This window comes from Rhineura floridana, chromosome 14, assembly GCF_030035675.1.
Source record: "Rhineura floridana isolate rRhiFlo1 chromosome 14, rRhiFlo1.hap2, whole genome shotgun sequence".
Taxonomy (NCBI): Eukaryota; Metazoa; Chordata; class Lepidosauria; order Squamata; family Rhineuridae; genus Rhineura; species Rhineura floridana.
In genome coordinates this window covers 2,508,369-2,796,726 of record NC_084493.1, presented here as the reverse complement: position 1 = coordinate 2,796,726, position 288,358 = coordinate 2,508,369, and the positions used below count along the sequence as shown (strand labels likewise).

General features: G+C 44.5%; 4 protein-coding genes across 9 annotated transcripts in view; 3 read left to right on the top strand and 1 right to left on the bottom strand.

The window, feature by feature from the left end:
- The first annotated feature begins 96,224 nt into the window (after positions 1–96,224).
- Positions 96,225–165,483, top strand: SMAD3 (SMAD family member 3). 3 transcript variants are annotated; one of them, XR_009758935.1, is made up of 11 exons: positions 96,225–96,870; positions 132,023–132,118; positions 146,568–146,761; positions 147,273–147,407; positions 147,737–147,811; positions 150,475–150,525; positions 151,939–152,151; positions 153,736–153,873; positions 157,338–157,482; positions 159,677–159,870; positions 163,696–165,483. XR_009758935.1 is itself a non-coding variant. In XM_061594965.1 (10 exons), exons 1-10 carry the CDS (start codon positions 96,236–96,238, stop codon positions 159,798–159,800), a joined length of 1,806 nt encoding a protein of 601 aa, XP_061450949.1. In that variant the 5' UTR covers positions 96,225–96,235; the 3' UTR covers positions 159,801–165,483. The 3 variants fall into 3 exon arrangements, 2 of the variants coding, with proteins under 2 accessions (XP_061450949.1, XP_061450950.1); XM_061594965.1 differs by having other exon boundaries at positions 159,677–165,483; XM_061594966.1 differs by lacking the exon at positions 132,023–132,118 and having other exon boundaries at positions 96,229–96,870; positions 159,677–165,483.
- Positions 165,484–167,938: 2,455 nt separating this feature from the next.
- Positions 167,939–188,334, bottom strand: AAGAB (alpha and gamma adaptin binding protein). The gene is made up of 10 exons (XM_061595912.1): positions 188,030–188,334; positions 183,091–183,281; positions 179,822–179,918; positions 178,362–178,451; positions 177,156–177,239; positions 173,225–173,307; positions 171,811–171,904; positions 171,317–171,421; positions 170,391–170,440; positions 167,939–169,701 (listed from the first exon to the last, which is right to left on the bottom strand). Exons 1-10 carry the CDS (start codon positions 188,169–188,171, stop codon positions 169,624–169,626), a joined length of 1,014 nt encoding a protein of 337 aa, XP_061451896.1. The 5' UTR covers positions 188,172–188,334; the 3' UTR covers positions 167,939–169,623.
- Positions 188,335–188,346: 12 nt separating this feature from the next.
- Positions 188,347–282,485, top strand: IQCH (IQ motif containing H). 4 transcript variants are annotated; one of them, XM_061595908.1, is made up of 22 exons: positions 188,347–188,509; positions 193,081–193,197; positions 193,521–193,618; positions 194,304–194,412; positions 199,990–200,109; positions 205,496–205,610; positions 206,760–206,888; positions 208,031–208,263; positions 209,550–210,101; positions 211,799–211,865; positions 219,905–219,988; positions 223,183–223,358; positions 227,952–228,224; positions 231,840–232,031; positions 249,287–249,407; positions 250,849–251,135; positions 271,726–271,893; positions 278,171–278,293; positions 278,889–278,950; positions 279,604–279,712; positions 281,620–281,723; positions 282,247–282,485. In XM_061595908.1, coding segments are annotated over exons 1-22 (3,387 nt in total). In that variant the 5' UTR covers positions 188,347–188,362; the 3' UTR covers positions 282,248–282,485. The 4 variants fall into 4 exon arrangements, with proteins under 4 accessions (XP_061451892.1, XP_061451893.1, XP_061451894.1 ...); XM_061595909.1 differs by lacking the exon at positions 223,183–223,358 and having other exon boundaries at positions 228,109–228,224; XM_061595910.1 differs by lacking the exons at positions 219,905–219,988; positions 223,183–223,358 and having other exon boundaries at positions 228,109–228,224.
- A 1,931-nt stretch (positions 282,486–284,416) lies between these two features.
- Positions 284,417–288,358, top strand: part of C14H15orf61 (chromosome 14 C15orf61 homolog) — a 4,443-nt gene continuing 501 nt past the window's right edge. Inside the window, exons 1-2 of the mRNA XM_061595913.1 lie at positions 284,417–285,237; positions 287,062–288,358. The exon at positions 287,062–288,358 is cut by the window's right edge and continues 501 nt beyond it. Coding sequence (XP_061451897.1) covers positions 284,775–285,237; positions 287,062–287,189 — 591 coding nt within the window. The 5' untranslated portion in view covers positions 284,417–284,774 and the 3' untranslated portion in view covers positions 287,190–288,358. The remainder of the gene's footprint in view (positions 285,238–287,061) is intronic.

The window sequence follows — 288,358 nt, the reverse complement described above, 5'->3', positions numbered from 1 at the left end:
AAATGCAGACATTAGTGAAAATAAAATGCAGTAATGTATTATATCCGGAAAAAATGCTTTGCAAGAATGTATGTATTAGGAGAAAGGCACACTAAAATGCGGATGAATTTTCATGAGTTTTGTTTTGTTTTTAAATCACAAATTGCTGCAGAAATGTGGAGAACTGAATTTAAGATTTGGAAAAATGAGAAACTGAGAGAGAGTAAAATGGACAGATTCACCCATCCTCATCAGCGTTGCCCTTGTAGTCCTCAGCACGGAGGATGGGGTCAAAACGAGAATTAGTTGGCTTAATCTCTCATTGATTCTGGCTTTGCCTGTCACCAGCTCTGGCTACATCTACCCTGAATCTCCCTGATTTCTGCTCTGCCAGCCTCAATGGGCAGCAGCCACCACTGTTCATAGCCAGCAAAGCCTACACCAGGGGTGGCGAACCTTTGGCACTCCAGATGTTGCTGAACCACAACTCCCATCATCCCTGCCCATGGGCCATGCTTTCTGGGGATGATGGGAATTGTTGTTCAGCAACATCTGGAGTGCCAAAGGTTCACCACCCCTGGGCTACACAGTCATCCCCTCATCCCACCTCAAAATGCCACTGTCTTCAAGCACCCTCCTCTGAGTCCTTGTAGGTCCCATTCTAATACCAGAGTTATATCTCTGGTTATATATCTGGAGAACGAAGTTTGGCCCCTTCTGCTTGAAACACCCAGGCAGTTTGGCTGGGAAGGCTTGTGCTATGAACAGGATGAGAGAGCAAATGATAAAATTTCTGGAACACCAAGAAATTCTGGCTAAGCTCTCCTTGTTCTAATAAGGTTACAAAAAACTGACATGGATATCTCTGAGACACTAATTAGGGACGGGCAACACGGAGGGGAGGGGAGGGGAGGGGAGGGGAGGGAAGAAACCCCCTTTGCTCTCCTTTTGAGGGGGTTAGCAAAAGTTCAGCAAATGGCTTCTCCTTTTCCTTGGTACAGAGTCTTCATTCCCAACTTTCAGCTGAGGTTTATGGCCAGAAACACACACAGACACAAAGGCATGCTCACATGGAACGAGCCTGAGGCTCGCCTTAAAGCATTTCTCTCCCAGCTCAAAACAAGCAGGGTGATGTCAGACATAGTTTTAAAATTATGGAATAATTTATTCCATTTATGAATTACTTCTAGGGTTGCCAGGTTAGAAGCATCCCAAACCCTGAGATTTTTGGGGCGGGCCTGAGTGATGTCATGGGGTGTGCCTGAGTGATGTCATGGGGCTTGCCCGAGTGATGTCATGGGGCGGGCCCAAGTGATGTCATTAAGCATGATACATTAAGCATCAACCACAGTTGCTTGGCGCATACAATTCAAACAAAAACATTTATCTGATTGGAAATTAAGAAATCTTAGCTAAATAATGGAGCCTGTGTAGGGAACATTTAATCTAACCAATTTGCTTCTGGCAAAAAGGGTTTAAGTGCCCTCAGGCCAGGCCAGTCACCAGAAGGCCATTGCAGGAAGAAAGGAGCCTAGTGTGGGGAGATGTTAGATGGGAGCACTCAGGAGTAAAGATGGATGCCCCCAAAGGCTGCAATTCTAAACACACTTACTAAGGGACTAAGCCCCATAAAACTCAATAGGACTTACTTCTGAGTAGATATGGTTTGGATAGTGGTGTTGGTAAAGCTTGACCAGGAATCCTCTGCAAAGATATCTGTATCCAAGTAGGGTTGGCAACCCCATGCCTGGAATGCCCTGCCTCTACCTTTTAACATGGCTGCTCCAAATTTCTTTGCAGACTTGACCCTTCACTTCAGAAAGAGGTCTGAGAAGTGAGTAAGAGTTAAGAAGATTCTCTACCCTTTTCTGTCTACCTTGCGGGCTGCTATTAAATCACTTTGACAGCCAACCCAATTCCAGTGATTAATATAATTGACAGAGAGAAAGCACACATGGTTTGGTATACCTTCATAGGCACCAGCTTGGGAACAACAATTGGGAACAACAACAAAATATTTATTTTATTTTATTTATTTTATTCGATTTTTATACCGCCCAAAGCCAGAGGCTCTCTGGGCGGTGCACAGCACAGAGTAAATACAATACAATAAATATAATAAAATAACAATAGGACACTAAAAACATACATTTTAAGCATTTAACAGCCTGGTATATATTAACAGCAATAAAATATATTAAAATGCCTGGGAAAATAAAAAGGTTTTAACCTGGCGCCAAAAGGATAGAAGTGTAGGCGCCAGGCGCACCTCGTCGGGAAGTCTATTCCATAATTTGGGGGCCACCACTGAAAAGGCCCTAGATTTCATTACAACCCTCCGAGCCTCTGTGAGTCGGAACTCAGAGGAGGGCCTTTGATGTTGAACGTAGTGAACGGGTAGGTTCATATCGGGAGAGGCGTTCCGCTAGGTATTGTGATCCCGCACCGTGTAAGGCTTTATAAGTCAAAACTAGCACTTTGAATTTGGCCCGGAAACAGATAGGTAGCCAGTGTAAACATGCCAGAACAGGTGTTATATGTGCGGACCGTCTGGTCCTCGTCAACAGTCTGGCTGCTGCGTTTTGCACTAGCTGTAGTTTCCGGACTGCTTTCAAAGGCAGCCCCACGTAGAGTGCATTGCAGTAATCCAATCTAGAGGTTACCAGAGCATGCACAACTGAGGCGAGGTCATCGCTGTCCAGATAGGGACGTAGCTGGGCTACCAACCTAAGCTGGTAGAACGCATTCCGTGCCACCGAGGCTACCTGAGCCTCAAGAAACAGGAATGGATCGAAAAGAACCCCCAAGCTACGAACCTGTTCCTTCAAGGGGAGTGTAACCCCATCCAGAACAGGTTGAACATCCACCATCTGGGCCGAGAAGGCACTCACCAACAGTGTCTCAGTCTTGTCAGGATTGAGTCTCAGTTTATTAGCTCTCATCCAGTCCATTATCGCAGCCAGGCAACGGTTCAGCACATTAACAGCCTCACCTGAGGAAGATGAAAAGGAGAAATAGAGTTGCGTGTCATCAGCATACTGGTGACAACGCACTCCAAAACTCCTGATGACCGCACCCAGCGGCTTCATGTAGATGTTAAAAAGCATAGGGAACAGAGCCGATCCCTGTGGGACTCCACAATGGAGAGTCCAGGGTATCGAGCAGTGCTCCCCAAGCCCTACCTTCTGAAGACGGTCCACCAAGTAGGAGCAGAGCCACTGCCAAGCTGTACCTCCAACTCCCAACTCCGTGAGTCTCCCCAGAAGGATACCATGGTCGATGGTATCAAAAGCATAATAATAATAATACACCTCATATAATAGTTTGTCAAAACAATTTGGCCATTGCAGAACATTTTTTTAAAAATCAGTATTAGTTTCCTACATAATAAAAGCAGTAATACCTATGTAAGCCCTGCCTAACTGCTTTAAAAAATAGGATTGGAGGGGGAGAGAAACATTTACAACACAAACACAATTCTTTGATATGTTCACTCAAAAGTCCCATCAATTTACAGCACAATCCTAACCATGTCTACTCAAAAGTAAGTCCTATGGAATTCAATGGGGTTTGCTCTGGGTATGTGGGATTAGCATTGCAGCTTTACTCCCAGAAAAGCAAGTACTGGATTAAAGCTTTATATTGGGAAGGTTTTCAAAACAGTGCTATCTTCAACAGCCCAGGAAAATTTAAATTTGTTTGACTCCTACACACAAGAGAGAAAAAGACTGAAAGCTATATACTTACTCAGTTGATGAGATTTTATTTATTTATTTATTTATTTTATTCAGCTTATATCCCGCCCGACTAGCAAACAGCTCTCTGGGCGGCAAACATAGAAACATATACAATAATAAAATTACAAGATCAATATAACAAATATAACAAATATAAAAGTACATCATCTAAAATACCAATTACAACATTTACATAAATAACTTAGATTAAAAGTTTTCTTTTCAGAAAAGCAGGAAAAAACAAATTTTCTGACTTGCAAAGGGCTCTAGTTATTGCCTTGTCAATCACAACCCTGACTTCACTTATTGGCTAAAACCTGAAAGGGCGGGATTAGAGCAGCCAGCTATGACCTCATTTAATTTAAGTTGGGGGGGGGGCTGACGTTTTGGTGTATATCTCAGGAACCAGACAACCTAACTTAATTTTTTTTTTAATGGAAGCTGAGAGTCCGGAGTCTCCAGGCAAAAACTGGACACCTGGCAACCCGAATTGCTTCCCATGAAGCAATTTACAATATAAAACATATATAAAAACAGTTTAAAAATTGCATATTCACAATCCACATGTGTTTTAATCTCTTTTTAGCTTACTGTTGATTTGAATTATCTTTTGAATGTTTTTAAATACTTTTTTATAATTGTATTGTATTGATAATTTTAATGTTTTGTTCTTTTTGTAAACCAGTTGGAGGTTGTATTACAATCAAGCAGGAAGTGGAAGCGCATCTTTTTGGCCACTGTGAGAACAGAGTGTTAGACTAGATGGGCGCTTGGTCTGATCCAGCAGGACTCCCCTTATGTTACATTTTAATGTTCATTTACCACCACCACCACCACCACCATGCCCTCTTCCTGAATTCTCTAGTAGCATGGCAGGTGCTAATTTACATTATTCAAACCTGGTGATCCACCTGTTAGATTTGGCATGCTGCCACTGGCACTCAATTCCATGCAAATTGATTTGGAAATCTTTTTTTTTTTTTTTGGCACTGCAGATTGGATCCAATCTGTAAATTGCCTCTGGCCAATTGTTTTGCCAACTCTCACCAAGCTGGCAACTTGCAAGATCTCACTTATGTAACGCTCTTCTCTGTGGGTGCACTTGAATAGAACCCTGTTCTTAAAATGATTGTGGCTGATTCATCAAAATGATAGGAATTGTATTTCAAAATATTTGGAGGACACCAGGTTCGGGAAGACTGATCTAGAACATGGGGGATTAAATGTCTTGGCTTTATTAAACAACCACATCTGCGATGCTTAGCCTTAACAGAGACTTTTCACCCCTGTCAACATTGCCAGCTGTCACCACCATTCTCAGATTTCATCCCGTCTTCAACTCCGTTCTTTCCCAAACAATGGCTGAATGTTCCCTCTCTTATTCTGGCAAAGTCTGCATTCTCCATCCAACCAGAGCTGGCACCAGGCATGATTGAGCCCTTGGGCACCAGCCTGTCCTGGGCCCACAGTGCTGTAGCCTATCTGCACACTCCAACTATCTCTCGTGCCATGTGAATGACATGCAAACATAGTGCTCGTGCCTGCCATCACCCAAGGTGGCAGTGGGGGTGCCAGCCCCTTAGAGACGCCCCCACCGCCATATTGGGTGATGGCATGCATGCACACACAGCATTCAAACTGACAGGAGAGGTAGATGGGGCATGCATGTGGGCTTATTGAAGCCCACACTGTATTGGGGGCAGTGCCTGGGAGCTCCCTCTCCAACTCTTTTGCAGATCAGGGAATGGGAGTACCACCCTCCCACCCTAAGGAAGGACTCTTCAGGGGCCCCTCTGGGCCACAGGCACCCTCGGCCAGGGCCCAACCTGGCCACCCTCTAGTGCCAGCCCTGCATCCAATCCCTACTTTGTGCTCAATGTTACCTTCAACTTCAGGCAGAGTGTTTCTTTTTCAATGGAGGAGGAAGAAGACGATAAAGTCTTTTGAGATTGCCTAGCAATCGCCTCTCCTCCCAGCGAGGAGGAGTTTGCAGCCAGTGCAGAACTGGAAGATACACTAGAAGTATCTTTGGCCCTTGTGTTCTCAGTAGGGTAGAGATGGGCAAGAAATTCGATTCGGTTTGTGTTTCAAGCTGAATCTATCAAATCAACGTTTTCCAAAATGAAATGAGAACTGAAACAGCCATCCTTAGGAATTTGCACATTCCTGTTTTGCCATGCAGTTTGCCAACCAAACAATGCTTACAAAAATGTTTATGTGAGAGAAAAGTGTATATAAAAATGCATATATGAGGGAGCATAGCATACAAAAATGCATTATATGACATGAAATACCTAGCAAAAATGCTTAGTCAAAACTGCCTACAAAAATGTACCAAAAACAAATTATTAGGGGAAATTCACACTAAAATGCTGGAGAATTTTCATGAGGATTAAAAAAAAAAAATCACAAACGGCTGCAGAAGTGTAGAGAAATGAATTTAAGATGGGGAAAAATAGAAACTGAGAGAACAGAAATGGACAGCTCCATCCATCACTACAACATGGTTGCTATTGTGCATGGCTTTTTTTTTTTTAAAGTCACTTTTGTTCCACTTGCCAGCAAAATAGAGAGGAGGTTTGTACCTTTCCAACCCTGAGCCACTGAAGTTTGTTTTTAAGTTGTACACCAGTCCTCTAGTGGCAAATTGCTTTTTAATATGTTTTTAAACCTTGTTTTCTTTTTAAAAATATGTTTTTAATCTTTTTTAAAGATGTTTTGAAAGCTTTTAAAAATGTTTTTAAAGATGTTTTGCTTTAATTTTGAAGTATTTTAAAGTCTGTTTTATGATGTTTTAAAGTGTTTTTAGAACACACAACAGAATGAGGCCTGTGCAGTCTGCAGTGACTTTAACCTCTGAAGGCCAGGCTACACATTACACTACCAAGCAGCAAAACCGCAACCTCTTGAGCCGTGGGAGTCAATTCTGAACTGGGAAATCGCCCAGTGCTCAAACTTGTAGCCTTCTGTGGCCCTTATTATCGTAAAACAGAGAGAGAGGGAGAGAGACTCTGAGGGAAATTAGGCAGCTCTGCGTTGGCCCTCAAGGCTGTTTTAACAACGTCCCTATCTGCTTCACTGGCAGCCTTAAGTGAAAGAGGAAAGGTAAAGCGATCTTTGAGATGACAGTAGCCTCTTGTTCCTGCCTTGCAAGAATTCCCTAATTCAGTTTTGCTAATTTAAGCTTTCGTCGAGAAAGAGATACGGCTCCTCTGATAGCCTAATCTAAGGCTGTTGCGCTTCTGGCCTCTTTCTCATGTGGCCAATATACACTGTCTGACGTTTTGAGTCATTCTTGGCCACGGAATTGGAAATCCCTGCAGTCTTTAAAAGCTCCTAACAGCACCGAAAGAGCCCTGCAGCTGGATCCGATCAAGGTGTGTCCATCTAGGCCAGCATCTGCTGCCAGCAATGTTTCACCAGGTGTCCCTGGGAAGCTCACAAGCAGGGCCTGACTTCTGTCCTCCTCAACCTGGCATTTTTGGGCTACCAGCCCCACCAGCCACAGCCAATGCAGCCCTCCTTTGGTTGTTAAATGGAAAGTTCCCTTGCTCCTCTCTCAGTCTCCCAAAACAGCTGTGGTTTTGGTTAGTGTGCAGATTCACCTCATCACAATTACACGGGAACATCAGACACCCGCCTCACGCCGAGTCAGACCATTGGCCCATCTAGCTCAATCCTGCCTACACTGGCTCTCAAGGCTTTCAGGCAGGGCGTCTCCTTCCCATCCCTATGTAGAGATACCAGAGAATTAACCTGGGACCTTCTGCAAGCAAGGCAGATGCTCTACTGTTGAGCAACAGCCTTTCCCCAAAAAGTTTTATTTAAGAGGACACCAATCTGCTCCTTCTCTCAGTGACAACTTTTAGCATTTATTTCTTTTCAGATAAATAATTTAGCCAACTCTCATGGGCTTAAAGGCTTGGGGGGGGAAGCAAAGTGCTGCATGCTACTTCTTTAAGGGCTCCCTAACATCACTTGGAGAACCAATGTGGCGTAGTGGTTAGAGTGTTGGACTATGACCTGGGAGACCAGGGTTCGAATCCCCACACAGCCATGAAGCTCACTGGGTGACCTTGGGCCAGTCGCTGCCTCTCAACCTCAGAGGGAAGCAATGGTAAACCCCCTCTGAATATCACTTACCATGAAAGCCCTCTTCATAGGGTTGCCATAACTCAGAATCGACTTGAAGGCAGTCCATTTACATTTAACATCACTTGATGAAATGTGATCCTCTTTACAGCTAATGGAATTTATATTTATGGCAGGGAAGCAGTCAAGACTGTTACCTGAATGGCGTCCTAGAATGGCCAACCAGTCATGATGGTGAAACATTCCTGAGATAACTCACTCAAAGAATGCATAAATTATTCTGAGGTGCGTCCTAATGTAACTGTCCTTCTAGCCTTCTTGTTTGCATGGCTACTGAGTAAACCTGAGCAGAGGTGTAGTCGCCCAGGGGCCTCGGGGTGTGTGTGTCTTAGAACCTTTACGTTTTTGGGATCAGGGTCCCAGCAGGGTCCCTATCTCTCCAGCATCCTGTGAACATGAAAGGCGAGTGTCTTAGCCAATGAGAAGAATCTTCTAACATGCTTCCTTGACCTTTCCTGCTGATGGGAGCCAATCAGAGTAAAAAGAGGTGAGTCAGCTACTGAGAAGAGTCTTCTCAGTAGCTAACACTGTCCCCTTTCATGCTTATGAGGCTCCTAGGGATGTCAATTGTGAGAGAAGGCATTAACAAGGATCTCATTCTCAGCCCCACAGCAAAAAAGGGAGAGGGTGTGTGTCTATGACTAATATGAAGGGACCCTGCACTTCTGAATTTGCCACTACACTAATGAACCTGAGGATAAAAAGAGGTAAGCTGTGAGGCTCTTAGTACTTGTATGTGTGTGTGTGTTGAAAATATGAAGGAGCTAAATATATTGCTTTCTTTTCTGCAGGCTTCAGGTTGAAGATATGTGCAAGTTTAAACAAGACATACCAGAAGGCCTCATTTCAAATTTCTCACTCCTGGATAATGTTCAGCTCAGAGTTAGTGGTAATGTGAGTGATGTCATTTCTTTTTAAGCTAATCTCTGACCCAAGGCCTTTGCACATATTTAGCAGGGTGCTGAAATAAAACAGTTTGGTGCACAGTAGAGTTCCTGAAGCTGGAAAATGTGATGCCGCTTCAGTCAGCAAAGCCTCTCCTTGAATGGGTCAAAAGCGACATGAGAAATCCATTAGTTGGTCATTAAAAACTTTGACTCAAGGAACAGCGGGTGAGAGCCAGTTGATGCCCTTGTGCGATTAGGAGCCAGGGGGAGGCGCCACCCACTCATGGAAAAGGAGGGTAGGCAGCTTTTGTGGAGTCCCCCTCCCTGCAGCAACCCCCCAGTTTAGCCATAGTTAAAACAAACCAAGGTTTGTAAGCCAACAAGTCATTGGTTCATATTGTGGTTTGTTGGCAGTAAACAAACCATAGTTAAGCTGCTGGGCAGGATTCACACATAATACTAAGCAAGGAGTTAGGAGTGGCTCACCTGGTGGAGTGGAGCCACAGCAATATCCCTGTGACAGCGGCTGCATACTGGGAGGAGGGGCATTGTTGGGGCTCTGCAGGCATACTAGCACCTGATTGGCTCTGCTGGTGCGCCTGTACAGCCCCGACCTCATTGCCATCACACCCTTCCCTCTCCTGGTAAGCAGCAGTGGCATTATTGCTGGGGGGGGGGCTATTACTATGGCTCTGCCCCACTAAGAAAGGTGCTCCTGTTAATAAACATAGTTTAATAAACCATGGTTTAGTGTTATGTGCAAACCTGGCCAATGAAAGGACCATCGTTTCTTGCTGGGCTTCAAGCTGGTAGATTTTATCTTATCAATATGCTGACGCTGACGAGCAGGCCTTCAGAAAGTATGCCTTTCAGAGCTTGCAGGGAATGAAACCTGAAACAGAGGACTGTACTCTATGGCTTGCTTGGTGTCAGGGTTAATCTACCCTCCTGGCCTGGCCTGGCTGCAAAAACAACTTTGCTGGAAATAAAGTAATTTCGATGTAACTGGGAGTGGGAGTTAATTTGTTGATAGTGCTGGGATGAATCCATTCATTCTGTATCTTTCATTCCTGAAGGAAGAATAAGCAAGAGATGAATTCCCACTGCTGATCACAAAGGGGGTGGTTTTAGGAGGTCACGCCAGTAAGTGTTCTTTTGATGACAGGGGATGCAAATAACCTTTACTGGGTGGTCTTGCCACAGCAGGGGCAAATGATAGTTTCAAGAAGTATCAGGAGAGCATTAAATGCAAGCATGCCATTTTTTTTTTACTTGGCCCATGGTAACATCCTGTTGGCTCATCTCCTTTCAAACAGGCTACGGTGGTTTAGCTCCCAAGGTAAATACAGATAGCTTGGAAAGGAAACTGAAAAGTGTTCCCATTTCACAATGACTCGCTTACAAAAGCCCTGCCTACATGAATGGTTGGTGATCTGGCCTCTAGCTTAGCGAGAGATTTGTCCTTCTTCTGCCCTTCCTTTGATTTCAGTACCAACAGATTGAAGTGAGATTTCGTATATGTGCCTGTACAGGTAGGCTTGCCAGAGTCTGTCTGCAGCTTTAAATGCCTTCGATACCCAGGTAGCTGATGTGCCTCCTCCCTTGATGAGGGTGAGGAGAAGGACTGATGCATACGAACATGGGAAGCTAGCTTATACCCAGTCTCACCCTTGTTGGTCCATCCAGCCCAATATTGTCTACACTGACAGGCAGCAGCTCTTCAGGGTTTCAGGAAAGGGTCTCTGCCAGCCCTACCTGGACATGCCATTGGGGATTGAACCTGGGGCCTTCTGTAAACAAGGCAGGTGCTCTACTACTGAGCTGTGTCCCTTCCCCTATTGGTGGTGATGTTGCAAGTGCACCATAAGCTCTATAGCATGGATATTCTGCTGTGTAGCTGCAACCCAAGGGGCTGTCCTAGGTGAACTTGCAGTTCCCCAAATGCAGACAGTTTCCCTTCCATCATCTCAGTTCTCTGACCGTAACTCTCTGGCCGTTTTGGCAAATCAGCTCAGGAGGAGGAGAACAAGATGATCTTGCAGGCGCATTGGAAATCATTGTAGAGGGTTAGGGTGAGCAATATGAAAATTTTCCAGCATTTTAGTGTGAATTTCTTCTAATAAACCATACAATTTGTGCAGTTTTGACCAATGTACACATTTTTGCAAGCAATTTCTCATCATATAATGCACTTTTGTATGTTATTTTCACTCATATATTCATTTTTATGCATACTTTCCCCTAATATATGTATTTTTGTAAACATTGGTTGGTTGGCAAACTGGACTGCAGAATTTGAATAAGTGTGAATTTCACAGGGTGGCTGTGTTACAATTCCCATATTGTTACAGAAATTATGAATTTAATAGATTTGGCTTAAAATGCAAACTGAACCAAATTTCTCACCCATCCCCTCATGTATGTGTGTGTGTGTATGTGTGAGAGAGCGAGAGAGAGAGAGAGAAGAGAGAGAGACTTGTAGGTTTTCTTGTAGGTATGTCAGGATGTTGCTCTTTAGTTGTCCTCACCAAGTGACAGAAAAGTCTCAGCCATTTGCTTCTAGGGGGCTTAAGAACATAGTAACGTAAGGAGACGCCTGCAAGGTCAGACCTATCTAGTCCCGTATTCAATTTCCTACAAGAAGCAGGGAGCCTGCAAGCCGGACATGGGTGCAATAGCCCTCTCCTGTTGTTGTTTTACAGCAACTGGTCTTCAGAGGTAGGACTGGGAGAGAAATTCAATTCATTCTGCATTTGAAGGCGAGCCTACCTAATTTGCACTTTCTGAAACAATATGCAAACTAAAACCCAGCCATCCTTAAAATTCACACTCTTCCAAATATTGCAGTGAATTTCTCCAACTAAGTATTTGTGTACATAAATGCATATATTAGGATAAAGCTGGCATATATATCTATATATTAGTGAAAAATGCATTATATTAGGAAAACGTGTCTTGTAAAATGTGTATATTAGGCAACATTGCTTACAAAAATGTGTATATTAAGAGAAATCTGCACTAAAGTGCTGAGGAATTTTCATGAGTATTTTTAAAAAAATCCACAAACTGATTTGAAAATCTCGAGAATTGAACTTCAGACTGGAAAAAATGTGCAACTGAGAGACACCAGAATTGATAGATTTGCGAATCTCTATTCATAGAGGTAGAACAGAACCATCATAACTGGTAGCCACTGATACGTTTCAGTGAGTTATCAAACCCTGGAATCTTTATATTATTAGTCTGCTAAAAATCTCACTTCCCCCACATCTTAAGCGGAAGCTTCCAAGAATCTACACTGCATTGATAAAAAGAGCAGTAGACAAATCTGTCAATTTCTGTTTCTCTCTGTTCCTCATTATTCCAGTCCATAAGACTGTATAATCTGCAACATTATAGCTTTGTGTCCTCATTAATTCACCTTCATCCATAAGATATTGCAAGGTGGTACAAATTTTGGCATTCACAAATCCGCATTAGAAATACCACCGAAAAAACAATATGCTTTCCTAAACGAATCAATTGCATTAACGTCTGTGGGTTCAGATGCAATGCCGTGGACTTTCCTGCGATAGGCAGTCCATGGGTGTTCCTCCATCATATACCAAGCCCCTTGTCTCCTTCCAACCCAATAGTACATCCACAAACCTGCGCATGAGGGGGAATTAAAAAAAGAGAGAGAGATGTTTCTGCACTCTTCTGAAAAAGAGTGTGAAAAGCAAATGACCATTATGAACCAATCACTGAAAAGGGGTGGACTTAGGGGAGTGGCCAATGCTAAAGCAATTTAGAGCAAAAAAAAGCCCACACGTATGGATACTTGATAATCAGGTTTCCACAATAATCCGACCACAAACAGGACATGTATGGATCTCGAGGCCACCAACTGAACATGGAAAATGTGGATTTTGAAGTTAGGTAGGGATGGCCCCTGAAGTTCATTTCTCCACATCAGTTTGTGATTTTTTTTAAAAAAAGTCCTCATGGAAATTCATCAGGCATTTTAGTGCAAAGTTCTAATATACAAATTATTGCATGCAATTTTGCCAAATATACAGTTTTGCAATCAATTTTCCCTAATATAATCCATTTTTGTATGTTATCGTCACTAATATCTGCATTTTCATGCACGTGTTAGCTAGTATATGTATATTTGTACACATTGCTTGGTTGGAGAAATGCACTGCAAAATTTGGAGAAGTGTGACTTTCGAAGGACACCTGCGTTTCAGTTTGAATACTGCTTCAGGAAATGCCAGCTAGATAGATTTGCCTTTAAATGGGAAGTTAATCAAAATACTGCCCCCGTCCCTAGCAGTTTCATACATTCACATACATCTGCACCGGAACTGAGTATTGGGCTTTGCCTAAAACAATTCCACAGGTTTTCTCCTCTTTCGTTTTGTAACAGGCTCAGAACTGTGACATCACTCTTTGCTCTGTTTAAACATGCACCCTGCCCAGTCCTAGAGGCTTGGGGCAAGTGAGTGAATGAAGCAAAGCCCTATTTCAAAAACAAAGCCAATTATATAACACAAATGGATACGGTCCAATCAGCTCAGAAGCCGACTTCCTTGTGCAATACGAAAGCATCCCAATTTTGTCTTCTCCAGTGCTCCTAATGGGAGAGGACACTGCCATACATCTGCAGAGTTTTACCGCAAAGCGTAGTGGCCATCTGCCTGGAGAACCCTGACTCTGGATTAAATTAGATCAAAGTTAGCCCAGAAGTAAAAATAAGGGCTTAGAAGTGAAGTCATAGAAAGCACAGCAGCCTAGCTTGTTTTGACAGCCATTTGAAAAGGGCACTTTATTTAACTTCCTGTGGGTAAGAGATACTAGCATGGGGGAGTGAAATCCGACAATACTTTCTTCTGTGTGTTAAATGCTAGTGAAAATCACAATTAGGAAACTGGAGTGTGTGTAAGAAGTGGATTTAGCCACTAATAGGTTCCACATTTCAAGCCAAAGAGGAACCTCAGGAAATGCTTTTACCCCATTATGGCTTCTGACTTTCCTTCTTTCTTTCATTGACAGAAGTTCAGTGCTGTTTTTCAGCTGATGCTGTCAAAGAGGAGTACAAAGCAATTGTATAAAACCATTAACAGTATTATTAAAACAGCAACAATCAGATTAAAAGAATCCACAAAATATCAAGATGCTCTGCAGAACAGCAGGGTTTGTGTGTGTGTGGAAACAAAGATGACAAACGCCCCAAAGCACAACAAAACAAAATTTGCCTTTGCAAAGGAGCTGGGCAAGCTGGGGGGGGAGGGGAGTTTGGCTTCTTGTACCAGTCAATCTGGCTTTCAAATAAATTGGAAGTTGAATCCAGGCCTTACTGGTCGGCCTTAAACTTTGGGGAGGCTCACAAGGGGGAAGATGCTCCCTAAACTTTTCATTATTTTTTTACAATAATTTTTATTCAAATTTTCATAAAACATAGAAAACAAAATCATAAAACATTCAAAGACAAAAAACAAAACAAAACAAAAATGATTAAACAAAAAAAAAATAAAATGTTGACTTCCCATTTGTCACATATCAAATCAGTTATAGGTCTACAATATATAACAATCCTGTCTCTTAAATCATATTATAAAATCACTTTCCTCCAGTAGTTATCTTAATTAATCATCAAATCTCATAAACATTACTTTATTCTTTCCACAAAAAGTCAAAGAGAGGTTTCAATTCTTTAAGAAATATATCTATCAATTTTTCTCCAAATAAACATGTCAATTAATCCATCTCATTAATAATTATAATAATCTTATTGTCATAACCATAGTCCAAATAAACATTTCGATTAATCCATCTCATCAGAATCTGTTAGGTCCAATAATTTCAATAGCCATTATTCCATTATCCCTATTAGTTCCATCTTCCATCTTCAATAGTCCTGTTAAGTCCAGTAATTTCAGTGTCCAATCTTCCATTATCAGTATTCCATAATAATCTTGCTGTTGTAGCCATAGTCATATAATAAGAGTCTGATGGGAATTTCCTCTATCCCAAATATTTTCTTGCCATCCATTCTGAATAAGTTGCTGAAATACTGTTGTAAAGTCATATCTGTGTTCTTCTTTTTTACAAAATGCACTGGCTCATCTCTTAAGAGTTTTTCCATTGTCACATGGCTGCAATTAATTCCATAGATTTTCTCTATATCAAGCTCCATCACATCATTCCAGTCCAGAAGATTATCCAAGCCATTGATAACTTTATCTCCAATATCTTCATTAATTTCTTCAAAGATAACGTTAAATTCCAAACAGTAGATTTTATTTCTAAAATCCATAAACTCCAGATCTTTTTCCAATTCCACATTTGTTCCAATCTCCAGGGCTTGTATCTTCCCTTTATTTTTTCTTTTCTCATCTCTGATCTCATTCTCCTCTCTCACAGGATCCCCTATTTCTTTAAGCTCCTGCGTCATTTTGCTCATTTCAATTTTCAGCTCCTTACTACCCTGTCGCAGGGTTTGTTTTGTTATCTCAATCTCATCCATTATTTTCTGAAACATAGTTACTTCCAGATTCTCAGCCACTTTCTTGATTGCCATTTTTTAAACCACGAAAACAAAGCAAAACAAAAATAAAGAAGAACCACTTCTTATTTCAGCAACAATTGGGTTAATATTCCAGGCTTGATGACATCACAGTATAAACAGAGCAACCTGCCTTATCTCTCTATGTTCAAGAATGCAAAACAAATTTAGTTCCCAGCATCAAAACAGTTAGTGGCGTCGTGAAGAAGCAGATTCGTCAAAATAAAATAGACCAAAAAGAGAATAGTCCCAGACAATATAATATTCCTCGGAATAGAAATCAGGAATAGAAATCCCTCTTCTGTTTATTATCTTTAGAATGCACTTCCAGGACAGCTTTTTGCGACAGAAACAGAGATAAGCTGTTAATTTCGTGAATAACAGAGAAGAGTTATAGCTCACCCAGAAGTTTTCCAAAGCCGATCAATCTGACAAATCTCCTTTTGCTGCAACAATTTAAACCAAGTAAAAAAAATAATAGAAAGAAGGGTGCTTGCCTGTTAGTCCGTTCTCTCTTTAAAGAAAAGATAAACGTATCGCTTATACAGATAGAGCTTGTTCGGAAGTCCGTCCGGCATTGTTGGCTGGACCTTATCTCATAAATTAATGAAATCCAGTCCTCCCAACAAAAACAGGCTTTTGAGGTTGATCTCTACGTTTCTCCCTGCCCGGGAGAAATTTCATCAGTCAAAAAAAAAAATGTTCTGACTGATTTATATCTGAATAAGCTTCTTTTGAGGCGGGAGCCCGTCCCAAAAGCAGGCACAAGCGAAGTCACCCTTCCCGGAAGTCCCGCTCCCTAAACTTTTCAGATTGGAGCCAGTACCTTGAATGGTGTAGTGGTTAAGGTGTTGGACTACGACCTGGGAGACCAGGGTTCGAATCCCCACATAGCCATGAAGCTCACTGGGTGACCGTGGACAGTCACTGCCTCTCAGCCTCATGAAAACTCTATTCAGAGTGTCGCCATAAGTCGGAATTGACTTGAAGGCAGTACACATACCTTGAATGGAGGCTTTAAATCACACCGGGAGCCAATGTAGTTGCCTCTTTACTTGTGTTACTTCTTAAGGCATTTCAAAACCACTTAATATTTAAAAATCCCTAAGGAGTATACAAAACCACAAACATACAAGTAAAATTTCCCCAGGATCTGCATGATCTTACAGGTTTGTACAGGGGCAGATGGTCACAGAATCATATCACAGAATAGTGAAGTTGGAAGGGGTCCTATAAGGCCATTGAGTCCAACCCCCTGCTCAATGCAGGAACCTAAATTAAAGCAAACCTGACAGGTGGCTGTCCAGTTGCCTCTTGAAGGCCTCCAGTGTTGGACACTGGACTACCTCCCTAGGCAATTGGTTCCATTGTCATACCGCTCTAACAGGAAGTTTTTCCTGATGTTCAGTTGAAATATGTCTTTCTGCAATTTGAGCCCATTATTCCGTGTCCTACACTCTGGGACGATCCCCTGACCCTCCTCTGTGTGGCAACCTTTCAAGTACTTGAAGAGTGCTGTCCTATCTATAATTTCAATAGGGATGTTCACTTGGCCACAGTGACACATGAATTGGTGACATCAAGGCTTGATTACTGTAACACACTCTACGTGGGGCTGCCTTTGAAAACAATTCAGAAACTACAGTTGGTCCAAAATGCAGCAGCCAGAATGTTAACTGGAGCACGGCGTAGGGAGCATATCACCCCTGTGCTTTATCGACTCCACTGGCTCCCAATTTGTTTCCGAGCCCAATTCAAAGTGCTGGTTTTGACCTTTAAAGCCCTAAATGGCCTTGGACCAGTGTACTTAAGGGACCGCTTACGTCCTTATGTTCCTAGCCTGGATTTAAGATCATCTGCCTCTGGTCTCTTCTGCGTGCCTGGAATGAAAGAAGTTAGACTGACAGGCACATGGGAAAGAGCCTTTTCAATTGTGGCTCCCAGACTTTGGAATTCCCTGCCACAAGAAGCCTGCTTTGCTCCTTCCCTGATGGTCTTCCGGAAACTTGTAAAAACTATTTTGTTCCGGAGAGCCTTTGGTTGGGACTGATGGGTCAGCCTGACACTGTTTTAAGTTCTTTTATTCTCACTTTCTTATATGTGTATGCACATATATACATGTCTGTATGTCTGTATGTGTATGCATAATGCATTTTATGTATTTTAATAGTATTTTATGCATTTTAATTTACTGTAATGTTTTGTGTTTTCATTGTGTATTTTATTATATATGGGTGCGATTTTATTGTAGCCACCCTGAGTGAAGGTCAGGATAGAAATATTTTAAATAAATAATGTTACATTCAACAAGAGCACAACCTGTGTACCTGGGCATGCACAAATAATTGAGCTATACTCTCGTGCAGTTATTCACATGTGATGTTCAACAGGTGTTCAGTTTGTGTACAAAGCAGATGAGCCTTCTGCATGCAAGGCAGAGGCTCTACCACTGAGCAGCGGAGACCGGTGGGTCCAATGTCAGTGGGGCACTGAATCCACTTCAGGTGTTAGTCTGAACTTTCAAGGAGCTGTCCGAGGTGCTGAAACCTGTCCCACTGACACTGGACCCACGAGTCTCCACTGCCATTGAACTACTATGGACCTTATCCGGAGCTTCTCTTGTAAGGGCAGTCCATCTTCTGCAGTCTCTCTGCTTGCTGTGGCTTCTCTTCTTATTTGCTCCATCTATTCCTCCCCGCTGCTTTTTCAGGCTCCCTCGCTTATCCTCTGCCAATTCCCCCTCTTGTTTGTATGTTTTTTTGAGTTCCATTCCTGCCACTTAAGTTTGAGAAGGATTAGAAATAATTGGGAGGAAAGGCTGTCAGGCCAGATTAGGTCACTCTGACAATATGAGGTTTCTTTTGTCCCCTCACATTTCTTTCTGGTTGTAGGTCCTTTTCCCCTCCCCTCCCCTCAGCCCTCCTCCTGTTTCTTCCAAAACCAACTAGTGGCCTGTTTTACCACTAACCTGGATATGCAAAATGTTTTGTGCTAATTGTTTGGCCACTGGGGTGAGCAGTTCTATAGATTTTCATTGACTCGCCTAAGACTTTGCACGTCGCTGTTAGTGCAACACTTAAGCGACACAAAGAGCTAAAATATTTTTCCTTGGACTGACTTGGGAGTATGCAGGCTTATAAACTTCACAAGACTCTTTAGCAAGCAGACTTTAGTGGCACTCAAAAGCTAACTGCTGCCTCTCGACCTGTAGAAAAAAAGGGGGGGGTAGATTAAATGGATTTCCTGAAAGACACTTTAACGCTCAAATGCCACCTTTTTTCTCAAAGAAGCAAGCACTTGAATAGCCTGCGCTTCCTGCCACGCAGCAGAAAAAGACATAAAACAAGATTAATCCCAGAATCTACCACTTCAGAGGAGCTGCAATGACAGAATGCCAGCATCTCACACTCTATAAAATGGCTATTAGTACCAAACTGGCTGTAAATTTTGGGTGACCTCAAATGAACTGCCAGTAGGACCCGAGTGGCCAGATGGAGGGAACTGTTTTTTTGTCTTGTCATGTCCTGTTTGTTTGGAAAAGGTGTTTGTCAACCATTAATTGCTTCCATTGCGGACAGGCTTTTGCCTCCCTGGTTGCTTTGAATATGATTTATTAGAGGCACAAAATCACGGGCAGCATTTCAAAGGGGTGATTCAACAGGGATGGAAGCCAGGCTGAGCTGTGCCGTGTGACCTGGATCCTCTGGTGTTACCAGAATGACACAGGATGGGCACTGGAAGACTTGCAGCTCAGTATAGCCCAGTGGCAGACCATGTGTCACCCTCCAGATGTTGCTGGACTGTAATTCCCATCAGCCCCAGCTAGGGATGTCGGAAAATTCTGACAAAAATGGAAATTGCCAATGTTCGCGTATTTATGTCCTATCTGGAATGGAATTCATTCCACTGAACATGATTTGTATTTGCTCTGGTTGCTGCTTTCAGTTCGCAAATGATACGCAATTGATTATGCCCCTCAAATGCATTTACATTGTGTTTCCTGTGCACTGAAAGGAATGGGGTGGAATAACACAATGACAACCTAACAATGTCATTTACTTAATCACATAAATTATGTAAGTTACATAATTTCACCACACCAGAGAGTGGGATGAATAAATGAAAGAAGATGAGCTACAGCAGAATGCCGATCTTAACACCGGAGAAGGTCAGTAGGGATGGAGATAGTCTTTTCTATTTGGACATAAGTCATTTAGGGCTTTCAATACTAATGTGAATGCTTTGAACTCAGCCTGGAAACGAGCCGGCAACTCCAGGTTGTGGATATTGCTACAAGCGACAGAACCAAATTAGGAGGAAATGGGGGGGCTTCTTGGAGAAAGCAGAGGGGAAATGCTGATTGGCTTTAAAACATAGCCAGCTTTTGAGTCATTCTCAGCATGTTTCAGATACTGCTAGGAAAGTCTGAGTGAACACAGGACTTAGGTTTCAATGTTCAGAGACAGCCCAATTGTTCCTCCGTTGTGGCCTCGCAGGATACAAATATCTAGAGAATGTGCTTTTTAAATTCTGGGGTCACTCTCTCCCCCATTGGGAATGGCTTTAGACAGAAGCAGGCTCAAAGCGCCAAAAAGACAGCACCAGACGCCTTATCAACAGCTGTCACCAGTTTGGTCTTGGGGCATAACTGCCCCAAAGCGGGGGAGAGAGTTTAATCTGTTAACTGGAGTTCTTCATATGAAGCTTCCTTCTTCCTGAGCACGTGCCCGCAGACACACACTTTGAACAGGGCTGTTATGCTCAGGAACAAGAGGTTCTATGGAGGTCTTGCCAACCCTGTCTTGCATTCAGACATGTGGGCCTTTCATTCTTCCCGAGGGCCATGGAGGCCTCGGTCCTTCCATGTATTGCCCCCACGCTCGCCCTGTCTGGCAACATGCAATCCCAGCTCGGCGACAGGAGATCTGTCGCTTGATAACAGACCCCAAAGAGTGGCCTTTCCCTGGCTCGGATTGGCTTGGATGCCTCCGCCACACACACAGTGACGGAGTGGGCTGCGTCCGCCAGCCGCGCCCTGCCGTCTACAATGCCACCCAGTATTGGACAAGGCGCCCAAGGGGTGCCACCAAAGAAAATTCAGACCCCGCTTGGAAATGTCAGAGAACCTGAACACTGACTGTCTTGTTTGGGGAACAATCAACAGTGTGTTGTTCCATGGGAATGAGCTGGTGGAAGGCATGTCAAATGTTTGTTCTCTAGCCCTGGAATGAAGCCCCCAGCACTATGCAAAATGTTTTGTTTTCGAATTGCAGAGGTTGAAGGGCCATCGGTCAGTGGGAGAGTGTCTGCTTTGCAGGCAGAAGGTCCCAGGTTCGATTCCCAGCATCTCTAAGTAGGGCTGGGAAAGACCCCTGGCTAAACCCTGGAGGGCCGCGGTCTGTCAGTGTCAAGAATATATAGCTAGATGGACCGAACTTCCTATGTGCTTAACTCTGTGGGCAACCCTTACGCCAACTGTATCATGTAAAAGGTCCCAGTTTCAAATCCTGGCATCTCCAGGTAGGACAGCGAATGTCCTCTGTCTGAAACCCTGGAGAGCAGCTGCCAGTCGGTGTTGGCAATACTGACCTAAATGGACCAATGGTCTGACTTGGTATGGCAGTTTCCTATATTCCTATGACCGAAAGAAGCTCTAGACCAGCCACCTGCCTTCCCAGGAGCTCCTACGTGGTGCCACCAGCTCCCTCTGGAAACTTGTAAGAAGGGGTGTCTCCCCGCTTGTCTTGTCTTCTTGGAAAATGAAGAGGTTTGATTGATGCCTTTGAGCTTTGTTTGGACCCATTTATTTATTTATTTGATTTATGTCCCGCCCTTCCTCCCAGCAGGAGCCCAGGACGGCAAACAAAAGCACTGAAGACATTTTAAAACATCATAAAAACAGACTTTAAAATATATTAAAACATGTTTGAAAACATTTTTTTTAAGGTTTAAAAACATCTTAAAAGTTTAAAAACGTATTAAAAAGCAATTCCAACACAGATGCAGACTGGGATAAGGCCTTTATGTTCCTTTAGTTCTGGCTGCTTGATTCGTATTGAGCCAGACATTGTAGCATGAAATGCTATACATTGTAATCTAGATGTCTCTGTGCAAGGAGACACCACAGACTGTGGGTGTCGCATCTGAGGTAGAGCTAGAGAGAGAGAGAGAAGTTCAGTCTCCGTGGGCCAAGGATAGGGAGCCTCAGGTCCAGGAGTTGAATGTGGCCCTCCAGCCATCTCTATCTGGCCCTCAGGGCTCTATCCCCCTCCCTAGCCACATCCCTTCCCCACAGGACACACCCCTCATGAGCCTTGCTTGGCAACCTCTTTGAGTGTTTTGGCCTGGATGGAATGTACCCTTCGGCTCTGATAATTACTCTTGCCTGCCTGGATGAAGAAGAGAGAGAGATTCTGAGTAAATCAACTTTTTTGCTCCACCCACTTTTGCTTCTGGCTCCACCCACCACTGGCATGTGGCCCTTGCAAGGCAACCTTTCAACCCACTAGCAAGAACAAAGTATTGCATTTATGTGTGTTTAAATCCCCGATATTGGCAGGAAGATCATGTCTCTGGCTACTGACCGGAGGTCTCAGGTTCAAATAGCACAGCTCAAAAAGGGCTTTCATTTTTTTTAAAGCCCAAAACAAAACATATCCTTTGTCTAACCTGGTCACCAAAGGATATGAACTCAATGGCTGTGTGGACAGTGTCATTATAAGGTCAAGTCATTAGGTGGCACTAGACTTAATTGTATCTGGGTGGAGTCAGGAGTTTCCTACAGCTGTTCTGCTCTTGTTGAAGAGAGAACAAAGGTCTTGTAAGAACATAAGAAGAGCCTGCTGGATCAGGCCAGTGGCCCATCTAGTCCAGCATCCTGTTCTCACAGTGGCCAACCAGGTGCCTGGGGGAAGCCCGCAAGCAGGACCCGAGTGCAAGAACACTCTCCCCTCCTGAGGCTTCCGGCAACTGGTTTTCAGAAGCATGCTGCCTCTGACTAGGGTGGCACAGCACAGCCATCACGGCTAGTAGCCATTGATAGCCCTGTCCTCCATGAATTTGTCTAATCTTCTTTTAAAGCCGTCCAAGGTGGTGGCCATTACTGCATCTTGTGGGAGCAAATTCCATAGTTTAACTATGCGCTGAGTAAAGAAGTACTTCGTCTGTCCTGAATCTTCCAACATTCAGCTTCTTTGAATGTCCACGAGTTCTAGTATTATTATGAGAGAGGGAGAAGAACTTTTCTCTATCCACTTTCTCAATGCCATGCATAATTTTATACACTTCTATCATGTCTCCTCTGACCCGCCTTTTCTCTAAACTAAAAAGCCCCAAATGCTGCAACCTTTCCTCGTAAGGGAGTCGCTCCATCCCCTTGATCATTCTGGTTGTCTAGCTTCCTGTAAGCCAGGGGTGGGAACCTCAATCCTGGGGGCCCTCCAGATGTTGTGGGCTACAATTCCCGTCACCCCTGACCATTAGCCATGCTGGCTAGCGCTGATGGGAGTTGTAGACCAAACCATCTGAAGGGCATCATGTTGGCTTCCCTCCTCTTTGTAAGCCATGTGGTCTTTCAGGAGGTGATGGTAGTCAACACGCATCAACGGAACAGTAGTAGATTTCTCACGGTGTAATGTCCCAGTGCCTCTTCTATCACTCTTGCTGCGTCCACAGGGATGGATGCCAGCAGAGATGGGTTCATCGGCCAACCCTGTTGAATAACAGAGGCACATTGCATGAGGAGGAGGAACTCTGCTGGAACATGTTGGAAGCCTGCTGGGACTTCAAACAGATTGCAGGCGGACAATAAGGAAGTTGTTGGGCACTAGGCTGACAGGTGTTAATGAGTCCAATTTCCTTTATTTTCTACTCCTCGGTGCTGATGCCTAAGCGAGGGTTCTGGCTGTACATTTGCTGGCTTTGGAGAGACTGCTTCCGTGGACAAGGTGCAAAGAAAAGGGTGCACATTGATCACCGCCTGACTGCAGGCACTGATTAGAGGAGGATGTAAAACTATTCTTCCCCATCAGAAGGAGGACCTGGGTGACCAAGGTTCAAATCCTCTTCTTTCCTCTTCTCCCAGGCATTTTAACAGCATTTGAATAGCATGTGTTTTTAACTTGCTTATCGGTTTTTATGGGTTTTACTTTGGTATGGTTTAAATTTGTATACTTGTTTTTAATGTTCTTAATTGTTGTAAACTGCCCAGAGAGCTTCGGCTATGGGGAAGTATATAAATGCAATAAAATAAATAAATAACTCCTGAATCAGCCCTGAAGCTCCATGAGTGGCCTTGGGCCAGTCACAGTCTCTCAGTCTGATCTACCTCACGGGATTGCTGTGAGAATAAAATGGGGAGGGGGAGAACCACATATACCACCTTAAGCTCACTGGAGGAAAAGTGGGATATAATTGTAGTAATCATCTTCTTCTTCATGGACTGCCTTCAAGTTGATCCCAGCTTATGGCTACCCTCTGAATAGGGATTTCATGGTAAGCGGTATTCAGAGGGGGTTTCGCATTGCCTCCCTCTGAGGCTAGTCCTCCCCAGCTGGCTCGGGCCTGCTCAGCTTGCCACAGCTGCATGTCTCCATCCATCTGCTGCCTGCAAAGTAGGAGGAGAACAAAGGGCAGCTGTTAAACAAAGTGAAAACAGGCAGGAGGCTGAAGAGCTCCCTGTTTGGCTACTGCAAGCCCACCTGCTCTGCGGCCCCTGCAAGGACATTTGGTGTGTAGCTCAGGATTGGCCTAAAACTGCAGGAGAAATTTCAGCAAATAATATCCATGCTTACAGGATGCCACTTTAGAAGAAACTTCCCAACTCACCTCCTTCCACTCTGATTGGCTCCAACCAACAGGAAAGGACAAGGAAGCATGTTAGAAGACTAACACACTCCCCTTTCATGCTGATTGGCCTGTCGGATGCTGGAGAGATAGCGATCCTGCTTCCAAAAAAGTAGGGTGTCTAAGTGCCCCCAAGACCCTTGGGAGACCACACCCCTGTTAAGAAATACAACTTATTTTTCAGATGAGCAAACACTTGGCATGGCTTAAAGAGGAAGTGGGCATGTAGCTTTCTCTGACATTAGCAATACATCCAAGGCTAGTTTGCTTGACATCAAATGTAAAACTGAGTGCTCCTTAGAGCCTGCATGCTACCATAAATTATATACCATTTTCCTGCTTGTGTATTACCTTGCATTAAGTGATATACCAGTCAGTAAAGAACGTAAAACATTTTGCAATATCCACAAAGGATGTTCACGCAGGAGAGAACACTATGTTGGGAAGTCCCTTACCCATAAGGTTGCCAACTGTCCAGGAAAAAACCCAGATGATTCTGCTCCTGTGCCTTGAAAAGCTGTGTAATCAGCAGGGAATGCTTTTCTCAGCATGGAGGTGAGCATCCTTGTTTGCTGATGTCTGCAGATGAAGCTGCTATTGAAGGAACAGGAGCAGGGTGGGGAAAAATAGTTGGTGACCCTGTCCACCAAGCCAGGGTTGATCCTGTTAACTTTTGAAAAGCTCTGTCTAGATTGTGCACTTGAGCGCTCCTGTTGAGTCAGACCCTTGCCCCGTCTATTTCAGCATCATCTACACTGGTTAGCCACAGCTCTTTGGGGTTTGCAGGCTGGGGACATTCCCAGCCCTACCCGGAGATGCTGGGGATTGAACTGGGGACTTTCTGCATGTCCACACAATTTGCCAGGTACTCTTATTTCCCATGCCGTGATAAGCTTCACCGGCTAATATCCTTGTATCAAACTGCTGTTCAAAGCTCAGTTTAATTTCAGTTAAAGACCACTGAAAAGTCGGCCTGCATACTTCCAGTGTAGGGTTGCCAGGTTCATGGCCTGAGACTGATCCTGTATCTTTAGGAGAAGAGAAAGTCAGCCAAGTGCAGGTGTTCTTGCAACACTGTAATGGGAAATACCACTAGGTGGAATTCTCCCTTCCCCCTGCACAACTTTTAAAGATACAGAAGATCTCTTGGTTGCCAGCCCTTGGTTGCCACCCTAACCCTAACCTTAACCCTTTTTCCTGTGGTTTTTCCCATTACAGGGTTGCAAGAACACCTGCACTTGGCTGACTTTCTCTTCTCCTAAAGATACAGGATCAGTCTCAGGCCATGAACCTGGCAACCCTATTCCAGTGTGTCCCCGAGTGAGCCACGCTGGTCTCATACACTGCTAGCCGGCTGTTTGTTGTTGTGGAGTTGTCAATGGCAGGGCCCAGTTCAGCGATTCAGCCTCATTGTGCACTTAACACGGCTCCAGTCCATTCCCTACAGCTTCTCAGGGGCTTGTGCCTCATGGGAATGAGTGGCTGGCATTGGGATTTTCCAAGTCAAGCATGAAAGTGTCACAGACCACACCAGCTCACATCCCAGGCGCTCACAAGTGTATGCTGTCTATAGCACACACACACACACACACACATTCACCACAAAATATGACAAATGGCGAACAGATTGCTTGGCCTCTCATTTTTAATTTCCTACTTTTGAGCTATAAACTTGCCTTAATCGTGCAACAGACACAAATCAGATCCACCCAGGCGTGCAGTCATCCAGGGTCTCAGGTGGTCTTAGACCCTTTACATTTTTGGGAGCCAGGTCCCAGCAGGGTCCTAATGTCTCCAGAATCCTATGAGCCAATCAGCATGAAAGGGGAGTGTGTTAGCCACTGAGAAGGGTCTTCAAACATCCTTCCTTGTCATTTCCTGCTGTTTGAAGCCAGAATGAAAGGAGGTGAGTCAGCCACTGAGAAGACTCTTCTCAGTAGCTAACTCCTCTTTCATGCTTATTGGTTACTACGGACATCTCTTGTTGTAGGAGAAGGCATTAATAAGGATCTAATTCTCAAGCCAGCAGCAAAAAAGAGAGGGAGGGCTGTGGCTGCGACTATGATGACGGGGCCCTGCATTTCTGAATTTGCCACTACACTACTGGATCCACCCTGCCATTAGCCATCCTAACCTACAACTAACCCCATATTATGGAACTGGCTGCAAAGTAAATAGAGAACCAGCTTATTTGGATATTGCTGACCAATCTGATGGGTCTCTTTATGCAAAATTTCCTTTCTCCCCCAGCACAATGACTTTGCTCAGCACTCTCTGAGTGTCCTGTAGCTTCTCAGACCTGAACCCAGTAACATGGAGCCCAATATGCACTGCCATCAGAATGTGTCAACACCGCCTGCATAGCACAGCATTTTGCAATGGCCTCTGCCATCTAGTGGTGTCACAGAGGTGGAGCCAGAAGAGCAATTACAAGCCATATATTTAAGCCTGTCATTCAAGGATTTTGATGCTCTTTACCAGAAACGGTGGCCGGTTCAGCTGGTCCTAGGGAAGTCAGAAGGCCCCGTTTTCCATTCCACCCTGTATTCATCACATGCAGCACTGTCTGCACTCCGCTACAGTTCATCTTCCGCCGAAACCGACGTTATTAGTCTCACTGTGGCAAAATTACAAAACTTACATAATTTACGTAGTTAATTGCATTATGTACATTACTTCGTCATCACGTGATTACACTGCATTTATTTCAATGCAAAGGAAACAATGCAAATGGGGCAAAAAAAGTAATCAGTTCCATATTGCTTGACGACTGAATGCAACAACAACAGTGAACACTGATTGTATTTGCTGGATTGTTTTCTGTTTCAGACATGGGATGAATAAGCAAACATTGGCAATTTTCACTCCTGTTTCTGTTTTTGTCAGAATTGTCTGACGTCCCTAGCAGGTGCTACCTATGGAGGGGCAGGCTAGAGCAACATATCGCCCACACCACCCGTCCCCTGCCTATTTTGCCACTGGAACCTATTTTACTAGATGCATTTTGCCTACATTTGTAAGGGCACAAGCCACTGGGGGATTCTCCTGTGCAAATCTCTTTGGGTTGCATCCAGCTGACTCGCCTGGAGAACAGAGCTGAGGTGGCCTAATGTGACCATTTGAGTTTCTCTGCATTTCTCATTTTTCTGATCGTCAGTTTGTTACGTTGCTGCATCAGATTTTCTTTTTTAAAAGCCCCCATGAAAATTCATCATCATTTTAGTACACCTTTCTCCTAATATAAACATTTTCGCATGCAATTTCTGCAATATACACATTTTTGCAATCAATTTTATCTAATATCATGCAGTTTTTATGATAGTTTTAGGGCTGTGCACCGGATCTGGCCAAGTCCCAAGCTGAATCAGGCCCATTTGGACATTTTTGGGCCTTGGTTGAAGTTTGTTTTTTTCAGCCACTGATTGCTATGGGTCAGATTTGATGACCCAGAGCGACCCAGGGCTGTCAGGCATCAGGGCAGCTGTGGCTGTCCTTCTTGTCTGATGAGCAGAGGCAGCAGTGCCGTGGGGGTGCTGTTTTTTGTGGGCTGATGGGGAGGGTCTCTGGGACTGATGCCCCCTCTCCAGATTGCAGCCACAGGGCAGATGGGGGCCATGTGCACAGCCCTAGTTATTTTCATTAATATATGCTTTTTTATACACCCTTTCCCTTAATAAACACCCTTCTGTACATATTTTTGGGGTGGAGAACTGCGTCGCAAAATTCTGAGAAGTGCAGATTTTGAAGGATAGCAGTGTTTCGGTTTGTGTATCGTTTCAGGAAATGCACATTAACTGTGTCCACATTAAAATGTGAACTTGAATTTTCCCTGATCCAAAGAATAGACTCATTTAAACCAATGGACTTGTGTTAAGTCAGTCCATTGATTTCAGTGGATCTACCTTGAGTGTGGCTCAGTCAGATGCAACTCATGGAAACGTGAAAGCTGTAAAGAATGTGGTAGTGGTGACTTATGGCTCCATGTCAGTGGGGCACCTTAGACAGCTCCTTGAAAGTCTGGACTAAAACCCGGAGCAGATTTCTTGTGGTCAACTTTCTGGGGGCCACCTGCCCGTGTGTGCCATAAGCAAGAAGTGGACAGAGCAATGGATGTAACTCTTACCTCTGAACAGTCAGCTACAGTTCAGCCACACAAAGCCAGCGGTTTCGACATCCATGTACACGCACACACCTGTCTCCATCCCCATCCAAGAGGCACCATCACAGTTCACGGTCACGTTCCACCTTGGCAAAAGCAGGAGGAGGGGCTGGTGAAGGGTGTGGCCTGTGGGGTGTGGCATGGGGAGAGTCCTGAGGGATGGCTGGTGAGGTCTAGAGGGCCACTTTCGGCCCTCGGGCCTGAGGGTTCCCATCCCTATGCAAAGCAATGCAGACTTTCTTGCGAGAAGTTGGCTTCCCAGAAACTTTAATACTTTATTATGTACACATGGGAACCAATACTACCAAGAGCGTTTTGCAAATTTCAGTTCAAAAAGGAGAAAGTAAGCCTTGTTTTTAAAGCACAAAACAAGAGATTGTGGCATCGATATTAGCAATTATTAAGCATTTGGGGAATAAAATGCCCCCCCTCCATTTATGCTGCTGGTATTCCAGCAGTGCTGGCAGGATAAGACCACAGGAAAGTCATTGTCCTGCTAGTGTAGTATAGTGGTTAAGAGAGTGAGCTGTGAGTCAGAAAGTCCGTGGGTGATATTCAATGCTAGTCCTACTCAGAGTAGACCTATTGAAGTTAATAGACAGGACTAACTTTGGTTCATTGGTTTCAGTGAGTTTGCTCTGAGTAGGATTTAGTTGACTACAACCCAAAGTTTTAAACATTGCCTCTGGCATGAACCCCATCTGAAGTCCTGGAGAACTGCCACCTGTCAGTGTCAGCAATATTATGCTAGAAATTTTGCATGCCGCAAGTTCCAGGTTCAGTCCCCACCAGTATCTCCAGGTAGAGCTGAGAGACCCTGGTCTGAAATCCTGGAGAGCACTGCCAGTCAGTGTGGACAATATTGAGCTAGAAATGTTGCATACAGAAGGCCTTGGGTTCAATCACCAGCGACTTCAGGCTGAGCTAGGAACAACATTGGTTTGAAATCCTGAAGTGTCACTTCCAGTCTGCGTACACAATGTTGAATGGTCTGAGTAGGTGTCAGGCAGCTGCTGATGTTCATTAGGAGCATCCACAGCTCAGTGGTTGGAGCACCTGCTTTGCATGTAGAAGGTCTCTGGTTCAGTCCCAGGCATTTTCAGTGGGAGGTAGGAAAGACCTCTGCCTGAAATCCTGGAGAACTGCTGCCAGTCATTGTAGAACAGACTGTGCTAAATGCACCAGTGGTCTGACTAAGTATAATGCTGCTTCCTCTCTTACTTGGTTACTATGCTACTCAATCTCAATTCTCCATCCCCAGCATGGGGATGATAAGTTGTTTTAGTGGGATTGTTTTATTGTTTATTTTAATGATAGTTGTTTATATTTAAACCTTACTGGGGTTGTTTTAGTGTATATTTTAATGATGGGTGTGTATATTTTAATGCCTGTGTGGCTATAAATTCCATTATACTTTGTAAACTGCTTAGAAATTTATTTTATATAGCAAGTGCTATATAAATCAAGGAGGAAGAAGAATGCAGACCTACATTGCAGGGTTGCTGTATGATTACTGAGATAATATAGGTGAAGAACTTCAAATTCTCTGAAGGGCTGTGCAGCAGAGAGCCCTGGGAACTGCAGCGTGGGTGCAAAGCGGCTACAAAATCTCACTTCTGTCTAAACGGCAAATGGTTGCTCAAGCTTATGGGCTGCACGGAGGAGCAGAACCCACTTGTATTTGAGCCCTAATGTTTAGACTTGCTGGAATGCACTGCAGAAGAAGCAAGGCCTGCTTATTATAGGGCTATGAGGATCAGAGAATGTTCCATCTCCATAGCGCATCCAGCGAAATTACACATTCTCTTGGTCAAAGAGTTGGTGGCTGGCGGTTTAAATTACAGCCTGTCTGAACATCTAAGGGGATGTTTTTGAAACTCCTGAAACTATATCCCTTATCAGATTTGTGATGCAAAAGCCACTCCTTCCAAGCCGCAACCATCACCCTCGACTCCTTTAATAGAGGGCCCGCTGAGCAGAAATGACCCTTTCGAGCAGGTCTGTCATTTTGATTTGGAGTGCTCAAACTGTAAGTGAAGGCCTGTGAAACGGGAAAAGGCACTGACGGTCACGTGCATAATGGCAGGGTTACTTCTTCCAAGAAATCCTATTTTCGGTTGCTGAGGGAAGGAGAGTGTTCAAAGCATCTTGCAGATCCTCATGAAGAACTGGCAGAAGTTAACATGAAGGGAATTAACCAGTGGTCTCCAAATTTTCTATTTAATTGGTACATTTCCTTGAATCAGAGCTGCTCACATGCCCCACTGCATGCATGGAGCTTATTCCTCAAGGGAGTGATCCGATTAACAAGAGTAACAGGGCCAGCTTGACATACACATCCCTTTATGTATAAGAAATTGTCTTTCTCCTGAGGGGAATGAAGAAGATTCCTCATAGTCCCAGTGACTTGAGGAAATGGCTGTGTCTGAGCAAGTCCCTACTTCTTCCGCATTAGGCAGATACTACTTTTGACCTTTAAAGCCCTTCACAGTCTGGGATCAGGATACCTGAAGGACTGCTCATCTCCACATGTTCAGCAGGAATTCCTGTACCATCCGAGCTGCAGTTGGTGGCTAAGAGGAAAAGGGTCTACTTGGTGGTGGCACTCTAGTTTTGGAATGCTCACCCTAGGAAGGCTCACCTGGCCCCTACCTTGGTGTTACCTTTTTATTTGCCAATAATTTTTAGGCCTCTTTAGATTGCGTTTATGCTATTTTGCATTCTGCTCTTTTATATTGTGGCCACCCACCCATCAATCAATAACATATTTTAATGGAAGACTTACTCAATTGATTGCTCACTTGACTATCACTTCGGGAAGGGCCATAATTCAGTAGTAAGACGCTCTCCCATCTTGCAGGCTGAAGGTCCCAGATCCAATCCCCAATGACATCTCCAGGTAGGCCTTGGAATGGACCTCTGTCTGAAACCCTGGCCAGCCGCTGCCAGTCAGTGTAGACAATACTGTGCTTGATGAAACAATGGTCTGACTTGGTATAAGGCAGCTTCCTACGTTCCTATCTAGTTGGGTTTTTTATACAATGGTTTTCCACCTTAAAATTATTAACCCCATCCATACCTAACCTCAAAACCCACGTTTTCCATATTCGGTTGGCTGCCTCGAGAGCCATACAGGTTCTGTCTGTGCTCGGATTTATTGTTTAAAACCCAAATTTTCACATCCTTATGTCTGAGCGTTAAGTTTTGTTTTGGTTTAATTGCTTCTGCATGAAGTCACATCCCTAAGTCCACCCCTTTACGGTGATTGGTCCAGGACGGTACTTTGCTTTTCCCACGCTTTACTGGAAGAGCGCAAAAAAGTCTTTTTGAATTAACGCACATGTGCAGGTTTTCCACATTTTCAATGCCATTGTTTGCATAGTGTCGCAAAATAATTTTTAAGTGGAAACATGATTCATTAAACATTTGATTTTACGTTTGATTGCAAAAGAGTAGTTAAAAAAAAAAAGCAATGTGATATAGCTACAGAAGCCAGAAGGAAGAAGTGGCCCAGTTCAGTACCAGAAGCAGGAATGAACTAACCCAGTCATCCACCCATAATAAAAAAAAAAGCAAGGAAAGATGTCCTCACTACAGAGGTGAGAGAGCTTAATAATTGGAACAGAAAAACTAATCAGTTTATAGCAGGGTAGGGGGAAAGCGGATTTAAGTACTAAAAAGTCTGAAATGGCAGGGAATGTCATATGGATGCCGGCGAATTAATGGACACACAAGAGGGCTGGGTCGCAGATTAAAAGGAGGTATGGATGGGCCCAAAGGCACCTGTCTTCCTACAGCAGCAACTGGTCTTGCCTAAAGGCCTGAAAGACCACACTGAGCCCTCTGCCCTCTCTACAACACAGATTGAAAAGACTAACAAATGTTGGCTGCCTTGTGCAACCTTCTAAAAACCAGGGTAGGCAAGGAAAGAAGAAAAATAGATGGAGAGACCACGCATGCCAGTTCTCTTCCAGAGCACTCCATAATTACAAAGACAAGCATCTTTTGCCGTTGCCTTATTGCATCTCTGTCTCACTGTCTCTGTTTGGGTAATGCAATTAGAGGCATGCAACTTTGCAAGTGGTCCTCTGCTGCCAGCCATGTGCCCCCCCCCCAGCTCTAGGCTGGCCTGGCTGCTTGATTATCAAACAGATGCCCCAGGTGGCATTTTGCAGAACTCAGCACAATTCCGAAGCCTGGACCAATCTACAACATGTCAAAAGTGAGGCTGCTGAAACACCACAGAGGAGATTCGTGGCTGGAATCCCATCCCACATGAGGTCGTTTTCTGTGTGAGCTTAGCTCATTAGTCTGGGGGCCTTGTTGATACAGCCCGAAGTGTGGGTGACAAGTGTTGAATTAGGCCTGGCCATGCGGCCTGGCGCATACAGAGATCCATCATTGTCTTTCCCTGGGAATGGGACCATTAATTATGCAAAGGACTCGAGCCAAGATTTTTCCAGCCATGTATGTGTCTCTCAGAGGTCATTCCTGCTCTGCCATCATCCTATTTTTCTGACAGTGGAGTATTTAAGCAACACAATAATAATTTTATTTGTAACAATAATGGGAGAGGCATAAGTCAAAGGCCTTCATTAGGTAAATTCCTTTGCTCTTTTAACAACTGGTCTTGAATTGGCTGCTACCCAAAGTCTCCAGGCAGTGACGGCATACCTTTGAAATCCTTGCTGTTTACCTCCTTTCCAAAACGTTGACCCATGTGGCCTCTTGTTTGGCAGGGGAAGCAGGAGGATGAAGATCCAAAGGGACAAATGTTCATGTTATATGATGCTCTTACCTTGGGATGCTGGAGAATTCTCCCTCTCCATCACAGACACTGTAAGCTGGGTGCAGTGGTGGCTTGTGGGTCCATGTCAGTGGGGCAGTGGAATCCACTCCAGGTTTTAATCTGAACTTTCAAGGAGCTGTCCAAACCTGGAGTGGATTCCATTGCCCCACTGACATGGAGCCAATGGCCGCCACTGCTGCAGTGGAACTATCTATCCATTTCCTTAGTCCCATGGAAGTCTTGCTGCGGGTCAAAAAGTCTGTAAAATTAAACACCTGCTTATAAAATATATTTTATTTGTTTGTTTGTTTAGCAAGATCTATGTATCGCTTAAACATATCTTATATCATTTATAAAATATTCATTATTTAAAAATAGCAATGAAAATAGACTTTAAAAACAGTAGACATAATAAAATGATCAAAATATAGATAAAATCAACAGATTTTAAAAGCAAATGTACCCAATAAAAATTTTCATCAGGCACTGAAAATGGTACAACAAAGGCACTTGCCTAATGTCAATAGGCAGGGAGTTCCAAAGAATAGGTGCTGCCACACTAAATGATGGATTTCTCACTAGTGCAGAACAGACATTATGTGGCACTTGTAAAAGTGCCAGTTCTGCAGATCGAAGTGGCTGAGTGAGGCACACATGGGGTGATCCTTCAAGTAATCTGGTCCCAAGCCATTGAGGGCATTATGTTCTAATGGGTCCCCACCACCACCACCATTTGTGAATTCTGGGATGCTGTTCAGTGCATGATTATGTATTTCCTGCATCTTGGAGGTGGGTGTCAGGATGAAATAACAACCTGAAGAACTGCATTACTGGATCAGGTCCTTATGAAGCTGCCTTAGACTGAGTCAGACCAACAGTCCACCTGGCTCAGTATTGCCTAGAATGACACGCAGCAGCTTTCTGGGATTTCAGAGAAGGTCCTTTTGCACGCAAAGTGGATCCTCCACTGTTCAGCTTTGTCTCGTCCAATACCCCCTCTCCAGCACTGACCAGCCAGACGCCCCTGACGAAGCTTGCAAGCAGGAAGGACCAGTGTTGACCGTGTAGAGGTTCTCTTTCAACACAAACTGGCCAACTGATTTATCCTGCACAAGTTGGGTTGATAAGCAGTATAACATAATATAATATAACATTATATTATATTATATTCATTCATTGGTGATCTGTCATGACCGAGTAAGATTGTCTTCCAAAATAAAGTCTTTAACAGTGGGTCCGTAAGTGACTGTATAGGCCAATCCTAGATCCACACAGCCTCCCACAGTGACGACATAGGTTTCCAGATGGAAGATGGTCACAATGAGGATTTGTTTGAATTTGTGCCTTCCGCTTGGCCCATTTGTCTCTTTCACTCTGTACTCGTGCTTCTTCAAAGTCCATAGCACCTTTGATAATGGCCGACTTCCAATTGGGACGCTCATGGGCCAAGGCTTCCCAGTTCTCAATGTTTATGTTACACTTTTTTAGATTAGCTTTGAGAACATCTTTAAACCTCTTCTGCTGTCCACCAATATTCCGTTTTCCATCCTTAAGTTGGGAGTAAAGTAGCTGCTTTGGAAGACGGTGATCAGGCATTCGAACAACATAGCCAGTCCAGCGAAGTTGATGTTGAAGGATCATTGTTTCAACACTGGTGGTCTTTGCTTCTTCCAAAACACTAACATTAGTCTGCCTATCTTCCCAAGTAATTTGCAGAATTTTCTGGATGCAGCTTTGGTGGAATCTTTCAAGAAGTTGGGAGTGGCGTTTATAGATGGTCCATGTTTCACAGGCATACAGTAAGGTGGTTTTGTAGATAAGCATTATTATATTATATTATATTATATTATATTATATTATATTATATTATATTATATTATATTATATTAAAGACAAGAGAAGACAAGACGAGGCTAGAATGGAAGAGGAAGGCAGATCAAAGTCCTTCCTTCTTATGCTGTTGCCTCCTGTGGTGTGTTATCCTATGCAACAGCCTAGAGCAGGGACGGAGCATCTCAGGCCCAGGGGTCAACTCTGGCCCTCCGAGCCTCTCTATCAAGCCCTTGGGACTCTCCTCCCCAGCTATACCCCTTACTGGTCCTGCTTAGCACCCTCGTGGAGTGTTTTTGCCGGCTGGGAAGCGCCCCTTGCTTGCCAGGTGGAGGAGAGAGAGGGGTGTGTGAGTGGGTGTGGAAGCTGGCCTACTGTAGAAAGGTCTACTCTACATTCATTATTCCACACCCTTCTGCCTCTGCCCCCACGCACCACTGGCATGTGGCCCCCGAAAGGTTACCCAGAAAGGAACGTGGCCCTTGGGCTGAAGAAGGTTGCCTACTCCTAGCCTAGAGTCTCTGGAGCTGAACTTTGTTTAGGTCCTCACTAGTCCCAGCAGCCATGACAGGCCCGTCCACATCACCTTCAAGTTGCATTGCTCAACACACCTGCTTTGGTGAGATAACATCAGGCCTAGTTTACCTCTCCCTTTTCTCCATCAGCTGGTGCACAAAGGCCACATTCACACCATATGTCTATTCCACTTTAAAGAGTCATGGCTTCCCCCAAAGAATCCTGGGAAGTGTAGTTTGTGAAGGGTTCTGACAGTTGTCAGAAGACCTCTATTCTCTGCACAGAGCTACAATTCCCAGAGTTCCCTTGGAAGAGGTACTGACTGTTAAACCACTCTGGGAACTACAGGAGTCTCCTAATGGCTCTCAGCACCCTTCATGCTTCCCAGGATTCTTTGGGGAAACTATGTCTATGGTGTGCACTGTCAGAGGCTGTATGCTTGCAGGCTTCCCATTGGGGCGTCTGGTTGGCCACTGTGAGAACAGGATGCTGGACTAGATGGGCCACTGGCAGGATCCAGCAGGCTCTTCTTATGTTCTTAATGTTCAAACACAGATTGTGAGGTATTCCCCCTCCCCCCAAAAAAAACCCAGTCTGAGTTTCGGCCCTGCTCAGAGAGAGGGAGGGCAGGAATCTTTTCACACAGTGATTTGCATGGTAATTAACAGAGATTTTGCATTTCCCTTCAACTGCTAGAAAGCAATCGCATCTATCTCCCCCTTGGGCCCAGTGTTGCCCCACAGAGACTGGAGGGGGTCAGTATCGAAGGAGGATGTGAAGGGCCTTCTGCATATCAAGGCACCAAATAACTTGATTTCCTCAAGGAGGGTCCACATAACAGATGGGATAAAATTATGACAAATATTCCCTCGGCGGGAAAATATAATGAGGTTTGTATAAGGAGAGGAGATCAGTAGTGTGGGGTGTTTAGACAGGAAAGTAGGCAGTGGAAGGGGGAGGCGCTGAGGGAGAGGAGAATCTACTAAATCAAAAATTCCAATTAGGACCCTGATTTATCTCAGCAAACAATATAAAGTCAGGAAATGAGGGCTGCATGTCCACCTAGATCCAAAACAACCTAGTCGGGCTCCTTTATAGGACCTATTTGTTGAGCATTCATCCTGATTTGCATTAACATAAGAAGAGCCTGGCTGCTGAATCGGGCCAAAGGGGGCCCACCTAGTCAAGCATCCTGTTCTCATAGTGGCTGTCTAGATGCCCCAATAAGAAAGCCTGCAAGCAGGATCTGAGCACAAGACCACTCTCCTCACTTGTGATTCACAGCAACTGGCATTCGGAAGCAGTGGAGGTAGACGACAGCCACTGTGGCTAGTAGGGTATGCCACGACACAGGAAAGGGCCTTCTCTGTGGTGGCACCTTGCTTGGGGAGTGTCCTCCCCTTAGAAGCTGCTTGGCATTGACTCATCTTTCATGGGTAGGGATGTGTCTAGGTGTGCAGAGCACAGGAAGATGCTTTGCAAAGCCACCCAGCCCACCAACTTGACATTAAGTCAATATGCAGGCTGTCCCTCTAGCGTGGGTGGAAGACCCAGCAGCCACATTTCCTTTTGGGCAACCTTCAAAGGGCCACATGTCACTGGTGGGTGAGGCAAAAGTGGGTGGAGCAATGAATGTAAATGTTACCTTTGTACAGTAGGATAGTTTCTATGCATGTTCACAAACAGTTCCCTATCCTCTATATAGCCAGGCAAGGAAGAGACTCTATTAGAGTTCAACAACTTCCAGCCAAGCAAAAATACTTGGGGTGCAAAGTAGGGCCAGTAAAGGGGTGTGGTCTGGAGAGAGTCCTAGAGGCCAGACAGAGAACACTGGAGGTTTTCCATCTCTGCCCTACACACACACACACACAGAGGAGGAGATGGGTGGGCAGGTTGATATAGTACAGTTGTGATGCCTCTGGTCTAACATCGTAGGGTTGCCAGGTTCATGGCCTGAGACTGACCCTGTAACTTTAGGAGAAGAGAAAGTCAGCCAAGTGGAGGTGTTCTTGCAACACTGTAATGGGAAAAACCACAAGGTGGAATTCTCCTTTCCCCCTGCACCACTATTATAGATACAGAAGACCTCTAGGTTGCCAGGCTCTGCCTCCAAGAGGTCTTCTGTATCTTTAAAAGTTGTGCAGGGGGAAGGGAGAATTCCACCTTGTGGTTTTTCCCATTACAGTGTTGCAAGAACACCTGCACTTGGCTGACTTTCTCTTCTCCTAAAGATACAGGATCAGTCTCAGGCCCTGAGCATGGCAATCCTACTAACATGCCACCTCTCGATCTGGTATGAGGAGCCTATGATTGTCCCAGCTTCTCCTTTCAAAGACTCAGGACTTTCTCCAGAGATCAAAAATTAGCATTGTATATTATGCATTTGAATGCTATGCATCAGGTAGTCTTGTGAGTCATCGCTTCCAGCTGTCATTTTTCTCTAATGCCACTTTTAGCCAACACTGTCTCACAGCCAATTCTGTGGATTTTTTTAAAAAATGTATGCTTTCTCATTAATAGTCCCTCCCCCTCAGATGCCTTGATTTACAGCATAGGTAGCCAACCTGGTGCTCTCCAGATGCTGTGGACGACAGTTCACATCATCCCTTACCTTTGGCTATGCTGCTGGGGCTCATGGGAGTTGCAGTACAAAGCATCTGTAGGGTATCTCATTGGCTGCCTCGAATTTACAAAATAGATGCAAGTCATATCAAAGCAATATCATATATCCCACAGAAATGTTTTAATTGCCAAACTTAAGGATCTGTTTTTGTTTACATTTCTCATAGGAATAAAGCAATTAGGAGCGGCAGAACTTTCATTTTTCAGACTTCAGTGTTTCCTATTTTATCACCTTGAGACACACTTTTCAGTCTCCAGCTTCTTAAAAAAATTCCACACATTCTCCTCTGGTGTCTCTGATACCAAGAATATCTCCTAGAAAAGTCCTCTGATGTGCACTTTGATGGCAGGTTTCACACCCACCAATCCACAGGGCTGGAACGGGCCCATGGAGATAACTCAGACCAATCCCCAATCTCACTTGGTGGGCTTGGATTAAAATGCATTGCATGCCATTTGCATGCAAACGGAATGAATTTCCCCCCCACCCCTAGCTGTACTTATTCCATTAGTAATGCCCACTAAAACACAGACACATTAAGATCTGATGGGGTAAGTGCTGGTTGGAACGGAAGAAATATTTGCTTCCTTTGCATTTTAATGCGAACCTACCGAGTTTGCACTTCCCAAACCAACATGCGAACTGAAAAGCTGCTATCATTCAAAATGTGCATTTATCTGGATTTTACAGTGCAGCTCGTGAACAAAAAAATAGTGTACAAGAATGCATATATTAGGGAAGGTACACACTAAAATGTGTAGATAGCTGAAAAATAATATACAAAAATGCACTATAGTAAGGGAAATTGCTTGCAAAAAATGTATACATTAGGCAAAATTGCCTATTAAAATACATATTTTAGGAGAAAAGTGCATGAGCAGTGGCAGCTGGTGGCTTCATGTCAAGGGGCACTGGAATCCGCTACAGGTTTTAGTTTGAACAGTGCAAATATTTGTTCGAGCTTTTTTTTAATGCAGACCTGATGTGGAAGTGTGGCGAAGCAAGACTAGAAAAAATGAGAAACTAACAGAAATCAAAATGGACTAATTCTTCCATCCCTAGGACTGGGGATCATTCGGTAACTTTCTTTGCTGTTCTGGCCTCGAAGTCAACAGTGCAGATCTGGCTCTGTGCCTTTTCCTCAGTTTTAATTTATACTGAATACGACTCTGTCATTCAAATAATGCTTTCTTTTCTTTCTTTTTCCCCCCTGTTATGTTTGTGCAGGTAATGATGATATAGTCTCATTTATGCAAGATTATCCTTTTATCACATTTCCAGACTCGTTTATGAGGCTCATGTTTTTCCCTCGAGGGCATCATCAACAGAGTTAAGTTGTACTATTTGCCTCCTGCAGTGAATTGGCAGGAACCTCCTTCATTGACTGATGAGGGCTCCCGCCTTTGCCAAATAGGGTCTGCATGATGGATATTTTACTTGTGAATATTATAGCTAGAAATTAGCATGTTTATTGAGGAAAAATGTGTGTGTTTACATTCTGCTACCCATGGCTTTACTTTTCAAGACCTGGATTGTTTAGCAGAAGATAAGCACAAATGACTTCTTTTCATTTTCAGGCGGGGAAAAGAAAAAAAATAGACAACAACTAATGAACGACTGTAGAATTTGTCTTAAGTAACGCTATAAGACAGAAAGACACACTCTTCAGTAGTAAGATGAGGTGGCTTAATTCTTTAACTTTTATCAGTTTGGAAGAATAAGGTTACTGGTTACTGACTGGGGAGAAATTGTATTCCGTTTGTATTTAAAGCCGAATCGATCAAATTTGCACTTTCTGAAACAATATGAGATCTGAAACACAGGCATCCTTCAAAATTCACACATCTGAATTTTACAGTGCAGTTCACCAACCAATCAATGTTTACAAAAATGCATATATTAGGGGTTAGTGTTAGTTAGTTAGTTTATTAATATACGGTCACAGACCCATTCAAATAAAAGTCAATAAAAAACATCAGAATAGTTAATATACAGAAATATAAAAGTACATCATAAAAGAAATAGCATTTAAGAGAGAAGAATCCTCTTGCGACTCCTTTGGGCAGAGAAGAGGAACTTAGCCGCTGTCTCTGTTGTAGACTTATTAAAATCAGCCAGGAAATATTTCAAAAACCATACCAATGGCCTGCCAGGAAAGTTCCTCATAATTGGGCCAAGTATTCTATCGTGATCCTCCCTATAAAAATTGCATACAAAAAAGACGTGAGTCAATGTTTCAACTTTGTCACCACAAGGACACATCCAGTCTGCATAAGGGGCACCTTGGTATCGCCCTTCCAAGAGAGCGGAAGGGAGACAATTAAATCTGGCTCTGGAGAATACATGCTGATACTTAGGAATAGTCAGATTCTCAAAATAGCGTGTTTGGGGAACTGGAAATTCAGACCAAGATGGGGAGGGGAGCATATTTTGCAAGCATTTGATACAGAAAGTCAATATCCCTAATATTAGGGGGAAATGCGAATAAATATGAATACATTCATGAAATTAACATACAAACATGTATTATATCAGCAGAAATTGCTTGTAAAAATGTGTACATTAGTCATAGCTGCATACAGAAACGTGTTCATTAGGAGAGTGAAGATCCCGCAATGCCCAGGAACACAGGAAGTGGCCTTATACAGAGCCCAATCATTGGTCCATCTAGTCCAGCATTGTCTACAACTCCCATCATCCATGACCATTGACCATGTTGTCTGGGGGTGATGGGAGTTGTAGTCCAACAACGTCTGGGGACCCAAGGTTGAACACCAGTTGTCTACACTGACTGGCAGCAGATGTCTGGGACTGTGGCAGCTGGTGGCTCCATGTCAGTGGAGCAGCGGAAATCCACTCCAGGTTTTTATCCGAACTTTCAAGGAGTTTTAACAAAAGAGTACCAAAGACCAGAGTTGCACTATTCAAAGAGCTAAGAATTTCAGGTCACTATTGTTGAGGTTGGCAAGAGTTTGTGAAAAGGGTGGCCATTTCTGTCTTCCCACTGTTTCTAGCGGGGTTGGGAACTTTCAGCACCTTGGACAGCTTCTTGAAAGATCAGGCTAAAACCTGGAGCGGATTCCACTGCCCCACTGACATGGGGCAACCAGCTGCCACTGCTCTAGGATTTCAAACACAGTTTTCTCCATGGAGCTGCTGAGGATTGAAGCTGGGACTTTCTGCATGCAAGGGAAATGCTCTACCACTGAGCTATGGCATTTCCTCTTTGGCAAATGGCCCCCAAGCTCCCCTACCCTGGCAATTAGAAAGAAAACTGAGATGAACTGACTGTTGCTCACACCCAGTGCGGCAATTCTAAGCCCGAAGTATGATTTCCATCCGTACCAGATGTCTATAGGGCTTTTCCCCTCACATCTCGTGTGTGAATCCTTCCCCATCACCACCACCGACGATCTCTCTCCCACTTTGCTTCCCATGCTAATTTGATGCTCTGTTATTCTCTGGGGTGACATGGAGACAAATTTGACTCCAGCGTTACAATAACAAGTCATAAAAATTATGATTGCCAATATCTTGCAGGCACTTCCTCCTGAATAGTAAGATGAAGTGAATTAACAGCTTGAAAAATTGTTGGCAAGGGGAAGAGAGCAGTGTTGTAAATGCTCAAATTATTTTCCCAGTGACGGGGCCATTGTTCTCAGGGGGAACTCACAAAAGGAGAAGGCTCCCATGGATCACCCACAAGGAATTTGGTTCCTGCCTTCACCTCTCAGCAAAGCGAGTGCCGTCCAGATCTCCTGGCAGGAAACCTGGGAGACAAAGGTGCTACAACAGCCTGGGGACCAAATGCATCCCTCCAGGCCTCTCTGTTTGGCCCTTGGGACTTCCCAGGCCACCCCTCTCACTGGTCCTGCTTGACGCCCAAAGTGTGCTTGCCCGGCTGGACCATCTCCCGTGAGCTCTGATGATGCCTCTTCCTCATCTGGATGGATAACAGAGAGAGGGGCAAATGTGTGTACAAAGTAGCTGGCCACACAAAGGTAAAATTTACATCCATTGCCCCACCCACTTTTTCCTCTGGCCCCGCCCACCACTGGGAGGTGGCCCTCAGGTTACTCAGAAGGGAATATGGCCCTTGGCTTGAAAACATTCTTAATCCCTGTGCTATTCCCAACTTCCTTGGAGGGGTCTCCCAGGCCCACAATCGCCATCATTGCCGCCGCCACAACATAGCACTTAACATTTGTTTAGCCCTTTCATGTATTCAAAGCCCTTCATATGCATTATCTGCAATCCTTACAGCAACCCTGTAAGGCATGCCAGTTTCATTATCCCTATATTGCAGATGGGAGAACTGAGACTGGAGGGAGACCGGCTTCCTTAAAGACACCTTGTGAGTTCATAGCCTGTCACCATCATCTCTCACACCTCACAGGGACCACATCCACACCAGACATTTATTCCATTATTATTCCACTTTCAATAGTCATGGCTTCCCCCAAAGAATCATGGGAAGTGTAGCTTGTGAAGGGTGCTGAGAGCTATTGAAAATGGAAATGGACTGCCTTCAAGTCAATCCCGACTTATGGCAACCGTATGAATAGGGTTTTCATGGTAAGCGGTATTCAGAGGAGGTTTCCCATTGCCTTCCTCTGAGGCTGAGAGGCAGTGACTGGCCCACAGTCACCCAGGGAGCTTAGTGGCTGTGTGGGGATTCGAACCCTGGTCTCCCAGGTCATAGTCCAACACTCTAACCACTATGCCACACTGGCTGTTAGGAGGCTCCTATTCTCCTCACAGAGCTACAATTCTCAGAGTGGTTTAACCACCAGTCCCTCCTCCCAAGGAACTCTGGGAACAATTCCAATACAGATGCAGACTGGGAAGGATCTCTAGTTAAAAGGCTTGTTGAAAGAGGAAAGTCTTCAGCAGGCACTGTATGATCAGTAGGTATTAAAGACATCAGTAAATAAATTTGATGTGTTTGCCCACAGTGGTGAGTGGGGGCTCCATGTCAGTAGGGCAGTGAAACCACTCTGGGTTTTATCCCAAACTTTCAAGGAGCTGTCCAGGACAGCTCCTTTAAGGTCTGGACTAAAACCTGGAGCGGATTCCACTGCCCCACTGACATGGAGCCACCAGCTGTCATTGCTTGCACAACAAAACCATTTCTCCCCCTGGCAAAAAAGAGAGGACATTTTACAATAAGGAAAGTGTTGGGGAAATGCATTTGCAAGTGTGGGGTAACATTTCTTGATGCAACCTCCCTGCAAAGAAATTAGAATGATTGTTCAAGAAACAGCTGACAGCATCTAACCTCCCTGCAAACTGTGTGTAGACAAATCAGGACGAATGTTCAATAAATAGGTTGTCTGGAAATGCCCCCAGTCTGCTAGCAGATTTAGAAATAGAGTGGGGGGGCACAGAAGCGTAAGCCACCTCCCAACTAAGTCTGGAGCTCTCACCCCTGTCACCAGCCACCAGCCACCAGCAGGCTTGAAGTTTGTGCCTCTCGCTTACAATCTGTACAGGCCAAAAGCTCCGTCCTTTGTGCTGAAAGCCAAGAGCCGTCCCTCCCGCCCCCCACATTCCACATGAATTCATCCCCAGGAATCATTCCAAGAGCTTTCCTGTGATTGCAGAACATTATGTTGTCAACACAGAGATGTAGCAAAGAACTTGAAAATAGGGATACAATATAAGAGCATAAAATATTCATTGAGAAATTACAGATAACCACAAATCTTCCTTTTCTTTCTTTCTTTTTTTAATATGGTAGAGCCAGTGTTAGCCATACTTCAGTTATGATGTCGGTGTTCACAGTATGGCCTCTAGTCAGGTATTCTGAGAACACGGCTCAGTGTAAACTGAAGTTGCCCTCCCTCCTTTTTCACTGCCCTTACTCCGGTGCCTTTAAGAGCAGCCTGGCACTTTTCCTGCCCTGAAGTGGTGGGGAGAGTTTCACCAGTTTAATTTCTGTTAAAGGTGACAAAGCAGAGCCAGTTAACACAGGGTTTTTTAACCTGTAGCCCATCGACCTCTAGGGGGGGCATGGTTGGGCTTCAGGGAGTCCATGAACCAGGCACACAAAAAATCAATTTCCAATGCAGTAAAATAAAATCTATTTGTTTGTTTATTTATTTATTTATGGGGGCTATAACTTCCATCAGATTCTCAAAGGGGTCCATGACCCAAAAAAGGCTATGAACCACAAACAGGACAATCCTAAGTTAAGCCTCCCTGTGGCAAATGTCCAAATATCCTAGTTGGTTCCACTTGTTCATTTGGATGCATACTGGGATTGGGGTTTGTGTGTCTGGATGGGTCCTCTCCAAGCATCTGCAAGATGAGATTCTGTAGTAGAAGGAACTGCTGAAGTGATGAGACCAATCTCTTTGTCAAGTTAATGGCCCTAGCCAAACCTATTAAGCACCTTTTTTACAGCTTAAAGAGTTGCCCAAGTGCAGGTGTGCTGTCTCCATAGAAACAAGGAGCTGCTGATGCTTCCAGAAAGGGGGCCAGCCCCTCCCTCCTCCCGAGCCGGAGGTCATTCTGTCCTAGGTGTGGGAGAAGGATGGGCCGGGGGGCGGTCTCCTTTGGTCTCCTCTGGAGAAGAGTGAGAGGCTTGAAACCAAGGCTATGATTTTAGGAAACTCCTCTTCCCCCCCCCTGAAAAACCTAACGGAGGATCAAGATCTGTTGGCGTGTCAATGCTGTGAGCCCTTCCATCTTATGCTCAGCATGCATGTATGTGTAAGTAAAAGCATATATTGCAAAGACACCACTGTCTCTCCAGCGAGCTTCATTCAAAGGAAAGCCAGTCTAAGTTATGCGCTGCCACCACGGAAGACACTCACCACTCAGAGACTGGGGTGTGCGTTACACTCTTTTCTGTTTCCTGCCTCTGTAAGTTGAATGCACAATGTATATAAAAAGAGCCTGGCTGCACTGAGCCAAAGGACCTAATAGAGGATCAAGATCTGTTGGCGTGTCAATGCTGTGAGCCCTTCCATCTTATGCTCAGCATGCATGTATATGTAAATAAAAGTATATGCCGTAAAGACACCCCTTTCTATCCAGTGACCTTTATTCAAAGGAAACCCAGTCTAAGTTATGTGCTGCCACCACGGAAGTCACTCACCGCTCAGAGACTGGGTGCATGCAGGTATACATTTTGGGGAATGGCCAGAACAGAGTGGCCATGGTACAAGGCAGCTGCCCATTTGCACTGTAATTGCAGACATCGGGGGGGGGGGAAGGAGGGAGACGTGTGCTGCGAACAAGTTCTTGTTGCAAAAGCTTTGGTCTCTTGTGGACACTGCTGCTTGATTCCTGGAGCTGAGTCAGGTTCTTTTCAGTTGCACCTGTGCAACTTTGTGGTAACTTGCAAATTCTTTATTTCAGCAAATTACTCCGGCTAGAGCAATAGAAAATACAGCTAACATGGGGGAAATAAGTGTCTGCTTTAATTAAGTAGTTTTGCAATTAGTATTTGAGAGATGAGTTATGGGGCTTTTTCATGGCCTTGGAATCCAGCCACCAAGAAGAATCTCAAGAGCTGGAGAAAATGTAACATGGATGGCTGCCTGTTTGAGGCTGCCTGTTGTATTTAGACCAGTTGTTCCCAGCCTGTATGATGGCCCTGAAAGATTGCAACATAAAAATCATGGTCACTTAGGAGCTCAAGCTCCTACCCACAGAGGAGAAGGAGGCTGCCCACTGCTCTCTGTATGATATATCGTTCTGGCCTCCTTTCAACTTGCCTCTGCACTGGGCGGGGAGGGGTTCAGCCATCTCTTTGCATCTGGGGAGACTTGACCATTCCTGAGATGCAGCAAAATAACCTGTTGTCAGAGGAGCCTGCCCTGTTGTCTCTCTACATGAGCCACTGCTGTGGCCTGGCCTCCTTCCAGTTAGGAGGTAAGCTCAGAACAGTGACTCATAAACAGAAAAATGGGTTCTTCGAAGGGCATATATTCTTCTTCACTTTATTCATAAAAATGTTTAGATCTAAATGCAAAATCTATCACCTTCATTTTTAATAACATTGGCTGAGTTGATCAAGTGATGTTTCCGGGTCCGATTCAAAGTGCTGGTTTTAATAACCTTTTAAATCCCCTAATGGTTGAGGCCAAGATATCTAAAGGCTACCTACACCCATTTATACCTACCCAAACCCTGAGATCCTCTTCAGAGGCCTCTGCCAAGTGAAGTGAAATGGCTTGTTACCATGGACAGGGCCTTCTTAGCAGTGGTTTCCTGGTTATAAACTGCTTTCTGTGAAGACCCTCACCTAGAGCCTACATGATGGTCATTTTGGCACCAGGTGAACACTTTCATCCTGCAAGACCCTTTAAAAGTTGGTGGTTTTAATGTTCAGAACCATTGCTTAATGTATATTTGCTAGTTATCTGTTTTTCTCTTTTTTTATTCTGCTAAACATGTCAGATATTGCGGTTTTAATTGTACTTTACAGTTTTATGCTGTGATCGGACCAGGGAATAATATTATAATTATCAAATGATAATATGGTTAATGAATAAATCAAGAAGAAAGTGGGCCTTAGGCCAGATTTAGGGGCAGGTGATTTACAGAGCAATCCAACTCAGGGGAAGCCGGCGGAAGGGGTGCGGGCAGAGGAGGAGCCAACGAGAAGCTCCGCGGCATCCATTTGCCATTCAGGAGCCGCTGGGCCAGTGGAACGTCAGCTCAGCTGGGAGCTGCAAACATGAATGGAAAAGAAAAAGGCGGCTCTCACAAATACACTTACCGGTGAGTAAATGCTCCCCATTGACTTCCATTATTATTTCCTTAGACCGACCTTTTTCTCGGCATAACTTTGGCCTGGATTGGGACCCGCAGGAGTGCTCCGAACAGGAGTCAGATGTTGTGTAAGTCCCTCTCCTCATCCCCTCCCGACACCCCCCTGGAACGCCCCTTGTGGAGAACTGAATTTCGTTGAATTTAAGACTCGTACCTATTTGGTACCAACTCCTATATATTTTCAGCATCAAAACCATCCTCTCCTCCCAGTCATTTGATGGAATGTGATGAGCCTGGTGCTAAGTATGGCTTACATGTTGGAATTGCTTTTTTAAGTTGCTGCCAATATTGATATTGTTTTCTCTTTAGAGGGTGTTTTTTGTTGTTGTTGAGTTATGATTGCTAATTATTTCTGTCTGCTGTTTTTATTTTTATTTTTACATTATCATTACTTTTTGGTATGTTTCTAAATTTGTTGCAAGTCACCTAGAGACTGACTTGTATCAGGCAACAAAGAAATTAATAAATAAATAAGAAGAAACAATATTTATTTTAATTATTTGATTAAAATCATTTCTAGTCTGGTTAATACTTTAAAATCTCCTAGTGGTGCTGAAAAATATCATTAAAAGAATAAAACTGTATTGTAAAACAGTAAAGCATCATTATTTATTTATTTATTTATTTATTTATTTATTTATCATACTTGTATACCGCCCAATAGCCAAAGCTCTCTGGGCGGTTTACAGTAACTAAAAACAAATACAATTTAAGATACATCTTTTAAAAAACAATTTAAAACACAATTTAAAATTATTTATTTATTTAATAAAAGCAGGAACAGCTAAAAATAGGAATTCAGAAGCAACTGTATGGGTCCCAGAAAGCCTTCAGAAGACATCTGAGGCAAGCAATAGATTATGTGTAATAATAATAATAATAATAATAATAATAATAATAATAATAATAGATAGATAGATAGATAGATAGATAGATAGATAGATAGATAGATAGATAGATAGATAGATAGTCCTCCACTGGCCTTCCAGAATGTTCTGGACCCTTGTAGAACCTTGAGAGGACCCCCTCTCTAGCCCTCTTCCAGGCTACTTTTTCCTCAAACCTTCCAGAATGTTCTTAGCTACGTTTTATTGTGTAATTGGGAACATATCCTTGTGTCCTCTTAACAAAGGGAGGGGAGGCATAGATGCTCCTCACTGAAGGCACCAATTGGCCTCAGATATATCAGATGTTCAGGAAACACTAGTCTAGAATGAGCAGATGAACCCTCCTCTCCTGCGTCACTGAGCCACGTAGAAGAGGAAGACCCAGCAGCTCCAGCTGGTGGTATGGGGCCGAGACAAACTTAAGACATATCCATCCGGTCCGGAAACTTCAGCTGGTGGAGAATGTGGCGGCACGCTTGATTACACATAGCCGTCGCCGGGAACACATCACCCCGGTGTTGATAGATCTTCACTGGCTACCAGTGGTTTACCGGGTTGACCTTTAAAACCCTATACGGTTTCGGCCCAGTTTATCTGAAGGACCACCTCCAGTATCACCAATTGAGCCGCCTTACAAGATCAGCCACGCAGGATCTCCTCTCGGTCCCACCGGCCAAAACAGCTCGGCTGGTGCGGACCAGAGAGAGGGCGCTCTCAGTAGTGGCTCCCACCCTCTGGAATTCCCTCCCCTACGATCTTTGACATGCCTCCTCCCTGATGAGCTTTTGACGAGCGTTAAAGACCTGGCTCTTCAGGCAGGCCTACAGGAATTCGAGCTAGATTAGTTGTAATGTTTTAACTGATGTTTTGATACTAGTTTTAAATTGATGAATATGGTTATTTATTGTAGTGTGTAATGTATTTATTGAATTGTATATTGTATTTGTTGCTGCTGTAAGTCGCCTAGAGTGTCCAAAAATTGGACAGATAGGCGACTAACAAATTAAAGTTTATTATTATTATTATTATAAAAAGACACTGTATACAAGATGTACAGATGGCCACTAATTTGGAAAGTTTTCAAATTATCAGGCTACTAGTCATGACATGTTCTACCTCTACCGCTAGAGGCAGGATGTGTTTGAATACCAGTTGGTGGAAATCAGAAGTAAGGAGAGGAGTGCTGTTACGCACAGAGGTTCCCTTTTGGGCATTCCTGCTTTTTGGGATTCCATTCCTGGTTAGCTACCATGAGAACAGGATGCTGGACTAGATGAACCTTTGCCCTGATCCAGCAGCCAGGCCCTTCTTGCGTTCTGTTGCACTCATGTCCTGCTTGTGAGTTTCCCATAGGCATCTGGTTGGCCGTTGGCCACTGTGAGAACAGGGTTACTGGATTAGATGCCCATTTGGCATCTGATCCAGCAGCCAGGCTCTTATATTCTTATGTTCCCACTTAGCCATTTTCCAGCTCTTGTTCTTCTCCTGAATGGCCTACATCAAGGCTGGCAATCTGAGACAGTCGTGGCTGGCCACTCCCAAGGAAGTGAAGCAAGATTGGCAGTTAAGTAAACACGCAAGCAGACATAGGCAGACATAGAGCAACTTGAGACGCTGCTGAGATGAGGAGGTAGGCCAGCATGTGAGGTCCACCCAGAGCCATGGAAGAGCTGGATGGCCTTGCCTGTGGAATCTGTGGATGCAGATTGTAGGAGGAGCAAGGGTCTTATAAGACGAATTTTGCAAAACAAACTGAAGAGGCCCACTTCCCAGGCAGCCTTTGGAGTTTTGTTTGCGCTACACATTTCTTGAATATCTTGGCACTGAGACTCAACTGGCTTGTTCCGCATGGCATGGCATTGCCAGCTTAATCTCAAGGAATGCTTAATGGCTCCCCGTTAGGAATCATTTCATGCCTCAAGATGCACCAGCCTTTAAGACAACGGCTAAGGGAGATCTGTCCTAATGGCAGAACACAATTTCCTTGTGCAGTCACAGGCCATCCATCAAACACTGTTGTTTTGATGCTCGTACTTTCATCAACACAGTCAAAATTGGGGCATGTTCTTTGATGATGGGTTTCCTGCCTAATCTCAAATGTGGCTGCCTAAAATGGTTTGATTCTCCGGAAGCTAACCCTCATGATGATTCCCAGGTGGTAAATCTGGGTGGCCACAGGATGGGCGAGCAGGCGTGATGGAGTCCTCACAGTGGGAAAAGAAGCCCAACACCTTCCCCACCTTTGGGAGATGCACCCCACAAGCACACACAGGGGTGTAGTTGTCCAGGATCTTGGGGGGAGAGTCTTAGACCCTTTACGTTTTTGGGAGCAGGGTCCCAGCAGGGTCCCTATGTCTTCAGCATCCTATGAGCCAATGAAAGAGGAGTGTGTTGGCCACTGAGAAGAGTCTTCTAACATGCTTTCTTGTCCTTTCCTGCTGATTGGAACCAATCAGAGTGAAAGGAGGCGAGTCAGCCAGCGAGAAGACTCTTCTCAGTAGCTAACATTCTCATATTTTGTGCTGATTGGCTCCTAGGGAGAAGGCATTAACAAGGATCTCATTCTCAAAAGGAGGGGCATAGCTGTGACTAACATGAAGGGACCCTGCCCTTCTGAACTTGCCACTGCACTACTGCGCCCACACCACCACCACCACTCCTTTTCGGTCGTGGCTGGTGCCCATTGGGACTGGCAGGGCGGAAGGCAGGGAGCCCCACCGAAGGTGGAGCCAGAGCCAATGACAGGCAGAGCCAACTCCTCCTAGCTTTGTCCCCCTGCTGAGTTGTGCGAGGGGCAACACTGAGACTGAGGAGCAGGAAGCTGGCAGCCAGGGACACCACCCTCTGGACTGGGTGGCCAGCAGGTGGTGGCTGGTTGAGGGCAGTGCTGGGCCGCTGCTTCATCCACGCAAATGGACCAGCCTCCACTCTTCCTTTTCTTTCCTTGCCACCTGCTGCTTCCTGCTTGTGTTGTAAAGGCGGGCAATACATTGCAACTGCCACCTTGTCGTCATCTCACATGGGGAAGGGCCAGTGTTCCGTGGCAGAGCGCCGGCTTTATATCCAGAAGGTTGCCGGTCCGGTCCCTGACAGCATCTCCAGGTAGTGCTGGGAATATCCCTTGTCTGGAACCCTGGAGAGCCACTTCCAGTCAGTGTAGGCAATACTGAGCCAGATGGACTACTGGTCTGACTCAGTATAAGGTAGCTTCCAATTGGCCCAGATTTTTCAGTATTCATTTAAAAAAGCAACCAGCAAGCAAGTTAGAAATCTAGAATAAGGGAAGGGGCACCTGCTTTGCATGCAGACGGTCCCATGCAGAATGTCTCCTGTCTGATACCCTGGGGTGTCACTGCCAGTCAGTGTAGACAACATTGAGCTGGGCGCACCAATGGTCTGACTCAGTAGGAGGCCGCTTCTTAAGTTCACAATAGCTGCATGGGGTGTCTACACTCCTGCTTGCTGCGTTGTCCACCATGTTTGTACCAGAACAAGATAGCGATAGTTGTTTATTGCAGAGGTGGACAGATGTCAGGCTTACAGTATCTTAAAAAAAATAGAACCTCTAGGTCCACCAACCACTGCCAGGTGCAAATTAGTGACTCACACAGGTACAAACCTGTAGAGTTCTTGCAAATCACCTGGAGATCTACTAGTAGATTCCTAACTACATTTTGCCCACCCTTGATATGCTGGCATATGCATTGGGGTATCTTAGCTATACTGCTCCTGAGCATGGAGGCTCTGTTTTTAGCTATTATGGCTATTAGCCACTGCTAATTAATAATAATAATAATAATAATATATCCCACCTTTCCTCCCAGTAGAACCCCAGGGCTGCAAACAAAAACACTAAAAACTCTCTAAAACATCTTAAAAACAGTTTAAAATATATTAAAACAAAACATCTTTGAATTTTTTTTAAAAGCTTTAAAAACATTTTTAAAAAGGTTTAAAAACATATTAAAAAGCAATTCCAACACAGACACAGACTGGGATAAGGTCTCTGTTTAAAAGGCTTGTCAAAAGAGGAAGGTCTTCAGTAGGTGCTGAAAAGACAACAGAAATGGCACCTGTCTAATATTTAACGGGAGGGAACTCCAAAAGGTAGGTGCCACAACGCTAAGGATTTGGTTCCTATGGTGTGTGTATCCTGGTCCCAAACTGTATGGGGCTTTGTACACCAAAACCAGAACCTTGCACTAGGCCCGGTAGCTAATGGGCAGCCAGTGCAATTCTTTCCGCAGCAGGGGTGACATGTTGGCGATACTCTGCCCCAGTGAGCAGTCGCGTCGCCACATTCTGCACCAGCTGCAACTTCCAGGCCACCCTCAAGGACCAACCTCTAATCCTCTCTTTTCTGTAGGATACTCTGCACGTGTGTTCCTTCACTGTGCAAATTGTTACCACATGCACATACAGTGATGGTTGTGGATAGTGACAGCTGTGGATAGTGATAGCCCTTCTACCATGACTGGTCGCATCTGTCCAAGACTGCAGAGGAGGTGATGCTTCTGGTGAGGCCGTTATTGAAACAGATGTGTCAGTGGGCAGAGTGATATTTTGATGAGCCCTGATGATGAGCACCTTCTTTTGTTAAAAATTGAATGTCTGGAATTCTTCAGATTCTCTTCAGCTTGCCAGGTTTCACGTCAAGGACACATCCCAAAACTCCTTCTCTCTGTTCTTGCCAACATCCAGGGACTGAAACAGCATCTGTCTTCAGTGTCTTTCTTGGGTTAGGCTGGATTTTGTTGCAACCTTAACGTTACTTAAAAGAAGGCTGAGTGTTTGTGTATATTGTTAGCAATTGGTGATAGATGCCTTTGGGGAACCACGCATTCAATATCAACACTTCCCCCTCCCTCCGCCCCCCCAAAATTAGGGTGTTTCTTTCTTTCTTTCTTTCTTTTAATGGGAGACAGCATAACTGTTTGCAATTTGGCTATTCATTGTGTCTTTGGCATTTTATGTACTGCATTAGCCAAGGCAATTTCATGCATATGGATATAATGCATTAAGTGGAGGCATTTAAATATAGTGAAACTAATTTTATGATGATTAGTTGAAGGAAATCATTGCACTCGTATCATCTATATAGGAGCCAATTTGCATGAAAATGCCCAAAGTTGCTATGCCAACATTTTTGGCACAGTCGGTCGGGGTCGTCTTCGTGTCAGGACTTTGTATTAAAAATCGGTCTCCAGTGCCAGTGTCTTTTAATTCATTGCAGGCTGTAGGCCATTTGCTCACAAAACGCTTGCAGTAAAACAAATGAATAGCTAAGATACTCATTTGCATGATTCCCATTTGAAAACCATTCCCCTGAAATTAAAGGAAGCCTGAGACTTCAGTGGAGAAGATGGATGGGCAGGCGAGCCATGCAATTAATATTTCTTTCGGCATTCTCTTTTTAAAGCCCTCCAAAGACTCGGAGCAACACATGCTGCCTCCCAGACAAATTGGGTCCCGCAACACTTTTAATGCGCGCCGCGGCGGCAGCTTGCTCCGATACTCTTTCCCCTTTATTGTCTCACTTACATTATGCAGTAATTAAAACTATTTACCATTCCTACTTATCTGCCATCTGCTGCTATTGAAGCTTCCCTTTCTGTGGAAAGCCCTCTTCAAAAGCAACAAGGAAAAGAGCAGATTCGAAAACAATTGGGACAGGAGGTACAGAGGAAGGAAAAAGGCTGCTCCAGTCCTGGCAGGAGTGTGGTTGCAGCAAGCAGAAGTGGCAGGGAGGCGGCAGGCCTCATCCGATATAGGCTGGTGCTCCTGCCGCGACTCGGCTTCAAAAGGACTCGGTCACGAGGGGCCATTGCAAGCTTCAGACCTGCTCCTTTGAATGTGGCAATCCTGGCCCTTGGAACTTTCCCCATCCACAAACCTCCTCGCCTGAGGCCACACCCCTCCCTGGCCCATAGGGTGGTATTTTCTGTTCCGCTCTGTGTCCGTCACAAGCAGCGCTGTTTCCATTCTGCTGCAGTTAGCCTTCTGTCTGTCGCAGGGGAAAAATGTGTAACTTACATAATTTATTGCAGAACTGATTACATACATTATGTTGTTACGTTATTCTACCACCAGCCCATCCTTTTCAGGGCAAAGGAAACCCAATGCAAATCGGAGGGAACGTGATCAATTGCATATTGTTTGCGGACTGAAAGCAGCAACGACAGTGAACACCAATCACATTCGCTGGATTGATTTCTGTTAGGGCATAGGGCAATGAAGCGAACACCAGCAATTTCTGACCCTGTTCCTGTTTCCGTTGGAATCCCCCAACTTCCCTACTGGCCTGCTTCACACTCCTGGCTAGAATGTGACTTTGAACGCTTGCTAGTCCGATGGAGGATAGGAAAGGGTGCATGAGGGTGTGTAATTACTGGTCTGCTGTCTGAAGGTAAAAGTTAAATTTGTTGCTCTGCCTGCTTTCGCCTTTGTCCCAACCCACCACAAGCATGTGGCCTTCAGGAGATTGCCTTGAAGAGAATGCGGCCCTTAGGGTGAAAAAGTTTCTCCACCCCTGGCATATAGTGTGATTGCTTTGCGTGGGCAACAAGCCTGAATCCTAGAATCCTTAGCAAAACTCTTCGTGAAATACTATTTGTCATCATATATAGGCATAAACAGTACTGGAAGAGCAGAATTGTAGTAAATAATGGGTTATATTCAATTAAGTCCTACTCAAAGTAGACCCATTACTGAGCTTAAGTTGAAAATGAAATGGACTGCCTTCAAGTAGATCCCGACATATGGCGGCCCTGCAAATAGGGATTTCGTGGTAAGTAGTATTCAAAGGGGGTTTACCATTGCCTTCCTCTGAGGCTGAGAGGCAGTGACTGGCCCCAGGTCACCCAGTGAGCTTTGTGGCTGTGTGGGGAGTCGAATCCTGGTCTCCCAGGTCATAGTCCAACACCTTAACCACTACACCACACTGGCAGACTTGTCTATTAATTTCAATGACTCTGCTCTGAGTAGGACCATGATTGAATACCGCTCAATACTTTTATATAATACTTTACATACATAGGAAGCTGTCTTGTACCAAATCAGGTCATTGGCCCATCTAACTTAGTATTGTCTGCGCTGACTGGCAGTGGCTCTCCAGGTTTCAGGCAGAAGAGCCCTACCTGGAAATGCCGTTGGGGACTGAACCTTCTGCCTGTGAAGGTATGCTCTGCCGGTGAGCCACAGTCTTTCCCTTTATTCCCTTGATTAAATATTGGGATGTATCCAGTCTAACAGCTGGTATACCACAGTGGGGAGGAGAGCCTGGCTGAGAGTCCAGAGTCTGTGAGTTCAAATCGCCGCTCGTGTCTCCTGGGTGTCAAGGGCCAGCTAAAGATCACCCCACAGTGAGTGGCTCAGGGGTTACGTGCCCTGCCACCTCTGCAGCCGTGGGCAAGCTGCAGAGTCCCAAGGAGCCCAGTTGCCCCCCAGCTGGCAGTTGCGGACAAGGAAGGGGCTGGCTTGTGCAGCTGTGCCAAGCTGAGCAGGCCCGAGCCAGCTGGGGAGGACTAGCCTCAGAGGGAGGCAATGGGAAACCCCCTCTGGATACCGCTTACTATGAAATCCCTATTCATAGGGTAGCCATAAGCCGGGATCAACTTGAAGGCAGTCCTTTTCCATCCCATCCTAGTCCTACTCTGAGTAGACCCATTGAAGTCACTGGAAATGACTAACTTAACATCATTTATTTCAGTGGATCAATTCTGAGTAGGGTTCCATTGCACTGTGTGCAACCCTTCTTTTTAGCAATCTTTACGTAACATGCAAAGGTGACAAACAGGTATTATGAAAACCCATGCATCATGTACACTAATCAGAGAACGCTGGACACACACATCCCTCGTGCTGAGTGCCAACTAGGGTTTGTTGCTTTTCCATGTGTGAAATGCCCCTGAAAAAACCTAGTGACTTAAGATCAGTGGTGGTGCAGCATTTGATTGGTTAGCCGCATCAAATCATTATACACCCCCCCCGTGCATAAATACAAACCCAGACCTACGCCCACCATGCATTCCAGAATAGTGTCCTGGAAGTGAAACAGACATGCACCATCAAGGATTCACAGCTGAGTGATAAATGCAATGATTTGCATTTGTGAAAAGTGCCCTGAATCTCATTTGGAGGCCTAGGCAGCTGTCAGAGTGGAGCCAGGAGCCAAGAAGCAGGAGTCGCACCACGGGGCCACAACTGGTGTGTGTATACTAAACCAGGAGGTGAATGCTGAGGAACAAAGCCATGGAGCACACTAAAACATGCCATGAAGACAATATCCTACGTAATACATAAAAATGGACTGCCTTCAAGTCGATCCTGACTTATGGCGACCCTATGAATAGGGTTTTCATGGCAAGCGGCATTCAGAGGGGGTTTCCCATTGCCTTCCCCTGAGGCTGAGAGGCAGTGACTGGCCTAAGGTTACCCAGTAAGCTTCATGGCTGTGTGGGGATTCAAACCCTGGTCTCCCAGGTCATAGTCCAACACCTTAACCACTACACCACAGTCACTCATTTATTTGGAAAAGGCTTTTTAAAACAAAAAAATTTAGTGGGGTCTAAGATTCTCAGGATGCTGACTTCTTTGCCTGTTACCAAATCGTACAAGCCCAGACCTTGGTTTTTATTTTCTTTCTTTCTGAACTGAGGGGCAGTGCCCATAAGGAACACCTGTGTTTGTTGTTGCTCAGGTGTGACTATTGTTATGAGTTTGGGGGTTGGTCTGAATGAACTCTCGGAGTCCGTTTCAGTCTAATCATTCTGGATTCTAAGGGGGAGTGTTAACAGGTGAGACTTGACAGCAGGCGCCTTCTGTTTTAACTTTTAAGCGCCTGCTGAAAACCTTTCCGTTCCACCAGGCTTATGCAGGCAATTAAGAATATGTTGTGTGTGTGTGTTTTCCAACAGTTGACCTTTGTTTTTATTGTGTTTTTAATGTTTTTTTTATTCTATGGTGGTTGTTGTTGTTTTTAATGTGTTGTAAACTGTTTTGATGTTTTTAATGAAATAGTGGTATACAAATATTTTTATAAATAAATAAATAAACCTACCAGGCAGGTTCCATCCAGGCACATCATCCCACTTTCATATTGCTAGAACATGTGGACATCCAATCAGACCCATAGCTGGGGGGGGAGGGGTTAATTTCCCCCCTCAAAATTAATGACATTGCAGGAAAAAACTTCCCCCCTACATTTTTGGTGCCCCCTGTGCCCTTTTAGGCTGTCTACAGGCTTGCCTCCAATGACTCTGAACGTTGGAAGATTCAGGACAGACAACAGAAAGTACGTCTTCACACAGTGCATAGTTAAACTGTGGTATTTGCGCCCACCGGAGGAGTGACGGCCACCAAATTAGATGGCTGTAGAAGAGGATCAGACAAATTCATGGAGGAGAAGGCTCTCGGTGGCTACTAGCCATGATGGCTGTGCTCTGTCTCCACAGTCGGAGGCCGAATGCTTCTGAATGCCAGCTGCTCACAGGAGGGGAGAGTGCTCTTGCACTAAGGTCCTGCTTGCCACCTTCCCACAGGCATCTGGTTGGCCACAGTAGGAACAGGATGCTGGTCTAGATGGGCCACTGGCCTGATCCAGCAGGCTCTTCTTATGTTCTTCAAGTTCAAACACAGATTGTGAGATATCCCGCCACCCCTTGGATCCAGTCTGAGTTTGAGTCTGAGTCGGAGTTAGACAAATGCATGGAGGATAAGGCTCTCAAACGCCACCAGCCACGATGGCCGTGCTCTGCCTCCACAGTCACTTGCAGTATGCCTCTGAATGCCAGTTGCCAGAGTGGGGAGAACGCTGTTGCGCTCACATCCTGCTTGTGAGCTTCTCATTATGGCATCTGGTTGGCCACTGTGAGAACAGGATGCTGGACTAGATGGGCCACTGGCCCAGGCACATCCCTTGATGGGTCACTTAGTAGGTCGATGACCTCTTCTGCCCACCCCACCCCCAAGTAGCCTTGCAACCCAAGGTCTGTGGCTTCAGTTCAGACTGGAAGCAGACTGAGAGATACAGATGCTCTTTGCAAGAGTCTGACAGTGCTGGTTTCCCCGCCCCCTAAATATCTCGGGGGGGGGGGAGCAGTGAACTATAGGACATTTATTGGAGCATTACACTGTGAACTTCTACGTTCAGCCTGAATATTTTTAAATAAATACAAACCTTGCAAAATGCCAGTAAGCTTCCAAGTGACCTCACTGAAAGGAAATCAAACTGAGTATGCACTACACCCCTGAATCCACATTGCTGGGAGAATTGGGGTGAATGTATGTATCAGTCTATCCTAGGCTGAGTGATGGTACTTCAAATCTTGTGAAGCATCTGTTGGGCGTAAAAATACAACTTTGCAAGTCTGTTTTCTATTCCCCCCCCCCAAAAAAATGTTGGCCAATATTTTGTGATATATTAAGCACCCTTTTGACTTTGCATCTGTGATGGGTTGGGAGTGGGATAGAATTCTTAATACAAAGATCCCATTTAAAGTAAGCGGTGAGAATTATATCTAAAAAGAAATATTTTAGGTAGGAATCGAGTAGCAAATGATTTTTGGTCTCTGCGGGAAGAAATGAGCCATAACAAGTGCGCAATTCTATATGCATGTAATATTACCCTATGGCTCAAGAAGCTTTTAAATCACATAAATGCAGTTATGGGCCATTGTACAAAATAAACACTCCACTTGCGCTTTGGACTGTTTTTTAGTTCTTTGATCGAAAGTGATGCTTGTGGATTTTATGGCTCCATAAATTAAAGCTGCTTTTTTATTTGATTGAACTAAATTAATCCTTCTGTCGTGTTGGAAAATGACAATTACAAAGATTTTTTTTGGCTATGCTGCAGATAAGCAAATGGGTTGGTACCCTTTTAACAATCCCGCCAAAGCTTCATTGAGGATTTCAATACCTATTTTAATTAAAACAAAAGCCTATGTAACAATAATGTATTCCTTTAAAGAGAGAAAATGCATGTCACTTTAAATCCTCTTTAATACGTCTTAAGGACTGGGTGATGGATATTCTAAGAGCTGGATTCTGACAAGGTATTTGGCGATTCTGGATGCCTTCTGAATTTCCTTATTGCCCATCTGACAGTTGTTCCATGAATGCTTACTTGCATTTTAAATAATAATTCGCAGATGGAAATGGGAGTGATCGTTCAGTTCTCTCTTATGCACAAGAAGTCTAACGGCTTCTTCCAAGAAAGTTTGTAAAACCTCTGTTGGTCACTGCAGCTGCTCTGCTTTGTAATTTTTTAACAGAACTTTAGCAAGGACAAACACAGCTTCTCCCCTTGCAGTGAGAGGAGAAGCTGCATCATCTAGCTGTTCCCTTATCAACTTTAGCTTCGCTGTCCAATATTGAATTGGACAATGTTTCATAATCTCTTTGGAAGGCTATGCTGTTTTAAAGGGGGGGGGAGGAGAAGGTTAAAAGGTATGGCCCTGCCAATTTTAAACATTTTTTATTGTCCCATTGATTTTGGACATAAAGGGGCTTAAGAATGCTCCCAGATGAGACCTTAATATTGTAAAATGAGTGTAGAGCAATCACAAATGCATTGTTTGCCACAGGTGTGCTTTTTTAAAGTAACAGATTTCCACCCCACAGGGCAAATTCAGATTCATTGTGGCAGGGGGGGGAATACAGGTTGGCATTTTGATGCCAACATCTGTGGCAAAATGCATGCATGAAAAACACTCGTCCCATAATAAATACCCATCTGGAAGCACGCTAAATTTGATTGAATTGTGCCCTTGATTTTTTTTTTAAGTTACGCTCACATTTAAACCTTTTCCATTTCAAATGGTTTACCACCCTGGGCTTCTTTGGGAAGAAGACCAGGATATAAATGTAATAATAAATGTGGCCCCCCCAGACCTCTCTATCTGGCCCCCAGGATTCTTCCCTCTTTCCCGGGTCACGCCCCTGCACTGGCCCTGCTGTGCCACCTCCTTGGCTGCTTTTGCCTGGCTCAAATAGTTCTGATAATGCCTCTTGCTTGCCATGTGTGTGTGTGTGTGTGTGTGTGTGAGAGAGAGAGAGAGAGAGAGAGAGAGAGAGACAGACAGAGTGGTAGCAACATCTATTGGTCCACCCACTTTTGCCAGGCCCACCATGACGGTCCAGAAGGACGCTCATGAAGGAATGTGGCCCTTGGGCTACAAAAAGCCCCCCAACCGTGGCCTGGCTGAGTGAGTGGCACCCAGCTGAGTGAGCTATCTAGGACTGTGCATTTTCAGGCCTCAGGGCCTCTTCAAGTACAGAAGGAAATGGGGGAGGAGTACAACACTGGTTGCAGCAATTGGCAGGCATTATGGGCTGGAACCAGTTTTTCCCTTTGCTGTGTTACTCCTTATCCAAGGCCATTTTCATACGAAACCAACAAATAAAATAAAATCATCTGGACTCTGATATGCTCCTAAGATATTTTCTTTTAAGCCCTGGTTCTTCATTGAGCGAGAGGCCCTTACTCTCAGAAATCTACGGTGTCGGTCAAGGTTCTGGTTTTGGTGTACAAAGCTCTATGCAGCTTGGGACAGGATACCTGAAAGATTGTCTCACCCCTTATATACCCAGCAGATCACTGCGCTCTGCAGATGAGGGCCTCCTGCAGATACCACCTTATCAGGAGGTCCGTTCTGCACAACATAGGAAGCAGAACTTTAGTGTAGTGCCACCAAGCCTTTGGAATTCCTTCCCCTTAAATATTAGACAGGCGCCATCTCTGTTATCTTTCTGTACCTACTGAAGACCTTCCTCTTTCAACAACCCTTTTAAGTAGAGACTTTATCCCAGTCTGCATCTGTGTTGGAATTGCTTTTAAAAATGTTTTTAAAGCTTTTTTTAAATATGTTTTTAAATATGTTTTGTTTTAATATGTTTTTAAAGATGTTTTGTTTTTATATATTTTAAAGTCTTTTTTATTTTTGTTTGCCACCCTGGGCTCCTTCTGGGAGGAAGGGTGGGATATACAGTTAATTAATTAATTAATTTAATTATATGCATTTCACACCTGCTTTTCAGACACATATTCAAGACCAAAAAGCAACATGAAAAGAGTCTTGTACACAGTTAGAACAATCAAACGTGTTGTTGTTTTTTAACGAAGACAATAACATAAAACCATCTTTTAAAAAATCCTTTGCCAGATATTACCTAATCAACAGGAATTAACCCAGTTCCTGATGGACAGAAATCTAAACTACATAGTGCCTTCCTAATGAATACAGAATAGGAGCCTGGTGGATCTCTTTTTTGCAGGAAATTCCAGGAATGTGGGGCTAACCTAGAAAACACTTCACTTTGAGCCATAGACGACCATAGACGACCTGACAATGGGTGGCCATGGAGGAGGGTCCCATCACCCAATCTCAGAAGGGGGAGCAGTTTAAAAGAGGAGGTGTTCTCTTTGTTAAAGCAAGATACTGACAGCTGAGCTTGCTAGATCAAAGCAAAACACTTTAGCAGCATGCCCTAGTCCTGAAAGATCACATGCCTACATTATTTTAATTCATAAACGTACATAACTTCTCCATACCTAGGGAGTCTCCTTAGTACAGGTGGAAGGACCTGTCAGTTCCAGTTGTCTCAGTTTCTCATTTTTCTAACTTTAAATTCACTTCTCCACATTTCTGCGCGTTTTTAAAATCCTCATGAGAATTCTTCCGCATTTTAGTGCTAATTTCGCCTGATAAACACATGCAGCATGCAGCTTTGACTAAGGTACACATATTTGCAAGCAATTTCTCCTAATATAATGCATTTTAGTATGTTATTTTCTCCAATATATTAATTTTTACTCACATTTCCCCCTAATATATGCATTTTTGTAAACGTCGTTTGGTTGAAGAACTGCTCCACAAAATTCAGATGTGCAAATTTTAAAGGATGTCTGTGTTTCAGAACTCATATTGTTTCGGAATATGCACATTTGATACCTTCAGCTTCAAATGTGAACTTAATCAAATTTCTGTCCCATTCCTAGGATTCCTGACTTTGTAAAATCCACAGCTCCATTTCACTCCAAACTGATTCTCACCCTTACTAAACTACAGTTCCCAGGATTCCTTGGGGTAAGCCATGATAGCTAACATGGTATGAAACTGGCCAACAGTGACATGAGAGCGTGACGAAAAGAGGTCACGGAGACTTTCCCAGACTGGGAAAGGTATCTTGCCTTTGCTTATAACTGTGCAACAGACTTCCCCAAACTGGTGCCCTCCAGATACTTTAGACTAGAGTTCCCATCATCGCCAGCCAGCATAACCAGCTCGAGGGACTGAGGGTCAACATGTTCTTGCTGCTGAGTGAAAATCTCAAGGAGCAAAGGAATCCTATCAAAACTCATTAAATGATTTCCAGAGATCATTTCCAGATATGCAGCTCCTTTACATCTCAGAGATGGCACGGATGCCCTCAGGGCTTGTTATTAAATTAGAGCTATCAGATTCACAGTTGGATGTGGGGGGACATTGATCGGAGCTGCTGTCTTCAATCTACACACCCTCTCCCAGGGCTCCGGAAGGAAGGAACACTTGTACTCGCATGGAAGTTTTTCTGCTTGTTTGATTTATTTTGCACCTCTCTATTAAATAACTAATTATTTAACATCTTTTAAAGCAGGCAGGACACAAATGGCTGCTTTTAATAATATAGAAGCCCATTAGCTTCATTTACTGTTAATGCTAAAATAAACATGAGGCAATTTAGATATACTATTCCAATTTCACGGAAACTTTGATGTTTTTCTTCTTCCAGTCACATAATTAAAGGAAAAAACTACTAATGATATTAAGTTTGTACAGTGTTAATGACAGAAGGAAGCCACAGTCGAAATTGCAGCCATTAATATAGAAAAATAAAATATTTAACATGGGAGATGGATGAAAGCAATTTTAATAAACTAAAATGAGGAAAATTAATTTTGGAAACTTTCGTTGTTTGTAACATACTCCCGTTCAGTGACAAATCTTGTGTGTTTTTCCTGCTCTGGGTTATTTATTGATGACCAGAAGATGCATCTTTAATGTTCTATATTTATATTAAAGTCCAACCTGTTTCCCACCCCATACTGGAAGCTGTGAAGACCAAAACCTTTCTTGAACACAAATTTCTGCATGATTTGTGACATCACAAAGTCACCTTGTCAGTTTTGCATGGTGGATACCCCTTTCAAGGCATCTCCATGTGCCCAGCTATGTACCATGGTGGATGTCAGGGTGCTTCACAAACTTTCATTGGGCGCAGTAAGAAACTCAGCATCACCATGTAGACAGTCAGTCAAAAGCAATATTTGTCACCTGAAATGATCAAATCAGATAAAGCCAGGATTACAATGACCATGTGAGAAGAGATCTCCAGAAGGGAGTGGCAATGGCTGGCCTGGGGCCCTGGAGAGATTCTTTTGTCAGAATGAGTCCTAGGTGAACCAAGACGTGCACAGCAAGATGAAGAAGGTGAGCGAGAAGACAGGATTCTGTCAAAGGCAGGATGCCTCAGAATGCCAATGGCTGGGAATCAATAGAGGGAAGAGTTGCTGTTGCAGTCAGGTGCTGCTTACGGGCTTCATAAAGCCATCTGGTTGGCTGCTGTCAGAATGGGATGCTGGACTAGATGGGCCTTTGGACAGATACACCAGGACTCTTCTGTTGTTCTTAGGGCTGGGAGGGAGGGATTCAGAGGAGGTAACAGGTTCACAGAAATAACTCAAAGAAGGTAAAAAAAAAAAAAAGGCCAGAGAGAAACAAGGGAGGTAAAACAGGCAGGTTCCAGAAGAGAGGACATAGATCCAGGCCCAGAAGTGGATGGCCTAGTGCACTGGATTGGCCTCTCCACGTAACCTCCACGTCACCTCATCTTGCCTCTTCTTCTCGGTAAGCCGCCGTGGCTCAACTGTCAAGGCAGGTGCATGCCACTGCCTGACCATAGCATCTGCTACCAGACAGACCACAGTGTGCTGTAGTGAAAAAGAGCTTTGCTCTTGTCTAGGGGCAGTGAGACTGGTGGCTGAAAGCACCTTGGATGGCTCCTTGACAATTCGGACTAAAATCTGGAGCTGATTCCACTGCCCCTCTGACATTGGGGCCACCAGTCTGTGCTGGCCAGGTGTGTTGCTCAGTACTTGAAGTGCTCAGGGCCCAGGCCTGCCAATGGCATAAAATGTGCATAAGATTGACATATGCCAACAGGCCTAGGCAGCTGTTTAAACTTTCTTGATTAGCCAGACATCTGAATGATTATTTTTGTATTTTAATTGTGCTTTATGTTTTATTGTACTTGTAGATATTGTTGGACACCACCTTGATGTTTTATATGAGTTGGCAGTATATAAATATTTTTAATAAATAAATAAAATACTAATTTATGTGCATGGACCCCTCTGGAAGGCGGGGTCTTGCCAGCACTGAACTTTGCAGTGCACTCAAATACTCTGCAAGCAGATGTATTTATAAGTATTAAAAAAAAAGATGAAAGAGGGAAGGGGCTTGGGGGTCCAGGGGAAAATACCTAAAGATTTCTCTCCGCCCCTGGGTATACAATAAAAGTACACGTCGATGAAAATATTATGAAATAGCAAAATCACCAAATACCCAACAATTGCACTGGATATGTATTTGTGAGCTGCATTCATGCTCTCACCACAGATGCAGCTGCTCTCCAGCATTCCACGTCTGAGTCTCCCTTGGGATCAGGTTAACTCACATTTCTCATCCTCCATCACCAGCTGCTCCAATATCTCACCTAGGAGCAAGTCCATCCACAACTACTCACCCTCGTGGTGCCCCAAAGAGAAATCCTAAAGGGGTGACTTGTCCCTTTGGTGTCTACCCTTTTGGGGCTGCCCCACTGGGGCTCTCCTGATGGTGGCGAGCTACCATCAACGGCAGCCTCCGATAAATACACTCTACCTGCCCTGCTACAGAAACCAGGTACAGCTGTGGCAAAGTTCTTGCTCCTCGTAGACGGTGCTAGCTGGTCAAACCTTCTGGCGCCTCCAACAGGCTGATGTTCTCCAGGTGGAGCAGGAAAGATCTGAGAGGAGGCTAACTTTGGTATCCCCCTCCCACCCAGCAATAGTTCTGCTACTGCCAGCTGCCTTGGCTCTGGTTAAAAATAAAGTAGATCTCACAAGCCAAACGTCTGCCCATCCCCAGTCTGAAAGATGTACCTTAGGATCCCACTGCGTCTTTGGCACCCCTAAAAATATTGCCGTGCCGATCAAACGCTTGTGAAAAGTTTGGTCCGCTCTGGATACACCCATTTACTACAACCTCTCCCCACCACGGCACTGCCCTAGACACAGTCTGTTTCCCCTGAGAGGGGAAGCCTTGGCCAGGTCTATCACATCTGTTTCTGTAGTTAAAAGAGGGGAAGGCCATAGTGTGTGTGTGTGGGGGGGGGAATAAAACTTTATCTTCTCCCTTTCTGCCACTTTTTAAAAAAGACATTACATTACAATGATTTTTCTCTAATGCAGGAATGGGGAACCTCAGGCCCAGGGTCCAGATGTGGCCCTCCAAGCCTTTCTGTCTGGCTCTTGGGGCTCTTCCCCGGCCACACCCCCTCCCCAGGCACACCCCTTACTGGCTCAGCTCTGCGCCTGCCATCCCTGAGTGTTTTTGGTTGGCTGGAACGTGTCCTTGAACGCTGATCATGCCTCTTGCTCGTCTGTGCTTGTGTCAAAACTAGCCTACTGTACAAAGGTAAAATTTACATCATTCCTCTGCCCACGTTTGCCCCTGCCCGACCCACCAATGGCGTGTGGCCCTCGAAAGGTTGCGAGAAGAGAATGTGGCCCTTGGGCTGGAAAGGGTTCCCCACCCTTGATCTAATGTGCAAAGAAATCTCCACTTCTCTTTCTTTTAGAAAAAGCAGCACTTCCCCAACCCCAGCAAGGTCTGGTTTGGGGCCATATTGCAAATGGAGTGGATTTAACTTTCTACAGTCCTACCAAAAATTGTTACCCCACCCCATCCACAGACCCTGAGCTGCCTTTTGGCCCTGAAGGTGCTAGAGAAGGGAGAAAGTGTGTCAAGGTCAAGTGACAACCCCTTTCAAGTAATGTGCAGGAGAAAGTGGGTTAATGCGCAGAGTGTACTGCGCCACAGAGTCAGCCAGACAGAAAGAAACCCCACAAGTGTGCATTTTTTGCCTTTGATAATCTGCCCTCCAAGGCATTTTGAAACATTACTAGAGGAACAGCTGCTGTCAGTTTAAAATGCAAATTTAATTTTCTTGTCTCAACGATCAATCGGAGAATGCCTGAAGCCTCAATTCTTGGAAAATCTGGGTTCAGGTTCAGGCGTACAACTTTTTTTAAAAAAACACGCACGCAGAGCCCGGTACTGATGTGCAGCAATAGGTTGATCCCAGAACTAGCAAAAAATTGTCCTTTGTCCCACTCAGAGCAGTCTTCCTTTAGGCAAGCATCTCAGCCGGGATGCCATCAGCTGACGGGAGCAAAATCCTGGTGGAAGAAGGAGGTCAGAAGAACAGATGGAAAGAATGCCAGAAAGATAGGTTGATGTTCCAGCTCAACTAAGAATTCTGGTCTAACAATATTATTTTACTGGTTGGTTGATTGATTTTAATTTATTTGATTTCTTACCATTCACCTAAGGCCTAAAAGTGCATTACCACAATTTAAAAATAGATATTAAAAACAGTTTAAAACAAATTGCAATCACATGAGTAGGGTGGTTCCTGAAAATCTCTCTCTCTCTCAGGAGTCGAAGGCCAGGGCAAAGAGGTACATCTTCAGCATATGACAGGGACTATACAAATATGATGAAGGTGCCCGACGCAACTCTGTGGTGAAGGAATTCCACAGCCTAGGAGCTACCACAGAGACAATGCCCTCTCCTGGGCCACACACACACTGAACTTCTGAGGACGGTGCAGGAGGGAGGGCTTTCTCTGCTGATCTTAACACCCAAAAGGGTCTGTAGGGAAGGAGGCATTTTTTCAGATATTTGGGGCCAAAGTCATTTAGGGCTTTAAACACCAATGTGAGCACTTTGAACTGGACCCAGAAAAGAACTGGCAACCAATTTGGGAATTCCAACAAAGAATGTCGTTCCCAACTTCACTGTTCTCCACTGCTGTAAAGTTTTCACTTGACCAGTCCTGTTTATTTTATTGATGGATTGATTTAATTTATATTCTGCTCTTCCTCCCAAAGGAACCCAGAGCAGCAAACACATCGGTGACAAAACAATACAATTAAAAATAAAATGAAAACATATTTAAAACAATTAAAAACATCTAAAAACATGTAGCACAATCACATCCTCTCACAGCTAATCATGTCCGGGGGTTGTATCCAATGGTGCCAGGCTATGGTCTAAAGGCACGTGATCCAGCACCCTGCTCAGGTGAAGGGTCTGGGTTCAGGTCCTGATGGTCAATATCCAGATCATTAAAGATTACCCATCAGGTGTGGTGGTGATGGTGATCACTTTTACTGAGAAGGTGGGTAGAGCCTCCATTGGGTGCTAAATGACTGCAAGATGATCCATTGGCAATTTGCTGATTCTTTTCCTGAGGTGCTTGAGAGAAACTTTGCTTCTGGGTGGAAGGTTCAGGGCATACCAGGTTAGCTGAGCCTCACCACGAGGCCCACTGAGCCGCTGGGCTGGGCTCAGGTGGCAGACTGGGAAAGGCAGCATTGCATTTGGAGGAGTCTAAAGTGGCAGCTGGCTGTTTATTTATTTATTGTACTTATATACCGCCCCATAGCCGAAGCTCTCTGGGCGGTTTACAGTAACTAAAAACATTACAACAAATATACAAATTTAAAAACACATCTTTTAAAAACCATTTAAAACACAATTTAAAATTTTAAAACAATTTAAAACACATGCTAAAATGCTTGGGAGAAGAAGAAAGTCTTGACCTGGCACCGAAAAGGTAACAGTGTTGGCACCAGGTGCACCTCATCAGGGAGATCATTCCGTAATTGGGGGGCCACCACTGAGAAGGCCCTCTCCCTTGTTGCCAGCCTCCCAGCTTCCCTCGGGTAGGCACCCGGAGGAGGGCCTTGGATCTTTGGCTGTTGCCAAAGGTCCAGAGTTGGGTGGGAGAAGCGAGCCATAGCTCAGTGGCGGAGCATCTGCCTTGCACGCAGAAGGTCCCAGGTTCAATCCCCAGTGGCATCTCCAAGCAGCAGAGCTTCGAAAAGTTACTTTTTTGAACTACAATTCCGATCAGCCCCAGCCAGCATGACCACTGGGTTGGGCTGATGGGAGTTGTAGTTCAAAAAAAGTAACTTTTCCAAGTTCTGCCAAGCAGGGCTGGGAAAGTTTCGCTGTCGTAAACCCTAGCGGGCCATTATAAACAATACTGAGGTAGATGTTCTGACTCTGTGCAAGGCAGCTTCCCCTGTTCTTCTTTGGAAGAGCCATCCTGTCGCCAGTCCTGGCAATGGGCAAGCTGCTCATCAGGTGGGGGGAAGGTGCGAGTGATTGGGAGCAGAAGTGATTGGGAGCCCCCACCTGGAAATGCCACTGCCACCCCCCAGCCACTTTTCCCACCTGATGAGCAGCTTACCCAGCCACCGTGGCAATGTTGGCACTCTTATTCGGGTGTGGCAACCCTTCTTGGGCCAGATTCTTACCAGGATCTGCCTCGTGGGCCAAATTTGATAGGTGGGCAGGGCCGCCCACCTGCCAATCACATGACAACATTATGGCGTTGCATGATTGATAGATGGGGCAGGTTGCCCGCCTGTCAAAATCCCTTGGGCTTTGCTTTTCAGTCTCTGAAATTGGGGACTTAAAGGGAAAGGGGGGAGATTTGCAAATGCCTTTCCTCAAGCCTCCCCTCGCTTTCCCATGAAGTCCTGCTGCCTTGCCTACATTATTCTGTTTCCTGCTGGGAACAAGATTGCGCAGCCGGTGCAGGATTAAGCCCTGCCCTCCCACTCAGCAGTTGACATCACTAGTGACATCCTCGGATGGCCAGACAGTGGTGCCTGGTGGATCCCATGTCAGTGGGGCAGTGGAATCCATTCTGGGGTTTTAGTCAGAACTTTCCTAAAACCCAGAGTGGATTCCACTTCCCCATTGACATGGGAGCCACCAGTTCCCACTGACCTGGGAACAATGGCCTCAGGAACCAAATGGGACTCCCTGACGAGCCATGATTGACCCAGAGGTTCCCTACCTCTGCTCTCAATAACAAGAGCCAAGTTCCCACACTGCTTTAAACCATCAGCATCAGGTGGTTGCCAGTGTAGATTGTGATGTCCCTGTATTTTAATATCTGTAAATATGGTGAGTGCGGGTTTATTAAGTGATATATGGTAAGTGACTGAGTGAGAGGGGGGAGTACATGGGCTAGAATGCTGGAGAATGTTGGATGATGATTGGCTGACTGTTTGAATGGCTGAAGGTATAAATGAGAGGATGACAGTTGAGTCGGGGGGGGGGAGTTGTTGGCGATTGGTTGTGGAGTGTGGATTGGAGTTGGTTGTGGGTTGGATTATATTTGGCTGGTATTTAGGCAGAATATATATGACTGGAAACATAAAGAGTGACACTAAATGAAACCATACGCTTGTTGAACATTCCTAAAGTAATCTTGTTATTACCTGGTGTTATCAAATAAATACTTTTATTGGTTTACCAAAAGCCTGATCCTTGGCTGGGGATTCACAGACCAGAAGGGAGGGCAGGGTAATTACCAAGGCTGGAGGGAAACTGTATCAAATAAATGGTGGCGGTGAAGAGAGATGTTGTAACATTGTCAAGTATCCAGAGCAACCCAGGATTGTATGCTTTATAGACAAAGATACAAGGGGGTTGTGGACAGCAAGGGCACCCCAACACAAAGTAACAAGCCACAGGTGAAGTCTCTAGCAGTATTGTTTACAGGGAGTGACTGGTGGTGCTGCCTAGCAGTGGGATCTTGTGAGATCTGTGCTAGAGTGTGTGAGAGAACAAATAAAAACTGAGATCCTGACAGGTGGTGGCCCTGGTGGGAGTATCACAGGTAGAGCCAGCTGGTGGGATCCTCACAAAGATCCCTTCAAATGCAGTGCCCAACTTGATAGTGGCTGTCTACTGTCAAAGTCTGGAGCAAAGCAGGAACTTGTGCCTGCTGTAAAGTGCCATGCCACCCCCATGAACAGGTGAGGTGTTTTGGGGTGGAGGAAGGACACAAGTGACTGGTAGCTGTGAGTGGCTGCAGCGTAGGACAACAATATTGCCCAGGGGCTCAGCCCAGTAGAGGGCACCTTTTGTTTATCTGCCTTCTTAGGTGGCCTTGTGTTTTGACCTCATCTTGTTGCCCTCAGCTCCGTGGGAAATGGGTCACTGGCCTGATCAGAGTTAATCTTCACATGAACCAGAAGGTGCAATAGAATCTGGGACTGTATGGTGTCAGATGACAGCCAGCTGGGTGAGGGGTGTGTGTGTCATAGTTTTGAATGCTCTCCGTATGAAAAGCTTTTCGCTTGAGGTAAATAGTGCAGCAGGAAGATCCTCTCCTCCAGTCAGGTCCTTCATGGGGATTTTCCTTGAGCATTTAGTGGGTCACTGTGAGAACAGGATGCTGTACTAGATGAGTCCCTTTTGGTCTGATCCAGCTTCAGGGCTCCTCCTGACCTCTTGTGTTCACTTTTTGCCCAGATGTGCTCCTCCACTATGTGCAAACAGGCTTTTTTAATATATGGAGGCAGCACTGAGAGATGCATTTAAAAAGAAAACAAAAGGTGGACATGACATAGTCCAAAGTTCTACAGAGTCTACAGCAGCTTCTGACAACCAGGCATTTTGGGCTACAACCGCCATCTGCCTCAGCATCATATGGCCATGCTAGCTGGGGCTGTTGCCCCATCCGTAGTATCTGGGAGGGCGCCAGGCTGGCGAATACTGAGGTAATCTCTTGATCAACTCTGATCTGATTGGCTTTTTCCCCTCTTTGCTTTTGAAAGGTCTTAAGAGAGCCTTGCAGCCAACGCTCATATTTCCTCAAGCTCAATGGTCACACTAACATGCAATGGGCCCCTGAGGGAGAAGGTCCCCATTTTTAGAAATGAGCTGGTTGGTTTGACTTATATATATATCCTGATTCATTTATTTATAGGAAGTGATTAATTAATAAAATTATTCTCCCCGCTATTAATTTGTGTCTCAAAGATAACCCTGGCGAGTTAATCGGAGCCTGCTGACAATAGCTAGCAATCAATTTTCCACACCCGAATGCCGTCAATGAATCACAGGCCCTACCTGGTGTGAGAGCGACCGCTGTTGTGCCACTGAGGCATTTAACCGATAATCACGTAGAATGGGGAAGAATATTAGGAGGGCCTTTCAGACAGGCCGGGAGATTGATAGGCGAACCAAAGGAAACACATTAAACAATTTAACTGTCTGGAAATCCACTATGATGAACATCCGGAGGTATCTTATTATCCGTTCAGTCTAGCTTGCCCTTAGTTAATTCTTAACATTTCTTTAATTTTGCTTAACTTACCAATATATATTTATATCTAGTAGTTCCAGTAAGAGCCATGGAGATCTTTTTTTCTGCCTCTTCTACTTCAAGTAGACTTAAGATAGCCATGTCAATTGCAGTAGGTCTACTCTGAGTAGGACTAAGGTTGGATACAACCCAGCAACTCTGATGTCTTAGCTTTCGATGGATCAGAACTCAATTTTAAATTAAAAGAATGCATCACATAAAGCCAGTGTTCTGAACTCTGGCCCTCACACAACATACAGGTTTCCTGGTCCTATTTCAGACTAGGAACTGAGGACCTCCTGCAGATACCATCTTATCAGGAGGTCCTTTCTGCACAACACAGGAAATGGACCTTTACTATAGTGGCATCAACACTTTGGAATTCCCTCCCCTTAAATATTAGACAGGTGCCATCTCTGTTATCTTTTCAGCACCTACTAAAGACCTTCCTCTTTCAACAAGTATTTTAAGTAGAGACCTTATCCCGGTCCGCGTCTATGTTGGAATTTCTTTTTAAGATATTTTTAAAACATTTTTTAAAAAAACCCTTAAATATGTTTTGTTTTAATATGTTTTTAAAGATGTTTTGTTTTAATATATTCTCAAGTATTTTGTTTTTAAGATTTTTAAAGTGCTTTTAGTGTTTTTGTTTGTTGCCCTGGGCTCCTTCTGGGAGGAAGGGCGGGATATAAATTTGATAAATAAATAAATTCCTGAGTGGCTCTCCTTTGAAGGACATCATGTCCCAATTCTGGTTTCATCAGTTCCATCGCTGAGAAATGTTTACCATGAATGAGAAGTTATGCAACTTCCTGTCTACATAAATACTGATAAAGTGCCTACAATATTTTAGGTGCCTTGCAAATTTTAAAAAGTACAACTTAAATGATAAAACTTTGCTATAAACACGCACAAACACAAATGACACAAGGTCTGTCTGCAAGCTTACAATCTGAAACACATGACACAAAAAGGAAAAAGAGAAGAAGCAAATTCCAGGTACCAAAACTTACCCAGTTGCATACTGAGCAGATCACCAAGGAGACAGTTCTGGGAGAGAAGGGGACAAATAATGGCAGTGGAGTAAGATCCACTGCAGTGCGCTGTTTTGTCCTACCTTTCCCATATGCAGCCAGGTGGAAGAACCACCGAAATCCATGTTTTTGCCTGTGAGACTCTCATCAGAGGGTATATGTGACAACCACTGCAGGAAACACCACCATAACTCCAGGGTGCTTTGCATTTTCTGCAGGAAATGTATAATGCATGGAAAAAATGCTTCTGTTGTAAATGCGATTTTAAAGGTTTCCCAGTCACATGGACATGGATGTTTAAAGAATGTGCATTTGGGAATAATTTGCTTCAGGTCACATTTCTGTCTGAACCTGCCTAATTTGTGCTTCCCGGAACAAACGAAAACACAGTTATCCTTCCAAGCTCACACTTCTCTGAATTTTCCAACCAAAAATATGTACAAAAATTTGTATTTAGAGGAAAGTGTGCATATGAATGCATATATTAGCGAAAACACATGCAAAGTGCATTATATTAGTGGAAATGGCTTGCAAAAAATGTGTACATTAGAACTGTGCACTAAAATGATGGTGAATTTTAGTGAGGACATTTTTTAAAAAATCACAAACTGATATAGAAATGGGGTGAACAGGACTGAAGGATGGGAAAAGAGCAAAATGAGTGAAACCAAAATTGAGAGGTTTGTCAATCCTGAATGTGTGCATTCCTGTATTGCTTCCAAGTGTGGTTCCTTACTGTAAAAAACATTGCTGTCCCTTGCAGCAATGCTGACACATGACAGCAATGTTGACATGAGGTGGTGCCCTCTGTACGCAGGCAGAGTGCATTTCCCTTCCTGGGGAGAGTGCTGTTTTGTGCTGATCCTGCTTATGGGCTTCCCATACTTGGCCACTGTGAGATCAGAACGGTGATGGGCCACTAGCCTGATCAGGCAGACTCCTAGGGACATAGGACGATTCCTTGCACTGAGTCAGAGCATTGGTCCATCTAACTCTGTATTGCCTACACAAGCTGGCAGCAGCTCTCCAGGGTTTCAGGCAGGAGGTCTCTCCCAGCCGTACCCGCGGATGCCATTGGGGATTAAACCTGGGACCTCCTGCATGCAAAGCTGGTGCTAGACTCCCGAGTTATGGCCCTTTCCCACATTATGTTCTTACGCATAACTTTAGTCCATTCTCGGTCACCTGGAATAAAGGGTCCAAGCTGCCAGGTCAGAGAATAAGGCAGGGTTGACCCACTAGCCCAGCTCTTTGCTAAAGCTTAACCTCAGTTTTAACTAAATGTCCAGTATACTTGGACAATGGAGGAGTAAAACAAAAAAGCAAAAAAGAACTCAAGTAGGGAATATTTGGTTTTGTAAGTGTGCGCACCTTCATGGCTCTGTCTGCCTGCGTCCTTTGGCTGGGATGGGGAGAAAAAGTTCCCAGTGCTTTTCTTCCCCCATCCCCTTGTTAACAGCTGTGTTTCCCCAACAAACAACTGTTTCCTTAAATATCAGAGGCTCTAAGTTAACAGTAATGAACTAACATCTGTCCAATCGGCATCCTTCCTGGCTCAGCCCCCAAAGTGAATCTTCCCTAATGTTCACCAGATACTCACAGCACCTGCTGCACACTAGCAGCCTAGGAATGCCACATCCAAAATGAAGAACAGATGTGTGGACCGAGGTTTGTTGTTTTAAGAAAGGAAATAATTAGTCTATCAGCTTAATAGTGTTGGTAAACGAGCAACTCTGGGGGCACCTTTTTGGCAGCCTTACTGGGGTGTGGCTTGACTTATAGTCCAGAATTAACTCGTGCTTGGTGGTGTATCTCCTTTTGGGCTCCAGAGAATGTAAACCTGGGGTAGCCAACGTGGTGCCCTCCAGATGTTGTTGGACTCCAGCTCCCAACAGCCTCAGCCAGCATGGCGATGGTCAGAGATGATGATGGCGGCCGCTGTAGTTCAACAACATCTACAGAGCAACATGTTTGGAACTAGGGATGGGGGAGAAATTCAAGCTGAATCTATCAGGTTTGCACTTTCTGAAACAATATGAGGAGCAAAACACAGCCATCCTTTGAAATTTGCACTTATCCAAATTTTGCAGTGCAGTTTGGCAACCAAACTGTGTTTACAAAAATGCATATATTAGGGGAAAGTGTGCATAAAAATGAATATATAAGTGAAAATAACATGCAAAAATGTGTTATATGACAAGAGATTGCTTGGTAGTCAAAACTATCTACAAAAATATGTTTATTAGGAGAAATTTAAACTAAAATGCTGGAGAATTTTCATGAGGAATTTCTTTTTAAATCTCAGATTGTTGCACAAATGTGGAGAACTGAATTTTAGATGGGGGGAAATGAGAAACTGCAAGAAATAAAACTGGCAGAACTTTCCATCCCTACTTGACAGCACATTCAAAGCACATCCCCCCCCCCAAAGAATTCTGGGCACTGTAGTTTGTTGAGGGTTGCTGGGAATTGTAACTCTTCGAAGGGTAAACTACAGTGCTGAGGTGAAATGATGACAGCGCTGAGTGTGACTTGGGAAGGCTGCCCTGTTGCCCCTTTCCATCCCAATACAAGTGTTGGGAAGTGGGTGTGTGGTTCACAGTCCAGGGTGTGTGGTCTTTGTGTGTGAAGCTGCTGCTGCGGCAAGACAAAGCTGTTCTCCTTATCATTATGCCAGCCTGGTTTAATCTGACAATGGCTAGAAGGGGATCTGTTCCAGCAGTGTGACAAATACCCAGAGAAAACCAAGCCTCTCCCTGAAACAAAATAAGCCAGTTTTCCAGGACAGGAAATATTGGGTTTTTGTCATGGAAAATGTGACTCTCCTGCAAGAGAGGAGGTGTCTGCGGGAAAGACTCTTGGGTCTCCCAAAACAAACACCTGACAGTTCAAAGATGTTCAGATCCTGAGCAGCTACAACCCTCTAATTCTTTTCCATATCGAAATACTACTGTGCAATATACATTGATTGCCACAAGAGGGTGCGCAAACCACTTACAAGCACAAAAGGAGCTGTTGTTTTGGAAGGGGTTCCCCCCACTTTCCCCCTTCTCCTCCCCCACTTTTGTGTGTGTAAGTTTGCAATCTTTGCTTACTGAAAACCATCTCAGCTAGTTTCCCAGGTAGGAACCTCATCCTTTCAGGGGGTAGTAAGAGGTTCACCTTACTGTTGAAAGGTGCCTGTCAACATCTCTCCAGAAACACCTGAGTGTTCAGAGCAAATGCACTTAGCGTTAGCGATGGAATTTCTCTCGCTTCCTCACTTTTCCACTCTTAAGTTCAGCTTGCCACATTTCCACACCAGTTTATGATTTTTTAAAGTCCTTACAAAACTCCATTCTCAGTTTGCTGTGCATTTCTCTTAATATACACATTTTCTATACAATTTTGCCTGATGCATATCTCTGAAAGCAAATGTCCCTATATGATACATTTTGTATGTTATTTTCACTAATATATGCATTTTCATGCACACTTCCCCCTAATATTAGGATTTATGTGCACATTTTTTGGTTGAATAATTGCAGTGGCATAATGATTAAGGTGCTGGACTAAGACCTGGGAGAGCAGGGTTCGAATCCCCACACAGCCATGAAGCTGACTGGGTGACCTTGGGCCTGTCACTGCCTCTCAGCCTCAGAGGAAGGCAATGGTAAACCACCTCTGAATACCACTTACCATGAAAACCCTATTCATAGGGTCGCCATAAGTCGGGAGTGACTTGAAAGCAGTCCATTATTTCCATTATAATTGCATCCCAAAATTTGGAGAAGTGCAAATTACCAAAGGATAGCTGCGTTTTGCTTCACACATGTTGGTTTGGGACATGCAGATTACGTCGCTTGAACATTACGTTGCAAACCAAACCCAATTTATCCCCCATCCCAATTTAACAGTGTCAGGATGCAGCTGTGCACTTGAGCATTGGTATCAGCGGAGACTTGGACAGCTCCTTCACAATTTGAACCAAAGCCCGGAGAGGATTCACTGCCCCACTGATATTGGAGCCACCAGTCTCCACTGATTGGTGTCCATCTGCATTCTCATTTTCTCTTGGATCGCATTGATCAGTGGTGTTCAAAGTGGGTCCCACATGGTAAAGAGATGTAATAATGGATAAGCATCCTTGGAAATCAACTTATTTATTTGTATTTATTTTATTTATAACAGTGTTTATATACCACCCTCTCACAAATCATCAGGGCGGTGTACAGCAACATAAAAACATTTAAAAGCAATACAAAACAATCATTACAATAACTGGCTACTCTAGAGATATTTTAAACAGCAGGATAGGCCTGTCGCAACCAAAAATGCCTTCAAGAGATGCCTGAAAGTCAAAAGAGAGGATGCCTGCTGAATCTTTGCTGGAAGAATCTCCCACAGCATGGGACCTGAAGACATTAAATGCTTGACTTCTGGTTGAGGCCAGTTGGGCCTCTGTAACATAGGATCCAAGTAGCAGCACTCCTCAGGATGATCTCAGTAATCTGTCTAGGACTTCCACACCACTAACAATCTTCTCCTGGGAGGCTGGGGTTATCGGCTGTGTTCTCTGTTCCTGTGACACAGCAATGAGAATCAGGGACCTTCATGAGGTGAGAAGACGCTCCAGAACATTTATTTGTTGATCTGGTAGCTTCTGTGTACCTGGCCCTCTGACAGGTCTTTGCCCCAAAACACTAACAATGTAGAAACTGACATAAAGGAGAGGAAGGGGAGGGAGATGGGTGCATGGGAAACATTAAAAAAAATCCCCCAGAGTCTTCTGAAATGGGCTGCCTTCAAGTTGATCCCGACTTATGGCAACCCTATGAATAGGGTTTTCATGGTAAGCGGTATTCAGAGGGGGTTTCCCATTGCCTCCCTCTGAGGCTAGTCCTCCCCAGCTGGCTAGGGCCTGCTCAGCTTGCCACAGCTGCACAAGCCAGCCCCTTCCTTGTCCGCAACTGCCAACTGGGGGGCAACTGGGCTCCTTGGGACTATGCCGCTTGCCCACGGCTGCACAGGTGGCAGGGCACGTAACCCCTGAGCCACTCACTGTGGGGTGATCTTTAGCTGGCCCTTGACACCCAGGAGACACGTGTGAAATACACTTCTACAGCAGACAGCAGTTCATTGGTAGGTGAATCAATGTGGAAAAAGGTCTCTGGAGGTATAAAGTTGTCTTCGGGGTAGAACCAAGTTCTTAGGGCTGCAACGCAGGGGGAGAGCACATGCTTTGCATGCAAAAGGCCTCCCAGGTTCAATCCCTTCATCTCCACGTAGGGCAGGGAACGTCCCTCTTCTGAAACCACGGAGAGCCACTGCCAGTCAGTGTAAGCTATACCAAACTAGATGACCCAATGGTTTAACTTGGCATAAGGTGGCTTCATATATTCTTCCGGGCTAAGGACCATAGATCGGTGGCAGAGCATCTGCTATGCATGTAGAAGGCCCCCAGTTCCATTCCCGGCATCTCCAGCTAAGGTTGGGGAAGGCTCCTGTTTGAAGCCCTGGAGAGTTGCTGTCATACTGAGCTAGATGGACCAGTGGTCTGACTCAGTATAAGGAAATTTAAGGCAGCTTCCTTCCTTATCTCTGAAAACCAGCTGATGTAGATCTTTGATCTCATATTGGGGAGGAATATCTGCCCAGCCAGCTCAGAAGTGCTCATAAGCCTGGGTCCACTTCACAGCTTCTAGTCGGATGAAGTAGATAAGGCAGTGACGTCCAGACCTGTTGCAAGCAGGATACCGGCTCTCCCTTCCTCCGTGATGGCCTGTTTGATGTTCAGTCCCAACTTGCTGAAGACAACGGGCTGTTCCTTCCTCGCTACTCCTGTTCCGCTGTAGCATTCTGTTTGCGTTAAACATCCCCAGCCTCCCACTGATGCCACTTTGATCTCTTCTCCAGGACTCCAGGAGGCAAATATGAGGTCATCACCAGAGAAAATAAAGAAACTTGCATCACCTTTGAGATGAGGAACACAGCCAGGAGGGACAAGAGAGGCAGGGAAAGGACCTTGTTTACACTATCGGTTATCCTGAGCAAACACTATTGCACAGGCCTTGCATCTCTCTGAGATGTCCGGCATCCAGGGCAGAGTCAGCTGAGTCTCAAGCAAGTTCAGAGCAGCAGAGAGTTCCCAATTAATGAGGAGAAGCTTGACTCACTTGTTTCATCTCTGGATGAGTCTCAAGAGCCAACCAAGGCTTCCCAATCACTTTTGGGGTCTCTTTTTGCTGAAGACGCACCTCCTTATCCCGGCTGGCTTTGACACCTGAGATACATGCCTTTGAGACATACCCTATCATTTTGGTTGTAAAATGTTTTAACTTATTTTAATGTTGCATTGCTAAAACTCACCCTAGGACATGATTACCACCCCTCACTCAGAGGTCCCAGGACGGGTTACAAAAATGTTAAAATATGGCATTAAAAACAACAACCTAAAACCACAAAATAAGATGGGTCCTAAAGATAGACATCTCAAGCTTCAAAGACCAGGGTAAAGAGGTGCGTCTTCAGCATTTGCTGAAAACTGTACAATGAAGTTGCCGAACGCACCTTGGTGGGGAGGGAGTTCCACAACTTAAGGGCCACCACAGAGAATGCCCTCTCCCGAGCCATCACCACCCCAAGCTTCTGAGGGTGGTGGAACTACCAAAACTCTGCTGATCGCAACAACCAAAAGGGTCTGGTAGGGAAGGAGGTGCTCTTTCAGATATTTGGGGCCTAAGTCATTTAGGGCTTTAAACATTAACATGAGCACCTTGAATTGGACCCAGAAACATTAAACTAGCAGTGAAGGGCAGGAAAAAATATAACAACAACAACAACAACAATAATAATATATCCTGCTTTATGTTTCCCTGGTTCCACTCCTGATGTATGGATTGTATTTTTATGCCAGTTTCTATTCAAGTGAATCTCAGAACAGCTTTTAAACTAGCAATAGCAATAAACATACTAGAACACCATTATAGCACAAAATAACAATTACTGTGCCTGGGCCATTAGAAGCTGACCCTACCCAGTTATACAATATCATTTAAAATAAAACAATTATAAGTATATAATCTGCAAAACAATGGTAAGAAAACCTTAGCTAAAAAGTAGGCTAAACCTTATGATGGTGCGTGACTCCCCCCGGCCCCAATGTACGTGTGTTAGCTTGAGTGCCTGACCCAAGAAAACCTTCACATGCAGACTTCTATGAATGTAGGCTCCCGCTGGATCATGCAGGGTTCTAGGGCTGCGGGAAATGCTATGTGTACAGCCCAAAAGTCAAGTGGGGTTGGAGCCATGTGCAGGTGGGGTCAGAGCACTCCTCCTCTAACCCAGAGATGGGGAACGTCTGGCCTCTGGGCCAATGATGCCATTTCAGCCAAGCCAATCCCACCTGTGCTACACCTGACATATATGGTGTGGGGCAGGTACACCACTGGCTCAGCCTAAAGGGAGTTTGCTGATCAGCTGATTGGCAATGCCTGGAAACCCCTTTGCAAAGCGCTGTGCAAGGCAGGACTTTGAAAGGGCCTTCAAAAGACACAACCATCAGCTGGTTGTCAGGTGTTCCTAAGCCCCTTTCAGGAACTATCTTACAGGAGCATTTTGAAAGGGGCTTCTCAGAGTCTTGTGGAGTGCTTTGCAAACTGATCTGCCAGACCCCACGCATTGTGATGTCAGGTGACTGACAAGTAGGCAGCCCCATCTACCTGTCAAACGTGGCCTGCGCGGGATGGAGGGTCGAGTTCCCCATTTCTGCTGAAACCCCCTTTCTGTATGCTTTGCCTCTTCATGCATATAACATGTGAAAAGTGACATACAAGTCCAGTAGGCTAATCAGAACCAGCCCAACACATTTTGCTGCCTCCAGCAAGGGACACGATGGCTCCACAATCCGCATACAATGGCGAACTGGAGGACTGACAGCGGAATCTTCCTTCAAACCCTGTTGCCGGGACAGCATCTTCCGCTGCCTATGAAGGGAGCAGGCCAGCTGAGTGGGCACAGGGCAGGCAATGATGGCACACACACAAAGTCTGTCCTTCAACATCTCTCTGCCACTCTCCTAGCATCTGGAGCTGCCTCACTCTACCTAATAGTAGGGCCGGCCCTGAAGACGGGGGAGTGTGACAACTTCCCACTTCCCCTACTTGTAGCCTAGAGTGGTACCACCCAGGAATTTCGCTCTAGTGGACATACGGTGTGGCTTTCATCCAGCCGAGCTTCTGCAAAGGGGAAATAACTGTCTCCTCGCAACTGAGCAAGGAAGTTGAAGAGGAATGCAGTGTCCTGATTATGTGATTCATGTGCACTTGTATATTTGGCATTCTTCAGCAAAGGTTTTCTCCCCTCTCCGTCTGGTTCTATCCCATGTGACTAATGGGAAATCTCTGGTTTCTGTTATTAATAACGCCAAAGAGCCGTATGTTCAGAGGCCTATCCGGCAGGTACTGTTACAAAGAGCCACCTGTGATTCATTCTGGTTTCATCAGGTGGTGAGTAAAATCTGTTTGCCTGCGTGGGTGTTTTGCACCACGGCTGCCGTAACAATTTGCTCACGTCCGTGAGACAAATGACCCTGGGACTCATCTGAAATTGTTTGGCGTTTCTCTCTTGCCTGCCAAACAGGAAAGAAGCGGCTGAAAGAAATTCCAGGGAGCGGCTGATCCCCTCTGCACCGCCACACACACTTGCACACTTCCTTCGGAAGGAGGATATCACATGCAAATTAAAGTAAAACTTAATGGGAGTCAGAATGGGTCATGCAACAATTCTGCACAAGCTCAGAGGCACTTTGTTATATTTAGGGGTGTCAAACAGTGAAAGAACTTTAGTTGGTTAATAATCTATTGAATTAATTGCATTTAATTGCATTTAAATACATTTGTCTATTATTGAGACTCTCTGTAGGAACCTCTCTTGAGCTATTGTGACATTAAAGGAAGAACGCTTGCAACTTAGTTAACGAAGGCCATCGCATGTCATTGTAAGAGCCCTGCTGGAGCCAACCAAAAGTGTGTCTAGTTCAGCTAGATGGAGGGTGGAGAGGTTTCAGTTTGATTTAAATTCACACTTCCAGAACCAATACACTAACCAAAACGCATCTGCCGTTCTCTGAGTTTTTGTAATGCAATTCCTCCCATGGGCCCTTAGCAGATGACCAACCATGCTGACCCTTGAACCTGGCCCCTTCCACCGCTTCGGCTCCAATCCAATACACACTTACCCACTGAACCCAATGGAGCTGAGTAGACATGTATTGGATTGCAACCTTGGTCACTTTTTAAATAATATTAAAAGGCAGCAAGCACTTCGGTATGAAAAGCGTTCCAGCTCCTAGATTTATTTATTATTTGTTTATTTATCATATTTCTACCCTGCCTTTTCATGATAGAAACCCAAGGCGGCTTACATATGGTTTCCAGGCTGTCTCCCATCCAAGCACTGACAAGACCTGACCTGCTGGCCTCTTGTGCCTTCAGACCAAGGAGAGGACATTTTTCATGATTTCTTTGTCATTTGCGACTATGGTAACATATGAGAAGCAAAATAGGCTCCAGAAATAGACACGCACAGTCCTAAAGATTAAAAGCAGCATCTACCAATTAATCAGCTCATAGTATAGTTGATTAATCTGCCGATTAAAAAGAAGTCAAGGCCTAATTATGTTTACACAGTCCAAGGCTGAGCGTCTTCAACGCCATCCCTTGTGCTGTCACAGCAGAGTTTCTGGACAATCAGTTCTATAGTGGCTCACCTCCTTCCCCAGCTAATTTGGTATACATTTATGACGTCTTGCTGTTTATCTACTGAAGATCTTCCTCTTTCAAAAAGCCTTTAAAGTGGCTTATCCCAGTCTGCATCTGTGCTGGAATTACTTTTTTAGATGTTTTTAAAGCTTTGTTTAAATATGTTTTTAAAGATGCTTTGGTTTAATATGTTTTTAAAGATGCTTTGTTTTAATATGTTTTAAAGTCTTTTGTTTTTAAGATGTTTTAGAGGGGTTTTAGTGTTTTTGTTTGCTGCCCTGGGCTCCTTCTGGGAGGAAGAGTAGGATATAATGTTATGGTTTAGATAGGACCAATAACTTAAGGATCGCCTCTCCCCATAGGAACCAACCTGGACCTTGTGATCATCACTGGAGGCCCTGCTTCATGTGCCCCCTCCATAGCAACATTAGAAAGGGCCTTTTCAGTGGTGCCCCCCCCGTTGTGGAATTATCTCCCCAGGGAGGCCCACCTGGCACCATCTTTCTCCATCTTTAGGTGCCAGGCAAAGACTTTCCTCTACACCCAGGCCTTGGGCCCTTTTTGACCTCTTTTAGTGGGGCGGGACTGGCGTACCTGCCCTTTAGTTGCATTGATTGTATTTGTTTTAATTTGGTTTTAACTGTCAAATGCGATTTAAGGTTTTATGGATTCTGTTGTTTTAATTGGTTATATAAGGCGCTTTGGGTCACCTGGTGAAAAAAGCAACAACAATTGGGGCACAATCCATCAGGAATTTCTCCTGTGAGTGCACCATTGAAATAAATGGGAGCTATGCAACAGTACAATTCCACTGTACTGTTTCAATGGGACTTCCTCAGCAGGAGAACCTCTTGGTGGATTGGGCCCTTAATAGCTAGCTAAGTGGTTGCTTGAGTGCTGCCAAGTGCATGTATTCACTGATATGATCCCAATTCTAAAAAAAACAACTGTCAAGATTGGTATGTACCGAGGTATGCCTTTTTGTGACTTAACTAAGGAAGCAAAAGTACCATATAGGGCCGTGTACCAGCTCTGGCAGAATCCTGAATCCCGAATCCTGAACTGAACGGGCCAATTCGGGTTGAGTGGGGATTCACCCAGAATGGGTTGAGGCAGCCCCAGATCGCCTTGCGTCAGATCAGGTCCACCCAGAGCAATCTGGGCCTGTCAACGGTGGTGGGGGGGGGAGCAGTCTGGCAGCGCACCTGAATCCATCTCTTCCCCCACCCTCACCACCTGTGCAAGGCCACCAATTCAGTTCAGGGCCTGGATCCAGGCTGAGTCAGTCCTGGATCACAGCAGGTTAGCTCAGGACACTCCGAAGTGATGGATCAGGCCCAAACTCAGATCAAGCGTCATATTTCTAAGCAGTTCCTCTGTTCGCTCACTCGTGGAGTACATTGCTAACATGAAGCTGAAAAACTTGTTGACTCCCCTTTCCTGTGGGTCCTGATCCATACACACCTCTTGCCTGCTTCAATTTCTTGTATCCTTAGTGCCAGCCCCAGGGCATCAGTGGGTGTGGGTTTGTGTCTGCAGGTGAAGCAGACTACCTGGAAAGGCACTCTTTGCATTTGAGCAAACTGGGTGAATTTCACAATTGCCTTTCTCAAGGGAGCCCTTGCTTGTGCCACCTACGCAATATTCCTTTTATGCATATCAAACATCCAGGTAAACATAAGCACTCCCTGTGTGTGTTTTGGTTTCTATTGCAAGCTGGCTGCGTGCGCTTTAAAGGGTCAGCAACCAAAAAGAAATATAGCAATGATTTTCCGGTGTTTTGGCTTCTTCAACTCAACTTTTCTCAACCTGGTGTCCTCCAGATGTTTCGGACTACAACTCCTATCGTCCCCAGTTATCATGTGCTGGCCGGGGCTGATGGGTAGTCCAAAACTTCCAGAGAGCACCAGTTGGCAAAGGCTGCCATAAATGATTTCGGGATCTCCATCAGCAGGACTCTACTCAGCCTAGCCATAGCTGACAAGGCGGAGCAGAATGGCAAGGAGAGGCTGCAGGATGTGGAGAACTTCTAATGTGCAAAGTGTAAACTCTGCAATACCCCTGAAAGGTAGGCCGCTGTTGTTCCCATTTTACAGACAGAGAACCAAAGCCTAAGGTCTACACAGAATGCTTTCATAGCTGAATGTGGAGGTGGAGTTGCTTTCACATTGGGCGTTCTAACTATGGAATAGTCGCACTCACTTTTTACAAGACAACGGCACGATGTCATGAACAAAATCTCCTTCTCCCAGGTTTTCCCTGTTCACCTTCCTTCCTTCCCCACAACTGCCCCAGAGCTCAGAAAATCCAGCTTTTTTAACTCAACAGCACAGCTGCACAATGTCAGGGTTTTCTGGGCACTCAGGCACAGGTACCCCTGGGGCCTCGCTCTCTGCCCTTGGCCTTGCCTTGCCTTGCAGCTCCTTTAGCGTCTCTTCTCCCCTCATCACTAGGGATGGGACGATCTGTCCGTTTCAGTTCTCTCCATTTGTCATTTTTCCACTCTGAAATTCAATTCTCCATATTTCTGCAGCAATTTGTGATTAAAAAAAAAAGTCATGAAAATTCTTCAGCAGTTTTCCTACCAAAGTCTTGTAATGTTTCATACCACAAATGTTCTGGTTTATTTATTTTTTGTCCTGCTTTTATTGCGCTACACCACAAAGGTGCCCCTCTTGGTGGCAGTAATGCAGAAACATTGGGGAAGCATCGCAAAACAACTAATAAAGAGGAATTATGTGTGGATGGTCCAGTATAAATCCATCAGTAATGCACGATTACTACGTCAATTACATGTTGCAGAACACACCTGCACAAACCCACCAGTCTGGAGGATTCCCTGGTGATTTTTTTCTGGTCTCTTCCCCCCCCCCCCATTTCAAATAGCCAAGGCCAACAGCACTTTGTCTGCCCCAGGTTCACTCTCTGTTCAGAAGCAGGGATAGTGAAATGTGTCAACGGTTCATGACTAATCTCCGGAATCGAACACTGGCTTTGCAAGCCTTGACGGTGCTCTTTAGAGAAATGTAGCAACGACGAAAAGGAGGAAAGACCGCAATGTATAAGGGTGTGGAGGCCATGTTCGGCACTCAAGGGCAGGGATACCTCTTGGGTTGCTTTAGCCTTCAATCGCCCAGGCTGGAGATTACTAAACAGCTGCAAGCATGAAACCCAAGATGCAAGCAGGGGCTGAATGGAGGGTTTTGTTTCCACATCCTTGAACTAAAACAAAAGTGCACAGACATATGTACATATGCATGTGTACATATGAATGTGTGTGTGTGTGCCCTAGTCCATTAGGGTGAATGGGGCACTGCCCACCAAGCTCACTCTGCCCTCAGCCAGCCCCCACCTGCCTGCTTCCTTCCTTACAAGCAGTCCAGGGAAGGTTTGTCGTCCTCCTTGGTCTCAGTGTTGCCCTTGGTAGAACTCAGCAGGGAAGAGGAGGAGCAGGAAGGGATGGGGCCCAAAGTAGTAGTCCTTGGCTCTTCCTGTCGTTGGCTCTGACCACGTTCACACCATGCATTTATTCCACTGCTATTCCACTTTCAACAGTCATGGCTTCCCCCAAAGACTCCTGGGAAGTGTCGTTTGTAAAGGGTGTGCTGAGAATTGCCAGGAGACCCCCGATTTCCCTCACAGAGTGGCTTAACAGTCAGCCCCTCTTTCCAGAGAACTCTGAAAATTGTAGCTCTGTTTGAATCCCTGCTCAGCCATAAAGCTCACTAGGTGACCTTGAGCCAGTCAATGCCTCTCAGCCTATCCTACCTCGCAGGGATGTTGTGGGAATTAAATAAGGAGGGAGGCAGTAATGTATGCCACCCTGAGCTCCTTGGAGAAAATGTGGGATATAAATGCAATAAATAAAATAAATGCAGAGGTTAGATTTTATCCTGTTTTTATTGAGCGTCTGTTCTGTTTGTTTTGGGGCTGGGTGTATCACAATGCACATTCATCCTGATTTGCTTGCAGGGGTTGACATGTCTTCCTATTATTCATTCATCTCACATTTTCCAGTGTGTTTCCCCACTACTTTCAAAACTGCAAAAAGTCAGGTCGTGGTTGTTTTCTTTAAGTGGATTTGTTGCACTAGAGCAACAAAGTGGTTTAATCCACTTTATTGATTGATTGATTGATTGCACTTGTATACCGCCCCACAGCCGAAGCTCTCTGGGTGATTTACAGCAACCAAAAACGTTAAACCAAATATACAATTTAAAACACATATTTTAAAAACAATTTAAAACAATTTAAAACACATGCTAAAATGCCTGGGAGAAGAGGAAAGTCACTTTGAATGTGGAAACTTAACGTTCCGGTGTGGGCTTAAAACCCTCCTATAAACTTGTGGCAATCTGGAGGTGCCCAATATATATTTTTACTTTTATAGACCACTTTGAGATTTCTTTTAACATAAACGGTGTATAGAAATATTACTAAATAAACAAAGTAAGAAATAACTTTCACTCCTAAAGAAACAATATATACCACTGCAAAATCTGATTGGTTTGCTAAGAGATTGCATCTGTCTGTTCAAGGATAAAACAAGTTCCTTGTTGTAGTAAAACACATTCCCCCTCCCTTATTTGTGTGTGTGTGTCTGATGTATTCAATCGTCTTGAGCTTGATGGGAAGTATTTTTATTCTGCTTTTCTTACATCCTCTACAGTGTGTGTGTGGGTCTTTCCCCAAGATCACTCTAACAAAAATAAGCATCTAATTTCAAAAGAACATCCTATGTTTTAACAAAGAATGCTTTCCATCTCCCAGACTTCCTGTGAAATACATATGGACATATTCTGCCAAGTCTTGACTTGTGCTTGATTGGATTCCTCACGCAACCACAAACCTCGATTCCCCTTTCATGGCAAGGAAGTAAAAATAGGGTTTGAAAACCAGCTCTGGGTCTTTAAGAGCCTCGAGCCATGGAGAGTCAGTGCCACTCCTCAGTCTTGCCAGCCCTAAATGTGTCCCTGATCGTGTCATACTATAACATGCATGTAACAGGTATTACCAAGGAGGCATGATATTTTAAGATCTTGGGCCCAGGGTCATGGCACATGTACTGTGCTCCAAATACTAGGGGGAAGTAGCAAGAAGCACAGGAGTCATCCCAGACCACATTTGCACCTTATATTTAAAGCACCCCTATAACCATCATGGCTTTCGCCAAAGAATCCTGGGAACTGTAGACTATTAAGCATGCTGACAGGAGGCCCCTTCTCCCCTCACAGAGCCACAATTCCAGAGTGGTTTAACAATAAATCCCTCTTCCCAGGGGACTCTGGGAACTGTAGCTGTGACATGGGAATGGGGGATCCCCTAACAACTCTCAGCACCTTGGACAGCTCCTTGAAAGTTTGGACTAAAACCCGGAGCAGATTCATTGCCCCACTGACATCGGGCCCACCAGCCTCCAGTGTTGTTGCTTAAGATGGCCAGGGATGTCAGATGGCATCGTTTCTCATTCTGCCTGCTCTGCAGCACAGGCAGCCCTGTTTCTGTTCCACTGAGGCTCGTCTTCTGCCCAAAACTACATTATTTGTCTTGCTGTCCGCTGCAGTGAAGTTATGTAATTTACATCATTAATTACACCTCATTTGTTTCAATGCAAAGGAAACTCAATCCAATTGCGAAGGGGGGGGAATGCAACCAGTTAGGTATTTTTTGCAGACTAACAGCAACAGCAGCAGCAAATACTGATCATATACACTGGACTGATTTCCATTTCAGACCCAGGAAAAATAAGTGAACATTGGCAATTTCCACTCCCATTTTGTCTGAATTATTTGACAATTTTTTTGACAGAACCTGATGACGGCACAAGCTTCCTGCCGCAGAAAGGGTAGGGCGGTCTTAAGGAGCAAAGGTGGAGGCCATGGGCCAATCCATAAAAGTATCCTCAGTCCAGACTATACTTGGCCTTGAGTGCTGAGTTCAAAACAGCAGGCTACTAATGGAGTTCCAGGTGCTGAGGAGAGATTGAGCATCCTGTCTTTAAGAGATGCAACAGCTCTTGATTAGTTTACCAGCAGTGCTCATTGGAGAGGACCCTGTTGTTTGAGCTAGAGGTAACTGGTGGCTGAAGAGAGGGAAGTTAGCAAGTGGGAAGTGGCGCACTCATGAGGGAAGTTAGCAAATCGATCAGCAGAGAGAGGGAACCCTCCAGATGTTGTTGAAGTGCACCTCCCAACATCTCTGGCCACGATCCTGGCTGCTGAGAGCTGGGGTCCAACTACATCTGCAGGGCCACAGGTTCCCTACCCCTGAGGTACAGAGTTAGACTTAATTACACCTCAAGTGTAGGTGGCGGCACCTACCCTGTGGAACTCCCTACCATCTCTGTTATCTTTTCGGCACCTGCTGAAGACCTTCCCCTTTCAACAAGCCTTTTAACTGGAGACCTTATCCCAGTCTGTGCCTGTGTTGGAATTGCTTTTTAATATGTTTTTAAACCTTTTTTTAAAACAACAACAACATGTTTTTAACCTTTCCCCCTCTTTTTAAAGATCCCTTGAAAGCTTTTTAAAAATATGTTTTTAAAGATGTTTTGTTTTAATGTATTTCAAAGTCTGTTTTTATGATTTTTTTTAAAGTGTTTTTAGTGCTTTTGTTTGCCACCCTGGGCTCCTGCTGCGAGGAAGGATGGGATATAAATCAAATAATAAACAAACAAACAAATAAATAGCCTTAGCAAGGGCACGGCAGTATTGTAAAGTAAAACTAATGTTCGTAATGGGGCTCTCAGTATCTTCAAGACTCGGTCATTTTATCCCAGAGCTGAGCTTAAAACAAATGAGGAACAATTTGTCCCCTATGGAGACCTGGCGTCAAGGGCCCTCTGGCCCAAATGGAGTCTGTTTTGCTAGTGGCAAAGTGAAAAAAGCACACACACACACACAAATCCCTACCCTATCTCCTCCACATGGTGGTCAAAGCATCTGGGAAGCTGAATTGGAACTCTACCCCTGTCTGAGGCCTCTGTCTGTGCAAAGAGCAAGGCTGGGGAGTGGTGAGAGTGCCACACAGACAAGTGCTGTGCTCATTCTACTTATGTGATGTCGAAGTCTGGCAAAGGCCAAAAGCAGATGGCAAGAAGCAAGCAGTGGATTTCAAGACTGGGCTTGATCTGGGCAAGGCTGCCCTCTGCCTTTTTGCTGCCCTCAGGAAGGCAAAGAGAAGCTGTCCTCATGTGAACTGGGAGAGTCCCAGAACGTTCTGTGCTACTTACTGCTCAGGATTCTGGGGCATGCTGTCCTTTGCACTGGATCATGGGAAGCTGCTTTATACAGAGTCGGAGCATTGATTCCATCTAGCTCAGTGTTATTTATGCTGACTGACAGGAGGTCTCCAGGGTTTCAGGAGGGGGGGGGCGTTTCTTCCAGTCCTACCTGGAGATGTTGAGGACTCAACCTGGGACTTTGCATGCAAAACAGGTGCTCTGCCCCTGAGCAATGGCCCTTCCCCAAAGGGCCACATCGCAACAAGCTTGAGACCCAGCTGGGTGCTCCTCAAATCATGCCACCCCCAGACACCTGCCAAGATCACAGACCAGGCAAAGTCTGCAGAGACTGCAATGCCCTAACTCAGGGCGACAAATCTCTTTGATGAACTGAGCATGCCCAAAATGAGCTTTGCTTGTCATGTTGGCCTGGTGAGGCACCTCAGGGCATATCTACACCACATTTCATCTCCCTTAAGGGACTGACAGGACTGAGGTTTGATGAGCAGGGCTGTGAGGGGAACAGAAGTCTCTTAACAACTATCAGCACCCTTCACAAATGAAGGTTCCCAGGATTTGGGGGGGAGACATTACTTTTTAAAGTGATATGATTTTGCTTTAAATTTATGGTGTGGAGGGGGACAATTTTGCACGGCATCCATGCAGCATCGTCCTCATCAGGATGCCATCCCATAATTCAGCACCAAGTCCACAATCAAGTGCCATGCGGAAGGGCCCATAGTATGCAATATATGGATGCTATAAGAGAGTAAACTGTGAGCCTATAAGTTCCTGCTTTAAATCTTACCTCAGCCATGAACTCACTCAGTGCCTTAATGCTGCTGCCAGCCAGAATTGACACTACTGTTACCTTATGTCCATAGTGGGAAAAGGCTATGTCTGAGTGGTGAGCATCTGCTTTGCATGCAGAAGGTATCAGGTTCAATCCTAGCATCTCCAAGGCAGGGCTGGGAGAGACCCCTGCCTGAAACACTGTAGAACTGCTGCCAGTCAGGGTAGACAATACTGAGCTAGATGGACCAATGGTCTGACTCCGTATAAGGCTTCTTGTTTTCCTATCTCTCCTCCCCAAAAAATTGGAAAGGTGGGGATTATAATATAGTGATCTACTGTACAAGGTTGTTGTAATGATTACTGAGATGGTTAACACTTTCATGTCCTGCTCTAAAGCTTTCCAGAGGCTCTGGTTCGATTCTGACTAGCTTCCAGATGTTATGTTGGACTGGACCTTTGCCCTGATTCTAGAAGTCAGCGCTTATGTTTTTATGAGTGTGAGGATCAGATAGTTAAAAAGTGTTAAGGGGTAATGCATGTGTACCAATAGATTTGTATGCAGCCTTCATTTTGCGGGATGTACAATATTAAAAAAAATGTTGTAATATTCCAGCAACATAAAGAGGAATTTCAGTCCAAGTAAACTATATTCCATTTTTTCTGGATGCAGATCTCCAGAAACCACTTTTATTCACCCTGTGGGATTAAAAGAAGATGGGGGGGGGGAAGCCCCTAGGGGAGAATTTACATAAAAGTTAACCTGTCAAATCTATCAACATTGCAAAAATAATTACGATGATGATATGTGACTATGGCAGTGGGGGTTTGGCTTAATCATCTTTCCGTTCCAACTGCACCATTCCAGTTCTGCATGAGTAAGGCAACAGACTGTTCGGTAATGAGCATTATCTCTCTTCTCTTCCACTGGCACCGAGGAAGCGCCATTGCAAGGCCAGCAAATGGCTGTTTTTAAAGGACGGAACAGGGAAGACTGAAATACAAAACTTGGGCATGTGACTGAGTTCTCTCAAATGCCAAGCGGGCAGAGGCCCCCTCTAGGGTGGAAAATTCTACTTTAAGAATCATTTGGATGATTCTTGCCTCAGTCCAGGGCTTGCAATGTATTCTGCTGCTCCTCCCAGGAGCAGACTGGCCCCTTCATTGCAGGGATTATGGGCAGAGAGAACTGTGCATATGTGTTGGGAACCCCATGCCTGCAGAAAATCAACCAAGGTCACATTCACACCATACATTTAAAGCACGTGGCTTCCCAAAAAGGATCCTGGAAACGGTAGTTTGTTAGCGGGTAAGTGACACTTCCCAAGATTCTTTGGGGGAAGCTACGACTGTTAAAGTGGTAAAAATGTGCTTTAAATGTTGGTGTGGATGTGACCTAAGAGAGAGGAGCATTTGGGCACTGGGTTCAGGCCTGGTGTCACCATGTAACAGCGGCTGTGGCCCTGACAGTGCCCCCCATGGATGCTTGTCCTGTGCTGCTGTTCTACCCCAACCACCCTCGGGGTTCTGAATCTGTACCAGCGTCCAGTGGTGGCTCCATGTCAGTGGGGCAGTGCAATCTGCTCCAGGTTTTACTCCTAATTTTCAAGGCGTTGTCCTAGGTGATGAAGGTCTGTTGATTCCTAACAAGCCACTGCCAGTGTCTATGTGAGAATAGAGTGCCATGTGCATTTTGGCCCTGTCCACTTTGAGATTTGCCCCACCAACCTCCAGTCGGGATCCCACAATCGCTCTCCCCCAAGGGAGTTCAGCCTACGGGGCAGAGGGGAAAGTTTCCTCACCCCTCCTCCAGGCCTAGAGTACACTTAAACTGGTGTAATTATAATTCCTTCCCTCCAGAGAGTGATGGAAACTGACTTCTGTGAAGGGGAGGGGAATTCTCAAATCCCCTCACCAAAGTACCAATCTCTGGGGACAGCCAGTTAAACGGGAATGAATAATTTTGTAGGGTAGATACAATCTTAATTCTTGCTCGATTGCATGACTTCTTGCCAGACCTTATCCCAGTCTGCGTCTGTGTTGGAATTACTTTTTAATATATTTCAAAACCTTTTAAAAATGTTTTTAAAGCTTTTTAAAAAAAATGTGTTTAAAGATGTCTTGTTTTAATATGTTTTTAATGATTGTTGTGTTTTAATATATTTTAAAGTCTGTTTTTATGATGTTTTAAGATGATTTTAGTGCTTTTGTTTGCTGCCCTGGGCTCCTACTGGGAGAAAGGGCAGGATATAAGTCAAAGGAACAAATAAATAAAATTATTTCTGGAAGGATGGCAGGATTTTGGTTCTCTCAGTTTCTCATTTTTCCAATCTTAAATTCAGTTCTCCACATTTCTGCAGCAATTTGCAATTAAAAAAAACACCTCATGAAGATACTTCAGCATTGTAGAATCATAGAATCGTAGAGTTGGAAGGGGCCTCTAAGGCCATTGGGACCATCCCCCCTGCTCAATGTTGGAATCCAAGTTAAAGCAATACCTGACAGGTGGCTGTCCAGCTGCCTCTTGAATGTCTCCAGTGCTGGAGAGTCCACCACCTCCCTGGGTCATCATTGGTTCCACTATCGTACCACTCTAACATTCAGGAGGTTTTCCTGATGTTCAGCTGAAATCTGGCTTCCTGCAACTTGCGCCCATTATTCCATGTCCTGCACTCTGGCATGATTGAGAAGAGATCCTGGCCCTCCTCTGTGTGACCTTTCAAAAGAGTGCTGTCCTCCCTCCCTCCATGTCTTCTGTTTTCAAGACTAAACATGCCCACTTCTTTTAGTCTCTCCTTTTAGGGCTTTGTTTCCAGTCCCCTGATCATCCTCATTGCCTTCCTCTGAACCTGAGGTGTGAATTTATCCTAATAAACACGTTTGTGGGCAATTTTGACTATTGTACAGATTTTTGCAAGCAGGTTCTCCTAATATTATGCAATTTTGTATGTTGTTTTCACAAATGTATTCATCTGAATGAATACTGTCCCATAATATATTCCTTTTTTATATAAACACATTCTGCAAAATTCGAACAAGCAAGAATTTCAAAGGATGGCTGTATTTCAGATTTCATATTGTTTTGGAATGTGCAGATTTGATAGCGTCGACTTTGCATGCAAATTGAATCAAAATTCTCTCCCATCCATACTCCAGGCCTACAGTATGCTGCCTTCCCCTGTGTTGCCCACATTTCCACTGTTTCAGCCATTCCATTGCTGTATTATTTCCACTGGTATTTGGGGGAAATTTTGCCAGCGTAGCTGTCATGCCATTGGTATGCCTGGCTCAGTGGAAATCCTAAAGCCCCTCAGCTGTCATAATTGTAGCATAGGATTGTCCTGTAAGATGCTTTTAGAAATTACCTAGACACATTAAAACATTTACTAGGATCTTGTGGTGTTGTTATGGAAATAAGTGGCACATTATCCATGGAAATATTATTTTTATTTTATGTGCTTTTCCAATACATGAACTATGAGGAATGGTGCACTTTAATTTCCCTCTCAAATCACAGACACTGATGTACATTAATATTTATCAGAAAATAAAATATCTGGGTTAAAGAGACTGGCTTCTAGTAGTTTGCTATGGGGGTGCTGAAAAGCTATTCTCATAATTTAAAAGGCTACATTATTTGATTTGCATAACCCTGAAGGAAGCCTGTAAGGCAGCAGACTATTTATTATGCCAGAAAAAGTATCCAGACTGTGTAAAATTAGGACAACTCTGTCCTTTTCCTTTCTGTTAATTTTTCCACTATGAGAATGTCCAAATCACTTTGCCATAAAGCAATACTGTCTAGGGCTTGGGAGACAGGTCTGTAGGGTTACAGGTAGCCTTGTAGTAAAGTTCAGGTCAGGCCAAAGCAAATGAATGAAAACGAGGTCAAAATCTAGTCTAGGATGTTGAGTTGTTATGGGAGTCTCTCTTAACCATTAGCTGCAGAATAGGGATAGGCAATTAGAGGTCCAGGGGGCCAAATCTGGCTACCATCTATCCTCTAACATAGCCCCAGGGACACATACACACCTGCTGTTGTCTGAGGATTTGGAGAGAGCTTTTCATCAGCATGCCTGTGACACCCCAGGCTCTACTTCTCTTTTTCATCTGGTGAAGCTACAGAAGTGCTGAATCGTTGTCTGCAAGCTGCAATGGACTGGATGGGGGAGGGAATCCCCCACAAAACTCCTTCCAGACAAGATGGAGGTGCTGTTGGTGGGTACTTTGTCCAGAGGTTCCATTCTTTCTGAAGATCAGGTTTGCAGTCAGGGGGTGGGGTTGGGTGCTTTTAGATCCAGCCCTGTCTTTGGAGACCCAAGCAGTCTCTGTGGCATCATCATCATTATCATCATCACTGTTTATTTGTATGCCGCCTTTCCATAACAATTTATGCACAAGGCGGCTATCAGTGGCTACTAGCCAGGATGGCTCTACTCTGCCTCCATATGCAGAGGCAGAATGCTTCTGAATACCAGTTGCTGGAAACTGCAGGAGGGGAGAGTGCTCTTTGCACTCAGGTCCTGCTTATGAGCTTCCCATTATGGCCACTGGTTGGCCACTGTGAGAACAGGATGCTGGACTAGATAGGCCATTGGCCTGATCCAGCAACTCTTCTTACGTTCTTATGTTTCTTCGGTTGTATGTGGGGTTGACTGTCTGGAAACTGCAGTTAGTGCAAAATGCAGCAGCATATTCATTAAGTGGGACCAGATATATGAGACCTTTAATCAGTTTGAAACAGCTAAACCTTTCTCTGCCTTTCTCTCAGTTTATCAGTCTTTGAGGCCTTGCTCCCAGTCCTCTTGCCATTTAAAGTAAGGTGAGTAGTGAATGGAGACAGGGCCTTTTCAGTTACGGCACCTCACTTTTTGAATTTCTTCCCAAGGTTTGTCTGGCGCCACCTTTCCTTTCACAAAAGATGCTGGAATTTGATCACTATTTAGTTCTGATGTGTTTATTGTTGTGCTATTGTAGTCTTCAGCAAGCTGATGTTTTGGTCTACAACTCCCATCAGCTGTGCTGGCTGGGGCTGATGGGAGTCGTAGTTCTAAACAGTTGGAAGGCACCACGCTGGAGAAAGCTCTGCTATTGCATTTTGTTCTTTGTAAGCCATTCTGACAGCTCCAGCTGAAGAGGAGTTAATAAACACACACAAACCACCTTGGTCAGTTTCTCCCAAGCTGAGTCAAAGGCAAAAGGCTCTTGAGCTGCCTCTCTTACAGTCTAAAAAGGGGGGGGGTTGAGAGGACCCTCTCTGGATTATGCACTTGGGCTGTGCACTTGTGTATGACCCAGGACTTAGGGGCATAGAAGCGAGCAGGTGGAGCAGAAAGGGAAGGCCTCTTTTGCTGTTCACACTGGGCAAGAGGGGGTTAAAGAGTCCTTTGTGCCTGTGGAGTCAATGTTGCTGGCTCTCCAGGAGGGCTTCCTTGCTCAATTAAAAATTAGTTGCTGGGTTAGGGCTGTCGAATTACACGTGGCAAGTTTAAAATTCTTCCTCTGCCATGGACTGGCTGTGTGGCCTTGGTCATGCCACTCTCTTCCAACCTCTCATCCACTAAAAGTGAAACCACAGGAGTCCCGCCTCACAGGGTTGTCACAAGGGCAGTCTTCCAGGTGCTTCGCGAACACAAAGTCTGCGTGTGCGCACAATAGTAGGCACAGTTCTTACCTTAATATTTATGTATTTGTTTATTACCATTCTATCTCGCCTTCCCTCCAAGCGCTCAAATGAGTCTACATGGTGCTTCCCCTTCATTTCATCCCCACAACAACCCTGTAAAGTAGGCTAGGCCAACAGGTAGCGACTGGCCCAAAGTCACCCAGTAAGCTTGGTGGCTGAGTGGGGATTTGAACCCTGGCCTGGAGGGCCCAGTCCCATACTCTAACCGGCGCGCCACACTTTCTTTCCTGACCAAGGCTGCACTCCAATACATGCCTATAAGAAGTAAGCTTCACTGGGTTCAGTGGGACTTACTCCTAGGTAAGTGTGTACAGTATCGGATTGCGGCCTTATCCTGCGGTGGGGGAACTCTCTTTCCCGCGCGGGGCTCCAAACTTTTCTGGGCCCGCTCCGTTTCTGCACCGGCCGAGCGCCGCTGGCCGTCTGTCCCGGGCGCTGGGTCGGGGAGCGCAAGAGCCGTCAGCCGCAGCGTCCAGAAGGCGAGCGGCCTCCCCTCGCTCCGTCCCGCCCCTCGCTCGCTTTCGGAGTGGGCGGCTGGCGCATTTGCATGCGACTCAGACGGGCCCCGGAGCGCGCCTTTGCGCGCGCAAGCCAACGCAGGGCACAGAGGCGCAGGAGCGGCGGCGGCGGCAGGGCGAGGAGGCGGAGCTCGGCACGGCAGCTGCAGCCGCCAGAGGCGCCTGCGGAGAAAAGTCGGGAGAAAGTTTGGAGCGGGCGGCGTCGGCGTCGGCGGCGCCCTCGGCTTTGTCCCCGGGCCAAGGCCGGCAGCGGCCGCCTCTTCCAGCCGCGACCTCGACGCGCGCCGCCTTCGTGCCTTCGCCTCGCTGCCCAGGGCTCGCTGGAGCGGGACGGGCCTGCCTGGGGCCGCCGCGAAGTTCTCGGAGACGCGAGGGAAGTTGGCCGCGCTCGCCGCCGCTGGCGGTCCTTCCCTGGGCTCGCTTCTGGGCTTCTCCTCCTCCTCCTCCCCACCGCGGCCATGTCGTCCATCCTGCCCTTCACGCCGCCCATCGTCAAGCGGCTGTTGGGCTGGAAGAAAGGCGAGCAGAACGGGCAGGAGGAGAAGTGGTGCGAGAAGGCGGTCAAGAGCCTGGTGAAGAAGCTCAAGAAGACCGGGCAGCTGGACGAGCTGGAGAAGGCCATCACCACCCAGAGCGTCAACACCAAGTGCATCACCATCCCCAGGTGAGGCGGAGGCGCGCGCGGGAGGGTGGCCTCTGGGCATGGGCAGAGGGCCGGAGAGCGGTGCGGGGGGAGGCAGGTGTCTCTCGGATCCTGCCCGCGCGCCCGCTCTTTTCTCTCGCTCGCTTTCGCTGGTGGTAAGGTGGTTTTTTGCATCCTCACTTCTAGCTGGGATGGCGGCGGCGGGGGCAACTCCTCTGAACCACGTTGTGGCCCCTCGGGGAACCACGCGGGCCGTGTGCTCAGCAGCCCAGGGGCTAAAGGGGCATGCCTCTTGCAGCCGTGCTTTTGCACTTGAAATCAGGGTGGTGGAACAATGGCAGCAGCCTCGCCTGCCCCTATGCAACATACAAAGGCTGCAGTCTTCCCAGCCCCACTTTCCTGGGAGTAAGCCCCTTTGAATTCAGTAGGACTTACTTCTGGGTAGACATGGCGAGGGGTTCTGCTGCGACTTAACTTTTTTTTTTTTATGGGATTTGATCGTCGGTACCATTGAATGAAAGGGCTTGTCGTTTTCTTTTCCGTGAATAACTCCACTGTAAAAGCATAGGGTCTCCTGCATCCTTTCAGGAAACTGTGTAGGCCACCTTTGCCAACGGGGTGCCTTCCGGACATTTTCGGGCTGCTTGACGTTGCAGTCCAAAACTTGTGGAGGGCACCACGCTGGCAAAGGCTGGTTGATGTCAGTTCTTGTAAACCTCTCCACACCATGGAGTGTTTATGCATGTCTGAGAAGTTGGAAATGAATTCTCGGGGGGGGGGAGTGTGTTGCTTTGTAACTTCATGTAACATGTGCATTTTCTAAAACGCGCCTTAAAAGAATTCCCAACTTGCTGCTACCATTTATTTTCTAGTTCTTTAAGCCTCAGAATCATCAGGATCATTTCACAGTTTATTGCAAAATGGTATAAAAGTGTAAATGGAACATAAACATATTAAAGTCAGCTTCTACCTTGAAATGCTTTATGGCACACTTCCCCAAACTAGTGCCCTCCGTGCTGACTGGGGCTGATGGGAGTTGCAATCCAAAACCAAGCCCAGCTCAGAGTAGACCTGTTGAAATGGATGCACCTAAGTTTGTTGTTGTTATGTGCCTTCAAGTCGATTACGACTTATAGCAACCCTATGAATCAGTGACCTCCAAGAGCATCTGTCATGAACCACCCTGTTCAGATCTTTTAAGTTCAGGTCTGTGGCTTCCTTTATGGAATTGATCCATCTCCTGTTTGGCCTTCCTCTTTTTCTACTCCCTTCTGTTTTCCCCAGCATTATTGTCTTTTCTAGTGAATCATGTCTTCTCATGATGTGTCCAAAGTATGATAACCTAAGTTATTCATGTTTATTAAGTTGAAATAGGTTTACTGGGAGCAGGTCTACTGGGAGTAGGACTAGCATTGAATACCACCCCAGGTTGGGGAAGACTGCTTTTTAACCTTCAACCTCATCCATCTTCACAACCGCCCATCCTCCCTGAGAGGGCAGGTGTAGATCGGTTTTGACAATCTAGGAATGAGAGTGAGTGCTTTGATCAAGGCCTCCCAGGAGGCCTGCCGCAACTGAATCTCTATCTGCAAGCGTACATTCATTGTCTATGTACATGTAGGAAAGGGCCGTAGCTCAGCGAAGGAGCATCTGTCTTATGTGCTGAAGGCCCCAGGGTCAAGAAGGGCTGGGCACGTCCGCTGACTGAAGTCCTGGAGTAGGCGATACTGATCCAGGTCGACCTCAGGCCTGATGCAGTATAAGGCAGATTCCATTGTTCCCAGGTGAAACAAGGACTGGGAACGTAGCAAGCTAGCTGCCTTGCACTGAGTCAAACCATTGATCCGTCTAGCTCGGTTTTGTCTACACTGACTGGCAGCAGCTCTCCAGGATTTCGGATTGGGTATGTGCCCAGCCCTACCTAGAGATGCCGTTGGGGTTTGAACCGGGGACCTTTGGCATGGAACTTGTGGCTGTCAGGATGTTGCTGGATTTCCAACTCCCGTCATCCTGACTGTTGACCAAGCTGGGTAGGACCGATGGGAACCTGAGTCCCAACAACATATGGAGGGTCCTTTACATGGTGTGAGGGAAAGAGTGCTTTAAAAAAAACCCCAAACCTTCATGGAAGTAACTAGTACCCGTTCAGGGGTATGTGTGATGAGGTGCACCTGATCAGAAGCAAGTTTAAGGGGACTCATTTCCAGATAAACATCAGCAACCAGCTAGACACGCTCTCATACAGGAAGCCTGGCACACACATCCCTCCCCAGTCCTGAAAGTCAGAACCAGGCAGACGTGCTCTGATTCCTGATCTGTAATTAAATAGAACCTCATTGTCCAGGAGCAGTGTACCTCTGAGCATTGAATGCTCATTAGTAAACCTGTGTTGGTTTCTTGCCTCGTGAGGTTCCCAGAAGTGTCTGGATGGCATCTGGTTGGAAACGGAATGATGGATTTCATGGTGTGCTCCAGTGTAGCAGTTTGGGCTAATCTTCCCTTGCAGCCAGTAGAGGTACGGGTGGACTTGCAGTTGCAGAAGACAGAGACGCGTGCCCAAGAACAGACTTTGCCAGCTTGCTGCCCTAGACGTGTTTTGGGCTACAAGTATCTTCAGCTGCAACAGGCATGGCTGCATAATGTTGCGGCTGATGGGCATTGTAGTCCAAAACATTTGGAGAGCTCCGGGTTGGCGCAGGCTGCCCAGGACTAAGGTCTCTCGAAATTAGCATTTTTAGATTAGGTGCCCAGAAGAAGCATATCGAATTTGGGATTCTGTAAATATTCTGGTGGGGTACGTGCATCCAAATCTTTGTTTGTTTTCTCTTATACAGGAAGTAATAGCATGGGATCTCTTGCTTAATTCCTCTTAGCTCCAAACTCCTGTATTTCCCTTCCTTCTGCACAGAAAGCTTGCATGTAAATAACTGTATTGAAACAAACAGGACAGTATTTTCCACAACTCTTGATGTACCCAAGTGGCTGTAGCTCTTTCTAACTAGGAGTACAGTAACACCTAGACTGAATCTGGTGGGGACTCTTGTTTGGGCCAAACAATTAATCATTGTTGTTATTTCCCCCATTCATTCTTTACATTCCGTGTGTGGTTGAGTGTGATTGCGTGAGCGTCGTGCAACTCGTGGTTTGCACACCTGAGCTGGAAGTGCATAAACTTTCATTTGTTTCAGAAGTGTCTTTGCGGGGTGGGAGCTGTGCTTGGCATATGAAGTTTTGCTGATCTGGAAAATCTGAGCTGTTTGGTGGCTTTAATTTTTTCTTTGGAGGTATAAGGCAACATTGCTGTTTCTCTTGGTCCCTCCTCCTCCTTTAAGAAGGCTAAAGTTCATGCCATACAGTCCGGAAAGCTCTGAAATAGCTCTCCTTTCTCTCCCTCCCCCCCCCCCGTTTGTTTCTGTCCTTGTCTCTTGCTTTCCTAACACCCCGTAAATGTGTGTGTTGGCTGTCAGAATGATTTAGTACGGAGTGGCTGGCTCACACAAAGAGGCATCTGTTGCACTGGCCCGCTGAGAAGATGCACGGTTTGAGAGGATCATGCAGAATTGAAATGTTGCTTTGTACAAGAAGAATTTCTGGTGCACCCTTCATTTCGGTTTATTTAATTACTTTATAAAATGCAGAACACTTTTCAAAATGTAGGTTTGGCAAAGCAGGTTGCAGCAGTATATGTAGCACCAAGTAAATTGTTAATCCAGCTTTTAAAAATGCTAAATGAGTTTGGTGCTAAGTTTTGGGAGGAGGCAGGTGATTTCTACTCTGCATCATTCTGCATGGAGAGGGCTGTCTGGGGAATAGTTTTAGGCAAGGTCAGGGGTTTTGACTAAGCACTCTATTTGTGGCTGAGATGGAATTCCCTTCCCCCTTCAAATTGGCCAATGACCCTGGTGTGTGTGTGTGTGTGTGTGTGTTTTGTTCCCCTGTTAGGGATAGGCTGTCTTTCTTGGGGAGCCCAGAGGTATTTGCTGCGCAGATGTTTTCCTACAGAGTACATACATAGCTCTTGATTCTAAAGATCTCTTGGAGGAGGGGAGCTGAATGTGCCTCTGAGGCCTTCTGGAATTGATCGCAGGGTGCATCTGTGTTTCCTCCACTGATGCTCCACCACTTTTATCCAAGGGTGTGCTTGTGTTAGAATATGAAACTTTTGGAGTCAAATCATTAGTCCATCTAGCTTGGTACTGCTCGCTTTGACCAGGGGTGTCTGTCCAAGAACTCCTTGAGACCTTCCCACAGGAGAAGCTGGAGGCTGAACTTGAGGACTTTATTATTTATTTATAACTTGAATTTATATGCCACTTTTCCATATAAATATGCTCAAAGTGGCTTACAATAGTGCAAAAATGCAAATCACTACATCAACAGCAATTATTTCAAAAACATAACAATAGTTTGAAATCATTTCAAGACATAATAATCCAACAATAACTCCATTTGATTACCCAAGCATTATCACATTTAAAGTCATCATAAAACAAGCTATCAATCAATTAAAACATATCAAATTAATAACATAATATCCTAGTACAGAAGCAGAAGAAAACAGTTTTGTCACTTCTGCATGGCAAAGCAGGTCCCTGATCACCTCAGTCTTGACAACTTACACCACAAGAGGAACTTTATTTATTATTTGATTTATATCCTGTCCTTCCTCCCAACAGGAGCCCAGGGCAGCAAACAAAAGCACTAAAAACACTTTAAAACATCATAAAAACACTTTAAAATACATTAAAACAAAACATCTTTAAAAACATTTTTTAAAAAGCTTTCATCTTAAAAAAGGTTAAAAACATATTGTGGGGTTTAAAAAAAAAGATTTAAAACCATCTTAAAAAGCAATTCCAACACAGGTGCCAAGTGGGATAAAGTCTCTGCTTAAAAGGCTTATTGAAAGAGGAAGGTCTTCAGTAGGTGCTGAAAAGATAACAGAGATGGCGCCTGTCTAATATTTAAGGGGAAGGAGTTCCACAGGGTAGGTGCCTCCACACTTTCACAATGCCATTTCATCATGTGAATGGGTAAAGGTTGCTTGTGCTGACTTTCCTGTGTTGAGAATGTCTGCGTGAATAGACCAGGAGAGAAACCTGTGCCTTTTTCTTCCCAGGAAAATAGAACTTCTACTCATCTGAACTGTGCAGACACAAACCTCTGATGCAGTTCCATCACATCTTCCTCGATGCTTCTCTGTGGATGCTCCAGGGCTGCTAATCTAGGGCAGGGACGGGCAGACTTTAGGCTTTGGAAGATACACTTTGGTGGCTTTGTTTTTTTTACTAGAATTGCGCAAACCACCAATTGTAGCAAAGTGCAGAAGACTTCTGAGTGCGGGCATTTGTTCTGAGACCCAGAATGTGAGCTCACATTTAAATTATGAATTCCAGGTTTCTCTCCACCCGCCAACCCTGGGTGCTTGGCATGCTGTGCTCCGCTTTTGGAATAAAAAACATAATGTAGAGCTTGTGGGTTACATGGAGACCAAGGATTTTTATCACACTGCCTGTGCTAATTAGCTTATCGATGCTGGGATATCTGTGCTATCTAAGAGTGTTTTATTGTGGGTGGTCCTGGGCCTTTGTACAGGTGTTAATGCAGTCATCTCAGCAAAGTAAATTATCACCAATCTGCTATTGTAAAAGGTGTGCCTATTTAACGTTATTTATTTACTTTTATTTATTTATTCCATTTATATCCTGCCCTTTCTCCCAGAAGGAGCCCAGGATGGCAGACAAAAACACTAAACATATTAAAAACAAAAAACATAAATTTCAGCTCTAATTATCACTGTCCGTAATTTTTGCATCTCCTTGCCACTGAACTCCAGTCTTACAGTTTTCTCCTTTATATACAGTCAACTAATATTTCACCTCATGCATCTTTCAAAGTGGGCTGCTTGAGCCCTCAGAAACTTATGCCACAATAAATTCGTTAGTCTTGTAAGGTGCCTTAAGACTTCTTTGATTGTTTTTGCTGCAAGACATTAACATGGCTACCCTTCTGGAAAAAAATAATCACAACCACCACCACCACCACCACAACCAACAACAACAGCGCCATCTCTGCTATCTTTTCGGCGCCTTTTGAAGACTTTCCTCTTTCAGCAAGCCTTTTAGGTTGAGACCGATCCCAGTCTGCCTCTGTGTTAGAATTGCTTAATATTTTTTTTAATAATGTTTTTAACCCTGTTTTAAAATTGTTGTTTTTAATGTTTTTAACCCTGTTTTGTTTTAATGTATTTTAAGACCTGTTTTTATGATGTTTTAAAGTGTTTTTAGCGCTTTGTTTGCCGCCCTGGGCTCCTGTTTATAAATAAATAAATAAATAAACCACCACCACCACAGCAACAACCTACGTTCTACTCTTCTCCCAAAGGAGCCCAGGGCAGCAAATATAAACAAAACAGTTTAGCAATAGTAGAGAGCAATATTTATCCTCTTTCAAATGGAGATCCACCTTTAATCCTCCATGGAACCCGCTTCTTTTTTGTCACTATACATTTCTGTCTTGCTATTTCACTTTCTCATCTTTTTTTATGCCTCTCTAGGCCTTTCTGCCCCCTCACCACCAATGGGGCCAATTCCTTCTCAATTGTTGCCTGCAGTGGCTGGAGAGGCTATGAATTTACAAGTACTGTTGCAGGTTTCAGCAAAGCAGCTTGATATGTAGAGTGTGGGTGTGAGAGAGATGTTTAGTCTGCAACTTCAAAGACTTGGGGTGCTTCCAGACTGAAGGCTGTTCGCCCTGCCTTCTCATTAGGAATATATGAACCTGCCTTAGCTGAATCAGATCACTGGCCCATCTAGCTCAGTGTTGTCTGCACTGACTGGCAGCAGCTCTCCAGGATTTCAGGCAGGGAATCTCTCTTAGCTCTCCCTGGAGATGCCATTGGGGATTGAACCTGGGACCTTCTGCATGCAAAGCAGATGCGCTGCCCTCTTGAGCTATGGCCCTCTTGTTCTCCTGCTTCTAGCTATGTAACTTCCCGTACTTTCAGCAGGTACAAGTTGGGGGTGGCTTCTTTGTCGGATGCAAAATATGAGCGGGGAGTTTGGGCACAGAGCCATAGAATCGTAGCATCGGAAGGGGCCTGTAAGGCCATCGAGTCCAACCCCCTGCTGAATGCAGGAACCCAGCTTAAAGCATCCCTGACAGGTGGCTGTCCAGCTGCCTCTTGGGTGCCTCCAGTGTTGGAGACCTCACCACCTCCTTAGGTCATTGGTTCCATCTGGCATCTTCACACTCTGGTTGAGGAACAATATAGGATACCATGAGTATACCGAAGACAGCTAAATTTTAAAGGAACGTGATAAACGGATCCTGAGAGCCAGGATATTATTATTTATTATTTTATTTATTACATTTATACCCCGCCTTTTCTTTTCATGATTGAAACCCAAGGTGGCTTATATATGGTTCCCAGGCGGTCTCCCATCCAGGCACTGACCAGACCTGACCCTGCTTAGCTTCAGCAGGGAGCTGGCCTCATGTGCCTTCAGACCATAGCCCGGGATAGGAAATATCACGACAGCACATACATTTGCTGGAGCACTTTTGTCTTTTAAACACCATTGCTGTTTTGACAAGTGGGGGTTGGTTCTTCTTCAATAAGAAACGTCCCCTCCAACGATATGCTTGGGTCCTGTGAAATGTCAGTGAATGTATTGCTGGGTACCAGTTTCCACAATAAGAAATTTGGATCTTTTAAGTACCACAGAGCATTTGGGCTGCAGTGACTAAGAACCAGGATCTGAGGAGTGTTGGCTTGCAGGGTTAAAATTTGTTCTTGAAGTTTCATCATAGTGATCTTGGCTTCTGTGGAAGATGGAGGGGTGTGTGTGTCTGCAATATAAAGAAATCTTATGTATTGCAGTGACTGGTCATTTTTGTTTTAAGGAACAAATGTTCTCCAAAGATTTGGGTGTAGTTCTTTATGAACACAATGGGCCTACTTGCTTAAAAATAAATCACTGTGCTTTGGGAATTGCCGGGAGTGTTTTTTGCTTTACTTTCACTGTAACTGGTCCTCCGAGTCATTCTATTGACTTCTGTGGTTAGATAATTAAAGTGGGATAACGTATAACAATGCAGGAGTAATGAAGTCTGATGAAATGCTTGCTGTCTGTGTTTAAAAGTGGAACTTGAGAGTTACTTGTAAGAATGATAGCAGTTGTAAACACAGGACAACAGCAACCATATTAATTTCTACAGTAAGAAGGCAGTTTTGCAGAATAGTTCTTCCCCTACCCCTTGGTGAATTACCCGAAATTTGAAATATTTCCAGTGTGAGCATGTGGCATGTAACCCTACAGAACCTTTTCTGTATTGACTTATCTCTCATGGAATTTCTGCTGTGCGTTACAGGAGCACAGTTGGTTCATACAAGAGAGCAGCCCAAACAACAGCGCGTTGCTTTTATATTTGTATGCCACTTTCCCAACAACAATGGTGATCTCAAAACTGCTTACAATAATAACAAAGAATTTAAAACGAGCAAATAACATTTCCATCAATATAATCATGTTAATAAACACAATAGTATATAAGTAAGGCAAAAACAAATAATCCAATAAGCAATGAATAATGCTGGGGAAAACAGAAGGGAGTAGAAAAAGAGGAAGGCCGAACAAGAGATGGATGAATTCCATAAAGGAAGCCACAGACCTGAACTTACAAGATCTGAACAGGGCGGTTCATGACAGATGCTCTTGGAGGTCGCTGATTCATTGGGTCGCCATAAGTCGTAGTCGACTTGAAGGAACATCATCATCATAAAGCAATTAATGCAAATTTGTAATATTTTAAAAATAATTTATCAGGAACAGCTTCTGATCCCCAGCCCTGTCCCAGTTGACACCATCCCTCTGGGGACCTAAAATTCCCCAAAACGTCCTTCATAACTACTTGAACTCTCTTGAGTCCAAATACTGATGAAGCAGACAGGAGGTGTGTCTAGACTTGCCTGTGCTTATATACCTGGTGGGACATGCAGCATTTCCATTGTGGAATTGTGCACAAAATCTGCAGTCGCGTTGGCTCCTTATTTTTGCAGGACTTCTGGATTGTCCATATAAACATGTAGTCCTTGCCTGCTTTGATGAGTTGGATTTAAAGAAAGGGGGACATTCCAGTTCAAAGGAGTTTGTGTTGATTGGCAGTGAAGGTAGCAGACGGCAAGGAACCACAGTCGTACTTGCAGAATTTGGATGTCCGGATAAGGCTTGCCTCCAGGAACTTCAGCAAATGCATGCGTTCAGTCCAGTTTTACTTGTATGATCTACAAATCATAGAAAACTTGTATTTTTGAACCTAATACGAGGCAGGTGCTTTCAAGCAGTTGAGGGATTAGTGTGGGTGTACTTAGGGTCACTTTACTACTTGTGTAAGAGGTAAGAACATACGAATCCACCTTATACTGAGTCAGATCACGGATGGATCCAGTATAGTCTATTTTGACTCGCAACAGTTCTCCAGGATCTTGGGCACAGAAGGGCACTAAGAACATACAGTTTCCAGAGAGGTAGTTGTGTTAGTCTCTTGCAACAAAAATAGCTAAGAGTTTGTTTGCACCTTGAAAGGCAATGGGGTTGTCTGCAATCTGGCACTAAGTTAAAGTCACTTAACTGTATACTTATTCTGCTTGCAAAATGTTCTACATGCGAGAGAATGCATAAGCGTGTTGCTGTTGACTTTGGCACACACTCAGTTTCTGCTAGTGTGATGGTTGTGTTGAATTCCTCCATTGCACAACATTAAAACTTGCTTGCTACTAGTGCAAGGGCCCTTGGGCTGGCAGACAGAAAACGTTGGATACAGCCCTTAATGCATATACCAAGACGTAAGCTTTCACAGGCTACACTGCACTTCATGAGATGCCTGAGGGTTATCCCATGTTAGGACATGGAGAGAGCCCTTCTGGGCAGGTCGAAGAGCCATCTAGTGCAGCATTCTGTTTCCCATAGTGGGCAGCCAGATGTTTCTGGGAAGCCCACAAGCAGGATATGAGGGCAATAGTTGCCCAGCCACTGGGATTCAGAGGCTGCCACTGATCATGGAAGCCTTTTGCCAGTCTTGCTAAAGGAGATACTTGTTAACTGTAACCGTAAGAAGAGCTTGCTGGATCAGGCCAGCGGACCATCTAGCCCAGCGTCCTTTTCTCCCAGTGGCCAACCAGAAGCCCGCAAGCAGGATCCGAGTGCAGCAGCAACTCTGCCCACTTATAATTCCCTCTGCCTCTGACAGTGATGTTGAGAGCACAGCCATCGCAGTCATCACCGAGAGCCTTATTCCCTATGAATTTGTCTAATCCTCCTTTAAAGCCATCCAAGTTGGTGGCCGTCACTGCCTCTTGTGGGAGTGAGTTCCATAGCTTAACTATGTGCTGTGTGAAGGAGGACTTTTTTTTGTCTGTCCTGAATCTTCCAGCATTCAGCTTCATTGGATGTCCACGAGTTCTAGCGTTATGAGAGAGGGATAAAAACTTCTCTCTCTCCCCTTTCTCCACGCCATGCATTGTTTTACACACCTCTGTGATGTCGCCTCTGACTCACCTTTTCTCTAAACTAAAAAGCCCCAAGTGCTGCAGCCTTTCCTGTGAGAGAAGGTTGTGGATGCCGTGGATTGGAGCTGGAACCTTTGGCGTTGAAGCATTGCCTGTGCGCTCTGCTGCTGGGTTATGACCTCTTGAGTATGTTGGAACATTGCAAACCACGACGGCCCAGAAAGAGAAGAGTGGTACCTTTACAACTGTGTGTGTTGCACATCCTGGACATGGTGCTAGAGAGGTGAAGCCCTGGAAAAAAGCTGAAGGAAACCCCCCTGGAAAAATGGGGGGGGTGAGTTTTTCCCAGGTTTTCCATTTTTTTCCCTGAAAAGGGGGAGAAATGTTTTTCCGGTCTTCCCCTGGGCCTTCACATCACTACATGTTGCAATGTCTTTATGTCCCAGGGCTCTTCAACTTGTGCCCCTCTTGGCTTTGGCACCACACAGCCGCTGGAAGGAAAAGGTTGGAAGAAGCGTTGTGCAACATTTTGGGGATTGCCACTTTTTGGGGTTGAAAGAATGGTCTTTCAGGTTCAGGGCACCTTACATTGGGAAGAGGGTCAGGAAGGACTGATCAATTTACAGCTGCTGGTGCCCCACAGATGTTTTGGACTGGAACACTTGGGGCTAATGGGAGTTGTATTCCAAAACATCTGGAGGGCACCAGGTTGGTCATGGCTGGCTTACAGCTTTGTAACATTCATTTACAGGGTATAATTTTCCCAGTGTAGTGTGACTCCCAGAAACTATGTTCAAAGATAATTATTGTGTGTTCCTTTTTTCCTGGTGCTGAAATACTGCAAAGGACCTCTATGCACACTGTCTTCATCCTTAAAAACAGCCTTATGAAGTTGGTTAGTATCTTCCACAAATTGAGGGATGGGGCACCGAGAGGAGAGTCACTCGCCTGCCAACTTGCTACCGGCTAGATTCAAGGTTTTATTACTTGTGCATGAAGACCTATATGGTTCTGAATCAGAGTATCCAAGAATCCCCTCTTCCCCTGCATCTCTCTGGACGCTTAAATCAGTGGTTGGAGATTTTTTTTGATGGTGCCCCTACAGTAAAATGTGCTGTGTCTTGAGCATGTGCTTCTGGTGTTGTGGCACCAGTTCTCTGCAATGCTCTCTTTCTAGAAGTGAAGCAAGCCCCAAACATTCCCAAAATAATCCATTCACAGCATGTTTTTTAATCCTTGAGGGCTTCGTTTTAACATTATTTTAGGATTAGTATGTTTTATGCTTTTTATTTTGTACCTCTCACCGACATCGTTTGAATGCATAGTGGTTTATAAATCCTGATAAGATAAAATAAAAAAGGTCCCAATGTCAGTTCACAGCAGGAGGTAAGACCCCAAGTCTTGCATGGTTATGGAAGCCATTTTCTTCTGGGTAAATGTTCTGTATGTATGCATCCCAACGATGTGAACTGTTTTAAGAAAAAGCTTCTGTAAAGGTAACTCCAAAAAGCAGTTGGTGAAGTGATTGGTGCAAAAGGGAATGGGAATCCCACAAGGCAAAAGACTGTAGGTGTTCTTGCAGTGCAAAATCTGGATATCCGTTTTCACAAACAGGGAAGTTGTCGCACTTTATTTTATTTAATAGATTAACAATCCACTTCTCAAGAATACTCTTCACATTAGTTGGTGCATGTTCTCCCATTATTCTAATCATGTGTCCTGAAATTTCCTAAATTTGTTTTTTATGAATCCAACAGGGACAGAAGGTTGTATTCAACATTGTGTAACCAAAACCCCACTGTTGCACAATTACTCACAAGGTAGTGAGATTCTATGTAAGGATATATATGAGAGAGAGAGAGCGTGCGAAGGTGCATGTGAATGTGAAGGCCTGGTTGCGTTCAGATGTTTGCATCTCTGCTTATTAGGCCAAGATATTCCCAAGCTTTTTGCCCATGCAATTGGCCCTTAAGTCTCTCATTAATCGTCGCTTCCCTGAAAACTATGGCTACCAGCTTGAGGACAAGCGAAGGTATGAAACCAACTTCCAACCATGGCCTAAGATTCCAGCTTGCTCTGAACTGGTCACCATTGTTCCCAGTTCAGATGGAACAGAAAACTATGGCTAGCTAGAGATGTTCTGGTTTAATTGCCGGTCATGCGAGGGGAGGAGGGGAGGGGCTGATGCATATTTCAACTTAATTATAAGAGAGATGATAGTCCAACCCAGGCCATTGTGAATCACTGCCTAAGTCTAGTGTGCTGTAAAAATAAGGTATCAAAACAATGTGAAATGGAAACGAGACCATTCCAGCTCCTGGGAATTGCATGTGGGGAAAACGTTGTTGAGCTCCAGTTCTTCTTGTGGGCTTCCCGCAGTGGGCATCTGGTTGGCCACTGTAAGAATAGGATGCTGGACTAGGTGGCCCCCCTTTAATCTGATCCAGTAGGCTCTTCTAATGTTCTTACGAGCCCATATTGTGCTTGGATCAAAGATCAGGCACTACATAAAAGGACCTTAATAGTTATTACTGTTTCCAGGTGCATCTTTTTAAATGTTGGAAAGTCAGCTTATTTTGGACTTGTGTTGAAAACATCCTTTTTATAGTTCGGCACCTGCCACCTCTGGGTATGCCTTAGCATTCCACAGATGTTTGTGGTAAACCTTAACTGGTTTCCATAATGCTGAAGCATTCATCTCCATGTGCTCATGCTTGCACACCCAATCCCATAGAGTATTTTGAAGGATTGCTTATATATCGCATCGTTGTGATCTGCTTTGGAGCTGCTGAACCTTGGATCAAGTCTAATGTTTTCTACTTCATTTCTTTTTCATGTTTTTGTCTTATCTTTCCTCCAAGGAACTCAGGGCGGCATGCGCAGAGTTATGCCTATCCTGCAAGGTAGGGGAGAAGGAGAGAGTGAGTGGCCCAGTGTTGTTTACTGAGCTTCCTGACACCTGGAGGGTTGGATCATAGATGTCCCAATTCTCTTATCCTTCACTTCCTTGATTGATAGCAGGCCTATCACTCCTGAACCTCCCCAGTGGGTACAAATGCAGCGGGGAGGCGTTTCAATTCACATGCAGTTCACACAGGGCAGTGGTGCACAAATATAGGGTAGGTGACTCCTGGCTTGACAGCAATACATATGAAAAAGACCCATGTGTGGTGGTGTTTTTTTTTTTTATGGACTACAAGCCACAGTGCAATGCGGTGACTGAAAAGGCCAATTCAATTCTATCCTGTATCTACAGAAGTATATTGTTCAGATTAGCCTTCCTCCATACAGGTTGGCTGCAGATGATTTGAGCTATAACTGCCATCATCCCTGACCATTGGTCACACATGCTGAGGCTGATGGGAATTGTCCAAAGCATCTGGAGGGCACCAGACTGGGGAAGCCTGGTCCAGAACATGACAAACTATCTTGCTTCAGGCAAACCTCAACTGGAGTGCTGTGTCTAGTTCTGGACACCACTGTCTAAGATGGATTGTCATCTCTTGAGGAAGAAAGGGTGGACCCTGTCACACTCATGAAAGGGTGATGCCACCACCCGCGAGTGGAATTGTTGAAGCTTGCCCTGTGTCAAATGAGTGTGTGTTGTAAAACATGGTCCCAGACTCTTCTTCTGCAGTGTCATGGTGGAAGGGGTTCCCTCCAGGTAAAGGTAAAGGGCCAAAAGCCTCGCTTTACGCATACTTAGCTTGTTCTTGCTGCTAAAGGCTTGTTAATTAGTAAGCTCCTGCTTATTACATGCAGTGAATACGCCTTTCCAGAAAAGTACAGCTGTTGCACATGTGGAATGCGATGTGAAGCCAAGAAGGATGAAACTGGACTCCTTCCCTTCCCCCCCTCCCCGCTTCCCCCTCACCCCTCACCCTTAATGAATTTTCTGGGCAAAAGGTATCCTGTTTCCAGTAAGTTCCTGCCCACTTACTTGGATTCCTCTGTGTGTACGTGCGTGCGCCTTTTAAATGTATACTCTCTCCTTTTTCTCCCCCTCTGTCCGCGTGCTTTGCTATTCTGGGTTGCCAGTCTTACAGTCAGATGTCCAAACCAAGACCTTGGAAATCTTGAAATGCGAGTTTTGTAACTTCTTGCTCTCTATATTCTGGTTTTAAAGACCCTGGTTGTGGAAGCTGCTGGGAAACAGGACCCAAAACAGAAGCCCAGAATTGTGTGGGTTTTTACATTTTTGCTTTCCAAAATTTTTTGCTTTATTTACATTATTATTGAAAATATCACCTTTAAAGTTAGTTGCAGACACACACAGTGTCCCCTCCCATGCTCATTTTTTTCCTGTTCCTTTTAATTTAGTTTTTCCATAGTGAGGGTTCTCTTCAGGGCTACTGCAGGAGTGGTTATTCAGCTGTTAATATGCATAAAGAGAGAAGCAGGATTATTAGATAATATACTTGCTAAAAACTAGATCTGCTTACAAAAGCATCATGAAACAGGGGGAGTGTAGTGTCTCCCCAAGTGAATGGTGATTCTGTTGCGCAGTATGTGAACTTACTTATTTATTGTTATGTGCCTTCAGGTTGATTACAACTTATGGCGACCCTATGAATCAGTGACCTCAAATAGCATCTGTCATGAACTACTCTGTTCAGATCTTGTAAGTCAGGTCTGTGGCTTCCTTTATGGAATCAATCCATCTCCTTTTACTCATTTCAAATGTACATTTATCCCCTTATGTATGCCTTTTTTAAAAAAAAACAAACACCTGCTCTAGCACGAGTGGTAGTGGTTTTGTGACAACATGGGTCCCAGCCAATCGGTGCTATGCACAGCCACATTCTGCTGCAAACAAATAGAACCAATTTCCCTTAAGCTTCATGTTGGAGGGAAGATTTCACCTGAATAAAAGCACTCTTTCTCAGTTCCACTCAAAATACGTACGTTTTTACACACTGTGGAGCTGTGTGGAAACACCTTCTGGAAATGGGCAATCTTAGAACTATGGCTCTTGAACATGTTTTGTTGAAAAACGTTTGGGTAGTTATAACTGTTTATCGTTTCCACGGGCTACTAGAGTAGGTAGCACTTTACAGAGTTTTTTGTGCAAAGTGTTTTTCCCTCGTGTTGAAGGAGCTTATGGCCTAAAATAGACAGAAGGGGAAAGTTCTGTCCAAGGAAGCCTGCATGTGGGCAGCAATGCAGTTCTCTACGTGCTTGAAACTTTTCCATCTGGGAATGAGAATTAAGGGGTTAAGCTAAAGGCCACATGGAGACAGTGGGCTTTGAGGAAGGGAGAGATTTATTGCTGTGAATATGTTAGAAGGAATTGCATTTTAGGTGGTTATTTTTAATTTTTAATTTGATTTTGTGACATAAAAAACATAATTTGATTTTTATGCTGAGTTGCCTTGAGGAGGCTGTTTTGGCCTGAAAGGCGATATAGATAGATAAATGTTCAGTGAGGGAGTCCCACACATAGTTGTCACACTCATTAATAAATTCTCCAGGCTGAGGTTTGCCGCCTCTTGTACCTCTGAGCCAGTTCTGAAAAACTTGGGCCAGTCCACCTTACCGGTTCACTTCCTGCACTACTATTTTGTACGAAGAAATGGTCAGCTGGGTGTGCCACATTTCTGTATACACACACGCTCGTGCGCACAGACAATCACAGATTGCAAGCAGCGCTTAGGGTGTGGTTGAGGGCTGGAAGAACACCTTGCCTTGCGGGCTTGTCTTTGTTAAACCAACCATACTTGGTAAGCCTTCTAGATCCAGATCCTGGAAAACACCCGGATTTGCAACTTAAAAGGGCCCTCTAGCACTTGTTTATTTGTTAAGTGATTCACTTTTTAATATCTGGGAGAACTTCCCATCAGTGATGTGGGAAGCTTTATAAGGGTTGACTCACTCACTGCTTTTTGCTGAGTAGTCAGGCTTCTGAGTCAAAGCTTGGCTCGTTGATTGAGTGATCAACTTTTCTTGAGCTAAGCCCTGATTGTGAAATGCAAATAATATTAGTGGAGGGTGCTGCCCAAGGGGGAAATTTTATCACGGGGAAATGATTTTATTGTGATGTGTCTTAGGCCCTTTCCCATTGCCTCCTGGTTTATCAGGATGAGGCAGTATCATGCTGGTGCAAGCTGCCCAGTTGTACCCACTTTACTTCTCCCCTGGCTTGAGTGGGTGCAGCAGTGGCTGGCGGCTCCATGTCAGTGGGGCAGTGGAATCCGCTCCAGGTTTTAATTGGGACATTCAAGGAGCTGTCCAAGGTGCTTCAGCCTTGAAAGTTCAGACTAAAACCCAGAGCAGATTCCACTGCCCCACTGACACGGAGCCACTGCCTGCCACAGGAGTGGGGTAAATAAATTAAGAATCCTTGACTTCTGTCACCGTTGAGCCTAGGATCGTTTCTTGTTAGGAATCAGCCAGCCACAACCCCTGATTTTGGTGTAATGGGAAACCAAGGCTTCCTGGCTTTATCCTGCTCTCAGGAGAACAGGAGCTACTCCCTCACAACAAACCATTGCTGGACTCAGTTGGGGAGATCTGGCAAATGAGGCCGCTGTCTCTCATCTCATGAGGTTGTTCTCAGGATGAGAGTGATTCCATGCATGCTATCCTGAGTTCTTTGGAGGAAGGGCAGGGCACAAATAGGATAGCCAGGTAAACTAGACCAGGTGACTGGGCAGACCTTGAGGACATCTTGGCCAGAGTTGGAACAACTGGAACTTGGGGACATTCAGTGAAGCGGAACGTTGGGAGATTCAGGACAGACACAAGAAGACACTTCTTCACGCAGCGCGAGTTGAACTGTGGAATTTTCTCCCACAAGAGGCAGTGATGGCTTTAAAAGAGGATTATACAAACTCATGGAGGATAAAGCTATCCATGGCTACTAGCCACAATGGCTCGGCTCGGCCTCCATTTGCGGAGGCAGCATGCTTCCAAATACCCATTTCTGGAAACTGCAGGAGGGGAGAGTGATCTTCTGCTCAGGTCCTGCTTATGGGCTTCCCATCGGGGCATCTCATTGGCCACTGTGAGAACAGGATGCTGGACTAGATAGGCCATTGGCTTGATCCAGTAGGTTCTTATAAATCCTTTTTGCATCTTGTCCTTTTGCTATGAGAGGTCCAGGCCTGCCAGCCAACCATCCTTACCTCTGTCTTGTAAGGATTCCGCTTCAGGTGGCTTACCTGCCTCTAGTATCTCACCATACCAAGCCTACATGATTTTGGGATTGCACGTCTCCTTTGCTTACTGGTGGCATCCAACTCTGTACCTCCAATCAGTGGGTTTGCCTAGTGTGGCAAGCTAACAATTTCCTGATTTTTTTTGTTTAAAAAAAGAATTAATGAAAAGCAAAATTTGTTTTCATTTCTGCAGGAGTCTGGGGGCGGGGGAGTGGGGAGTTGTTGCGTCCTTCCCTAGGTAAATTTAGGACAAGAGCATTTTTTGTCTTTGTTTCAAGTGAGGGCTGAGATTCCTGCCCTGAGGACACTGACTTGCCTGAGCAAGCTTTGCGTACTGTGTCATCACTTCTCAATAGCTCTGGAGTAACGCAGACACTTGCTTTTAGCTGATTCAATGCTCACCATAATAACATTAAAGAAGGCTTTGTAATTATTTGAAATCCACTTTATAGGCAGTGAAGGCTGGTCCATTTTGGCAAATGGGGCATTGTCCCACCAAATTCGGCTATCCCCCACCTGCCTGCCTTCTTACTTATAACCAGCCCGGGGGTGGCACTGCCAGACAATTTTCTCCTCAAATGAGTGACCCACTATGCATGCTTACCTGGGAGTAAGCTCGATTAGACAAAGTGAGTCTTACTTCTAAGAAAATTTGTATAAGATTGTTCTGTACATTTTATAAATGTACCAAATAGGGCAATTTTGTATGCCAAAATATAAAATAATGGATTTTATAATTGTTAAAGCAGGCAGATATGTTCATGTTTGATAAAATAGTACATTCTGCATATATTTAGATTTTCCCTAAAATTTTCAACTTGAATGAATGAATGAATGAATCTTTATTTTTACCCCGCCCTTTTTCCAAAGCTGGAACTCAGGGCAGCTTACAGATAAAAACTACATATGGTTAAAAGCATACAAAAATATACACTTAAAATACAATTAAACTATTCACGACATTAAAACCATGAAGCATACACCTAAAATACAAAAAAACAATTTAAAATACAGGTAAAACCATGGGACAATACAACCGACCTTATAGAGTCCTATCTTAAATACCTTCTATACTAAAAGCCTGTCGGAATAAAAAAGTCTTTGTCTGCCGATGGAAGGATAGCAAGGAAGGGGCCATTCGTACCTCCCTAGGAAGGGAGTTCCAGAACCTAGGGGCAGCCACCGAAAAGACCCTATCTCGTGTCCCCACCAAATGCACTTGCGAAGGTGTTGGGACTGAGAGAAAGGCCTCTCCTGAAGATCTCAGGGCCTGGGCAGGCTCATATAGGGAGATACGGTCTGACAAATAGCCTGGACCTAAGCCGTGTAGGGCTTTGTAGGTCAAAACCAGCACTTTGAATTGTGCCCGGAAGCAAACTGGCAGCCAGTGGAGCTGTTGTAACAAGGGAGTCGTATGGTCCCTATAACCAGCCCCAGTTAGCACTGTGGCTGCAGCTCTTTGTACCAGTTTAAGTTTCCGAACAGTCTTCAAAGGCAGTCCCATGTAGAGCGTGTTACAGTAATCTAAATGGGATATAACTAAGGCATGCATCACTGTAGTCAAATCAGGCGTCTCCAGGAATGGGCACAGCTGGTGCACCAGTCTTAACTGGGCAAAAGCACTCCTGGCTACCGCAGAGACCTGGGCCTCCAAGTTCAGAGCTGAGTCCAGGAGCACACCCAAACTGCGAACCTGTGTTTTCAGGGGGAGTGTAACCCCATCCAGCACAGGCTGAATCCCTATTCCCTGATCTGCCCTTCGACTGACCAGGAGCACCTCTGTCTTGTCTGGATTTAGTTTCAATTTGTTCGCCCTCATCCAGTCCATCACTGATGCCAGGCACTGGTTTAGGACCAGGACAGCTTCCTTGGATTTAGGTGGAAAGGAGAAATAGAGTTGGGTGTCATCCGCATACTGATGGCACCAAACCCCAAACCCCCAGATGACCTCTCCCAGCAGTTTCATGTAGATGTTAAATAACATGGGGGATAAAACTGAACCCTGAGGGACCCCATAGGTCAACGGCCAGGGAGCCGAACAGGAATCCCCCAGTACCACCTTCTGGGTACGTCTCTCTAGGAAGGGATGGAGCCATCATAACACAGTGCCCCCAAGTCCCATCCTGGCAAGGCAGCCCAGAAGGATACCATGGTCGATGGTATCGAAAGCCTCTGAGAGGTCCACTAGAACCAACAGGGACATCCTTCCCCCATCCAGCTCTCTGTGTAGGTCATCCACCAAGGCGACCAAAGCTGTCTCTGTCCCATAGCTAGGCCTGAAACCAGAATGAAATGGGTCCAGATAATCCATTTCATCCAAGAATCTCTGGAGCTGGGCGGCCACCTCACGCTCTATTACCTTGCCCAAAAATGAATGTTGGAGACTGGCCAATAGTTGCCCATTATAGAGGGATCCAGGGAGGGCTTTTTCAACAAAGGCCTTATAACTGCCTCTTTTAGGCACGTTGGGATTCTGCCTTGTTGTAAAGAGGCATTAACCACTCCCCTCATCCACTCAGTCAGTCCCCCTCTGGCACTTTTAATGAGCTAGGAAGGGCAAGGATCTAGCAAACATGTGGTGGCTCTCGCCTCTCCAAGGATCTTGTCCACATCCTCGGGTTGTACCAGTTGAAAAGAATCCATTGTTATTGGACAGACAGGAGCCAAGGTGACATCCCCTGAGACTGTATCAATTTCACTGTTCAAGTCGGAGCGAATCTGAGCGACTTTATCCTCAAAGTGCCGTGCAAATTCTTGACAGCGGGCCGTTGAGTGGTCTATATTGCACTCTCGGGGGCCAGAGTGTAAGAGACCCCTGACCACTCGAAACAGCTCCGCTGGACGGCTCCTGGCAGACACAATGGTGTCAGAAAAGAAAAGTTTCTTCTTTGCTCGCACTGCCACGGAGTAGGCCTTCAAAGAGGCTCTAGCCCGTGTTCGGTCAGACTCGTTCCGAGTCTTCCGCCAGCGTCGCTCTAGTCCCTGTCTTGTTCGTTGCATCGCCACCAATTCCCTGGTAAACCAGGAGGTTGGTTTGGCTCCACTCCGTGAGAGGGGACGCTCAGAGGCAATCGTGTCCACCACCCTGGCCATTTCCCCATTGTAGAGGTCAACCAGGGCTTTGACAGAATCGCCTGCTGAGGTGACAGGAAAATCCCCAAGAGCCATCAGGAAACCGTCCGGATCCATCAGCCTCCTGGGGCAGACCAACTTGCCCTGTTTCTGTTAAATATTAAAGAATGATTTGATTTCTGCAGGATGTGATCCTGGCTTCTGAGACTCGCATATGCTTTGTAAGGAACAATAAAGCAGGGACTCGCATCTCTTTTGGAAGAATAGTGCTGAAGTCTCTTCTGCCTTTTTGAATATGTGCAAGAAATAGCAAGTGGATAATTAACTTGATAAGAGTTCAGTATGAAAAATGTGTTGTTTCACTCTCCATGTAACACAAAAATATGAAGTTGCCAAAACAGAAATTTAGCGCAAGTCAAGAGTGGTTTTTGTGTTTTTGCAAATTCATTTCCCCATAGTTGAAGAATCTGCATCCTGAATTGGGTGATTGAGCTCTTTGTTTTACCACACGGTTACACTGCTTAGTTTAATCTCTGCGGTTTTAGTCCTGTGTCTGATCAACGTGGGGTTGGCCTCTTATGCTGTTCTGCCAATGTTACCCACTCCATCTTACTTAGATATATTGGCTGTCCTGACATATAATTCCATCCTCCTAAAAGGCTGTGCTTGATGGCCAAGTGTCTTTATAAACATTGGGTTCATACATACTGCACGTGACCACTATGCATTAGTTCCCATGCTCACCTCTGTGATGGTTTTGAAGGGGAAATGCAATGCAAATACAAAATAATTGTTTATAATGTCAGCCTTGAGGATGAGCGTCTGTGTTATGAATAACTTTCAGCATCTTTGCCACTTCAAAAGAAGCAAGACATTTCTGAGTACAGTGAGTGGATTTGTAAGGCTTAAAACCAGCTGTCTAGGGAGTGCTAGCTTCTAGGAATAAACAAATTCAAGGGAGCTAGGTCTGTTGGCCAGGATAGTCAAGTGGAGCCTCCTTATCCAGGGGCTGTGTACATGGGGGGGGAACAGATGGTGGGGAAGAAAGCTAGAAATTTGTGCTGGAAACACAACATATGCGCTGGGTTAATTGGGCTTGCCTTGCTGCAGTCTACCTGGCTGCCTCTTCTGCCTCGTCAGGCATGTTCCAGTGGCTGCCTTCCCATATTCAATAAATGTATTTATTAAATTTGTATCCCACCCTTCCTCCAGAAGGAGCCCAGAGTGACAAACAAAAACACTAAAATCACTTTAAAACATCTTAAAAGCAAAATACTTTAAAACATATTAAAACAAAACATCTTTAAAAACACCTTTTTTTAAAGGTAGCTTTAAAAACATCTCAAAAAGCAGCTCCAGCATAGACACCGTTGCCGACTGGCATAAGGTCTCTACTTAAAAGGGTTGTTGAAAGAAGAAGGTCTTCAGTAGGCGCCAAAAAGACAACAGAGATGGTGCCTGTCTAATATTTAAGGGGAGGGAATTCCAAAGGGTAGGTACCACTACCCTAACTGTCCACTTCCTATGTTGTGCAGAATGGACCTCTTGATAAGATAGTATCTGCAAGAGGCCTTCACTTGCAGAGTGCAGTGATTGACTGGGTAAATAAGGGGTAAGTCAATATTTTATGTATCCTGGTCCCAAGCTGCATAGGGCTTTGTACACCAAAACCAGAACTTGAACTTGGACCGGTACCTAATGGGCAGCCAGTGCAATGCTCAAGGGAGTAGCAGGATCATGCCCACTGGCCATGCTGCCAGTGGCCACACATTTATTCCTCCCCCCCTGTAATTTTTCCAGGGTTTTCCCGGGCCTTCACATTTCTAGCTAAATCATGGTTTAGTATTATGTGTAACCCACAGTTCAATAGAGCTGACTTGAAATTGTAGTGAATTGAAATGTGCCCATTACTTAGTTTTCCCTCTCCTCCCTCTGGCAGGATCCCTTCTTTCTCCAGTGACTTACGGGCTCAGTGGGGGGGAAAACCCACTCGGTTAACAGCAAGTTTACAGTGCTTTAGATAAACATACGCTATATAATTATATTAAACATAGCTTACTGAATTAACTATAATACTGAATTAACTAAATAAACTACGATGTGGTTGCTATGGGTTGTATCCAATGCTGGTCCTACTCAGAATAGACCCATTGAAGTTAAAGGACATGACTAACTTAGGCCCATTAAGTTCAGCGGGCCTACTCTGAGTAGGATTTAGTTGAACACAACCCTATGAGTGGATTCATAGGTTTTTGCACTCATTGTACGCTGTTGGTGACATGGGGAAGATACTGTCTTGTGTCTCCACTGTTGAAACCTCTCCAGCTGACAGCTTTGGCCACAAGGGATTTGCTAGCAGATGGCAGGTCTGGAAGTTTAAATTGCCCAGCAGCTGACCATATTTGCAGAGCGGTTTTAATTGTGTTTTGGGATACTGGCGTGTGAATATCTCAGAATGATTGTACAAGCTTTCGTGGATCTTTGGAACACATCAGTGAGGGAGGCTGTTTCTGTTCCTGCATTGTTCCAGCTGGAAAGCGGAATCTGAGCATGGGCAAAGGCCCCTCCGGTCAGGTCAAGACAAAGCTGGCACTTAAAACCAGGTCTCCCAAATGGCAACACTGGGACACCTCTGCCTGACCCTGCAGCCTACTTCTCTGTTCCAGTGCCAGCACCTATCCCCCAGAGTCACAACTGGTGCTGCTGGTGTTTCTCATTCCTCACTTTGGGTGAGCAGTGATATTAAATGTTGCATACTCTTGCCCGAACAAAATTGGCTTTCAGGGCCCGCACCAGTCTGCAGTGGGCCCTCAAAGGCAGCGGCAACGTGGTGGCGCTGCTGGCCCCAGGGACTTAAATAGGCCTGGCCGTGTTAGTGTGCTGTGCGTACATGTCTGCCATCACCCAGGATGGCGATGTGGGTGTGTTGACTCCCCCTGCCACCATCTTGGGTGATAGCAGGCATGTGTGTGCTGACGTGGGAAGTGGCGTGGCCAGCCTGCACTGGTGGCTCCTGCTCTGTGACCCGATGCTAGTGCGGATTGCGGAGTGGGAGCTACAGGGGCTCCTGTCAGCCGTAGGGGCCCTCAGCCAGTGCCCAACCTGGCTGCCTGCTGGCGCTGGTCCTGTTGGGTTCAATCAAAGACCCTCCTGAAACTCTCTGGATAAAGCCTAACCATGCTGTAGCCCTCTGTGTGCATTTTACATGCATTATCCCAACACGCGAGTGGGGCCACACTGAGCAGCGTTGCCCCTCATGACACGTCAGCTGTGCTCCCTCAGGGTCTGTGCATACAACATGACAGGCTGCAGGGAGGAAGCTGTGTGTGCAAAGGCTTCCACGCAGCCTGGAACCTGGAGTGCTTGGGGTTTCAGACTGTGTGCAAGCTTTCACATGTCAAAGACTCCCTCCCTGCAAATGTCTGTGGCCTGCACAGGGATGCTCCGGGGAGGGCTAGTCAGTAGGTGAGGCTGATCCATTCGGGCAAATGGGGCACTACGCCACCAGCCTCAATCTGCCCTCAACCAGCCCTCACCTTCTTGCAGGTGGCCCTGCCTGCCAGCTTCCCCCCCCCTCTTTGGGCTCAGGGTTGCCCCTTGTAGAACTCAGCAGGGGGGAGGTGGGGGGTGGCAAAGTTAGAAAAATTGGTTTCCTCTGGCTCTACCGACTGTGTAAGCTCCCTTCCTTCTGCTAGTTACCTTGTGAGGTGTTGGGGGAGAAGGTCTACTTGGTGTGGCTCTGCTCAATGCATTGGGACCAAAAAATATCTGCATAGGGCTTCTGCGTGTGTGTGTGTCCCCCTCCCCATGCTGCAACCTCTTCTCTCCCTTCATCCTTCCAGCAAGAGGATTGCCTTGATCCATCTTACCAGGGGTTCCATTTCTGACTGCGGCCAGCCAAAGGCAACTTCTTGATTTGCAACAATTTCTTAATTTGTGACAATTTCCTAATTTGTCCTCCTTGGCTTTAAGATCTCTCTGCAGTCATTGGAATACTGATTGTGCGTGTTCAGAAACTGCTTTTTTAACTAAAAAGAAAAATAGGGCTGTATTAGCCAAGCACGCTGCGATAGAAACAATGCAAAGAGAGAGAGGGAGAAATGTGTAGTTTATAGTTCTAGCTCTAATATCATACACATTGTGATAGTTTTTTTTTTTAAAGGTTCCAAAATGGTTTAAAACAACCCTGGTGTATGTGTGTATAAATGCAATAAACAATTTTTAAAAACCCAGCTGGTGCAACCCTCGCATCTCCTGCAGAAATACGCCTTCCTTTGGCTTAAGAGGATGTCGCAGCTGCTCCTTTTCCACATTCATTCCTTTTCAGCTGCCTGCGGCTCTTCCCTGAGAGCAGAGAGTCTTTAAACTCCAGGGCCTGACACAGAGGCTTTTCTCTTTGGGAAAGGAGCGAGGGTCCTGGCTTCGCGTGGGCCATGCACAAGAAGTGTTGGTGCACATCCCCTCCCACACCTCCCCTCCCACACACGCCGGCTGGAGATCTTACTTTGCTCCCTGTGGATACAGCCTGAAGTTTTTCTGTGACTGAGGTTGGCTCTGCACGATGCCTGAAGGAAAAGAGCCATCTTGAGTTTATGCCCCAGAGAGCAGCATTGCATATTTGGGAAGGGGCCATAGATCAGTGGTGGAGCATCTACTTGCTCTGGGCCCTGGTTTGATCCCTGGCAGCGTCTCCAGGTAGGACTGGAAAAGAGTCCCTTGTCTGAAATCCTGGAGAACTGCTGCCAGTCAATGTAGACAGCACTGCGGTAGGTAGACCAACGACCTGTCTTGGTATACGGCAGCTTCCTTACCATGAAAATGCTATCCATATAAGTCGGAATCGACTTGAAGGTGGTCCATTTCCATTTTCCTCTGTTCCTAAGTGTATTTCTGCCATCTTTTCCCAATTAACCATCCCAAATAATCCTTTAAGGTGTAAAAAAGGTAGATGCCAACACCTAAAGTATCCTGAAAGGGCAGACATTTTGGAGTCGAGGACTGTGGGCCATCAGGAGCCCCAATGACCTGTCCTCCCATTTGGCCTGCTTCTTTTCAGCCTAAATTTTAACTGTTTTCATTAACATATACCCGAGTTGCTCCAACCCTCTGATCACTTTGGCTTTTGTCCTTGACATCTTTCCCAGCTCTGCGGTATCTTCTTTGAGATGTAGCACCCAGAATCCTACACAGCATTCCAAATGTGGCTTCAGGACAGATTTGTATAATGGCATTATGACATTGAAGGTTCTATTTTCAGTCCCTTTCCTAATGAACCGAAGCATGGGATTTGCCTTTTTCACAGATGCTACCCGTTGGGCTAATGTTAAGGTGAATCTGTCCACCACAACCCCAAGATCTCCCTCCCTCTCTCTCTCTCATATCCCTAGTTAGGATGTTTCCTGCCTCAGTGTGCATCACTTTATATTTGCCTACATTTGCCCTTCATTGTCCATTCACAAGCTGTTTTGTTTTAAATATGTTTTTAGTTTGTTATTCCTTGCTGTTTGCTGCCCTGGAGTGACCTTTTTTTTTGGGGGGGGGCTCTTTGCAATCTCTTTTTGTTTTCACCTGAATAATTTGGGTGCTATCGGCAAACAAAGCCTTTTATCTGCTCACCCCAGCTCCACGTCACTTATGACCAAGTTGTTGGTTCCAATACAGATCCTTGTTTTTTCCTGCTCTCTGTTTATGGGTTAAAAATGTGGATGGGTTTATGTCTGTTCCAGACCTCAGCGTCTCACAGAGATAGTAGCTCTCTTGAAAAACATCCAGCTTTTTATATATATATGATTGGTAGAAAGCTTGTATGACCTCTTTTTCCTTATGGAAGCTGTCAGGTGCTGCCTTTCTGAATTGCCGCCTCCTCAGGGTCCCTGAGAGAGAAAAAGCAGAACTCATTCAAAGGGACTCTTGTTTGTTCAGAGCTGGGGATGCAAGGCCATGTTTCAGCTTGGCTGTGTGGGTGTTAGTTTACTTTGCAGCTCCGTCTTATGAACTGAATGATGTGCAAGTGTGTGTGTGTGTGTGTGTGTGTGTGTATGACCGTTCTGACTTTTTCTCCTTGCCTCAATAATAGCTACTTTAGGCACACCGACTAAATGGCAACTGAGCAAGAAGGTTCTCTTTTTGTCCGTCTGTCTGGTGGATTTTACCCTACAAACGAAAATAAGTCACTTTTATGGTTATTGTTGCTAAAAGCAACAATAAACTGACTCTCAATCCTAGCAAGACGGAGGCGCTGTGGGTTGGTGGTTCCCAAGTTCGGATAATTGGTCAGTCGCCTGCTTTGGATGGGGTTGTATTCCCTCTGAAAGAGCAGGTCTGTAATCTGGGGGTGCTCCTGGATCCATCTTTGTCGCTAGAGGCCCAGGCGACCTCAGTGGCTAGGAGTGCCTTTCACCAGCTTTGCTGGTAAGACAGCTGCAGCTGTTTCTGGACAAGGATAGCCTGGCCACTGTTGTCCATGCACTAGTAACCCCCAGGTTGGATTACTGTAATGCACTCTATGTGGGCCTACCCTTGCGGTGGTCTGGAAGCTGCAGCTGGTGCAAAATGCGGCAGCAAGACTGCTCACTGGAGCAGGTTATCGCCAACATGTCACTCCTCTACTGAAAGAATAGCACTGGCTACCTATTAGCTACTGGGCTAAGTTCATGGTTCTGGTTTTGGTTTACAAAGCCCTATACGGCTTGAGACCAGGATACCTGAAAGACCGTCATATCCCTTATATACCCAGTCGATCACTGCGCTCTGCAGATGAGGGCCTCCTGCAGATACCATCTTATCAGGAGATCTGTTCTGCACAACATAGGAAGCAAACTTTTAGTGTAGAGGCACCAACCCTTTGGAATTCCCTCCCCTTAAATACTAGACAGGCACCATCTCTGTTGTCTTTTCGGCACGTGCCGAAGACCTTCCTCTTTCAACAAGCCTTTTAAGTAGTGAGCAACGTTACCTAGTATTGTTGTAGTAGCTCATCTTAACTAGGATCTTAAAAAAAATCAGTGTGCTGCAAATGTAACTAAATCCCATGTAATTTCACATTTAGAGTCTTTTAAAAAATTGATTTCTCTGTGGGATTTGTACAGCTTGATCTACTGGCAAAATTCACTCCATGTGAATTTTGCATGCTTTAAAAAAATCATGCTTCCTCTTTCTAATTTAAGCTTCAGTTTTCAGTCAGATTGTGCCTTCCTGACTGGCAAATATGCAGTTTCTATACTGTTGAGGTTCCCAGAAGTTGAGCACGTCACTCCCTCCACCTTCTGCTCTATGTCAGAGGACCATATAGTCTGTACTCTGTGCTTACTTTTTTTTTTTAAATAAAGCTCTTCTACATACAGTAGCTGAATTAAAGAAACCTGCGTGCATGTGTCCTCCATCATTTGTCCTGCATGAAGTTGTTGTCAGGAGGGCCTGGAAAAAGCCCCCCTTAGGCTTCTAGGTTTTCACCAAGTATTTCCTACTCACTTTCAATCTTGCATTTGGAGGCGGTGGGGGAGAGCAATAGACAGCCAGAGTGGAACAAGCCCCGGCCATTTGGTGGTGGTGGTGGGGAGACTGGGGTGGGCTGTCTGTTCTGTGCTGCTGGAGGAGGAGGAGGAGGAGGAGGAGGAGGAGGAAGTTTGTTGCACAGGAAGTTTGTTGCACAGGAACTTTCCAAACCCAGATTAAATGTTCAGTACATCTAAGCCAGCCTTCCCCAACCTGGTGCCTTCCCCCAGATGCTTTGGACTACAGCTGTGCTGGTTGGGACTGATAGGACTTGTAGTCCAAAGGCACCAGGTTGGGGAAGATTGCTCTAAACAGTTGGTTGTTTTGAGTGAATTAAGATAATCCCAACTCTGTCTGCTGAGGCTAACTGTGCGTTTTAACGACTTTGAGATAAGAGTCATTTGTATATGGTCACGGGACAGTTAATACTACTACAGGGTTTGGAATGGAAGCCCCTTATTAGATCATAGTTCAAATCCTGGCCAAGCATCTCATGCAGACAGTTCCTTAATCATTCGCTCCTGGCAGCAAAACAGCACGAACGATTACGTATTTGCAGAGCCTGCCAAAGCAGTCCAATGGGCAGAGGACTGGAGACGTTCCTTGAAATCCTGGATCCTAGTCCTTCCTCAGTTGTGTGCTCATTGTGTGGTCTTGGGGAGTTGCTGTCTCTCAGCTCTAACAGTGAGGATGGACGAAGTTTGGACTTTTAACTTTGCACACTGATTTTAAGCCAGAGTACCACAAGAGCCTGTGGTGCAAAGGTAATGCAGTTCTTCTTGCAGATGTCATTTGTTTAAGTGAGCTCCACTTTATTTATTTATTTATTTATTTATTTATTTATTTATTTATTTATTTATTTGATTTATATCCCAGGCAGATGTCTCCCTGCTGCTGAAAGAATTGCACTGGCTGCCCATTTGCTCCCAGGCCAAATTCAAAGTTCTAGTTTTGTTGTACAAAGCCCTGTACAGCTTGGGACCAGGATACCTGAAAGACCAACTTATCCCTTATATACCCAGTCGATCACTGTGCTCTGCAGATGAGGGCCTCCTGCAGATACCATCTTATCAGGAGGTCCGTTCTGCACAACATAGGAAACAGACTTTTAGTGTAGTGGCACTGACCCTTTGGAATTCCCTCCCCTTAAATATTAGACAGGCGCCACCTTTGTTATCTACTACTGAAGATCTTCCTCTTTCGACAAGCCTTTTAAGTAGAGACCTTATCCCAGTCTGTGTCTGGTTGGAATTGCTTTTTAATATGTTTTTAAACCTTCTTCTTTAAAAAATATGTTAAAACTTTAAAAAGTTTTTAAAGCTTTTAAAAATGTTTTTAAAGATGTTTTCTTTTAATATATTTTAAAGTCTGTTTTTATGATGCTTTAAAGTGTTTTTAGTGTTTTTCTTTCCCGCCCTGGGCTCCTGCTGGGAGGAAGGGCGGGATATAAATCAAATGATAAATAAATAAATAAATGTCCTGCCCTTTCTCCCATTGAGAAAGGCGATGGCGATGGGGGAGCATCCTTCACTGCACCTGAGAGCATCATATGAGCTTAGAGGGTGAAGGACAGATTGTATGGCACACACTGCTATCTTCCCTTCACGTCCCTCTGCACCTGTCACCCAAGGAAGCTGTCTTACTTTGCTCGATGACAGGGCTGGCCTTGTCTCCCATCCCTCTTGCAAGGTGCTTACTGTTTAGCTTCAGAATTTTTCAAAGCAGTGGCTTTCAGCTGATGTATCATGACCCAAACCTAGGACCTGATTATTTGAGGTGTTGTGCTATGCGTATGCATTCTACCCATTGATATCAGGCAGCCTCTTTGCTGCATCATTGCCAGTACCTGTTCAACCCTTTTTTTGTTTAGGCCAGCCTGTCGAGACATGCAGTTTTGTTTTATCTGATATAGTTTTAACACCTGCTGGCTTAAACAAACGTTTACTTATATTTTGATAACAAGTTTAGGTTAACATTTGATTTTATGTATATATTTAATGAACATTTTATATTCCATGTAAACCACTGAGAGATTATGAATGATTTAGTGCGTTATAAATCCTGTGAAATAATTTCTGTATTTTACAGTGCAGTTCTAAACATGCCTACTCAGAAGTAAATGCCTTTGAGCTCATTGGGGCCTACCCTTTAGTAAGTGTGCATCGTGGCTTTTAAGGGCTTCCCAGCCAGTCTGCTGAATTGTTGCTGTTTTACAGTCAACCAAGTCAAGTTTATAACCCTCCTGTTGGTTTTAAAAGTCCCTCAGGATCAGCTGCCCACTCTGTGCTTTTATTATCCACTTGGAGTTTTATTGGCTCTGTTTAGATTGTGCAAGGCCTTTACGCTTTCCATCAGGGCAAGCAAGCTCACTATGCGTGGCTCTCAGAAGGGTGAAGAGTGGGCAAAGCCTCCCTTGCAAATCTTCTTGGTGCCAGGCACTGCTCTAACTCTCACTGCTTGCCATCTTCGTCTTCCTGCTGGCCCAGGGAACACGGACTACCACGGCAGAGAGCAGGGCCTAGGCTTGTCATCCCATTTGCCATTGCATCAGAGGCCACTAAGCATTGTCCGTTGCCAGCAGCAGTTGCAAGGGGAGCTGGTCTTCAAGTCCCCATTTTTGTATGGATTTAATAATCCTGTTAGGCCATTTTAAAAAACATGTTGTTAGTTTGACCTTGAGCCTACTCATAGAAAGCATGGATACAGATTCAGTCAATGGAACCTAAACTGCTATTTAAACCAGGCTTTCCCAAACTGGTGCCCTCCAAATGTTTTGGACTACAACTCCAACCCACCCCAGCCAGCACTAATGGACGTTGTAGTCCAGAATATCTGAAGGGCACCAAGTTGGCAAAGCCTGGTTTAAAACATTAAAACATTTCAGTGGAAGAACATGATTAAAGCATTTATTTTCTTTTTCCCCTCACCGAGATTTGGACGGGGATTGAACCATCACCTTCCAGTTCAGCAAGATAAAGCACTAAATCGGGCCTGGGGGTGAAGTTTAGGCCTTTCTTCAGGGGTTACGTGCCCTGCCACCTGTGCAGCCGTGGGCAAGCGGCATAGTCCCAAGGAGCCCAGTTGCCCCCCAGTTGGCAGTTGCGGACAAGGAAGGGGCTGGCTTGTGCAACTGTGGCAAGCTGAGCAGTCCCTTGCCAGCTGGGGAGGACTAGCCTCAGAGGGAGGCAATGGGAAACCCCCTCTGGATACCGCTTACTGTGAAAACCCTGTTCATAGGGTCGCCATAAGTCGGGATTGACTTGAAGGCAGCCCATTTTCCATTTAGCAACCTGCCTTGGGGAGCCCACTATGGCCATAGATGCCATCGCCATGGTGACTGGAGTCTCTCTTGGGTTAGAGACGTAACCTTTAGTAACCTTCAGCCACTTCACATGGCTGGAGGGAAGTAATAATCGCCTGTCCCCGAGATGAGCCATATGGAGTCCCGTGGGGTGGGGATGCAACACCCTCCTTCCCTCACCCCCTTTTTGCTTGACGTGCCCCTCTCTTCGTGTGCTGTAGAAGTGTGATGTAAAGCCAGGCTCCTCAAGCTGGAGTGGCAGAGAGAGGGGACTTCTCTTTCACCCCGGCTTTATGAGAAATCTGAGACTGGGGCCAGACCCACACCGTACATAGCGCAATGATACCACTTTGAACAGCCATGGCTTCCCCTAAGGAATCCTGGGAGCTGTAGTTCGTGAAGGGCGCGGAGAGTTGTTCGGAGAGCCCCTCTTCCCCTCACAGAGCTACAGTTGGTTTAGCAATCGCTCCCTCTTCCCAGGGAACTGCACTGGCTATCAAGGCATCTTAATCATTGCTAGGTGGGAGTTGCTTTGATTTAGTTAAAATGAAGTGTGGCCAGTTGTTGGTGGTTTGAGGCAGAGAAGAAACAGTGTTGTAGGTTTTCTGTGTAACCAAGAACACCCTTTGTGAGGGAAGGGATTGCTAGCTATGAGTCAAGAGGTTTGAATTGACAAGGGTTGGGGGGAAAAAAGATTTATTTTATATTGGAAAGGGTGGTTAGTGGTGTGTGTGTTTTTGCACTTCATTCTTACATGGGGCTCGTGGCTGGAAAAGTGTGACGTGAGCACTGTGGAAATCTAGTGCTGTGAGTGAGATTCTGCATTAGGTCCAAGTCAGAACTTCAGTGTTGCTTCTTCTCATCGTCCATTCCTCTGCTTACTCCTTCCGGACCCCAGACCCATTCGTTTTAGTGGCTGGGGAGCAACCACTTTTCAAGGAACTGAGTGGAACAGCAAGAGCTGTGCGCGGATATGCTCTTGCACAACTTGTACTCTATGGCATCTGTACAGTAGATTCCTCCTGCTTCGTGTCCTGTTTCTCAGGGTTTTGTATCATTTTACAAATTCAGGTAAGCATGTTGTATCATGTTAAACTAAATACCTCATATTGGAATGGCACAGTGAGTGTCACACTATAGAATTATTCCACTGTTATTTCATTTTAAACAGTCATGGCTTCCCCCAAAGAATCCTGGGAAGTGTCGTTTCTGAAGGGTGCAGAGAGTTATTAGGAAACCCCCTATTCCCCTCGCAGAGGTACAATTCTCAGAATGGTTTGTCAGCCCCTCTTCCTAGAGAATTCTGAAAATTGTATCTCTGTGAGGGGAATAGGGGTTTTCCTAACAGCTGACACTTCCCAGGATTCTTTGGGGGAAGTCATGACTGTTTAAAGTGGAAAAATAGTGGAATAAATGTATGGTGTGGATGTGGCCTCAGACTAGGACGTGAGAGACCAGGGTCCAAATCCATGCTTAGCTGTGAAGCTCACCATCTCACCCTGAGCCAATCACAGCTTCTCAGCCTAACCTGCCTTACAGGATTGCTGTGAGGATAAAATGGTGCGGGGGGAGATACATAAACGCCACCTTGAGCTCATTGGAGGAAAGATGAGATGTAAAAATAATTGCATGTTATTACATTTTACTAAGAGCCCAATATAAATTTTGGGAGTTTGTGTTTACCTACTAACCAAAAGATACCTTCACTCTCTGCCTATAAATCAGTGCTTGAATAGAGTTATCTAGAAAAAACTTGAAAATGGAAATGGATTGCCTTCAAGTTTTTTCCCACTTATGGCGACCCTACGAATAGGGTTTTCGTGGTAAGCGGTATTCAGAGGTGGTTTACCATTGCCTTCCTCTGAGGCTGAGAGGCAGTGACTGGCCCAAGGTCACCCAGTGAGCTTCATGGCTGTGTGGGGATTTGAACCCTGGTCTCCCAGGTCATAGTCCAACACTCTAACCACTATACCACACTGGCTCTCAGAACAAACTGACTTCTGGGTAAATATAGTCAGGATTATGCTGTAAGAGGGTGTGTCAGTGAAAAAGGTCATCAGTATGGATGCAGATGCCTCTCTCCAAATGGGAGCAAGACCACCTGTAAAATTCAGTGACTTCTAACATTTTTAATGCTTGTTGGAAACATTGACTTCTAAAGGAGGGAGGCAGCTGCTGCTCAGCAAATGGTTCTGTGGACAAAGTGAAACTGCTTGCCTGTTTATTGGTGCTTTTGGAACCGCTCTCTCCCCCTTTTCCCATCATATTGGAAGTCCTAATTTGCGTAAACTCTGAATCACAGGATGCAACCTTGTTTTGACTTTGACAGCCGTTGGGAAAAGAGGGAAGAGCCTTGTGGCTGTTGCATATTTTCAAGTCCCTTCAGTTACTATGTGTGTCAGTCTTGGTCATAAATGCCAATGGAGTAGTTTTTGTTGCTAGCTTTAGAGGTGTCTTGCTAATGTTCTCTGCAGTGCTTGTGCTTTCCCTTTCTCAGTCCCACAGAAAAACCTCAAGGCTCATGCTGTTGAAAGTTCAGTTCTTGTATCCTGTGTGTAGTATGTGTGTGTGAGGAGACACACCCAGATGCTGCTAATTGTATTAGTGCTGCTTTACGGTTGTAATTCAGCTGATATTTCTTCTTATGTAGGGTGGGAAGAAAGTAGATTGTAATCTACTGGTGGATCTCTGAATGATTTGTGGCAGACTGGCAAGGCACTTTGACTCCTAATTGTATAACAACAACAAAATGACTTTCCCCACCTATATTAGGCTGCTGAAATGACAGAATCGAGCCAGAAGTGGACTTTTGTGTGAAAGGGCTGTGAACTCAGTTCACTTCTGGTGCTGAAAACAAAACCATCGGCTCACAATGTGCTCGGAGGCACTCCTGTTTAATTCTAATGATGTGTGCTTTGCAATTGGCCTGGTTGGTAGACCTTGGGGTTCTAGTCGAAAAACAAGGTAGGTCAGAGAAACCTCATGTTTGACCACCTTTGATGTAGTGAGAACTTCAGATCCCTATTCTCTTCTGGTGTGTTTTAAGATCCAGCCTGTCACACAAAAAATGGAATGGGCAGAATTCTCATTGAGGGAGTGCATCCCTATGCAATCCCTTGAGACCCTGAAATATGTGTAGGGGTCTACACAACAGCCGCTCTGTTGATCCAGTCTTGCCCCCTTTTTGTTCCATGGTAATGCTTAATGTTTATGTGGGACTAGAGAGAGAATGAGAGAAAAGCTACCCTGGAAAATTTTAATTGAAGGGTGGGAAAGAAATTTTATAATAATTAAAAACAAAACAAAAACAGGAGAGTTGACAGTTCATTGGACCTTGCTCCTTTTAAATTGAAGAATGACATGGCAGTAGCGAACAAGGTGCCTGCCAAAGGCTGTTGGTCAGCAACTCCCATTGGCCATGTCAGCTGGGGCTGATGGGAGTCACAGTCCAACAACCTCTGCAGGGCGCCATGTTGGACGCCATGTTGGGTGCCATTGTTTGGATGGTGGAGGTGGAGAGTGAGGAAACAGGTGAGTTTGCGGGATGGGTGGGCGGCAGGGCTGCTTTCTGTCTTGTGTGTTCATGGGGCGGCCCGTTCTCCAGCTCTGCTCACACTGCTCCCATTTTATACTGTGCAGATGCACAATTGTACACGAGGAAACGGTGGCTGGCGAAGGGAAACACCGCAGGAGTGGCAGAGAAAGGCGGACAGAGAAGCTGGAGACATGTCCCAGGTCTGATGTGTGGTCCTTTGGGTACTCCCTTCCCTTTGCACCCTTTTCTCACCTGTCACAGTTTCTGATTTCTGATTTCAAGCTCCCTCGTTACCGGGACGACAGTAGCACCTACCACTTAACAGGGAAAAGTGGGAGAGATTGGGCTATAGGAAGATGGGAAGCCACCTTGTACCAAGTCAAGACTGTTGGCCTGTTCAGCTCACTACTGTTGATGCCAACTGGCAGTGACTCTCCTAGCCCTGCCCTCAGACTTGGAGAACCTTTGGCCTGTTGCTGAACGGCAACTCACTTCGTCCCTGGCTGTTGGTTGTGCTTGCTGGGACTGATAGGAATTGTAATTCAACAACATCTGGAGGGCCAAAGGTTCCCCACACCTGTGAAAGCCAGGGATTGGATGTGGGATCTTCTGCTTGCGAATCCTGTGCCCTAAGATCTATTTTTCCTTTGGGCAAGAACTAGAATCAGAGTTGGTCCTGATCCTCTGGAGTCAGTGACTGATATTCTGTCTGCCTCTCCCTATCTCTGTGAGCCTATATCTATTTTTATTGTTTTTGCTGAGCCAGGTGGTGAAAACCAAGACAGCTGGCACCCATCATGCTGTGGCCATAAATTAAAAAATAAACAGTTGCGTCTGATTTAAAACCAGCTTGCGTTCTATTAGCCTTGCCTTTGGTGGATTATAGATCACTGATTTGGAGGCTTGCATTGGATTCTGTTTGACTTTAATAAACTTTGTAAATGTGCTGGAGCACCCTTATCCAACCTGGTGCCCTCCTGACGGTTTGGGGCACAACATCCAAAACAACCATGCTGGCCGGGACTGATGGGAGCTGTAGTTCAAAACAGCTGGAGAGAACTAGGCTGGGGAAGCGTTAAGGTCCCAGCTTGTGCAAAATTTTTAAAAAAGCAAAACTGTGGCTTCAAGGCAGCTGTTTCTACTCAGTTGATGGAGTGGAAGGGGCTGGTGATCTCATTTCCCTCCAAGTCTCCTGTGTAAGCATAACACTTGGGAAACCACAGTGAAGCTTCCTGAGCCACAAAGACACAGAGCAGAGAGCATTGCCCGATAGTGTGAACCTCACGGAAGAGATTGTGTAGTGTTTCATTGAGCCTCGAAGCTGCTGGAGAAAGCTTCCTCCGTTTGGTCAGCCAATGGGGCGGTTGGAGGAGGGAAGCTATATATCTTGGTTGACTGAATGCTGACCCCTTTCAGGGAGAATGGTTGAAAGCATTCTTAGCTTTTGATAAGAACTGCCTTGCTGGATCAGTCCAGTAGCCAGCAGCATCCAGGCAGAGGCCTCTAGAGGATCACAGGCAGGGCATGAAAGCAGTAGCCACAACTGTGGTGCTTGCTCTCAGCTTCTGAGGGCAATGCCCTTTGGTCAGATGTTGCTAAACTACAACTCCCAGTAGGAAGGCTTACTGAAGACCTTCCTCTTTCAACAAGCCTTTTAAGTAGACTCCTTATCCCAGTCTGCATCTGCGCTGGAATTGCTTTTTAAGATGTTTTAAAAACCTTTTTAAAAAGATGTTTTTAATGACGTTTTGTTTTAATATATTTTAAAGTCTGTTTTTAAGATACTTTAGAGTGTTCTTAACGTTTTTGTTGGCCACCCTGGGCTCCTATTGGGAGAAAGGGCAGGATATAAATGTAATAACAACAAGCGGTCTTGGCAAGCACGGCCAATGGCCAGGAATGATGGAAGTTGTAGTTCAGCAACATCTGGAGGGCCAAAGGTTCCCCACATCTGCCATAATGCCTACTCCAGTGTATATGAGGCAGTTCTAATCCTCCTGAATGCTCTTTTTGGAAGAAGCAAATCACACCTAAACTAACATCCAGCCACGTGTTAATTATTTTGCACAACACAGTTTGCTCTGAGCTTACTGCCAGCCATTTCCACTGGGTGATTCTATCAGTGATGGTATTCATAAGAAGAAAGGTTATCTCAAGACTGTATTAATCTCACTTGCATTGTGTTGATTTATTCACAACAAGGGACAGTGTAAAATGAAAATCTTGGCCTTGAGACTTTTGGTTTAATTGCCCAGTAGTTGTCTAAGGCCAGATTCCCTAAGCAATGAAAAGTCCTGCCTCGTTAGAGTAATATGCCATTTATAGAAGAGACAAACTGGCTCTGAAATCTACATTTCTGAAAGCATTTTATTTTTGGTGCAAATATGATTGGTGGTTGAGCAACCGTTGCTGATTCTAAGACGACATCACAACAGGCACTTTGTTCATTGCCCTTTTGCAAAAATCACCTTCTCAGACCTGGAACTGGAAACCTCTTTAAACTTGGAATGTGTCTATGGCTGGGCCTCTGTTGACCAATGAAATTGTGCCTGGCAGCTGCTGGGAAGAAGACTTGAAAAAACCACTCCTCCTATACTTAAAATGACACATTATTACTTTGCTGTTAACAAACAAAATAATGTTTGAACTGGGCTTTTAAATTAGTGCCATTAAAGAAAAGAGGTTTTTTTAAATCTTTTTTTTAAATGGCTTTCAAAGTGTATGGAAAAATAAAGACTCAGAAAGACATTGCACAAAGGACCGTAGAAATAAGTGTGGTGGTGGTGATGATGCATGTGCTCTGGACATGTAAGTTTCTGGGTCCAGCTACAGACCTTGGCATCTCCAGTAGAAAGCTACCAGAGCTGTGAAAGACCTATTTCTGCCTGAGATCTTGGAGAGCCTCTGCCACTCTGAGTGGACAGTACTGAGTTATATGGCCTGACATAGTAGATTTCCAAGCACACTTCAAAGGGCTGGCCTTGACAGTTCGGACTCCAGTACCTTGCAGAATGCCTTTCCAGTATGAGCCTATCTGGGCCTCAGGAGTGGTTTGCCCAGTAGGGCGGAGCTATAGTAATAACGTCCTGGCAGGGACATCACTGCCACTTGCCAGGAGGGACTAGACAGCATCGAGTGATGTCCTTGCCGTGAGGGTGTTGCTGTGGCTGGGCCCTCACTGGCCAAGCTGCTCCCTCCAGACCCTGTGCCCCCTCCCCTCCTGAGTGCCCTCTCTAGCAGAGGTTTGGAGAATGTGGGCCTTTGCTTATGGAATGTTTTCCTAAGGAAAGTTTGCCTGGTACAGACATTGCCATCTTTTTGGCGCCAGGCATAATTTGGCCACTTTCTCCTGGGAATATCACCTGTATAGCACAGAATGTTTGAGACTTTAAAGTGCAGAGTCCACCTTGTTGAGAATTGGAACCTGTTTGAATGTTCTTAATTGCATCATGGTTGTGGTGATTTGAGATCCTTGAAAAAAGTTTCCTGGTGAGGCTGTGTGTTATTCTAGGATGGTTATTTGACATATGTGAAGAATGAATGAGATGTGTTGCATGAGCCACAGTAGGACAAATTCCCATTCCAAAATGGCTTACATTCAAAACTAAAGATAAAAGTAGTACCAACTGTAAAACCTTTTAAACTTAAACACTGCAAATTAACAACACTTGACATAAAAACGTTATTATGCATTTGTCTTCCGTGATTTGTTTTGACAGGTACTGCTAGGATGGCAGGTTTGTGGCAAGTCTGTCTTTTTTTCTTTCTGTCTCTTGCAAGAATTTTTTGCTGTTTTCTTAGATGATGCCTCAGTGGCAATGCAATGTTTTTCAGTGACCCACCGTAATGTTAATAAAAAGATAAGTCAGTATGTGTTCACAAAAACTCTGTACAGCCAGGGTTGAGAGATGTGACTAACCCAATTTATAATTTATTCTTTAGTCTGCCAACCTGGTGCCCTCTAGCTGTTTTGCACTTCAACTCCTCATCAGCCCTGATCAGCTTAGCAGGTTGAGGAAGGCTGCATTAGACACTACAGCACAGTGGAAAGTGTAAGGGAATGGAGGTTTGTGCTGATTTTGGCAGCTGGCATTGAAAATGTACCTTTGCCAGGTAGCTGCCTCCTTTCAACTTGCATCTGATGACTGAGTTTGGCTTAGAAACGGAAGTCTCAAAAATGGGGTCCAATCCCAACAGTCTGCTGGGACTGGAACAGAGCAAACTGTGTCTGAGAGAGACTCTAAGCATGGAATATTGTGTGCTGGCAAAGACAGAGAGTGATCCATTTTAAATTCACTTGTTCAAAATGAAGGAGCTGCCTGCACCAGCCACTTTCGGGCATGTTAGATCTTGTGTGGTGCCATCAGTAGCTGATGCTGTCAATGCCTTATCTTGTCTCCATTCATGCTGCGTTTCCAGGAGAATCTCCCCCATCAAAACCCCCCACAAAGCATTTCATGAAGCTGGGACAAATTTAACCTTGTTGCTTGGTTGTCTATAACTGGCTAGCCAAAAATGCTTTACAAAAGTTGGCTGTTGCTTTCCTTGGAGCCATACATTTATTTTTATTTCTTACGTTTATATCCCACCTTTCCCCCGAAGAACTCAAAGTGGTATCCCTTTCCTCATTTTATCCTCACTGCAACCCCCTGAGGTGTAGGTTTGGCTAAGAGATGACGACCAGCCCAAGATCCCCCACTGAGCTTCATGGCTGGTTAGGAATTTGAGAATCCCAGTCTCCCAGGTCCTAGTCTAACACTCTAACCCCTACACTGCACTGTCATTTTATTATTTATTTATTTATTTAAAATCTTTCTATCCTACCCTTCTACCTTATAGTGAGGACTCAGGGTGGCTCACAATTAAATCATGCACAATAAAATCACAAAAACATTAAAACCGATGAAAATACATAAAATACAGTTAAAAATATAGAGGAGTGATATTAAAAGGGAATAAAGAGGTAAAAACTAAAAAAAGGAGGGGAAATAAAATCCATTTCAGGCTGTACCTTCAGTCCCTCTCAAAGGCTGTCCAGAACAAGTTAGTTTTCAGAAGTCTCTGGAACACCATCAGGAGGGAGCAGAGCGGGCTTCTTGGGGTAGGGTATTTCAAAGCTTGGGGGCCACATCTGAAAAGGCTCTGTCCTGCTTGCCTGCCAGTCTGACATCTTTCATTCCAGGCATGCAGAGGAGATCAGAGGCAGCTGATCTTAAACCACAGGCAGGCACATATGGGTGTAAGCGGTACCTCGTCTACATTGGTCCAAGGCCATTTAGGACTTTAAAGGTCAAAACCAGCACTTTGAATTGGGCCCAGAAACCAACTGAGAGCCAGTGGAGTTGATAAAGGACAGGGGTGATATGATCCTCGTGCCGCAATCCAGTTAACATTCTGGCTGCCACATTTTGAACCAACTTCAATTTCTGAACCGCTTTCAAAGGCAGCCCCATGTAGAGCACTTTGCAGTAATCAAGCCTCGATGTCACCAACACATGTGTCGCTGTGGGCAAGTCAACTGCTTCCAGGAACGGGCACAGCTGGTAGCCCAATTTGAGTTGGCCAAAAGCATTCCTGCCTACTGCAGCCACCTGATATTCAAGCAGCAGGGCAGGATCCAGGAGGACTCCCAGACTGTGGATCTGTTCCTTCAAGGGGAGTGCAACCTCTTCCAGAACAGGTGGCAGCTTTCCTCTTGACCAGCAACCCTTCCGTCTTGTCTGGATTAAGTTTGTTTGTTAGCCCACATCCAGCCCTTCACAGCCTCCAGGCACAAGTTTAGGATGAGCACTCCCTCCCTGCAATCAGATGATAGGGAGAGATAGAGTTGTGTGTCATCAGCGTATTGATGACATTGTACTCTAAATCTCCGGATGACGTCTCCCAGCGGTTTCATATAGATGTTAAAGAGCATGCGAGGCAGAATGGAACCCTGCAGGACCCCATAGGCCAGCAGCCAGGAGGTGGGGTAGTAGTGTCCCAACACCACCTTGTGAGATGTGTTTGCCAGGTAGGACCAGAGCCACCATAAAACAGTCGTGTAGGGCAGGCCCTTCCTCTTTTTTCGAATTTGTTTGCCAGGTTGCCTTTACAGAAATGCTGCTTTGCACTAGCAAGGCTTCGGCTACCTTGTTTTGTGATATACAGTACCAATTCTAAATACAAACCATGTTGATCTCTTTATGCGCTGGAAGAGGTGTCCGTAGAGCTCTCATCTCTAATCTCTGCGCAGGCTCAGGGGTGGTTAATTGAACTGTTTGCCAGTAGTGTGCTTGGTACTTCACATTGTGGGGGGGGGGGAGGAATAAGACCACCACCACCATTTATTACCTGCCTTTCACTAAATGGTTCCAGGGCAGGTCACAACAATATAAAATACATTATTAAAAACAGTTTAAAACAAAACAAACGGTCTCATGAGCTTGAAACAAGCCCCACTGCACATCCCGAGAACAGAAGGGTCTGTAAATAGCAGAAGTTAGGGGATTGGAATAAAGAAAATAATGGCAAGAGCTTTGGACTGTTTCTGGAACATGGTGTGTGTTTTTGGATTGGTTTTGTGATTTTACTATTTTTTTTATAAAAAAAAGTACGACAACCAGTTGGATGGTTTTTCTCACAAAGCAGACGTCCGGGGGTGCAGACTCTCTTAGTAAACAGACTTACTGCTGTGGTGAGGGGGTGTGATTTGCTGTCCCATATGTGCATTTTAGAGCAAGCCAGTTGATTTTCTGCAGGGGTGTGTGGGTGTCTTTCAGAGGGCCAAGTGGGTGTGCATAGCAAACCCCTTAGTCACGGGAAAATGTAGGGTTTGGAAGAAGAGTTGTGTTTGCCTTCCTTCCCATTGCTACCTCTAAACAATATTTGTGCATGCCGCTTGTGCCCCTCCACATATTTGGCATGGTGCGGAAAAGCACTTTCTGCTCTTGGGTCTAGCAGCAATGAATGGGACTCCTATCTCCATGTCCTGAAGCAGCATCCTGTTGGCATCTGTGCATTGCTTCACATGTGCATTTGTGTCACTTGATTGCAGCATCAAGAGATGAACTGCATGTGTGAATGAGCAATTACACATTGATTACCACAAGTAGGGGTACCAAACGCAGCGCTTCTCAGTGGCATCAGTTCCTGCATTGAGCTGCCAGCCATCGAGCCCACAGGCATCCAGTGATGTAGGCACACACAACCACTCTTTTTCTGCTGCAGATTTTAAAGGCAAGCGTACTTTTTGGGTTTATGCATGCAGTGACAGGAGGTGGAAATAAAGTGGTATAGAGACCAGGGGTGGTAGAGTGACTTATCCCACTTGAGACTGCAGTTGGGGGAATTACATTTTTTTTCGTGCTGCCTTATGCTACCCATCTCCAAATGATAAATTCCTGCAAGTAGAAAAGTAGCACTTCTCCCTGACATGCTAGCTTTCTATTGAAAAGCTTTCAAAATCATCATTGTTCAGTTGGAACAGTCCTTCCCCCCAACAAAAATGAATTGAGCACCAAAACCTAGCCAGTAAAAGCTGGGCAGTTATTGTTATCTATGTACTGGGAAAATAAATACATTTTGCCTGGTGCTGAAAAGGTGATAGAGTTGACACCAGGCAAGCTTCTCTGGGGAAAGCATTCCATAAATGGGGGGTGTGACGTCCTTCCCTGGTTTTCCCTGTCAGGTTCCCACCTGCTTGTGGCTACTGCCTTTCACTAGGCACCACCAGGGATACCACCAGTCCGGACCGTCCTTTTTATGGTTTCTCACTCCGCTCTAGCACAGATCTCACTAGATCCCCCTGCTAGGCAGCACCACCAGTCACGTCCTATAACCAATACTCCCAGAGACTTTGCCTGAGTCTCTCTCTAGCTGGTTACTTTTGTGACTGCGTGCTTTTGCTGTTCCCAACCCCCTTGTATCTTTATAGATAACGCATACAACTCTGGGTTGCTCTGGATACTTGAATTGTTATTATTCCTCCCTTCACCGCTGCCACCATTAGATACTGTTTCTGTTCAGCCTTGGTAATTACCTTGCCCTCCCTTCTGGTATGTATATCCCCAGCCAAGGATCAGGCCTTTGGTAAACCAAATAAGTATTTATTAAATATCAGAAATAACAAGATTAGTTTTAGAATGTTTCACAAGCGTATGGTTTCATCTATTCCTGTTTTGTACTTGACTTATTATTAATCAGAACTCCAACTCCCTCTTTCTCCACACTCCCAACATCCACCACCAAACACCTTCTTCTCCACCCTGCTAACATCCACCCAGATTCAACTGTCATTCTTCCATTTATACTCCCAGTCACTCAAACGCTCAGCCAATCATCCAGCATTCTACTGCTCATGTACTCCCCCCTCCTCTTTCACTCCACTTACCATATGCCTTCTATATAAACAGCACTTACCATATTTACCCTACAAGCGGGAACATCATAGGGGGCTACAATGGAAAAGGCCCATTCTTTTGTTGGCACCCTCTCTCCGACAGCATGCAGAGAACGGCTTTGGATGCTAACCTTAGGGTCCAAGTAGGTTTGTATGGGAAAGGTGCCCCCGAATTGTGCAATTTATGCTAACTTTAGGGATGCACTCTCTTTTCAGAATGATCAAGGGGATGGAGCGACTCCCTTACAAGGAAAGGTTGCAGCATTTGGGGCTTTTTAGTTTAGAGGAAAGGCGGGTCAGAGGAGACATGATAGAAGTGTATAAAATTATGCATGGCATTGAGAAAGTGGATAGAGAAAAGTTCTTCTCCCTCTCTCATAATACTAGAACTCGTGGACATTCAAAGAAGCTGAATGTTGGAAGATTCAGGACAGACAAAAGGAAGTACTTCTTTACTCAGCGCATAGTTAAACTATGGAATTTGCTCCCACAAGATGCAGTAATGGCCACCAGCTTGGATGGCTTTAAAAGAAGATTAGACAAATTCATGGAGGACAGGGCTATCAATGGCTACTAGCCGTGATGGCTGTGCTGTGCCACCCTAGTCAGAGGCAGCATGCTTCTGAAAACCAGTTGCTGGAAGCCTCAGGAGGGGAGAGTGTTCTTGCACTCGGGTCCTGCTTGCGGGCTTCCCCCAGGCACCTGGTTGGCCACTGTGAGAACAGGATGCTGGACTAGATGGGCCACTGGCCTGATCCAGCAGGCTCTTCTTATGTTCTTATGTTCTGTTGGGGTGGTGACATTCCGCAAAGCCTAATGGTAGGATGAATGGATAGATAACTTCATGCTTGTTTCCTTTTTTTAACCGGGTGTGAGTAAAGAGCCGTGAGGGAGAAGCCAAGGCTTGGAAAGGGGGCTACTTGTGAGTAGATTTGCTCTTGTTCTCTTCTCCTTGCACTTGCAAAAATGTTAATACTTACCAGCCAGTCTGTATCCTGAAAGAAAGCATACTGCAGCATTTTGTTGCAGGTCCCACTTCTACGAATGGATGAATGAATTAGCCCGGAAGCAACAATCTCATCCAGTACCTGCTAGTCCAGCTCTATGTAGAAAGCATGGAAGGCCTTTTGGCTTTTCCTCTGAAAGATGTCGAAGTGATCGTGGCTGCTTCTGTGACTGTTTGAGTGGAGGTACCCTTGGCTTGATAGCTTTTAGATGGATTTTGAAGCAGGTGGGGTTGAAAATGAGATATTTATTTATTGAAAGCCTGCATTTCTGGATAAAGGAGGTTCCAGATGTTTGCAAGTCATCTTTGATATTGCTGTGTTGTGCAGCACATTACTTTTTGCAAATGCCTTATCCAGCCCTTCATCCTCTCCCCCACCCCCCACCCCTTCACCGTGCATTTTGTATCTGTTTATGGAACTGGGTTTTCTTTCTCTGTGGACAGTGAGTCATCATGTTGGAAGTTGGAGCTGTAAACCTAGCTCACTCGTCTCTACTGCCCTTTTCACCTTTTCTTTCCCCGAGAAAGCTGCCTTGTCCCCCACTTTACCCCCTCGCCTCCTTGTGGACACTTTGAAGGTGTTTTGGTAAGGGCAGGTCTTTTTTTGTTGTCAGGTGCATCTGACCCCGGGCGGGGTGGGGGGAGTCTGTAAGAGCCTCTTCTGTGATGAAGCAGGCGGTCACTGAGCAGGAAATGATTCACCCCTCGCTCGCTTATAGCGAGCAACTTGAACGAGGTCAGAGAAAACTAGAGGGCTGGATGCATGGAAAAGGATGTTGGTTTATTGCCACAATAAGCCCTAGTTTTTGTTAAGGAGTGTTTTGCCGAATGTGCTTTCCCCATTTTTCTTATTTATTTATTATGTGTGGTTTTTTTAACCCTCTTTTTGAGAACCGTGCTCCACAAAGCAGCTTGGAAGACGCATTAAAATACAATCTGGATCAGAGCCCAAATACAATATGAAACCATTTCAAATGCCAATTTCACAACACTACAAGCCTAACGAGCTGCGCAGAAGTAAATTAAAGCACAGTGGCAGTAAAACTCAGCCAGACCCTGGCAGAACAGCCCTAGTTTATAGTCCCTCTGTATTTCAAGTGGCAAAGGCCTCAGGGAAGGGGTAAGTCTTCAGGTCCACTTAAAGGCGCAATGAATGGGACCCACCTAACCTTGGGGAGAGGCCGTAACTCAGTGGCAGAGCCCCTGCTTTGCATGCAGAAGGTCCCAGCTTCAGTCCCCAGCACCTCTGGGTAGAGCTGTGAAAGACCCCTCTCTTGAAACCTTGGAGAGCTGCTGCCAGTCAGTGTAGAGACAACACTGAGTATGGATGGACCAATGGTAGGTTTCTATATTCCCAAGGAGTGTTGAGAGCTCAGGTATAGAGCACTTGCTGTGCATGATAAAGGCCCCAGGTTCAATTCAGTTCAATTGGGCTCCTGCTGGGAGGAAGGGCGGGATATAAATCAAATAATCAATCAATCAATCAATTCCAGGTAGGGCTAGGGAAAACTCCAGTCTGAAACTCTGGGGAGCCGCTGCCGGTCATGTGTAGGCAATACTGAGCTAGGTGGACCCAGTGGTATATGGCAGCTTCCAGTGTCCCTTAACTGTGGGGCCACCACTGAGAAGGCCATGTTATCAGTCTTGGAGGGGCGTTATCCACATGCATATCCTTTTAACTGGAACTGTGGTGTAGCAAACACAACTTAACCTCTTTTGGGAAAACACACGGTTCCAGGGTAAATAGTATACAAACTTGTAAGCCAGCCTTGAAAACCAGTCCCCAAAAGTCACTCACCTGCCTGCTCATATGTGCCTGTTTTTGATGTTTGTGGCATACTCAGTGACCTAAAACAAGATGAAACAAACCCTAGATTCTCTGCCTGGTTCCCCCAAGGAGGCTTTGTTCACCACCGGTGACCAGTTGACTGTAGACTGCCACAGCTGCAGTCCCAGAGGGTCCACGTAAGAGGGAGCACCTCTGTGCTTGGAGTGTCCACTCTGTTCTCTCCTGGTCCTCAGGACACAAGGCCAGTTGGTCAGCGAGCAGCTTAGAGGATCCCTTTTGGTCTCCTCCAAATGCGAGTCCTCCCATTTGTGTTTTCTCCCAACCCTCTAAAGCAGAGTCTGGCGGGGTGCCTGCTAACTGGGTTTCATGATGGCAAGGCACATTTTGTCCAGTCCAGTCTTGGGAGTGCTTCTGTAATTGGCCGGGTTGGGCATTGAAATATATTATTTAGTACAGTAGGGCCCTGCTTATATGGCGGGTTAGGGACCAGGTTGCCGCCGTAAAGCGGAACCCATTGACTATAATGGACCACGTCACGCAAAAATGACGCAAAATGCCATAAAATCGCAAAATCGGCTTTAAAACGGGGAATTTCCCCTAATTGAGAGCTGCCGCATCAGCGGAACGTCGCAAAATGGAATGCCAGTAAGCGGGGCCCTACTGTATTTGGCAAAAATGGGCTGATCCAGTCATAAAATCACCTCAGGAAGAAAGTACTGGTCTGGATTATTCATCAAATGCAGAAGAACTTAAAAATATGACAGCCTCATGACTTTTTAAACCAGCTGGATCATAGAATCATAGAATAGTAGAGTTGGAAGGGGCCTACAAGGCCATCAAGTCCAACCCCCTGCTCAGTGCAGGAATCCAAATCAAAGGATGGTTGGCTGCCTCAGTAACAGTTCCTCTATGACACCAAACCAAGGAGAATTTTACCTGCTATTGCTTCCTTGCAAGGATTTTCATAGGAATGTGCCTAATACCTGTTCTGTCTAGCTTCGTATTGTCTGTGTGCTCTAGCATGGAGCTGTATGTCCGATAATATGTGGCAGCACATTGCCAGTGTGCAAATGCAGGTGATGGGCTCTGTCTCCTGATGATCCTGTTGCATCTCTTCTTTAACCCAGACTTTGCCAACCTGGTGCCCTCCAGGCATGTGGGAGTTATAGTCCAATACATTAGGAGGGCACCAGGCTGGTGAGCGCTGCTTTAAGGAATTCCTTGTTGAGCGTGCCAAAGTGTTTATGCAAGAGAGTCTCCTCGACATTCCATTCTCTTCCTGCTCTGATGAAACTCCCTGCTAGACCGCTTATGGGAGTTGAGACATGGGTGAATTGATATGCCTGGAGAGTCATTTGGTTTTGTTGTTAAGAAAAAATGGGGGGGGCAGGGTGATTTATCTCCAAGGCTCCTTAACTTAACCATATGAAGCCCAAGATGCCAGTGGGTCATGATGAATACTGCATTTGAGATAAAAGACCTTTCTTTCTCACTTCAGATGCCCTGGCCTTGTGAAATTAAAACATGCAAATTAAACTAAATTAAATTATGCTGAAATTAAAACACTACCACCACCACAGCCTGGCAGATGAAAGGAGGCAGCTGGGCGGGGGGTGGGGATTTGATGGGAACCTTTTTAGTGTAAAATGTTGCAGCCACACGTTAGTTTGCCTTATGCTAAGTCAGACCGTTGGTCCGCCTAGCTCAGTATTGCCTTACACTGGCTGGCAGCAGCTTCCAGGGTTTTAGACCAGAGTCTTTTGCAGCCCTACTCTGCCGCTGGCTTTTCCCCTGTGCAGACGTAGACTGCGGAGGACGCCCTTGTGTGCCTTGGAATCCTTTCTCTCGGAGCGGACGACTGCACTTGCTGGTGGATCAGATCCTTGCTGCTCCACAACCTGCCCCCAGAGTGTACCTCCATTTAGCCTCATCTCTTTTTTTTCTGTCTGAATGAAGCTCTAGCTCTGCTTCATAATCCAGTCCACGCTGGCTGAGAAGCAGCCCATAATAGCCATGTGGGTCCCCTCTGTGTGTCGTAGATGAGCCTGGTTCCCCTACATTTCCTCTTGCCCAGACACAACTCACAGGGAGTTGGGACATTTGGTTGGGTTCCCTTTCAGTCTATGGGAGCAAACTTGCATTCCTACCACAGGAAATGGCCTTGCTGATGCTGGACAGGATTGGCCGCCGTTGCAACCTTGAGCTCAGGAAGCGGGCTGTTGCCAGTCAGCCATGGGTGTGGGAAGGCAGCCCAGTTGGCAGTGGTTCCATCCCAAATAAATGGATCTGGTGTGCTAGGGAGGCTGTTTAAATGGTAGGTAAGGAAACAGCACAGTAGGGCGTTGACGGGACTGGTGTTCGCTCGAAGCTGGCACTGTATATGTACTGGCGTGGACCTCAGCGGCTCATGTCTTGAAACCACTTAGAATATGGCTTGGATGGTAATTGTAATCCTGACACAGGAGGGTGAAGCAGATCTGAGAGAAGCAATTTCTCGTGCATGAACCTGCTGTGGTTCTGATGCAATCTCTCTTGGAATAGTCTTCTTTGAGTGCAGTGTAATACGCTCGCAGGCTTCACTCTGCTTGGGGAACTCTCTGCCAACATGAGGGGTCTCCTAACAACTCTCAGCACTCCCTGACAGCCATTCAGTTCCCAGGATTCTTTGGGGGAAGCCATGACTGTTTACAGAGGTATAATGCTGCTTGAAATGTATAGTGCAGGTGGGGCCTAAATCTCTGCCACCTGTGTTGTAGTTTGGATCTAGGTGTGGTGGTTATTCCTTTTTCAGGACAGCAAGGTCAAAACTTAAGGGCTATCAATGGCTACTAGCCATGATGGCTGTGCTGTGCCACCCTAGTCAGAGGCAGCATGCTTCTGAAAACCAGTTGCCGGAAGCCTGAGGAGGGGAGAGTGTTCTTGCACTCGGGTCCTGCTTGCGGGCTTCCCCCAGGCACCTGGTTGGCCACTGTGAGAACAGGATGCTGGACTAGATGGGCCACTGGCCTGATCCAGCAGGCTCTTCTTATGTTCTTCTGTTCTTAATGTAAGAAGAAAACTACCGCATCAGGCCAAAGGGGGCCCGGGAAGCTGGCAAGTGCACGCTCTCCTCCTGTGGTTTCCAGTAACGGATGTCCTGAAGCATGCTGCCTCCAACCGTAGAGGCAGAGCATAGCCATCATGGCTAGTAGCCCTTGATAGCCTTATCCTCCATAAGTTTGTCAACAAGAAGCCATCCAAGTTGGTGGCCATCACTGCCTGTCCTGTTCCCCCTCCTCCCCTCCCCTCTGCTGGTGAATCGGGTGAACAATAGTTCAGTGCTGTTCTACAGATACATAAATGACCAGCTGACTTGTTTCTGTGAACCCATTTCCTTCTGATTGTCGTGGGCCTCTTTTTTTAAAGCGAGGAACCTCCCAAACCAAAGTCCTCAAGCGTTTCGTCTTCAATATTATCTTTCTGTTTTCAACATTTCAGATCGCTGGATGGCCGGCTGCAGGTGTCCCACCGGAAGGGTCTCCCTCACGTGATCTATTGCCGGCTCTGGCGTTGGCCAGATCTTCATAGCCATCACGAACTGCGCGCCATGGAAATGTGTGAATACGCCTTTAACATGAAGAAGGATGAAGTCTGTGTGAATCCGTATCACTATCAGAGAGTGGAAACTCCAGGTACTGCAGGCCTCGCTGGGTGGTATCAAATGCACTTGTTCCGTTGGCCCAAGGGTTAGTGCAGCCTTTCCTAACCCTTTGGGTCCCCACATGTTGCTGAACTACAACTCCCACCTTCCCTGACCATTGGCCAGGCTGGCTGGGGCTGATGGGAGTTGTAGTCTGACAACATCAAGGGACCCAAAGGTTGGGAAAGGCCAGATTAGTGCTAGAGCGGTGGGATTGACACCCCCCCCACACCCTCCTCAGATCTTCTCCAGAGCAGTGGGGCAAAACCCAGAACAGATTTAGGGGGGAGGAGAGTGGGAGGGGGAGTTCTGTTGTGCAAATGTAAATACTTGTGCTAATGGCACTAGTGACTTAGGGCTACTTTGGATGCAAACCCAAGTGTGTGCACGTGTGTTTAGAAGGCTTTCAAATTGGGAGCCAAAGGGGATGGAAGGCAAGCGGGATTTGCACCTGTTGTTGGGCTTGTTGCTGATGTTGCTTCTTGGATGTCTTTCCTCTTCAGTGCTACCTCCAGTGCTGGTTCCGAGACATACAGAAATCCCAGCTGAGTTTCCTCCACTGGATGATTATAGCCACTCCATTCCAGAGAACACTAACTTCCCAGCAGGCATAGAGCCCCAAAGCAACTACATTCCAGGTATGGTATGCCTTCCCCAGACGGAAGCAGTGTGCAGACCTTTTTCACTGGGCTGGTGGAATTAGGGGGCTGCATCCAGCATTCTCTGTCCATTAGTGGGTGGGTGACTTTCGGTGTTGCACGATAGAGGAATCCAACGCCACAGCTGCACTAGCAGAAGCTCATGTCGGAACAGATTGCCCTGTGTCAGATTTATAGGGACAAAGGCCTGACCTCTGGGTTTTAATCAACATTGTTTCTCAACAAATGTGCTCATATTCTAGACCCCTGGATTTTGCTTGGCTTTCGTAATGGTTCTGTCTCTTTTCCCTCTGTGCCCCACCCTGTAGAAACACCCCCTCCTGGCTATCTGAGTGAGGATGGAGAAACCAGTGACCATCAGATGAACCACAGCATGGACGCAGGTAGCTGAATATGATGGAAATGAATATGCGTCATGTGATGGGTTGTGTTTAATCCCTCTTTTCTTCTTGGTAGGATAGTTGTCTGCCAGTCTCTGTCCCCCAGCACCACTACCACCCCAGCTCTTGCACTCTATGTCCTGCCTCTTCGCACCTAGCTTGGAGGTCTCTTGTTTATTTAGGCTGCAGTCCAAACCCTTGATCTGTCACACCTGGAGTGGGTGGTGGGGATGGAGGGGGCAGAGGAAAGTGCAGATGGGTGTGAGTTCTGCTGGTGCAATTCCACTGGCAGAAAGCCCCAAGTCAAGGCATTCTGGGGACAGGATCAGGCCTGATCCGGGCTGGTATAGCATGGAGCAGAGTTTTGTCTGCCCCCTCTTGTCTTCCAGCCTGGATGGCATAAGCTGCAGATGTGGCAGTGGCTATGCCGCTCAGTCACGCCCCACGGTTGCCTAGCCAGGTGAGGACCCATCTGTTAGTTATGTATTCATTTAATACCTTTACATACCATTTTTCTTCCAAGAGGCATACATACCTCTACCCCTCTCTGTTTAATCCTCACTGGGCGAAGCTCACTGGGTGACCTTGGGCCAGTCACAGTCTCTTGGCCTAATGTACCTCACAAGGTTGTTGTGAGGATAAAATTGGGAGCGGGAGGAGAACTATGTACGCCACCTTGAGCTCCTGGGAGGAAAGGTGGGATATAAATGTAACAATCAAATAAAATAAACAACAACAACAAACCTGTGAGGGTAGGTTAGGCTGAGAGAATTTGACTGGCCCAAGGTCAACCCAGTGAGCTTCATGGCTGAGTGGGGATTTGAACCCTGGTCTCTCAGGTCCTAGCCCACCACTCTAACCACTGCACCACACTCCACGTGCCTCTTCTCTCCATTGCAGCCAAAGAGAAAAGAAATAACTGGGGCTCAAACAAAAGCCAATCAAGGGGGAATTGCTGAGCCCGGGGGGAGAGAACAGGGCAACTCAGCCCAACGCCAGGGGCACATTGAGATTGCCATCTCCCGTGGCATTGCTTTGGCGGAAGGATGCCTGTGGGTTTCTAAAAGGGGAATGAATGACACATTTATCGTATTTTGCCATAATCGTATAGGTAGCAGGAGGCAGGCGTGGGATTGTTGGTGGGTACAGCCCTGTTTGGCACTACATTATTGGCGTGGGCAATGATTGGCAATGTGGTTGATGGCTGTCTGAAATGTATATGGGGGCCTTCAAGGGTATGATTACTTGAATTGCCTTTGGCTCTGAATATTCCCTAAGAACGCCCAGTCTGTGCGGGAAAACATATGGCTGTTATCCTGGTCTGATCTTTGGCAGCATGTTTAAAAAATAAAAACATGTTTATAATGTAAAATACAGCACATAAATGCATGGGGTGAGGGGGATGAGAAGGATGGATGCATGTTGTACCTGTGCTAGTGGCTTGTACTCATGTAACTGATGTGCTCATGTAACTGATGTGCAGCAGGTATGTTAGCGCAGACTGTGTTGAAGCTTGAGCCTATAGTGCAGCCTTCCCCAACCTGGTGCCCTCCAGCTATTTTGGATTACAACTCCCATCAGCCCTCGCCAGCATAGCCATATGATGCTCGGCCTGATGGGAACTGTAGTCCAAAACACTAGAGGGCATCAGGTTGGAGAAGCCACTACAGTGTCTGAAAAACTTGGCAAATTTAAGGAAGATCTTAAATAGCTATACATGGTTTGGTTTGAACAATGATGCAGAAATATTGTACTGTTAAATAGGAATTCTGTACAAACAGTCAGAAGCTACTGAGCGGGAGCACGAACTATTTGTACTCCTTTCCATCTTTATTTACCTAGACTGAGAAAATATGTGAACATTCACACATTGTCCTTGGGTCCACTATATAGCCTAGTGCAAGGGTTAGGTTTTGAAAGTGTTAGGGGTTTTTTAAAATGAATTCTGTTCCCCTCTTGTTTGCACAGTGGTTGGTGCAAACTGCACAACTCTACCTTCTTATAAAGCCTTCAGCACTCCACTTCCTAAGACAGAAAGGAGACATGTATGAGGCTATTCTTAACTGTTTTGTTTCAGAGAAGCTGAGTTCATCACGGTCTCTATTTACATTCAGTGCAAGACTACCTCTGTGCATTTAAGGCCCTCCCTCCTTGTAAAGCCCTCACAGTGCCCCTTCTCCCTATATTGTTTCGGGAAGAGAGAGGGTGTCCTTCTCACTGGTCATTTCGGAGCAAGGAGCCCAGGCGGTCTCTGGGTATTAGGTAGCAGAGGTGGCCAGGAACGTTTCTACCCACCTCCTGCCAGCTACGCTCCCTGGCTGCCTTGAGCTCATGACCTCCCAGTACCAGCTGCCAGGGAGGAAGTGCTGGAGGACCTTTACACAGGTGGTGGGGACTTCATGGAATTCCACGTCCCTGGTTGCCTTGGGGAGTTGGTGTCCCCCACTCACCCACCCAACAGGCAGCTGCAACAGGCCACCTGGCAACTCCCAGTTAGAAGGGCCTTGCAAACTATGGTTGGGGCTCGCCCAAGAACATTCTCTGGGGATTGTTGTGGAGATGAATGAGGCCGCCCTTGTGAAAGCAATATAGTAACTGTATCATGGTCTCTTCTTGGACAGACAGTCGTTCGGCATAATTGTATCTTGTTTCTTCCCCCCCACCAGGTTCTCCAAATTTATCTCCAAATCCTATGTCTCCTGCACACAACAATCTGGGTAAGGATGGTACTATTTTGAAGTTTGTGTGATGGGCTCTGTGTAACGGAGCTTTGGTGATTTATTTATTTATTACATTTATACCCCGCCTTTCTTTGTTCATGAAATCCAGGGCGGCTTACATATGGTTCCCAGGCGGTCTCCCATCCAGGCACTGACCAGACCTGACCCTGCTTAGCTTCAGAAGGGTGGGAGGGGCCCTATCTCAGCGGCAGAGCATCTGCTTTGCATGCAGAAGGTCCCGGGTTCAGTCCCCAATGGCATCTCAGGTAGGGCTGGGAGAGACTCCTGCCTGAAACCCCAGAGAGCTGCTGCCAGTCAGTGAGCTACACGGACTGATGGTCTGACCTGGTATAAGGCAGCTTCCTCTGTGCCTCTGTCTTAGAAATGCACGTGGAGGATCCGAGAGCCTGAACTGCTTTAACCATGAATCGTTTGTGGCTGGTTCTGAAAGAAGGACCTGCGGCTTGTGAGGCGTACGCTCCTCTCACTTTTCACTTCTGGTGAATGTTTTTTTCAGGCTTTTGTATTGTTCCAAATCTTGCCACACCTGTCTGACAAAAGAATTATATGTATATACTAAGGGATGGCAGGGAAATTCAGTTTGGATTTCTAATTTGCACTTCCAAAAACAGTATGTGAACTGAAGCACATTATCCTTCGAAATCTGCACTTCTACAAATTTTGTGATGCAGTCCTCCAGCCAAAACAGTGTTCAATAAAAAGTGTGCAAGAAAAATGCTTGTGTTGGTGAAAATAACATAGAAAAATGCATTACGTTTGGTAAGATCGCTTGCAAAATTGCACACCAATGTGTATATGAGAAGTGTGCTAAAATGCTGATGAATTCTTGTGAGGACTTTAAAAATGATAATTGATTCAGAAATGTGGTGAACTGAACCTGCCCTGATTGGCAGCAGCTCTCCAGGGTCTTAGACAGAAAGTCCTTAACCTCCTTTTAGGGAGTGCTTTAAGGCCAGAGGGAGCTGTGTGGAGAGGTTGAGGAGGACCCTAACACTTAGTACTAGCTCTCACTGGAATTCTTCAACAACTTTCAACTTCTGAATATATTTATTTAAACAATTTATCTACTGCTTAACTAGAAGCGTCTCGTAAGTGATGTACAAGGAATACAATGAAAAATCGGCTAAAACTGTAAAATCAGACTTTAGTTAAAATGCCCACTGGAATAAAAAGTCTTCAGTATGTAGTGGAAGTTTTTAATTGGGGGGGAAGTGAGGGGTTGTCTGATTTCAACTGGAAGGGAATTCCATTAAATTTGGCCCTCAATACTGAATGCACGACTCTTGGTGGATACGAGTCGTACATTTAAAAGTGGGTGGCATAACAGTGCCAAGGATGTGAAGTCTTGTTGATAAGCCTTGCTGTTGCCTTCTCTCCCCCCCTTTGCAGATCTACAGCCTGTCACCTACTGTGAGCCAGCATTCTGGTGTTCCATATCCTACTATGAGCTCAACCAGCGCGTTGGGGAGACGTTTCATGCTTCGCAGCCCTCGATGACTGTGGATGGCTTCACTGATCCTTCAAATTCGGAGCGCTTCTGCCTTGGCTTGCTGTCGAACGTAAACCGCAATGCAGCAGTGGAGCTCACCAGACGGCACATTGGTAGCATCTCTTGCCTTGTTGAATTAGAGGAATGGGGGGGCAGGGGGGCTAGGCAGTGGGCTTCTGAATATTACGCACTGTAGCAGGGCCAGAACAGCTGGCCCCTCTCTGAGGATATTTTGCACTTCCTTTGCTCGCCTCAAATTAAACTCCTCGGCGTAATTTTAATTAACAATACATGGTCTGGCTTTATTACCTGTGCGGTGTAATAAAGTAATTTAAACTTTTTGAATGCGTCTGCATTTCTTTGATTTTCGAGTGTGCAATTTCCTCCAGTGAGAAAATCTTCATTATAGCTGGTTCTGTCTCACTAATAGAGGCGGAAGGCTTGACTCTCTTCTACTGGGACCACTCACAAACTCCACTGGAAGGCTGCAGTTGACTTCACAAGCCTACTTATAAAATCTTCCCCCAATTCTGAAAGAGTTAAAACTTTTTTTGGAGCTACCTCTAAATTATGCTAATATAAGGCAGACTCAGACAACCCTTCTTTCCCCAACAAGCGATAACTTGCTGGGAATTGGGCGGAGCTAGTTTGTTGATCCTATGACTGCCATGTTTTGAACAAGGTAGAACAGTGTGCAGCCACAATGCGTAGATCTCATCACTCAGGGATCCTTCTGGCCACTGGATTTCACTTGAGTCATACCCTTGGTTGCCTAAAAAGGTAGTTATTAGTTAAGGATATAATAATACGGCTTCGGACCACAATACCTGATGGAACGCCTCTCCCGATACAAACCCACCCGTACACTACGTTCAAGATCAAAGGCCCTCCTCCGGGTGCCTACTCCAAGGGAAGCTCGGAGGGTGGCAACAAGGGAGAGGGCCTTCTCAGTGGTGGCCCCCAAATTATCGAATGATCTCCCTGACGAGGTGTGGCTGGTGCCAACACTGTTATCTTTTTGGCGCCAGGTCAAGACTTTCCTCTTCTCCCAGGCATTTTAGCATGTGTTTTTAAATTGTTTTTATATTGTTTTGAATTTTAAAATTGTGTTTTAAATTGTTTTTAAAATATGCTTTTAAATTGTGTATTTGTTTTAATGTTTTTGATTGCTGTAAACCGCCCAGAGAGCTTCGACTATGGGGCGGTATACAAGTGCAATAAATAAATAAATAAATAATGGCCGGTTAGAGCAGCTGGTGTTTTCCAGATGTTGTTGGACTCCTTCATCAACCCCATCCAGCATGGCCAGTGGCCAGGGATGATGGAGGTTGTAGCCCAACAACAACATCTGGTGGTTGCCACTTGGGAAAAGCTGGACTAGAGTGCTGAACTAACAGGGGAGGCTTCGGACCTAGCTCCCATCCAGCAGTGAAACTCACTCTATGACCCTAGACTACCTCGCAGGATAAATTAAGGGTCACCATGTGAGCTCTTTGGGGAAGGGCAGAATACAAAAGAAACAACTGGTTTCTGTGCTGGGTGAATTGCAAAGTGTCTCACCAATCCAGTGTTCTGTTTGTCTGCAGTGGCAAGAGAGATGCTTCAAAGATGGGTCTCCCAGCTATTTGAGAGAGAAGCTGAGAGCTGTGTTGCCGTTGACTCCTTGCCTTGATGCCCTGTTGCCCTGTGTTTCCTAGGGAGAGGAGTGAGGCTGTACTACATCGGAGGGGAGGTCTTTGCAGAGTGCCTTAGCGACAGTGCCATTTTTGTCCAGTCTCCCAACTGTAACCAGCGCTATGGCTGGCATCCGGCCACCGTATGCAAGATCCCACCAGGTAGGTGGCTCAGTGTGACTTTCCTTCTTCATTGCTGCGTACCTTTCCCCATTTCTTCTGTCCTGTGAAAACCCAGTGAATACTCCAGGAGCACCCGCTGCTGCCATATTGTTTAAAAGGACAGGTGGAGAGCAGATCAGCCTTTGGACGGGAGAGGACTGCCAGCCTATACCTGCGAGCTTACCGAGAAAGAACAGGGCAGGAGCAGGGCTATGGGCATACTGTGAGTGTTCACAAGGCAAACTATGGTGTATGGGGCCCAGGATTCAAAGTCCCAGGAACTCTCCTTTCTTGGAATGCTGTCCCTTTCTCCAGAACAATTTTCATTGGTCCCCTTTCTGTGCTTGTCAAACTGTGCTATTCTGGTCACTGTGCATGCTGGAGATGTGAAGTGTTAGCAGTTATTCATAAACACACTTGTTTTGTGTAACTTGTGGTTTTTCGAAAGATGCCAAGCTAAGGATCAACCTTGTACGATAGCATGAGCAGATTCTCATTTGTTGTTGCTTGGTTAATAATAATAATAATAATAATAAAATTTTATTTTTGAGTCGCCTATCTGGCTGAATTAACGGCCACTCTTGGCGATGTACAATAACAGGATAAAATACAATATAAAACCATAACAATAACGTACAATAATTAAGCTACCCACTCTTACATGTAATCAGCAGCATTAAAAACTAACCCACCCCAGAAACCCCAGAGGCCTGCCTGAACAGCCAGGTCTTCAAGGATCGGTGGAAAGCCATCAAGGAGGGGGCATGGCGGAGGTCTAAAGGAAGGGAGTTCCAGAGGGTGGGGACCACAATCGAAAATGACCTCTCTCTGGTCCGCACCAGCCTAGCTGTTTTAACTGGTGGGATCGAGAGAAGGTCGTGTGTGGCTGATCTTGTCAGGCGGCATAATTGGTGATGCTGGAGGCAGATAAACTGGGCCGAAATCGTATAGGGCTTTAAAGGTTAATACCAGCACTTTGAATTGGGCCCGGTAAACAACTGGTAACCAGTGAAGATCTATTAATACTGGAGTGATATGATCACGGCGACGGCTGTTCTTTATCAAACGTGCCGCCGCATTCTGTACCAGCTGTAGTTTCCAGACCGTTTTCAAGGGCAGCCCCACGTAGAGCGCATTACAGTAGCCTAAGCGAGAGGAGACCAGGGCATGTATCACTCGTGGGAGAAGATGGACAGGAAGGTAGGATCGCAGCCTCTGTATTAGATGTAATTGATACCAAGCTGCCCGGCTCACTGCCGAGACCTGAGCCTCCATAGACAGCTGTGAGTCAAGAATGACCCCGAGGCTGCGGACCTGGTCCTTCAGGGGCAACCTTACCCCATTAAACACCAGGTTTATATCTCCCAGCCTTCTCTTATCTCCCACGAGTAACACCTCGGTCTTATCAGGGTTCAGCTTCAGCCTGTTACATGGAAGCCCAGTGACTGCTGAATAAGGTCCATGTATACAGTAAAAATACAATGCAACAAAAACAATGCAAATACAACAAGAACAATGCAACAAAAAAACAGATGCAACTCTTACTTTCCTACAAGAACAGAGGCATGCAGGAAGGTGCCTTGTACTGGTTTAGACCATTGGTCCATTTGGCTCAGTATTGTCCACATGGACTGGCAGTGGCCCTCCATCCAGGGTTTCAGGCAGGGGATATTCCAAGCCTTGGAGATGCCAAGGATTGAACCTGGGACCTTCTGCATGCAGAGCAGATGTACTGCCACTGAACTACGGCCCTTCCTGTACATTCTGCAGTCACAGAAAATCCAGAGGTGTTTATGCCCGCACACGATGCGCACCCTTCTCTGTCCTCCATCCCAGCAAGCAAGAGGCATAATTCCAGTTGAAGGACCCGTTTCAGCCGGGCAAAAGCGTGAGGAGGATGCAGAGGAGGGCCGGGGAGGGTTGTGGCCTCGGTAGAGGGGATGTGACTTTGGGAATGGCGTAGGGAGAGTCCTGAGGGCCAGATAGAGGGGTCTGGAGGGCCGCATTGGCCCCTGGGCCTAAAGCTCCCCAGCTGTGTTCTAAGGGTTCCCTGGAATACAGCTTGAGAATGATAGCCCAGGAGATTCCCCCCAGCCTGGCCTTTATTATGATGCGTCATTATGAATGAATATGTCTTTATTGCTCATAGCCATTGGCCATCACAATGAAATAATAAATAAAAATACATACTGTAAAACTAGCTTTGCCAAGGTATACATAACAACAATAAACGTATCATGATCAATTAAAATTCGTGGTCCTATCTAAAAGTATATTGTCACCAGTACTTGGAACTTAAGTATAAAAGTTTAAAACTATAAAAAGGGCCGAGGGGCTTCCAGTACAGCCTGCAATTGTTTAAGGTATCTGGCTCTGATTTTCCTGGCAGCTAAAGCAAAATTTGCCACTTGGGTAGTTAAAAAAGTGTCATTACCTGTAAGAAGTACACATATTTGTTCCAAGGGAGATCTGTTTGATAAGGAGAGAAGGATGGAAGAGAGGAATTTGAGCCTTGGGGCATTATATAAAGGGCATCTTATTAAATAGTGAACTATATCCTCAGTTTCACCGGATTTGCAAATGCAATGTCTTAGATGAACTGGGACCTTAGCGTACCTCCCATCCAGCAGTGCCGTATGCATAGATTGAAAGCGCAGCGCTGTAAAAGCTTTTCTCAAATGTGGGGTAGTTAGGAAAATAAAATATTGCTCCATGCTAAAAGAGGTTTTAAATAGTGGGTACCACAGAGAAAGACGATTGGTTGGAGGCATGGAGATCCCATCTTTTGGCGTACAGATAGATTCTTCCTTTGAGTAACTGTTTTGCACGCATGGAGGGGTATGAGGGTAAAATTTCAATATCAATCCCATACACAGATAAAATGAATTTAGACCGGTTGAACCAACTGTTTTGAGACAGATTGTGAAGCTGCTCTAGGATGCGTCATTACAGTATTGGCTCTATCCTCTGGATCTCCCTCCCTTGAGAGCGGACAGTTGCTTGTGGTCTTGTCTCGCCTCGCCTTTTTAAGGGAAGCTTTTGGTCTACAATTTAATAGGGATTTTTTCCTTTTGAGGGAGAGTTTCTATTTTGTAACTGGGGGGGATGGAGGATGAAGTTGTTGGCAATATTGGTAAACATTAAAAGGTTAGGGTTGCAATTTTAAGGGTTCTGCCCCACTTTTGTTCAAGAAGTTCTTCTTTCTGATTGTGCAATGAGTTCTTGGCAGGGTGTGTGCAATACAGCATGTGCCATGTTTTCACTATCCAGAACACCTTTTGTGCAACACTCTGGCGTGTGTGTGGGGGTGTTGTCTCTCGTTGTTGGCGATGTGGTGGAGAGCAGTGCACGCAATGGAAGGAGCTTCTGTCTTTCAGGGGAAGAAAAAAAAATCTGTGTGTCTCTGCACTTCAGCAATTGCATGTTAACATTTGCCTTGGTGTTATGTTCTATGTCTTCAACAGGATGTAACTTGAAGATTTTTAACAACCAGGAATTTGCAGCCCTTTTAGCCCAGTCTGTCAACCAGGGCTTTGAAGCCGTCTATCAGCTGACGAGAATGTGTACCATCCGAATGAGCTTTGTCAAAGGCTGGGGTGCTGAATACAGGTTAGGTCCTTTGTCAGGGGAGCTGGGGTGTGTAGAGAAGAGGGAGGATGCCTGGCACCTCTCTTTTTCTGGGGGGCTCAACTGACATGCCCTTTGTTCTTTCACTGCACAGCTTAGCAGAGAATGGGGACAGGGCTGGCTGTGTGTGTTGACGGGGGGGAGGGGGCTTCAGTACAGTAGGCAGGAACTGCATGCTTCTTCCTCCACGGCAGCTCAAATTGTGGAGCCAGAGGTGGGCTGAAGTCTCCTGGTTGGGGCCGCTTGTGCTTTTAACTGCTGGGGGCTCAAACCTCCTCTCAGGGCCTTTCCTTTTTTATCGACTGTATCAGAGGTCACTAGCTTGCAGTCCTCCAGATGTTGTTGGGCTACATATCCTATCATCTTGGTCCATGCTAGCTGGGGATGATGGGAACTGGAGTCCAGCAACATCTGGAGGGCGTCATGTTGACTGCCCTGCTCTGTATGTTTACAGTTTATTTTTGGGGGGGTGGATGGGGGTTATCTAGGAAACTGGAGATGGAGAGAGTCTGTTCTTTGATCAGAGGAATAACTAACCATTCTGCACAAGGGAAATGGGGGTTGGATAAGGCAATCTGCAACCAGAGGGTATGAATGTGGAAATCAAATGTTAATGTTTCCAGTCCTCCAGAGAAGGGGAGGAATTGGGGTGCCGCCTAATTGTTTCTTGGTTTAGAATGCTGTGCAGGCAGGATTAAATCCAAGAAGCTCTGCAAAGGGTTTCCTGTGACATTGTTCCTAGAAATCTGTGGTCCTCTTCAAGAGGGCCACTGAGATCTCCTTGTGGCGGAGTCTTTACAGGCTCTCCTCCTTGTTGAGTGGCTGGGGACTGAGCCTGGAGCTGAGGCCTCTCGGGTTACCTCTTGCAAATTTCTCCAGATGTTTGGAGTCCATTTTGTTTTGAAAGCGGCTTGCTGGCTCCCTCCCTCACTGCAAACTGTTCCATCTTGGCCAATGGCCATGGCTCTTAATGAGATCCAGATGAGTGAGTTCTGTTGGGCGGGGAGGAACTGGCCATTGTTTGAGGGTTGTACTATGGTGCAGAACACTCTTTGCACTTGGCATAATGCAACTGCCATCCTCCCCCGCATTAACTTTGGCATCACAAGGACACTGCGTCTGGTTGGCTCTCTGTGTCCTACCACAGCCCTCCCCACCCCCAAAATCGGTTGGCTTAGACTCTCTTTTGCCGTCTTTGCTCACGTGGCCTTTGAGTCATGCAAAAGAGATGCTTTGGGGAGTTGCACAGGATAAGCCGCCATTCGGCCCTCTCTAATCCAGTGAGTTGGGAATGGGTGCGGTGGCTGTCCTCGAAGATTATAGGTTAGCCAAAATAGGGTTTGGGTTGAGCTTCCAGAGACTGGGGAAGATGCTCCTTAGCACCTGCAAAGCTTGCTGGGAGGGTTTAGAGCAGTCCAGGTTCAACCGCTGGACTTCAAAGGTGCGGCCACAGAAACTGGCATCCTGAGAATCCCCTTTCTTTTTAAAATGTTTACTTTTTATTGTATTTTTTTTAAAGAAACCTTCTAGCCCTTGAGGCTATATTTAATTATATATAAAAGTATTTATATACCGCCAATGCATACAATATAGCATGATATATATATAGCAACATACAGAACACCGTAAAAACAGTAAAAAAAGATCACTGAAATGACTGGCTGATCAAAACATTTAAACAGTTACATAAAAAATGGTCTTCAAAAGACGCCTGAAAATCAAAAGTGAGAGTGCTTACATGTGTGTGTAGAAAAGGCTTGTGAAATCTCACATGCTAGAAGTGCATCTCTTTGCCAAGTCTGCACAGTTGGTGACCTACCCAGCAAAACGCTGCCAGCCAGCCTGCCTGCCTCCTACCCACTAGTGGCTCAATTAAACTTCCTATTTCTGTTTATTTCCTTGAGACTGCAGAAATTGGGGTTGTGCAGCCCTGGCAGGCCACCATATGTATGTGGCACCTGGCTGTGTAGGGCTGCCATTTGCCCTCTCCCATGATTAGTAGAAGCAGAGCAAGGGATGTGTGCTTTAAAATGGACAGCTACTGAATTGACGTAATTTATGCCAGTTGCAGAATTCCTGATACAGAATGTTTGTATCTTTTCTTCCTCCCTCACATTTTTAGTGTGCAGAATGCATAGCCCTGATAGTAATTCTTTTTCCTCCTTTTTGTTCCTAGGCGGCAGACGGTTACAAGTACCCCCTGCTGGATTGAGCTCCATCTGAATGGCCCCTTGCAGTGGCTGGACAAGGTCCTGACGCAAATGGGCTCTCCCAGCATCCGCTGTTCCAGTGTGTCTTAGAGGAATTGAGGCAGAAGCCAAGAAGACTTAGAAATGGTGTCTGTTCAGTTCCTGGCAAAGAGCAAAACAAGTCAGTCCCTTACCTGAGAATTTACCTCTCTTGTTTGTTTTTAAAAGAAAAATAACTGATAACGTTGAAACGAGCATTTAGGATTCTCTAGCGGTGTTGCGGCCAACAGTCATCCAAGGCCGAATCCTGCGTAGTGACAGTTCCTCCCTTTCAGTGAGTTTGCTCTGGCGTTGTTGGAATGAACAGAGGTTTTCCTGTAGCAGCGCTTAATGGATCTTGCCCAAATCGTCAGCACTTCAGTTGTAGTAATACTTCGGACTATTGTAGAAGATGTTTTGAACTTTAAGCAGAGCAAGGCTTGCTCTGGGTGACTTCCCCTCTCAAAGGCTCTGCAACACATGTTGGATGTACACAGTTGCCCTTGTCATTGGTTCTTGGAGTGGGAGAGAGCAAGGAAAAGATCCTCTTCCCTTTCCTCCCCCAACCCCCCTTTGCTGGAGATCATCCAGCTGGTCATGGGTGGCAGGAGCACCTCCAGAAGGGCGGGGAGTACTTTTACATTCCTTTTTAAGTGTTGTGCTTCTACGTCTGCTTTTCCACCTACCAGGCCCATCTCTGTTCGACCATTTGCAGGAATGGTGAGGAAAATGTTTTGGATTGAAATAATCTGCATCCGGGGGGGAGGGGATGGAGAGAGTTGGAATTAAATGAAGTAGCATTGCCCCAAGAGGAGGAATATTTCACTTCTTGCAGTGTGGAAAGCTTGATTTATACTATTGTTGCAATGATCTCAGAGGTGAGATTAAGTAGAGTGCGCGGATGCATGCGCACACACTGATTTTCCTCCCTGTTAACTTCATCGGCTTCTGTGTTGTCCTCCCAATCTGCTGGCTATCTTAACGTATAAAAAGTTCTGAAAATACAGCTGGAGGGAGCTCCCTTTCCTGAGGCTAGCCGATCCTGCTTTAGCAGGCTGACAATCAGAGGTTCATCTAAAAGGGAAAAGAAGTACTGGGAAAAGACAGGGTAATAATAAATGGCCCTGGCCAAATTCAGCCAAGCGCATGACGTCGTGCCTTGGTTGCCATTGTCACGTCATCTCTTTGGGCATTTGACTCTCTTGTGAAAACCAGCTTGCGATCCCAAGACTGTTTAACTGACAGTACATTTAAGAACATAAGAACATAAGAAGAGCCTGCTGGATCAGGCCAGTGGCCCATCTAGTCCAGCATCCTGTTCTCACAGTGGCCTACCAGGTGCCTGGGGGAAGCCCGCAAGCAGGACCCGAGTGCAAGAACACTCTCCCCTCCTGAGGCTTCCGGCAACTGGTTTTCAGAAGCATGCTGCCTCTGCATGAATTTTTAATTCTCAAGAGTGGTTAAGGAGTGGTAAAGGCATTCATACACTCTTCCTGCCATGTTAGAATGGCAGTTTAGTTTGGTCTATGTTCTGGTCAGTATTCTGGACCTGAGGACAAAAGCGGATTAATTGGTGATTAATTTGAGCTGATCCAGAAATGTGAGGTTACCAGGGCCCAGCCAGGACCTGTCGCAGGCACATGGGAATCTGCTGGTGGTGAAATCTCCAGGTTCTAGGATATTTTCATGAGGCCCATCTCAGCACTGCAGCGGTCACTAAGCTGTTAATCTAGCCAAGGGTGTGAGCAAATTTTAATAAGGCCTAAAGGCTGCCTGCCTAAAATAGTTCCCGAGAACATTATTTGAGACACCTTGCTGCTGCTACGGGATGACTCAAGGAGCTGCTTAAAATGTGCAAAATAGGTTTTGGGCCAGCGCAACATGGTAGACTGGCAAGCATCTGAAAATGCTGGTTAGGAAATGCCATTTAAATTAATGTTTCACATATCGAATTCGGTCAAGCATTTGTGCAATCTGCTAGGAACCGAACCTTCACAAGGATCAGTTACTATCAAGGGGAATAGGCTAGAAACCAGTTAATGACCTTCATCAAAGTGGGTGGGGTAGCATTGGCTTGAATTCAGTAGCAGGAATCAGGGCGATGAGAAGCACAAGTTTTTAACCCAGCTGCCTTTGCTACAGAAAAATAATTGCCAGAGGCACCGTTATTACAGGTGCTATTGCAGGATGGAGGTGTGTGAGATCAGCTAGGCATTTCAGGACCTCCAGGTAGGGCTTGGACACAATTCTGTCTGAAATCCTGGAGAGCTGCTGCCAGTCAGTGTAGACAGCACTGAGCTAGATGGACCTAAGATGCTTCCTTTAGGGGATTTCCCATGAGCTATAAATAGCCCTTTGTGCAAGTAAAAATGCTGTAAGATATATACACCTCCCAAATTGAACTATTAATGTGATTTTAAAAAACGAGATTTTTCTGTTTCCAGTTACAAGGTGCAGTCCAGCAAAACTTACCCAAGTGCACTTAACTTCCTCAGAATTTCATCCCTACAACCTCTCACAGGTGCTCCTTGTGCTTTGCCAGAGGTTGCCAAAGAGCAACTTGGAAATTGCAAAAGGAGACTCCGTGGTAGTACCCATCCCCCCTCTTCCTGTGGACCTGTCACCTGTCCTTCCCTCCCATCCCCCATGTCACCCCAATGCAAGTGGGAAGGGCTGCTGGGCAATGGGAGCGGAGAAGGAGCTGGAGCTGGCTGGAAGGAGGGTGGCTTCCTCCTCCTGCTGCAGCTGTTGCTATTTTGGAGAGACTGGCAGGCACGAGAGCCGTTTCCCTGTCCACACTGCATGCCAGGGCCTCCGTTCTCTTCTGTGGAAGAAGGCACCCTGACACACACACCCAGCAATATGCAGGGCACGCAAGTCTTATTCTGCAGTTTAAAAAATAATTGATGCAAACGTAAATGCCACGTGCCGAACTTTTCACATCCCAGGCTTATCATCTGAAAAAACAAGAGGGAGGTTTGCAAAATGAGCAACCATATTGTAAAGTCACCCAGGACTTGGAGCCTTGCAATTTCCTTGTTCTGGCTGGAGCAGCACTTCAGTAGCGACTTAAAATGTCTGAAGAGGTTTCTTTGTAGAGAGGCTTTGTCCAACTTAAGTGGAGAGTTAGATCAGATAGTTTACATTGAAGCAAAGTCTTCACAGATCCACTTCCTCCACTGGCATGAAGGGTGGGGGGGTACCATGTGCTAGGTGTGTGTGTGTTGCTGTGTGGCCAGCCTGAGGCTCAGAAAGTCCTGGATGAGGGTGGCTTCATGGCACGTTTTTCATGTGGCTGCTGCACAGCATGGATGACATGCTGTCTCCACTGATCTTGACTCTTGCCCACCCCTCTATTTATCTTAAATAGGCTTCTTTGTTGACACTAATTGTGGAGAAATCATTATGCACTTGGGCCTTGCTTGCTGTGGCCTGTCACTTCCATGTGCCATATTTAATTTCTAAAGATGAGAGGCTGCATGAAATGAACTCTGCATATGTTCAGAGGCACCCTCCTGTTTACAGTGATGTCACACGCTCCTGGCATTTCACCTTGGTTCTGGGGCTGGGCCCTGGCTCCAATGACGCTCTGCTGCCCCCCATGCCAAAAGGGTGACTGTGATTATGTGACTTTCTATGTTTTACCGTGTACAGGATGGTTTTTGATATGTAGCACTAGTGTATGCTATTAGATTTATATGCGTATCCATACTGGAATCTGCTCTTTTTAGCTGTGCTCCCTGGCCTACTGTACAAGGAGTTCTCAGTCTCTTGCTACTGGTTACCGAGTCACTCGCTGGCCCTTTGACTCTTACACTTGTCTTTGTTTAAAATGGCTGCTGGCCGGCATACCCAGATGGCCTTGATTGACCTTTGTTTTTTTAAATGACTGTGGTGAAACTGATTTTGGTTTGTTGTTTAATTAACATATTGAATCAAGTTGCAACGTGTATTATTTTGCTTTTAGTTTTCTGTAGAGCAGCCTTTCCCCAAGCTGGTATCTTCTAGCGGTTTTGGACGACAACTCCCATCAGCCTCAGCCAGCTAGGAGGATCCAAAGGTCCCGGAGGGCTGCTGCAGAAGAGTTAAGGCCAGTGCTATCAGATTTAATTGGCAGTGATCGCTTGCAGGAAGAATTGGAAATGGGTCTGTGGCTGGCAGGACATCTTGATAAATGGTGGCAAGTTAGGAGATGGAGGAACAGCTAGGAGGATGCTGGTTTAAGCAGAGGGTGACGACAAGTCAAAAGCAACTCTGACGCTGACATGCTCATACAGGGTTTTGCAGGACTAAACAGACTGGAGGCGGGCCAAGGTGTGGGACAGGGATAACAGCGTCAAAATAGCGTGCCATGCTGGCTTGTATCCCATTGTAGTCCTACTCAAAGCAGAACAAAATGGACACGGCTAACTTAGATCCATTGGGCTGTATTCAGTTAAAGGCTTGTGCTGGCATAATGGGATTTCCCCCCTCTTCCGCTGTCCCCAAATCTGCTCTGGAGGGTTGGGGGAACCCTCAAAGCAGATTTAGCAGGTGCAGCGGAGAGGAGAACATTTCCCTTAGTGCTACTTTGAATACAGCCCATTCATTTCATTGGGTCTCCTCTGAGCAGAACTTAGTGAATACAACCCACTCTTGCTCCTAGAGCATCAACAATCCCACGTGGGAGGGAACACACAAGCAATTTAGTATCTTAAAACTTTTCTAGGGTAGAGTGGGAAAATGATTAGCCCCTTTTTTGGTAGAGTAGTCCAATTTGAACCACATGGATAAAATTGTTAATATAGCTTTATAAGATTTTCTTATTTATATAACTTCTTTCAGTAGTCGAGATTGAACCAGATATTTAATTTTTTTTTTTGTCTAAAAAGGATGTTTTGGGGTTGAATATTTGAGGGTTTCTTTGGGGGGAGGGGATGTTTTAGAAAAAACAAACTCCAGATGGAGCTGGATTTGCAAGTAACAAAGGGCCCTATCCAGCCTACGTTAACACACTTTTACATCACATTGATAGAAATGGGAGAGTTAAGCTAGTGCTTAGTCTCTCTTCCAGTGATATTAGTGGGGAACATACTTAACTTTTGGCTGGCTGATTTGGATAAGTGACACTTAATTCTTGGTACAAAAGGCTGAGTGCTGCTTTTATGCATCATTGATGTTCAACATGCTTGAATGGAGACTCATTGAAAGGAACGGTGGTTGGGTCACCACAAGACTCTGTGCCAACCTGGTGCCCTCCAAAGGTTTTGGACTACAACTCCCAGCATTGTTCAGCCATGCTGTCTGGGGCTGATGAGAGTTGTAGTCTAAAGCATCTGGACAGCATCAGGTTGGGGAAGGCTGCTCTGGGTATGTGTTCTCGTGCTTTATTAGCCGTTAACATCGTCTTCAGGTGGATGAGCTGTTACTCCTAATGCTTTCAAGTGTTTTGAGTTTGAAATGATTTTATTTTAGCAATGAAACACATACTGAGTAAATGGGTTGGTTCACCTTTTTTCACATCCCCCTGCAATTAATAGCTGCTCGTTTTAGGTGATTGTCGTGTTCTCCAAGGACCTCCTATGTACACTTTCATCTTTAGATGAAGGTAGTTCAGGTCTTGGTTATTTGAGAAAAAGAGTTTTTTTTGGCTCTTATGATCTGGTTTGCATCCATTGTTTGTTTTTCCTCTCTCTTTTATACCTGAGGATTATGTAGTAATGAATATTTGCTTCATCTATGGGTCTTTAGCTTATTAAGCTTATTTTTATTAAAAGCCTGTAACATCCATGTTCTCTTTATTTCTTATACGAAACTGCTGCAGTTCTGTTTTTTTACAGGAGTGCGTGTTGGTCGTTTTAATAAATTTATAATGATCCTTTTGGAAGACATTTGCACCTACACCAGTAACAGGGGCAGCACCGTCAGCTAGGAGAGGTTACGTTGGCTGTCTGTGGTGCGCTGGAGAGCACCTTCTAGTGCACTGCAAGATGGTTAAATGTGAAGTGTAGACTATTAATCCCTCATGCTTTAACTCAGTGGGTGCCTGATTCTTCAAATAATGCAAATGAGAAGTTATTTAGGGCCAGGCTAGTCAGGAGAGCTGGAGACAGTTCCAGGCCTTCTCTTGTTTTTATAAACATTTAAGAGAAGCCTCAGCTTCCCTCAGGAGACAGAAGACCCTGTAATGCACAACCATAAAGATCAGGATGGGACTTAAAAAATACCCCAAAAAAACATTTATATCCCACCCTTTACTCCAAGGAGCTGAAGGTGGCATACAGACATGTTTTTCCCTTCACAGTTTTATCCTCACAACAGCCCTGCGAGGTAGGTTGGGCTGAGAGACAGTGACTAGCCCAAAGTCACCCATTGAGCTTCACGACTGCGTGGGGACTGGAATTCTGGTCTCCCCAGTCCGACACTCTGGCCCCTATACCACACCGGCTCTTGGCCCCTCCTTGGCTGGACTGCAGCTCCTGTCATCCCTGACAATTGGCCATCCTGTTTGGGACTGATGGGACTTGGAGCCCAACAGCAGCAGGGGAGCCACCTCTTCCCTTCGCTTGAGCTGGACTGTGACCAGCTTGTTTCTCACTATATTTAAACAATGGCGCATGCCAGAAAAGCAGGCAAATGGTCTGGCTGGTTCAAGCTTATGACTCTCACACTGTTCAGAATGCCAGGAAACAAGAGGTGCCCTCTGAGGCCCTCGTCTGGATCCTTATACTGATGAACCTTTCTTGTGGTAAAAGTGAAGGCAAGAAGAGTCTCATGAGATGAGCCTATCAAATGCAGGTTCCTGTTTTTATCATCCCAAGTTTGTGTGCAGGGCATGGGTATGAAAGCCAACCTGTTTGGTCCTCCAGCATCTAGGACTCAAGTATACCTCCTCTATAGATAGAGGACCTAATTTAGCTACTATGACTAATACCCACGGAAAGAGCTGTCTTTCGTGAACATGTCAAATCACTACATCTTTAGAATTCCTACACTACAATGCAGAGTTCTGTTTTTCAGTCCTGAACCTACTACTAAACTCCAGTGAATATGCAACGTTCCCATAGTATATGTGTGGAGCAAGATACCAAGATGTTTATGTGCCAGATATGCATTTACACCTGTACAAGCACTGCCATATCCCCCCATGCTTCAGACATCTCTAGAAATGGGTTCCATTGAACAAAGAAGGATTTACATTTGAGTAAGTATGCTTAGGAGCAGGCTGGCCTTCAGAGCTAGGGAAACCACCCACTGGTTGCACTACACTTTTATTTTCCTGTTCTCTACTGCAAGAACAGACTAAAACACGTAAGCTTCAGCTATAACTTCTGTTCCATGCCAGTTGATTCAGAAAGCCTGTAGGCAGGGGCTTAAGATGCATTCTGCAGCCTGTGCCATTTGTGCATGCAAAGTACAAGTGTTTCTCAACTCTTACTTATCCCATATTCACTTTAAAGAGTTACATGATAAAAGTGCTTAAACCTGGTTCACAAAAATCACTTTTTTAGAGTCGTTGAAAGCAGAAGCATGAAGGAATTAAAAAAAAGAACTTAAACTGAACCAGATTCTTAAATGGTTTGATACTCTGCCTGGAAGTGCCCTTTCTCTCGTAAGACCCCTCTGATTCAGTATTCTATTTTCTGCTGTGGTGTGATTCACACATCACTTTAACCCATAGTTGAACTGTGGTCTCAATGTGAATGCTCAATAGCATCGTGTACGCAGCATGTCAACCCTTTGCCTTGTGGTCTGTTTCTCTCCAAACAAACCATAAATTGTGATAGCCAAGGACTGTTCTTCCCTTACTGCACATGGTTTGTTTGGGGAAAACAAACCATGAGCCCAGGTTTGGAGATGATGCTAACCTAGACCACGTGCTACTGGGCAGTAGGAGTTAAACTGCCTGTGATTTCAGCAGCAGGCATCAGCATGTTGTATGTTCACATGTAACACACAGTTCAAGTATAGTTTAAAGTAAGGTGCAAATGAGGCCTTCATATCTGCATTCCTTTTGCTATGGTATCATTGCTTGTTCTCCCCCCAAGTCAGTCTACGGAAGTGGTGGGTTCTCCAGCACTGGAGCAGCTAGATAGCCACCCGTCGGGTATGCTTTCAGTTGAATTCCTGCATTGAGCAGGGGGTTGGACTTGATGGCCTCATAGGCTCCTTCCAACTGTATGATTCCATGATGTGTGGTCCAAGACCTTCAAAGAAATGCTGTACAAGGCTGTTTTTAAGCAGACTTTATTCAGCCCATTTACAGTACACAAAAACCAAAAAAAGTACAACAGGCTTTACTGTGTTTTTTCCGTTAATGCCTAGATCATGACCTATGGCAAAAATTCTCCTGCATAAGCCCCCTCCCATTGAAATGAAGCTGTACAACAGCCCTAACAGCGCTGCCTTGCCTCCTTCTGAGGAATATCCCAGCAGATTGTGGCCTTAGTTTACTTCAAAAGCACACAATGAAACCTTGTTGCTTTTACAAACTCAATTTGATGCTGTTTCTGTATCTACACCTGAATTTTAATTACTGTATTCTTTAAAACTTAAAAGTGCTTCAACTGACTGGAAATTGCTTGCACCTAGAGCAGCTGGAGGATTCCTTTCACTGCAGCAAAGGGATCCTATCTCCTGCCATTGTTTGGCCAGATAAAACACCCCTTCCAGGGGACTGTATACAGAGCTTTCTGCCCCAAAAAGCTACTCTTGAAGACAGCAATCTAGAAACTTCTCCATACATATAAGAACTCATATAGCGGCACTCTCACCCTGCTTTCTGCAAAGGGGTAAGGGTGGTGATGGGGTGAACTTCCCACTCATTCATTCACTCCAAACTGCTGCTATGACAGGGGTGGCCACTCCGTGGTTCTCCAGATGCTGCTGAACTACAGCTCCCATCAGTCTCAGCCAACACAGCTCATGGTCAGGGATGATGGGAGTTGTAGTCCAGCAGCACCTGGAGAGCCACAGTGTGGCCACCCCTGCATTATGACATGAGAGCCAGTGACAGTCAACAAATCCTAGATTTGATAGACTAGCTGGGGTCCTTAAGCCTTTTGTCGGGCGCACTCTCCTTCTCTTGCTTGCCCTTGGAGAAGCAAGATGCTCCATCATGCATTGCCTTAAGAACTGCAGAAGTAACTGCCGTCAGGTGTGTGGGTTGCAATCCTCCACACACCCTCATTCACCTTGCCCACTTACAAGGAGATAGTACTCAGCACCCATTGTCACAAGGACAAACCACTGGAATGCCAACTGGGCATATAAAAAAACTTTACAGGATTGTGCATGGCTTGTGTCCTCATGCCTGTTTACTGCTGTATATATACACGTTTGGCTGGGGCAGGAGAGTCAGGGAAAAATTTCAAACCACACCTTTTTCATGCCTACCATGACAACACTTGGGTTGATAAAAGATCCAAAATGCATTTTAGCCTCTCCAAGTACCAGTCTGTCTCAGATCTTTCCCCATCATGCACAGGTACTTCCAGAAATAACCACCACCTAACGAAGGCTTGCTAATTAGGACTGATCTTGGGCTCTCCTTTGAAATGAAGACAAATGAAAAGGGGGGGTAGGGTAAACAATACACAACAAGACAGTTACACAAAGATATCTTGCAGCTCTCTGTTTGATCTGGGTCAGGACCATGATTTTTTCAGAGATGCAACAGGAACGTATCGGCTACTTCACTGACTTGATAGCTTCCCTGTTCCCATCAACACATCCAACCAAGGAAACAAACAATGGAGCCATCTACATTTCAGTGCTTTTTAACTGAACAAGGAATAGTCTTTCTCCAGCTTCTGCATTTTATGCAAAAAACTAGGCCTTTTGCTAAAGAAAAATGGCTATGGCAGCCGACAATAGCTGCTACATAAGAAACAATCCCCATCATGACCTACAGGCCTTAGTTGTCCTCATCAGAAGACAAGCCTTCAATCTCATCTCTGTCTCCTCCAATGGCCATCCAGAAGGCTTTGGCAACCTACAAGGCAAAAAGTAACAAGCCAAGCTAAAGCCCCTGGAGATAGTCACACCTTCCTGCAGCAGCTGTGAAATCATTTCTGTCCACCGTCAATTCTCACACACACACACACACACACACACACACACACACACACACACACACACACACACACACACACACACACACACACACACACACACACACACACACACACACACACACACACACACACACACACACACACACACACACACACACACACACACACACACACACACACACACACACACACACACACACACACACACACACACACACACACACACTCACTCACTCACTCACTCACTCACTCACTCACTCACTCACTCACTCACTCACTCACTCACTCACTCACTCACTCACTCACTCACTCACTCACACACACACACACACACACACACACACACACACAACAGTTGTGAGTTCATTGTCTCCAAAGCTTAAACGTTCCAATTCTGTATGAAGATCAACCAAATTAAACAGGTTCCCATAAATTCTCCCTTTGCCAATTAGGGAAAAGGCAACGCTGCAGCACCAGAGCTCACTTTTTCCAAATGGCTGATCTAAGCAGAAAGGCTAAAGCGCTTGCAGTTCCATTTCCACTTTCAATCAAAGAGCTAGAGAAGACTGACACTTTAGAGAACTTCGAGCAATTCTGAAACGCTCACCTTTTCTGCATGCAGTTTTCTCTGTTCATGAGGCAGTGTGGCTGCCTTTTCTATAGGAATGAAAGGGAGAGAAAGGTTACCATCAGCGTTTGTCCAAAGTCTAGCTAGAGCAGAAGGATATTTCTTTAGTTGAATGGGGGGAGAGAGGAGAGAAGAGGCCAAACCCAGAGAAAAATACACAAAAAGGAAGCAAAGAAAAGAGACAGCTAGCACTCCAGCCATTCTGGATTTCATTGCGGAAGAACCAGGGACCGACCAACAATTGCTCCCAGGCTTGGGACAAAGGAAGCTGCCTGATATTAAGTCAGACCATTGGTCCATCTAGTGCCATACAGCCTATTCCAGGGATAGCCAATGTGGTGCCCTCCAGCTGTTGTGGACTACAACTCCCATCATCCTTTACCATTGGCCCTGCTGGCTGGGACTGATGGGAGTTGTAGTCCAAACTACAGGAGGAAAGCTGGTCTACACTAACTGGCAACCGCACTCCAGGGTTTCAGGCACGTTATTCACAGCTCTACCTGGAGATGCTACATGCTGGGCACATGAAGTACTGGGGAATTTACATTTCACTGGAGCCACTTGCATGTCAGTAACCCTTGCAAATCTGCATTTCCCAGCACTCCTTGGGGGACAAGGGAGAGAGGCCTTCCTTATTTCCTCTGCTACCACTACTGGAGCAGCAATGAAGAGGAGTCAGATTCTGTTGCACTATGTGTCATCACTGGGGGTAAAGCAAGTTTGGAATAAAACCAAGCTATTTTTGAGGTTTAGGGTTTTTTTAAAAAAGCTTGGCAAGAAAACAAAAAGCTGAATACAATCAATAATGAAAACTAACTCCCAGTTTAGTTTTTGGACTAGCCAAGAAGTGTTGGTCCAAATAGAAAGTCTTGTAAGAGACATCATGTGCACGAAATGGGTGGTACCTTTCATTTCCTTCAGCTTGGAGAACAGCCGTTCAAAGTTCTCTGGATCTCCCTCTCCTGTGGTGAGACTAGCAAGCTCCTGAATATCCATATCCAGCACAGGATCTACAAGAATCGCAAGAGAGAAGTGAACGTATATCTTGTAACAGTCAATCTCGTTTGGATATGTACTTGGACGTATGGAGTGCTTATATTAATATATAAATCAGGCTTGATGATTTTTTTATTGTTAATGTGCACTGATACTGTTCTTTTCCTTTTAGATGACTTTCATAGCACTGTTTGCAGAGGCCACAAGACCATTTACAATAAAAACACATAAAATCCATTAAAAACACAGTCCACTACAACACACACACAATGACAAATCACTGAATGACAATTACTAATAGCTGCAGCAATCAAGGCTCTCCACCTCCTCTGTTCTATGTGCATTAACCAAGAGAAGTTTTGCCTTGCTTGCTGTTTCCTAACAAGCAAAAGACATCTCTCACCAGCAATGGGGTCAGCTTGCAAACCATTTGCATCAGCCACATCCTCTCTTGCATTTACTGTGGACTCGGCTCTCTCCGCTGGCAAAAGATCAGGCTGGTGGAGGGGGGGGGAATGAAATTAGATACAACACGTGCATGAAGAGGAAGCATAGAGAGACCTCCAGTTTGAACTATGGAAAGCTAGTCCCTGGGCTTTCCCAGGCCACAAGTCCTGAACCAATGTATAAGGAAATTCTTTGGAAAAAACAAAAATCAAGGTATGCACACCACTAGAAACAATATACAACTATATACTGAAGTAAGAAAAAATGTCTAATGAAGGACAGAATATATCAACATGCCCAAAGTGAAGTACTTAGGCACTTTTAATAGATGGGTATGCTATAAATGGTTGCCAGTTAATAAAATATAATTAAAACATGGTACAAACATACAGAAACAATAATAGGAAGTAATAACCACAGAATATACAGAACATGAACACTAAGCAAAAAAATCCCACATCAGAAATGAATGAAAACAGGTAAAAATGCCAATAAAAACGCACACCAAGAAAACTGGATTACAACAACGGTGCCTAATAAGCACACAAAAAATAGATAAAAGTAAGAAAGGAGGCAGACGCGTTTCGACTTTGGGAAAGTCTTCCTCCGTGGCTTCTCCTTGGAACAGAATCAATTTGTGCAATTCAGTTCACTCCTGCTGCTGCTGCTGCAATGAACGTATATAAATGTTTGCAGTCCTTTTATAAGGCTTCAGAATGTGAGCCCACTGGTCACATTAGGAGTAAAATAAACCCATAAATAACATGTAAATGCAAGCAGTCAGCAAAGCGCCTAAGGACTTCACTTTGGGCATGTTGGTATGTTCTGTCCTTCATGAGACATTTTTTCTTCCGTATTTATTTGTATACAGTGTGCTCATACCTTGATTTTTGTTTTTTCTTCTTCTCATTTCCATCAAGGATCATTTTTCTTTTTCTGCTTTGTGTCTAAGGAAATTCTTCCCCAAATCCAGGCAGGACTGGCTTTACTCCACACTTAGACAACCACAAAGAGCACAGCAGGATTTGGTACTGGGCAAAGAATTCAGTCTCCATGGAATCTTGAATTTTGTGTGTGTGTGTTTGGGGGGGGGGATTTAAAGTGTAAAGAGCTAGTTAAGTTCCCAGTCCTTATGGATGTGATAAGCTTGAGCTAGCTTGAGACAATCCCTGGTGAAGTAAAACAAGGCTGGAAGGAAGATCTGTCAACTGACCTGTTTCATTTCTCCAAATAGGCGTAGACAAAGGAAGCTAATAGCTGCCACTAAGGAGACAGGGCTGTAAAGAAGGTTGACTAAACAAGGGGCTTTTCTGCAGCGGGGGGGGGGAGAGAGAAGCTTACAAAAAAGGCTTTTTAAAATTACTGTTTACTTCTGGAGCTTTGTTCTCTTCTGTCCCAATCCTGCGATTTGCGCCTGTTAAGGGAGGAAGGAAGCCGAAGCCTTGATTCACATCTGAAAAGAAGGAGCCGTTAGTTTAACACCAAAAGCTATGCCAGTTGCTAGAGGGGCGAAGAAGTTCCTTCCTGGTTCTCTTCTAAGGTGGGAAGCCGTCCAATAGGGGAGCATCAGATAATTCAGTGGGTGATCAGTTGATTGACAGAAACATCATGTGGGTAGGTTGTGGCTGTGATCAAGGGGTTGGATCAGGGATATCCAAAGGGAGAGGAATTCCTGTGCAAGAACTGTCTTGGGACACATTCACACCATACATATATTCCACTCTTATACCACTTTAAACAATCATGGCTTCCCCCAAAGAATCCTGGGAACTATAGTTTGTGAAGGGTGCTGAGAGCTGTTAGGAGGCTCCTGTTCCCTTCACAGAGCTACAATTCTCAGGGTGGTTTAACAATCACTCCCTCTTCCCAGGGGGCTCTGGGAATCGTAGCTCTGTGAAGGGAATAGGGGTCTCCTCTCAGCACCCTTCACAAACAACACTTCCTAGGATTCTTTGGGGGAAAGCCATGACTGTTTAAAGTGGAACAGATGTATGGTGTGAATGTGGCCTAGAGCTAGAAAAGAGGTTTAACTAAAGTATGCTTAAGCCACCAGCTATTGTTAAGTCTGAGGTCCTCTGCTGCAGAGCTGCCTAGGAAATAAGTGTCCCTTGTGAATGTGGTGTAGTGGTGAGTGCTGGACTATGACCTGGGAGACCAGGGTTCGAATCCCCTCACAGCCATGAAGCTCACTGGGTGACTGTGGGCCAGTCACTGCCTCTCAGCCTCAGAGAAAGGCAATGGCAAACCCCCTCTGAATACCGCTTGCCATGAAAACCCTATTGGTAGAGTTGCCATAAGTCAGGATCGACTTGAAGGCAGTCCATTTCCATGTGTGTGAATAAGGAGATCTATTCACATGAAGGACATGTTGCTTTTGAAAGTTTGGCTCTCCCAAATATGATGCCAGAGGTGGTCCTACTACAAGAGGCTACCTCGGATGGAAGATTTTTTTTTTGGGGGGGGGGGGATGACAAGTAGTTTTAATCATGAACACACCAAAACAACCCCTTCAGAAGCAACACACACACACCAGTTGCTGTGTGTTTTACTAACCTTTTGTGAACTGTAATGCCACACTCTAATGCCCTCCCACCCATGAAGTTAGGCAACAGCCTGGGATTGCAAATGAGTCCCATCTCTTAAGCGCAGGCAAATCAAAACAGGAGCCATCTCTGGGCTGACATGCAAAGCATTTATGGTTATCCTTATGCCAACAGACACAGGTGAAGGAGCCTGCACAGGTTTTTTTCTTGTGGCATCTCTGCAAAGGTTACCAGTCTGTCCCCCGTCCCCCAACGGCCAGGCCAATCTGTTTTAGCGAAGCTTACTGCCCCCCCATGTTGAAAGCTTGGGGTAGGTAACAACAGGTTAAACACAGAAATCACCCTGATAAGTGTAGCAGTCTATGTCCCACACATCCCCAAGATCAATTGCACTTAGGTATGCACGCACAAACATCAGCCATGCTAGGGAAAAAAATCTGCGTCCTCTTGTCGAGAAGGGAAATGCATCACCACCTCCTCGGGTTTGGAGTGAGAGCAGGAGGTTTTGTTGAGCAAGGCAGCTGCTAGTTCCTTTCCCTGCATGCTGCCCCAGAAATTGAAAAAGCAGCCGTGACGACATCTGGTCTCAAAACTGCTGACCTTGAAAGCCAGAGACCTGCATTTGCTCCTGAAGACTTCAGCCTAGTTTTCACTGCGATGCTGAAACTCATGACTGGGCTGGACCACTTCAGGCTGCAGATGGGGACTCTCAAGACTAACTGCAAGAAATAATTTAAAAAATCCCTTCACACAGAAAAGTGGCCCATTGGAGAAGAGGAAGCACATCAACCTTCCCTGTGCTGCCAACGCAGTTTTTTACAAGTGGTCTTTTTGTTGTTGTTCAGTTGGTGAGTTCCCATCTGCAGCCCAGATGTGAGATTCAGCATCTCAGGGAGACCCAGGCATTCCAAAACAAGCTGACTCCCAGATACAGTAGGGGCAGGGGGAACTCCTCCCTAAGTATGGCAGTTTCCCTCCAAGGTGCCTGCAGCAGGTGAAGAAAACATTTCTTTATTTAGAGAATGTTCAGCCAAACAGCTCCCAGAGCATCTACCAATCACTAAAAAATAAAAAAAACCTGCCTAAAGGATTAGTCTTAAAAAAAAAAGTCAACACAAAAGGAAAATGGGCTGGGAGGGAAGAGGAAATATTGCAAACTCAGTTACAAGTCCTCAGTTACACAAGCTTGGCTCCATGCTTTCTCGTTTTCTGTTTTTTTCTTTAAGGCCTCTGCCACAGTAGTTGCCATCCAGGCTTTACCTCTTCTAGGGCCACTTTGCTAGAAAGGAGATGCAGAGTGCTACTCCAGGAGGCCTTTGAAATGGCCCAGCTGCCAAGGAAGAGGCAAAACTCCAGTGGTCAGGGAGCTTTATATGGATCACACTGCTGCATGCAATTAACGTGGGGGGAACTCTCTCCCCAAGACACCCAGTGAAGTCCATTAGGCCATTAAACAAAAAGAAGTAAAACACAACTTTTCCAAGCAAGCCTCCCCTGAGCTAGGAGGGAGCCCACTTCCTCTGCCATTTTCTGCAGTGGTGCCACCTTGGATCTGCTGAAGTCAGATTCAGCAGCCTCTTGAGTTCTCACAATTATATATGCGATCAGGAGGAATTTCCCTCCTCCCCGCCCCCAGACATGACAACATTTGGCTCTGCTGTGGTGTGTAACGCCAGCGAGTGCAGATCAAACCAAACAAGAATCCTTGAAAGTTTTATTTCCCCACCTTGAGACCGCAAAGGGATTGGCTCTGCAGACTCCACCAGCTAAACAGATGAGCTTAGAAACTTCTGAAAGCTCATTCCGTTGTTATCACAGGGTTGTTATGAGGAAGAATAGGGAGGGGGAGAACCATGTACCTGATCCTTGGAGGAAAAATGTAAATGTGACAATAAATGAATATAAATATAAAGGAGGATGGAAGGGAATACAGAGCAAGATGATCCAAGAAGCCAACACTATTTTCAGCTGGTATCAATTTTTTCACTTCCCATCCAAAAATCATTACAGGTCCAAACTGGCGGAATTAATTGGTCAATTATCTGGCTAATCCAGGCACTTTTCACTTCTCTTCACTGCAAAGAATGTATTCAGTCCCAAGCTGCCGAAGAATCAGTCCAGCCAGGTGTCTCCTGCAACCCAAGCCATATCAGAGATCCTGTTTAAGGAGACGCGCTCCAAGCGATTGCTCTGTGATGGGATGCAAGGCAGTAAATTTGGTACTGAAGCAGAGCACCAAAGGGAGCTTCATTACTAGTTTTAGGGGCTAGAGCGACCTTGAGCCTGATGGCTTGGCTGCCAGAGCTCTGCTTGAATGAGCTTTAATTTCTCATAAGCCTCGAGTGCCAATTCTGCCACAGACAGACATAAAGAGGAGCCTGAGCAAAGCAGTGACATAGTAGAGGAAGCTACGGAGGAAGCAGAGGTAAGATGCTTGGTGGGGCAAATTGCACGGACTCCCTAAGTGCTGGCTTTTTTATAGCAAGGAGACTGCAGGTCGTCTCACTGGCCTGTTTCCCCAAGAAACGTTGGTTCGCAGTACATTGTGAACCCTGGCTTTGCAGAGAAACTGGGTCAATGTGCAGAAGAAAAATGACATTATGATACTTAGGTTGCAATCCTAGGCACTCTTCCTGGGGAGTAAACCCCACTGAATTCAGCAGGACCTACTTCTGAGTAAGCATGCTTAAAATTAATTGCTCTGTACATATGCCAGAAAGGTACATCGATTTTTAAAAGCAGACTAAAAGCAACATACCATTTTTCATCATCACATTTGACCAAACATTGGCGTTCAAGGCTTGGACGATTCGTTTCACTCCTGTAGATTCTGGAAAGTCATCTAAAGAAGGGAGGGGCAGGGAGAGGCAATGTGCTTTGTAAACAGGCTTCTTCAGAAACAGGTTAAGAAGCTGGGAAGAAGCAGTTACTGTCTCTTAATTCTGGGTGTATTAATTTAAACATGCAGGGAAGCCTAACATCAGCCTACATTATTCATTTAAATAAATGAGAACAGCACATATTTTCTTTTGTTGGGGCAGGACAGCATCATACTCTTACTTTCAATTTACACCCCAAAATTACTACCATCTGAACCTGGGGGGCAGGGGGGAAGGAAGAGAGAGTGAGATGCAAATAAAAGTTTGGAATGAAGATCAAAAATATAATGCTGAATTCTCAGCCAGCTGTTGCTGTCTCTCAAAGCTGACTTTTTCTCTAACTCAGTTTTCAAAATGGAGGCAATGCAGAAGGTTTTTTTTAAAAAACCCACCACCACCACCACCTTCTGTTTGATCACCTTTAGCATTTGGGACAACAGTTTACAGAGTAAACAAACCAAATCACGGGGGTGGATTTTCTCCAGCACTGACTCAAAAGAAGTTACAGAAATGGTGATGCTATCAAAAAGGCTGGAAACAATTTGGCTGACTCAACTTTGTTGTTAAACTGGTGAGTCACCTTGAAATCTCCCCCCCCCGACTCTCAAATCAAGTATTAGTAATTTTTAAAACTAGAAAAGAGATTATGATGTGGCATCCCATTTCATGGAGAAAGGAGATAGCTCTGTGCTAGAGCATCTGTTTGGCATGAAAAAAGTCCCAAGTTCAATCTCCCTGCATCACCTAGCTGTGAAACGCTCTTGGTCTGAAACCCCAGAGAGCCACTGCCAGTCAGTGCAGACAGTACTGAGCTAGATGGAGGGCCAGTGGCCTGACTCAAGCACTGGCAGGCAGCTGTGACATAGCAACAACACTGACGATGGCCGGCTCATAATTCTGGTGACAACAGAAGGTGCCGCTGCAGGCAGAGAAGCCGGAGAAGGCAGGTGCTCAGAAGTGAGAATCTGCAGACATCTATGCAGAAACCAAAGGAGACAGCCCACAAAGTTGACTTCATGGAAGTCACTGTCTCTCATGATTTTTTTCAGGAGGAAGAAAAATAAAGGTAAAAGGTGGTAACCTACCATCCTCGTCAGGCAGCTCCTCTGGGCTGAGCTCCACCAACTCAAAGCCGTGCTTGATGCACCATTCTTGTGCTTTCTGCCGGCTGATGCCTAAAATAAGCAGGCAGAATCTGGTTTTCCGGAAAGTAGTTACACTTCCTTGTACACTCATGTTAGAACTCTAGCACAGGGGGGAGGCGTGAGGGCTCTTATTTTTGTCGTGGAATCTGTTTGTGGGCAACTTGCTCAGCACAGAGCCCCACTATCGTCCATCTTCATGCTTGGAACTTATTTTGGCAACCATTGGCAACCAGATGGTGGATGTTCACCCTGTTCTGGATGGGGTTACACTCCCCTTGAAAGAACAGGTTCGTAGCTTGGGAGTTCTTTTCGACCCTTCCCTGTCTCTTGAGGCTCAGGTAGCCTCAGTGGCACGGAATGCTTTCTACCATCTCCGATTGGTAGCCCAGCTACGTCCCTATCTGGACAGTGACGACCTCGCCTCAGTCGTTCATGCTCTGGTAACTTCTAGATTGGGCTACTGCAATGCGCTCTATGTTGGGCTGCCCTTGAAGATAGTTCGGCAACTACAGTTAGTCCAGAATGCAGCGGCCAGATTGTTGACGCGGACCAGAAGGTCTGCTCATATAACACCTGTTTTGGCCTGTCTGCACTGGCTTCCTGTTTGTTTCCGGGCTAAATTCAAAGTGCTGGTTTTGACCTATAAAGCCTTACACGGCATGGGACCGCAATACCTGGTGGAGCACCTCTCCCAATATGAAACTACCCGTACACTGCGCTTAACATCTAAGGCCCTCCTCCGAGTACCATCCCATCGAGAAGCTCGAAGGGTGGTGACTAGAAATAGGGCCTTTTCGGTTGTGGCTCCCGAACTGTGGAATGGTCTCCCTGATGAGGTGCGCCTGGCGCCGACGCTGCTATCTTTTCGGCACCAGGTGAAAACCTTTTTATACTCCCAGGCATTTTAAAGTGTATTTTTACAGTATTTTATTACTATGTTCTATTCTGGATGTTGTTTGGTTCTCGTATTGTTTGTGTGTTTTTGTTTTTTTGAGTTATTATATTTATTGTATTTATATATTGTGCCTGCTTTTACCTTTTATGTACACCGCCCAGAGAGCCTTCGGGCTTAGGGCGGTATATAAATTAAATTAAATAAATAAATAAATTAAGGGCTAGAAACGGCAAAATGGAAGGTAGGGTTTTCAACAGTCTAATCACTGCAGCAAATTGTCTCCTTGAGTTCCACAATAGAAGAAAAGCAAGATATAGATGTCATAATAAAAGGAACTCTCATTCCAGGTCAGCATTCAGCACATTATCACAAACTGTGCAACTGCACTGATGGTTAGCAGCCTTGGCCAACACAGTGCCCTCTAGATGCTCTGGACTACAACTCCCATCGGCCCAGCTGGCCCAGCCATGCCCGCCCGTCCCAAAGCGTGGCCTCCTGGCCTTACCATTTTCAGAGACTCTGTCACAGACTAAGATCATCACTTCCGGTAGCCACTCTTCTATGAGAGGAAGCCACATAGAGATGCCATCCAGCCCAGATATCTGCAAAATGACACAGAGGTTGATGATTTCGTCTCCAGGTAACTTTTATAGTGTTACAAGTGAACGTGGATTAAGAAAGCAAAGCGAGGACTCAGAGGGGGTTGAAAGGAAAAGACAATGTGTTGAATCCAATGTCAGTCAATACTCAGAGCAGACCTGTTGAAATTGAAGGATATGACTAATTCATGCCCATTAAATTCAATGGGTCTACTCTGAGTAGAACTTAGCAGGGCACCACCCAACGGGTTTTATCCAATGCTACTCCTACTTAGACTTAATGGACCTAAGGTTTATAAACTTCAGTGGGTCTACTCCGAGTAGGAATAGCATTGGATACAACCTGTTGGGCTACCATGCCCCACCTGCACAAAGATTGCATGATGGGACTTTCCCCCCTTCTCTTCCCCTTGTGCCCTCCCTAAACCTGCTCCAGAGCGTTGAGGAAGCCTCTAGAACAGATTTAGGGGTTGCACAAGGGGAGGAGAGGGGGAGAACATTCCATTGAGCAAGGAGAAATCCTTGCGGTGGCAGAACGAGAGCCTCAGCACTATGCTGGATACCACCCATCATCTCCAGAGGAAAAGCCACCTGGAAATTCATGTAAAAAAGCAAAATACAAATACACACACTGGATCAACTCCTACTACCCAAGTAGTGCTTATCTGGTGCCCTGTTGCCGTCCAAAGGGGGGGGGAGAAGGGGGGCAGACGACTGGCATGCAAGTCAACATGCACAGGACTGGGTTGCAAGTCTAAATCCAGTTGCTCTGGTTAAACCTCTTTGCGAATCAGACTCAGAACTGCAGTGGAAGGCATATCACTTATCACTGCCGTTTGACAGGAACTCAATATGGGAAAGAGCAACTTGCTCAAGGATATATACAAAGTGGGATTCGGAACTCGCATCGAACCCTCACTAGTAAACCCTGGCTTTTGATGGGGGAAGGAAAGAGATTTGGGTCCCAAGATCACTGCCACTGCGTTTGAGAACATTCCTCAATTACTCCACACTTGATTTCCTCTCGTCCTTTAACTGCCGCTACTCAGCAACAATCAAGCATCTCCAAAGGTAATGGCTTGGCTACTTGCAGCTCCCAGGGAGGAAAGCGTGCAAGCCACGAAAAGGACACCTGCACTGTTAGCCTCAAGGATGCATGCCTGTGGCTGAGAGATGGACCTGTGCAGAAAACTGCTGCTGAGTCATGGCCCGTCTAGCTAGAAGTGCCGGTTGTGATGCAGCGACACAGTTCTGCTTAACAGCTTGGAGCCAGTTTACTTAAGGGATCGCCTTACCCCGTACGTGCTGACTCAATCACTTCAATGTGCAGGGCCTGTACTTCTACAAGTGCCGTGCAGTGTCCATCCTGTGTTGTTAAGGAGTCATGCCTTTAGTGTGGCACCACCTGCACTTTGGAACTTCCCTGCCTATCGATGTTAGACAGGCGCCATCATTGTACTCTTTTAATGGTTCGTAGATGTTTTTAGCAGATTTTTCAACCATTATTTTAATGTTATTTTTATTGCAGACGTGTTTGCTTTCCTGGGCTGCGTTGGGAAGAAGGGCGGGATATAAATTTAAGAAATAAATAAATGTGAATACTAAGTGTAGTAAGTACAGTGCAAAAGGAAGCAGCAGCAAGTGTTCCACCCACCCACTAAAATGCACATTAACTGGTGAAACTCTCTGCCACTGGAAGAGGGGCTTGTCAAGAAAGAGTCCTGTCTCTGTCAAAAAGGCAACAGAAAGACTGGCTCTAGAGCAAAATTGGAAGGGCTGCGTAGTTCACTCCCCCTCCCCCCAGCTTAAGTCTTCCTCTTGGAAAAGAGCCAGCCTCCTGGTATATGGAGAGGAGAGCATCCCTGTGTTTGGGGCCACTGGATGGCAGAAAGGTTGGTGTTTTAAGAAGCTACATAAAATAAGTATGTATTTTGTATGTAAAGTTTATTATTTAACCAAGTTGTTACAAAAATCAAAATAAAACATAATATAAGCCTCTGTAACACTGCCTAAAAGTAAACACCATGGGTTGCATTCAACTAAATCCTACTCAGAATAGATCCACTGAAATTAATGAACCTTAGTCAATCATGTTTTTAACTTCCATGAGTCTACTCTGAGAAGGACTAGCATTGAATACCACCCCAAATTCTAATATAGCCAGAGCAACTCTCACAATATCATATGTAATAAAGTTATCCCCAACTGGCAGAAGCTATGCAGGGGTAGCCAACATGGTGCCCTCCAAATTTTGCTGGACTACCACTCAGTATTTCTGACCATTGACCATGCCGGTTGGGGCTGATGGGAGTTTGGAGCCCAGTGACATCCAGAGTCCAATTAGCTACACTGACTACCCAACTGCTATACAATTTCATATAAAATAAGCAGCATTTTGCAAAATGCTTAACAATTTCTCAGGAAACTTTTCTTCTGAGAGTTTTTGGAAACCATGTAGCTTAGTTGGAATTTCCAAAACCTGGGAAGATATTGTTTTGGAAACAGAGTTACAAAGGCTTTACACCAGTTTTCATCAACTTGGTGCCCTCCAGATATGTTGTACTACAACTCCCATCAGCCCCAGCCAGCATGGCAGTTGTAATCTAAAAGATCTGCAGGGCAACTGGCAAGAGCCAATTTACACAATATAGGTGACATTAAAGCAAAACAACAGAAACAGCAGCAGCATTCAACAATTGCATCAATTTAACTCGACCAAAAATTAACCAACGTTAAAAAGGCATGTGAATATCAATGCTAGAATTATCAATGCATGTGAAGACATTTCTGAGAGCCTGGGAACAAAGCACAAATTGAAGTGCCCTTTTGCTGTTAAAAGCTCTTACTTGCCTACGTTTTGGGACAGCCAAGCTAAGTACCACCTCCACGGAACTTACCAAGTTGTTTGTCAGTTACAGCAATTGGCCAGGCAATTTTCAGTGGCAGAGAGTTGCCCATGTCAAATTTATTTTCATTATTTATGAATATATACCCCGCCTTTCTGCAAAAGTACCCGAGGCAGTTTACACAAAATTGACAACATTACAAAATAGAAGCAGAGTCTAAAAACAAGATAAAATACAGCCTAAACCAAAACAAACTAACAAGCAAAACCTAACAGCAGTTTTAAAGGATCATACAAGACAAGCAGGCACTGAAGTCCTTAAGTACTCACTGTTGTGCTGTCAAAATAAACCAAGAAGGCTTGCACTGACTCAGCAATTTCAGCTGTCACAAAGAACTTATTTGTCACCACGCAGAGATGGATGTCAGCCGAGTAGTATTTATTGTCTATCGTCCAGGGGTAAAACCAGGCTCCATCGCTTGTGGAAACATCCTCAGGAAGCTCATCTGTCCCAATGATACCTGAAAGAGGAACATACAGAGGACCTGAAGAGACGGCAATAGTGACCTCACAGTCTCTGCCCTCTCTGGGAAGCCCCACCGAGTGGGGAGAGAAAATATGTGCCTGCCCACACCTAGAGTGCACTTGCACACACTTGCCCTAACAGATGTGAGGGGAGGAACATGTTAGTGTTATTGCTAGACAGATGTCAGGTATGAGGCAGGTAAAGGCATGGCTGACATCACTTTGAAATTCATTTGCAACCCATTTGGTACCGAAATTGCTTTTAAACTGACTGCAAAGGCAAGCCCCTTTCAAGTCGCCTGCCCACCTGTCTGTCAAAATTGGCCTGTGAGGGAATAGGGGCAGGAAGGATCTGACCTGCCACCTGGATCCAGTTCCCCGCTGTGCTGTAAATAAAACCCAAGCCTCTCCAGCGTTCTCACCACCGTGTCAGTGGGCACACCAGAAGCTGCCTGACACCACATTCCATCTAGCTCAGTCACTTCCACACTGGCTGGCAGCAGCTGTCCAGGACTTCATACAGAAGCCTCTACTAGCCCTACCTGGACATGCCAGGGACTGAACCTGGGACCTTCTGCATGCAAAGCATTTTCCAAATAGTTGTGCTTTTTTTTTTTGAATGGTTGTTTTTAATTAACGTATGTTTTCCATGACTTTTTGTACACGTAAACCACCCTGGGAATTAATTAGATTTGTGAACCACTTTCCATAAAATATCTTGAGAGGATTTCACAGTAAAAACATTAGCAGTAAAAAAACAATTACACAATTTCATATACGTTATGATGTGATGAAAGGTGGTTTAAAATTTAGTAATTAATACCAATAAATAAAAGACATCACAGTTGGTGTTGGGAGATCTTCTCTAGGGAGACTATTTCAAGTAAGTCACAACACAGAACGCTCCTCAAGAGTAGAGTCTCCGGAGATGAACAAGAGGTTTGGGCAAGCAAAGGCAATCACTAAGGCAGGGATGGGAAACCTTTTTGGCTCTGCAGGCCAGATCCTGATCAGATCTAGCCTTGCGAGCCAAATTTAACTAGTTGGTAGGGGTGCCCACCTGTCAACCACGGAACGTGAAAATGATGCCAGGCGATTGGGTGCTTTGAAGTTCCAAAGTCGAGACTTCAAAGAAGCCTTGTGTGGTGCTTCGAAGTGCCAGAGATTCCACTTTACCACTCATCAGCTGATGGGCGGTAGAGCTGAAGCCTGCTTTCCTTTGCACTTTAAGGCTCTCGACTGTGCAGTGGCAGGTAATATCTGTGGGGCAGGTGGGCATAGTTTGGGGAAACAGCCTTGCGGGCCAAATGTGAACCCCTGATTGCCAAGTTTGGCCCATGAGCCTGAGGTTTCCCATCCCTCCACTAAAGAATATCAACTTTCCCCCTTCAGTTGCTAACACAGAGACAACAAAAAGTGTGTGAAGAAGAGACATGGTTGTGGCCACAGAGCTTACTGGTAGCCCACTCACTGCATGGGCTGGGTAGAGTCATGGCCCACTTCCATCCACAGCATCTTCAAAGTGGCCTTCCCATAAAAGTAGCTGTTAGTCTAACCAAAGGGAAGGGCGGCCTGATCCATCTGTGAACCATTTGTATTAAATAGCTCCAACTTTAACTTACATCCCACACACGAGTGTGCAAAGGCACCCACAAGTTTCAGGACCTTGGAATAGATGTGTTCAAGCTGTTGGGTTTCAGAAGTTTCCCTCAAAAGTAGTGTACATTTTAATGCAAACATCATAGAGCCCTCCCACTATAATGATACCTTTCTATATCTAGCCATAGAAAACATACCCATTTTAGGATACACTTTCAAGTCCACACTTGCTTTTGGCCCCCAAAAAGTCTTGCCAGAAAACTGCTACAGTGGCAAAAGTACGTGGGTTTGGAAACAACCGTGTCTCGGCAGAATAGCTCACTTTTCATTTTTGATCTTCCCAAACATTAGGAGGGCCTGTGGTTTCACATCCAAAGAGCTTTGAAAAACCAACTGACGCATTTGGCGACCACAACGCTTCAGCACGCCTCAAGGGTCAACCTCTGCAGTTTGTGTTTTCACAAAACACAAGCCAGCTTTTTGACACCTGGGCTCCTTCGGGAGGAAGGGTGGGATTTTCATGCAATAATAATTCTACTCTGCTCCAACAAAGGAGATCTGCTGCAGACACCCATCTCCCTCCACATTTGCAAAGCCAAGCACGTAGAAGGGCGGTAGATTGGGCTCCCATTTGAACCAGAGAGCTCATTCTGCACGCCAGAGTTCTGCGTAGAGCATGGGAAACCAAGAAGGTTGAACAATTGCTTCAGTCATGCATGCAGCAGCATGGTTTGCACGACATAGGAAGGCAAACTATGGCTTACCATGATTGTGAAATGCGCGGGCTCCTGGAGAGGAGCCCACAGCTGCTTTGCTCCTCTCCAGTCCTTCTTACTGCCATGTTGTGCTCAGCTAGGCCAAGGTTTGGCTTAGTGTGTTGTCCAAGCCAGGGTTTGTTGTTAAGCTCTCTCCTCACTTGCCACAAATTGTAGCCATGAAGAAACAAAAACAGAGCTTTTCTTTTGCTTTCCACAGGAAGCAGTTTGTATTCAAGGCACTTCCCCCAAATGCCTTGAATGTAAACTGCTTTTTCTGCAGAGGGGAAATACTCCAAGTTTAGGAGCATTTTCCCTTCAATGAAAACTTCAGATGGGCTCCCTTGTAACTGACATCAGATTATCAGGTTACAGGGAGCCTCTCTGAAGTGTGCTCCCAGTGACAATCAGCTGATTGGTGCTGAAAGTGCATCTTCAAAGGAGGTCGCTGTAACTGACCAGCTGATTGTCAACTACAGCAACCTCCTTTGAACTTTGACAGGTGTTAATCACCAACCTGTCAAAGTTGATCTGTGGGAGTCAGTGGGAGAGGTAAAAATTTGGCCTGTCAGCCAGATAAAGTTCCGCACCCTGACATAGACTGTCTTCTCTCACTCAGGATTGGAAGCAATGTCCACATAACAGACTATGGCTCCAGGTACGTTACAGTTGTGACATCTCTGGGCTACAGACACAACTAAACAAGAGTCATATATTCATCAACAAAGTGGTGTCAGATTCGTCCTGAGTCATCTCATTTATTCTTTTGGAGACATGACTTATGATTATAATCACATTGAAAAATACTTGGATTTTTTTTCAGCTAAGACCGCTCATATTTGGTTATATACTCTTTTCCACGTTTCTTTTTGTCATTTGCTTTGTTGCATTTCATGTATGTACTTGGTACAGTACATCAATAAATTAAAAATGACATATGGCCAAGACAGGAAGCAATCAAACAAAAGCAGAATTTCCACCTCAAGTCAATAGGTGGCTGTTGTCGTGACTACAACCCAGAATACTAAAAATGCTGTTTTTGGGATACTACTATTAGCTGTTCTAGTGAAAACCACCTCAACAAATTCCTTCTGGCCTGACTTTTGACAGTGTTCCCAGCTGGTCTTCAGCTTACCTCATAGTGTAAGCAATTGTAATTCCTTCAAATGCTTTATAAAGTGATCCCATTTATTCTCTTCTGTTTGACCAAATATGCAAACAGAGCTCCTCCTTTCTGTGTCTGGAGAGCCACCTGGTGGAGTAAACTTCAGAAAACCTCTCATACAATTTTAAGTAAATCTACAGGCTGTGTTCACATAATCAAATCTTGGCTGAAAAAACCACAATATGCAAAAGCTTTGTGCATTTACCCTCAGCTCCTTTGCACAAGGAGGAAAACAAATTAAAAACCCAGAGTTAACCACTTTCCCATTATATGTAAAACTGGGGCTGTGTTAAACAGATTTCAACAAACCAGGATTTGGAAGCCAACTTAAACCATGGCTTTTGTTCCTCAGGATTTAAAACTACTCCCATTTGCCTGCCTAACATTTGCCTTGCTTTATTGGATTCATGGGTTTTTATTGTTTTATTATAAACTACTTGGAGCATATGGTAGAAAAATGGCATTAAAATGGGATAAGCAAATAAAACAAACAAATTGAAAGCATTTTGCACAGATGGCATGCTATACAGATGACAGATATCAAAGAGGCATGTTTGAAGAGCTATGGATCAAGACAACCTTACAACGCAGAACATGGAAAGTATGGGGGGGAGGAGACGGAAGATGGTGAATTTTCATAGGAAATGGATTTCCCAATATGATAGCCTTTTCCATTGATGTGTGGACTGGTTCTGACCACCAAGTAGGATATCTGCACATACTCCGAGATACTCTTTTACTTCACGTATCTCAAGATACGAATTAAAAGGTTCAGAGCCTTGATCTCCAAGCACCTACATAACACACTTTACTGATCACTCTTGGGATAAGCAATCAGCAAATGCCTAGAGACCATTTCCTCTCTCTCTCGTTCAGCAGAAGTTATTTCCACCGCTGACACTGGGAGCAAATCCCTTTACAAAGCTTCATCTATCTGTGACAATCTGCACGTGCTCAGGGGCACTCCGATACTTCACGAATTTTAGAGGAGAAAAACTCTGGCGGTGGCAAACAGGTTCCAAACCTAACTCCACGGAGCAGACTTGCATCTTTAAGGGCGAGGGGTCTTCCTAAATATTGTGACGCGCCGCTGAGGGGTGAGAATCCCACGGGAAACGGCTCCAAAGCCGGAGGCGGAGCCAAGAGATGACGTCACAGAGCGGCAGGTTAAAAGGGAAACAAGGCAGACGGAGGGAGGGGGTGGAGAGGGCTCCCGCCGACTCACGTTTCACCAGCTCTTCCCCGAGGAAGTTGGCGGAGCAGCTCGTGATCAAGGCGCAAGGGACGGCCATGTCTCCTGCAAGTAGTGGTTCTGAAGCGGCCCTGCACTTCCCCTTCCGGTCTAGGCTCCGCCCTTTCCGGGCCATCTGGGTTGTACTATTACAGAGTCTGAGAGGGGTCGGTGACGTCGTAAAGCGTTTACGGGACAGGATTGTAGCCTTTTGTGCTGAAGAAATGAGATGTAAAATAGGAGGATGAGTGCGGGTGTTGATTGCCCTATCCAACCCTGGGGCTTATATTTTCTCCTTGCTTCTCTCCCCCCCTCAGTTTGAGTCGAATGGTCCCGCCCGGGCCGCGCGTCCCGTTGCTAAGGCCGCGGTCACGTGGTGCACCGCTCGGCAGCTCCCCACGCCTGCAACTGTCGGGAGGAGCCATGGCTGAGGTGGCCGGGCCGGGGGCGGAGATAGGGAGAATTTTAGTCCAGGTGGGTCGAAGGAGCCCGGCGGGCTGCCCCCTCAGCCCGCTTCCTGTGCCTCGCTTCCATTGGTCCGGCGGCCGCTTGACCAAACTCCCATGAGCCTTTGCTGTTTTGTTGCCACCCATCCATAGTTCCCAAGATCCTTTGCGTCTTTGTATTGGTTAATTAATACATAGCTCCCATTGGAGCCAATGTGGTGCTGCTGGCTAGTAGTGGCCTTAAGGCTGGAGAGGCCCAGGTTAGGGTGGCTATTTGTGAAGTGCAAAGGAAAGAGGAGTAGCAGCACCCAAATAGAGGGCACAGGTTTGCATATGCTAATTCATATGTATAGATGCGAATTTGGAAATGCTTGCATTCACGTTTTAAACTGCTCTACCAAGTTTAGGAAAGGGGTGTAAGTCGGTGGTAGTCAAGAATTTGCTTTGCATGCAGAAGGCCCCAGGTTCAATCCCCGACATCTCCAGATATGGTTGAGCATGTCTCCTGTTTGAAACCCTGGAGTGCTGCTGCCAATCAGTGCAAACAATACTGAGTTAGGTGGGTCAGTTGTCTGACTAGGCATAAAACAGCTTCCTATGTTTTTTAAATAACATCTCACCACCAAGACTGCAACCTGGTGGCCAGTATGCCTCCTCAATCTGTTGTCCGGGTTTGCTAACTGTTGATGGGTGATGTCAAGCCCTCACTCTTCTTAGGGCTGTTTTTCTTTAAAGTGGACTTGTTTGGTCAGCCTGACAAATAGAAGCCTGGCTTCAGTAAGATTGGCCACCCAAACCTAGATGCCAATCTCTCTTCACGGTGGGTATCGCCTAGTTCTCTTTGAGGTGGTCAGTCACTGTGCTGTTCCCAGGTGCTGGTGTTTCTGAATTCTTCATACAAAAAAGTAAAGTCCCTCCACATAGACAACAAGCATATTAGAAAGGAGGGTTCTAGCCAAGCATTTTCCCTGACATGCTATATGTGTAAGGGCTTTTCCTATTTTTGTGTATGAAGAATTGTCAAATGTGCTCCCACCAGCAGTCTGAAGTGATCATAGAAACTAAACCAAACTCTCACTAAAACAGCAGTGTTGTGGCACCTCAAGAACTAACATCTCTCTGGCTAGCTCAAGTCTAATGTAATTGACAGAATTGTGGTGAGTTCAAAATGTAGATTATACTGAGGCCTGGACATAATGGGGGAATGATACAGTAAAAATATAATCAGTGCTTAGGTTGCTTCAGAGAGTCCTTCCCTCTCTGTTTTCTGATTGCACCTTTAACTTTCATAAGTCCTTGACACCTCCCTGCTTTCTTCAGATGTTAACGTTTATTTTTCGTCTTTTTTTTTGCACAGCTTTCTGGCAGAGGAAGATCAGGATTAGCAATGTTTATTGAAAATGTTAAGGGAGCTGAGATTTTCCATGATGGCTGAGGCTGCAATGTCATGCACACTTAACTTGTGAATAAACTCTATTGAACTCAGTGGGCCTAACCTCTGAGTTCATTATGCTTAGAATTGTGCAGCATTGTGATTAGTCTGTAGCAGAAACACTTGCTTTGATCTTGTAAAACATAGATCTTGGCAAGGTCACTTTAATTGCCAGTATCATAGTTTAGGGAAAGAGGAAGGGCCATAGCTCAATGGTACAGTATCTGCCTTGCATGCAAAGGGTTCTCGGTTCAATCCTCAGCATCTCTAGATGGGGTTTGCAGTGTCCCCTGTTTGAAATCCTGGAGAGCTGCTTCCAGTAGAGTAGATAACAGTGAGCTGGATAGAGCAGTTCTGTCACTTGTTATAAGGCAGCTTCCTGTGTTTCTATAAATCCAAGAACATGGACTATTCCAGAAGGAAGGCAAAGGTGAAATATTTTTTCAGGCAGAGGGAGTTCTGCCTTTGAAATGTACTTGCAGTGTGCATAAAGGAAGAGTTACTTTGACATAATTCTCATGAGTCTTGATGTGCTCCTTCAGACAAACCTAGCTTCCCTTCCCATTGTTTTTATTATCTTGTTTTGGGAGGGCAATGGGAACTAATTCCCATGAGCCTTTGCACCATACTGTCTTTGGAAGCTGCTGCTTTATCTTGTCCAGAGATAGGATTCTCTGGTAGCAGACATTGCGGTCCATGCTGCTACAGGTTCATGGCAAGAGACTGCTAGCTATTGTTATCTGCCAGGCACAGAACAAACCTGAGTACTTACTGATGATGATGATTGCAGGAAGCATGTTCCATCAGTTGTAGAGGTTCATCTTAATTTCAGATGCAATTTGAGATGCTCACATTGGTCTATAAAACAAGAATGGATAACCTCAGGCCTGGCGACCAAATGTAGCCTTCCATATTTTTCTTTTTGGCCCTGAGGACTCTCACCAGGCCACACTGTCATATCTCCCCCTGCCAAAACCCACTCTTCAGGAGCAAAGAGTTATTTTTCCTTTAGATTTTCTTGTCATGCGCACCACCAGAATCCTCACTGCCTGGTGCAAGTAGAGATCATAATTTCACATAACACACTGAGTTCAGGATTGCTGTTGCTTAGGACCTTGTTTTATTCCCCACCCACCAGCCTTTGCTTATAAACTGCCTTGGCAACAGAAATCCTCAACCCCGCTGGATACTTTATAGTATCTAAAGATCCCAGCTGTGGGTTGTTCTCCTGATACCAGTTACTGCTTCTCATGACTGAATCCCATTGCCACCACCTATACCCGTTTCTGCCCTTATTTGCCAACTCAGCCGCCTTCTCAGATATATTCACCATACTCCATTCTCCAATCAGCACACAGCATCCCTCAACATTCTAACCCACTTGCTTTCCCTCCCCCTTCTCTCTTTCTGTCTCCATCCATACCACATTTACTCTACTATAGACACCCTTCCAAATGTTACCTGTTTAACTGTAGTGGTTAGAGTGTTGGACTATGACCTGGGAGACCAGGGTTCGAATCCCCACACAGCCATGAAGCTCATTGGGTGACCTTGGGCCAGTCACGGCCTCTCAGCCTCAGAGGAAGGCAATGGGAAATCCCCTCTGAATACTGCTTACCATGAAAATCCTATTCATAGGGTCACCATAAGTTGGAATCGACTTGAAGGCAATCCATTTCATTTTCAACAAACAAAAGTGAAACATCACACACGCACCGTCCCCAGACAAGGAACACATCCCTGCCACCAGCCCTGCTTCACACCCTCCTCGAGCTTTTGCTTGGCTGGAATGTATCCTTGGACCGTAACAATGCTTCCACCTTGACTGGATAAAGGATAGAGAGGGGTAGGTGTGCATGTTGAAACCTGTGACTTTTGCAGGGCTGGAATAAAGCCTACCCCGCAAAGGTAAAATGTACATTTGTTGCACTGCCCACTTTTGCTTCCGGCTCCGCCCACCACTAGTGTGCAGTCCCCAGAGGATTCTCTACAAGGAAGTGCAGCCCTCGGGCTGAAAAACCCCCCTCCCACCCCACTATAAAGTCTTGGCTAGATTTTATCTTCATTGTTTTTAGATTTTTAATGTCTAGGTATTGTATGCCTATTTTGTATGTCACCCAGAGTGGCTGGACAGCCAGCCAGATGGGCGACTAATAAATTCAATAAATAAATTAATTAATTAAATGCCTTGTGCTCTGTGTACTTTGAAAACTACCCATGCTCCTTTGTCTCATTACCTTCTTGGCAGTCTGCTGAGAACACCCTCTTTGTTGTGATATGATGCTCATTTGATAATGGCATATGGAGTGATATTCTTGATATTCTTCCTCTACAGCAGGAGTGGGGAACCTTTGGCCTTCCAGACATTGCTGAACTACAACTCACATCAGCCCTAGCAAACATGGCCAATGGTCAGGAATGATGGGGGCTGTAGTTCAGCAACAACTGGAGGGCCAAAGGTTCCCCACACCGATTCTAGAGCATTGTGAAAATCCAGACTTAAAGTGCTATGAGCGTTTCTGGTTTGGTTTGGTTTGGTTGGTGATCACTTGTGACCGAATAAGATTGTCTTCCAAGATAATTTGGTTGGAAGACACCAGTGCGTGAATTTGTTTTATGTGGGGAGATTGGTGCACGACGATCAACACACAGTCTCAGTTCAGTGGGACTTATTCCCAGATGAGCATCCCTAGGGTTGCAGTTATGCAGGTTTATTAAGAAATTAAGTCCTGTTGCATTTTCTAGCAATAGTGTTTTTGCATGGCTGGTTTTAACTACTGTAATATGTTAGAGCATTGCTTTAAATTGCTTTATGTCACTTTATTGTTGTGAGCAGCCCTGGGCTCCCTTTGGGATGGAAAGGCAGGTTATAAATGGTAAAGAATAAATAAATGTGTTTAGGATTGCAACCTATGTCGATGAAGTGTTGGGTTTTTGTTGTTGTCTGTCCTTGAAGGGGAAAACAGATGGAACAGGGCAACCTGCTCCAAAACTTCAAAGCTACCTTTGCTAACTTTCAACCTGATATTTTTCATTCTGTGTTCCATTAAGCTTCAGAGGTCTTTGAGGTATGTCTTATGTGCACTGTTTTAAGAAATCTGTTTTGCTTTCAGTTTGTGAAATATACTCACACCTTCTGACAATGCAAGCTTCAACTAATATTCTAGGTTCAAGAAGATCTTCAACAGCTGAAGGATAAATTGAGAGATATCAGCCATGACAGGGAACCGGTGGATGTTCAGAGCCTTGAAGCTGCTATTGAAAGGACAGAGAGTGGATTTAGGGTAAGTGGACAATGACTCGTCCAACAGAAGAGGAAAAATCGCCTTCCAGTGAAGTTTAAATGAGGATTTTCTTCTCATCTGAAGAGGCCAAAGCTCATCTCTTTATAAATTCTATTTCTTAATTGTAAATAGTTTGAGGTGCCAAGTATTGTACTCTAGAGCTATAATAGTACTTTCTGGATGGTTGCTTTAGACATGAAATAACCTCTGAGAAATGCAAAGCCTGTTATGTCTTTAATTTCGTTACCAAAAGCCCAGACCTGCTCAGCTAGCTATGGCATCACCCTAATACCCTGTTTTTATTTCCCCCTGTCCCTGATCAGAAACAAACCGAGAAGTATTTAAATGCTGTAAACAGAACCGTGTTAACAATTTCACCAACTTATAATGTGGACCTGTGTTCAAGACAGATGTCCAAATGGTAAGAATACTCAAGGTTATTTGTGTATAGGATTTCTTTATGTATTTTTAAATCGTTCTCTCTCTGTTTCTCTCTGTTTACATTCTAATGGCAGTATTTGGCTGTTTGTAGAATTCACTGGCATTTTACCAATGATAATCCCTCCCCCAAATGCTGTACCAGAAGACATGCTTTCTGTCTCATAGCAGGGATTGAACTAGATGTTCTCTGGATTTCTCAAATGTTCATGCCTATAGAGTTGAGGACACTAATAATGCCTCCTGTTGGGTTTTCCTGTTCACCTGCCTAACCCAAGTTGCTGCAGTTTCAATTCTTGCAGGTGTAGAAACATTTATTTATTTATTTATTTATTTATTTATTTATTTATTTATTTATTTATTTATTTATTTATTTATTTATTTATTTATTTATTTATTTATTTATTTGATTTATATCTCACTCTTCCTCCCTAAGGAGCCCAGGGTGGCAAACATGCCAGTGATAAAACATTTAAAAAATCTAAAAACGTTATCTGAACCAGTAATTTCAGGGTTGCCAGGAACAGTGTCTTTCAGCCATCAAATTGCCTGGGTAAAGAGGAACGTTTTTAAATTTCTCCTGAAAGTCAGTGATAGTAATTAATAATGAAACTGGAACTGAACCAAGCCTTGCAACGTTTTACAATTTCATTCTCTCTCTCTGTCAGGGGAATCCCCATGGAGACTTCTCAGAAAGAAATAACTTTCCCAGGGATGCCTGGAATTGCCACTCAGCACGGTGGGTCATCACCACCACATCAGTCCTCAGCGTCAAAGGTCTGAAGGAACTTGTGATCTGTCATCCTTCCAGTGATTTTGTAACCCTCTCATACTCCCAACTGATGTTCCTTCCCCAAGTGCTCTCTCAAATAACTTCCTGAGTCCCCAAAGGCAGGCCTAATTCTGTGTTTTGCTATGCAGGGCAGGAAGTGGATACCTGAGTGTCTCCTTGCCCTGGAATACAATGGATCATAGAATCATAGAGTTGGAAGGGACCTATAAGGCAATCAAGTCCAACCCGCTGCTCAATGAAGGAATCCAACTTAAAGCATACCCAGCAGGTGGCAGTCCAGCTGTCTCTTGAAGGCCTCCAGTGTTGGAGAGCCCACCAGCTCCCTAGGGAATTGGTTCCATTGTCGTACAACTCTAACAGTTAGGAGGTTTTTCCTGATGTTCAGTTGAAATCTGGCTTCCTGCAGCTTGAGCCCATTATTCCATGTCCTGCACTCTGGGACAGTTGAGAAGAGATCCCGCCCCTCCTGTGTGTGGCAACCTTTCAAGAGCTTGAAGAGTGCTATCATATCTCCCCTCAGTCTTCTCAAGACTAAACATGCCCAGTTCTTTCAGTCTTTCCTCATAGGCCTTTGTTTCTAGTCCTCTGATCATCCTAGTTGCCCTCCTCTAAACTGTTCCAGTTTGTCTGCATCCTTCTTTAAGGTTGGTGTCCAGAACTGTACGCAACATGAGGCCTAACTAGTGCTGAATAGAGGGGAATTAGTCCTTCACGTGACTTGGAAACTACACTTCTGTTGATGCCGCTTAAAACAGCATTTGTCTTTTTTGCAGTCACATTGCACTGTTGGCTCGTATTCAGGTTGTGATCATCAACAATTCCAAAATCCTTCTTGCATGTAGTATTGCTGAGCCAAGTATCTCCCATCTTTTAAGCGTGCACTTGGTTTCTTTTTCCTAGGTGTAGAACTTTGCACTTACCCATGTTAAATTTCATTCTAATTGTTTTCAGCCCAATGCTCCAGCCTATCAAGATCACTTTGAATTTTGTTTCTGTCTTCCAGAGTATTAACTACCCCTCCCAATTTTGTGTCATCTGTAAATCTGATGAGCATTCCCTGTACCTCCTCATCCAAGTCATTAATAAAAATGTTGAAGAGCACTGTGCCCAGAACCAAGCCCTGTGGTACCCCACTCATTACCTCCTCCCAGTTTGAGAAGGAACCATTGATAAGCACTCTTTGAGTACAATTCTGTAGCCAACTGTGGATCCACCTGATAGTTGTTCCATCCAGCCTACATTTAGCTAGCTTGCTGATCAGAATATCATGGGGCACTTTGTCAAAAGCTTAAGTGAAGTCAAGGTATATTATGTCCACAGCATAGCAGCAGTCCACCAGGGAGGTTACCCAATCAAAAAATGAGGTAAGATTAGTCTGGCAGGATATGTTCTTGACAAATCCATGTATTCTTGTAATCACTGCATTGTTTTCAAGATGCTTACAAACTGACCACTTTATAATCTGCTCCAGAATTTTTCTAGGATTGATGTCAGGCTGACTGGTCTGTAGTTCCTAGGTTCCACCTTCCTTACCTTTTTTGAAGACAGGGACAACGTTAGCTCTCCTCTAGTCATCTGGCACTTCATCCATCCTCCATGATTTCACAAAGATAATGGACAGTGGTTCCGAGAGTTCTTCAGTCAGTGCCTTCAATACTCTAGGATGCGGTTCATTGAGCCCTCCAGATTTGAAGGCACTCAAAGTAATTAGGTATTCCTTGACCATTTGTCTATCAGTCCCAAGCTGCAATCCTGTCCTTTCAACTTCACATTTGCCAGGAGGGTCATAGACCCTGGATTGGGAGAAGACTGAGCCAAAGTAGGAAGTGAGCACTTCTGCCTTTTCTTTGCCATCATTTTGCCATCCTCATTGAGTAGCTGTACCATGATTTCTTTTCTCTGTCTTTTAGTATGGATGTACCCGAAGAAAGCTTTTTTTGTTGCTTTTAGCATCCCTCACTAACCTCAGCTCATTCTCAGCTTTAGCCTTCCTGACGCCATCCCTGCAATTCCATGCTACCTGTCTGTACTCTTCCTTTGTGGCCTGGCCTTCCTTCCACTTCCTGTGTGTGTCCTTTTATTGTTTTCAGGTCATCTCTAAGCTTTTTGTGAAGCCACATTGGCTTCTTCTGCTGTCTTCCCCTTTTTTACTTGTTGGGGTTGTTTGCAATTGTGCCTTTATTTGTTGCATTTATATCCCACCTTTAGAATTTCCTTTTTTAGAAACTCCCACTCATCTTGAACTTCTTTTCTCATTAGGGTCGCTTGTCACGGAGCCTTACTTACCATTGTTCTGAGTTTATTAAAATCGGCTTTCCTAAAGTTCAGGGTATGCATATGGCTACTCAGCTTTTGCTTCCCATACAATCAAGAACTGAAGTATAACATGGTCACTTTCCCCCAGAGTTTCCTTAACTGCCACTTCATCCGTTAAGGATGTAGCTATAGTATGTGAGGCCTCGGATGAGATGTCGGTGGGGAAAGAGTATAGCAGGCATAATCCACATTAGGGTCACATCCACACCATACATTTAAAGCACACTTGTATCACTGTAACAATCATGGCTTCCCCCAAAGAATCCTGGGAATTGTCATTTGTTCAGGATGGAGGGAATTGTAGCTATGTGCTTAACACAGTATTCTTTGGGAGATGTCTGCTAAAGTGGTATAAATGTATGGCATGGATGTGGCCCAAGTCTCCAGGACAAGGAGTCTCCACGCTCCTTGTGCTGGTGTGACATAACATAGCTGCAAGACATGAGCTTCCCCTTAAAAAAACTGCCAGAGTGGCTTCTCTTCCTTTGAGCTTGTGAGCACACTGTTTTGTAAGGACATGTGGTGCTGTGATGAGCTGCAGAAGGACAGGATAAGTAGAGGCTCCAGTGACAAGATCAGGAGCTAATGGGCCAAACCCACAACGACAGTGGGCTAAGAAAGGAAGGGGGGGCCCCCCGTGGAAAAAAAACTTGCTCCCACCCCCAGTCTCCCTACTTCAGTATGCATGGTTGAACTTAATTTGGAGAGGGGCATGCTATGAACTACCCAGGATTTACCTTGTGGGGCTGGAGCCCTACTGCCCTTTCATGTCGTGTCGTTAGGACATCTGCTGACACGTGAGAGAGCCTTAATTTCCCTTCAGGAAATAAATGTAGTGCTGTTTTGCCAGCTGTTCTCAGTGGCTGACATGTTGGCAGAATGACTTTTTATCATTAAAATGTTGTGAAATCCAGCTGAAAGATTGCTGCCTGTTACCTGGCTTACCCTTCTGGTACAGGGCAGGTTAGACATTTACACGAGTGACTTGCTATGTTTTCTGACTTCTGTGAAAACCCTAAACACTGAGGTTTGAATAAATCATTCGGATGAGATACATTCTGGCAAATCTGCATAGTTCTGCTTTATGTTGAAGGTCTGGGCTTTGTTATGGCAGAAATTTTGAATCCTTTTTGGTGCCAAATCTTCAGATTCGATAAATGAGCTCTCTAGCTCAAGCAAGTTTAGCAAAGCTCTAAGCAGCCATGCTTGTTCCCCATCCATCAACTGGGGAATATGCTTGTGATCATGTTCATGTTTACTAGAAAACTACAGGGAGGTATTACTGCTGTTGATACAGGTCCAAATGCATTGTGGCCTTCAGCACAATTAAAACACAGGCTCTGTGTGAAATGTAAATGCCATTGCACAAGGATAATTTAACCCTGTGTGTTGACTTCTGTGGCTTCTATTTTTATATCCATAAAACAAGCAGCATTATATTCATTAAGCCAAAGAAGAGCTTATTAAAGACATGTCCCTCCTTCCCCCCCACCTCTCATTTCCTCTAGGATTTCCTTGCATTCCAGCATTAGCACTCCCTTCAGGATCTTGAATTCCCATTTCTTTAATTATTATCTATTTCCCATTTACTTCCCAAGCAAGTTTTTACCTGCATGGACTCAGTGAACTGAAGCTGAACCAGAGGAAGATGTTTTGTTTCACTGGACCAGTAATCCCTGATTATTATTTTTAAATCTCCAGCAAGTTTGGCAGGACCACAAATGCAGCCTGCTGATCAGACCAGAGGTTGACTACGTCTGCTTCACGCAGTCAAAAATTCAGGGCAAAAGACACTTAAGCAGAGGAACCCAGCACATTTTCTGGCTTATTCAGCATCCAGAAAATCTCAATTTTGGTTACTAAAAAAGGAGGAGGAGAAGGAAGTATAGCATACTAGCCCACAAAAGTACAAAAGGAAAGCTCGATACCCGTGCATAATTTTTTGCTTAAGGGCTTAAAACGTAATGCACCTGCAGATCCTACAGTCTGTGCATACCTAGTCATTACTGAGTCCCTTCAGCTGAGATCCTGCAGCCTGGGTCTGTGCCTCCCTGGGTCCCTTGCTGTCTCCTGGCAAAGCATGCCAGGTCAAGAGTGTTGCTGGGTGGAGCTACTTTCAGGATGGAATTCGCTCCCACAAGAGGCAGTGACGACCACTAACTTGGATGACTTTAAAAGAGTGTTAGAGACAAATTAGTGGAAGATAAGGCTATCAGTGGCTGCTGTCTACGATGGTTTTGTTGTACCTCCACTGTTGGAGGCAGGACACTCTGAATACCAGTTGCTGGGAATCACACGTAGGGAGAGCTCTGTTGTCCTCCGGTTCTGCTTGTGGGATTCTGGTTGGCCACTATGGGAAACAAGAGCTTGGGCTAGATGAGGGACTTTTGTTCTTCGGATGCTGCGGTAAGGTTGCAAGAGAGCTACTCAAGAGTCCTGTGGTGTCAGGCTCAGGTACTGGTGAATAGGTAGCCTTGTCCAGCTAGTATAAGTTAACGCTTTTTGAGTCTAGGCAGCCAGAGAAGCTCTGGGCTCTGCAACAAATGTAGGGCTGCCAACAGCAAAGCTCAGACTTCTCGTACTGAAGTGGGGCAAAAGCTCTCACCAAGGACCTCAGAGATAAGAATCAGGATTGATGCAGGCTTTTTTAGGAGGTGAGGAGGGTACAGTGAAGGCTGGTCTAGTAGGGCAAGTGGGGCAGTGTCCCACCAAGGTCAATCTGTCCCACCTGCCTGCCTTACAACTAGTCTGGAAAATAGTATTGGCTGTCAGCGTCTTCCTCCTTAGTCTCAGCATGGGGGAAAAAGCAGAATTAGTTGGCTCTGCCTATCATGGGCTCTGTGAGCTGTTTGCTGTGGCTCCACCTACTGTTGGCCTTCCTGCCTTCCACCCCACCAGTTCTAATGAGCACCAGCCTGTTTGGTGGCAGAAGGGCAGTCTAGCCTTCCCGACTCTAGTGCTCCATCTTGGTCCTTGTCCTCCCTCATCTGCACAGGATGCAAACTTTTGTTGGAGGGGCTTGCTTTTTCTAGGTAGCCATTTTGTTTGCATTCTGCACTTTGTTTGTATGTCAGTGCACGAAGCCATCTGCCCAAGAAAAATCCATGCAGGCGCACCCTATATGTGCTTTCAGATTGCGTATGCAAAATATCAGCAGGGTTTACAGTAGGTGGACAGTGGACCCCCTAGAAAGATCCCCCCTTTTTTGGTTTCATGTAGCTTCCATTTATACCTTTTCCTTGCAGCAAAAGCTTTCGATGATGGTGAAGATCATGTACAATCCTCGCAACACCTGCCACAGAAATTTTGTAAATCTGAACTATGGAGTCGACTTGCCACTAATTAATCAGAGGAAAACAGTTCCCGTAAGTAACAAAGATGTGCTTTAATGGCTTGTCTATTGCAATATTAAGCCTGTTGTAAGTTCTTCCCCCAAACAATCCAGGCAGTCTTCTATTCCTAGCAGGTTTTGTGGGGCAGGAGACCTAGTCCCAGTTCTGGAAGAGCAGCGTTTTGCACTAGCACAAACCATTGTTGGAGTCTCTAAGTACATCACTTGATTTCTTTACATTTGATGGCCATACCCTTGATGTGTGAACTCATTCCATTGAAAAACTTTGTGTTTGAGGTGATGAGAGATAAAGTGAAAGTTCTGTCTAATGCGTTATATCTGTGATAGCCCATTCATATGATCAAGTCATCATTTGATGTTGCAGTCATCTGATGATTACTTTGCATATATTGTGAACCAGCCCTAAGTTTCTTTCAGTGAGATTTCCCAAGTTATCTGTGGTTAATCATTTTTGGCTATAAGTTTACAAAAGCTAGCATCTTGGGAGGTATTTCAGATATTTATTACCTTTATACCCCACCTTTCTTTTCATGATAGAAACCCAAGGCGGCTTACATATGGTTCTCAGGCAGTCTCCCATCCAGGCACTGACCAGACCTGACCCTGCTTAGCTTCAGCAGCGAGCTGGCCTTAGGTGCCTTCAGTTTATTGCAATAAATCATGGTCCTTTTTTTGTTTTGCACCAGGGTTAGATTTTAGGGCACTAGATTTTTCTAGCCCTGTTTAAATCAAAATGTGCAAATCGACTTTTTAAAAAAGAGGCAGGTCAATTATATTAATTATAAACCAATTGAATGTACAGCTTAGTGGTTGTGAAAAATTATCTGCAAATTATATTAATTACATGCAGCTACGATATACATGTTGGCAATGCTTGTGAAAACGTGAAATTGTTAACTACAGCAGTGGAAATATACAAATTAGCACTGTTAATTAAAATTGCATGCAAATTATGCTAATTGAAAGCAATTAAAATGTATAGATTAGCATTGTTTGTGAATACATGAAATTATGTTAATTACATGTGGCTAAAATATGCAGATTAGCAGTGTTAATTAAAATGACATGCAAATTATGTTAATTGTGTTGCATCTTGGAGATGCAAATGAGATGCATCCCTCTAACTTCCCCCTCTGCAGTGATTTCTGACATGGCTTAATGAGTTGCCCGCCTTGGTCATAGAACATACGCCAAGCAAAATAGCCATTGAAATTTGCCACAATGATAATTCTAAATAATTGCCATGACCTGGAAGACGCTTTCTTTCGTTCTCATTTTCATAAAGATTGCTGCGTAGCCATAGACTTATACTGGTACTTTGGTCCCAGTCTCCAAATTAATAAATAAATAAATAATGTACACTTGGAACCTCTTCATTTATTCATAAGGAAGAATTTAATGCCTTGGCGATCTCGAGTTTTTACGAGTTACTGTCTTCTGCTGCCCGTTCAACTAAGTTACTCCAATTGCTCCTTTTTCTCTTCTTGCTTTTACACTCTCTCTCTCTCTCTCTCTGTGCACTGTGTACACATGTATCTGAATTAATCTCCTATGGGAAGCATGCATACATTTTTTAAATGATAGCAATAAAATAATTTCTTTCATTTTGTATGAATAGCAGAGTGGACAGGAGCAGTATAAGCTCTGAAAAAACATACATGTGAGCTTTAAAGCCTTGCATATGGCTGCAGTGACAAAGAAAACCATAATTTTGGCATTGCTAGCAGAATTAGACTTGAACAAATTGATGTTCCACTGCAGTAATTTGAAATATGTTGACTGCATTTATAAAAACATAACAAGAGACCACAGTGAATTAATAAACTGTCCCTCTCCCCAAAAATAAGAAAGGGAATAATTGGTGAGACAGAGTTACATGAACAGATGACTACTTTCAGTCTCCTCTCAACCTAGAAATGGGAATGTGAAGGTCACCCCTATCCTGGATGACAAACTGAAAGCTTTTTGTTGGTAAACAAATTAATCTTTGGAAAGGTCACCATTTGTTTTACATTTTTTTATCCAGTTCTTGTCATCTGGAATCCAAGATTGACTGTCATTCTGCAAGGCGGAGTGCGGCTGAAGCTGCTTCCGTCCATATCAGCATTCTTTGACGGAACTCAGTGCCTGATTGAGATGCTATGGGCTGCTGGTTTACAGCTGTCGCCAGACCAAAATGCAGGCCCAGCCCAGAATTCCAATAAGCAGGGCTGGCCAATTCTGCCGGGTGTAAGCTGGCCCTCTGCCCACAAGTAAAATGTGTGGCAGTTCGAGCCAGCAATTATCTCCCTTACTTCCTTCTGTGCTGGTTCTGTTTCGTTTTTTGAAAAGCACATGTGGCATTGACTGGAGTTGTGCAGCTATTTTTGCACACATGCCTGGTATGACAGATAGATGGGGGGCATGGAATGATGGTAGACTTTCAGTTAATAAATCTTTCCAAACAGTTTAAAGATGGAGTCTTCTCCCCCCCCCCGCCCCAAGGAGAACTGAATTGCGTTGGCACAGGGAGATGGTGAAGCTGCAAACTTAGCCTAGTGGTTAAAGGAATGAGCTGTGATGGCTCTAGTTCAAATGTCGTGTCAGCCATTAATTCACTGCCGTAGGTGCCTTAGCGCCCACCCCACTAATATTAGCCTGTCAATACAGGGCTGTTGGAAGGATTCCTGACACATATGTGAAGCACTTTTAAGCACCTAGAGAAAGAAGCCACATTTAAGTTGAGCATACGAAAATAGCTAAGAATAGATTATGGTATCTGTGAACGTGTTTAGTTTACATTATTTGAATGCTGCCTTTTGCTTACAAACAACAGCATTTTCACAGGAAGTAACAAAATCAGGAGCTTTTTTCTTGGAAGTCCATCAAAAACTAGAACTCAGAGTTTCATCACAGATGGAAAGTAGTTGGGTTTTTTTGCTTTGCATGGGCTATATATTTTCCATGTGTCCATAGTTTTGTGGAATCATTTCCATGGGCCACTGGTAATATGAAATAATTATTTGACTAATTTATCAGTGTCACTAAAGAGCAACATCTGAAGCAGCTATAAATCTGGAGCCAAATCTGCTTGTGATCCATCATCAACATTGATCTAATGCTAAGAGAAAATCTGCCTGTCAGTTACTCAGCTGTGCAGAGAAAGGTGGACGGTGTGATGGTCTTACATGTGCAACATTCAATGCCCATTCCCATTTTTTTGCAATCAATTTACCCCTCATAAGCTTGTTTTGCCTCTCTGCAGTTTTGTTAGTAACAAGAGAAATACAATGAGCTAAACAGAAAATCGTATTTGGGGAAAAATGCGAGGTTTAAATTGAAGCATAGAAAAATAACTGTATTGAGTGGGACTTTCTATCCACAAGAGAAATGCACTTCAAAAAGACTAATGGAATTGTTTTGTCTCGGGCCTCAAGTTAATTATACACAGAATTGCTTGAGATCAGGAGAAAATACTTCTGCAGCACGTTCCAGGCATATTATGCAGAGTGAATGTTTGCTGGCCACCCAAATTAAGATCTCTGTTCTAACCTTTGAAAATAGTGTTCTGATGTAATGTTTCTTTTTGCCAGGTTTCCATGAAATTAGACATGTCAAATTTGTTTTCATTGGAATGAGCTATTTGTGTGGATTTTTCACGAAGGATCTGGTGACCCTGGTTCAGATTAGTCTGTCTGGTTCCTTTCTGCTTTTGAGATTATCCAGAACCACTTCTTGTGGCCAACCAGTTCCAGAGAAAAGTGTCTTGTGAGCATGCCTCTGTGGGGGAAACACACCCTTGATGGCAAGTGTTATGTTGGGAGAGGCTCAAACGGTACATTCAGGCTTACAATTAATTAATGCCTTAGGCTGCAATCCTAGCCCTACTTACTTGGGAGTAAGCTCCATTGAATTCAGTAAGACTTTTTCTGAGTAGACATGGCTAGTTGGAACCACTGCCAGAAGTGGTGCTGAAATTGCAGGGCTCACACTTAACCCACAGTTGTTTGATGTTAGAAGTATTTAGTTACTTTGGATAGTGGAAACTGCAAGATACTGTTTTTTCAAAAATCTAGAAGAAACCACTTGCTTTTTGATGACGTTCTTCTTTTACTTTTTATCTGTAGCTTTCTTTTTAAGATGAATTCCATAGTCTTTCGGCCTAGGCAACAAGTTGCAAGAGGCACCTTCTTCAATAATTTTCACACAAGCTGAGAGTATGTTAGAGTGGTCAGTGGATGCTTTGACCCTGTATCCTATATCTGGAGATACAGAGTAAACTGGATCCTTTTGGCCTCCTAAGTTTGCCCCTAATTCTCCTCCTAAGAATACTGTTGTCGGTGACAAAACAGGCGCAATCCGTCTGTAGTCCACCTGTTCTCTTCTAGGTTAGTAAGGAGCTATTTCCATGAGTTACTAATTGATGTTTTAAGCACGAGGCTGCGGAGGATGGGCAAAGCACTTTTTGTCTCCTCCTGCTGTCCTTATGGAGTGCCACTCATTCTCCATCTCGTTTCTCCTGACAGCTCTTTGCTGTGGCCTTTGCTTCTTCTGATGAAAGATATCTTTAGTTGTGACGATAATTGAACAGCCTTTGATGGTCAAGCCCAACGCCTCTGTATTTTCCCCCCTGTTTTGTGCTGAAACAGAGGTGTAAATTGACAGTCCAAGCTCAGATTTTGCAGCTCACTTAGTTGACATGTAGTAGTAAATAAACATCAAACTTAAAATTGCTCCATGTTGCAGAAGTTAGATATGATGAGGAGCCATTTATGTATGCCAGTTTGCCAGGGGATTGAGCGAGTGTCACCAGGCCACCAGAAATATCCCAAAAGAAAGGTTTGCAGTGGAAGGATGACTTGCCTGAACCACCTGATGAACTATCACAGGGAACAATTTTCAGTAACCTTTATAAGATGGCTGTTTCACATGCATCAATCTTACATTTACAACAGGGGCCTTCCAGATGATTCTGGACTACCACTCCCATCAGCCCTGTCCGTGCTGGCTGGGACTGATGGGAGTGGTAGCCCAGCAACATCTGGAGGGCCACAGGTTATCACCCACCCACCCTGCTTTACAAGGTATAGTCAATGAAACATAACCGATTTCTTGCAAAAGGATGTGGGTGTTTTTGTTTTTTAAAAACATATTATTTATTGCATAGCGGACATTGCAAGACATTGATTAGATTTTAATCAACTCTCCTTTAAATTGTGTTAACTACTGACAGTCAACAATAGTATGGCATGTTCCTAAGCAGTAAAATCTGAGCTCATACTGTTTTTTCATATTAAACCTTAATGAAACTATTCATAACAGAAATGGTATTTATTATTTAACCATGCATGAGTGAAGAACTCCATAATGTCAAAAGGGTTTGCAGCTGAACGAAGAAGCTTCCTCTTGTCTCTCCTTAGGCAGCAGCTCAGAAGGTAGCAAAAGGTGTTACGGTTGGCAACCTCTCAGTAGCTCCACCTTCCCTCCAGTTGAATAACATTTCCTTGCCTGTGACTGAAAGGGATGCGGAGAGAGGTCAGTCACAACTGTGCGCCCAGTCCTCAGGGATTTGTTTCGTTATACTGGTTCTTGCATGTATATTATGCTAGGCATATATATAATTCCTCACCTGGACCAGTGGCTGGCAGCTAGTTTTCCTGGTAGGGCATTTTAAATAGGGTCAAGTGGGCAAAATCCTCCCGATGCCAGCCTCTGAGTGCCTGGTGGGAAGTTTATCTACTGTTTTCCGCTTCTCTCTCTTCTTCTTGGCAGAGGGTGAATTAGGAACGTGCTAAAATTCCCCCAATTCAAATCTGGTACCAAATTTTTCTTTAATTTGCTTAAATTTAATTTAATTTGCTCAAATTAGCTTTGGCTATGGGGCGTTATACAAATGTAATAAATAATAATAATAATAATCTATCGTGGATTGGATTTTTATATAGTGATTTTCTGTGACTATTTTTGAAAATGTGTCAGGGTTTTTTAAAACCTATAAAATATCAGTATTAAGAACGATAATTTTATCCTTTCATTTGTTGATAATTCCTTTCAAAATATCAATGTTTCCTTTCAAAATATTGATATTAATATCAATATTTTGTGGGAGGGAGAAAAACTAGATTGGTAAAAGCAGCAGCTAGCAGACAAGGAATGAATTTGAATTGATAACTGGCCTGTTGAGTTGACGGAATGCTTTCAAAGTGGCCAACAGATCCCATCCCTAGTGTGACATCAGAAATTGGGGCAGGGAGACAGAATATAAGGACCTGTTGTAAGTGGAGACGTCACCCTTCATCATCTCTGGCTCCCTCTCCCCCCAGTCATATTCCAAGTGGAGGAGATGGTGAAAGAGGAAAAGAATATTCTCACTTGTTCATCCTTCTGACTCTCTCTTTCCCCTTTGTCTCTTTTTGAACCATTTCCTGTCTCAAAAGGATAAGAGAAAGAGAGAGATGGAAGAACTAGAGAGCAAGAGGAAATATCTCCCCTCTCTCCCCCTTCCCAAGTCCTTCCATCTCTCCCTCCCTTTCACCCTTAGTTGAAGGCAAAATGTTGGCTTTAAAAGTGTCTCTTGGAAGAAAGAGCTCATTGGTATCGGTGGGATGGTTTGAGGATTGGGGAGGTTACGCCTCCCAAACCCAGCTGCATCTGAAACTTGTTGACCCTTGGTGTTTTGTCTAGGTATCCTGAATCTGATCGAAAGAGGTCTGATCCCACGTGCTGCTAGGATTACGCTAGAGAAGCCTCCCGTTGTACTCAAGGCTGTTCCTCTTCATGAATTTCACACAAAGCACAAGAAACCAGCTGCAGGTAGGGACAAAGAGGTGTTGCTGATGCTGCCAATAAAAACTTTCTCCATCATCTGCTCAGCCTTGCGTATAATAAGCTCCATATTTTGTGGCCTCTGAGGACTAGCAGTCACAGCAACAGATAAACCCAGCAGAGAAGGAGCAGAATTTTTTTCTTTCTTTCTGCTAGGTTGCTGGAACACTTCCACCCTTATTGTCAACTTCAGTTTGAAAGGCTTGTTTGAGCTGCTCAGTGCTTTTATTTTTATTTTTATTTGTTTATTTATTACATTTCTACCCCACCTTTCTTTTCATGGTAGAAATCCAAGGTGGCTTACTTATGGTTCCCAGGCAGTCTCCCATCCAGGCACTGACCCAGACCTGACCCTGCTTAGCTTCAGCAGGGAGCTGGCCTCATGTGCCTTCAGACCATAGCCTGGGGCCAATACCCATCCTGTCTCTTCAGTCATCAGGCCTACCAGCCTTTCCACTCTTCTGAAGCCCAGCCTTCTGGCATCAGAAGCAACTTCTGGCTGCAGCATCTTAACCTATCAAAGAGCAGCACCTGCCAAGGATGGGTGTTTGGGTACACAAAGGGACTCCTCTGCCTCTGGCTACTTTGTAGCTGAAAATGGGTTTCCAGTGCAATGCTTCTTTGCAAAGTGGCCTCTGAATGACCTGTTTATTGAGCATTCATCTAGCTTGGTTTGCAACGAGGTCAGGCAACACTGGTTATTTGCTGAACCTTCATTCTGATTTGTTTATGGGAGAGTTATACGGCATTACATCAAGCAGTTGCTAGCCTACACTTTCCAGTGATTTCCCCATCACTTTCCTTATCACAGGAAGTCGCAGGGAAGTGCATTTGTTGTGCCAAATCACCTTGAATTGTGTGGCCTGAATTTGCCGGTATGTGATTTAATCCTGTCCAAAAATAGAGACAGCTGTGAAGCGCCCAAGAGTGTAACCTCATGGTTAGTTATAGTGGATACTTACAGTTTAGCTTTTTGTTGGGAACGTTGTGGGTAACAAAACAGATCTGGTCTTGGTTCCCTGTGGCTATCGTCATTGCCAAGATTATTTATTTTGATTTGAGACCTGAGGTTTGGTGACTTGGTGTTTACTTTGAATAGAAGCTGTTCCAAACGTTCATTGCTTCCATAGATGAAGGTGTGGAGAGCAAGAAAGAGGAAGTGTGCCATCCTCCTCCTCCTCCTCCTCCTCCAAAGCCCATCCGCACCCCCAACTACACCAGCAAGGGAAATAGAAGAAGCAAGGGCAGCATTGCCCCACCCCCATCCTGCATATCTGTCATTTCACCCAGGAAATCAAAGCTGCACCTAATTCAGGCCCTCCAAAAGTGGGAGTTTGCCACGTCTTCTGCCTTGTTGTTAAAGGTACGACAGAATGATTTCCATCCTGTAAATGTTGGCCATTTATTTGATTCATAGCATCCAGATACATAATCGCAGGGTTCAAGGCACATTATTTAAAAAAGCCTTCCCAAACAGGTGCCCTCCAGAAGTTGTTGAACTCCAACTCCCATCAGTCCCAACCTGCACGGCCAATTATTAGGGACAAAGGGGAGGAGGGGGGATGGGATGGATGGGAGTTGTAATCCAAAATATCTGGAAGGTAGCAGTTTGGGGAAGGCTGACTTGGTATCTAGGACTCTGTATGCAGGCAAGTTTCACTGGGCATGAGCTGTCCTCTACATTTAAATGAATAGAGAATATTTCAAAAATATTGATAATTTCAAAGAAATTGGTAAAGGAAAAGAAAGCCGTCTCCTCCACTGTAACTGAGGCTGGTCAGTTTTCATGCTAGCAGGCAGAGACTGGCTGTTTTCCTTTTGGAAAGGAAAGGAGGAAAGCAGTGCCCCCCAACCCCACCGCATCCTCAGTAAACCTAGAGTTCTTAACATGAGCAAGACTTGGCTTGCTTCTCCCGCTTGGAAAATACTCTTTCAAAATATTGACAATTTGAAATAAAATACTGATTATTTGAAAGAAAATAGTAATATTAATATTTGGGGGAAGAGAGGCAGTGTGGTGTAATGGTTAGAGTGTTGGACTACGACCAGGGAGACCAGGGTTCGAATCCCCACACAGCCATGAAGCTCACTGGGTGACCTTGGGCCAGTCACTGCTTCTCAGCCCCAGAGGAAGGCAGTGGTAAACCCCCTCTGAATACCGCTTACCATGAAAACCCTATTCATAGGGTCACCATAAGTCGGAATCGACTTGAAGGTAATCCATTTCCATTTGCAATATTTGGGGGGGGGAGGGGAAAAATTGGAATGATAAAAGCGATGAATAGCAGCTAAAAATAAACTTGAATTGATACTGCCTGTTAGATCAGCTGAATGCTTTCAAAGTGGTACCAGCCAACAGATCCCATCCTATTGTGAGGATAAAATTGGGAGGGAGAGAACCATGTTTGTATGCCACCTTGAGCTCATTTGAGGAAAGGTGGGATATAAATGTAATAATAAATATAAATATATAAATATAAACAAGAGTCTACCAGAGCTTTGATTACTATAGCTAGGCTATATGTGTGTTGAACTGATAGTAAAAATATTCTACAATTAAGATCCATAGATTCTCACAGTAAGTAATAATGGCACAGCATGTCTCCACTGCTTATTTTATCCTCTTTACATTTTTCACTCTTTCCATAGACCTCAGAAGTGACACCATCTCAGGCATTCCAGAATCTGTGTTTGGAGTTTGAGATACCTGTCCGCAAGGGAGCTGTAGACTACACGGCTCGTGATCTTCAAGGGTTTAAAAAGTACTGCTGCTTATTCTGGGGAAGTGTCCTTTCCTTCTTGGAGCATGTGGCTAACTTTTTGAAGGACTATGCCATACCCTCCGCCATCATCAAGGGGAAGAAGGTGTTGGAGATAATTCCAGATTTTGAACTTAACCAGAGGCTGACCAGGGAGGAAATTCTGTCAGTGATAAAGAATGTGTCAGTGGTCAGAAAGCTCTTAAGTCAGCCTGGCCAGAGATACAAAGGCCAAAATGGCATTGACATGGCGGCCACCAAGATCCAGGCAACGTGGAGGTGCTACAAATCCAGAAAAGCCTATATCGTCTTCCGGCAGCAGCAGTGGGCCTCAGGCGTGATTGCCATCTCTTGGCTTGTGCATGTCCACATGGGGCGGGTCAAGAAGACCCTGAAAGAATCGCGGCAGAGACACCTGGAGAATTTCTACATAAGGGCCAAGGTGTGCAATACTGCCGGCTCTTCTGGTGGGGCTCCTTCTCTAAACATCGCTTGCTTGAGCAGTCATATTAAATGTTACGATTTTTTTCCCCCCATTTAGCGGTACACGTGTCAAAGGACATTTCATCCTTCGTTAGATGTTCAGTCTTTTGTGGATGTTCTTCCTCGCCCTGTTCCTACAAACAAAGCAACAAACGAAACCACCCAGAACTGCTGCCTGGTTTTTGTTTGGTTATTAGTTATTTTGTCCCTCTACATAATACTGGAAAACAATTCGTTTTGCTTTGACTTGTGTCAATCTTGCCAAACAAATATCCAGTGTTTCTAAATGCATTTACAGAGGCTGAAAGTAGACATTACAATGAATGCAGCTTTGTTGCTGAAAATGGCAACCCTCCTGCCCCATGATATGTATTTGTATGTACTATTAATATACTGCTCAACATGAAAGTCTTTAAGCGGTTACAAGAGTACAACAATAAAACTACACAGCTAAAATCTGAGGTAAAATCTGTATTATCAAAATACAATAACATACAGGATCACTTTAACTCTTGCAATCTGACAAACTTTTCGGCAACCAGGGAAAGCCTGAATAAGCATTTTTAAAAGGTGTTCGAAACATGCTACAGTTGATACTTCCAAAATGGCACTAGGGAAGGTATTCCAGAGGGTCAGTTCCAATATGGAGAAGGCCCATTCCGTGATGTCATCTGGTGGCAATCCGCAGGCTGTGGTACAGTTAGCAGAGTCTCCTCTGATGATCACGGGGGTTGGCTAGGCCTGTTCAGGAGAAGGCAGCTTGCTAGGTATAATGCATACCTATGGAAAAGTGTGGGGTGTGGCATCATTGTGCCATTGGTGGCCACTATCATGTGGCAGAGGAGGAAGTCACATGGTGATGAGGCTAACACAAGCGGTATCTAGCAAAGTGCTTCTACTAGCGCAAGGATTTCCACTTGCACATTGGAACTTCCCCTCTACTTTCTTCTCCCCATATGCCCTCTCAAATCTGCTCTGGAGAGTTGGGGGGACCCCCAGAACAGATTTAGGGGGCATCCAGGGAGATGAAAGGGATGGGAAGTTCCATTGCGCGGCCAAAAGTCCACGTACTAGCAGAAGCACTTTGTGTTAGACACTGGCCTGTGATTTCATCAGTACATGGTGCAGGAGAGAGTACAGTGAGCCTGACTCAGTGCTGCCATTTATTGTGGCAACCCCACGTTTGTCTTCACATCTAGTTCCACTCTACTCCCTTCATATATGTTTTCTGTCTGTCTGACCTTTGCACTCCCCTGACACCTATAACTGTGCACTTGATTTCTTTTAGTGGGGGGAGGGGATTCTCTCTTGCCTCTGTGGCAGTCACTACTTTGTCAGAAAGTACTTAAGTTTGCAGACAGGCTTTTAATTAGTGCTCACCATTTCATTTATGTTTGCTTTCTTTTTTTTTCATTCATATTCTGTTAATTAAGTGATCAGCCTCTAATCTTCCCCTGCCAGTAGCTTCATGTAGCCATCTAATTAAATTAATTGGGGAAGATGTTTTAAGTATGTGATTAAATCAATTAATATAATTTATGCCTGGCTTAACTGTACAGTGGGAAAAGGGAAGGGGGGGAACAGCTGAAGTTTGACTGGATTGTATTTGCTGCAGCTTCCCTCTGTCACTGATCAATGCCTTCTCTTGATTTTTAGCATCTGGCCGCCAACTGGAATCGCATCAGGACCTCTAGGAGGACCATTATCCATATCCCATCATTAGGTATAACGCTTTTGTCTCTGGATCTATCAGCAACCTCTATTACCCACCACATTATGACTCCTTGATTGAGTTCAAGGAAGGCCCTTGTTTTATTCAAATTGGTCTCGGCAGGAAAATGTTGTCGACATGATGAGAGTAATAACACAGGGCCTTCGCTTGAAACGGCGTTTAATTTGGGGATTAAGCAAATAAAGTCATTATGTAGAGGCCGCTATTCAGTGGAGAGGTGATTTGCTGTAATTCGCTTTCATCTGTATGAAATGAACTAAAAAGTTGTATTCCCCCCCCTTTTCCCTCTTTCCCCTCCCCTCGAAATAGCAGATAATGTTTCCAGTCTCCTTTAATGACAGGGGGAACATGGGCTTGCCTGCTTTGTTGCTATTACACCAATAAGCTGGGATCTTGCTTGTGCCCTGTTTTTAATCAAATGTGCAGTCAAAATGATAAGCTGCATTCTCTGAAATTATTTAGTTCTAATTACGAGCAGATGGGATGCTTTATTTGCACCTTGGGCGCCTGAGCAAAAGGAAATGCTGTGTGCACAAGAATAATTAAGAAGTTGAATAGTGGTTTTTTTCTTACTTAAATAATCTGCAGTTTCGTGTTAATTAGCACTAATGTAATTATTTAATTACATTTATGAATTGGGGGGCTTACAAAAAAGGCATGTTCCTGGAAAGTGATGGGGTAGCGTAAGTATTTTTCAAAAGGGCAGAAATACCCTTTGTAGGAAATAACTGAAAATATAAGCTGTGGTCCTGGATTTTAAAATCCACTTAATTTCATGAAATGTAGTTTGTTTAATCTGAAGGAGTGAAAATTATGTAGAAGTATCCATCGCTTTTCTTCAATATGTACATCTTTGCTCTCATTTGTGCTTTAAGCATGGAGGGTTTGAACCTCCGGAACAATTTAGCCTCCAGAAGCCTTGGTGACTTGAATGGAGCAAGCGGGCAGTAGCAAGTGTGAACTGTCACACTGGCCTGGAACATACAGCAGAAGCCCCTTTCCTACCCTATTAAATTATTATTATTATTATTATTATTACTACTACTACTTTCTACTGCTTTTGACCCCAAATGCAAAGTGGAGTTGGGCAAGAATTTATGGCTGGCAAATGACCAGTTTTAGATATTTGAAATCAGGTGTCAGCAGTATTACCACATGCTGAGTGCTTTTAGAAGTCCTTTCTAATTCTTTTGATATAATAAAAATAGATGAAGATCTTTCTGCGCGTGAACTGCATTAATATTCTATATAACCTTTTGCTTCTGTTACTTCTAGCAAAATGTACAAATGTCATTGGAAATTATGCAAATGTCTTGAAGATGTATTTTAAAGAAATTATTTGTTTCTCCTTTTTTGAGGACATTTGACAGAAAAAAAATGATGAGGATATAACTAAAGGGGTAGAAATTAGCTGCTTTGGAATACTTGGATTTTAAAAAGACCACTTATGTTTCAAAACTGGCATTTTGCCTGATCTGTGGAGGACACTTTCTGGGGTTCAGGAACCAAAAAAGTTTGCATGGAAATTATGTGCAATTAAATTCTATGGAAGTGTTACACTGAGTTCACTGGGACTTACTCTCAAGTAGGAATGGGGGAGAAATTTCATTTAGTTTGCATTTAAAGGTAAACATGCCTGATCTGCACTTCGTGATGTAATATGTGGGCTGAAATGCAGCCATTCTTCGAAAGTCACACTTCCCTGAATCTTGCAGTGCCGTTCTCCAGCCAAGTAACGTGTACAAAAATACATATTTATTTATTTATTTTTATTTATTGCACTTATTTATTTATAGCAGGTAAAGTGTGCATAACAATGCAAATAACATACAAAAATGCATTTATAACAATGTACAAAAATGGGCCTCCTTCTGGGAGGAACAGCGCAGTATAAATTTAATAAATAAATAAATAATTACATACAATAATTTATATGTTAGGAGAACTTTGCACTAAAAAGTTGCTGAATTTTCATCAGGACTTTTTTTTTTTACAAAAATCACAAACTGATGTGGAAATTGAAGAACTGACCTAATACTGGGAAACTGAGACAATCTGAAATTGACAATTTCGCCCACACAAGCCAGTGTGTTTAGGACTGCAGGCTAAGCTTAGGGTTTTGCCTTGTCACTGTCAGCTGTACTTGTAGCTTTCTCATTTTTCACTAGAACTGAACCATAAATGCATATGTCAAAGGGGAAAAGTCTACTTAACATCTCCATTTTTACCCTGATATCAAACCACTTTTTTTTGTTTAAACAGTGAATAAGCCAATCTTCATTTTTGTCCACAAGGCTAATAGAGACATCCTTAGGATACAATCATAAATATTGTTACTGGACATAAATTCAGATAAATGGGGCATTCTTCCCAGTTAAATGTGTTTATAGTCAGTTTGTCAGATTCTCTATGGCAGCAAATGCTTAAGAAAAAAATGACCACAACAGTAGCACAAAGCATGACCTTCAGCTGGTATTTCTGGACTGTTATTTGCAAATGTTTCAACTTTGCGGCAGGCTAACCTTGCATTTCACAATATATAAAGATAGATTTAAAACAAAACCATTTATTCTTTTTTCAGCAAGGCATTTTACCTTTCTGGTAACTTTCTCTCTGGAAGGAAAAGTCATTAGTATAATTTAACACTGAAAATGAAGGTGGTTTAACAGCAAAAAATAAAAGCACGCCAGATGCTCTTCATTGATAAGGATGTTTCTTGTGAATGCTGTGGCTTGATTCTTGAGCATTAAGAGACAGTATTATTGAGGCACAGTCATAGTTCTTACCCTAATAGTTTGCCTGAGTTTAAGAGACACTTGTTGAGAGTGCAGGATGGGGAGGCAATGCACTTTCTGTAGCCAGACTGCTAGAATTAAGCTTTCTCTTTAAAAATAAGTTGTATTCAAAATGGCGTGCCTACTGTTTTTTATTCATATAAACCCTTTGAATAGAAAAACAAAATGACATTTTAATTAGTTGGGTATGTGGTTAATCTTTCTCCAGTTAAGACTCTATATTCAGTTTACCTGGATGGCAAATGGAGGCAAAATGCCTTGTACAATTGCAGCATAATCTTATGAAAATTAAGCCAGTCCAACAGCCATGATTTGTTTGTCTATTGACCATAATACCAAGGAAAGGACAAGTCAAAGGGGGAAAATGTAGTAAACAGTTTCAAAAACAATTCTAACTATCAAGCATGAAAGGTTTAGTATTAATAACAATATTTAAGAGTTTCACTACTAACAAATGAATTTTTCTTTGAAATGTGTTATTGCAGCCCATTTAATTTGCAGTAATACTGAAGGGCAATAATGCAGGTTGCACACATTGCAAGAGAATGTTTTGTGATTTTGGAATAATCCTTCCATTCAGATGTTTTATTTTTAAATGACAGATTCCCCCTGCTCAATTATGTGATATTAAAACTTTAAATCTGTGGCTGTGCTTAATTTACTGTTGTGTCCGGTTTCCTTCAATTATCTGTTGTAACCTCTAGGAAATATTCTGATTACACAGCACTGTTCTATAAACTCATTAAGCAAATGCAGTAATGGGATATAATTCTTCAGTAAAAACGCTGCCTTCGGTTTCCTAAATTAACATGTGAATTTTAAAAATTAACACCAGTTTGGAAATTGCAATCATGGGCATTATGCCCATGATTTATGGGTTATATTGGTGAAGAAAAGGGTTCTCACCTAGTCAAATGCTGGGCTATTGTGGTGTTATATCCTAATAACCTAGGCCTTTTTATAAAGTGTTTGGTTCTCTTATTGTGACACATTTAAATGTTTTTTCTTTTCTTTTAATAATGTTATTTGTTATTTAATTTTGAGAATTGCATTATTGTATTTATGCTTTATGATGTGTTATATTCATGTTTTTGTAAGCCGCCTTGAGGGCCTTTTGGCCATAAGGCGGGATATAAATTTAATAAATAAATAAATAATAAATAAATAATAAATAAAATGACCAGTTCTGCTCCACAGCACAACTCTGTGGAAACTGTGTATAATGTATAATTATGGAAGCATGCTTTTCTCCCATGTAATTCATTCATCCCCATCTTAAGCCTCCGTTACCTGCTGAATGGGTCTCTAGCTTCTGCTCAGTTTCTTTACACACAGGCAGAGCTGTGAGGGTTACAAAGGCAGTTCCAGCCAGGCAATTCCTAAGGCAAGGTGTCTTATTGGGATATATGCGTGGGCAGTATCAAAGGAGCTGAGGATAAAAGTTTACTCAGAGGTTGAATGCAACTGCCTGAAGCAGATCTGCCACTCTTTCAGTTGTATTTGCAAGCCGTTTAGACCCAAGTCCATCAGCATCCTTAGGTATATCTCTATTTAGTGTTGTACAGAGCTCCACTGGGGATGTTGCTAGGTACTTACAGGACTTGAGACATGGGGGTCATCATGCCACAGATTTGCATATGGTACTTTATATGTACAGATGCCTCTGAGCAATTAAGATGGTGGGTGGCTGGGCTCTCGCCAAGACTGGGCTTTTCAGTATGCCCAGCCATCCAATAAGCTAGTACAAAGTGGGGGAGGGGGGAGGAAAGGGGCTGGAGATTCAGGACTCAGGCCCCCTGGGCCACCCCCTAACACTCCGCGTGAGCTCCACAAAGAAGTTCTGAAGTTTTACTGCTTTCAAATCTCATAATTTGAGGATCCCTTTAAGTATTCTCTTGTCATTTCAAAAGGCACTCTTCATGCCTTTTGTGCTAGCTTGGGCTGATGGGAGTTGTAGTCCAAAACTGATGGAGGGCACCAGGTTGGCGAAGGCTGTGCTGTAATTTGCCTACAGTCCATGACTACTTCCTATAAGGTGTCAGAGTAGTCCATCTTAGAACCAGGTAGGAGTGTTCTGTGGGAAGTTCAGCTTGTATCTCCTGTGCCCCAGTTCAGGGATTCCTGGCTGTGACACCAGGACAATGACACAAATTGCACACATTAAACTACTGTCAGAATATGCATACTGACACCTTATCCAGACCAATTTTGGGGGGGGGGGGTTAGTCTCAAAGCAGATTTGTGTTTTTCTTGGCAAGCTTTGGCAGATTTTACTTTCTCACTCAGGATCCAATAATTAATCATCGTGTTGGGGAGCAGAAGGAACCTTCCCTTAGGGGAAACTGCTGGGCTGCCTTTCACCTTCCATTGTGTTTTTTAGTTTGTTTTGCTCATATGAGCATCTGGAGAATGAATTGCTAAACTTTCTCCTTGCTGTGCCAGCATGCAGTTGCAGGCAGGGTTGTTATCCTTCTAGATCTTCCAGGCCACGTGAGAACGATAACTCCGGGTGCCAACTTGAGTGCCTCTACTTACCCCTACCAGACTTTCACCCCAAAGAAACATGTTCCGGAACAGATGATCGGGGGCTTTATGATAGGGTGCAGACTAACGCACACAATCCCAAAGTCAGCTTTTCCAAAATGCAGAGCCTCGGGGGCAACATTTCCATGTTGTAACACTTCTCCAGGAATTTTTGTCCTATTTCCCAAGATTCTTGGTGTATTAGTTATATGGAAAACGCATTACTTTAATCTTGTTAGCAAACCATTCAAGAACCTACATCTAGCCTATCGTTGTTAAGCAGCACTTGCTGTTGATTTCATGGCAGCTCTTTCTGTTGTTGATTGTTGTGTTTGTTTTTTACATTAGGACAATCTTGAGACAGGCTAACTTTGAATTAGATAAGTTTCAAAATCCTTATAAATGGGACCATCCAAAGATGTGATACCCCCAACTTTTTTTCCCCATGGACCATTTGAAAATTGCTGATCATTTTAGTGGACCACTTAATGATTGTTCTGTCTGTTGCAGTAATTGTAACATGCTGTGCTGGGTGCTGTATGATTTTTAATTATATTTTTATTGCTTCTTTTATTTATAATCTATTTTATTGTATTATGATTTGTATTCCATTGAATTCATATTGTAATACAATATAATTACAACAATTAAAAATCAATATGAATATTTAACATGCACATGCAACAGAGCACCTGGATGAAGCTCACAAACCAGTGTATTAAGACATTTTGAAGGGTATTGTGTAATTAGTTAGAAGTAATCATTCTAATTTTGATAGCCTGTGTCCTCATGTTCAGTCCTAGCTAACAAAACAAAAAGGTTTGCCATCCACCAAGCATGGTGCACTATGGAACTCCAGGCAGGTTTTTTTTTTAATAAACGGAGTGCTCAGCAGAAGTCCGTAATGGAATGGGTGAAAAGTGTTCCAGATGCCACTGCACTTGTAAATTAAATATGCTTTTAATGAGAGAGGGAAAGAGTGAATGTGAAATTGCAAAAATAAAAAATGTAGTTGTGAGTCTCTGTTAAGAAAAGATTCTTGCTTTTAGAAGTTATCTAGAAGCTGAATGAATTCTATGTAGATTTACCATCACCCCTTTTTAACAAACAGTTTGGCCATATTTGCATGTAGTGTCACCCATACAATAATAATTTAAATCTACTTGTATTCATTGTCTTCCATTATGCAAAACCTCAGTTCTGTCCATGGCTTGCCTTTGGAGAAGTAACAGTAAACAAGACAATTAAAAATCTTAAATTAGGAATGCTATGTTTGAACCTGGGGATGCCTCATTTCTCCTGCTTCTGAACAGTATTACAGAGAGATGCAGATATTTTAGGCTAAAAATTCTTTAAGAGGCTGTAGACTAGGTTCCTGCCAAAAGGGGTTGGTAGGGGTTCTAGGCTCTACTCTGTTTAATGGAAGTATAATGTGCTATAATTCATAGAAAAAAGATTTTATCTACCATTTGCAGAATGAATCCTTATCCAAGATGCAATTTTGTCACCTTTCAGTTGGATTCAAAGCCAGCAGCAGTCTGTAATTTTGAGTGCACGCAGTAATGTTTTCCATCCTTTCTTATTATTTGGATTGTGTAAGAACCATGGAGCTCTGGAGGGCTTTATTTTTGGGGGGGCAAAAATGTCTCATTTGCAGACTTTTCTAGTAATTGCAGGGTATTTTTGGACAACCTTTGTACCAAATTTCAACTTCATATATTAAGAACCTTGTGAATTTTTGCGTTCCATTCAGTTAGCAAGGCCAAATATTTATGTAAAGCATACTCATCTTGATAAATAAAACATATAAGCAAATGTGTGCATTCATAGGACTTAAATATATTTTACATGGCTGGACATGTTTTAGTTGCTTTCCACCTAAACAAAGAGAGTGTAAGCTAGATACCTCTCATGTTGAAATTGATGGACCTTCCCAAGTGCTTAAATTTGACTGGAAGCATCTTGTCCTGCATAAATGTAACATCTTTCTGACAGATGAGCACATTATTTGTATGTCAGTAAAAGGCAGCGCTAAAAAGAGGAGAGATGTTCCCAGGACCACCATCGTCTCCAATGCCATGTGCTCTTGGAGAAGCGTGCTGCTCCCTTTGATCAGGAGGAGACTGGGGATCACCTCTATGCGATCAGCAGAGTCAAGTGATCAAACTTTTCCTGCTTCAGCCAGCACAGGTTGGGGTTTGCATGTTTAAATTGCCTGCTGGGCTCCCCCCAGATAACAACACTGCAAGCCAACCATCTTGTTGGAAGATTCAGGACAGGCAAAAGAAAAAGTACTTCTTCACCCAGCGCATAGTTAAACTAGGAATCCACTCCTGGGAAGCATCATCACTTGGTTCTGCCGATGGTATAACACTGGCTGTGGCCCTAGAGCTGATGCTTGTGTTGCAAAAGGACTGAAACTCCCTGTGGACAGGTTTTATTCTAAGCAGTGAAACTGCTACAAAATGTTGACATCAAAGTCCTATCCTTTCCTAGGGAAAACAAAACACAGTTTACAATTCTAGCTTTAAATTGTGGGTTGTTGCTAACTATGCTTTACTCAGAGTAGGTCCACTGAAATCAATGAACCTAAGTTAGACATGCCCATTAATCTCAATGGGTCTACTCTGAGTATGACTAATGTTGGATACAATCCTATCTGTGGAGACCTTTGCAAGTGTGACTTGCTGTAATATGTTGTGGCTTTTTCAGGGTATATGCAATCGGTTCGAGAGGCAACCCCTGATTTCACTATTCTTCAGGGATCACAGTTTGGAAGACTCTGTGAAATACAAGGTACAGATGTGCTCCTCCTTGCCATGCATCCTTCTTGTTTCCTAAAGAAAAAAGGCCTGTTTCAGTAGATTTATATTTCCAAGCCAATGCAAGCAACCAGTTGTTGCCCCTACAGACATTTTATTCATTATTTACTGTTGAAGTCATTTAGAGGTTGCGTTCCATCGAAGAATCACGAAGTGGTTTAGAGAATAAAATTCCAACCCTAAGTGGGCCATGGTGGGGATAGACTCAAGAGGAACTTCTTAAAGGTTGGTTCCAGAGGGTGGTGTTGGGGAACTCCTCTTTGGCATCTTGGCCTTTGGCCAGTGAGGTGCCCTCCAAATATTGCTGGACTGCAATGCCCTTCATTCTTGAGGCTGCTGGGAGTTGTAGTCCAGTAATATCTGGAGGGCAGCCAATTGACTTATGATCTCCCTCAGAGACCTAACTTGTACCCCCATGTTATTTAACTTGGAATTGCTGGGAGAGGTTGTCTGGGGATTTGGGGTGTGTTGTTACAGATGACACAAACCTCTATTCCTTTTCATCTAAAACAGATTTGGCTTTTAGGCCCTCCAGATGTTGCTGAACTATGACTCCCATCAGTCCTTGCAAACATGCCCAATTCCCAGGAATGATGGGAGTTGTTGTTCAGCAACATCTTGCGTGTCAAAGGCTCCCCACACCTGATCTGAAACCAAAGAGCTGTTGATGTTCTGAGTCGGGCTGGGTGTGAGCTAACAAACTGAGTCTTAATCCAGACAACACGGAGGTCCTTTTGATTAGGCTCGTGTTGTATGTGGCAGATAAATTCTTAGTGTGTATGTTGGTTTTACCTGCTAACCCTGTTGCTCTCTTATTGTTGTATAAAATGGTAATTTTTAAACTTTCTCAGCCACTTAAGTGGTGGTTTTGCACCAGATGGGTGGGATAGATATTTTTAATATTTTCCCCAAAAAAGTCAAATGTGGGTGCTCAGCTAGAACCAAGCCTATAAATAATTTCACAACAAGGTTTTACTTTGAAGGGTTGCAGGGAGGTGATCCCTTATTTAAACTATTCAAAAGGAAATATATAAGTGAATAGGAGAAAACAAGGGAGAGTTCCCCCCCTTGTGTGCCAGCCTTTCCTTAAGCAAAGGAGCAAAGAATATTAATTTGTCAGTGGGCCACTTTTCTGGCTCCCCAGAATGACATACTTTACATGATTCATTTATATTTCAGCATCATTATTATTTCATAAATGCCATTTAGTGAATTTTGCACAAAAATGTATTAGTTCTGAAAATTTACAGGAGTCTAAAACAATCACTTAATTGCCTTTATATATTATGAAGGCACTAATGTTGTTTTGTCCTCAGTATGGTTCTTTTATGTGGTAGGGCTTATTTCAGGAAATATTTGATACTTCTGAATGAATTGGAAAGTTACAAGCACCATGTAACCACCACACACTTCCACTCCTCCCCCTTTAATTTATTACATCTCTCACCCACCCTTCCCCAAGGAGCTTCCTAAGAAGAATTAAAATACTATCTCAAGTGACCACTTGGATTGCATGTGCATTTGGGCTAGCCCTGCACTTTGGCAGAGGACAATTGTAAAGCAACGACAAGGTAGCCCATGCAGCAATGGTGGAAATAACAGGAAGTGAAATAGAGGCTGGGGGAATTGGGGGAAGAATATGCGGTTGTTTTTGTGGCTTGTACTTAGGGCTTATTTACAGGGCATGTTTGCCAGCCTGGTGCCCTCCAGATGTTTTCGACTGCAACACCCATGAGCCCCAGCCAACATATATGATGTTAGATCTGATGATAGCATGGTTGTGCTGGCTAGGGCTGATGGAAGTTGTAGTCCAAAACATCTGGAAGGCGCCAGCTGGCAAAAGCGGTTGGGTATGGGGACAGAAAACACTTTGAGGAAGGATTTGAAGGGAGAGAGGTGGCATCACTCAGGTATTCTGGGAGGTGCTTCCTAACATGTGGGGCAGCAAGGGAGGAAGGGTGGGGTCATTTCAGGGCACAGGTGGGTGCTGGAGCCGGAACAGCCAAGGTCACAGGCAGAGGCATATAAGAGCAGAGAGATGGGAAGGCCAGGAACGCTCTTCTGAGCCATGCACAGATTTAAGCTGCCGCTTGAACTTATTGAACATGGGTGGTTCAGCCAGTGGGATGACCAAGCAGTAGAAAATAAAGAAAATCTGCAAAGCAAAGAAAGCAGCATTTGTTCCTAGTCAGCACTCAGTGCAGGATCTCCAGCATTTGCCAGCTAGATTGGAGGAGTGTTCTGTGGTTTACCTCTGGGGAAAAAAATTCTTGGGTTCTCCAACAGTGGAGAGAACAAACAAACAAAACCCCATCTTGGCTTCAAGGAAACAAGCTTATTCTGTGAGGGCCGTAAGGGCCAGGATGCCCCACATGTGACATTCTGTGCAATACAGTGAATAGCCCCCACCCCTCTCCTGCCTTTATACCTGCATACATGTTGTTGCTGTTTATGTCAAAGTGGGTATGACCTTTTTTAATGGACTGATTGTGGCCAGGAGGGGGGAGGGGGCTCAGAGTGCCACAAAATACCTTTGGCATCAAAGTGGACATTAACACTGATAATCTTAAGGGGATACCAATAATTTTGAAAGGAAATATTGATAAATGAAATACCAATAAAATTATTGCTCTAAAATTATTTTAGAGCCATTTTTAAAAAATCAGTTTTTGAAAATAGCAATGGAAAATTGCTACATAAAAATCCAATCCGCAAGAAAGTAAGCAAATTAATGGAAAATACGGTACCAAATCCGAATTGGGCAGAATTCTAGCATATCCCTAACCCAGATTCAAACAACAGGGGTGACTGTGTTTAAGCCAGGCATGTGACCCTACCCTAAGTTTTTAACAGCATGTATTTTCAAAACCATGCACCATTCCCATCCATGTTAAAAAGCAGGACACCCAGCTAAGCACTTTTGAATTTCTAGCCAACCGTCCAATACCTTGTGTTCTGTGGACTCTGTTCTGAAAGCCAGTTGTTCCTCTGTCGTCTTCTACTTTCTTCACAGAGAGAGAGGTTGGAGCACGGGTGTGTCTGCAAAATAAAGGTCTCTGTGAAACAAATAGCTGCTGTCTCTGTCAGGGTGGTTATTAAAAGTAATCCTGGCAAGCATGTTACCTTTCTACCAATAATTAATAGTCAGTCTGTTTGTTTGTCTTTAAGATACTAATGTGGACGTCATCTATGTTTGTCCTTTCCAACTGAGCGAGGAGATGCTGCGATATTACGATACATTTTTGGGTTTGTGGTCAGCAGTTAGATCTGGAAGCCCTAAGGATGCTGCTGACCTGCAGGACAGGTTCAAAATACTCACCCCTGAAGCCATAAACAGCTTCCCTGTGAGTTTGTGTCTTCTAATTACTACAGCTGGGGGGGAATGCCGTAAAATTAAATTGGAAATTTTATAACTTGCAACGCTCTGGTACCCATCAGTGAAATATTACTGCAAGTTTTAAGAGCTTCACAGATTAAGTGACTAGTTAAGACTGTTGGAAATATCCTGGTTTAGCTTTGCAGGCTGAAAGCTGAGCTGAGGTAAGCCTTTCTCCACCAGTCCCTGCCCAACGTCTAGCCCTGTCTAGAACTCTGAACTTAAAGAGATTTGTAGTGCAACAGAAAGCAAAACACTAAAAATGATTCTGCTGCTCAAACTTTCCTTCTCTGCAGCTGCACAGGTAGTCGTTCCCTCTCTCCCTCCCTCATCTCTAGTTTTTATTGTGGCAAAATCCAATTTAAGTCTCTTCCCCCCCCCTTAGATCGTTTAATGGCTTTAATTGAGGGCTGTTAGACAACTTGTTTGTTTTGAACCCATCTAGCTGGTTTTAATTCTCTGAAATACACTCCAAAAGGAAACTGCCAGCACCCTTCCCCCTATCCCCCCCCAATTTTCCTGTATGACTGTACTCTTTGGTTTTTAAAGTGCTTTTGATAATGCTGCAATGCAGTAAAGCTCATTTATTGCAGGGAGTGTTTGGATGCTCCTTTGATCTTTGAAATTCACAGAGCCTCAGCTGAAAGTTGGTGATCATGGCTATATCATAAGCTATGCTCATTTGCCCCTTCCCAGGTTTTCTTGAAATATAAGAACCCTTTCATTGCAGGATCATTGCTGGGTAATTATCTGTACTATAAAACTATGATGCCTCACCATACGAGAACAGTAATCTCAACATGCTAATGTGTTGGCTCTTAAATTTTGACCTATTTATAAACATATTCTTTCAGTTCAGCCAATCCATGCTTTTCATACAGACTTAACTCAGTTCAGTCATCCCATTCAGTCCAAACAGCTTATAAGCTTCAGTCTTGCAAAGCATTTCTGCGCACAATGACCTTAAGGATGTAAGCAGCGTTAAGTGGGCTCACCATCATAAAAGTAGGCAAAAGTGTGTTTGTGTACTCTCTCTCTCTCTCTCTCTCTCTCTCTCTCTCTCTCTCTCTCTCTCTCTCTCTCTCTCTCTCTCTCTCTCTCTCTCTGCGTGTGTGTGTGGGGGGGGCGCTAAGGCTGAATGTAGAACACCTTGCATGAGCAGGACATGAATTCTTTGTAACAGAGGCATAGATCATTGCGCTGAAGGTTTAATTGCATATTTCAATCAGGTGTTCTTAAGGGTGAGAACAGTGGAGGTGGGCAGCAGTGTTCAGCTCCTTATATGGAAATACATCATTAGCAGTTAATCTTCACAGAGGCCTGCAAAGTAAGAGATTTGAAAAGCAGATCAACCCAGATTTCTTTGAAGCCTGGATAGGGGGTTGGGTTTAGGATCCATAAAACCTTGCAACTAGTTCTGGCTGCCTAAAGGGGCTTTGGGCTTGGATTTCTCAAATCGCAGCCCCAGATGTCACATGGCAAAGTACTTTGGAAACTCTAGGAACTGTCATATGTAGATTGTGATATGACTGAGGATGGGCTGCTGTTTAAAGAAAAATGCCAGAAACTCCACTGGGCCTGCTCAAGGGCTTGGGTGCACCACTGATAGGTCAGTCATGACTCCGAGTATGATTTAGTGCGAATGTTATGACAGTTGAGCTTTTCCCAGTATATCTCTGCTTTCTAAATAAAGAGGATATGAGTTTCTGCACAACTTCCATTCATTCTAACGCAGGGATGACTGACTCTCTTCAGCCCAAGGGTCACATTGAGGGCTGGCCACCCTGGCCGCCAGCCGTTGGCATGGCCAATACACATGCCTGCATGCAGACATTCATACATATGGGTCACATATGCAGGCAGGGAGGCAGATAGGCTGGCAGGTGCGTGCACACTCAGTGGTGGGGGACAGTAGTACTAGTGGCAAATTAAGGGTCCCTTCATAATAGTAACAGCCGCACCCACTTCTAAGATTATACAACCTTCTGATAGAATAATCTGCCCAGGCTTGAATCCTGCTTTCTGCCTCTCTATCACTGTCACCATTTGGCTGTCCTTCCTCATGGTCAGAGATATGGAATTGAGTGTCTACATGTTTATCTCCTGCTGCTGCCAAACTGCTTGATGATGTAGAAGGGACACTATCATTAGGACTCACAATTTCCCCCTCCCCTGTTTATTTTTGCTACTGGGTTGAGAATGAGATCCTTGCTAATGCCTTCTCCCACAACAGACATCCCCAGGAGCCAATCGGTATAAAAGGGGAGTGTGTTAGCCACTGAGAAGAATCTTCTTATTGGGTAACTCACCTCCTGTCATGATTGGAGCTAAGCAAGGAGCATGTTAGAAGTTCTCAGTGGCCAACACACTCCCCTTTCATGTTGATTGGCTCGTAGGATGCTGGAGACCTAGGGACCCTGCTGGGACCTGGCTCCTGAAAAAGTAAAGAGTCTAAGACCCCCTGAGCCTCTGGACCACTACACCCCTGGTGGTGGTGGGGACACATTCAGGCAAACACACACACACACACACATGCAGCAGGCCCGGGGGAGGGGAACACAAACCAGCAGGAACATGCACCTGCGCAGATTCACACAGGCAGCAGAGGAGGATGGGGGTGGTGGTGTCAGCATTTCTGCTCCCTATTGCAGCACTGGGGAACAAGGCTCCCCTCCTGCCCCAGCATTGTGATGTGGTTGGCAGGATGGGAGTGATGACCAATCAATTCAAAGGCCTTTTTACCTTGCAACGGAGCCTCTTCTCTGTCTAGCGCAGCCTGTCCCAACCATTGGGTCCCCAGATGTTGCTCGACTACGGTTCCCATAATTCCTGATCATTGGCAATGCTGGATGGGGCTGATGGGAGTTGTAGTCCAGCAACATCTGGGGACCGAAAGGTTGGGAAAGGCTGGTCTAGTGCAACACCACTGCAAGAAAGTCTTAGGGCCCCAGAAACAGAAAGAAGCAATCCTTCCTGCTCCCTGAGCTTTGAGACCTTCTTACATTGATACCACACCAACAGGGAAAGAATCATGAAGTTGGAAGGGGCCTATAAGGCCATCGAGTCCAAGCCCCTGCTCAGTTCAGGAATCCAGCTTAAAGCATTCCTTTATGGCTGGCCAGCTGCCTAATGCCTCCAGTCCAGTGCTGGAGAGCAGAGGTGCCTTTCCAAGGCAAATAGAGGCAGAGGTGCCCAGTTTATGGAGGGCTGGTGGGCCCCTCACAACACCACATTAGCAACACTACAGCACCACAGTAGGGGACACCTCTGCTTTTTAAAAAGTTTTTAAAAAATTAAAAAATTGTTAAATGCCAAACTGTTGGGAACCAAAGAAAAAAACTCTTGCCGGTGTGGATCTGGGCTGTGGGTTGCCCACCCTGTTCTAAAGGGAAGTTGCACAATGTCCCCAAAAGGTTCTGCTCTGGACAGTAAGATTCCAGTAAGCTAAGTTCATGGCCAAACTTTAAAAACACTTGTAAGGGCGCTTCCAGACAGCCACTATTCAATCACATAGTGACACATTCATGTTGTACACTTAAAGTTGATTTGGGCACTCCTGTGCAACACAGCCTGCTTTGTTCCAAAAATCAGGATTTTTGCTAAAAGAAAGTAATGGGGAAAATGCACCGGATAGTGTGAGATAACAATTGCTTGATGCAACATTGTATAATCCTGCTGCAAACAAATTATGAATGCTCAATAAAGAGCCAGTGTCAATAAGTGGGTTGTCTGGAAGCAGCCTAATTTCTTCATGTTTTCCAACCCCTCTGTCTGGTCTTGTTTTTGGTTCTTCCATTTCTATGTATCTTCTTTCTGTCTCTTCCCTGTTTTGGACGTCCCTGTGTTGCAGACACGGGCATTTCTCACATTGTGTAGAGACAACCTGGGCTTGCCATCTGGAGCTGCAGCCCTTCACAGCTCCCTGACTGTCCACCTGAGAATATACTGTGTGAAGCAACCCTAACTTACACTTCTAAATGACCACACTTCCTCTGTATTTGAACAAGATTATAATTACAATAAGGATTTGTGTCTAGTGAAAATGTGTCTGTCCCATGGAATGGCAAATAATCTGTAAAAGGTATTTTGTACCTTAAAAGTGTTTTGTTCCAAAAGAACCATTTAAGATGCTGCTCCTCACAAAGTGAAATGTAGCCCCAGCTACAGGAGTGAGTATCCTTCATTTTTTTGTATTGATTTTCTCCGTGTTGACGCGGTAGAGTCAAACCATGCCAGAAGTGTTGAGATGAATCACCGTTATCCAAAGGCCGCAAGCCCCTCTTTCGAGTGACAGAAGGAGAATTCCGTGTGGATCAAATAAATACAGATGTGTAGTAATTAGTTCTATTCCCAGTGAGCCCATTTTCGACACGCTAAAGATGTGAGCGATTATGGAACCTCACCCCAACAGCTTTTATCAATTTAAACTGCTACTCTACAGGATAGGTCATAACCCAGCCTGCTATTAATAATGTATTTATTGCACTCAACATTATAAATTAGCTTCGTGGAAGAAAGAGAAAGAACACCTCTTAACGAGACTAATGTGGTCTTCATACAGAACCGCCCCTTGTCCCTGGCTACCTTCTTGAAGTACAGCCCCAAGACCATCAAAAGGATCAGAAACCTGATCCAGGGCAAGGAGGCCTATATTGTAGGAGGGCTTCTGAACCAAGATGACCTGGAAGTGGCTGATGCGCTAGATGTGCCCATTTTAGGTTCCACCCCGGAAGTGGCTCACCTCTACAGTTCCAAGTCAGGAAGCAAAAGAATATTTGCTGCTGCATCTGTTCCAGTACCACCAGGACAATATGACATCTACAGCAGGCAGCAGGTAAGAGTGGCTGCAGTTTTGGTGACTGGGCAGAGCTTGCGCCATTCAAACAGTTGGCTGTCCCCAGCCAGCTCTTGTTTTGAATATCAAGTCTTCACTTGTGGCAGAGCCCACAAGGGCTGAGCCCTGGAAACTGTTTTCAGTGCAGGACTCAGCCCTTTGAGTTGGATCTGTGAGTGCCATACTAATGCCTTTGCCAGGGAGCTTTATTTTATTTATTTCTCTACTTATATCCCACCTTTCCTCCAAGGAGCTCAAGGTGATGTGGCTGGTTCTCCCCTCTCCCTATTTTATCCTCATAACAACCCTGTAAGGTAGGTTAGGATGAAAGACAATGACTGGCCCAAGCTCACCCAGTGAGCTTCATGGCGGAGTGGGGATTTGAACCCTGATCTTCCAGGTCCTAGTCTGACACTGTAACCACTACACAAAACTACTACTTTATAGCTGAATGGAGATTTGATCTTGGTGACCCAAGTCCAACAATGAATACATTACACCTCCCGAACGCCATGCATGTCTTCAGCAAGACCATTCTGGTTTGAGAATTACAGCCTGGCCCCTTTTAGTCCTGAATACATTTACTCAGAAGTAAGTTCTGTTGAAATTAATGGGACTTCCTTTCAAGTGACTGTACTTGGGATTGGAGTTGTTGCTAAATGCTAGTGTTTGGTTTCTTTATTTAAATGTTTATAAATGGCACTTTCATATAAAATGTCACAAGGCAGTGTAAAAACGCACAATACTGTAATAGAACCAATAATGTCAGACACATCAATAAAAGCTGGTTGGCAAAGAATCTCAATCAGTGCAATAACTCACAATAAATTTCCTGAACAGTGGTCCAGCTCAATGCATATGAATTGCATTGTGATAACCAATTAAAACATAACTGCCCTGAAGCAGCTCCACATGGCTAAGTAGCTCTTTGTATGTGCAATTTGGGCAATTTCAGAATTGCCAAATTTGTATGGAGAGATGCTTAACAAAAACTGTTCCCACCATGTAGCTGCCTCTGTGTGGTACTGTTTTGAGCAGTTTCCCTGTCATAGACTGCATTTGTGAATTGGGCCTCCACAAGAGAGGTGCCACCACAAAGAAGGCCCTCTCGCCTATAGCCCCATCTCTCGAATCTCCTTTCCCATTTTTTTAGAGGAGAATTTCCCAGATCATGGGACCAGATTAGGGCCTTTTGCAGCCATAGCTACATCATGGTGGGTTCTGGCTCAGGGTCAAGCTGAAAGTGAAGTTCAGCAAAGAGTAAATTACATTCTGTTGATCAGGCAACGCTCGATGGGCAGGAACTGAGTATTTTATCCCAGTCCAGCCCCCAAACCATAGGTGTGCTCCTGCCTGTCAGTCTTGGTGATGGATGTTGCATATCTGTATTCCGTTTATAATTTGTTACTTGTACACTCTCCCTGCCCTAGAAGGATTTCCAATTCTAAATTGATCACATCTCATGACGTCAAAATCGCAGCCACATGTATTAAGATAGAGTGAAGTACAGTGGAAAGTAAACCAAGTTAGCAAGGCAAGAGGCAAAGACAATGGGAACTTGGGAAACACATCCTGATGGAGCATATAGGAAATCAAGAGTTTTCTGGGGCATCAAGCATGATGCCTAAATAATTGCAAGATAACTGTGTATCAGGAATGGAGAACCTGTGGTACCCCAGTTGTTGTTGGACTAAAACTCCTGCCAGGCCCAGCCAGCATGGCCAGTAGTCAGGGATGATGGTATTGTAGCCTAGCAGTCTCTGGAGGGCCGCAGGGTCCCCATTCCTGCTTGTACCAGATTGCATGACCAAATTGCTTGCCAAAGGTGGATCATGTCTGACTCAAGCTGCTGCTTTTTAATGTGGGACCATTCATGGTGGCTTCCACATCTTGAAACACTCAGTCTGGAGCACCTCATTTATAATCTGGCACATGCAAACTTTCCTCAGACAGTTCTAAATTGATTACATAACAGAGGTTCCTTAGAAATAAAAGCCCTGCCTGTTTGTGTTGCAATTTGAAAATTGCCCCCGTTTGTTTATTTATATTTATTTATATCCCGCCCTTCCTCCCAGTACAAGCCCAGGGTGGCAAACAAAAGCACTAAAAATGCTTTAAAATGCCGAAACGATAACAGAGATGGCACCTATCTAATATTTAAGGGGAGGGAATTCCAAAGGGTAGTGCCTTCACCCTTGGTACTCCTTTACAAGGGCAAGAATCGATAGTTCTTTGCTTGCCTTTGATATGAATCATAATGATTTTGGGAGGCTGCGATTACTCTTCAATTTATGAATACAGCTGGCTTTCAGAAGAGTTGTTTTAAACAATGGCTTGTAAATAACGGAAGATGCAAACGATTGCATATTTCAGATGGTAGATGAAATGCACATCACAAGCGTTCAGAAGAAAGCAACAATCTCTTGTCTGTAGTACTAGTTGTTTGTTCTATATATTAGTGCATCTGAGATATACTTCTTATCTGCTTTGTATACTGAATTTTTTAAAAAGCGTGTAGGTGTGAGGGGCAGGGCTGAGCTGCTTATTATGAAGCCCAGAAATGAGTACATGCAGGATCCGTTTTGGATAAGGAGAATGATAATCAGGGCAATAGAATAAGCAGGATTGACTGTGGAACCAAGACAACAGCACAGGAAATCAAGCTGGAACAGAGCTGTCAAGACAGAGGGCCAAGTGCTCTAAGAGGTTACATTTGCACCCTCATTGGGCGAGATATCAGTGGCAAATGGACATCATACCAGAACTGTGAACATGTTTAGGGAAAAAGAAAACATCTGCAGTGGCAGTTTTATGGGGCCAGAGATTCTCCGCGGAGTGGGTTCCTCTCTGTGCTAGGTGCAGCAGCAGATGGCGGAAGATCAATTCATAGTCAAAGCGAGCCTCAACGGTACAAAAATAATATTTCCAACCATAGACATGCCCCAAGTGTTGGCTTTAATATTGCTTCCCTAATTGTTACAAACCATACCCTACAAGCCCTCCAACGCATTAGCTTTCCTTTCCATTTGTTTCAGATTGTTTTTGTTACAGCAGAAAATATTGATGCGAGGCTTTAAATAATCAAAGGAAGATGACAATAATTTAAGGCGCAGTTCAATTTTCACTTAAAGATACCTCATAACTCTTCCATTGGTGCAGTCTTTACAATACTATTGATCCATTTCATTTCTGTAGGGGAGTCGTCAACAGAAAACCCATTTATTGGTCTTTCAAAAGCAGCGAATAACGGGACAGAGCAAACAAATAATAATTCCATTTGTGATTGAAGTTCAAATAATAAAAAGTGTATTAGAATTGCTTTTGTTAGAAATACTTCCTACGCCAATCTGTTTTGCAGACTTACAGACAAACCCTCCCCCACACGCAATGAAGCTGCATGATAGAAAAGGGCATTTTTAGAATATCTATTTATAAAAATAGGTATAGTAAACCACAAATAATACGCCCATACAGTGCTTTTGTGGGCTCTGCCTCTCAACTCACTCTGTCCCTATGTCTCATACAGGACATCTGTAAGATTTCTCAGGTAGAACGTGACAAAGATGACATCACTTTGGATTTAAGTCAAAGCCTCATTTTGTCTTCTTCTCCCAGATGGTTGAAGTCCTCAGTCAGCTGATAATAGACCATCCAGAAGTGAAGCGCTGGGTATTCAAAGTGGACAGCGAGTTTGAGGGAAATGGCACAGCATTCTGTGACATCTCCACACACCTCAAATGCTACCCCTGGCTTCTGAAGGAGAGTCGTAGATACGGCCCTGAGACATGGAAGACACGGTGGGCACATGTAAGTCTGCTGGGCATTTTGAAACGTCTTTCATTTTGAACTTCATCCAGAGCCTGGTGTTCATAACTACTGTGCAATTTTTAATCTTTTTATTTTTACAATGACAACCCACCATTCAAGATAAAATTTTATCATTATAATAACAGAAAAACCATGAGACATGTAAATTGGCATAAAATATTACAACTAAAATGTGGTCAACAGTAAAAAATAAAAGGGGGGGGAGAGAGGGTTAGCAGCATGGATAAAGCATGCATACCTGACCCCAAAGGCTTGGCAGAACAAGGTTTTTATGAGACTTCTACAGAATGGGTGTGGTGGAAGGTATTCCATAGGACAGATGGTACCTGAAAGGCTGTGCTTCTTGCAGGTTTCAACATAGCCTCAGGGTGGTATCTGAGTTTTACTCAGAGTAGACTGACTGAAATTAATGAACCTAAATTAGTTAAGTTTATTAACTTCAGTGGGTCTACTCTGAGTAGGACAGAGGTACCTGTCGCATTGCAGGTCTAAGGGGTTCCAAGGTGGGAGAAGTGCCTGAATTGTCCTGTATCAAATAGGGAATGTTTTTTTTTTTAAAATAGCTGCTAGTTCTGGCCACAATTACTTAGGGCTTTAAATGTCAAAGCCAGCACCTTAAGTAATGATGCAGGGCAATTCAGGATCCTGACAAGTTACATTTTACACAGAACTAATCCCAGCAAAGATATTACTACGATTGCAGAATAAAAAGTATTGTAATCTGCCTTAAGGTCTTTGGGGCATGATAGAAAATAAACCTACATAAAGTAAGATCAATCATTATTCATTTTATCAAAGGCATGCACAATTTGCCTCCCCTCCATCTATTAATCTGAAGTGAAACACCTTAACCCTTGTTATGTTCTCGTGTGAAAGGAATCCCATTCTAGCTATGAACCACCATGCATAGGCACTGCTGTATTTTAAAATTCTTTTTCTCTGGATCAGTGACTGTCGCTACACTCCAGATTGTCTGTCTCTGTGAAGCACATTTCCATTAGGCTTACCCCACCTTGTGTATAACTGGGGTGTTGCAGTGGGTTTTCATACTGTTGCCTTCTTGAAACTGATCAGGCTTTAGATGCTGTTTCTATCCTCGATACCTGCCATACTTGGGCCGGAGTAATCTCAGGCATATTCCCACATACTGTAAAAGCATAAGAAGAGCCTGGCTGCTGCATCAGGCCAAATGGCCACCTAATCTAGCATCCTGTTCTCACAGTGGCCAACCAAATGCCCCAATGGGAAGCCCACAAGTTGGACCTGAGTGCAACAGCACTCTCCCCACTTGAGCTGGGATTATTTATTTACCCTAGGGATGTTCCTGGATCCATCCAGAACTGTTGCTAGTGGTTCAGGCAGCTTTGGTGGCTAGGAGTACCTGTTTCCAACTATGACAGCTACGGTCCCTCTTCGACAGATGATCTGGCTGCTGCACTCCATGCTCTAGCAACTTCCAGACTGGATTATCGCAGTGCTGGCTACATGGCGCCACCCTTGAAAATGACTCGGAAACTTCAATTGGTCCAAAAGGCAGCAGCCATATTATTAGCTGGGATTCCATACAGAGCTCATATAACCCTAATATATGAAATACGCCTTCTTCCCTACAGACCCTTTTGGGTGTTACGATCAGCAGAGGGGCCTTCTTGCTAGTACGACCACTTTCAGAGGTTTGGATAAGAACATAACATAAGAAGAGCCTGCTGGGTCAGGCCAGTGGCCCATCTAGTCCAGCACCCTGTTCTCACAGTGGCCAACCAGGTACCTGGGGGAAGCCCGCAAGCAGGACCCAAGTGCAAGAACACTCCCCTCCTGAGGCTTCCGGCACTGGTTTTCAGAAGCATGCTGCCTCTGACTAGGGTGGCAGAGCACAGCCATCATGGCTAGTAGCCATTGATAGCCCTGTCCTCCATGAATTTGTCTAATCTTCTTTTAAAGCCATCCAAGCTGGTGGCCATTACTGCATCTTGTGGGAGCAAATTCCATAGTAAAGAAGTACTTCCTTTTGTCTATCCTGAATCTTCCAACATTCAGCTTCTTTGAATGTCCACGAGTTCTAGTATTATGAGAGAGGGAGAAGAACTTTTCTCTATCCACTTTCTCAATGCCATGCATTGATGGATGGATGGATGGTGGCCCGGGATAGGGCATTCTCTGTGGCAGCTCCTAGGGTATGGGATTCCCTCTCCAGAAATGTGAATCGGTTGTCGTCATTAGACAGCTTCTGTCATCTCTTTACTCCTGGCCTTTGACAGTTCAGGTGTTTTTGTGGGATCCACCTCTTCTGTTTTGGCAACCTATGCTGCGTTGCGTTTGCTTGGAATATAATTACATAATTTATAATTGTATAAGAACTGTTTTTATTTATATTTAATTGTACGATTGTATGATTCTATTGCTATAAACCACCCTGGGACCTTCTGGTGAAGGGCAGGTAAAAAATCTTATACATAAATCCAACAGTGCGATTAATAAGATTGCCAAAAATCATGCAGCTCCAGATTGAGAAGTCACTAAACTAAAACCACCCAATTAAAAGCCATTAAAGAGCAGAGGTGAGATAAAGGTTAAATAATTGTTTCATCTTAATCCACAGGTGTGTGTGTGTCTGTGATCAGATGTACTCATGGATCTCTTTTGTGTACATAAGACTTCAGATTTGCTTCCACCAATAGAATGAATGAGAAGCTCCCATGCTTATAATCCACTGGACTGGGAGACCCATCTTTAGCTACTAGTCTGCTGCTTTTGGCAGGTTAAAAATGTAGAACAGTAAAGGAAACAATGGGCAGAAAGATGTGTAAGTGAAGTTTCTGCAAATAGTCTTGAAGTTTTAAGCATGATTTTCGTAGACTGACAGAAGGACAGATCCAAACTAGCTGGACCATTAATTTGAATTTAGATTTTAAAAAAAGATTTGTAACAGCTGCCAATATTTAAATATTTGAATTAACAATTTCATGTTGAATTGGCATTTAATAAATCCAGTTCCAGGACATAGTAGCTTTGTAGAAATCTGCAAAATCTACTGGAGAGTTCTCTCTGAGTAAATTGAACTCTCTAGAACAGCCTTCTCCAACCTGGTACCCTCCAGCTGTTTAAGATTACAATCCCCATTAGCTCCAGCCAGACTTGGGCTGATGGGAGTTGTTGTCCAAAACAGCTGGAGGGCACCAGGTTGGAGAAGGCTGCTCAAGTGGTCGCTTTTACTGCACCCTGAGCTAATGAAACAGAGAAGCTGGTTAGTCCCTTTGTCTGAACAGCAGAGAGGCAGCAGGAGCCAGACTGTGTCTGCATGCAAGCGATGGTGGAGATAGTGGTGGCTGGCGCCCATTGGGATTGGTTGGGTGGGAGGCAGAGAGACCAACAGCCAGAGCCAATGGCAGGTAGAGCCAACTCATTCTATTTTTCTCCCTGTCTGAATTCTACAAGGGCAACACTGAGATTTTGGTGCTGCTCACATATTTTAATTCACAAGGTTCACATGACATGACTCACAAACAGGAGCTATCCTGCAGCTTCCCCCTGTAAATCTGTACTCACTCAATCCATATGAGAGGTTTAGAACAAAACAACTCCACTCTGCTCCACACGTCTGTGAAGACGGTTTGCTTCGATGGCTTTGAGTGGGCAGGGAAACCGTCACTTTCAGCTATTCTCCTTTCTCCGCCCACTAACTCTCCCATGAATTCCATTTTGCTTCCGGTGGTTTATCTAGCAACTTCTGACTGCTCCATTCTCCTCTCTTCAGTCTGCTGCAGCCCTCCCTTCTCTCCTCCATTTCTTCCCAAGTAAACTTCCTTCACTCCTTGTAACTAGCGGTGTGAATTGCCATTGGATCTTATCATTCTTTCTTATATTCTCTATCTTTGTGGAGAAAATTTTGAAGTAACATTTCACTGCACCTGGTTTCCAATTTTTTCTCTAAACAATTTAAGTGGATTTTTTAAAAAAGTTGCCTCAAAAAATCAGTATTAATATCGACATTTTCTCAAAATATTGCTATTTTGAGAAAATTTTGATGTTGATATTTTCTCAAAATATTGATATTATATTGATTTGTTTTTCTAGTGGGGAAAAATTAACTCAGAAAAAGCGAGGGGTAGTGGAGAAAGGGGAGGGCAAATGAACCCCACTTCTTTTCAACCACCAAACTTCAGGAAGCGGTGGGGGCAGGGGGGAGTGGAAATTCTGCGCAGGTCAAAAATATTTGCACATGCCCAGCAACTGAGCAACCGGAGAGAGTAAACATGTAAAATTAGAGGGCGGGGCTACAAGGATCCTTCCCAGAGGAATGCCTACTTGTGGGAATGGAAAACAACAGATCTGAAGCTACCATTGAGCGCTAAGTGTGGACCTTGCAAATCTTTTATGACAGTATTTGCTATGAAGAAATGCTCCCATGTAGATAAGCCCTAAGGAGGAGGAAGCTGACCGCCAGGGCGACCCTCTGGACTGATTGTTAAATTGGAGCGCCAGCTGAGGGCAGAAGGAGGTTGGTGGGGCATTGTCCTGTTTGCCCTAATGGAACTTCCTCCACTGGCTATGAGGAAATGGAGCCACATTGTCATAACAGAAAGAAGGCGGCATTGTTGTACCCTGTTCATTGTAATCTGCCCAGTGCCAGGCTTTTCAAAGTGTGAGATGGGACCCTCCAGTGGAGGTATAAGGAGCCGCAAAAGGATATACCCTCCCCTTTCTCATACTTCCCCACAGCACGCAAAGGTGGCTAAGAAGAAGCGCCTGGCTGCTGGATCAGACTAAAAACCCATCACAGTCCAGCATCTTTTTTCTCACAGCGACCAACCGGATGTCTGTTCTGGGAAGCCCACAAGCAGGACCAGACTGCAACAGCGCTCCCCCCACTTGTGATTCTCGGCGACTGCTATCCGAGTACTGACCTGCTCTCTACTTTCCGGCCTCCTCAGTCACTTAGACACAGATGACATGCACACATCCCCACCCATTCGTTTTGACTGATGGTGCATGTAGCCTATAGAGCTATACTTTTTTGCTGAGGTCTTTTGCTTGTCATGAGAACTTCCTTTTGGAAACTTCATATTAATTTGGCTCTGCCCCCTTCCTTTTTTCTATTGATGTGCCCATTTCTTTGCCTGGAGCAAGAACGAGTTGTGCCAAACACTTTTGTCTTTGAGGAGACCCAAAAATGATTTGTTTGTTAATGAGGGACAAGAGTTCCCATGGCAAAGTTTAAGAGTCCATAACCTAGTAGGAGTCTCCCAAGAATACACCCACTGCCTGCCCATGAAGTTCCTGTAAGCCGCTGTGAGCACCACTGAATCAAACTGCAAGGAAACGTGTGTGTTTCATTTTAGGTGTGGGACAGATCTGGGTTGCAAGCCAGACTTTATTTCCTCATGCAATGGGGAAAGAACTTGTTGCTTCTCTATTCCAGAATCATAGGCGGGTAACGTGATGTCTGCAGCACCTGGGAGGGGCCTACTCAGCCTACAATCTCCATCTTGGAACTGAGGCTACAGAAAACTGACCTCATGACTCCAACACTGAATCTCATTTTTTCTACTCCCTCCCTCACCCCCCCACCTGTCTTGTGTAACATTTTGCCTGATGAAAGCTTCTTGAGAACTTGAAAGCTTGCCCTGTTATTGTGACTTTCTGGTTTTCCCTGTTAATGGTATTACCTGCTGTGGACTTCGGAGGGTTTTCCCCTCTCCACATAGGCCAACACAGCTACTTTTCCTTTTTCTTCTTAAAGTTGCTCTATATTGTGGTGGGAGGGCTTTCCCACGCCTTGTCAAAGTGGCTGCTGGCATCCTTGGTCTCTAGCTCCCATACCTCGCTACGAGTCTCCATGGACATACAATTTGCAATGCAATGGAAGGATCTGGGAAGAGCCAGCCAATGCCTTGTGGGAGTCACCGACTGCTGACTGAGGAACGGGGTCTTAACCTTTACCAAGAAATATCCTTTTAACCAATGCCAGTAGTACAGAAGGCGTAGATCAGCCACCAGAGTGATAAGAGGACCCTGTGGTAACTTGATGTAACCCACTCATTTGGCACTGCACCCCAGAGTGATGGTCCCTCCAGATGGTCCCTCTGCATTGTGCATTCATGATGATTTCTGCTCATGATGGTTTCAGGGTGGTTATATGCAATCCTCCTTTCAATACTAGGCAGATATACTGCTTCATAACATCCTGCTGAACTCCTGTGACCTTTCCTACCACAAATGTTGGGAGGAGGGGATTGTCCTCTTTTGTTGCACTGTAATGCAAGAGTTCCCTTCCAGATGGCAATAATGCTGCTAAAGCATCGAGGAATGACTAATAAAGGAGAATGGTGTATGGACAGTCCAGTATAAATCCACTATAGTAGGGCCCCGCTTTACGGCGTTTTGCTGATGAGGCGGTGAAATTAGACTAAAGCTCCACTCCTATGGCGCTTGTTCCGCTTTTACAGCGGTTTTCAGGCGTCACGCACCATTCTGTTCAATGAGTTCCGCTTTTCAGTGGTTTTTGCTTTTTGGCGGGGGTCTGGAACGTAACCCGCTTTATGAGTGAGGCCCTGCTGTACTAATGCACAAATACACCTCCAAAAGAACACCACCACCAGTCTGGGAAAGACCTGAGAGCACCATTACATTTTGTGGGTGGTATCTAGTAGTCCTCAGAGTAAACCCACTAAAGTTAATGAATTGGACTACCTTAGGTTCATTACTTCCAATGGGTTTACTCTAAGTACGATTAGGATTGGATACAACCTGTGTGACCCACTGGCGTTCTGCACATAGAGGTGTGACACTACACATAACAAGGAGAAAGAGTGCAAGCAATTTGATCAAACTCCTTGAAAGCATTTCCTCAAACCTTTCCTAATAATATCTGACCATTTCTCGCCTTTTAGATTTCAGCAGCACCAATATTTTATATTTAGAAACAAATTCCAATCTCCGTTGAGTATTTCCACTGAGTGCAGAGAATTAAAATCTTCCTTTGTAAGTGAATGCTCTTGTAATGCTCCTGCATTTAGACATCAAAGCATTAGTTTATGAGCACAGGCATGCTTTAATGTCCTATTACAGTATGGAGACCTGCTTCTTTCCATAATGAAGACATTGTGTCATCGACTTAAGCTGCCACGTACCAAACATATGCTGGCAGGTTATTAAAAAATTCAGCTTCGTGATGAAAGACTATCCTGCAGGCTAGGAGTACATGGCAAAAGACTCTCCATTCCAGTAGAGTTATTAGAAACGAGAATATGACTCTAAGCACTAAATTATGTTAATACTTACAAATAGCATCATTTGCATAGCAGTTTATGATATGATCCCAAGGTTTTTCCTTCATTGGTATGTAGCAGGGCAACCGATTAAACATAATGCGGTTTACAGGAGTTCATACCGAGTGTCTATTCCATGTAAAAATGGAGTCTTAACTGTTGGATCCTCCAGATCAGGATGTTGACTATCCCATTTAGGACATGCGGTCATCTTACTTCTTGGGCTTCTCCATCTATCTGGAACTTTCTGTGATTCGAGAAAAATCCGGGGAATGTTAGTGGTTCAAGAGCCTACATGGCAATTTCAGTCTTCTCCAGTCAACTCTATCCAGTCCACAATGCTTTTGCCTCCAATCTAACGTGCATGCCAGCTATTCCCAGAGGCTTACATGTTGAAAGAGCAAGGTGACAATTTTCTTAGAAACTATGGATTTGACTTAACTTTTAGATGAGATATACCTCTCAACCCTTAAGCTGTCAAATGGGGTTAAGGGACTGTCTGGCACAAAGCACACCTGAACCCAGGAGAGACAAGGAAAAGTAATCCCATTTTCATGAAAGATGAAGTGAAGCTTTAGTTTGTGGGAAGTTGTGAGTCTTTTTTCATGAAAGTTGAGGTGTTCTGGGGAGGGCTACGAGGAGTAGGAATTAAAGCTCCACCAGCAAATGTGTGAAACAAGCAACAGGGGTGGTTATTGCTATCACTTCCAACCCCTATTTGTGATGTCCCAAAGCTGTCATTTGACTGAGCACTTCTGGAAACAGACTGCTGAACCAGATGGACCCTAGGTCAGATCCAGCAAGGTATTTCTTATGTTTTTATGGTGTTAAAAGGTCCTCGTTATTTCATGAGCACTGCAGGAAGGGCTGTAGTTCAGTGGTAGCGATAGAGTAGGTGTGGGGAACCTTTAACCCTGCAGATGTTGCTGAACGTCATTTCCCATCAGCCCCAGCAATCATGGCCAATGGCCAGGGACGATGGGAGTTGCAGTTCAGCAACATCTGCAGGGCCAGAGGTTCCCCACACCTGTGGTACAGCATCCGCTTTGCATGCAGGGGGTCCCAGGTTCAATCCCTGGCATCTCCAGGAAGGGCTGAGAGAGACCCTTGTCTGAAATCCAGGAGAGCTGCTGATCACTGGGAGCTGGGAGAGCTTGGCCACAATTGTTCAGGCATTGCTGACTTCAAGACTGGATGACTGCAACACACTCTATGTGGGACTTCCCTTACACTTGGTCTGCAAATTGCAATTGGAGTAGAATGCTGCATCCAGATTGCGGATGGGACTGAGACCCTACCAGTGTACAACATCTCTGCTCAGGGATCTGCACTGGTTGCCAGTTTGTTACCTGGCCAAGTTCAAAGCGTCACTGCTGGTACAGCTTGGGACCAGTTTACTTGCGAGACCGCCTTACCCCATATGTGCCCACTCGAGCACTTCAATCTGTGGAACAGGCACTGTTACAGGCGTCACATAATACTCGTCCTACACTTGCAAGAAATCATTCTCGTAGCGTGGCAGCACCTATTCTTTTGAACTCCCTGACGACATGAGGCAGGTGCTTCTCTGTGTTCCTTTTCTCGCCTGCTGAAGACTTGTTTTTGTTTAGGCAAGCCTGTCCAGGCACAGAGGCAGGTTTTAACCTTTTTAGTTTGCTGCTGTTTTAATTGCTTTAAAGACAATTGTTTTATTGATAATTTTTTAATGTTTTTTTGTAAACCGCATAGAGTTTTTTGTGTTTTTCTTTTCAATCAAGTGATATATAAATTTTGCTGAATAAAATAAATAAATGCTCGTTGTAGACAATACTGAGCTAGGTGGACCTGGTGGCCTGGCTCAATATAAGGCAGCTTCTTAAGTGCCTGTTGAGTGTGGCTGATAGCACATAAGAACAAGCCCTGAATGTGCCACCTGGCAGGCATTGGACGTCTGCCTCCAGCCATGCTCTGTCTAGAAGAATTAGAGCTGTGGAATAGGGACAAGTGCCCCTCCCCTCAGTAGGGCTCCTGCACGGACCCATAAACTGGCTTCAGGGAGCACTGCCTGCCTTCCTGGCTCCATTTCATAACGGTGGTGGATCCTGGCTTGTGCGTGCGTAGTACTGACCCCTGACCAAGAATGGGCATTGGGAAAGGGGACACGGAGCAGTAGAGGCTGGCCTGCTAGGGCAAATGGGGCACTGCCTCACCAACTTCAGTCCGCTATTCCGCTTGCCTACTTTCTTATTTACAGCCAGCCCAGGAGAGGAATGGGGGAGAAATTTCATTCCATTCACATTTAAAGCTGAATTTATCAAATTTTCACTTTCCAAAACAACATGAGAACCGAACCACAGCCAGCCTTCCGAATTCGCACGTATCTGAATTGTGCAATGCAGTTCTCCAACTAAGTAGTGTTCGTGAAAAAATACATATATTAGTGAAAAGAACATACAACAGGCATTATATTAGGAAACATTGCTCACAAAAAATGTGTACATTAGCCAAAACTGCATACAAAAATGTGTTTAGTAGGAGCAATTCAAACTAAAATGCTGGAGAATTTTCATGGGGAAATCATGAAAAAAAAAAGCAAATTGCTGCAGAAATGTGGAGAACCAAATTTAAGATTGGAAAAATTAGAAACTGAGAGAACCGAAATTGACAGATCCTTCCATCCCTTGCCCAGGGAGTTGTCCTGCCTATCAGCTCCCCCTCCTTAGTCTCAGGGTTGCTGCCCTTGAACAACTTCAGCAGGGAGGAGTATGGGGCAAAATTAGAATGAGTTGGTGCCACCTACTGTTGGGCTCCCCGCCTTCCACCCTATCACCCCCAATGGGCACCAGCCACCACTGAAAGGGAGGGGATGTGTCCTTGACCCCACCCACCCAAATCCAGTGTCATGATATATGTTTCTTGATTTGTGCGATGAAGAAAAGTTGGTATTATTACAGAGTTTCTGTAACAATTGTTACACAGGGGACACGGTCTTCCAGACATATTATGATCTGAAATTTTAAAAATGCCATTTGCGGCAGCAGTATTTTGATAGCTCTTTCTGAATGTCATGTAGCTTAACAGTGGATGTTAAAATTATATTGGCTAACAGGTCTCCACTAGACTCTCAACTATATAGCCATCGATGGGATATCAAGTTGTGTTTACCTATTACATCAGAGAACAAGCTGCGATGCTGTTGCTCAGTCAGTTATTATATTTAATGTGGTGTTCGGGTTTCAGGTGATTCCCTGATTCCTTAATTGTTGTGTCTTGTTATTTTATTATGTCCCTTGGTTAAATTCCTAGGACCTACAATAATCAGATATGCAAGCTGTTGGTTTGCATGTCCTATTGATTTAATATTCTTCTAATCAGTACATAAAGCTATGGGCCTGCGGTGTTAATTTTTCATATGCTTACAAAGCACCCTTTGATTTTCTGTCATGCGTTAATTACAGCGTTTTGCCATTAAATAGGAAGCTTTGTGTAAACTAATTACTAGGTAATCATTGTCTACCGCGAGCCGTGCTGTTTGGTACCTTTTATTTTATTCGGGGAAAATGCACGGATCTCGCAGTCTGGAACCACTATACCTTCCAGCCATTAGCTCTCACTAATTCATAGCATTATTGTGTTAAGATTGTAGGAGTTGTAATTGTTGTGGTATCAGTGCTGTTAATTACCGGAGTAAACAGTTGAAATGGTGCCAAGGTCTATTGTACAAAGCAGAGAAAAGGAGGTTTAAATGTTACTTCCACCATCTGGGGACTGAAGTCTTTGCAAATGCTACAAAACAGCAGTGAGGCAATATCACAGCTTCAGGCTTCAGGGTTTTAGGCCATATGGATTCAGAATATTTTGAATCAATTGAATTTAACGGCCAGTTTTTAGCAATAACCGTGCAGAGATGAGGATAAAGCAAGATCACGAAAGAAAGTCTGGAATTTGTTAGGGTTATCTACATACCATCAAATGCCTCCATAGATTAAATTAAAATATTTATTTTGCTAAATTCAAAGAAGCAGAGACAGGCTAACAATGAGTGCAAATTTTAACTGGGTATTACTACAAAGAGCGTCTTTGTTTGTTTTGGGGGCAGACAGGAGGGGTTGTAAATAATATATCTCAACACAACAGTCACAAAGAACTCAGTGGTTAACAGTTAACACATGGTTAACAGTTAACACAGGGTTCCTGTAAATTTCTGAGAAGTTTTTTTTTTGGTTGGTTGGTTGTTAATTCTGTTTCAGCATTTGTAGGCTTCTTTGCTCACCAGAGTAAATCAAAGATGTAGAATATAACATCAGGGAAGAAATTCTGAAAAGTTATATTGTTTATTAAATGAAGGTATTTGGAAAGTCTTCATTCCCAGCAGCCTGAAATAAGATTTTGGATTTGCTCTTAATCCTACTTTGCACTTCTGTGGCAAGACAAGGGCAAAGCCCTTTGGGGTGGGTGCATTTGCAGAAGCTAATTCAAAGCAAATAGGGAGGTGTGCAAGGGTGTGCCTGTCAGCGTCGAGACCTTCCCAGTTTCTGCTTATTCAACAAATAAACATTCTAAGGCATCAATATTTCTATTTGGAGGGAGTTCCCCCCCCCAAAAAAGAAATAAATATGTAGAGTGACAATAGCTTTTGCATATGAACAAGTACTTTTTGCTTCCATCTTTAAAGAAAAATGCCTTCTGCGCATTAATAAAGGAACTGAAGTCCAGCCAGCACTGTAAGCAGGCATGGCTTAATTTTAAGCACCTTGGCAAAATAAATTGTCCAGACCAATTGCTATGGTAAAAATGAAATAAAAACCAACAACAGTAGAATGACTGAATTAAATTGTCCTCAACTCAGTTTGATTACCCTGCCATAGTATAGAAATGTGTCTCATTTCTTTACACCAAAAAGCTGTCCTCTGTGTGTGTGTGTTTTCCAATATGTTGCCTTTTTTAAAAAAAGGTTGATTCCAAATTTTGTGAAATATACCCATGCACCACCACTCCCCCCAGAAAATCCCCTGTGGTGCCTGTATAGCTCATTCAGTGGGCTTGGATTTGGAGAGGGGAACACTCCCCCCTCCCCCACTCTTCTAGTTTGTTTTTATTGGCCTGTTAACAGATGTTGATGTGGTTCAGGGCACAAGGAAACCATGTGCTTCTAAATGGGGAGATCATTCCACAATGAAGCCTGGAGCCGTGGGGGGTTGTTTGAGGCTAGAACAATGTTCTCTTGGCTTTGTGTGTGTGGCCAAATTCAGAATGAAAAGAGATGGATTAATCTGCACGTACTGAAATCCACAGCGAGCCAAAAGAGAATAGCATGACCCATGTGGTGTGGAAAAAACAGGAGCAGCAGTTTAAGTGGTAGAAAGTTGAAAGAGGGCTAACCTCCTTGTTCTAATAGTCAAGGCAACTGGCTGCTTCATGGTCTGCTATTGAAGCGCAGCATATGTGCCCCCCTTGGACAAAGGCCCTCTTCAGTCCAGAGCAGCTCTCGGCCTGTGCGCTGATCCAGAGTGATGGGGCCGTGGTAATGAGGGACAGGCCTCTCAAGAAGCAGAGAGGAGATAATACCACATAAGTGGAGAATTCTGTGGAGTGTTCTCGCCATTCGACATAATGCAAGGCGCTACCCTGGCAAATCGCTTGCCATCCAGCTGAAATGGGCCATTAGGTATCGAGGAAAATTGTCTTTTGCTACTTTCAGCAGATGGAGCAAATATTTTACAAAGCCATTTTACATACAAAAACCATTTGCGTGACTTGGTAATGGCAGCTGTTTTACATGATGTTACCTTCCAAAAGAATGTCTCTCATGAAAGGCAAAATTGGGACTTTTTTAATTTGAAAATTTGCAGTTGCACACTCAAGCATTCAGCCCTAAAAGCGGCATTTGAATTCTAAGTAAGTGTGGCAGGCAATTGGTCGCTTCCAAAAACATTTCCAGTGTTTTTTATTCTTCTGCATAGATTGCAGCGCCAGATAGCACCAAAAAAAAGCAGCAAAACAAACTCTGAAGTACTTGCAAACTGCTGGACGGCGTGTGTGTGCGCACGTGCGCATGCACGTAGAGGAAGGGACCCAACAGCATTTCCATATTATTCTGTCTCACAATCAGCGTTTTCTTAAACCCAGTGGCTGAAGCCATGAGGCACAACTTTTGATTTGGGGGCAATTGTTAAACTAAGTACTTTTTCACTCCTTGGGATTCTGAAGAAAATTTTAAACAGTAATAAGAACGAAGACACTGGGAAATTAATGCACCCATCTCGAAAAATGTACAACCACCACAGTCTCTTTCCACTTTGTGCTTCCTTTCCCTATGAATTGCAGCGATTGGGGTGAAATTCAATTTGGTTCACATTTTCATGCAAACCTACCTGAGGCGCACTTCCTGAAACAATATGCAAGCTGAAATGCTGCTATCCTCTGAAATGTGCAGTTCTCCAAACTTTCTACAGCAGTTCTCCATCCAAAATATGTGTACAAAAATGTGTATGTTAGTGGAAAGTGTGCATAAAAATTCATATTTTAGTGGAAAATAGCGTACAAAATGCACTGTATTAAGCAAAAGTGTTTGCAAAAATGTGTATGTTAGGCAAAATGTCAAACAAAAATGTGTGTACTAGGAGAAATGCACCCTAAAATGTTGACGGATTTTCATGAAGGCTTTTTTAAAAAAATCGCAAACTGATGTGGGACTGAACTTAACAATGGGAAAATTATTGACAGGTTTATCCATCTCTGAATAATAGTTTGTTTATTATTTATTAATTAAAGTATTTACAGACCGCACTTTTCATAAAGTACAACATACGAAGACATAAAAAATAATAACAATAAAAATAACATTAAAACAATAATAAATGCATCAATAATACTGTATTGCTTGAGGGGCGAATCACTGTTAAAAGACCTGTCTAAAAAAGTTAGGCTACCCTTTCATTTATTTGCTCGTCACATGCACATGACTTTTCATCCATACAATGACACTGTAAGGTAGGTTAGGTGAGAAATAGTGACTTGCTTAAAATAATTGTGGCTATGGGGACCATTTGAACCCAGATCTCCCTGGTCCAACACTCTTTCGTTACTCCATTCTCTTCAATAAACCAGCTCATCTCACAGGAAGAGACATCAGTACTGATTCAGGATACTCTAACTTACCTGTGAAGCAAAGACAGCCGCTGCGCAGTACTACATAGTGCAAGGGTCTGATTCCCACTCTCCAGATTCAAAACAAATATATGCATCAGGATCCAGCCCAGAGTGACTAGAGAGAATGGCCTTGTCAAGTGCTCTGAAAATTAGACAGAAGCAACTTAATGGTACATATTGATTTGTAGACAGAGCATCTTGCTAGCATTAATCAATGAAGAGAAAATTTCGTAGACCAAGCAATCCTCCCCCCACCCCAATATGGGAAATCATTAGTTCTCACTAGTTCTTAAATTAGTTATACATGGAAGAAAAGCACAAGCCATTCATTCTTTCACCCTCTTGTCTATATGGTACTTTTTGGCCAGTTCAGTGCTACTGCAAAGGCATTGGATCTATAACTTATTCGTGAAATCTCCCTCAGTAGACAGATCGCCGTGTGCCATGTCTCTTTCCCAGGAATATGGAGCAAACACATGGCCTATAGGAGATTCTCCATGTTAGTTGCCAGTAGTAGCTGTTGGCACCAGGGGCCCTTACAGGTGCAAGCAGGCTTTCGGTACACATGATCCCTCCTAAAGAATTTGGTGTGAGAATCATACCTTTTTCAAAGTTTTTTTTTAAATGAATCCAGTATCTACAGGATCACACATCAACAGGCTTGTTTATACCCCCAAAAAATTCTAAAAAGTTGATGAGACAAAGCCTCCCTTTGCAGAAGCCATGCTGATCCTTCATCAACAAGGCTTGTTCTTCTATATATGTGTTTAACAATGTTAGCATCAGTCATGCTTTCTCTAAAAAGTAGGCTGATATGTCTGTAACTTCTTGGAGTGCTTCCCCTGTAGCTGTCGCAGGTGCTTTCTTAAAAACATTGTTTGCCTTCTGGAGCTCTCTCTGTTCTGCAGGCATTAGATGCCCCAAGCGAGCAGTCTAAGTCGTATGCTTCAGGGAAAGGCAATTTCTTCCCAGTCTGAGGCTCAAAGAAGTTCATTTGTGTTCAGAATCCAGCAATTGGCATTTGGCAAATGCAACAGAGCAGGCCTGTAACTGGAGGGTGGGGGCTAGGGGAAACCACCCTCCCTAACCCTTTTCTACCCTCCAATGTTTTTCTACAAAAAATAATTATATTGATTACAGGGGGGAAATCCCCCCCTACTTTTTGGTGCCCTCCCCGAACTTTTACTCTAGCTATGAACTTGCAACAGAGCAATTTTACTTTGTGGTGTGCTGTTTCCGCATGCTGGGCATTTAAAACACAGCATTTGAGATGGAGAGAAACCCTGTCTACCAAGGAAAAGAAATGAGTGTGATGCTTCACCAGTCCATCTCCCTGTGCCCCCCCCCCCCAGTTCAGGGGAGCAAGAACAGAGTTCCAGGACTGAGGTTGTATGAAGTGGGCAATTGGTCCTCTTTTGGAGCATGGGATGTTTACAATTTCAAGGGGTCATGAAGCAGAAGGAAAGAGACCCAAGGGAAGGAAACAAGTGATCACGATGCAGCTAGAGAACAGCAACCTGGAGTTTTAACATGCAGAGTCCCTAAGCTTGATGTGCTTGCTCAGACTTTTTGACAGCCTTCCCCAACATGGGGTCCTCCAGATGTTTTGGATTGCTACTCCCCTTGGCCCCAGCATCGTATGGCCATTCTGGCTGAGGTTGATGGGAACTGTAGTCCAAAATATCTAGATGGCACCAGGTTAGGAAAGTCTGCTTTTTGGCATGGTAGGGGGTATGAAGTTCAAATTGTTTATTTGTAATGTTGTGGTTGTGTTAGGAGGTTTGGGGTTCTTCCACATAGCCTGATTATATGGAGGAAGATACCTCCACTGTGCTGCTGCTGAAAGTTGAAGAACAAAAAAGGAAGTGGAAATTGCCGTAGTTTGCGTGTTCGTCTGTGGCCAGGAATGGAAATCAGTCAAGCGAATACAATTTATATTCATTCACATTGTTGTTGTTTTTAAGTCTGGAATGTAATTAATGACTTTTTACATTGTTTTGACATTTCCTTTACGCTGAAATGAATATAAATTAAATGTTATGTAAATAGTTACATAAGTTGCTTAACTTACGTTAAATAGCTGATGGAGAGCTGAATAACGTTAATATTTGACAGAAATTGAATTGCAGCGGAACGGAAACAGCACTAATTATGACGAATAGAGGTTGGAATGGAAATCGCCTTCTTACATCCCTAATTGCTGGTCACTGTCTGCATCACTGGTCCACTGAATCTTCTTCATGCTGAGTGACTTAATATGATAGTTTTGTTACCTACCCAGGGTCAAGGTGCTCTTGGACGACAACAATGGCTTGCATAGCATTAAAGCCCCAGAAGGTATAGCCAGATTGGTAAGGTTCAGCAGGCAAGCCAGGAGCTAAGGTCAAAAGGGTAGTCAGTCACCAAATGTACATTCATCATGAGCCCATGAGCCCTCAGGAGTGAATGGGAAAATGCCTCTGAATAAAGAGCTTATTAATGGATTAAAAAAAAAAAAAGGTTTACTAGAATTACAATTACCCATGGTAGACCAACAGACATGGTTCTAACGTTCCACCTTCCCTATTTTGCTGATTGTGTTCAACTTCCTGCTAAAAAGAAATGAAGAATGGAACTGGTGGTTAAAAGAAAGGTATCTTTCAGGGGAGAAATGTTCCCAGATAGATGAAAGAAGAGTGAGAAAAAAAGATAAGGGAAACATTTAAAAAAGACTTTCTGGCTGTGGTTAAACAGTAACCACACAGCCTGTTGGAGGCCTGGTTTTTAATCACCCCACAAGCAGTTTTCATTTCTGAAGTAAAATTGCTTGTGGTTCTATTTAATTTGTTTCTGCAGGAACCGGCTTTGGCGAAGATCTCCCAGGAGCTGCCAGGCCTTTTAGCACAGCACGCTCAGGCTGTCAATGAGAAACGATTTCCTACATGGGGAAAATTCCTCCAAACGTTTGTGAGTCAAGGTAAATAAGACTGCTAAGTTCCTGCTAAGTGCTATAAGGGATAATTATATCACCGGTACTTTATTCTCATTCATTTGGATGTTTCTCTGCCCCCTTTTATTTCCCCATTGTAAGCTTTGAGCTGCGGAAAAATAAGATATAGGTAGCCATCTTTGATTCCGCCTTGCTGAACCCCTTCCCTCCTCCTTTAGAAAACACATGGAAACAGGTATATGGCTAGGTATCGCCTGGGTGGCAAAAGATGTTTGGGGAGAACCTTTTAGGGACAAAATGGTCTTCAGGGGCTACTGACAACATTGTTGGGCCTCAAATCAGTAGAAAGTGGTAGCAGTAATGTTGGCGTGTTTTGTGGCTTTTCCCAGGGTAGTGCACATTCTTGCAAGAAAAGAATTTCTAATTTCTGTGTCATGCAGTTCTGCAACCTGATGAACACATTATGTAAACCTATTCCTAGTCCCCTTATTCTTCTTTCATTAGCAATTCAGTGTTGGCTAGTTAGAATCAAGTTGGGACAAGAAGCTATGCAGATCATGGAAACCTCATCGCTTTACCACTGAAGCTCCTGTTTTAACCCCTTTCTCTGGCTTCTGAGATTTCACCCCTCCAGTCCCAGTAATAAATCTCTAACAGTGAGCATGTCCTTCCAGGTTGCATTCAACGCTAGCAAGTGGTTCTCTTTATAACCATAAGTACCAAAGAAATGGAAACTTATAGTGTCCGGTTGATGTTGATATTTATTTTAAAGCGGGACCTTTTCTAATAAGTTATTTGTTTTTGTAAGCCAACAGTCATTAAAAATAAAATACTAGGAATAGCCTGGTGCACCAAAAGCACATGCTTCATTTGTACTATGGGTAGGGATGTTGACGAATGCTGACGTAAACAGCAATGGGAGTGGAAATTGCCAGTGTTCACTTATCTGCCCCATGTCTGGAACAGAAATCAATCCAGTGAATACAGTAAGTATTCGCAGCTGTTGTTGCTTTCAGTCTGCAAACAATATGCAGTTGCTTTGTTTCCTTTGCATTGAAATGAATGAGATTGGAATAACCTAATAACAATGTAACTTGCACAATTTACGTAACCAATTACATAAGTTATGTAATTTTGCCACAACGGACAGTGAGACAAATAGGTGGGGATGCAGAGGATCTCCCAAAGCTGTGATTATGTCCACATCTTATGGAATGTGATCATTCCACTTATTTTGTAAGCACAACTCTCGTTAAGTCACCATACCTTAGATACCCAACCGATCACTGCATTCCGCAGGAGACAGCAACTTGCAGATTTCAGAAGCAGAACAGAAACGGTGCTGCACACAATAGATACAAGGCAGAATGGAAAATAATGCTTTCTTAACATCTCTAACTATGGATGGGCCATTCCTGATTTGAATCCTTTTTTGGTTTTACAACGACTTTTTTCTCTCTCTGACTAGGTGGAATCATAGAAGCCTTCCCACCTTCGGACAGTATCACTAATCTCACGGTGGATATGCTAATAGAACCAGCTGGAGAGATCACAGTGGTTTCTTCTGGAGATCAGTTCCATGCTGATAGCCCCTTGCGGTCTTCAGGAACCACCCTTCCTCAATGTTCTGTTGAACCATGGGTCCTCAACTTGCTGTGTCTTCAGATTGGAGAGGCCTGCAAATCCAGGGGAGTGATTGGATACTTCTCCATTGACTTTGTGACATTTATCCATCCTCAAACAATGGGGCAGCAGGTGAGTCAGTGAAGGAAATCTTAAATTCCCATGACACTCTTGCAAATACTGTGAAATGTGGTCGATGAAGAAAAGTGGCGGGGAGGAGAGTATTCTGGTCTCCTCTTTCTCTCACAGTCTAGTAATTTTGATCCTCAGAAAATATATGATGTTAAAAAAAAAATAGAAAACGTGGGTTTGGCAAAATGGGGGTTCTCCAGTGATCCCACTGGAACAGGGGAGGGGAAGACCAGACCAGAAAGGTTGGCACATTGGAATATGAATCCCTGGGGAAAATGGCAACCTCACATTTTTCTTGTATGCCCTCTTTTCTCCAGGGATGATATTCACCACACATTACCTTGAAAACTGCAACCATTGTTTAAAAATCCAGTTAGAATTGCAGAGAAAAAGTTGAAAAGCTGTAGGTAACATCTGGTGAAACAGTTAAAAAACAGGTAGATAGGGCTGGGCTTACCTTGGCGATGGACTGCTGCACCAGTACCCTTTTCCTCTTAGCATTCCTCCTAAACCTAGACAGAGTATTCAAATTCTCAGAAAACCAACAATTTTCAAAATGGGACAATCTAAGACAGCCTTTCCCAACCAGTGTGCCTCCAGATGTTGTTGGACCACAACTCCCATCAGACTCAGCTAGCATTGCCAATGGTCAGGAAGATGGGAGTTAGAATAGAATAGAATCATAGAGTTGGAAGGGGCCTTGTAGGCCATTAAGTCCAACCCCCTGCTCACAGCAGGAAATCCACAGCTAGAGCATCTCCCGCAGATAGCTGTCCAGCCTCTGGTTGAAGACATCCAGCGAAGGGGATCCCACTACCTCCCTAGGCAGTCGGTTCCATTGCCAAACTGCCCTTCTGTCAAGAAGTTCCTTCTAATGTCCAATCTGAATCTACACTCCTGCAACTTAAAACCATTAGACCTAGTCCTACCCTCTGGGGCAGCAGTTGTAGTCCAACAACATCTGGAGGCACACTGGTTGGGAAAGGCTGATCTAAGATTTGCTCTGACCATAGAGTTTGGAACAGAACTAGGCTTGCTAATAAGGACACTCTAGCTTAGGGAACGATTAATCTGTCAGTTTCAGCTTTTCATTTTTCCCACCCTTAAGTTCAGTTCTCCAAATTTCCACATTAGTTTCTGATATTTTTAAGATCCTCATGAAAATTTGTCAGGATTTTAGTGCGAACTTCTAAATATTCAAATTATTGTATGGTGTTTTCCCAATATACACGTTTTTGCAAGCAATTTTCCCTACTCTAGTGCATTTTGTATGTTATTTCATGAATACGTGCATCTTAATGCACACATTACCTTATTATATGCATTTTTGCACACATTACTTGGTTGGAGAACTGCATTTAAAGGACGATTATGTTTCAGTTTGCATATTGTGTCAGGAAGTCCAAATTAGATAGATACGCCTTTAAATGCACAGCAAATCACATTTTTCTTTGTCTCTACTCTGGCTGTGTGACCCTGTAATTCTCCATCTTTGGAGAGGCAGTTGTGAATGCAGGTGTTGCCACCACTCACCATATGCTCAGAGGCAAATTCTTCCAAGCTACACCAGAAGTGGATTGGACTGTGAAAGACCAACCCAAATTGTGTTTGCATTTTTACTAATTTGTAAGGCAGTACAATATCTTAGAGAGGAGGTCAGGTTTCCTGCTCCCCTGGTGCATTCACTATAGCTGCGCCATTTCCCTGCTTTTTAAAGTTTAGTAGAAATATCTGTTGGCTATAGGTATGTTCTTAAACCGCAAGTTTTTGCCTGTTAGTGAATTTCTTTGCTTTTTAATCCAGGAGGTAAGAAATGGGATCCTGTGCAACTTTGTGGAGAATGGATTGATCATTTGCATACTTATTGAATTCAATGGGATTTACTCTCCTACAATCATGCTTAGGTGAAAATGACCATGGGGGGAGGAGGAGGAAAATGGGGAGGGAGTGACAAGGAGGAGAAGGAGGGAGAAGGGAGGGGATTAGAAGAGGAAAGGGTGAGGGGGCAGGAGGAGGGAAGGAAGTGGCAGGGAAGGGGAAGGAGGGAGGGGATAGGAGGGAGGAGGAGGGTAGGGTAGGTTTGATCATTTGCATGCTTATTGAGTTCAGTGGGATTTACTCCTGTGCAATCATGGTTAGGATAGGTGAAACTGACCTGGGGGAGGGGCAAGGAGGGGGAAGAAGGGGAAGGGAAAAGTAGGAAGGATGGGGTAGGGAGGAATATGGAGGGGAGAGGGGGAGGAGGGGGAGAGATTGGGCAGGCACTGGGCAGAGGGGAAGCCCCTTTCCTGTCCAAAAGGAAAACATTGTTAACAATATCATTGTTTTTCAGTGTTTCCCCTCACCTTTTTATTCTACAGCAGACACGTGCAGCCTCCCACCCAAATTTAAACCAAAGCTGTCCCTGGCCACATCCACACCAGACATTTAAATAGTCATGGATTCCCCAAAAGAATCCTGTGATGTGTAGTTTGTGATGGGTGCTGAGAGTTGTTAGGAGATGCCCTATTCCCCTCACAGATCTACAATCACCAGAAGAGGGGCTGACTGTTAAACCATACTTGAGCTCTGTCAGGGGAATGGGAGTCTCCTAACAACTGTCAGCATCCTTCACACACTACACTTCCCGGGATTCTTTGGGGGAAGAGATGACTATTTAAAGTGGAACAAATGCCTGGTATGGGTGTGGCCCCCAGATTAGCCAAGCCAAACGGCTGTGAGTCTGGCTTTTAGAACACTGACAATTGGTTCTTACTGAGCATGCCTGTGCTATCATAGAATCCAATGTTAAATTTCTTAATTAAAAATCAGCCATGCATTTTTTTAAACTTTTAAACAGTAGTAGATGAAGGTCAGAGTATGGGGCAAGGTTAGTAATAGGATTACAGGTGCTCTGTGAACATGGCTGATTTTTAATTAATTTCAACAAATTATGAGACCACAGACAGAAAAAAGTCCAACGGGGTTTTGGTTTTTTCCTCTTGTCTTATACTTTGAACTCTAGATTCTCTCTGAGTGTTCTGTGTATCGCCATGAAAACTTAAGCAACCATTTCTGAGTAAGATAAAAAAGTTTTGTAAGATTTTGTTTTGAAATGAGCTTATGGGAAACAGCAGAATGGCATGGGGGTATTTTCAATTTAACATGGCAGAATGTGAAAAATCCATGCTGGCTATAGTATACAGCCACTTTCATGGCTGTATACTGATGTTCATATTGTGTAGGGGCTTGTTATAACAGATCCTGTACGGGAGGTGAACCCTAGGTACCCTTGATTGGCAACAGTCCCAGCTCAAGAGCAGATGAACCCGTCTGTTACTAATCTTTGAGGCAGAAATATTGATTGTTTGATTAGTGGCTTCTGCACCTCTTTTCAGATAGGACTGCCTCTCAAAGCCGTTTACAATCAAACATATAGCAATACATTTATTTAAAGCACATAAAATATCCAGTTGCATTAAAAATATAAATTATAAAGCCAGCATAAGACAAAATAATCTGTTTACAGTTAATAGTACAATCCAACAGCGTAAATTAATCCCCAGAGCCTACCATTTTTAAGGCTCATTATTTTTATATATAATACAGATATGCATAGGGGCTAAAAAAAATCATATCCCCTAACTTTTTTTTAAAAAACCCTGCAAGCCAGTAGTCATCAATGAAAAACATTTCTAATAGACAAGAAATTCCAATATTTGGGCAAACTTGCTCTATTCAGAAAAATAAGGTACTGATGTATGTATATCTTCTTCCCTCCATCATCATGACAGTTCCACAGCAAGAATCGCACACCTGTGTCATCATTGGGGAAAATATATCTTTGTCTCCTGTTATTGTTCACATCAGCTCCTCTTTTCTTTCTTCCTTCCTCTTTCTACCCACTTGTTCTACCTTGCAATTTCCTACGTCTCCCAGCTTGTGCCACAACTTTAGCATTAGTTAAGCTGAGTTCCCCCCAACTTAATTAGATATAGAGGCAATTAATGATGCCATCTGTCTTGTTGTGAGAGAGAGAGATTACACCAAAGATTGTGCTTCTGAAAGCATTATTTTTTTGGCAAACTAGAAATCCTATTAGACTTGTTCGAACACTCTCATGCTAATTTCCCAGTTCCCATTTTAGATCAGCAGCTCAAAGGCTCAAATAAATTTTCTGGAACTTACTGTACGCTTAGGCATCCTTCCGGACTTATACTTTATAGAAAATAACCAATGATCTATGCTTGTTTCACTAAACCTAAAAATTAGATAAATCATTTAACATCTGTTACCGGTACAGTAAAAGAGTAGTTAAATATCTTAAAATCGCAGAATGTCATAGTGATATGAATCTTTTGCATAAACACAGCTGTTTAGGCAACAGAAAGTGGACAGATTTTTACTGGGTGCTCACAACTTTGAGATATAAAAAAAAAGTCTCTGAAATTTTGGTATAGGTGACAAACACCTGCATTTGCAGCAGACCTGGATTGATTGTGCAAGCAGTTGTTTGGGGTGTTGATATTATTAGGCACCACCAGTGAAGCAGCTCCGGATTGGCTTCAGGGTTTGGGGACCCCCTCCAAGGCATTTGTGTGCTCCCTTAACCAGCAAATGAGGTGGAGCACATAAACTGAAAGGGCAGGAATCCATGTGGCTCATGCAAGCAAGCCAAGTCACAAGGGAAATGATCTTTAAAACCTTCACCTTCCAATTCTCAGTAGTGTAAAGGCGCCTTCATAATTCTCTAGGACAGTGCTGCCCAGGAACTGATTTCTTTGATTTCCTTGGCGATCCCCAGCAACTGCCCTACCTTACCATCCTCAGGAGCTGGTTAGGAATCAGCCACGTGCGAACTGAAAGTTGCATCCTCAGTTCAGGCACAAGAGATCCTGGGCTTTGCATCTCAGGCTGTGTAAGGCAGGTGCCTGGAGCTTCACAGTGTCTTGGATTGGCCTGGATTGGCCAATTGACCCACTGTGGGTGGGTGTGAGAGTGAAAGAGAATGGAGGCCAAAGGGGCATTGTGTAAATATGGGCCGAGTGGAATTGTACATGTGCTTAAGAGATTGCGATAGCAAATCCACTCCTGCTCAGTATAGCAGCCACAAAGTTGCTGAAATAGATTCCCTTTGAGCTTTCTGCCACGCATGTGGCCTGGTTTGCACATTACATTGAGCAGCATATTGCTGTTTATTTTCCCCAAAACCACTCCGGAGAGGCCATGTGGCTGGGGTGGATCCAGTCAAGGCAATAGAGAAATCCAGTCTGTATTCTGTATGAACTGGCTCTCGGCCCAGACTGAATGTGCACACAGTGAAGTAGTTGCCTGACAGGGTCCAACAAGAGCCATACTCCTAGTCCACATTGTGCTGGTTGTGAGTCCATTGGGACCAAAAGCTAGTAGTGCAGCTCCATGGTCAAGTTCTAGAAACAGCAGCCAAAGGTCAGAAGGGAAGTCATGTCTAAGAAGAAAGAAAGAGGCAAAGTACCAGGAAAGAAGCAGCGCACCAAAGAACTCATAGTCAGGCAGAGCCTTCTCTGGTAAGATGAGCTGCTCAGAAGCTTTATACGGCCTGATGGGCAGGGATTGGTCCTTGGGGTCAGCTGGTAAGCGCTCAGTCAGGTGGCCAGACTGGTACTGCAGCCTAGATGGGGCTGTTGCAGCACAGAGCTCAGCCTGCAAGGCGTTTGGTGGAACAAAGCACTGCTGGTGTGGGAGGAAAGGTGTTTACAGCCTGGCTGGTCAGGCCTCCAGTCTAAGGGCACCCCCATCGCCTGACCTCACTGATTCTGTTTTATATGCAACTGCCGCTGGAACATGTTCTGGGGGCTATGCTAAAATGGAATCAGGGCTCTCTGTGGCTGCATCTTCTACTCTAGTCAAGTTGTAACCACAGGCTAATCTCACGGTTGCCCTTGTTGCTGCCGTTGTTTACACAGCGCCTTGATCTCTCTTATGCAAAGTAATGTCCGTGTTTCCAGGAATCAAGTCACTTGTCTCTGGGCCTTCTTATAAGCCCTGTTCCTCTGACTGTAATTTGCTTTAACTGTTTTCAATCCTGAATTTTAAACTGTTGCAGCCTGTCCTGGGAGGTGCTCGTGAAGGGCGGGTAATAAATTTAATAACAGTAATGATAACGGTGATGCTGTCACAGTTGTTTTCTGAAGGGCAGCAGCGAATCTGCTTCTTTCACTGACGGATCATACATCCAAGACCCATTTTTTCAAGATTGCAGAAGCAGTAGCACTAGGCACCGGGTGTTTCTTGGGGATTAATGACCAACGTGGAGGAGTTGATGGCCCAGATCAAAGTGCTGTGTACTCTCCTTGCCCTTTCCAGCAATTAAAACGCACTCCATTGATTAGCCAGATCCCAAGGGCTGTGTTGTACATATATCAGGTAGAGATGACTGGTAATTTTCTTAGTTTTTGAGGAGGGTTCAGCTGTTGCAAAAATTCAAATACAGATGTGGAATCTGTCTTGGCTTTAATGAATCTCCTTGAGGAACTCCTCAGATGTTGATGGAAAATTATTCTCGATTTTGGAGCTCAGCCTTCAGGCAGGAATAGCATACGTCCTTTGCAGTGGTCACCCAGAAGGGAAAGCATGGAAGGAAGGGACCAACACCATGCTACTAGTTCCTACCTGCTGGACTGGGTATCCAGATTTAGAATGAGAAAAGGAAGGAGATTATGGGCAGGTTACAAAAGAATTATGGCACTTCTGTTTGAAATGCAATACAGAAAGCATGTTGCTGCTTAATTGCTGTGGTCACACTGATAACCTCACAATTAAGCTACTGTGATGTGATGTATGTGGGACTGCCCTTGCAGCTTTTTTGGAAGCTGCAGCTTGTGGAAAATGCACCTGCTAGGATGATTAGTGGTGCACCCAGCTTTTTCATATATTATACTGGTGTTGAAAGATCTGCACTGGCTGGCTGTTAGCTGCTGGGCCAAGTTCAAGGTTTTGCTCTTGACATTAAGGATGGGTGAGAATTTTGATTCAGTTCGCATTTCAAGCAGAATTTATTAAATTCACAATTTCCAAAACAATATGAGAACCGAAACACAGCCATCCTTTGAAATTCGCATTTTTTAGAATTTTGGGATGCAGTTCGCCAACTAAACAAAATTTACAAAAATGCATATATTAGGGGAAAGTGGGCATATAAATGAATACATGAGTGAAAATAACAGGCAAAAAGGAACGAAATGATGAGAAATTGCTTGCAAAAATGTGTGCCTTTTTCAAAATTGCCTACAAAAATGTGTTTATTTGGAGAAATTCACACTAAAATGGTGGAGAATTTTCATGTGGATTTAAAAAAAAAAAATTGCAGATCGCTGTACAAAAATGTAGAGAACTGAATTTAGCATTGGAAAAGTGAGAACGGAAAGAGACAGATCTTCCCATCCCTAGTTGACATGTAAAGCCCTAGAGCGCCCCTGCCAGACCTCACTATCTGGCCCTTGGGATGCTCCTCAGGCCATACACCCCTCACCAGCCACACCAGCTACTGGCTCTGCTTTGCACCCTCCTGAAATGTTTTTGCCGGGCTAGAATGCGCCCTTAAACTCAGATAACACTTCTTGCTTGCCTGACTGAAGGATAAGGAAGGATGTGTTAGCAGAGTGGAATCTGGCCTAGTGTACAAAGGAAACATTGATATTCATTTCTCTGGCTTTGCCCGCCAATGGCATGTGGCCCCCAGAAGGGATTGTGGGCAGAAAAATGTTCCCCATCGCTGCCCTAAACAACTTGAGACCAGGATACCTAGCAGGCTGTCTCCCACAGTACAGACCAAACAGATCTTTAGGATCTTCTAAGGAGACCCTGCTGGTCATACCACAACCAGCAGATTGACAAATTTGTGACAACACATAAGCGGCCCTTCTTGGTGATAGCACCCACCCTCTGGAATGCCCTCCCTCAAGGGATTTGTGAGGCAGAGACAGCAATGGCCTCTAATCACCTCTTCAAAACTTATGTTTACCCAGGCTTTCATGGACTCTGACTCTTTACATTTTCATTGCTTTTTTGTATGGTACTCTGTTGTATTTGAGACATGCTTGCATTTTGCTTTTATCTCATTTTTAGACAATGTTATTGCATGTTGTGTTTTCTTAATGTAAATTGCTTACATTTTTTTACTATGCCTCTGTGTGCTTCACCCACCCACTCCCCCCACCCCACCCCACACACACCACCCCGAGGGACTCCCACCCACCCCCAGACTCCCAAACACACACAGAGCCACACTGACTCCCAAACATACACACACACACAGAGGCAATTCCCAAAATAACCCCCACCTGCAGGCAACTCCCAAAATGCACCCCTAGGCAAAACACCCCCATCCCCCAGGCACTTGCCGCCATCCCGTTTAGGCAACTTACCATCCTCCCACCTGTCCAGGCTGTTACTGTCTCCACCTCAACAGCTTACCTGCCTCCCGTGTTGTCACTGCTGTTCGTTTGCCCACCTCCTGCTCGCTCGCCACTGCCTGCCATCCTCGCTTCCTCGCCTTGCTTGTGTGCTCTCCTGCCGCCATGCCTCACCCGCATGCGTGACGGCATGTTGGCTTACAAAAATATTTTGTAGTTAGATTAAGTTGTGTTAATTTGTGATAAATAAGTAAAAAATGGATAGATAAGCCCCTTGTCTTAACCACAGGTTGGGTGGTTATGAAGAGGAAAAACCAGTCTGTAGAAAACCAGAGGTGGTTTCGAGAAAATGCTAATAAAAGTATCGCTGTCCCATGAACCTCAGTCTGCTTTCCTCACTGTTGGCTCCGGGTCCACCTACTGTTGCTCTCCCTGCCTTACACCCTACCAGTCCCAATGGACATAAGCCACCACTGCTTAATCAGTCTGCACTGTCAATGTGGACCGACATCAAGAGCAGCACAAGGGCTCTGACTCGTGTATGGAGGTTCCCACCCTCCTCCCAGGACTGTCCCTTTCACTCCAGCAGAGGGAGCAACTCCATGTGCATATATCCCTTTTTTGTGGGTGATGCTGATTGGTGTAGTCAATGGGAGAGCCTTCATGTACTGGAGCTCTGTGAGCTCACTGGTGTGCATGTGAGGCTCTGCATCCAGGTTTGCGTCTTTGCAGCGCTTTTATTTATGCAGTGTGCTTTAAGATGGTTTCCCAAACAAATTATCTATGATTATTTAGCTGAGAAAAATGGTTATCTGCAAAGTTTAATCTGCACAAAGTTAATAATACCTATTTGAATCTCTTATTTCATTGATTAAAAGCTAGGAGGGAAAATGCCTTTTAATTGGTTTAGCAAACGGTCCCAGGAATTACCCAGATAACCTATTGACTGGGATAATGTAATCAGCTCAGAAGAGCTGGTAAGTATTAAGCTTTTTTTCCTGTAGCACATGATAGTGATGATATAACGGACTTGAAAGTTTTGATGCACCAAACATACGTGGCCATAAAGCAAAAGGAAGCAAATCAACCTCTTAAATGAAAGTAGCCCAGAAACAGAACGGAAGCCTCGTTACAACGGAGGAGGCGAGTGCTCTTTAACTACTGTTTTTGCTTGCTTGTCAAGATCTATATTCTTGAGCCTTGGTTTTATAAGCACTTTGTTTTTCACAAGTGCTGTAAAGCTGGAATCTACTGAGAGGCAAACAGTGTAATGGAACTCACTGTTGACAACAACATTTTGTAAACCATATAAACCTTCATTATATACATATCTACAGCAGGATGTCGCCTGTGCCAAAGTAATGCCTCAAAATATCATAGGTGACTAATTATGTAATTGGGGGAAATGTAATAGAAAGACCCAGACTTTTGGTGGTTTAGCAGCACAGAGCAATTCCTGCTGGAGCTTTCCCTGTAATTTCCAGTCTAACCTACAGAAAGCTCTACCTGATGATGAGTGTTCAAGCCAATTAAAGGCGGTGGGCACAATCCTACAAGAACTTCTCCACTGCAGACTTCGCTGCAGTGGAAGAAAGCTGGGAAAGTGCAATGGTTAGACAATATGGTTTGGAATTTAAAGGTTTTTGAGAAAATTCTGTGAGAATTCAGGTAGTGTAACTGCACAGACTGAGTCAAGGGTCAGAATCCTGGGAGCAGAGGAAAAGAGCAGAATGTGGCCTTACAGAGTACAGCTTCCTAAGAGTCTCAGCTTTCTGTCGTTTGTAAGGCAACAAGTTTCCAGGACTTCTGGTTGCAAACACACATTCAAAAGTGTGTTGTTAAATAAAAGAAAACAGACAAGCTAGCTCAGGCAGGACAAGCTAGCTATTTCTGATGCAGAATTTGTGTTTCCTGGATGCAGAATTTTAGGGTGTGGGTTTTTTTTAGCAATGTACACATTGCCCTAGTGAAAAAACCCTCAGAGTCCTTCTTAGCATCCTTTTTATTGTGCATTCATGATTATTTGTGCTTTCAGGGCAATTATACACAATCCTACTTTCAATACTGTTAGCAGCTGCAACAGTTTTAGGGTGGTCATACCGCTTCATTTCCAATCAGTGCATGTCCTATAACTTCCTTCTGAAAGCCCATAGTTTTTCATACTGCAAAGGTTCTGGGTTTTGGACTGGGTCTTTTTGGCCCTGCTTTTATTGTGCTATAGCCCCTCTGGATAGCAATAATGTCAGAGCATTTGGGAAGCATTGCAGAATAACGAATAAAGCAGAATAAATCCAACACCAATGCATTACTGTTGGGTCAAGAACATGTTGCAGAACATACTTGCAATAAAATACCGGTCCAGAGGGGCCCTCAAATTCTAGGATGAACATGTACAACAAACATAGCAAAAAAATTGTGGATTTTGGTAAGGCAGCCAGATTTTCTGGAATATGTAGCGGGGGTTGTTGGAACCACTGTAGTCACTCTCAGTTTTGCCAGTTTGGGAGCAGCACTAACTCATTCCAGATATCACCTGGACAGTGTTTAGTCTTTATATCAGGAAATCTGAATTGCCATCTTTTGAAAGCAACTGCCAAGAAGTCTAGCTTCAGAAACCTATCACCTTCCTGTAGAATAGCTGCATTGATCTCCCATCTTAGAAAGTTATGAATTGCACAGCCTGGAGAGTGAAAATATAAACTCTATAAACACCTCGTTGAACATGAGAGGACAAGAGCGAGCCCATATGGCTGCTGTGAAATGAAACCAAGTCATTTTTCCTCCCCCCCATCTTAGAATTCTTTGAACATTGCCCTAGAAAATTGGAAGAGAGAAGTAGCTGACATAATTTATTTGAACTTTCAGACTGCCTTTAACTAGGTCCCTCAGAAGGAAAAGAAAGGAGTCACCAGGTGAGGGATAGAGCACTTCAGAGACAGGGAAATGGCTGAGAGAGACAGCAAAGAGTGAGACTGAACAGTCAATTTTCAACATTACACGATCCAAAGAGTCTTTTCCTCAAAGGTTACAATCTGGGACTGACACTATTAATAAGTGTCTCGGTGGAAAAGGAAGCAAATGGTCACTTGGCTGGATTCCCCACCCACCCACCACCACTGATAAAAATAACTTTAAAAAAACACAATTGCCTGACCCCCCTTCACATGTGGAAGTCAACCCGTGCAGACTCTTTCCAAGGACTTCTGAATCTTTGACTTGCTTTGTGAAGGGTGCTAGTGCATGCCCAGATAAGACCACCTTCTAAATTTTCCCCAGAACCAGTGAGTCAGGGTGGTGGTGGTTGTTGGGTTTGGGGTTGGTTTTTTTTGCCTTTTCCACCCATATGTATTTTATTATTTATTTTTATCATAGATTGTTTTCCTTTTCTTTTTCTCCACCCTGCTTTTCAGCAGACAGACAGACAGACAGAGAGATAGATGACCTCACAAGGCAGCTTACATATACAGTAGCAAAGGAACAGAACTGAGAAATGGCAGGAAAGAGGGTAATAATAAGGGTGGTGATGGAGGAGCAAAAGCCTGTCCAGAAGAGAGTTGTGTGCTCAGCTAAATCTTTGCTTCCTAATTTGTTCCGGCCTCTGAAGAGACAAGACACTTTTTAAACTGCATCATAACTGGCCTCTTTGGCGTTAGAAATTCTGCAGTGCAACTAGGAAGCAAATCTCCACACTTGCACACTATATGTACATACATACATACCTTTCGAAAGCTGACTGCAGCTTTTTTAGTGAACCATATATATCTTCATAGTGGTGTTTCAAAACAAATTCTTGAACCTCCTCTGTACCATGATTTTTGGCTGGTACATGCTTTTTTTAAATTTGAGGGATTCTACCAATTACCACTAGATGGCAATCAAATAAGATAACAATCTTCAATCCTGGCTAAAATATTCAGTCCCATTGTGAATTTTAACCGTAATAGAGCTCTCTTCTGAGAAACCCGACTTGCATTAATATTTTACTAATTGGCATTTTTACAGTGTCATCCAACCACTTCTTTAAAAAAAATAGCAGGTGCACTTCTTATAATAATGTAGAAGTCAATATTGGAGGCAGAAAGAAACAATTAAACCGAGGGAAGAAAAACGATAATTTAGTAACTGTTTAAGAATTTATGCTTCCATGCCCTTCCCAAGTTTTAGAGCTGAAACATTTTTATGGCAGCTGTAAAGAATGACACCATAACTATGACTTTATTCACTCGCCACGCTGCTATTGTGCAGGGCGGTCTCCAGGGTTGTTGCCTTTGTTGTTGTTGTTGTGGGTCTGTTGACTCCGGCTGAGATCCTGTCCACCACCATGTCCCCTGTTAAATCATCCATGTGGAAATTTCAACAGCCAGTCACACTGTCATTGATTACGCTCCCAAATCCCATGAGAAGGCCAGAGAGGGCTGGAGGAAAGAGGGCTGGAGGAGTGTGGTTGGAACAGTACCATAGCGGCAGATTCAGAAGTGTAGGGTCCCTTCGTGATAGTCACAGCCATGTCCCTCCTACTTTCCCCCCCTACTGGGTTGAGTTCTCCCACAACAACAGACATCCCTAGGAGCTGATATGCATGAAAGGGAAGAGTGTTAGCTACCGAGAAGAGTCATCTCATGTTAGAGGACTCTTCTCAGTGGCTAACACACACCCCTTTCATATTGATTGGCTTGTAGGATGCTGGAGACATAGGGACCCTGCTTCCAAAAATATAAGGGGTCTAAGACCCCCCAAGACCCTGAACAACTACACCGCTGAGTTGGGAAGGGCCGTTGCTCAGTGGCAGAGCATCCACTTTGCATGCCTAAGGTCCCAGGTTCAATTCCTGGTATCTCCAGGAAGGGCTGGGAAGGACTCCCTGCATGAAACCCTGGAGTGCCGCTGCCAGTCAGTGGAGACAATACTGAGCTAGATGGACCAATGGTCTGGCTTGATCTAAGGCAGCTTCCTAGGGTTCGCGCCTTATCACAGCCATGACTGAGTAGTAAAAGCAACCCAAACAACCGGCCTGGGACAGCAATGCTCCTCAGGCTCTAGTGGAGCAGGAGGCACATCCCCTGGATCTCCTGTAGAGGCTCAGAGGGTGCAGAAGCCCACCGCTCAGAGCAGGCAGTGCCATCCACTGTGGTGGCCAACAGTGGCCTTAGCTCGCTCGGGTCTCTGCTGGAGCAGAAAACATTTGGAACGGTGGAGGCAGGTTCATTAAGGCATTTGGGCCACTGCCCCACCAATCTGCCTTTTTACTCCCAGCCAGTCCAGGGGGTAGTGCTGCTTGTCTGCTCCCTCCTCCATAGTTTCAGTGTTGCTGTTGCAGAACTGAGCAGGGAGGAGGTTGAGGGCAGAACCAGAATGTGTTGGCTCTGCACGCCACTGGTTCCATGTCCACCTGCTGCCGGCCTGCCAGCCTCCCACCCTGCCAGTCCCAATGGGCACCAGCCAGGACTGATGTGGAGATGGCTAGCAAACGTTTGCTTCACGCTATTACCGTTTATTTATTGAACACCTGCTTGGCACTATTTGCTAGATAAGAGAAGAAATCTAGCTGCCAAAGCAGAGAGCTTGTCAAAAGCGCATCAGAGAGACAGAGCAGAGAAAGGCAAACTGGTGGTAGTGGGAGATGGAGAGCAGCCAAAAATATGGTGGCCTCAGGAAGGCTTTGCAGGAGGGGTTTAAGGAAGTAGTGGCCTCCTGGAAGAAGGAATGGAAGTACGATGGATGGCATGAGAAAGGGGAAAAGCTGAGGGGTGTGGGGGGGTATAATTGGGGCTGAAAGAGTCTTAAACAGAAAGATTAGGAGCCTGGAGCTTACAGAAGCCATGACGGATGCCAGCACAGAGACTTAAGGAGTCGTAGCAATAGGAGAGAAATATTATTTTAGCAAAAGCACTCTGCTCAAGGCATTCCAAGATCAATATCTGGCTCCGCTGGATTCAGCAACAAAACTCTTGTCTAGATTTTCACAGAGAGAGAGAGAGAGAGAGAGAGAGAGAGAGCGTCTCCATTAACTAAGAGGCTAATGGGATTCCATTCACATCTGTTTGCAATTCCCGTTTACATAAAATGCCTACATTTTCTGCTCTCTCAACATACTAGCAGGAAAGCAGGCCACTACTTGTATGTTGAATTTGGATTTGTGAAAGACATAATGGGCGCCAGGCATCAGTGTACACGGTGGTGCTAAGCAGCTGGGATTATTTGGCAAGGCTGTGGCTCCAAGATACAGGTTAGACACACACACAGCAAGAGGAGCCATGTTGGGCATGCTGACTTATATAATGGGGTCCCAGCTGCTGGGCGAGACCTCTAGTTCGACATGAGGTATCAGCAACAAGAAGCTGGGATTGTAGCTTAGCTGGCTTTGTCACCTCTCAGTATGCAGGGGGAGCCTGTTCCAGCAGCAGGGTTGACCTGCATTAAAAATCTTAAATTCTGCAAACTAAATGGATTTGGCCCTATGTGTGCTCAGTTGCATAGTTTATTTTGCTTCAGCTAAGGATATAAGAATTGCCTTTGCCGGATTGGATTGGATGCCAGCTGGATTAACCAGAAAGCAAGGTGTGTTGTGGGCTAAAATATCCATTCCTAACTATAATCCTCTGTAATAATCAGATGTAGACTGCCTGAACATGGAGGTTCTCTTCTTGGCTATCATGGCATGTAGCCTTTGATACCAGTGTGGTGGAATGGTTAGTGCTGGACTAGGACCACAGGGACCCAGGTTCAAATTCCCACTCAGCCATGAAGCTCTCTGGGTAACCTTAGGCCAGTCACCAGTTTTCAGCCTAGTCTACCTCACAGGGTTGTTGCAAGGATAAGGGGAAGGAAAAACCATGTATAACTGCTTTAAGCTCCTTGGAGGAAAAGTGGGGTATAAATGTAATTAATAAATAATTAATAAACCAGTGTTTCCTGGAATTGAGCTAAAGTTTTTCTTTTAACTAAATAGTTTTTTGAAAATGAAAACAACTTATAGGTACCAGCCACAATGGCTGGGTTCTCCCTCCACTGTTAGAGGCTAGGAGTCACAAGTGGAGACAGTACAGTTGTGCTCACTCAGGTCCTTCTTGTGGGCTCCCTGTAGACATCTGGTTGGCCCCAGTGAGAACAGGGGGCTGGACTAGGTGGTCCTCTGGCCTGATCCAACAGGTTCTTACATTCACACCGAAAACAACAAATCAGAGTTCCAACACTGAGAGAGAAGCAAAGTCAAGACAAATGGCACATCATAATAAATAGTCCAGATAAGATTATTAAATAAGATTATCTTTCCAAAGTGGTAATTGGGCCGGGGTGGACATGGGAAGGATGTATTCTTGTTAAGATAAGAAATAAACAGAAACCACACACTGAGAAAGAGGGCACTAGATAATCTAGCTCAGTGGGTTAATTTCTCTAAAAGGACAAAATGTCAAATCTTGACGAATCAGCTTAGGAGGCAGTTAGGGGTTGAAGAATACCAGGGCTGCGCAGTTTCCATGCTGCAACTAATAAGGTAATGTGACCCCAGACCATGTTCTTCCTTGTATATAGTGTGGGGGAAATGAATAATCTTAGAAATCTTCCCAAATATTTGATTCCAAATGGTAGCCACAACTGGACAGAGCCATCTGAGCTTGAGTGTGGCCATCATATCCATCCTGGTGGCAAGAATTCCTTCAAGCTGGAATGGTTGTTGGAGAAGGAGTGAGGAGTATGGCAGCCCTGCTCAGCCTCCCTCTTGCTTCTGAGATAGCCCAAACCTTCAAACAAAGCAAAAGCTGAACTCTTGAACTAGGCGCCCCGTTGGCATCCTTACTTAGAGTGTGCAGGAGGTACGTAGTCTTGAAAACAGTTTCCCCACCCCCGGCATTAACTGTGGGAAAGTAGAGATACTTCGGTGTGAATTGATCTCTACAGAGGGAGAGTTGGACATCCCACATTTCTGGCTTCCTAGGAACACAACCAAAAATTCTTTTCCCCATTTCCAGTTCAGAGTGCTAGAAGCCAGACAGAGGCATGAGAAGACACTTTCACCCTTATCGTCACCTCTAGTTCTGTTAACTGGGCTAGAAAACTAATAAAGACAGCAAAGGGGATAGGGGGTGTCTAGCAAACAGTGGCAAACTCTGAAGGAAGATAGCGTAGACTCACAAGGTGTCCCTGTCCTCACTGGACCCTTATCACTGCATGCACTGTTTAAAAAAGGGGGCGGTGATTTATGGTTTTATCTTAAAAGGGATTTCTAATCAAATAGACAGACCTGGAAGCTCATACAGCATGCAAAACCAGGGTCATGAATATGCTTTCACTTCTTCTCAGAGCAAAGTTTGAGGGTGTGGGCAAAGATGGAAATAAAGAATTGTAATTGGTAAATTTTCCCACTGAATTTTACCGAAGAATACTGGCCATCAGCATCCAATTTGCATTTTCCTCCATGCAGTGGGAAATATTTAAGTTGACAAATAGGATATTTAACAGCGCAACAGATACTTGGCAGTTCGTTATTAACAACTGTTACTGACGTGATTTATTTGCTGTTATAAAAAGGGCATTATTTTGTGAATATGATTCAGAAATTAGCTCCAGTTTAGCAAGAGGCCTTGACTGCCTGACCTCTTAATAGCCTTATAATGATGCCATTTACCATTCAGTGGTTTATTCAAGTCACTCTGTGCAAGATTTGTTTTAAAGGACTGATGTTCACAGATCAGGCTGGTGCATGGATGGCTCACAGCAGGGAGAACCCTGGGAGCATGTATGTTGGCAGGGCTGCCCGCAATAATAGAAGAGTTAGGAACCGACGGGTGTATGGTGGGAGTACCTTTCTACAGCTCCCTTTGCAAACCTTCTCTAGTCGTCGTCTTCTACCATTTGCCCCCAAAGTATCCATGCTTTGCCTATATAAGCCTAGTTAGAAGAAAAAGACTTCTGGTTCTGGAAGAGTACTTTGTGATCCTCAGTGGCGTAATAGACAAAAGGTCAGAAACAGAAGCCTGCAGCCCAAGAATTGGATGGTTAGATCAAAGTGCCTGTTACCCCTTTGCCCTTGCTGCCCGCCTTGGTCTATGCTACCGCCCTCCCAGTCTCCTTGCCCGATATTCCCATCTCGCCCAAAGTGCACAACCAGACTGATCTTTGACTACCATAAAGAAGACAGACTGTTTGTTAACATTCTGTGACGGTCTTCAGGAAAGGGTATGTCACAGCTCCTTCCTGTGGGTCCTGGCATGCCCTTTCTTCCTTCTCACCTGTCAACGTTTGATGAGTTTTGCATGCAGAAGGTCCCAGGTTCAATCCCTGGCATTCCGGGGTAGGGCTGGGAGTTTCCCCTGCTGGAAACCCCGAAGAGTCACCTGTCAGACAGTACTGAGCTAGATGGACCAATAGAGGCAGCTTCCTGTATCCTTGTGAGTCTTTTCCTTAAATCCCTTCACTGGCTTACGTTCCTGTCCACTCCCAGATCAAAATCTTCATGGCCTTCTGTTCTCTCCCCAGCCCCCAAATCTCTTATATCTAAGCACATCCCTTCTTGTGACTTTTCCTTATCCAGCTCCGCCACCATAAGGTGTCCAAGGGGCCCTGTTCTGCTTCCTGAAATGACTCCACCCATTCTCCCTTGCTGCCCTGTAGGCCTGGAATTGCCTCCCAGAACACCCTCCCTCCCTTCCTCCACATCTGTCCTCAAAGCTGACCTTTTTCTAGGATGTCTCTGAAGCACACATGTAGTCAGTAACAATACCAGAACGTAACTAAGCGAAAGTACATGCACTGAAATCATTGTGTGTTCTTCCCATGTGTTGCCCTGCATCCATTCCCCCTCCCCTCCTGTTTTTTTTCTGCGTCTGTTTTAGATTGTAAGTCCCTTGGGGCTGAGACCTGTCAGACCTGTTCTTTATAAAGTGCCATATACGTAGATGGTGCTATATAAATAAGTAAATAAAAATACCTTGCTTTTCCCCAGGATATGTCCCTCTTGCATAATCCTATCTGTCATACCCATTTTTTTAAATGCTTCCCTTACTCCCAAATGTATATCTGAAATCAGAGTAGCCTTTTTTGTAAATTGTCTTATACAAGTTTTCCTCCGTTGCACAGCCCTATGCAATTGTAGAATTGAGCTACGGCTTGTATCCCAAAGCTCTCTCTAGGGTGCCTTTGCTTCAGAGTTCCTAAAATGCAACTGTAAATACATAGTTTTACAGTCTACCTTCCAGGACTGTAAATGTTTTGGGTTTTTGTGCCTGGTGCATTAGACTCTTGCTAGTGGAGTTGACCATATATGTGCTCACAAGCAAGCACTTTGCTTCACGTTTACACACCACTGCTGTTTTAAACAGCAGCAGTGCACTCCTTGTTCATCTTTGAATACATGAGACCACTGCCTTGCCAAAGCTGAGCAGGTCTGGGTCTCGTCACTGCCTGGATGGGAGACTGCCTAGGAACACATGTACGGTGCTTTGGGCTCCATGACACACGAAACGTAGGATATATTTTTTAAAAAACCCAGAATGAATAATTGTATAGTTGTGTTCCATTGAGAGAGCCAGTGTGGTGTAGTGGTTAAGGTGTTGGACCATGACCTGGGAGACCAGGGTTCGAATCCCCACACAGCCTTGAAGCTCAGTGGGTGACCTTGGGCAGTCACTGCCTCTCAGCCTCAGAGGGAGGCCATGGCAAACCCCCTCTGAATACCGCCTACCATGAAAACCCTATTCATAGAGTCGCCATCAGTAGGGATCGACTTGAAGGCAGCCCATTTCCATTGTGTTCCACTGAGTGGTCCTTCCTCCGTCCCTCACTGCCTCCAGTTTACATAAATATTTGGTTTTATGGGTGCTGATTCTACCTTCTGCAGCTCCCAATGGCCAGTTCAGAAAAAGGAAGGGGGGGGTCCTATCCAAGGAGGCATGGCAGTGGGGAGGAAAGCAGATTCACCCCTGCTTAGCTTCAGCATTGTTGTTGCTCCATCAGCTACTCCCAGACCTTTATCTGGGCCTGAAGAATGTTCTGTTAGATGACTTGTTGGCAAAACACATCCTAAGACGGAGCTTTGGGTATAACAGACGCTGTTGGAGGTCACTGAATCATAGGGTCGTCATAATCGACTTGAAGGCACATAACAACAACAACAATAACATTTATAGACTTGCATAGCAGTCTGTTTCACTGCTGGCAACTGAATTTGGTTACTTTCTACAACTGTTTTTTTATGTATTGATGGTCACATCTTTCCTTGGTGCTCTGTTTACAAATGATCTCCAAGTGACTCAGAAGTTATAATTATACTCGTAATAAGTAAGTTATCAAAACAGAACCAAGTTACATGTGAAGGCTGCAATACAAACCCCTGGCCAGCAGCGGTGGAACTTGATGGAGTGGCGTAGCCACTGCCGCATCCAGAGCCCTGCCACTCATGCTGGGTGGAAATGGGCAGGGAAAAAATGCCTCTTTGCTGCGCCAACTCCCAGGCTGGTGCAGTAAAGTGGCCCAGATCGAGCTCATGGTCATTGTGCCCAGTGGACCCTGTGCCATCCCACCCCTGCTTCTGCTAGTGGGGATACCCGGGGCGCTCCTTGCCTGTGGGTTCCCCCATCAGCAGTGAAAAGCCATAGTTCAGTGGCAGAGCATCTGCCTTGCATGGAGAAGGTGCCAGGTTCAATCCCTGGCATCTCCAGGTAGGGCTCCTACTGGAAACCCTGGAGAGCCACTGCCAGTCAGGGTGGACAATACTGAGCTGGATGGACCATGGTTTGACACGGTATAAAGCTGCTTCCTACATTCCTGTTTTCCTGGAGGCTAGCAGGGCTGGGTGGAGGCACGCCTTCACATCCAAATCTCCTCCAGCATGGCAAATTGGCAGTTTGGATTGCTGTGTCAGTTATAGCAGCCATCCTCGACCTGTTGGCCTTCAGCTCCCATTAACCAGTACGGCAAATAGTCAGGGGTGGTGGGAGCTGAGTCCAAAGCATCTGGGGGGCACCATCTTGGGCAGATTTGTAGGGAGGAGGGAATACTAATATGAGACAAGCTTACAAACAGGTGTGCAATTCCAGAATAATTGGTTGATCGTATTGACTTGCAGTTAACATAAAGTATGCCCATTTTAAGTTTAAAACAGGGATGTCTGTTTCTGAGCCTGGAAAGAGAGGTGTCTATTGTGCAGTTAATTGGCAGAAGGGAAACTCTTCTTCCTTTGCATAACTTTTCTCTTCCTTTCCTTTTTCTGCTGTGTTTAGCTATGGGCAATAGACCTGGATCTGCACTATAGTGATCATCTGGCCCTGACACAGGTATTGCTGTATGTAACTAATGGAACGCTGGATTGCAGATTAAGCCGCTTTGAAGTCCAGCTCATTCCAAGCAAACCAGTAGGCCGCCATTCCCAGAAGGAAGAGCCCCAAACTGTAAGTGGTGAATTCTTCAGACTGTTAAATGAATAACCCCAATAGCCTCTTATAAGCCCTTGTGTTGGCAGATAATTGCTTGGGAGCGAGAGCAGTGTTGGCTGCCCCTCTGTTTTGTTGCATTGATGTTCTGAGCCATCTTGCAACATTCTGCCGGTGGAGTCAGGTGGGTCAGTTCTGCTTCGTTTGTTTGTAGAAATATTTCTGTACCACCATAATCATAACGTCTCAAGGTGGTGTACACTGTTAAAACATAAACACACACACACACATATATATATATTAAAAAATAAGATAATCATTAAGGTGATTGGCTAATCAGAGATTAAATGCAGATGTACTGCCTGCAAGTCGATTCCGACTTATGGCGACCCTATGAAGAGGGTTTTCATGAGGCTGAGAGGCAGTGACTGGCCCAAGGTCACCCAGTGAATTTCATGGCTGTGTGGGGATTTGAACCCTGGACTCGCAGGTCGTAGTCCGACACCTTAACTACTAGATTAAATAGCTGCAAATCCCTGACAGCACAAAAAATTCTTCAAGAGATGCCTGAAAGTCAAAAGCGAGGAGGGTGCCTGCCGAATATCTGTTGGAAGAGTGTTCCACAACATGGGACCAGCAACACTAAATCCCCGATTTCTACTGGAGGCCAGTTAGGCCTCTGAAACATGGAGGACAACTAACAGCACTCCTTTGAATGATCTCATTGATGGAGTTGGGATACAGTTGTTGGGAGCAAGTCTTGTGGCACTTTAAATTTTATTATGGTATAAGCTTTAATGGGCTAGAGTCCACTTCATCAGATCTATGTCTAGTCCCTGAGAGGTGGGCTATAGCCATCTCTTTCAAATATTCTTCACTGGATTTGGTTTCCAGAACCTTTCCCATCCTGGTTGCCATTCTCTGGACCCGCTCCAGTTTGTCTATGTCATTCCATGATACCTGGAACTGGAAACAGTACTCCAGACATAGTCTGACCAATGCAGAACAGTCTGACCAGTGGAACTTCTTGTGATCTGGATTCTACGGGTAGTATAAGTTAAAGTCACTTTGTGGTATTCTTGTTCTGTTGGTGAATATTTTTGTCCCTGTGAAACGCACAAGAGAATGTAAAAGCAGGTGGCTAGAAACTTTGTTGCAATATGTTGTGCTACAAGTTTCCACTAGAGTAACTGTTGCATTGGTTTCCTCTTCTGTTGCAACATTAAAAAAACCTTCACCTGTCTGCTAGGGCATGTGCCCTTGCACTAGTGGACACAGAATGTTGGATACCACCCTATGCTTCTGCAACCAGAGACTGCATTCTGCACTACATGGCTGGCTCATGTTCATCTGGGGACCCAAGGGTAAAGAAAGGTGCTCTAAGACACCTCTATCCTTTTCACAGGTACTACTGCCAGGCCAGTCTCCCCTGCCTTTGATTTTTTTGTACTTAAATGTAAACTTAAAAATCTTGTTAATTTCAACTAAGGGTTCTGGCCTGCCAATATCGTTTTAAATCTTGATTCTGCCTTCTACTGTGTTACCTTGCCCCTCCTGGTTTTGCATCCTCTGCAGATTTGATAAGTATACCCTCTACGCCCTCATCCAAGTCTTATATTAAAATGCTGAACAGCACAGGCTATAAGATAAAGAACCCTGTGGCTTTCCACTGAAGACTTCCTTCCAGGTTAATACAAAGCTATTAATGAGTACTTGTTGGGTATGGTTGCACAACCAGCTGTAGATCCACCTAAAGGATTTATCCAGACTATATTTTACCATGTAGTCAACAGGGATCTCATGGGAGATCTTGCCACATGTATTGCTGGAATAAAAAAATATTCTATATCCATGGTGTTCCTGTGATCTGCCAAACTAGTAACAAACCAAAAAAGGTAATAAGGTTGCTCTGGCATGACTTTTTATTATTATTATTATTATTATTATTATTTGGCATGACTTATTCTTGAGAAACCCATGCTGGCCCCTAATAATCAGTACATTGTTTTCTAGATACTCACGGACCAACCACTTAATAATCTGTTCTAGAATTTTGTCCAGTATCAGTGTGAGGCTGCTGGCTCTGTAGTTTCCTAGATGTGGAAGAGCAATGCTTGTACATCTCCAGTCTTCCGGCACCTCATCTGTTCTTGAAGAATTTTCAAAGATTGTAGACAGTGACTCTGACATAACACCTGCAGTTCCCATCACCTGCCCTGGAGACTTGAATTCATTTAAAGTGTTCTCAGACTATCTTGTTTTCTACCCTGGACTGCACTGCATGCCATTGCTCTTCTCACTTACCACCTTTGCTTTTTTATCAATGCATAACTCCAGTGATAGAAGTGGTAACTTGCTATCCACCGAAAAATTAACTCTGAGATCTCTTTTAATAACCTGCCTGCAAAAAATAAAAACAAAACTCTTCCATTTTTATGCATGATCAGAATGGTCCAGAAACTTCTTCTTGTCCATCTACAGATAGCGATTTTTTTGCCATTTCAAAAAGTGTCAGAGCTTTGTAATTTAGAGGTTAATGAGCTTCTGATCTATTGTTCTTGTCAAGCCACTACTTTGAGTTGGAGAGGAGTAAATTAGATATGATTAGTCCCAGTAGTACATGTTTTAGAATTGAAAAGTAATCAAGTAGCAACTTTTTAATTAAAATTCTGTCAGGATTAACGTAAGTTTGTCACTTCCAGACTATAACACTCCCTTTTTATTCCTTCAAATCTTGCTTACCTAGCAGTCAGTGGCAACAAAAAGAGGACTAGTGTGTCAGAGGTATCTTTTAAAGAACCCAGAGAAATAAACAGAAGACAAATCTTTTTACAGCACATGATCTGTAATGAATGATTAAGTAAAAACACTTTATGTGAAATTATGATGTTAATAATGCTTCCATCCCTGCGAATTTATTACACATTCACCAGGCTGCTCGCTTTGATTTTGATAAAATGGAGCAGTGACGGAGTGCGAGTGATGATTTTTATTTTTAGAATTCTCCTTTGCAAGAGCAAATTTCCTAGATACTGCTGCTACTGTAATTATGTACAAAACCAATCACTCATTATACTTAGGATACATTATCTTCGAGACAGATGAGGCTAAATAAGCAAGACATTAATAATTCATCCGGCAGTTCATTATGCATGTGTTTGCCTGCTTTGTAGCTGAAATAAGCACCTCATCAAACTGATGCCTGCGCTTAAACAATAGTTCTGTGTTATTGCCGCCACATTCAAGTTTACGCTTGTTAAACTGCTACTTGGATTATTTTATCAAGCATTCATTTATTTTATTTGTGGCCTTCTGTTGCCAAAAGAAATTTCTGAAAGCTTTGGATACCTGACCTGACAGTGGATACTCTTAGTTCTCTAAGTATCCTAAACCAAGACTGGATTACCCAAATGCTAAGTAATATTCAGGGTAGGACCCCAGCCAGATTCTGACCCCTGGTGCTCCCAGTTTCTGCCCATGTGTATCTTTATAATATTGCACATGTGAGCACAGGTCTGCATGCAGTGTAACATTAAGAATTATGGCAGGTTAGGGAACCGAGTGCCACTGTGAAAAGCAATTGCAAGCAACAAATAATGGCTCCCAGAGTAGTAGATTGGAGAGGTAGAGAGCCTGGCCTGCTGGTCACCACAATTTTCTTGCTTTAGGTTTGAGGGTCAGACTGGAACCTCTCTGAACTCTTAGATCAGTAATTAACATTCTAACATAACCAAAATAAGTTTGAACAGAACATCAAGAAGACTATTATTAAGAAGGAACATGCACTCAAATTCTAGCAAGCTTCCCCGACTGCTTGTGCATATTACTACATGAACCTCACTGAAATTAAACTGTTTGGTGAATTGGCTCTGGAAAGACTTGGCAAATACCAAATATAGTGGCTGAACCCTCGTGGTCCTTCTGCCACCAATTTCTGCCAGGAAGGAAACACAGTTTTGCTTGCACACTGTTATTTACCTCATTATTTAAGTTGTCCAATCAATAGCACTTTGCTAAGAAATAAAAGGTGAGAAAACACACCTTGCAAAAATTCTGTATTGATTTGAACATTTTGCTTTAAGTTCCAGCCAGTGTCACACTGTTAAGAGTTCCTAAGTTCCAAGATCATGATTATAACATACATTCCAGAAAAATTAAATGAAGAACCATTTATGTAATGTTTCATGTTCATGCACCTAAAGGCAGAGCTTGGAAACGTTACTTTTTTTGAACTACAACTCCCATCAGCCCAGTCCAGTGGCCATGCTGGCTGGGGCTGATGGGAGTTGTAGTTCAAAAAAGTAACTTTTCTAAGCTCTGCCTAAAGGGATCACTTAAAATATGCAAAAGATTGGATCAGAAGAAGCCCTAGTGAGACAAAAGCAAAATCATAAAGAAAGCCCACATTTTTATTATAATCATAATTATGGCAGCATTTGCCAGCTTGGTGCCCTCCACGTGTTTTGGACTACAACTCTCATCAGCCCTACCCAGCATGGCATATAATATTGGAGCACGCCTTCCCTTGACTACTCCAGACAGAAATGTAAAGATACATAGGGAGCTGGATCTCTCTTGAATTTTCAAACAGCATTTTATTTGCTTCAAATACGTAAGTGTTTGAACAAAGGAATAATATTGAGCTGTTTATATTTGCCTGGTGGGTTTGATGCTTTCAGGTAATATTGTAACATATTTTCAAATTTATTTTTGCCACTCCAGTGGCTGGATGCTTTCTGTTTTAAGCTGTGTACACACAGCCTGTTGCTTCAGTGTAACAACTGTTTAATGAGTCACCTACCTAATTTTTATTTTGTTTTAGTAATATCCGTTTGTAATGTTAATGAAGTTTTGTTTACTTCAGGCACATGCATATATTTTATGTAATAATTTTAATTGTAGCTTTTGCATTTTTATGACAGTTTTTAATGATTTGTATTTTGTTTTATTTTGCTATGACCTATGAACTAACACGTTAAACTAAGTAACTGCTTAATGTACCCTGGCTCCTCAATTGGTCTCCCTGATGACCAGATCAGCCCAGATAATTCTGTTGGAAATGGAAATGAGACTGGAAATCCCCACAGTTCGCATGCTCGTCTGAGGTCAGGAACAGGAATCACATGAGTGAATATGAGCAGTATTTGTTATGGTCGTTTTTTTAATGTTCCCCTTCCATTGAAATTACATGAGGTCTGGCCATAGTGGATAGTGAGACGACTACCATTTTTTTTGCGGAAGCCAAACTGTAGTGGAATAGGAAGAGTGTTGATTGTGCTGAACCCAGTAAGGGATCGAACTCACTCCCTGCCCATGTCCCTTCCTCAGACACAATGGTGTCCCCAGCCAACCCCCACCTTGGTGCCTGTAGAGGCCCTAGACCTTCCCAAGTTTTAGTTTTACCATTTTTAAGGTGTAGGACTACGACCTGGGAGACCAGGGTTCAAATCCCCACATAGCCATGAAGCTCACTTGGTGACCTTGGGCCAGTCACTGCCTCTCAGCCTCATGAAAACCCTCTTCATAGGGTCGCCATAAGTCGGAATTGACTTGAAGGCAGTATATTTTTTTCAAGTATATGAAATGAATTCTCCTTGGTAAGTGGCCCTGGGAGGGCTTTGTACTGAAAGGCAGCATACAAGCACCTAGAATAAATAAATAAAACAATGATCCGTGGTTGTGTTACCAAACATCGTTAAAGAACCACGGCTGTCAATAGCTGCTAGCCACAATGGCTTTGTTCTGCCTCCACTGTTGGAGGCAGTATGCCCCTGAATGCCACTTGCTGGGAGTCACAAGTGGGGAATCTGGGCTCTGTTGCACTCAGACCTGCTTGCAGGCTTCCCCAGAAGCATCTAGTTAACCACTGCCAAAACAGGATGCTGGACTAGGTGGGCCTTTGGCCTGATCCAACAGGCTCTTTTTAAGGTCATACTTTTACATTGGTTCACGTGGCTATAAAGTGAGTTGCAAAGGATAAAAATGTGCTTCTTTTAGGAGCAAAATATTGCAGGATTTATACTTAAAAAAAAAAAACCCTCAAGATTTAGCCACACATTTGTAAATGTGCTCCGTCTTGATTCTTGAAGCAGGAATATGTTTGTCCATGCATCTGTAGCCTGATGCCGTCCATATGCTTTGAACTGCATCTCCTGACAGCTCCACCCAGTGGAGCCATTCATATGCTGGGGTTGATGGGAGATGCAATTCAAAACATCTAGAGGGCACTAAATCAGGGAAGGTTGTGTTGGTGCTTCAGAAAAATAATTGTTTTTTGCTTCTGCTTTTTTGTCAGCCTTCTGTAGTCAACCGCTATGTTGTCATGAGCAATTCCATCATGCATGGCAACTTTTCCCTCATCTACTATAATGTTTTCCTTCAGATGTGCAAGGCTCATGGCATTGGATATGATGTCCAGGTAGGAAGATCATGTGCTTTATATTTAAATGGAATAAAGATAGGAAAAAACCTTGGGAAGAGGAACAGCATGCAGGAACATTAAATGACAGAAAAGTGGGTATCCCTAAAAGTTTGGTCCTTGTAATTCTCTCACATAATCCTGTAATCCATGAAAATATTTCTATGAATTTTGTGATTCTAACACAGATTATCATGTCACTAGCCACATCTCAAAGCCTAAAAACCCATTTTCAGATTAAAATCTCTGATTTCAAACATGTGTTGATACTTGCAAAAGCAGATGCCTTGTTGCAATGACAGCCAGCATGTGGGCTTAAGGGGGTGGGGCACATAGATCAGCAAGCATGTTTTCCATACAGTACTCAGGATTGGTAGCTCTCTTTATATTGCTGACAGCCTATTTTTAATATCATCCAAGAAGCAAAAATCTCTTGGGCCTGGTCTTAAAGAAACCATCTCTCTCTGTAGTTCTGATGATCCCCCACATAATATGGTCTACTATCTAATTTTGTAAGAGGAGTAGTTGTTGTTTTTATTGTTATATAACCTCTAGACACTATGCAAATTCTAACACCTTTCCCCCTACTCAACAGCAAAGAGAAGGGACAGTTTTTACCCTGTTTGAAGACCAGAAGAGGCTCAAATTTGGAATGTTGTAAGTGTGCAAGAGAGAATTCTAAGACTGGAAACATCTTGAAGATCCTCTAGTTTAACAACTCTACTCCCCTTAAGGGTTAGTCTCCCATACCCAAACACTCCTGAGAGAGTAGCTCATTCACAGATGCACAAGGCCCTGGGTAAGACACAAACTGGTGCAAGAACCAGAGATGTTCTAAGAACAGTCCACTCAAAAAGATGCACTTGTGTTGCTGTTCAGCACAGAGCAAGCAGCATGTCCTGTTTTACCCAAGTCCCATTGAAACAGTTCAACCCATATTTGTTACAATGGGACTTAAAAAGGATGTGCTTCCAGTAGAGTGCTCTGATATAAGTAATACAGTGATGTTTTCATACCAGTGGTGATATCTGGCCACATATTTGAAGCCCAAAGTGAAAAGGCTTGGAGTGACTCAACCTCTTGCTCTCCTCTGCTGCTTGATTAATAAAAATTATTTATTACACAAATCCTTTCTACTGACAAGTTAAAATGGAGCCTCATCTTTCATATCTCCCCGAAGATTGCCGTCTTATGAGATTGAAAATACTCATTAAATTCCACAGGCTGACAGGCCCAAATGAGAGGCCGATTGTTTTTAAGCATGCGAATGGAATCATTGGTAAAGTCATTTGTTTGGATATCATTAACAGAACAATTGGAGAACATCTCCAGGGGGTCCTCATGACCTTTGCTCAGCAACTCTTCATCATCTATCAAGAATTATCAGCACCTAATATGCATGCCGAGACCAATTTTAAGGTGAGGTGTTAATTAACTAACGATCTCAGTTAAATTTCTGTTCAAGGACAGAAAACACCTCATGCTTATTATAAACAACTGCTAAGCCATCCTGGGTTCTTTCCTTAGCAGTACATGTTTTACAGTGTGCAGGTCAATATTGTAGGATTCCCAGTCAGTTAAATTTAATTTTTTAGAAGTGGTAAAACATAGATTTGCTTGAGCTGGGAGCCGCTGGTATACTTGAAAGGATTCTGCAAGGGGAATTAAGTTTTTATCTTAAATTTATCCTTTGTTGAAGTTGCTAATTGATGAGGCAGAAAAGTCTTCAGGCTCTCCTCCCTGAAGTCTAATTTTACTGTTTTATAAAAGTAACCCTTGAGATATATTAAAGCACACACATACATACATAAAAAAGTTGCACGAAGTAATTAAGCTTGATTATTTTCTGATATCTGTTGATGGGCTATATCTTGTAAACCCAGCAGTGGCAGCTGCATTCTCTCTGTCAGGTACTGTGGATCTCAAAGCATGGGTCCATGAATAGAATTTGGAGGGTCTTTCTCCAAGGACCACCAGGCCAGACAAGAGACCTCGATTTTATTGCAATCTGTGGTAGCTGTAGTCTCTGCCAGGTCCAGCATCATCACCTGGCACACTTGGGCGCAGCTGTCAGGACTCACACACCCCAGCAGGGCCCACCACCAAGACTGACACCTACTCTGCTGAGGTCCCTGTAACATCAGCTCCCTGCCCAGCATTGCCTCCAGTGCCCACCACGACCTGAGCCCCTTGCTGGCACTGCAGTTGCAGAACAGGCAGTCCCGAACACTCTTTCTGTGGATAAGATCACCTTATGCCAGATGCTGGTGCTTTTGGGATAGGAGCCAATTAGCTTCTTAGCTCCAATCAGCACTGAGTGGCTGCCATGTTATATTTCCCAGAATGCAGTGTTAGGTATTGCATTTTGGAAGCTATAACATGGTGGTTGCTTGGTTCCCATCCCTACAGCACTATTGCCACCAGATAAGCCCATTCGGGGAGGGGTTGAGAGACTGGCAAATACAGTGATGCCAGGAAGCCATATGATGGCAGACACCAGCGGCCAGAGAGGAGTCTTGACTGGAGTGATGGTCCAAGTCAGCACCAGCGGGAACCATCAGTGGCTGAGGGCTTATTCAAGCCTGGTGTTGGCCACGGTATCTGCTGTCAGAGAATCTCATACGTCCAGACTGGAAATGCTTAACAACATTCCCCCTAACCATTTCAATCATCAAGGGGAAACGACCTGCCTTATTAAGGAGAGGTTTCAGGGTACCCCCACTCCTAACAGATGCACCACACCTGCCACAAAAGAAATCTACACTGAAGCTCCATAGCAATGTCAAAATGATTGGTTGAGCCTTTAAAAATATTACAGTACTTCAGAGGAGTCAAGAAGGCTCATTAGTGTTTGATGCAATGCACATTGATGGGGAATCTGTGGTCTTGCAGATGTTACTGGATTACAACTCCCATCATCCCTTACAATTGGCCTTCTCAGCTTGGGCTGATGGGAGTTGGGAGTCCAACAACAGCTACAGGGCCACAGATTACCCATGTCTGCCATAGCAAGTAGCATCAGGCTGGTGGTAGTAAAACAACTCTGTTACTTTGGGTCCTCACTACTTGAGCCTTACTAGTTACCTGCAGGTCCTGACTACGTCACCCTTAGTATGAATGTGATTTGACCCTGTTGTTTCAGCTCAGTGTTAACACACAAGATTTTAGCTACTAGTCCGAACAAGCCACCGGTCAAATTTGGCAATTGGTTGGGCCAATCCTGAAAAGAGTTACTGTTCCTGTGAGTTCCTCATACTACTGATGCAATTGGGAGCAGCGAGTATAAACAACTGTTCCACTCCTTGAAGCATTTGATTCTGTTATAGGGAGCCGTTGAAGATATTGAAAGAATCCTGGGAGTTACAGAACAAAACAAGTTAAAATTTGAAGAAGAAAAGGAGGCCTCAAAAGCGCGAACTTCCACAAAATAGTTAGTAAACATTAAAAATAATATTTCTTCATCTTTATCCTCATGCCTCTGCAGGAAATAAATCGTTCATTCTTATTCCTGCATTGAACAGCGGGGTTGGACTTGATGGCCTTATAGGCCCCTTCCAATTCTACTTTTCTATGATTCTAAATACCTTCATCAGTCACTTTGTGCTCACACCAGAGCTTACAAGCTCTGCCAGGATGGGACTGGCTGTTTACCTCTCAGATTCATGGTAAATTTCTTCTTTAGAGCCACAACAGAAAAAAAATGTTTTGTATTAGATTATGTCACTTAGAAAGCTTGGGTCGGGGGAGAGTGAGAAATGTCCCAAGCACAATCTGTGGAAGGCAATGTATATAATTCAAGTACTTTAGAAACAAATAGTAAAATGTTAGTTAGTAGCAAGTCTCTTCCCACTCTTGTCTTTAGTGTAGGATGGTACTGAATGCAGGAAAAGCAGACTTTAAAAAAAAATCCTTGAAAATGGTTTTGTTATGTTATCGTTTATTTCTCCTTGTAGGTTAAACACTATTCCACATGTCATGGCCTTCTCATTGTGCATCTTTAAATTCATTAAAGTTCCAGTGCTAAAGTACTCCACACTCCAAAAAACATTCCTGCTACAACAACTGTGCTTGGGATCTTTGAAAACATAACATAGATTAGCCGAACATACGCAGATGTCAACAGTGTATCCCAACTCACAGAAATTTCCTTCCTCGAAATTGTATCAGATGTTTATTTTCCTCATTGTGGCTTAGAGGAGTATTGATTTATTCTTCCAATAAAATACAATGTATTCATTTTAAAAATATTTTTGGCCTTTTTATTTGTTTTTGTGTGTGTAGTCTCAGGTGTGAATACATGAGCACTAAATTCAAGGTTTTCCCATACAGGAATACATATAGGAAACTTTCCCAACAGAATGCAGGATATATTGGATGTTCCATTTCCTTAAGAACTAGAGCATGTTTGTATGTAAACAAAGTCCATGGATGGGATGCTCCTCCTGTAACAGATCACATATACGTGTATTCATATTGCATTTCACAAGTTTTTCTGGGTTTCAGAAGAAAAAGGTTCTGGAACCGAGCTGTGGTGCACATTAAAGCCTAGTGATATTATCTGTATTGTCATTTATAAAGCACCTAAAATTTACTAAGTGCTGTAGACAAATTAAAAATAAGTCAGTCCCTGCCCAGAGGCTTACAATCTAAACACAAAAGGAATAAAAGACAGAGTAGAAGCATCCGAAGCAGTGAGATCCATTATTCTGTCTTCATAGTGGCCAACCAGAAACTCCAATGGGAAGCCCTCAAACATGGCATGTATTTGTTGCATTCTATTAATAGAATAAACAAATGCTACAACAATATTCTCAGGCCAACTTCAGGAGCGCAGTAATGCCCCTCCAATGGGCTGGCATTCAAGGCATAGTGCATCTAATCCTGGAGGCCACTGATAGCCTTAGAAGAAAATAAGCAAACTTAGGCACCAGTGCCTACAGCGACGAGCTTGTATGGAGGCAGGGCAGGATGGGGAACTCTCTTCCTCAGCTGCAGCCAGGTGCCGCAGTTGCTGCTGACAATTGAGGGGAAAGAGGGTGCCACTCCCAGCCACCAAGACAGGTGGCTTTTCAAACTTCCATTGTACAGCTACCCTTAATGTATTTTACATCCCGCCTCCACTCTTAAAGAGGGTAGCTTAAATATTATTAATATATTCAGGTCTTAGTATGCCCCCCACACATACTTCATTTCCCCTCCATTGTAACTTCACCTCAGGCAGCGTCCTGGGGTGACAAGATGACTCCTGGCTGCCCATGCACAGCGAGGGCACCCAAAGGGCCGCTCCGCCAGCACCCCCCCAACCCACCAGCACCAGCCTCAGGTCTCCGTTGTCCTGCCTGCAATCCCAGCCCCCCCCGTTGTTTCTGCTAATCAAGAAATATATTAAAGCGCTCTCTGCTCTATTAATTATCCAAAGGTAAAGTTGAGTCAAAATGTGTTACTGACGATGATTAATAATTAGTGGCTTGTAGTGCATTCTAGTACATAGAGTACGTCGTTGCGTAGTAATTGATTAATTAGCACAATCTTACTCTACAGCTCACTGGGCTAAGATTGCTGAGTTTGAAATATTGTTTATAATTATCCAGATTTGAACGGGGGGGAGCAGGGAGGGAGGCTGCTCCCATTTCTCAGACTGCTCTTCGGTGCAGTTACTCTCTCCCTTCTCACAGATGATGCTTAATGGGTCAAAGCCGGGAGTTTCGCTCAGATAAATCATCACATACAGAGTGTATTTGTTGGTTTCAGTTGCAGCGGCTTCCTGGGGCCAAAACGCCTCGTTGAAGGACCTTTTTTATTTTAAGTCGTGCTAGTCTCAGGCAAGGCCGTCCGAGGGACGTTTGTTATTTCATTTTCTTTCGCGAGGGGAGGATTTCGCGCTCAACAAGCGCGAGCTCAACCTCCTCCCAGCGGGGGGGATCTTCTCAGGCATGCGCGCGCCAGACCTCGCCCGCTCCCCGCGTTCGAGTCGAGCGCGCGCGTACGTGAGCGAGCGCGCGGGCGCGAGAGAGGGGTGGAGTAAGCGTCAGACACCGCACTACCGTAGGGCCGACTATTGCGCCTGCGCAGACCACTGGTCAGGAAGAAACCGCTGCGCAGGCGCACAGCGCTCGTAAGCGGAGGGGTGTACGGGAGCCCCAGGAGGAGGAGAAGGGATTGCTGTTCCCCGGATAAAGGGGGGGCGTGGGAGTAGTTGGGGGGGTCGGCATTGTTTTCTGTCTCTTCAAATTAAGGAAGGGAGTTATAGGGGCGTACGATAATAAGCAAGGTTTCATCACGATAATTAGCAAGGTCCCCCCCCGAAAGAAATTGTGGTTTCTTTAGGAAAAGGGGGGGCAGATACTGGAGAAAACTCCGTCAGCCATTGAAGGGGCAGGGCCAGCAACAGAGCCTACTTTGCAGGGGTGTCAGCAAGTAGTTTGAGGGAGGGGGCGTCTCAAGGAGGAAACAGGCTGTTCCCCCCCCAGTGTTGGGGGCTATGTTTGCAGGAGGCACAAGACACCCCCCCGAGGGCCTTTGGGGCGGGGCTGGGAGGCGCCCCATGGGGGGGCCGGTGGGGGGCTGGTGCGACTTCCCCGCCGGGCCACTCCTCCTCCTCCCGCGGAAGCTGCGCGAGGGCTCCCTCCTCCGGCTGGCGGCCTTCTGGCCCCGAGGAGCAGAGGGCGGCGGCCGGGGGCCCAAGCCGAAGGCCTCGGAGGTGCTGAGCCGGCACCTGCTGCAGCGGGGCCTGCCGCCCTGGACCTCCTTCTGCGTCAAGTACAGCGCGGTGCGCAACGACCAGTTCGGGCTCTCCCACTTCAACTGGGAGGTGCAGGGCGCCAACTACCACGTGCTGCGCACCGGCTGCTTCCCCTTCATCAAGTACCACTGCTCCCGGGCGCCCCGCCGGGACCTGGCCCTGCAGAACTGCGTCTTCACCGCCCTCAAGCTGATAAACTGCGGTGAGTGCCGCCCGGGGCGGTGCGCCTCGATCCGCTCGGCCGTTGCTGGGGGCCGAAAAGACCTCAGTGCGGCGAAATGGGCAGAATCTATAAAGTCAGGATTCAGTGGATGGGCCTGTCGTAATAATGGCTTCAGTAGGCGCCAGAAGTTCAACAGGGAGGGGGCCTGCCTCTCCTCCTCTTGAAGGGAGTTCCTTAAAACTGGGCCCATCATACTGAACCAATACCGGGTTCAAGATGCTGTTCGGATGTAATAGCTGGTGCAGTTTTAAAATACCCGGAAAAGTCTTTTATCACCCGCTGTCACGGGAAGAGGGCTCAGGCCACATCCGCACCAGACATTTATTGCGCTGTTATTCCACTTTCAACAGGCATGGCTTGAAGGGTGCTGCCAAGAGGAGACCCCTACTGCCCTCACAGAGGTGCAAATCCCAGAGTCGGCTGGGAAGAGGGGCTGACAGTTAAACCACCCAGCGCCCTTTACAAACGGCCCTTTTAAAGTGGAATAATAGCAGAATGAATATACAGTGCGAATGTGGCCTTAAACCGAGAAAGGAGCAGAACTACGGTTTCTTCTTCCAAGCATCCATTTCTGTACTCTTGAACCATGGATTCACGTAAACATTACCCACGAGAAGCTACCGCAGGCCTTCCCAGTCTGCCTCTCTGCTACAGAGTGAGGACATTTCAAAAGATCCTAGAGCAGGAGTGGGGAAATGTTTTCAGTCCGAGGGCCATATTCTCCTGTAGACAACCTTCCAGGGCCGCATGCTAGTGGTGGGCAAGGCCAGAGACAAAAGTGGGCAGGGCCAGGAGATAAAAGAAGTCAGGGCAACTGATGTGATTTTGTTTTGATGTGGTGTAGTGGTTAGAGTGTTGGACTACGACCTGGGAGATCAGGGTTCAAATCCCCACACAGCCATGAAGCTCGCTGGGTGACCTTGGGCCAGTCACTGCCTCTCAGCCTCAGAGGGAGGCAATGGTAAACCCTTTCTGAATACCACTTATCATGAAAACCCTATTCATAGGGTCGCCATAAGTCGAAATTGACTTAAGGCAGTACATTTACATTTTACAGTAGACTATATTCCAGCCATGCAAAAGCCAGGGGTTTCTACACACACACCCCCATGCCATCCGGGCATGCAAGAGGCATTGTAACAGTTCAAGGACACATTTCAGTTAGGACAAAGCACTTGAGGGCATGGAGCATGGTCAGTGAGAAGTGTGGCCTAGGGACGGAAAGTGAGATGGAGAGAGGCCTGGGAGGCCACGTTTGGCACCCAGGCCTGAGATTTGCCACCTTGGCCCTAGAGTTTCTCTCAATGCGTATCAGTGGTCTGCATCAGTGGATAACACTGGAATATACTTATATTGAACATGTACAGAAAACAGGATTAATTATTCCTGTTCTTCAGGAATGCAAAATATATTCCTCAGGAAGACCAAAAGGGGGGGGAACTTCTCAAGAGAGCAAAATATACTCACTAAGGCTTTTGCCTGTATCTGGTAAAAGCACATTCAGTGAAAGGCGAGGGGGATTGCCAAATAAGCAAAATAATTATCTCGGGAGAGTGATCAGAAGATCTTTAAGTGCAAATCATGGGTTGTCCCTCAACATGCTTTAACTATGTTTTATTTACAAGGAACCAGATTGGTTTTAAAGTGTGGTACAATAATGTCTCATTTCAGCCGTGCAGTTTGCTTCTTGCAACTTGTTGGCGGGGGAGTGGGGAGTAGTGCAATACTACGTTTTTACTAAATTATATGAGGTTTTACTCTTTGATGATTTGTGGACACACCCCTCCTCCTGTTTTTTAATAGGTATCCCAACCTTATTATATGGAATTGGCTCCTGGTTCCTTGTCAGTGTCACAGAGACTGTTCACACACCTTGCGGCCCAGTCACTGTTTACTTCCTGAATAAAGAAGATGAAGGTGCCATGTACTAAACAGCTGCTCTCAAGAACTGATGCTGCCATGGCTTATTGCAGTGAAATGCAGACATGGGTGGATTGCTGATTGCAGTCCATTTGTATGTAATACGTGGAAGCTTCAAAATGTGCCCGTTTTTCCTTCTGTACCATTTTAGTTTTCTTTGAGTCTGGCAAACACATGAAGTGTACAATAGAGTATGATGGATGGGCCGGTGTGGGGAGAACCATGGGAATTACTTGAAACTACCTTTGTTCTCAAAAACTGTTTCTATCTGTGAATAATGAATATAGTAATGAAAATATACATTGTTGCTATTATTTTTTGCTTGTCCACTGATCATGCATGTGTTTTGTTCATTTCCATTCAAGAGATTGTCGCCCAGCACTAGTAATGCAATCCAAATGTGGCTACATCAGGAACAGCTGGCTTGATGCCCACCAGATGTTCTTGGACTACAACTCCCATCAGCCCAAGCCAGCATGGCCAATGATCAAGGTTGATGGGAGTTGTAGTCCAGCACTATCTGGAGGATACCACGTTGGCTCCCCAGTGAGTTGACTTTGATATTTTTTAAAACAAAAATGATATGCAAAATGGGAGTTCAGTCCCATATAGGTGAACAAATCCTTTGGGTAAAAATCCAGAAGTCTGGGGAAAAAATGTTTTGTCATTTTCAGTTTGCATCTGCAGAGTCTTGTGTATACCATTATGGCACTGCTATTGCTTAATTGGGTTGTGATGCTTAATACTGGCTACAGGCAGACAGGCTGGGTACAATTCAGTCCAAACTGAGCACTGTTCAGCTCCAGTGATTTCAGTGTAAGCTTGTGCTTAACTCTCCTATTGAACTTTTTTTTAAGAAACTTTGGATCATGCTTGTGGTTGGAGTTTAATGTGGAGCTAATGCATAACCCTAAATAAGCACTTTGGTTTTCTTTGAACTATCTGCATCTAGTATTAATGCTTTGCTGACAATGAGCTTAGTGTTGCAGCAGGGCAGGAACAGAAATATCGTAGAATTATTTTCAAAGCATAAAGATGCAATCAGATTTATGCACAAGTATCTCTAAAAATGTTTTCATCAGATTTGAATTGTGAATGGGTTCCTATTTGCTTCTCTTAAAAGCAGCTGTAAATAAATCTGTAATCAAAGAAACACTTACCCAAGTATATTTCATACCAA

Excerpts from the sequence above, each read along its gene's own strand:
- SMAD3 (XM_061594965.1), top strand. The coding sequence starts at position 96,236 with ATGCGACTCAGACGGGCCCCGGAGCGCGCCTTTGCGCGCGCAAGCCAA. Across the intron at positions 96,871-132,022 it reads AAGTGCATCACCATCCCCAG|ATGCACAATTGTACACGAGG; the intron begins GTGAGGCGGAGG and ends TATACTGTGCAG. Across the intron at positions 146,762-147,272 it reads TCAGAGAGTGGAAACTCCAG|TGCTACCTCCAGTGCTGGTT; the intron begins GTACTGCAGGCC and ends TTTCCTCTTCAG.
- AAGAB (XM_061595912.1), bottom strand. The coding sequence starts at position 188,171 with ATGGCCCGGAAAGGGCGGAGCCTAGACCGGAAGGGGAAGTGCAGGGCC. Across the intron at positions 177,240-178,361 it reads GGAGCTGCCTGACGAGGATG|ATGACTTTCCAGAATCTACA; the intron begins GTAGGTTACCAC and ends TCCCTTCTTTAG. Across the intron at positions 171,905-173,224 it reads AAGAGAACAAAGCTCCAGAA|CCTGATCTTTTGCCAGCGGA; the intron begins GTAAACAGTAAT and ends CCCCTCCACCAG.
- IQCH (XM_061595908.1), top strand. The coding sequence starts at position 188,363 with ATGGTCCCGCCCGGGCCGCGCGTCCCGTTGCTAAGGCCGCGGTCACGT. Across the intron at positions 223,359-227,951 it reads AAGCCATAAACAGCTTCCCT|AACCGCCCCTTGTCCCTGGC; the intron begins GTGAGTTTGTGT and ends GTCTTCATACAG. Across the intron at positions 249,408-250,848 it reads CCAAACGTTTGTGAGTCAAG|GTGGAATCATAGAAGCCTTC; the intron begins GTAAATAAGACT and ends CTCTCTGACTAG.